A 276223-nucleotide genomic window follows, 5' to 3' on the forward strand; every position below is an offset into this window, starting at 1 on the left:
AAGTTGAGCCAGAGTCAGTTTCTGGATGGTTCCAGCTCAGCATGTGTGGTTCCCGGAGACAGAGAGGCACAGTTTGAGAGGACTTTGCCTGGGCTGGGAGGGCAGCTGACCCAGTGCCTGGGGCCTCCAGAGCTGCATCTGGGCCCCCGTTACTTGTGATTTTCCAGGGAGGATTTGGGGGGTCTGAAGGTCACGTGACTGCTAGAATCATTTACCACAAGCACCAACCTTTCTGCTGACAGGCAAGATTTGCAACCAGGTACGTGTCGGAAAGGACAGGGCTGAGCTTATCACCGTCCTCAGCTCAGAGTTTCATACCATCAGCTGACAAGGCCCCTGTCCTGTGCTACTTACTTATCATCTCCCTTTATCTCTTGGCCCAATTCCTGGGGAACTCCTCCCCAGCCTCACCACGGGCATCCGGTCTGATATGCTCAAGGGGCATCTTTGCATCTTTGTAAAGCAGGCATCTTTTCGTGTGCATGTGGTTTTAACTAACATACCTTGTCCCGGGCTAATAAATCTCATTCTCCTACTCGCTTTATCTTTCATTTAACACGATGTTTTAATAACCAGTCCATATCTATAATGTGTTTCTAATCCAGAGGATCCCATCCTGCCTTTCGCCCCTGGGAAATGGACAGTGGTGCCTCCATCTCTCGATACAACTTCATTCTTAAGATTATTAACGGAGTCCATCAAATAGTGTATATCTCCCTCTGCCTGTGTCTCTGCCCCTCTCTCTCTCTCTCTCTGTCTCTGTCTCTGTCTCATGAATAAATAAATAAAATCTTTAAAAAAAAGGTCTCAGTTTTGGTAAATGTGCCACGGTCACGTAAGATGTTAGCGTGAAAGGACACTGTGCTACCTGTACTGTCTTTACCATCCTTCTGCAAATGTGAAGTTCTTTAAATAAAAGTTTTAAAATACAGCTATATATAAAAAGTTTAAAACAATTACGGAAATGAGAAAATAAAGCAATCACAGATCATCAGACACGAACAGATTTTTAAGAAATTTTTGAAATGAAGATATAATTCTTATAATAAAGCGCCAATTAGGCACAAAGACAGAATGGGGGAACCGAGAGTAAATAAATGAGCCAAAGGCAACACAGAGACAAGTAGAGGGGAAACATTAAGGATGCTCTGAGTAAGAGACAGGAAGGTGAGAGCACGGTGCTCTAATAAATTCTATGTACATAACCTCAAAAACGGAGAATAGTGAGAATGAAGGAAAAAAGTATTTTTTTTTTTTTTTGGAAAAAGGCATTTATTTTTTTATTTTATTTTATTTTATTTTTTTTGAAAAAAGTATTTAAAGAGATAATGGCCATGAGATTTTCAGAACTGGTGGAAAACATGGTATCAGGGGTCTAGAAAGGAAAACAGGATATACTTAGCAAGATAAAAACCAATCCACACCCAACCCTGCAAAACTGAAAACTGAAAACAAAGATAAGGAGAAGATGGTAAAGATAGCCAGAAAGAACAGGTCACCTGCAAAGAACAATTAGAAGGACAGCCAACCTTTCAACAGCAACATGTCCGAAGACCGTGAATACAATCTTGCAAATATGGATATAAGATAACTGCCAACCTAGAATTATGAACTCTGTGAAACTATCTTTAGTTTGAGGGTGGTAAAAATTGAGAATTTATCATCAAGAAACCTACTGTATAGGGGAAAAATGATCTCAGAAGAGCAGTCTGCGATAGAAGATAGAGGAGGGACTGCAGAGTATATGTATGGAAATAATGTATATAAACCAAAACTTGTTTTTAAAAATAATAATAGTCATTGTTATGGATATTACAGAATTGCAATCCTCAGAGATTGCCTTGATTGGCCAACCCACCGACAACACGTGGGAATACTCATTTCCTCTTCTCTCTGACAACCTATTGCAGGACTTTATGATTTTTCCTCAACAGAGAGGTAGAAATGGCACCTCAGTGAGTTCTAATTGCCATTTCTCATTGATATGTGCATGATTCCTTTCTAGTTTTTTGACTTTGCCTGTGGCTGTGATGTCTTTTGCTGTAGTGAATTTCTTCCCTTGTAGGTGGCACTGCCTTCTCCTTTTCTTTCAAGGCTTACAGGTGTTGTGCCACACTTAGGAGTGCTTCCCCATGCCCAAAGTTATTTTTTTAAGACTTTTATTTATTCATCAGACACACACACACAGAGAGAGAGAGACAGAGAGAGAGGCAGCCACATAAGCAGAGGGAGAAGCAGGCTCCATGCAGGGAGCCCGATGCGGGACTCGATCCTGTGACCCCGGGATCACGCCCTGGGCCAAAGACAAACGCTCAACCACTGAGCCACCCAGGCATCCCCCAAAGTTACTTTTTAATTCTTTCATTGCTGCTTCAGTATTTTGTAGTTTCCTGTTTTAACATTTACATATTTGGTCCATCTCGGAATTATTTTGCTGTGGAGTAGAAGTTGTTGATACAATTCTGTTTTTTCAGATGACCACTCTGTTTGCCCAGAAGTTTTAGATTGAATAGTTTTCCTCCACTGATGTGAAATGTTACCATATCCTAAATTCCCTTGTATTTCAATCTATTCCTGTACTTTCTCTTCTGTTCCACTGATCTGTCTGCTGCTGGCCCAGTATCACACTAGTTTAATGATTTTAGCTCTATAAGATAAGGCACTTTTATCTCTAGTAAGCCTGGTCCTTTTCTTTTGTCCTGGATAATTTTAGTTGTTTGGTTACCAAAAAAAGATCCTGTTGCTATTTTTATTGGACTTGTTAAGTTCATACAACCTAGAATAAATGGACTTTCTAAAAATGGACTATGTCTTTCAATTTGTTCAGATCATCTTTTGTATCCCTTAGTAGAATTTAAAAATGCTTCTATAAATATAAGGCATAAATCATATTAAGTTTAATCCCAGTTGTTTCATTTTGTGGTTGCTATTGTTTGTTTTTGCTTGTTTTTGTTAGTATACGTAGATTATTTTTTTCCATTAGTTTTTTTAACTAGCTATTATTGTTTGTAAATGTGAAATCCAAAGTTTCTGAATATTAATTTTTTTAATATTTCATTTTATTTTTTCTAAGATTTAATTTATTCATTCAGAGAGACAGAGACCAAGACAGAGGGGTAGGGAGAGGGACAAGCAGACTCCATTCTTGTGTGTGGAACAAGTCAAGTCAATTTCTTAAAAAGTAGCTATCTTCCAGAAATAGAAGAATAGTTTAATATTAAGAAATCTATCAATATCATTTACCATATTAATAGATCTAAAGAGAAAAATCATATGATCACGGACATAAAATGCTGACAAATTCAACAATTTAATCTTGATAAACACGTTCATTCAGTAGGAATAGGTATATGCTTCACTAACACGATAACATTTATTTTGGTATCAAAGGCAAAATTGTGCTTAATGGGGCACACTTCTGGCTCTCCCCATCTCGAAGTCAGGAACTAGAGAGATATAGTCCTTCCTCCAGCTATTATTTAACATTTTTCTGGATGTAATAGCCAATGTGATTTGATAAGGTAGAACACAGAGCTATAGAAATCAGAGAGGAAGAGGAACCATACTATTATTTGCAGATGGCAAAATTTTATACCCGGGAAACCCAAAAGATCTGACTCAAAATCTATGAAACATCAAGTGCTGGTGAGGAGGTAAAGCAGAAGGAACTCTCATTCATTGCTGCTGGGAATGCAAAATGGAACAGCCACTTTGGAGGACAGTTTGGCGGTTCCTTACAAAACTAAGCAAAATCTTATCATAGCAATTGTGCTCCCTGATGCTTACCCAAATGAGTTGAAATGTACCCCATAATAACCTGCCCGTGGATGTATCTCGCAGCTTTATTTGTAATTGCCAACACTTGGAAACAACCAGGATATCCTTCACCACGTGGATGCATAAGCAAGCCGTGGCACATCCAGACAACGCAGCATTATTCAGAGCTAAAAGGAAATGAGCTCTCGAGCCATGAAAAGACACCGAGGAAGCTGGAATGCATATTGCTAAGTGAAAGAAGCCGATCTGAGAAGGCAACTGCATAGCATTCTGAAAACGGCAAAACTATAGAAATAGTAAAAAGACCAGTGGTTCCCTGGGGGTTCATGGGAGGGAGGGATGAACAGGTATATTCAGGATTTTTAGGGCAGGGAAACTTCTGTATGATATTACAAGATAGATACATGTCATTGTACAAACCACATCTGAGGGTGGTGGTGGTACAACCACCATCGTACAACCGCACTGTACAAACCACATCTATCCAAACCCACAGAACATGCAACACACAGAGTGGCTCCTAATGCAAACTATGGACCTTGGCTGATAACATGTCAATGTTGGTTCATCAGTTGACATTGATGGGGAGGGAGGCTGGGTGTGGTGGGGAGGGAAGGAAGAGAGGGTTTGTGGGGTCTCTATACTTTCCATTCGATTTTCCTATGAACCTCAAACAGTTCTAAAAAAAAATCTGTTAATTAAGAAGAAAATATTACAAAGAGCAAAATGATTCAGTAAGATCAAAAACTTTCTCATCTGAATGAACTCTTGTCTCTGAAAAAAATGCTAAATGCACAAATACGGAAAAGCTCCTATTCCTTCAACAGATCCAAGTTCATCTGTAGATGAAAACCTGGGCCCCCTTTCGCTGGAGACCCACAGAGCGAGGGCCCAGGGGACACCCCCAATCCCATACAAATATGGAGCTTTGCTTAGCTTTGGGTCAGACAAGCTGGGCTCTTTGCCTGAGGACCTGCCGGGCCAGGAGCCTCACCCACCCTTCAGGTGAGCCGCTCCCACCTCTGAGGGTCACCAGTCAATTCTGTTAATGATCTAAGATCTTTCTGTTTCTCAACTTCTTTCACAATGCTGGAGGTACAAGGCCAGCATCCCTCGTGAGACACAGAGAGCACGGGAAGCAAGGGACAGAGGTCAGGGTCACCAGGGCTTGGCGTAGAATGTAGACGGGGGACCTCCCTTCCGCAGATCAGGTTCCGTGATCCCCAGCCTACCACCTCTCTGTGTCTGGCTCCGTCCTTAAGTCTGATGCTATCTTTCTGGCTCCCTTTCCAGTTTGGATGGGTCCTTGACCCCAAGTTTCTAGCAGCAATTCCTGGCTGGCAGCGAGTGGGGGCACTCCACGGGCTCAAACAGGGGAGCCCAGCCTTCCTCCAAGCCTCAGGGTGCGACTCCCCATCCAGGGCCGGGGCCTCGCTGAGACCAGCCAAGATGAAACAGCGGGAGCAGCCGGGCGCACAGCGCGGGGTGGAGCTCAGGGGAGCTGCTCATCATCCTAGGTTTTGACCTCCGAAAGCTGCGCAGCTCAAACACAAAAGCTGCCTTTGAGCAGGAACCAGTCACAGAATCAATCTGCGGTGCCACCCAGTGGCCGGAGCAGGTGTCAGCACTGGTTCCCTTAGCGGGGTGCCCTGCAGCAGCCCCCACTGCAGCCTGGGGTCAGGAGCCCCGCAGGTGCCCCTGGCAGGAATGACTTACTTTGACGTGCCCCGAACAGCTCCCCGGTAGGCCGTGTCCCCACCGTCGAGGGGAGAGGGACAAGGCCCACCCAGCCCCGGGGACGGCCCAGCTCCAGCCCCCAGTCGCCCTTCGCATTCAGCGGTTTCCCTTCCCTCCCAAGCTGGAGACCCGCACACAGGAGCAGCGGAAGAGGCAGCAGACCCAAGACAGGCCATTGAATTCATAGTGTTTAGAAACTATTGAAAGGGGGCGCCTGCGGGGCCCAGTTGGTTAAGCGTCTGCCCTGGGCTCAGGTCATGATTCCAGGGGGTCCTGGGATCGAGTCCTGCTCCCTGCTCAGCAGAGAGCCTGCCTCTCCCCCTCTCTGTGCCGCTGCCCCTGCTTGTGCTCTCCTGCCCACCCCCTCCTGTCAAAGACATAAATAAAATCTTTAGAAGAAAAAAAAAACAGACCGTGAAGGCTAGTGCAATTCTTTAAAAAAAAAAAAAAAACCTGTATTGAAAGGAGTTCATTAAGGCGTGCCGGGGGGGGGGGGGGGGGGGGGGGGGGACTCGGCTCCTCAAGCACCCCACTCCTGATTCCAGCTCAGGTCATGGCCCCGGGGTCCTGGGAGGGAGCCCCGAGATGTGGAAGTCAGGCCCCTGCTCAGCAGAGTCTGCCCCTGCCCACGGCTCACGCTCGCTTGCTCGCTCTCTGCTCCCTCCCTCCCTCCCTCAAATAGATAAATAAAATCTTTTTTTAAAAAGAAACTTAAAAAAATGTCTTTTAAAAACATAGTTCGTCAAAAGAAAACTATGCTAAGAAGAACATTGATCGAGTAATTGTCAGCTTCGTCAAGATTGCTCTGGAAGATTCTCTGTCCAAACATTAATCCATTTTTGCTTGATTTGGATTAAATGTGTTAACTCAAATCTCCCTTGGGGGTGAAAATGTCTCACGAATGAGATGGTGTGTCCAAATGGCCGGGTCCAAACATCTCGGGCCCTGCAGGGAGCCTGCTTCTCCCTCTGCCCGTGTCTCTGCCTCTCTCTGTGCCTTTCATGAATAAATAAATAAAATCTTTTTTAAAAAATGTAAATTAAAGCAGGAAAGACTTCAGTTTAGACCCAAAAAACTGAAGGGCGACAAACGTTACCCTGACAACTAGAAAAACAAAGATCCCGGGGGCAGGTGCCTGAAAGCTCCGAGGAAGGGCTTGAGCCCGTGCCTCCTCCTACCCTGGTGCTGTTCCCATGGATCTACCACTAGACACTCCCAGTGGTTCCTAGCCCTTGTAGGGTCCCAGACCCCTCTGAAATTAGGAACCATTATGCACCCCAGGAAAAATAATACAGATATATGCATGCATGCAAAACTACCCATTTAGGGATCCCTGGGTGGCGCAGCGGTTTGGCGCCTGCCTTTGGCCCAGGGCACGATCCTGGAGACCCGGGATCGAATCCCACGTTCAGGCTCCCGGTGCATGGGGCCTGCTTCTCCCTCTGCCTGTGTCTCTGCCTCTCTCTCTCTCTGTGTGACTATCATAAATAAAAATTAAAAAAAAAAACAAAACTACCCATTTAATTGCCTGCGTCTTGAGACCCCACATTAGGAACCACTGTTCCACCAACCAGAATGTTTTTCCAACCTAGAACCTTTTTTTCTGAGATTCAAGCATTCAACTGTCTTCTGCAAACCTTCCTGGCAATCTCCCAAGTGCCAGGTAGCCAAAACCGAACTTAATATCTCCCTGGGAACCCCGGGTGGCGCAGCAGTTTAGCGCCTGCCTTTGGCCCAGGGCCCGATCCTGGAGACCCGGGATCGAATCCCACGTCGGGCTCCCGGTGCATGGAGCCTGCTTCTCCCTCTGCCTGTGTCTCTGCCTCTCTCTCTCTCTGTGACTATCATAAATAAATAAATAAATAAATAAATAAATAAATAAATAAATAAAACTGCTTCCTCCCCAGACTCCCTACCGAGGACCTGGAACCTTCTTAGTTCATCAGTTCCCTAAGTCTCCAAGACTTGCCATCAGCCTGGACCAGTGGTCCTCAATGCTGGCTAGGAAACTGGATATTCAAGTGGGGGGAAAAATGAACCTTGATCCTTACCTCCCATCATATACAAAAATAAATAATTTTTATTTATAAAAATAAATAAAATAATAATAAATAATAAAATAAATAAATAATTTAATAAATTATTAAATAATTTAATAAATTATTAAATTATTATTAAATAATTTAATAAATTAATAATAAATAATAAAATAAATAAATAATTTGAATGTATCATAGACATAAACAAAAAGCTAAAATTATACAGTTCTAGGAGAAAATCTTTGTGAGGTAGCAAGGTAAGCAAAGACTTCTCACGGCAAAAAACATAAACCACCATGCAAAATTTTTTATAAACTGGGCACAGCCATAATTAGAAACTCTGGCTTTTTGCATTTAAGAAAATGCAGAAATAGTCTGCAATGGATTTTCACGCATTGCTAGTGGCAGTATTAAAATAGTGTAATCAGGGATCCCTGGGTGGCGCAGCGGTTTGGCGCCTGCCTTTGGCCCAGGGCGCGATCCTGGAGACCCGGGATCGAATCCCACGTCGGGCTCCCGGTGCATGGAGCCTGCTTCTCCCTCTGCCTGTGTCTCTGCCTCTCTCTCTCTCTCTCTGTGACTATCATAAATAAATTAAAAAAAAAAAAAAAACAAAATAAAATAGTGTAATCAGGGTGCTTGGGTGGGTGGCTCCGGAGGTTAAGAGCTGACTCTTAAAAAAAAAAAAAAAAAAGCTGACTCTTAATTTGGGCTCAGCTCAGGTCTCAGGAGAGAGGGCTGACCTCAGGGTCATGAGGTGGAACCCCGGGTTGGGCTCCCCGCTGGGGATAGAGTCTGCTTAGGATTCTCTTTCCCTGTCTCTCTACCCCTCTGCCCCCCGCTGCCCCGCCTCACACATACACACACACACACATACACACACTCTTTCTCTAAAAGTAAATTAATAGTATAACCACTTTGAAAAGCAGTTTGACAGTGTAGAGAGCAAGATGGGGCCACTCATGTCAAGCAGAAGCCTGTGTCAATGGGCAGCCCCAGTGGTGCAGTGGTTTGGCGCCGCCTGCAGCCTGGGGTGTGATCCTGGAGACCCAGGATTGAGTCCCACGTCGGGCTCCCTGCATGAAGCCTGCGTCTCCCTCTCCCTCTACCTGTGTCTCTGCCTCTCTCTCTGTGTCTATGAATAAATAAATAAAATCTTTAAAAAAAAAAAAAAAGAAGCCTGTGTCAAGCAACAGATGCAGGCAGTTACAACACTGCAGCTATGAGCTATCACTGAGAGCAGCGTCAGCTGACACCCCAGAGCTTCTAATAAGCAGAACCAGAGGCTGCGGAAGCCCAGCACTCATCAAGTCCCTTTAAAAAGGGGAGGATTTTTGCAGCAAACTGTCAGGCTCTTCAGACACGACCCCTCTGTGTCTGACCACTTAAAAAAGACAGCTGCCACCGAGGCCTCCGAGGCCCGATTGATCTCGGGACAGAACTGAGATCCTTCACTGCTTGAACATTAGTGCGCAGTTAGCGCCGGGAGCTGACCCAGCCGGGCCGAGGCCTTATCTCAACCGCACGCTCGACTCACTTTGAGTTTGGTTCATTAACCTCCTACACCCTCCTGTTATCTTGTTGTGTGGCCTGTCCAGTGTTCTGCTCTGCGTGCTGCGTAAGAAGCCAAGTTAGTCACATGGTGAAATGTCATTGAGTTTGGAATCGTGAACCTCCTTTATAATTATGTTAACTTTGCTTTATGGTTGAATAACGCTGACGTCGCAGAAAGACCCACTCCTGTGTATGCCTCCACGAGTGCCCAAGACAAGACAGCTTCCTCAAAAGGTAAAAACGCCATACAACCAAGGCCTCCTACCCACTTCCAGGTATTTTACCCAAGAGAAATGGAAACACAGGTCCACAGAAAGACTTTTTTAAAAAATATTTATTTATTTATCTATTTAAGAATGAGAGAGAGAGAGAACACAAGCAGGGAGGAGGGGCTGAGGGAGAGGGAAAAGCAGATTCTACCCACTGAGCCCGATGCAGGCCTCGATCCCAGGACACTGAGCCAAAAGCAGAGGCTTAGCCAGTGGAGCCACTCAGGTACCCCAAAGACTTTTTAAAAGGGATTTATCTGTTTGAGAGAGAGAGAGCACGCATGAGCAGGAAGAGGGGCAGAGGGAGAGGCAGAGAAGCTGAGTCCCCAGGGGCCAAGCCCAATGCGGGCGGATCTCACAACCCTAAGATCATGACCCTGAGATCATGAGCTGATCTGAAATCGAGAGTCGGATGCCCAACTGTGCCACCAGGTGCCCCCACACAAAGACTTTTATAGGAATATTCAAGGCAGTTTTATTCACTAAATCTCAAAACCAGAAACAGCTCAGATGTCCCACAAGAACCCAAGTGTCCTTTGGGATCCTCGGAGGATACCTCCCACCGGCCAGCTGGGCCTCCCAACCTACCCACCAGTGTCCAAGAGGATAAACAGCTTATGGTGTATGGGTACAAACTTATACTACTCCTCAGTGGGAGGAGGCAACCACTGGTACACGCAGCCACGGGGAGGACTCTCAAAAGCAGTGTGCAAAGCGGAAAGACGCCGGGCACGAAAGACCACGACCTGTATGGTTTTATTTATGTGAAATTCCTGGTAAAACAAAGAACCGTGATAGAAATCAGATGAGTGGCTACCTGAGCCCAGGGAAGAAAGGGTAAAGGATCTCCTGCGAGGGGCTGGAGGGAACTTTCTGGGTTCTTGGAGCCGTGCTGTAGCTTGAGCTGGGACAGGGGCAGCCTGGGGTTTTCATCTGTCAACAGCTGTAGAACCGTATGCAGTATGTGAAGTTTCTGGTATTTACTGTATGTGCATCAAATCCCAATCAAGCAGGGGTTTTGTTCTGTTTTGTGTTTAATGCGAGGGCTGCTGTGGGCCTGAAGGAGACCCCAGGTGAGGGGCCTCCGCTAGAGGCCTTTCCCGCGGGCACCGGCTTTGGAAAAGGAGGGAGGCTCTCCTGCTCTCCTGGGCGCCAGGGCAGCCCTGACCCCGGGCTGAGGGGAGCCTCCTCCCCAACCCGGACAGCGCCGCAGCCACCGCGCCCCCCACCGGGCCCACCGCGGAGGCCACCAGGGCAGCCCGCGGTGGGGCGCGCTCCCCGGTGGCCGGCAGGTGGTGCTCGCGCTCCCGCACCGGCTCCTGCACGCGCACCGGCTCCTGCACGCGCACCGGCTCCTGCACACGCACCCACTCCTGCACGCGCTCCCGCACCCACTGCTGCACACGCACCCGCTCCTGCACATGCACCCACTCCTGCACGCGCTCCCGCACCCGTTCCTGCACATGCACCCACTGCTGCACGCGCACCCGCTCCTGCACGCGCTCCCGCACCCACTGCTGCACACGCACCCGCTCCTGCACATGCACCCACTCCTGCACGCGCTCCCGCACCCGTTCCTGCACATGCACCCACTGCTGCACGCGCACCCGCTCCTGCACGCGCTCCCGCACCCACTGCTGCACGCGCACCCGCTCCTGCACATGCACCCACTCCTGCACGCGCACCCGCTCCTGCACGCGCTCCCGCACCCACTGCTGCACGCGCACCCGCTCCTGCACATGCACCCGCTCCTGCACGCGCTCCCGCACCCACTGCTGCACGCGCACCCGCTCCTGCACGCGCTCCCGCACCCACTGCTGCACGCGCACCCGCTCCTGCACGCGCTCCCGCACCCGCTCTGCACATGCACCCGCCCCCGCCGCCGCCCCCACCGAGGACCCGGTGTCCCAGCAGGCTCCCGGGCCCAAGATGCCCTCGGCCGGGGCGGCGGAACGCGGGAGGTGAGCGGCGCCCGCCGCGGAGTGCGTGCAGGGGGCGGGGGCGGGGGCGGCTGCGCCCGGGTTGGGGGGGTCCCGGCCTCCGCTCGCTGCTGCGGCAGGGCCGGCGGAGAGACGCGCGGCGCCCCTTCCTGCGAGCCGGCCTCGGGCTCAGCCGCTCCCCGCCCGCAGGGACCCGAGGGCTCGCTGTGAAGGACGCAGCGGGCCGGCCTGGAGCGACCTCCGCGCAGCGCGGCGCCGGGCGGGGCTGCCGTGCCAAGGCCCGGGGGCCCCCGCCGCCGCAGCCCCCGCGGGGACCCAGGGCGCGCCCCGCCCCGCCCTGCCCTCCCCGCCCCGCGCCCTGCGCGGAGCCGAGGCCCGGCCCCCAGAGCGGCTGCGCGGAGGGCCCGCCGCACCCCTGCCCCCCCGGGTCCGCCGGCCGGGCGCACCCCAAGCGCGGGCCTCGCGGGGGCGACGCCGTCAGCGCCGCAGGTGCAGCCCGAGGCCGCCGCCGGTGAGTGGGTCCGGGCGGCTCGGGGGGCCTGGCGGGGGGCGGGGCGCGGGCTGCCGAGGCGGCGGGACCTCCGGAGGGGAGAGGCTGGGGGGCTGGGCGCCCGGATGCAGGCCCGGGCCTCCCGCGGGCCTCCTGGGCTCCTGGGCCTCGGCCCGGCCCGCTCCGCTCCGCTCCCGAACGACGGAATCAAATGCCGCGGCCCCGGCCCCGGCCCCGGCCCCAGCGCGGAGCAGGGCGTCCGGGGGGGCGCGGCCGGCGGTGGACTCCGCGCACAGTGCTCGCCGGGGCCGCTGCTGCGGGGAGGGGGGGCAGGGACGAGGCTGCCGGTGCGGGAGGGCGGGGCGCGGACGCCGACCGCGGGGCGGGGGGACTGCAGGCGGCCCCGGCCCGAAGGAGGGGAGGCGCCGCCGCCGCGGCAGGTGCGCTCAGGGGAGCCCCCGGGCCGGGGCCGGGGTTCGGGGCGGGACGTGGCCCGAGAGGAGAGCGCCCCGCGTCCTACGCGGAGATGCCTCCGGCCCCTGCCCCTGCCCCTGCCCCTGCCCCTGCCCCTGCGCGGCTCCGCTCCAGCAGCCCCCGCCCTGCGCCCTCGGCACCTGCTCCATCCCCGGAGGCGGAGGCGCAGAAGGGCCAACCCTGGGGCCGCCTCCCTCCCCGTCAGGACGGAGTTTAAGTTTGAAGGGACAGACATTCCTTGGAGGAAGCCCCCGCACGAGGCGCCCCGGCCGTGACCCCAGGCCCACCCCACCCCCATCTCTCCCATTTCCCCCATCCTCCCATCTCCGCCATCTCCCCATGCTCCCATCTCCCCATCACCCATCTACCCATCCCTCCATCTACTCTATCCCCCATCTACCCCATCCCCCACCCCCATCTACCCAATCTCCCCACCCCCATCTCCCCACCCCCATCTACCCCATCCACCATCTACCCATCACCCCATCCCCCATCTCCCCATCCCCCATCTCCCCATCCCACATCTCCCCATCCCACATCTACCCCATCCCCCACCCCCATCCCCCATCTACCCATCACCCCATCCCCGTCTCCCCCATCCCCATCTCCCATCTTCCCCATCCCCCATCTCCCCCATCACCCCATCCCACATCTACCCCATCCCCCACCCCCATCTCCCCATCCCCCATCCCCACCCTGGGGCGGGCTGCCCAGCCGTGGCCGTGGGGCTGGGCCTCCACGCAGGTGGCCCCTCCCCCTCGCACACCTGGACTGGAGGTCCAGCCCTGCGCCGGCCTGCCCTTGGGTCTTTCTTGAGAACCTCCTGTGAGGTCCAATGCCCTGTTAGGTTGTCACCTCCTCTGGGGAACCTCCGACTCTGTCGTTGACCCTGGACTCAGAGTAGCCCCAACAGGTGACCTAGAGGGGCTGAGATAGATAGGAACGGATCCCAGACAGAGTTGGGGTGGGGGTGCGGGTGCGGATCTCAACGCGACCAGGCTGAGAAGCTCTCAGAAGGCGCCAGGGGTGGGTGCGCACGAAGCCCAGGGTTCTGTAGAAGTGAGACTGCTGAGGACTTCTAGGGGCTCTCAGCGGCTGAAGCACAAAAAATAACGAGAGAAGCCGTTAGGTTTGTTTTTCACGTTTTCTTCACAACAGCTAACTTCATCTTACAGATCGAGTACTCTTTTGCCACGAGCAAGTGACAGCAAGGATTTGAAGCGGCCTACGGCGGCGCCAGAGAGGGTTTCAACCCTTATGCGAGAAGCATATCCAGCAAAGGAAGCAGCATGAGCAAAGACGCTGTGGTGAGAAGAGGGTGAGAAAAGAGTAATGTGTCTGCAGGCCAAGTTCTACAGGCACAGAGGTGAGGGTGGGGCAGGGGAGGACCGGCGGGCCTCAGGGTGGACGTGGTCCTCAGGGTGGGAGGGTGGGAGAGGGGCTGACCCCCCACCCCCACCCCAGAGAAATGAATGCTGGGCTCTGGCTGCAGCAGGAGGGCGGATGCAGTTAGGGGAGGGAAAGGACAGCTGGGTGCCATCTACTCTAGATCTTGTCTCCATATTTTCCTTATTATGCATTCACAGAAAATGATTCCTTTCTGTATGACACGTGGGGGTAAAATGGGAAGAGGCTGTTTGTAGCTAAAGGCAACCAACCCTGGGGTTCCAGCCACCTGCGGTCCCTGCACAGCCACCCCTGGGGCCGAGGAATCTCAGGTAGCATATACCCCAGTCACAACGGACCCAGCTTGGGACAGGAGAGGACCAAGCACAAGAGGTGGATTTAAGAAATGCTTAGAGGGTTGCCTGACTGGCTCCTTTGGCTCAGCATGCGACTCTTCATTGTGGGCTCATGGATTTAGTGAGTTCAAGCCCCACCTTGGGTGTAGAGATTACTTTTTTTTAAAAAAAAAGGGAAAGAAAGAAAAAAAATGATTAGAAAGCAAAGTTAGTATCATTTAGTGAAGGGGTGAAGAAGGAAGATGACTCCTAGATTTCTGGACCGAATAATCAGACAAACCGTCATTCGCCCACTGCTGCAGGGGATGTGGGGGGCAGGGCTGGTTCATGGGAAAGTGAGGAGTTCTGTTTGGCTGCCCTGTGTTTGAGGTGGGTGCAAAAGCCCCCACAGACAGTGGCTCAGGGCTCTGGAGTCAAACAGACTGGGTCCGACTCCTACATTCATCAACCTACTAGTTCTATCACCTTGGGCAAAAAGCTTGACCTCTTTAAACCTGTTAGTTCATCTATCAAGTAGGAATAGGAATAGAATTTTAGGGTTGTTATAAAATGAGACAATGTGCAGTGTCTGGAACACAATAAGTCTCTAAAAATGGCAACCCTATTATTGTTGTTATTATCTATTATCAGTAAATCTGCAGCTCAGAGAAAAAGCAATGTCAGAAAGTCATCAAATGGAAACTGAATCCATGAGAATAAATGAGATGACCCAGGAAGAGTGTAGATGCTGAGCAGGGTGAAAGTTGAAAACCAGGAGCACCGACATTTCAGAAGTAGGCAGCAGAAGAGGTACCTAAAAGTAAATGGTTAGAGAAGAAGGAAGGAAGCCACCAGAAGCTGGTGTCATGGAAGCCACAAGCAGGAGCCACACAGCTCACCCTGTCTTACTTCCTCCTTCCTAGCAGAACCTCATGTTGTTAGGGGTAAACACCCTCTGGATTCTGTGCATCTCATAGGAGGCAGCCCGCAGCCCCAGCCCCAAACCAGGAGGTCAGTGGCCACTGATAATCCCAGTGCCCTTGCCAGTGACTGCGGGTGTATGAAGGCGTATTTGATCCCTTTCTGGCCAACAGGACTTGATGGAAAGTCTATTGAGGGACTTCTGGAAAAGATTTCTTTGATTAAAAAAAGAAAAAAGATGCCCGTGAAAATCAAAGCCACAATGGGATACCACTTCACACTCACTAGGATGACTAGAATCAAAAAGCCAGATAACATCAAAGGTCGGCCAGGATGTGGAGAATTCAGAACCCTTATACACTGCTAGTGGGATCGTAAAAAGGAACAGCTACTTGGGAAACAATCTTGCAGTTCCTCAAACGATTAAATGTAGAGTTACAATATGACCCAGCAATTCTACTCCTAGGTCTACGCCCAGGAAAATGAAAAAATTATGTCCCACAGAAACTTAGACACAAATGTTTGTGGTAGCACTATGCGAAATAGCCAAAAGGAGGAAACATCTTGAATGTTCATCAGCAGATGAATGGATACACAAAATGTGGTACATCCATGCAATGGACTTGTATTTGGCCATAATAACTAAAAAAACTGATACAGTCTATAACATGAATGAACTTTGAAAACTTTTTTTTTAAGATTTTATTTATTTTATTCATGAGACACACAGAGAGAGGCAGAAACATAGGCAGGGGGAGAAGCAGGCTCCATGCAGGGAGCCTGATGCGGGACTCGATCCCTGGACTCCAAGGTCATGCCCGGAGCCGAAGGCAGGCGCTCAACCCACTGAGCCACCCAGGTGCCCCAGAAAACATTATTTTAAGCAATATAAGCTAACTACAAAAGGCCTCATGCTGGATGATTCTATTCATATGAAAGTCCGCAACAGAAAAATCTACACAGAGAAAGTAGACTAGTGGTTGCTTAGGGCTGCGATGGTGGCAGGAGGATGGGAGATGATGAAGTAAGGGGTATGTGTTTCGTTCTTGAGGGATCAAAATGATCTAGAATTGACAGGGGTGATGTTTGCATATATCTGCGAATATACTAAAAACTATTGAACACTTTTCTTTTTAAGATTTTATTTATTTGAGAGAGAGAGAGAGGAGAGAGACAAGCAGACTCTGTGCTGAGCAGATGCAGGGCGCGATCCCATGACCCTAAGATCATGACCTGAGTCAAAGGCTTAACTGACCGAGCCACCCAGGCAGCCCCGAATTGAATACTGTAAATGAATGAGTTCTTTGTTAATTATGTCTCATTAAAACTGTTTAAAAAGGAACAACCAAAAAGGTGAGTGACCTAGAAATAAACTCTTCCATCCCCAGAGGACTGCAAGGAATCCTGAAGCTGATGGAATCTGGGTGCCGGTGAGGGAATCTCCCCTGAGAATGTATAACCACGGGCCTGCCCTCGTAGAGATTTTCAGCCTGAATTCACATGGCGACGCACCACCTCCCCTAAAAACAAAAAAAACGAGCCCCAGACTTTTGATGCCCCCAGGCCCCTGACAGAAGCAAGTGTGAATCCCTGTCAGTGGAATTCAGAAAGTTGCCTTCATCACTGGCCCCAAATCATTCACACAGGTTATGTCCAAGGAATACATAAAATAATTTGGTAAATATAGAAGTAAACAAGGCACCATGAGTGAGAACCAGCAGAAGCAAGACAGCAGATTCAAACCTAAAAACACTTTAGATGTTGGAATGACCAGATCTCCAATACCAAATAAGTGTGCTTAATGTAATATAATGAAAGGGGCTTGAGAATATGACACAAGAGCAACAACTGTGGAAAAATCGAACAACTCATAGGAAAGAAAAACATAAAATTGAAATGTAAAATTCAATAGAAAGGTTTAAAAAAGAACAAAAAGATTTTGGGACGTCTGGGGGGGCTCAGTGGTTGGGCATCTACCTTTGGCTCAGGTTGTGATCCTGGAGACCCAGGATTGAGTCCCGCATCGGCCTCCCCACAGGGAGCCCGCTTCTCCCTCTGCCTGTGTCTCTGCTTCTCTCTCTCTCTCTCTCTCTCTCTGTCTCTCATGGATAAATGAATAAAACCTTTAAAAAAGAGAGAAGAGATAATATTTGGAAAAAATGATGGAAGATTATTTTCTATAGTTGGAAAAGGACCGTTGTCCACATAGTCAGGAAGCCAAAAAAGTTTCCAAATGGGCTAAAAAGAAATGCCACCCAGAATCCTAACATAATGAAACCACAGAACATAGCGTATTAAATATTATGGTAGTGGCCCCTGCTGGCAGCCCTGGGGTGCCCCAGCCCCAGAGGAGCTGCTATGGAAAGGCAACGCCAAGAGACTGAGAAGGAGCCAGAGAAGGAAGATGACAAGGAGCTGGATGAGGCCATCAGAGAGACTGTGGGGACCTACAGATGTTCTCAGAGAGGGGCCTGTCTACAGCTGGAGCCACTTTTAATCTGTCATCGTGGCCCAACGATTGTACAGATTTTCTAGGGTAGCCTTGTGGGTTGGGACCACTTCCTGCACGATCCCAGTTCTCCCTGTTGTCCTGGAGCCTGAGAAGTCTCAAGTGGAGTAGCAGCAGCTACAGCAGTGGCCGATACTTTGTAGTCCTGACCTAGGGTTCCCAGGAGGCAGGCCGGGGCCTCTACCTTCACTTCCTGGAAAGATCTAGATTGTTACTGCTCTATGACTTGTCTTGGTGGGACAAGTCTGAAAATTCAACAGCATTTGAACTTCTCATTATTTGGATTTTTTTTCAACTTCGGCACGTTGATCTATCTATACCTGGGGGGGATAATTCTCCCCAGTGTCCCACAGAGCCCCCCGACTTGCAGCTGTGCCCTCCAAGCTGTCCCGTTTCTTCTGTCCTCACTTTGATACCAGAGTGCAGCAATGCAGACGGTTACTCCACCGCTGGCCATCCCGCCTCCTTCCCTAAGTAACTCGGTGACGGGAAGATCTAACTATCCCAGGGTGGCACAGGAACTGATGCCATTGGGAAGGGTGTCCCTCTGGCCACTTTTGTTTTTAAGCATGGAGACGTTGGGAAGGGACACGCACACAATATGAAATATGTAATGTGGGCAGCCCGGGTGGCTCGGCGGTTTGGCGTGGCCTTCGGCCCAGGGCCTGATCCTGGGGTCCCGGGATCGAGTCCCACGTCGGGCTCCCCGCATGGAGCCTGCTTCTCCCTCTGCCTGTGTCTCTGCCTCTCTCTCTGTGTCTCTCATGAATAAATAAAAAAAAGTCTTTTTTAAAAATAAATTTTAAAAATAAAAATTTTAAAAAATAAAAATGTATAACCTTAAATATTTCTCATAGAAAATGGGCTCAAAAAATTAATGAGCTCAAAAATAAAGGCTCAAAATTAATGAACTAAGTGTCCATATGAAAAAATTTGAAATAAAACAGCAAAATAATTTTTCCAAGAAAGTAAACAGAAGGAAAAAAAATAAAGGTAAGAAAAATTAATTAAAAGGAGATGAAACAGAAAAAAGATGAACAAAGCCAGAAGTCAATTTTTCAATATAGATTCATAAAATTGACAAAATGCTGGTGGAAAGGATCAAGAAACAAAAAGAAAGCATAAGAAACCAACATTATAGGAATAGAAATGAGTTGAGAATGCAAACCACAAGTTGGAAAAGGATTTTGCCATGTAGGAATATAGAAAGAATTCCTACACAGAGTAAGAAAAAATGATCAGAAGAAGTTCCACAGAAGAAACAAAACTGTTCCACCAACATCTGCAAAGGTGTTCGGCTACATCAGTGATCAGAGAAACACATGTAAAAAACCCACAAGATTCACAAAATCAAAATGGTAGAGTGTCCCAAGCATAAACGAGTGCATGGAGCCGTGGGCACTGAGCCATCTGCTGGCTGCCAGGACCTTTGCAGAACAGCTGGACATTGTGTAATGAGGTTAGAGGGATGCACACCCAAGACCCAGGGATTCCATTTCTAGGAATGTACTTCAGGGACCTGTTGTGTAAGAATGTTTGTAGCAGCATTCGCAGGAAAAGAAGGATTTGTCGACACCTGGAGATGCCCTGGCAGATAAACAACAGTAAGAAGGACGCCTAGATTGCGGTGTAGTCATCCAGTGCCGACCACAGAGCACCGAAGAGGGCCTGCAGCTACGGGACCAGCAGGAAAGCCATTAACAGACTCTTGAGTAAAAGAAACAAGCCACGGGTAAGTTACATGAAGAATCATCCCATCGAGCTAAAATTCAAACACAGAGGGGCGCCTGGGTGGCACAGGCGGTTAAGCGTCCGACTCTTGGTTGAAGCTCAGGTCCTGATCTCGGGTCTTGAGATCAAGCCCCGAGTCGGGCTCCACACTCAGCGTGGAAGTCTGCTTGAGACTCCCTCTCCCTCTGCCCCTCCCCCTACTCTCTCTCCCTCTCTCAAATAAATCTTTTTTTTTTTTTTAAAGATTTTATTTATTTATTCATGAGAGAGACAGAGGCAGAGACACAGGCAGAGGGAGAAGCAGGCTCCATGCAGGGAGCCTGACATGGGACTCGATCCCAGGACCCCAGGATCACACCCTGGGCCGAAGGCAGGCTCCAAACCACTGAGCCACCCAGGGATTCCCTCAAATAAATCTTTCTAAAGTGTACATTTAATTTTTTTAAAGATTTTATTCTTAAATAAATAAATACAGATTTTATTCTTAAGTAATCTCTACACCCAGTGTAGGGCTCAAACTCACAACCCTGAGATCAAGAGTCACATGCTCTATCAACTGAGCCAGCCAGGAGCCCCTCGAAATCTCTTTTAAAAAAATCATAAATAAAATTGAAATACAGCCATAAACCCTGAATTATTTAGGGCATGTTGGTCAGTTGTTTTTTTTTTTAATTTTTATTTATTTATGATAGTCACAGAGAGAGAGAGAGAGAGAGGCAGAGACACAGGCAGAGGGAGAAGCAGGCTCCATGCACCGGGAGCCCGATGTGGGATTCGATCCCGGGTCTCCAGGATCGCGCCCTAGGCCGAAGGCAGGCGCCAAACCGCTGCGCCACCCAGGGATCCCTGTTGGTCAGTTTTTTTGTGTCAACTTGCCTAAGCGATGATCCCCAGCTGATCAAACACTAAGCTGAATGTTGCCGTGAAGGTATTTTGTAGAAAGTGCACAATCAGGTGACTTTAAATACAGGAGGTTATTCCAGATAATCTATGTAGGCCTGATGGGATCGGTTGAAGGGACTTTAGAATGAACCAAGGTGTTCCTGAATTAGAAACTGCCCTTTGTGGAGGCCGCCTCCCATCCTGCCCCAGCCCTTCCTAAATGCCCTTTAGGTTTCAGATTTGCCTAGCCAGCCCCCCAAATGCATAAGCCAATTCTTTTTTTTTTTTAATTTTTTATTTATTTATGATAGTCATACAGAGAGAAAGAGAGAGAGGCAGAGACACAGGCAGAGGGAGAAGCAGGCTCCATGCACCGGGAGCCCGACGTGGGATTCGATCCCGGGTCTCCAGGATTGCACCCTGGGCCAAAGGCAGGCGCCAAACCGCTGCGCCACCCAGGGATCCCCATAAGCCAATTCTTAACAAATCTTAGTGCATATCTCCTACTGGTTCTCTTCCTCTGGCTGAACCCTGACTCATACAGATTTTGTTCCTGCAAATGGTTCTAGAGGAACAGGATCTCATGGGTTTTCTGAATAGGGGTTCTGGGTTTTATGGAACTGGTTCCCTAGACGGATTAGATCTGAAGGCACTAATGACTATTTCAAGTGGGAAGGGGGGCACTGGGAGTGCATGGTGTGCTGTGGCATTAGAGGGCCCCCAGGCAAGGCTCTGGGTGACCATGTACATGGTACCTTTGCTGGGCTTCAAATCCCCAGCTCAAGGTCCTCATAAAATGACCTCTGTGTGCCCTCAAAGAGACCCTTATCTCCTCTTACTTGCAGGGCTGAGATTGCTGAAAACCAAACCCACACTCTCATCCTGTGAACTGCTAAATTACAATGCACTTTGAATTCCAGCCTGGAAGGAAAATTAAAGTGAGGGCATGTAACCAGGCTGAGGGGTGCAAGCGCCCCTGGCTCCAGGGCTCCCAACAGACCGGTTCAGCCACTCACTGCTGACAAAATCCAAAGAATCCAAAGACAGAGAGACAATTGGTGGTGAAACAGGAAAGGAATTTATTTCACGGAGGCCAGCAGCGGGAAGACACTGGACTGACGCTGTGGGTACGTGCAGGTGGGCAGGAAAAGTCAGGTCGATCATTGTTTCGGGGACAGTCACTAAGGGTCTTGCTGGCTCAGGGCAGTCCTTATTGCTTGAAGGGGGAAGGGGTAGGAAGGTTTGATTCCCATTAAGGGACGCTTTGCCCACAGGGCCTTTTGCCTGAGTTAAGAGATAAGCTGGAAAGAAGAATTAATTAGTTACGGAGTACAGACTAAGGTCAAAATGGAGGAGATTGAAGTTCTCTTTTAGGCATTGCTTGGGAAGGAACGGGTCCTTGTTTGACCTCATCTTACCTCGATTTTTTTTCTAAAGATTTTATTTATTTATTCATGAGGGACAGAGAGGGAAGCAGAGACCCAGGCAGTGGGAGAAGCAGGCTCCCTGCGGGGAACTTGATGGGATACTCGATCCCAGGACCCCAGGGTCAAGCCCTGAGCCCAAGGCAGACGCTCAACTGCTGAGCCACCCGGGTGTCCCAAACTCATCTTACATCTAAAAGTCAGGATATTCATTCACTGGCTCTGGAAAAAGAATCTGTACAATTCAGTCCGAAGTCTCAAGCAGAGACTGCAAAAGCTACCTTCAAACTCCTTGATGTGTTTAGTTTTTTGTTTGTTTTTGTTTAACAGATTATTTATTCATGAGAGACACAGGGAGAGAGAGAGGCAGAGGCACAGGCAGAGGGAGAAGTAGGCTCCATGCAGGGAGCCCGACATGGGACTCGATCCCGGGACCCAGGGGTCACCCCTGAGCCCAAGGCAGGCGCTCATCCGCTGAGGACCCCCCACTCCTGACCCGGCGTCCCTCGAGGTGTTTACTAAGTATCAGGAGGCTCCTTGTCCGCATCTGCTGGAATCCTATTCTGTTGCTTTACGCTCTCATCCCCTCGGCTACGATCTATTCCACTGGAGGACAATAGCTGTTAAGATCAGGTTTTAAGGGCCGCCGGGGGCAGGGGAGCTCAGTGGTTTAGCGCCTGCCTTCGGCCCAGGGCATGATCCTGGAGTCCCAGGATCGAGTCCCACGAGTCCCACGTCGGGCTCCCTGCATGGAGCCTGCTTCTCCCTCTGCCTGGGTCTCTGCCTCTCTCTCTATTTCTCTCATGAATAAATAAATAAAATCTTGATATCAGGCTTTAAAATAGCAAAGTCAGGAGCAAACAGTCACCGTCTGTGTTCTTGGGGGAGAGTCGGACTGTTCCTGTTCACCGGAGATGATAGGGAAGTCCTGATGTCTGGCACCTAGGTCCTGTTGGGCAGCGGGCTCTGATTCCTACAGATCTTAGGTCGGGGGCGTAAGAATCCCCACCAGGGGAAAGTATCTCGTGTGCTCAGGCTTCTATAACAAAATACCACAGACTGGGGGAGGGGGGGCTCATAAACAAGAGACATTGATTTCTCACAGTTCTGAAGGCTGAGAAGTCCAAAGTCAAGGTGCCGGCATGGTGAGGGCCCTCTTCCTCCCACTGTGTCCTCACGTGGTGGAAGGGGTGAGGGACTTCTATGGGGTCTCTTTTATAAAAGCACTAATCCCATTCAGAGGGCTCCACCCATGAGGACTCCCTCCCAGAGGCCTCCCCTTTCTGACTCCATCACATTGGTCATTAGTATTTCAGCCGATGAATGGGGTAGGGCACAAACCTTCCGACCATAGCACTCAGTTCTCAGGACCTTCCAAAGGGAAATTTCAGGGTGTGTGAAGGTTGGAGGGAGCGACTGGCGACAATGGGGTCAAACATAGTTTATTTTTGCAGGGAAGTGGGTGGAATGCGTTGAGGATCCAAAGTTCTCAGAAGGGCAAGAGACAGGCTACTGTGCTTGCCCGTGGGCAGGAACTGGTGAGCAGGATGGGGCTGTGAGACCCGTATTTGGAGGCCACCCTAAACCCTATGTGCAGATGTCATATTTAGACACTTAGCAAATATGGTTAGCAGTAACCAGGTCACTCAACAGAGGCCTCAGTTTCCCTATATGTAAAATGGAGATAGGAAGACCCACTGCCCCAGACTGTAGAAAGGATGAAATGAGATATGCACGGGACGCTCCTGCTGCCTCGTGGGCCCATTTTGTGTTCGTATAGACAACTGGACATATTATAATTTACCTATAACAACTAACCGGGATGCCTGGGTGGCTCAGTAGATGAGCATCTGGCTTTGGCTCAGGGTCCTGGGATCGAGTCCTGCATTGGGCTCCCTGCAGGGAGCCTGCTTCTTCCTCTGCCTGTGTTTCTGCTTCTCTCTCTGTGTTTCTCGTGAATAAGTAAATAAAATCTTAAAAAAGCAAAAACAAACGCAACTAAGCAATGCTATTCTCAGCAGATGCAGGTCTGTGGAACCAGAACAGCATCTGAGGCGACCGAGAAGCCATTGGAGGCGCCTGGCACAGGGTCTTGGCCACAGCTGGATCTGAAGATGGCCCTCAGGGTGCTGTGGGGCAGCCTGGGCCTGCTCCGCCTGGTGTGGTGTCTCCTTCCACAGACGGGCTACGTGCACCCGGATGAGTTCTTCCAGTCACCTGAGGTCATGGCAGGTAAGGCCCCTGTGTGCCGTTGGGATAAGTTGCAGCAAAGTCTGGGTGGTTGCCGTTTGGAGAGTCAGTGGGAAGCGGGGAACCACGCCTGTGTGGCTGAGCAGTAAATCCGTGAGCCTCTCCGGAATGAGAACTCGCCCGTGGGGATTTCACATCTCCTTCCTGACCCTGTGACATTGACCCTCTGGATGGGACGAATGAAATGCCAGCCTCTTTGGTGTTTTGCTGCTTGGACCAACAGTGCTGGCTGTTCAGAGTGGATGCTGTTTTGTACTTCTCAGCAAAGAGATTTTAGAGTCGGGCCTCCTGAGTGCTTGGGGACACATACACACGGCTGTGGCCTGAGGTACTGAAATTTGTCTTCTCTAGGTTTGTCTGAGAGCTGAGGGCATCCAGGCCTGGAATGCTCACTGGTTAGAATTTATCTGCCGAAGGGCGTAGGATACAGCCTGAGGGTGGTTGCCAGGGACTGTGAGGCTTTTCAGATGCTGTGGGCACTTGGCTTCCTCCTCATGGTTCAAGATGGCTGCGTTAGCTCCAGCCATCAAGTGTAAAACCAAGTCTTTCCAGCCACTGGAGAGGTGATGGGCGTGAGCCCTACACCCAGCACAGGGCTCAAACTTACAACCCCAAGATCAAGAGTCACATGCTCCTCCAACTGAGCCAGCCGGATGCCCCTTTAAGGGCATATTTTGAATGTCATATACTTTTTGCTCGTTTCCATCCAGTTGGTCAGAATGTATTACATGGACACACCAGCTGCAAAGGAAGCTGAGAAATAGTCTTTATGGCTGACCAAAGGCCCAACTAAATAAATGAAGGAAGGAAGGAAGTGATGGATACTGGGGAGACAGACACGCAGCTGTCTCTGCCATAGGGCTCACAGCTGGGTTTGTTTCTTCAGGTGAAAGTTTGTTTTTTTTTTTAAAGATTTATTTTTATTTATTTATGATAGACATAGAGAGAGAGAGAGAGGCAGAGACACAGGCAGAGGGAGAAGCAGGCTCCATGCAGGGAGCCCGACACGGAACTCGATCCCGGGACTCCAGGATCACGCCCTGGGCCAAAGGCAGGCACGAAACCGCTGAGCCACCCAGGGATCCCCCTGCCCTTTTTTTTTTTTTTTTTTTAGGTGAAAGGTTTTTAACCTGAGCCAGTAAAAAAAAAAAAAAAAGCAGCCAGATTGATCTGACCTTGATTTTGTTTCCCTTTCACCTTATTTTTTTAGATTTATTTATTTATTTATTCATTCAATCAATCAATCAGTTATTCATTCATTTCAGAGATAGAGGGTTGAGGGGGAGGGGCAGAGGGAGAGGGAGCCCCAATCTCAAGCAGACTCCCCACTGAAGGCAGAGCCAGAGCTGGGCTCCATCCCAGGACCCTGAGATCATGACCTGAGCCGAAGTCAAGAGTCGGGTGCTTAACTGACTGAGCCACCAGGCGTCCCTCCCTTTCACCTTCTGACATAGAGAAAATGGCCAAGAGGGCGTGGGGATACACAGGAGAAGTAAAGAGCCCCAGGCAGCGGGCAGGGCTCCAAGCCTGAGGTGTGGGGCCTGGAGCTGAGATGCAGAACTTAAGAGCCCGATGTCTGCCCCCTGCACACCCCTGCCCCCGCCTGCCCCTCAGAGCTCTGAGACACCGCAGCACGCAGGCACAGGCCGGCCCCAGGCTTTTCATTGCGTGACTACCGCCTGAATGCATCCTCCTAAACATCCCACGTGCCACAGACGACACCATAGCCGCTTCTGATCGTAACCGCCATCGCTCGTTCCCTTCCCTGGTCTCACATGCGTGTCCTGGACGACAGCCACCGTCACAGGGATGGGTTTTCGACCCTGACTGTGACTCTGCCTCTGCTCTTGCACCCCAAGGAGAGGACTGGAGCCTCCCCCTGCCACTCCCCACACCTGGCCCAGGGCACACTGTCCCCTGACTTCCCGGGCGCCGTCCCTCCTGGCCTTGGAAGGCCTGAGCTTCCCTACACTCGCCCATCGCTGCCTAACCAAGCACGTCCGTAATCCAGAAGGCAGGTCCGGGCGCTCGCTCAGGCCACATCTCAGGCTCGAACTCGAGGCCTGGGCGGCGCCGAGCACCCGTCGGGAGGCCACGGGGACTGTGCCGCAGAGCCCGGCCTTCCCTGCTGCTGGGGGCCTGGGGGCCACCCGCGTCCCGCCCGGGCCCCTCGCTCTCCGAGCCAGCAGCACGCTCAGGCCCTCGGGGTTGGGGTCCCGGGTGTCCTCCCTGCCACCAGCTGGGCTCGGGCGGTGGCATCGGGCCCTGGGTCCCTCCCGAGGCGCAGCTCACCGAGCAGGAGGGCCCATCGCCCTCGGGCCCAGGGACCGCCGGGCAGGCCGGGGGGACGCGGCCGCTGCGGCCCGGCTCACTGCGCTTCTCCGTCCACAGAGGACATCCTGGGTGTGGAGGCGGCGCGGCCCTGGGAGTTCCAGGCCGCCAGCTCCTGCCGCTCGCCGCTGCTCCCGCTGCTGACCTCGGGCTGCGCCTTCTGGCTGCTCCGGCTCTGGGGCCGCTGGGGGCTGGGGCCCGGCGCGGCCAGCGGCTACGCGCTGCTGGTGGGCCCGCGGCTCCTGCTCACCGGCCTCTCCTTCGGCCTGGACCTGGCCGTGTACCACCTGGCCCCGCGCTGGGGGGCGGAGCGCTGGCGCGCCCTGGTCCTGCTGGCCGGGTCCTACGTCACCCTGGTCTTCTACACAAGGACCTTCTCCAACGCCATCGAGGGACTGCTCTTTGCGGGGCTGCTGGTCCTGGTGTCCCCCCGCGTGGCTTGGAGCCCCGCACCCCGGAAGCCTGCCCCGGGCCCGCGGTGGTGCGGCTGGCTTCTCGGGGGTGTCGTGGCTGCTGGCTTCTTCAACCGGCCCACGTTTCTGGCCTTTGCTCTGGTCCCGCTCTTCCTCTGGAGCATTTGTACCGCCACCAGCCCTGGCTTCAAGTCGCCGATGAAGGAAGCCCTGGTGCTGCTCCCAGGGGCCACCCTCGTGGCAGCCGTGTTTGTGGCCGTGGACAGCTGGTACTTCTCCAGTCCATCCAGAGCCAGCGCCCTCGTTCTTACACCTGCCAACTTCCTGTACTACAACCTGGATCCTCAAAACCTGGCGAGGCATGGCACACACATGCGGCTCACTCACCTGGCAGTCAATGGTTTCCTGCTCTTCGGGATGCTGCACGCCTGGGCCCTGCAGGCGGCGTGGCAGCAGCTGCAAGCCGGCCTCCAGGCCTTTGCACAGGCGGGCTTCCTGAGGGCTCCGGGGGGCTGGAGCCTGCTGTCTAGCCCCAGGCCCTGCCTCCTGCTCCTCTACTTCACGCCTCTGGCCCTGCTGTCTGCCTTTAGCCACCAGGAGGCCCGGTTCCTGATCCCCCTCCTGGTCCCCCTGGTCCTACTTTGTAGTCCACAGACCCAACCTGTGCCCTGCAAGGGCACTCTGGTCCTCTTCAATGTCCTGGGTGCCCTTCTCTTTGGCTGCCTGCACCAGGGGGGCCTAGTGCCTGGCCTAGGGCACCTGGAGCAGGTGGTCCATGCACCTGCACTCCCAAGCAGGCCCACCCACTACACACTGCTCTTCACGCACACCTACATGCCCCCCCGGCACCTTCTCCACCTCCCAGGCCTGGGCTCGTCCGTGGAGGTGGTGGACATGGGTGGGACCGAGGACTGGGTCCTGTGCCGTGCCCTGAACAACCTCACCAGACAGCCAGCCTGCCAGGTGGCCGGTGGGCCGTGGCTCTGCCGCCTTTTTGTGGTGACCCCTGGCACCACCAGGCCTGCCACAGAGAAGTGCCACTTCCCTCTCAAGAGTGAGACACTCCTGTTTCCCCACCTGACCCTGGAAGACCCTCCAGCCCTGTCCTCTCTGCTGAGTGGGGCTTGGAGGGACCATCTCAGCCTTCACATCTTGGAACTGGGGGCGAAGCCTGACAATGTGACAGAAAAGCCACTGGCCAAGATTCAGCCGTAGGGGAAGGCGCCACTCCACCGCTGTGGGTAGCTGGGCTGGGACACAGCCCTGACTCTCTTCCTTTCCTTTCCCTTCCAGAATTCCCACTACTGCCTCTCCTGTGCATAGGCTTTGGCTGCTCTGCCTTCTGGGTAAGCTGTCACCCTTTCCCCCTAAAGACCAAAGATCTGAGCAGTCACAACCCTGATGAACCCGTGGCCCATGCCCGGTGGCCATGCCCGGTGGCCAGTCCGTGCCTGCCCCGCCCTTTCCAGCCTCCGTGATGTTCCGAGGTGTAACAGCAGCTGTCATGGAGGCAGATCGCTACTGGCGGTCCCGAATGACCTCCCTCAGTCCCCAGGAGGCCCTACCTCTTGCGCCCGACAACCCTCTGGCGTCCTGGGTGGCCGGGAGGGCGCGACCGGCGAGGTGCGGCAAGGAGGCTCCGAGGCCTGAGCCCGGGAGCGGAGGAAGGCCCTTCCCCTCCCGAGCCTCAGTGCCTAAGAGCAGCGGCGAGGGCCCGGCGGCTAGCGCTTGGTCCCCCGTGTCGCCGTGCGGCCGTTATCCGGCCCTCCTGCTCCTGGCCCGGGCGCGGGCCGGTTCTGCACCTCGCCGCTGACCTCGGCCTCCGGGCTCAGGGGCCACTGGGGCCGGGAGCCCGCCCGGGCCCGGGAGGAGGCAGGAGGCGCTGCGGCGTAGTGGGCGGCCGGGGCCCCGACACCCGCTCCCCCCTCGGGGCGCACGGCCGGTCGCCAGCCTCCCTCCACGGGCTGAGAGCGAACCCGCGCTGCCCCCGGTGGGCACCGGCTCCGGACGGGCTGTGGCCTGACGCTGCCCGCGCTCCTCAGCTTCAAGTGCCCCCGCTCCAGAGATTAAGGGGCCCCCAGGCACTGCAGTCCTGAGCTGGGGACCACAGTCCTGCTCCTGCTGCTCGGGTGGGCCCAGCTCCAAGGCCGGCCGTGCCGCTCCTGCCGCTGCAGCCACGCTCAGCTCGCTGCCTCCTCGCGACTCCAACCCCGAGCAACAGGACAATCAGCAATATGTTGGTAAACGGTTAGCACCCCGCTCTCTGGGGGCAGAAACCCCCATCTGTAGCACTGGCTGATTGCCGCGGCCTAAATGCTCCCGCCCTGGCTGATGTCAAGCGGCCAACATGACGTCACTGACCTCCAAGTTGGGAAGAAATGCCAAGAGCTGCTCCCAGGAGCCAGCAGGGGTTGGCCCAGGGCGCCGGGGAGCTCAGCTGGTTAAGCGCCTGCCTTTGGCTCCGGTCATGATCTCCAGGTCCTGGGATCGAGCCCCACATCAGGCTCTCCGCTCAGCGGGGAGTCTGCTGCTCCTTCTCCCTCTGCCCTTACCCGTGCTCGTGCACGCGCTCTAATTAATAAATAAAATCTTTTAAAAAATTCTATAGCACTCACGTCAATTCATTTCTCTCGTGCTTTGTTTCTATGAACGCTCTAATTTGTCTTCCTGTCCCTAGTGCTTAGCATCATCTCTGGCGTACAGTAAGCACTTACTGTTTTCTGCCGCCAAGTGCCATCTTGTAGACGACACCCCAGACTCTAGAGTTCCGAACTCATTGGGGCCTCTTGCCTCTTCCCTCCTCCGGTTGGATCCACACTCTCAGAATTCCCTGGAGGAACTGTTAGTGTTGCAGTCCATGTAGATTGTTGATGGTCTGACCTCTAATAAACGTGTCTATGGAGTATGTAGGTCTATGTAGGGTCAAGGGGTGAATCCGAATTGCCCTGCAAGACAGCAAGATGAGTTGCTCCCCTGCTTTGCTCTCTGGCAGAACTCAAAAGCTTGACAGGCGTGCTGGCAGATTGCCACTGGGGGTGGTGGGAAGACTTTGATGTTTCTTTAGTGACAGGGTGACTGGTGGGACGGCAAGCCCGTGAGGACAATCCCCGGAGGCGTCCCCAATGAAGCAGGAGGCATGCGCGTCACCTGTAGCTGGAGCACAAAGGACCCAGTCTTCTCTCTGCTCTGAGTCCCTCTGCAAAAATGGAGGGAGCTTAGTTCTTGCACACTTCTTCCACGAGACATGAACAACTGCCCCCTTTTCTTGCTTTCTCTCCTTTCTTACCAAAATGACCAGTTTAGGGACGCCCAGGGGGCTCAGTGGTTGAGCGTCTGCCTGCAGCCCAGGGCGTGACCTTGGAGACCCGGGATCAAGTCCCACGTCGGGCTCCCTGCATGGAGCCTGCTTCTCCCTCTGCCTGTGTCTCTGCCTCTTTCATGAATAAATAAAATATTAAAAAAAAAAAAAAAAAAAACAACCAGGTTGTCCAGGAGCTTCATTGCTCCCTATGCCGCTTCCCTTCTTGCCCCTGCCAGTCTGGAAAAAGACCTACAGGTAAGCGTGCTTCCCTGTGTGGAGGGTGGGGAGTCAAGCTGGGGACTGCTGACACTCTGCAGCTCTGAGCCCCCGAGACCAGCGGGTGGGATGGAGACCAGGGCGGCAGGAAGGCCGGGATGGGCCAGGGGCCTCTGGCTCCTCACTGGCTGCCCCCAAGGAGAATCCAGAGTTGCCTCTGGTCTGGGAGGAGTGTCTGGCCTTTGCCAGAGCAGGGAGGGGGCAGGATGCCAAACCCGGCCTTTGGTCATTAGAAACGGTGGGGCTTCCGGCCTTGCAGGCTGATGCGGCATCAGAGCATAAGAATGAACGTTAGGAAGGTTTTTTTGTTTTGTTTTGTTTTGAAGGCTTTATTTATTTATGCATGAGAGACACAGGCAGAGGGAGGAGCAGGCTCCATGCAGGGGGCCCGACGTGGGGCTTGATCCTGGGTCTCCAAGGTCACGCGCTGGGCTGCAGGGGACGCTGAACCGCTGAGCCACCCGGGCTGTCATTTTCTTTCATTTTTTAAGATTGTATTGATCTGCTCATGAGACACAGAGAGGGGCAGCGACGCAGGCCAGGGGGAAGCGGGCTGCACGCAGGGCCCCGACGCGGGGCTCGATCCCGGGTCCCGGATGCACGAGCCGAGCGAAGGCGGGCGTCCGGGTCCGCGGGCTCCACGGTGTCCTCGACGGTGCCCTCGACGATGCCCTCGACGGTGCACGCAGGCGGGGGGCGGAGGCCTCGCGGGCGGTCCTGGCGGGGTCGGAGCCTAGGCCTGGGCCTGGGCCGGGGCGCAGGCGCAGCGCTGTCCGCGGAGGGCGCACGTGCCGCGGCCGGGCAGGTGCGCGGCGTCCTTCGCGCGAGCCCCGGGGGCGGCTCAGGGCGGGGCGCCCGGGCCCCTGCGGCTCCGCGGCGGCGACCCCGGGCGCTCCCGCAGGCCGCGGCGCAGCTCCTGGGTGAAGGCGTCTCGGAAGCGGGCGGCGCGGCGGCCGAGGGAGCCCGCGGGCCCGGCCGCCAGGGCTCGGAGGCGCCGGGCCGCGTCCTGGCCGCGCAGCTGGGCCCGCAGGAGCGCGAAGGCCGTGAGCTGCGCCGCGCGCCGGATGGGCCTCGACTCCGACAGGCGCTCCACCAGCCGCGGGCTGTGCAGCAGGGCGGCCAGCAGCCGCCGCAGGACCATGGCGGGGCGGCCCGGACCCCGCAGCGCGCCGCTCTCGCTTCCGGCCGGCGACGCACGCCGCCGGACCGCGCCCCCCGCGTGACGGCGCTGCTGCTCCGGGATTGGGCCGCGCGGGCCGCCCGCCCGCCCTCCGCGCTCCCGCCGCTTCCGCTTCCGGCCTCCGCGCGCTTCCGCTTCCGCCACGGCCGCGGCGGCCTCGGCGTTCCGGGAGCGGCGGCGTCTGCGGGCGGCCCTCCGCACGATGTCCGGCGGCCTTCTGAAGGCGCTGCGCAGCGACTCCTACGTGGAGCTGAGCCAGTACCGGGACCAGCACTTCCGGGTGAGGGAGGCCGAGCGTCGGCTTCTCTGGTCTCGTTCTCCGGCCTCAGGAGACGCGAGGCGGGGCCGCGGCTGACGGGGCGTCGGGCTTGGGGGGGCGGCCCGACGGACGGCGGCCAGGCCTGGCTGCTGGGGCCCCGCGGACGGCCTGCGCCTGCGGCGTGTGGGCGGCGGCGAGGACGCCTGGGAGATGCTTGCGCTGGGAAAGGAGGCGCGCGCGGACGGTGGCTGTGAGGGGCGTTCGCGGCCGGCGGGGCGGGCGAAAGGACGTGGGGACGCCGCACTGAGGCCTACAATTTATGGGGCCGCCCGGGGGCCCCGCGGTTAGCGCCGCCTGCAGCCCGGGGCGTGACCCCGGGGTCACGGATCCAGTCCCACGTCGGGCCCCCCGCAGGGAGCCTGCTTCTCCCTCTGCCTGGGGCTCTGCCTCTCTGTCTCTCAGGAATAAGTAAATAAATCTTTAAAAATATATATACGTAGTTTATTAAGGTAGCTTTTTTTTTTTTTTAACTTATTTATGATAGTCACAGAGAGAGAGAGCGAGGCAGAGACACAGGCAGAGGGAGAAGCAGGCTCCATGCACCGGGAGCCCGATGTGGGATTCGATCCCGGGTCCCCAGGATCGCGCCCTGGGCCAAAGGCAGGCACCAAACCGCTGCGCCACCCAGGGATCCCTTAAGGTAGCTTTTTTGTGAAGATTTTGTTTATTTGGGAAACAGAGCACAAGAGGGGGAGGGCAGAGGGAGAGCGAGAAGCAGGCTCCCCGCTGAGCAGGGGCCCCAAGAGACCCCGGATTGTGACCTGAGGGCGCCCCGTCCCCCAAGGCCGCCGTTTTCCAAACGCGTACGTATGCCCAGCGGGGGTTTCACTTGGATCACTTTTTGCAGTTGTCACCACTTTAGGAAGTTACACATCACGACCATGTTGAGTTTCAGGCATCTTAGCAGAGTGAAACCGAAGGGTTTCAGCTTTCTGTTATTCACCTGCGCAGTCCAAGGCCCGTAGCGGTATTTAGATGGGAGTAAACCACCCCCCAGAGGGACGCCGAGTTCCCGGGAGACGCCCCCAGGCACCTGGGCCACAGTTGTCTTCAGCGATGGGCTGTCTGTCTGGATTACTCACATGTGTGGGAAAAGTGGAAGGAAAGAGAAGAGGCCTCCTGGTAACTCTAGTAAATCATTAGCAGCAGTGAGAGAAATAAGGTGAATCTACTTTATGCGTTGTCTCATTGCAAAGTCGTGAAAACTTGTTTTTAATGTAGAGTGACTCTTGCCCGTGGACCTGTTAAGGAACTACGGGATTGAGCATAAGGCTGGCTTGGGGGTGGAGGGGTGGGGTGAGACCGAGTTGGGCTTCCAGCTGCAACAACTGAGTAGCTGTATGACCTTGAACAAGCTGCTTAATTGTCCTAGGTGTAAAATAAGGTCAGTAAATTAGGACCCACCTCATTCACTTTTTTTTTTTTTTTTAAGATTTTATCTATTTATTCATGAGAGACACACAGGCAGAGGGAGAAGCAGGCTTTCCTGCAGGGAGCCCGATATGGGACGTGATCCCAGGACTCCAGGATCATGCCCTGGGCGGAAGACAGGAGCTAAACCGCTGAGCCCCCCAGGGATCTCCAAATGCAATTTCATACATGGAATGTGGCTCCTTGATTCTCCTTAGAGGAAGACCTATCTATTTCTTGTGTATGAGATCTTTTATACTCATACTTTTAAAGATATTGAGAAGCAGGCTCCCCACTGAGCAGGGAGCCTGACATGGGGCCGTATCCCAGAACCCTGAGATCACAACCTGAGTCAGAGGCAGACGCTTAACCATCTGAGCCACCCAGGCGCCCGTGTATACATACTTTAAAAAAATAACTTGGAGCATACCTTTCACGTTGTTCTGTACCTTTTTTACTACGCTATCTCAGAGATGTTCCTTAGCACGTGAATGTACACTTTTCTTGGTGCTGCATAGTTTTGTATTTATTGACATACTATAATTTATTTCATCATTTTCCTTTTGATGTGAGTTTAGATGGTTTTCTCTATCCCTCCATTCTGCCGCTGAATGAGATCCGTTAATCTGAGCCGTGTGCAACAAAGCTTTCAGAGACGAGTAATGCAAAGTCTTGTTCTAAGAATGAAGATTATATACAGAGCAGTAAATGAAGAAGCGAGGCCTCTTGGGAAAGTGCTCTAGGGGCCTGCGTGGATCTATTCAGCTACTTTCCAAACTGGAATATACTGTATGGTTGATGTTAGAGCCTTAACCTGAGAGCATGTCAGTGGGTAGGCCTTCTATTTAGTTAGCATCTGTCCTCCCAATGTGGAGGCTAGAAGTGAAGGTCTGAGGATTACCAACTGGTTTCTGTGCATGTGTGTAAAATACCATACCTAGCCCATGATGAGCCCCGGGGGATTGTCAGTTGTATTCCTGTCTGTAGCTTCATCTTGTCTTCCAAATTAGGAAGCCTGTCAATGTAAGCTCTAGTTTTTAGTGATCACTACATTTTCTCCTAAATTCTCAAAAATATATGAGCATCTAAACCATCTAAGCAGTTATTGTGAACATCCTCTATGAAAATATTATAAGGGATACTGTATCTCTGAAAATACATTTATTTTTCACTTTAAAAAAAGTCCTTTCTTAGTATATTGGTTCAAGGTTCAGAAGTTAAACTCGAGCACAAGAGGAGGTTCTGGTGCTGAGGATACCGAGTGTGCGGAGAAAAGGCATGCCCTTTTGCATGGCAGTATGGCACGGGAGGGGACCTACACGCAACATGACTCTTAAGCAGTGGCTTTCTCCTGAAAGCAGTCTGGACATGCATCTGGACATGCAGAAGTGCTTCATAGAATGTGACTACCTTTTTCTTTTTGGTAAAGGATTTGCGGTAGATTGGGATGATGAGAGAAGCTGATTCCCAAATCAGAATTAATTATACTTTTAGTCATCCTTGGGAATACTATTTAAGCAGGATTCTTCTTAGATTGTGTTGCTTAATTTTTTCTCTATTTGACATTCCAGGGTGACAATGAAGAACAGGAAAAATTACTGAAGAAGAGCTGTACATTGTATGTTGGAAATCTTTCCTTTTACACAACTGAGGAACAAATCTATGAACTCTTCAGCAAAAGTGGTGACATAAAGAAAATTATTATGGGCTTGGATAAGATGAAGAAAACAGCATGTGGGTTCTGCTTTGTGGAGTATCCTTCCTGTGTGTCTGGCTTAGCCATTGTATGAGGGTGGGGCCAGAAGTGGCTAGTCACCTGTTTAAAAAAATGAGTGAGGCCATCTAATCAGTGTCCCTATCCTCTCCCTCTCCTTCCTTCATCTGTCTCTTACCTTCTGCCCCATGTGTCTACACTCTTGTGTTGTGAAAGCTAATATTTATATTCTGTTCTGAACTCCATGCTTGGTTTATTATTGATTCTTTAAGAAACGGTGTTTTGAAAATGTATGTTCATGATATTTATAGAAGTACAAAAGGGTTTAGTGAAAACAAAATCTCTGTACCTTTCTAAACCTAGATAGTTACCAGTCTCGGTATCTTTCCAGAAGTGATCCTATGGATGCGTGGTGGCATAGTACATGCACGGTTTTTTCCCCATCTTGGAGATTGTTTTATGTTAGCATGTGTAGGTCTACCTATTTTTTTAAATGGCTGTATGGTATTTCATTACGTAGATGTATACAGCTTGATTTTTTTTTTTTTTTTTTTTACAGCTTGATTTTATATAAGGTCAAAACCAAACTATTCTCTCCCTGGAAATTCTGTAAATATTAGACCTGGATTTTTTGTTTGGGGCTTTTTTCTCCTGATATTTTTTTTGGCCATATTGTTTTATATTTTGAGAGATTTCCCAGACCTCATCTGACATGTTTAAAAATTGGGGGGGGGTGCCCAAATTACCTGGATATTTGGGGGGGAGAAGGTTGTATTTGTGCTGTAAATTTTCCTTTAATGTCTGGATTTCCTATCGTAGTTAGGGAAAAGAAAACTAACTTGAGGGCCCTGGGCAGATCTCTCAAGTTGCTGCCTTGCCTTTGGGATATGTGGTTTTCCCAGATGCCAGAATGAAAAGAGATTCTATTTTGACTTATTAACATTGAAGACACTGCTATATGGGGTTCCTCTAGACTTCTCAAAACTCTGTCATTTATTTTTATTTGCTTGGGTCTAAGTGCATTTTTGCTAGCAGGTTGTCTTCCCACATACAGACCTTTAATTTAACCCTATTTGCTGGGACGCCTGGTGGCTCAGCGGCTGTCTGCCTTCGGCTCAGGGTGTGACCCCGGGGTCCCAGGATCGAGTCTCACATCAGACTCCCTGCATGCAGCCTGCTTCTCCCTCTGCCTGTGTCTCTGCCTCTCTCTGTGTTTCTCATGAATAAATAAATAAGGTCTTTAAACAAAAACAAACAAATCCTATTTGCTGTCTCACACCTTCGTCATCAATTTTGAATTAAAAGCCTCATCTCATGCACTTGCTTTCTTCTTCTTTAAGCACCTTGAAGAATATTTCAAACTGACTTTGTGTTATAAAACGGTTGACACTCTGACATGGCGTTTCTTGAATCTCTAGTTTGCTGATGGCCTCTTTTATTCTTTGGGTATTTGTACCTATTCTGTCATTTTACTGGGGTCTGGAAAAGGAAACCAGAAATGTGTTTGCTCTGTCAGCTTGAACTGGAAGCCCTACTTTCGAACCTATTCCAGACTTTGGATTTTGATGTGTGATTTCTGGGCTCTGCAAGCTTCTTCCATTTTCCCTTCAGACACAGGGAACAAGAGTGCCCAGATTTTACCTTTGCCTCAGGTGGCAATAAGATAAACTTTCACAGGGTACAGAGAGAACGGTGAGAATACAAAAAGCAAAGGAAATCTGCCTTTTAGGTAATAGTCTCTGAGAACTGGAATGCTTGCTTTTGCATTTGTCTTGTGTGTCAGAGATCCACAATCATAATAGCAAATGGTTGCCAAAAGAAAGGCTGCCATTGCTAGTGTTTTTTTCTTTGCCTTTTTATCGTGTCATTCATCCAGCAAAAAATTATTAAATGCCTATTGCGTGCTACGTATTGTGTAGGTGTTGGGGCACTGGAATTTCAGCAAGTGCTTCCCTACCTGTGTAATTGAAGACATAGGGGAAAAAAATCTAGATCCGCATTTCCCTGAACCCAGCTAATGATCACAATTGCTTATGGAGTTTTTTTTTTCTTAATATCACCCCAAAGAAAGATGGAGCGGATCTAGTTAAATGGGTTTGAGAACAATTAACCTGAGTGACATGATACTCTTTCCTTTTAATGAACTGCAATGGCAATTCCATATGCACTGTAACTTTCTTTTTTTATTAAGGTTATTGAATATACAGTTCAAATTTGGATGCTTTTGTTTCCTTGGATAAGAAGTTTGCAGTTTGTGCTCTAAACATATTTATATTTTACAAGATTGCTGAGGAAAATCACAGTCAGCAGCCATGGATAAATCATAGTTGACTCCGTCAGTGCCTCCAGACCAACCTCAAACAGGCTTGTGCAAACCCGAGTTACTGTCCTTGAAATCCATCTGGTTGGGTTCTTTTTTGTACTCTTTCTTATTGCAGCTTCATTGAGATGTTGCTTCCTGTATTTCCAACAATGTTTGGAGAAATGCTATATAGTGTTCCTTAATACCTACACTTAAGATACTACTCGAGAGCAGATGCAGAAAATGCCATGAGGTACATAAATGGAACTCGTCTGGATGACCGGATCATTCGCACAGACTGGGACGCAGGCTTTAAGGAGGGCAGGCAGTATGGCCGTGGGCGATCTGGGGGCCAGGTATGCAGGAAGGTTCTCTTGGCTCAGTCTTTGCCTGGTGTTTCAGTCCTAGTGACTACGACTTTGTCAATGTGTGTTTGCTCTTTTAGAAAATAATTTTGTGCCTGTAACCCTGGCTTGAGGTGAATCTGAAAACTACCCATTAGGATTGGTAAATTATAGATTCTGTACATTTTCATAAGCAACCATTATTGGACTTCTGCTAGAGGCTTTGCACCTGCAAGTGTCTAAAACTAAAGGAAAATGCACTGAAATTGAAATAAGTTTTAAGTTTCTATTTTAAAATAGCCCAACTTAAGTACTTATTTTTTGGAATATGCTACTTTTGAATGCTGGTATGAGCATGATGTATGGTAAAAACAAACAAAAAACCCCACTAGTAGGGGCACCTGGCTGCCTCAGGTGGTAGATCATGTGACTCTTGACCTCAGGGGTCACGAGTTCAAACCCCATGTAGTTTTATTATTAAGTAAGCAAAAGCATTAGGTCGTCTTAGATAATTCTGTAAAGTAGTTGAGCTTTATGTCCATTGCTCAAAAAAATGTTATGTCCTGCTTGCATGTTTTCATTATGACATCTGAAAAGGCTAAACAGTTTGCCTGCTGGTGTGTTTGTGGGAGGCATGTCCATTACACCAGTCATCTCTATAATGTAACTTATGTTCTTTTCAATTAAGGTACGAGATGAGTATCGGCAGGACTATGACGCTGGGAGAGGCGGCTATGGAAAACTGGCCCAAAACCAGTGAGTGGTGAGAGCCCCATCATGAAAACTCACTTCTTTGGCCTGTTGAATTTGCCATGCATTACCCAAGGTCTGCGAGCCTGCCCATTTCTGCCATGCTTTGATCAAGGTCTCTATTGAGCTGGAAGCCTTTTCATGGTTTTCCTTTGAAAACTATTAAAGGACAGAATTCAAAAGAATGCCTTTATTCTGTAGTCTTAGAATCTTGGCTGTAGGTCAGATTACTAGAATGATTTTATGTTACCAGGTCAGAATTTGTGCATCATGGCAACAGATTCGATCTATTGGCCCAAAACCCTATGCTTCTTTTAGGAAGATAGGAAATTTTTAAAATTGATAGTTGGTTCATGGTCTTAATTGGGACCTTAAAATTTGTGTTTGCAGGAGATAAAATATAAGTGAGGTTTTGCTATGTTGTATAGCTTTGCTCTAAATTAGATGTTTGACAACTATTTGTTTTCTGTGTTGAGTTCTAATCTCTGATGGCAAACTTATGAGTCAAGGGAACTTCCTAAATTGTTGGTGCAAAAGTAATTAAGCCTTAGACTGTGCCAGGAGGTACCACCAGCTTATGTGTTTTATGTATTAGGACTTGGATTTACTCTATACATTTTTCAAAAGATGTGTTGTACCTAAAAATTCATTGTCGGAGTGATCTTAGGAATGGACTAGGTTTAAAAAGAGCTTGAAGATCAGAATACTTAACGAGAACAATCAGAATTGCTTCCCGCAGGAAAGGTGTCTTAGCCAATTCTCATCTGAACTCTGTCTTGTTTTTTCCCTATTTGTGCTGAGTTTTGGAGCCTGGATAGTGAGCTACTTGTCTTTACAGAGAAGGTGGTCTACCAAATTTATTATGCATTTGTAAGCAAAAGGTGATTTTTCTAATACTAAACTAATTTAGTCTAATGTAATTTTCTCTTACATAAGTGAGATTTTTTTTCATCTAGCAACAGATTATCTCCTAACTTCCACTAGAATCTCAGTGTGAACATCTTTCACGTTACAGTAAGTATAGGTTCCCTCATTAAGTTCAAGCTGATTATTTGGATTATTAAGAGCTATAACTAGTTTTAAGTGCTTAGGAAAGAACCATTTGCAGATGTTTAATGAGGACAATCATTGTGACATAAAAATTCTTTTACACTAGTTTGAATTAATTTATTTTATAATTTTGTAGTAAAATAGAACTCCAATTTCTGCAGGCCTTAAAACTACAGACAGTGGTTCCTGTTTGAATTGTCAGACCAAATTATTGTCTCTCCTCATTATCTCAACCTATAAGAGACATTAGAACTCTTACTCTTAATTATTTATTAGTAATAAGGTACAGATTTTGATATGAATGTGGTAGCTACTAGCAGTGCTCAGAAAATTGAGCCATCATTGCAGAAAATGCTGTTGGGTAGTGTTATTTAATATTTAAGAGTAGGCTGCTTAGCATCCATCTGAGAAACTACTCAACCAAACAGTACATGTTATTCAAGAGAACACACAAGTTTATAAAGGCATTTAGTTTATTTTTCAAAAAAATATTTTTGCTAGAAGGTTTGAGTAATTTTACATGATCACAATCTTTAAATAAATTCTTTTTCTGACCAAAAGGTACCATTTAAGTGAACAGCTTATCTAGGCCTGCCATTGTAACACTCGAATACAATTAGCATTTCTCTGATGGTGTATTCCCTAGGTCTTAAGGCAGAGCCTCGTATATAATAAAAGCAGGTGCTTTACAACTGCTGATTAGTTCGGTTTCTTAAACATAATTAAGCAGAGCAGGTAGTCAGTATGGTAGTCAGTATATTACCACGCCTGAAGGTTCTGATTCGCCCAGAGCTCTCCCAGTCAGCCCTTCTGACCCAGGGAAGCAGTGAACCAAGACTGCAGAGAAAAAGGGCAGCTCCTAGACTAGTGCTGCTGTGTCCCAGTTAGGGCTGTAGTTTTGTTCCAACTATGAATCCAAGATGACTGGTCTCACGCATATTCCGTAAGTAGAAAATACAATGCAAAACCAAAAAGTGACTTGGGGATTTGGGGCAGTAACTGCTGCTTTTTCCCTTCCTTAAGGGACCTCAACTAAAAGTTGAATTAAATCCACATTGCTATATATGTAACATAAGGACAAATCACTGGAAAGAAGTTTGTTGATGGACAGGACTGGGCACAGCTTGAAGGCACATCATAAGCAGCTTTTAGTTTGTACAAGGCCTGCACTTAACCCCAAAAGCCTAAGGCCTGCCCATCTTGTGGGCACCCAAACAATTCAGTGCCAAGCTAGTGACAAAACAATGCCCACCCTCTTCCACCAGCAGCCCAGACTACATTTCAAAAATGTCTTTGCTACAAGGAAGCAGATGTTGCAAACATTAGGATAAAGGCCCTTCTGATGTAGGACTTGGGCTAAATAGAAGTTTACACCTAATCACAAGAGTAGGGGGGAAAGCGACTGTGTGCTAAAACCAAGTTTCATGAACAGAAGAAACATTTGAACCAGATGTCTTCAAATATTTGACATGTAGGGAAAAGCATACTAGACAACGCACCTCAAGGTGCCCTATCAAACCAGAAGTGAAGGGAAGCTGGACAGTTTAGTTACCTCTGTGCACCCCTGCTTGACTCAGCACTGAGAGGGCGACCATTTCTATTTCTCAGACTGGCGGAAACGGCAAGTCAAGTTTTGGGCATGAAAATTCAGAACACAGTTCTGGTCTTTCCTCCATGCCTGGTTCTGTCAGTGAGGAAGGGAGATGGACCTCTAAAATTAAGACATTGTGAATCCACAGTCTAGTTATACTAGCCACTTGGTGTAACTACTTGCCTCCCCACAAAAGTTAGGCAAATGTCTTACATGTAGATCTGAAAAAAAAAAAAAATTCATTTGCGTAATCATGTCGGAAAACCTCAAGAATATCTCCCCACTTAAACTGTCATCTTTGCTCATAATGCTGACACAACCCTAACTGTAGCAGCATACAGTGCCTCTGATCTCAGGCCTTTTAGTGACTTGAAGCACAGTAGGAAATACTGACCTGGCTTTACAGTAAGTCCAGAAGACTCTGGAGAGTGCTGGGGCTTTCTACATGTAAACACTGGTATGGGTGCTTGGAATGTCTGGGGATGGGAACCCTGCGTGTAAACATGTTCTGACTCTACCCTCAACCACTGGCAACCTTACCTTATGGCCAAATTAAACTGCACGTTTAGCTTTTTATTTTCAATACCCCACACCTAACCAGGCATACGTCTAAGTATGTTGTCATTTACTGGGTATTCTGTGTAAGCGTCGTGAGATTCTTACATACACCTTTGTACTTTTTTCTACCTCGGTTCAGAAAAGATAATTGGGTAATTTAATATGCATCCTTCCTCATTTCCTTTCTTTTCAAATATCACAAAAGGCTAGAATAAAGATGCAAGGTCCATTACTTCAGTCCTAATGCAGCTAAAAGCATCAGGACAGGGTCACTTCTGCTTTACCCCAGAAGATGAGGTTGACAGAAGTGAAAAAAGGACTCCAGCACTGGAGTCTGAGGGCTGGGCAGGAGAGGCCAAATGAGGAGCCCCACATGCTGCCGAGATCACTAGAGGTAAGAGCAAAAAACCTCGAATAACATCTGCTGTGTGCTCCTATGCTGTCAAGTCTTGTTACTCTTCCTCTTCTCTCCTCCCCCACCCATCTGCAAAAGACCTGGTCAGTCTTCAGGTTTGAAAATTTATATTTTAAACACCCTTGGGGGGAAAATAGGTGTTTGGCAAATCTTAATTTCTTCCAAGGGGAGGCCACACGACGGTAGTGACAACCTGTAAATTATTCTTAGGAAGGCTGAATTCTCAGATGTTCGACCACTAGCTTGATGGATATTAATGTTTTTAATGGGCCAAAGCCAAAAAATCCAGAGAATTCAGTGTTCCAGCAAAAGCCTTTTGTAAGATGATCAAAGTTTCTCATGTGTTCATATAACTAGCCCCAAAGTTGTCTTTTTCTCACACCTTAACTCCTCTCAAAGTAGGCACTGCGCTTATAAGTGTGCCCTCTATAAATGGAACACAGTAGTCAAGTTTTGACCACTATCTTCTCACCCCTCAAAAGGAATGCAACTCATTCTGCAAGACTCACTTGGAGAGGGAAGTCAGTGAAAGGTGCAGCAGGTAAAACAGGACTGGCTTTGTCAAAACCACCACTCCTAGCTACCCTTTATGCCCCAGGGAACAACTATCATTCTCAGAGTTATATTGTATTGAAAACATTCTGCACTTTTAGGTTCTGGGATTAAATTTTAAACCTGTATTCAGTTCATGTCTAACTAAGTTTCAAAAGCCGCACCAAATCTACTAGGCTTTTTTTTTGTTTTTTTGTTTTTGTTTTTTAATACTCTGCACTGCATGCTCTGTCTATATGCATGCGTTTGGATAATAAATATTAAATATGGGGGGAAACACAGAATCCATAAAATTAAAAATGAAACCAAACTGAACATTAAAAAATAGTACACGGTAGCTAGAGAAATGAATAGGGCAAAAAAACAAATTTGAGGTAACAATAGTGGCCCAACACCACTGATCTGAAATATCTGTAAAAATTCAAATAAGTGTTTGGAGATTCAAGTAACAAACCATCTGCTTCAACTTGGTCAGACCTCCCAGAGTCCCTGCTGAGTTTCAGTCCATGAGCCGGCACTCACACAGCTCCTTGTAAATCCTCTTCCGCACTCGGGGCATGTCCTCTTGGGAAAACTGGAAAGGCTGCTCTAAGGCGAGGCACTTGCAGTACTGTAAAAGTCCCAGAAACGCTTAAGTGGCATGTGGAGCTATGAAGCAGCCCACTGTATTTTCCCAGATGCAAACCTAATAGAACAGGCTCTAAGGTAAAGTTTTAAAGTTCGGTTGTAAGACACGTTGCTTTAAAACATTTACCTCCAAATCATAGTCCCCTTTCCAGGTAAGTATACGGCTTGGGGTCTCCCCTCTTTCCCAACACAATACTGAGAAGCAGAAACTGATGAAGAGGCTCCAATTCTAAAGCTGTAACGGCAGCTAGACCTAAGGTCTTTAGGGGAGAACCTCTGTTTGCAAACCCCAGGCATTCCTGAGTCAGAGGAATGAGCCCATCTTTCATGATCTGCAAATCTCTAAGCTCGTGGGTTATATACAATTTCCTTCATAAATATAATGTCTAATAAAATTTTTCACATTAGCCCTTTTTTTGGACCATTAAGAGAACGCACAGCAAGAGCAGTTTTTGAATGTGGCCCTTATTTAAAATGTAATTAGTTTTTACTCTGTAGTTAAAGACCACCTGCCACTTTAAGAAAATATAGTTAGTTCTGCAGTACCAAAGGTCTTCAGTACACAGAGATTCAGGTCAGTCTCTGGTGTGCCTTACTAACAACCTTTGATAAGACGTGGATACCAGTTGTTCATTGTTGGCTTTAGAAGAAAGTACAAAAGCTACAGCTCCCCAGCAGCAAAGGAAGGGAAATAGACTTAATCTGTTTCTAGTGCCAGGTACATACACCACAGGGGGTCCCATCTGTCTAAGCCCACCAAACCTAATCCACACATTCTAAAGTCTGGGAAAACAGGTTTCTCTTTACCTGGAGCACAAAGACTCCACAGTCACTGTCATTTTTCTGTTGTGGAATACACTAAGGAGAAAAACAAAAGGACTGTTAAAATAAGACCCAAGTACTTGTCTTCATGTAATCTGTTTTTATGGAAATATGAGCAAGAGACCAGAAGTCTGTCTCTGTCCACGACAGCTGGTGTACTGGTATATACCTCTGGTACTTAAAGTGGGATTTTATGGAGGCATCTAGCCACATCAAAAGAGCAAGCAACCAACTGTAATTGATAGAACATTTTGCCTAAATGGCAGAAAATAGGCAATCAAAATCCTAATTTAAAACTTCCATTTGGATAACTAGTTTTGATGTCAGATTATAGACCAGAATCAAAATGGAATTGTGAATCAGAAAGCATATGCCTGGACTCTGATTACTTACTAACAATCCTGCTTAGCAGTCTGCTTTTCCTCTCCTACTACACAACTCTTACTCTTTGAAAGAAATCCTAAAGATAAGCAGTATTTTCCAAAAGAACTGGTTATGTATCCTGCCTAAAGTGGGAATATGAATGCTGACTAAATTTAGAATATCTGGGTATTCTAGTTGAGTAAATTTAGAAAATTTACAAGTTCAATTCTGGTTTGAACTAAAAGACAACTGTAGCATTTGGTGTAGTTCAAGGATGAACAGATCTGGTCCTTTTGGGTTTGGGTTAAAGTTTGTTTCAAGACTGCCTCCTTAAGATTTGTGTTCAGTGGTCCAAAAAGACCTGAGTTCAAGGACCTGATTCTAGCAATAGTTTTGGTAGCCTTGGGAGAAGGTCACACCTAGGCTTTGGTTTTCTCATCTATAGAATAAAGATGATGCTCATCCCTAAATGACCTGCCTACCTCACAGATTCTAAGGATGAGATGAGATCACACTTAGAAGCACACTTTGAAAACAATAAAGCAGTGACCATAAAATAGGACCCTGGTAATCTGTGACACCAGTGACAAAATGTGCCTGGGCACTCCCCCCCACATACAGCCTAAGTGTCTACAGGGCAAACATGGTGCTGCTTTCAGGCTGAAACACTCGCCCAGTACACTTGCTCCCTTAGTGGATCCAAATGGTCATTTCAGCATTTCTCTGGGTCTTTGTGGTTCATCTGGAAATAAGAGGCAAGAGGCAGGTGCCACCAAAAGAAAAAAAGTTACATATCTTTTTTCCCCACTGTAACAACCATATCATTAGCAGCTGCCCCAAGGATGAAATGAGTGAATTGGTTTTCCACAAGCACTAGGAAACTAAACAGATGATCGATAACTAAATGGAGGTTTATTCTAAGCCTGCCTGCGGCCTCCAGACACTCACCGGTATCTCCATAACCAGTCTTTGAAGCTTTGAAGCATACTTCTAAATGCTTCTATACACCCACCCCTGAAGTGATTCCATCCCCTTGACATGCCTGAGTTTTCATTTTTATCACATACTTACTTACCTTTGTAACAGCAGTCTGCCAACCCTGAAGAAATTCAGGTCTATTTTTTTCTCTGGCTTCAGTCAGCAAATACTTTCTTATATTCTGGTTAAAAAGAAACCACAACACAGATGCTGTGTTCCATCAGTTGGTGAAAAATGGAACCTGCCCACAGCAGATAGAAGCAAAGGAGGAGGCTGTGGTCCCACCATTGGGCAAAGTCTGCATTAAAGAGTTTAAAGCTGGAACTTTATTTCTGACCTTTTGCTTCATAGTGTTAAGGACTCAGACCTTCTATACTCAGGTATGCACTCAGGCTATGGACAATCCATGTTTTAATTAGAACTTTTTATAAGATGGTCAGGCTTTTCCAGCAGTAAGCCAACTTGCTGAATTTGAAATTTAAATAAATATTGGCAAGACAAAAAGAAAATCTTGATTACTGTCAATGCTCAATACAAAGGAGGAACCCAGATCAGAAATCGGTAACTGGAACTAAATAAAAAACATTCCAGCCTTAGATATACTCTGTATTTTGAGGGCTGTAGGTAAAGGTATCATGCAGTTTCTAGAGAGTTCTACCACGACCCATTCTGGATACTAAATGCAGTCAAGTCCCCTGCTGAAATTTACCAGGATGAAGCCTATCAGACTTTAAGATTTTCCTTTATGCCCTCTACTTCTTTGCCTATCTCTGCATCTCTTCCAAGGGTGAAGTCAGAGGTGATAGGACTTAAACTAACCCCCACTGAAGATGGAGTAGAAGTATGTTTATATATACAACTGTGTGTTTATACACACACCCACACATATTACACTGCATCATTCTGCAACTTGCCTTTTAAAATCCAATGTCTTTGAGATCTTCCATTTTAGGACATGGAAATCTACATCCTTTTTAACTGCTATGGTCAGTTTAATAGTATGAGTATACTATAGTATACTTAGCTATTCTGTTGGTAGAGCTAAATTTAGGTGGTTTTGATTTTTTCCTATCAGGAATACTGCAGCGAGCATCCTGGTGCATGCCCTATCACTTTGCACATACACTTAAAAGTATTTTTATGGAATATATGCCAAGAAATAGAACTGGCATGCAATTTTTTTTTTTTTTTTTTTGAGTAGGCTCCAACATGGGGCTTGAACTCGTGACCCTGAGATTAAGAGTGCATACTCCACCGACTGAGCCAGCCAGGCACACCTAGGACGTACATCTTTTATAAACTTGTAAACTGACCAGAATTAGAACTGACCAGAATTTTAACCACCCCCCCCAATTTACTAACTCCCCCAAGTTACTATGTCACTTCATAAGCTCCATCAGAAAATACAAAAGCTGGTTTCCTTATACCCACATAAACGTGAATACCATACAAAAATGGAGTCCTGATAGTTTCAAATTGCATTTCCCATATTTTTGGTAAGACTGAGCATCTCTCCACATGTTGGAAGGTCACTTGCATTTTCCCTAAAACTTAGTTTAACTTTTATCCATTTCTATTAAATCATTTTTATTCATTGGTAGGAGTTCTTTATATATTCTGGATAGTGATTATTATATGTCACAAACATGTTCTTCAAGTCTACCCTTATCTTTGAACTTTATGGCATACAGAAGTTTTAAATCATGATACGGTCCAATTCAGTCTGTTCCTTTAGGTCTTTTTTTGCCCTTATGGTTCTGTGTAATTAGTCCTTCCCTAATCTAAGAACTTAACATTTTCTGTACTTTATATTTAAGTCATTATTTTATGTGGCATTTGTTCTTATAAACAGTATGAAGGAGCTGTATTTTACTTTTCCAAATGACAGCTGTTTTTCACAATGGCACATATTGAATAGCCTATCTTTTCCCAACTTTATCTTGTATCAGGTTCCCTCATATACATGAGTTATTTCTACATTCTCTGTGCTGTTCCTCCACTCTACTTGTCTATGCTAATAAGTGTACAGTTTTAATTATTAAAACTGTGTGTTACAGTTTGATATCTAGTAGGCCCTAAGGATTCCTTCCTTCACTGTTCAACCCGTGAATACTGCAATAGGGATTCTAGGATGAGCTTATCAAGTTTCATTCAAAATCCTCTTGGGAGATTGATTAGGACAAATTGGTATGTATTAGTTTGAGAACTGATATCTTTCCAATACTGAGTCTATCTTTCCATCTGCTCAGCGTTCCATTTTTAATTAATTAATTAATTTACTTTCAGAGTTCCTTTAAATATAGAGCTTTCATCTTAACTCCACAATTTTTGCTAGGGTATACTCCTGAGCAATTTACATTTTACATCTTTGTTGCTTTTGAAAAGTGAATCCTTTGTTTTCAGTTAAATTTTCTAACTGGTCCTTGCTAGTGAAAGTTGGGAAACCTATTGATAGTTCTTGCTTTGCTTCCCACCATATTGAACTCCCGTTAGTTGAGCTCTCATATCTTGCCAGCTGATTCTCTTGATTAGAATTCATTCTGTGTAAGTTATTTTGAAGATACAAGCCAATTTTAGCTCTAAGAAAAACCAAAGACCATGATTTCTATCCACATTCAAACTGTAGCTTTATAGGAAGGCAAGAAAAATCTGACAAAATCTAAACAGGGCATGTATCTCAGAGGGGGGATCCAGATCACAGAGGGCTGCCTCCCTAACCTGGGGATTCCTCTTCTCTGCCAGCATCTCGGGACATTTTCACGACAGAAACTGATCCTCTAGGAGACTGGCTTCTGCTGTTCTGAGCTAAGATACTGCGTGATCACAAGAGAAGTGAAAAAATACAGGCAGGCTAGTAACTTACCTCTACACAAAACTTAAAATGAATGCCTTGGGAATCATAGAATGAAATAATTCGATTAGAGAGCGTCACAGTAATGAGAGACCAGTGGACTTCCAGGTGAATAGGAATCAACAGAAGACTCTTTTTAAACAAATCCACCTGATCAAAAAAAAAAAAAAAAAAAAAGAGAAAGAAATGCAGCCATCACCATAGACTGTCCAAAACAATGGCAGCAGCTTCCACTTACTGACCTTTGATCTGCCCGTGGTCATAAAAGCAGAAAGTGGTAAAGCCAAAATTTGAACCCAGGTCTGAGTCTAAAGCCCATGCTTGTAACTACTAAGCAATAATAAACAGGAAGAAAGCGGAAGATCTAGGAAGCACCATTTTGCACTTAACCTGACATACCTCTGCATACATCTTTGCAAGTACTTAATGTGACCTGGCCTCATTTTTTTTATTTTGGCCTCTTATTTTTATGCTTAATTATCTTGTGTACAAATTTGACCTTGACTCAATTCTTATTTAGGAAGGAATCATGGGATTAGAAAACATCACAGGTTATAAGCCTTGTATCTTTCTATAGACTCAGTATTATAGTTAAGATCATGGGTTCTGGAAGGGAGTCTGGTCAAGTTCAAATTGTGCTTCTTCCACTTACTAGCAAGAGGACTTTGGCAATTTTGTAGCTTGTTTGTACCTTGATTTCCTCAACTATAAACTATAGATAACCACAGTACCTACCTTATGAAGTTGAGAGTGATAATACATGTAAGATGTGTAAAATTGCTTTCACACATTATATGCAGCCAGTGAATCTTAAACTATAACCATTATTACTACATCAGGTCTCCCAGATGTTGAAATTGAGAATTAAAGATATTTATCTTTGGGATCCCTGGGTGGCGCAGCGGTTTGGCGCCTGCCTTTGGCCCAGGGCGCGATCCTGGAGACCCGGGATCGAATCCCACGTCAGGCTCCCGGTGCACGGAGCCTGCTTCTCCCTCTGCCTGTGTCTCTGCCTCTCTCTCTCTCACTGTGTGCCTATCATGAATAAATAAAAAAAAAAAAAAAAAAAAAAAAGATATTTATCTTTAATAATTCTTTACACATGCTTTACAATCTAGAAATAGTACTCTTCCACTCAAAACCCCAGTGTGGATTGGATGACAAAGTAGTAGGTGCTCAACAAACGTCTAAAAATACGAATGAATGAACTTTTTTCAGGTTTTTTTTTTTTTTTTTTAAGTCTTACAGTTTTATTTATCCATGAGAGACACGGAGAAAGACACAGGCAGAGGGAGAAGCAGGCTCCATGCAGGGAGCCCGATATGGGACTTGATCCCAGGTCTCCAGGATCACACCCTGGGCCAAAGGCAGGAGCTAAACCGCTGAGCCACCCAGGGATCCCTTTTCAGGTATTTTTTTGAGGTTTTCTTTTTTTAGTGATTCCTTGGGTTCAAATAATCACAAGGCTGTTTTGAACTACGTCAGATTCTTAGAAGGTATTTTTCAAGCCTTCCTTGCGTTCTGATATTCAGATAATGTCCTGCTCTAGATGTATCTTCCACTGGTCAACATGATCTTGGAGCAGAGCACTTTAGCACTTCTACTTTTCTAGTTTCTACATTCATAAACCGGAGAGGTAGGGTAGATAAAAGAAAATATAAGGACAGTTGGTCCTTTCCAATGCATTAATTCTGAGCATCTAAAACAAGGAACCACACCTAAAATGTGGTATTGAGAGGCGTCTGGGCGGCGCAGGTGGTTAAGCACCTGCCTTCGGCTCAAGTCATGATCCCGGGGTTCTGGGATCAAGCCCTGCATTAAGCTCCCTGCTCAGGAGGAAGTCTGCTTCTCCTCCCTCTGCCTACTGCCCCCCCACTCCACCCCAGGCTCATTAGAGTGCTCTCTCTCTCTCACTGGGTATCTGTCTCAAATAAATAAATAAAATCTTAATTTAAAAAAAGGTGGCGAGATCCCTGAGTGGCGCAGAAGTTTAGCGCCTGCCTTTGGCCCAGGGCGCGATCCTGGAGACCCGGGATCGAATCCCACATCGGGCTCCTGGTGCATGGAGCCTGCTTCTCCCTCTGCCTGTGTCTCTGCCTCTCTCTCTCTCTCTCTGTGACTATCATAAATAAATAAAAATATATTATAAAATAAAATAAAAAATAAAATTAAAAAAGGTGGTATTGAGACCAAATTTATATTCTTTTCAAAAAGAAACTTTCTTAAGAATTTTTAAATAAAAATTAAAACATACAAGGCAGCCCGGGTGGCTCAGTGGTTTGGGGCCGCCTTCGGTCTAGGGTGTGACCCTGAAGACCCGGGATCGAGTCCTGCGTCGGGCTCCCTGCATGGAGCCTGCTTCTCCCTCTGCCTGTGTCTCTGCCCCCCCCCGCCCCCCTCATAAATAAATAAAATCTTTAGGGCAGCCTGGGTGGCTCAGCGGTTTAGCACCACCTTCAGCCCAGGGCATGATACTGGAGACCCGGGAGACTGTTGGCCCCGAGACAGGATCGGGTCCCACGTCAGGCTCCCTGCCTGGAGCCTGCTTCTCCCTCTGCCTCTCTCTGTGTGTCTGTCTCTCATGAACGAATAAATAAAATCTTAAAAAAAAAAAGATCAATTTGTAGCAAACATTTAAAAAATTCTGTTTATAGCAGTTTCAGAAATGAAATCCTTAGGGTTATATTTTTTTAAATATGTGCAAGACCTATATACTAAGAATTATAAAATTTTGCTGAGAAAAATTAAAGCCTCTAAATTAAGGAAACATAAGCCATGTACATGGATTGGAAGACTTAGTATTGCTAAGAGGTCTGTTTTCCCCAAATGAACATACAGACAATCCCAATCATAATCCAGCAGATTTTCTTTAAAAAACATAAACAAGCTAATTCTAAAATTTATATGAAAATGCAAAGGACCTAGAATTCCCAAAACATTCTGGAAAAAGAATAAAGCTGGCCAACTTAACGCTGATTTCAAGACCTAGTATAAAGATTCAGTAATCAAGACAGTGTGGTATTAAGAACAGAGATCAATGGAAGAGAACATAAAGTGCAGAAATATATATAAAGGAAATTAGTTCTGTGACATTAACGGCAATTTTTTTCACCACTGTGTCTTTTTATAGTACCCCTTTTTACGTGTTTTGGTGGGTTTTTTTGAGAGTGTGTGTGTGCATGAACCTGAGCTCAGGGTGGGTGGAGGGGGAGGCGGGACAGAGGGAGAGAGAATCTTAAGCAGGCTCCAAACCCAGTGTAGAGCGTGCACATGGGACTTGATCTCACAACCCTTAGATCATGACCTGAGCCAAAGTCAAGACTGAGATGCTTAACCAACTGAGCTACCCAGGCCCCCTACACTGCTCCTATTATAAATGCAGTTATTCTTCTTTTTATGTAACCAAATTAATTCATTTTTCTTTTATAAACTTTTAAGTTGTATACACAATGGACTTAGCTATCCTGAGATTATTTTTTAAAAGTTCTTTCATGGATTTCCTTAGTACTTTAATTACTTATTTTTGTTACATTCAAAACCTTGATCATTCTGTAATTTATCCTGATGTAATCTGATTTAGTGAGTACTTAATTCTTCTATTTTTCATTTTTTTCTTTAATGATAAAGGCATTTATAGCCATTAACTTTCTTCTCAAACCAGGTTTCATTATGTTCCACAGTGCCTGGTAAGATGTGTTCCCCTTTCTATCCCTTTTTAGATAGTTTGTATATAATTCCTTTTTTTATTTTAGATTCAGGCGTGATATATCCAGTAATATGCATATCTGTAAAATTTTAAGATTGTTAAGGTTTTTTTGGCCTTTTATTTATTTTTTACTGAATTGTGATCAGAGTATAACATAGATAATAATTTTCTATGTGGCCAAATGCATAATCACTTTTTACAAATTCTAGTATATAGCTACTAAACCAAATGTATTATTTTTTATGACTTTATGTCAACCTGATCTGTCCAACTATGAGAGGCCTCCTGCTATCACTATTTTTTCAAGATCTCTTTGCTTCTGCAATTTTGTTACATCTTCTATATACTGGAATTTTATCACATAGTTTACTTTTTACCTTAATATCTATCTTATCTGCTCCTAACACTGCCATTCCTTACCACTCTTTTTTTTTTGGTTTACATTTGCCTAGTACTTCCTTAACTGTCACTTTATTTTAAACCTTTTTTGTTCACTTTGTTTGTTATATGGAGCATATAAAGGCATACCTCAGGGATACTGTGGGTTCAGTTCCAGACCACTGAAATTAAGGGAGTCAAATGAGTTTTTTTGTTCCCCAGTGCATTTAAAGCTTGTTTTCACAAACTGTAGTCTATTAAGTGTGCAGCATTAGATCTAAAAAAATATACATACCTTAGTTAAAAAATACTTTACTGCTAAAAATGCCCACCATCATCAGTGCTAACTTGCTTTCATGAGCTGTAATCTTTGCTGGTGGAGGGGTCTTGCCTCAATGTTGATGGCTCCTGACTGATCAAGATGGTAGTGTACTGACGGTTGGGTGGCTGTGGTAATTTCTTAAAATTGGAAAACATTGAAGTTTATGGCATCGATAGCATCTTCCTTTCACAAACAATTCCTCTGTAGCAGGTGATGCTATTTGATAGCATTTACCAACAGACTTTCAGAATTGGAGTCAATTCCCTCAAATCCTGCTGCTTTATCAACTAAGTTTATGTAATAGTCTAAATCCTCTGTTGTCATTTCAGCAGTTTTCACAGCATCCTCACCAAGAGTAGATTCCATCTTAAGAAACCACTTTCTTTGTCCATCCATAAGAAGCAACCCCTGGGGGTGCCTGCAAGGCTCAGTCAGTGAAGCGTCTGCCTTTGGCTCAGGTCATGATCTTAGGCCTTTGGGATTGAGCCCTACCTTGGGCTCCCTGTTGAGCAGGAAGTATGCTGCTCCCTCTGACCCTCCCCCTGCATGTGTGCTCTTCTCTCACTAATAAATAAATACATAAAATCTTTTAAAAATTAAAAAGAAAGCAACTCATCTGTTCCAGTATTATCATGGGATTGGAGCAATTCAGTCATGTCTTCATGCTCTACTTTTTAAAAAGATTGTATTTATTTGAGAGAGAGTAGGGGGTGTGTGTGTGTGCAGAAGCCTCTCAAGCAGACTCTGCACAGAGCCGGATATGGGGCTCCATCAACAGATCATGACCTGGGCTGAAACCAAGAGCTGGATGCTTAACCAACTGCACTGCACCACCCAGGTGCCCCCTTCAGGCTCGACTTCTAAATTCTAGTTCTCTTGCTATTTCCCCCACATCTCTAGTTAGTTCTTCCACTAAAGTCTTGTTTTTGTTCCTATTTTGACCTTCTCCCATGAATCACAAATATTCTTAATGGCATCTAGAATGGTGTTTCCAGAAGATTTCCAATTTACTTTGCCCAGATCCATCTGAAGAGTCTATCTATGGCTGCTACAGCCTTATGAGATGTATTTCTTAAATAATACAACTTGAAAGTTGAAATTTAAAAAATTAAAAATTAAAAAAAAAGAAAGTTGAAATTACTCCTTGATCCAATGGAGGTTATGCAGGCATGAAAACAACAATCTTGCTGGACATCTCCATCAGAGCTTTTAGGTAACCAGGTGTGTTATCACTGAGCAGTCTTATTTTAAAGGAATCTTTCTGAGCAGTAGGTCTCAAGAGTGAGCTTAAAATATTTATAGTAAACCATGTTGTAAACAGATGTGCTGTCACCCAGACTTTGTTGTTCCATTTACAGACACAGGAAGTAGATTTAGCATAATTCTTAAGGGGCCTAGGATTTTCAGAAGGTAAATGAGCACTGGCTTCAACTTCAAGTCACCAGCTGCATTAGCCTCTAACAAGAGAGCCAGCCTATCCTTTGAAGCCAAGTATTTCTGACTTCTCTCCTTTTACCATGAAGGTCCTAGAGGGCATCTTCTGCCAATAGATGGCTGTTTCATCTGCATTGAAAGTCTGCTGCTGAGCATAGCCACCTTCATGAATTATCTGAGCTGGGTCTTCTGGATAACCTGCTGCGCCTTCTGTCACAGCACCTGCCGCTTCCCCTTGCACTTTCATGTTACAGAGATGACTTCTTTCCTTAAACCTCATAAACCAACCTCTGCTTGCTTCTAACTTTTCTTCTGCAGCTTCCTCACCTGTCAGCCTTCATAAAATTGCAGACTTAGGGTCTTGCACTAGATTAGGCTTCGGCTTAAAGGAGTGGTGTTTCTGGTTTGATCTTCTATCCAGACCACTAAAGCTTTTGTTAAAGCAACAATAAGGCTATTTTCACCTTCTTGTCATTCATGGGTTCACTGGAGGAGCACTTTTCATTTCCTTCAAGAACTTTTCTTCTTTCTTCACGCTTGGCTATTTGGCACAAGCAGCCTAGCTTTCAGCCTATCTTGGGTTTTGACAAGCTTTCTTCACTAAGCTTAATCATTTGTAGCTTTTGATTTGAAGTGAGATATCTGACTCTTCCTTTCACTTGAACACTTAGAGGGTTAATTTCACTTGAACACACTGTGGTGTTACTGGCTTAATTTCAATATTGCTGTGTCTAGGGAATAGGGAGGCCCAAGGAGAGGGGAGACAGAGGAAAAGCCGCTGAGTATGACAGTCCGAACAGACATAATATTTATTAAGTTCACCATCCTACATGGGTACAGTTCATGGCACCCGAAGACAATTATAACAGGAACAAAGATCCCTGATCACAGATCACACTATAAGGAATAAAAAAGTTTGAAATACTGCAATTACCAAAATGTGACAGAAAGACGCATGTGAATGAATGCTGTTGGAAACACAGCGCCAACATACTTGATACGGGGTTGCCACAAACCAATTTGTAAAAAAATGTATCTGTGAACTGAAGTGCAATGAAAGAAGGTATGCCTGTATGTGGCTTGTACCACTGGACAGGCTGTGCTGGTGTTTATACAAGAAAAATTAAGGATAACTATTAAGGGATTGGTCAAATTAAAAATAGGTACCCATATAGTGGGATCCTACTTAACCAAAGAAGAGTGATGTAGATGAGGAAAGAAGATGATCATATCCTGTACTTGAAAGTCCTTTCACATTTCCTTCTCCATCCCCATAATCTGTCACCCAAGTTAATTTCCTAGATCATATTCATACTTATGTACATATCCCATCTGTCCTACCATTCTAATCTAAAGTACCATCAACGGTACAACGGCCTCCTATATATCCACATCAGCTCTGCTCCCATACTCACCCATCATCTTCACAGTGCTGCTACATCAAAGACTATAAACTGGATGATGAAACCCTTCAATGGATTACTATACATTTAGGGTAAAATTCAAAACCCAAACCTCTGGATCAGGTCTACTTCATGCCACGCTCTTCTTTGCTCTCTGGCTTCCAGCTACACTAGCTGCCTCACATGCTTCTACCATCATAATGATTATCACTGTGTGTTTACCATGCACTTAAGGGTTTATAAGAATTATTTCATTTAATCCTCTCAATAAGGTAAGTAGTCATGATACTACCATTTGACAGACGAGGAACTGAAGCTTAGAAGAATTCAGCAATCTGCCCAAGGTCCTACTACTAGTTAAGTGGCTGGACTAGTTAAGTGGATAGACTAGGATCTGAATCCAGCTCTGAGTCCTGAATTCATTCTGACTATTCCCCTAGATTTGCACTGTTCAACGACATTTCATTTATTTGGACATTACTGATGATGCTTTACACATATTACTTAAATAGCAATGTTCAATCAGGTGTTTCTATGTAGCAAAAAATTACTCAGCTACTCAAGACAAGACTTTTAATTTCTATAACCCACCCAGTATAAAAAAGTGAAATGCTACAGTATTTCTAGAATTATGACTGTGGAATTTGAACTCACTGGCAATTTTGTTAAAATATCAGAAATAGAATGTAAACAGGCTTTTAAAATAATATTTCTGGCATCAGTCAATGACTAGAGAGAGAAATTAAGGTCGGAAGGAGACTTCGGAATTATTGACTTAGCATTTTGTTTTATAAATAGCATTCTAAAGCCCAAATCATCTTGTCCAAGCTGTACAGCAAGCTAACAGCAATGCTGGAACCATAAACTTTCAGCTTAGTGTTTTCAGTTAGAGAATATTTCAATCAACTGGATAGACTGAGAATTGTACTAGTATCCTATGTTTCAAACAATAAGATGTAAAAAACAGGTAATATTAAAGAGGTTTTTTTTTTAAGAGTCTGTTTCCAATTAATACGCTATTGACTTTAAAGTTATCCTTCTATTTGCATTTGACTTATTTGCATTTAAAATTTAGAATAAAAAGAAATAAAGGAATACCTTTTTAGTCCATCTTTTTACTCCATTATATCCTTTGGTTACCAGCTGTCTGTGAAAAAAGCTGTTGAAGAAGTGAACCTAGAAGAGACATTAAATACAAGCACCCAGATTATATTAAGCTATCCCCAGATTTAACTTCAAAAAGAAAATGGAAATTTAAAATCCCTTGTATGTAAGGCAGACCAAAAGGTGAGGAAAAATTTCTTCTATAGAAAATGCATTACATGATTCACAAGATTCTGTTCCAAATTTTCTTAGAATAGCACTGTGGTCTATAGCCAGAACTGGAATGGGACAGTAAGGAAATAGATCACCTGAATTCAATCAAGTAGAGAAGCAACCTGACAAATCTCTCCAAATTAGGTGATAAAACTGAAAAAGGCTGAGAAAGAATGAGGTAACAGTACCTTGAACTCAAGGGGTATGGATTACAAAACTAACCTCCTCTGAAGGATGTGGATTTGCAGACTCTTTTTATGTAAAAACTGTAATAAGGCCTTAACATGATCACTTCTAGCACTGAAAGAATTACCCAGTCACATGGAACTTCATGTCCTGGCTTCGAATTTCTGGCTTATAAATTACGATCAGCTCATCTGAAATAGTAAACATCTTGGGTCTTAAACTGTTCACTCAGTAACTCTGATCTTCTTGAGATGAAAAAACATTCCTAGTGCTGAGATTATCAGGGTGTGGTTACCAGATCAGCAGTTTCAGCATCACTTGGAAACTTGCTAAAATGCAAATTTTCAGGCCCCACCCCAGACCTCCTAATGCAGAAACTAAGGGTGGAGCCCTGGAGCCTGGTATGATAAACCTTCCAGAAGATCTGAATGCATATTTGTTTTTAGAGCTCTGCAGCTTTGGGGTGCCTAGGTGGCTCAGTAAGTTGACCTCTGCCTTCAGCTCAAATCATGATCCAAGAGTCCTGGAATCCAGCCCCAAGTTAAGGCTCTCTACTCAGTGGAGTCTGCTTCTCCCTCTCCCCACTGCTCATGCTCTCTCTCTCAAATGATATCTCTAATTAAAAAAAAAACAAACTGCAGCTTAAGATATCAATAAAAAGAGCTTGTAGTAGCTATTTCTAGAGCAGTGATTCTCAAACTTTGTGTGCATCAGAAACCTAAGGGCTGGGCAGCCCCAGTGGCTCAGCAGTTTAGCATCACCTTCAGCCCAGGCCTGATCCTGGGGTCCCGGGATCCAGTCCCACATCGGGCTCCCACGTCAGGCTCCCTGCATGGAGCCTGCTTCTCCCTCTCCCTGTGTCTCTGCCTCTCTCTCTCTTTCTCTCTCTCATGAATAAATAAATAAAATCTTAAAAAAAAAAAAAAAAAAAGAATCCTGAGGGCTTGTTAAAACAGATTGCTAGCTTTTGATTCAGTATAGGTGGGCTAGAGTTCAAAATTTTGCATCTCTAGTAAATTTCTAGGTAACACTGATGCTGCTGGTCTGGGGACTACACTTTGAGGACCACTGCCTTAGTAAGTGTCCTTTTAATCCAGTTAAAGGTTCAGAATTAAATGTAGAAGTAATGAAGGTAAATTATACCCTTGAAATTAATACTTTTATGTTAAAAATCATGTGTGTTTAGGTTTAAACTTTCTGGTGATTAAGAGAATTTTACATAAGTGAGAAGTTATAAGACATTTTGTATATTCATAAAGTGTTGAAATCTCAGCTGCATTTTATTTACCTGTTTAAATGATTAGATTTATGAAAGTTTATAAAGTACTTGGAAAGGTTTTGTATGTTGAAATCAAAGGCTGCCCATCAGGCAATCTGGATACTCTGAAAAATTAACACATTAAATTAAAAAAATATTTTTAATAGTAAGTAAGCTCTTATGGGAATTGAGAGGCTAAGGGAGGGTTGGTTTGTATCTGAACACAGTATCAAAGATTAATCCACAAAAAAAGTGATATTTACTACATCTTTAAAGAGAATTAAGACTAAGTTAAATTTAAAAGCCTGACACAGGGCAGCCCCGGTGGCCCAGCGGTTTAGCGCCGCCTTCAGCCCAGGGTGTGATCCTGGAGACCCGGGATCGAGTCCCACGTCGGGCTCCCTGCATGGAGCCTGCTTCTCCCTCTGCCTGTGTCTCTGCCCCTCTCTCTCCCTCTGTGTCTCTCATGAATAAATAGATGGAATCTTTAAAAAAAAAATAAAATAAAAAAATAAAAATAAATAAAAGCCTGACACAAGTAATACATCCCTTTTGTGCATCTCCCCACTATTAAAAAAGAGAAAACAAGCTCAAAATGGAATCTTAGTGGACTTACGCTTAGCCCATGTCACCAAACCCAAAATACCTAACCTAATTACAACTTCAGCCTCTCCCAGAAACATAGTCTTAATAGAATTACCTGATCAGACTAAAGAGATAATCTGCCCATCAGACCCCCCGTCTTCCCCTAAAGGAAGGTAACTTTGCTGCAATCTACTCTTTGCTAGTAACTTCTTGTCCTGCTCCCTTCTTCCGTACAAGTCTTGCACTTCATACAGCTCTTCAAAGCTCCATTTTACTTGTTAGTGAGATGCTGTCCAATTCATGAATCATTTTAATAAAGCCAGTAAGGTTTTTAAATATACTCAATTGACTTTTGTTTCATAAGACCATTTATTTAAAAAAATGGGGCGCCTGGCTAGCTCAGTCAGTGGAGCATACAACTCTTGATCTTGGGGTTGTGAGTTTGAGCCCCATGCTAGGTACAGAAATTACTTAATGCTGGCATCTGACATTCTTATGCAGAAATATTTTGTAGAACTTCTGCCCAGCCCTAGCACCTGAACAAGACAAAATCGAACCCTTTTAAAAATCTAAGGAATACCAAATAATTACATAAAGTTAAAAAAAAAAAAAAAACATTTCAATACACAAGGAAGGATTCCCTCTCCTGAAGAAGAGTAACTTTTCACTTACTTTGTCTGGGACTGCATCCATTATCAGCTCACCATACATATTAATGACCTATAAAAAGTCAACATAAAACCAGCTTACTACAATTCTGAACATCCCACACAGAGTGAACAACACTGACAACATTAACATTTGGATACTGGGGTTGGTGAATGAGTCACTTTACTAAAGGGTAAAGAATCCTACATTCCAAAAGATAACTGTGAGGCCAACCCAAAGGTTAATTATATTTTATTGTCCAACATCCTCCACAACTTTTCCACACCGAGAACCTACAATATACTAACCTGGTCATTCAACCAATTCTGACCATCCAGAGTTGCCAGATCATCCATATCCAGCATGTGCTTGTTGTAGAAGATGCGGAAGTTGCATTTTTGATGTCTGGCCCGATAGTTTGTTATTTCTCTATTGATAAATGGTTTTCTGAAAAAGATTTTGAAAGAAAAGAAACATGAGTTCCACTTCATTTATTGCTAAGTATCTTATTTTTTTAATTAAGAGTAAAGTCATATATGCCAACAATTTTATTTTTAAGAGCTTAACTTAAACGTCATTGACAAACCTATTAGAAAAGTCTTCGTTAAAGACATCTTTTAGTCTTCCAAGGACATCTTTTTCACTGAGTGGGACCAAACTGCCATACTTCTTCATAACCTCATCTAGGAATCCTTAAACAAAGGAAGAAAATTTACAATGGAAAAACCATTTTCAGAAAAAGTCATTCTCCCAATACTTAACCTATATATTATGCTACAAAGAAATCTTTTATTTTTTTATTTGTTTAAAATATTTTCATTTATTTATTCATGAGAGACACAGAGAGAGAGAGAGAGAGAGAGAGGCAGAGACACAGGCAGAAGGAGAAGCAGGCTCCATGCAGGGAGCCCGACGCAGGACTCGATCCCGGGTCTCCAGGATCACACCCTGGGCTGCAGGCGGCGCCAAACAGCTGCGCCACCGGGGCTGTCCCAAAGAAATCTTTTAAAAGTTATGTCTTATAGAGGATAAAATAAATCAGGCCCTTACCATTCCAATCTAAAGAGAAGTTCCCTAAGGTATCATTTTACATTGGCTTTTTTTTTAAGACTTTATTTATTCAGGGAACCCTGGGTGGCGCAGCAGTTTAGCGCCTGCCTTTGGCCCAGGGTGCAATCCTGGAGACTCGGGATCAAATCCCACGTCAGGCTCCCGGTGCATGGAGCCTGCTTCTCCCTCTGCCTATGTCTCTGCACCACCCCCCCCCCCGCCTCTCTCTCTGTGACTATCATAAATAAATAAAAAATTAAAAAATTAAAAAAAAAAGAACTTCCTTTAAAAAAAAAAAGACTTTATTTATTCATGAGAGACACAGAGAGAGAGAGAGAGAGAGAGGCAGAGACACAGGCAGAGGGAGAAGCAGGCTCCATGCAGGGAGCCCAACGTGGGACTCGATCCAGGGACTCCAGGATCACGCCCTGGGCCGCCGAAGGCAGGCACCAAACTGCTGAGCCACCCAGGGGTCCCTTCACATTGGCTTTTTAAGCTACTGATGCACTGTTAGAGAAGGAATGGCAAGCTCAAATGAAAGACTGACATCTTTCAATAGCTTAACCTTGAATGAAAACAAATCTTACCTCCTGAAGAGTGCAATCTAAAGAGTTTAATCACTTGGTTAAATGTGTATCACATTTGGTAAGTGAAGGAGTTATCTTTTTAAAAATCATAATTGTTGAGATTGCTGTCACTGTATTATTTGTTAAATGTGTGTAAATTTCACATTTCATAGCAAGGGATAAATTCTAAGGTATTTTTAGTATCATATTATTTGGTGGATTATAGTTCTGATACTTAATAACCCCATCAGGTGAACTGAGTAACATCTGGTTAGGCACATTTTAAGAGGGGAAACAAAGGGTGTGACCTCTTGGCCAGAACATAGGATAGTCTTCAGGTGGCTTCCAAGAGGATCCACTGAAGAAACATACCTAAAAAAGTCCTAGGAAATAAAACCAATACAAAAGAAACGGAGGAAAGGCTGAGAGGCTCACAAAAGTGCTGACTTAGGGTACCGATGATGCTGAATGGGGAGAGCAACAACTTAGTTAACCATCAGTCTGACAAGTCTCCAGAATTCAGATGGGAAGAATGAAGAGTTAGCCACTTATTTTACCCGGCTCCCTTTCTAACTTCGAGAATGGCCTCTGGTACACATGGATACAAAATGGACAGAAAAGAGAACAAAGTGATTGTCCCGGGAACGGAGTGGTGTATTCTGCTGTTATTTTGAGGGGGGGGGCAGAAAAAGGGTGTGAAAAACCTATCTTCCTTCTGTTAGTCTCCCAATTTGAAAGAGGGCTCCCAATTTGAAAGACTTAAGAGCAAAGGTCAAGGGCAGCCCCAGTGGCACAGGGGTTTAGCGCCGCCTGCAGCCTATGGTGTGATCCTGGAGACCCGGGAAGGACTTCCACGTCAGGCTCCCTGCATGGAGCCTGCTTCTCCCTCTGCCTGTGTCTCTGCCTCTCTCTCTCTGCATCTCTATGAATAAATAAAATCTATAGGAAAAAAAAAAAAGAGCAAAGGTCAGGAATATAGTAGACAGAAAGGGACCCTTGTTGTAGCTTGATAAGAGTAGGAATAAAAGATTTAGGGCTTCTAAACTAGAAACAGAGCATGTATTTGCCTATGAGTGTTTATAAGATACTGTAGTTACCTAAGAACAGCCATGTGTCTACTGGGGAGAACTGAACAAAGATATGGAATCCCAACATCTGAGATACTGCGTTTGAGGAAATTTCATAGAAAATACTGCCACTAATAACAAAAGATTAAACTGTAGGCCCAGCAACCTTAACTGAGATTCCTCAAGTAAGAAAGCAGTCTCTATCAAAGGGATACGGACCCCAATTCTAAACCAGTAAAATGGAAAAGAGGTGTTAACAACAGTATTTTTATCTATGGATATTAGTGTTTGGGGATATTATTGTTTTCTTCCTCTTATCTGCATTTTTGTTTTCACCTTCAGATGACAAACATGGACTTCTAATGCAGTAGAAAGGCCCTACCTGGATCTTCAAGAACCCTTCACAGAGATACACATCTTCACTGGGACCAGAAGTAAAATGGCAGTCAAATAGTACGATCATAAACCAAGCATTAATACATCTCATTTCCCCCTTTTATCTACCCTGTGTTAGATAGCATCCCTGTTTTCCAAATGGAGATAGGAAGCTTAGGGAGGTTAAGGAACTTTCCCAAGGACCCTTAACTAGAATATGGCAGAGTGAAGATTCTGATTGTGGTTATGTGGGTTTTTTTTTTTTTTTTTTTTTAAGATTTTATTTATTTATTCATGATAGAGAGAGAGAGGCGCAGAGACACAGGCAGAGAGGGAGAAGCAGGCTCCACGCCGGGAGCCCGACACGGGACTCGATCCTGGGACTCCAGGACCGCGCCCTGGGCCAAAGGCAGGCGCCAAACCACTGAGCCACTCAGGGATCCCCTGGTTATGTGGTTTTAACCACGGAAAGTGAACCATTAACTATTATGCTGTACTATATCCAAAGCAGGAAAGACGTATTAGCTTTTCTCTATAAAAGCAGCTTGTTCTTTATCTTTCCCTTTAACACCTATTGGCCAAGAAGTACCCAGAAAACTTCTTAAAATGAGAATTAAATCCATTATTCTTTACCCACTTGCATTCACCAAATAAGCCAAAAAGGAAAAATGCATCTGGAATACATAATTTCTCTTACTCTCAAAGTGCTAAAACTTCAATGTGACCAAGAACCAAAGGACAAAATGTTAGGGGGGGGGGGGGGGGACTAGAATTCAAATTAGAGTCCATCCTGCAAGTACAAAAGGTAATGATATTGCTCTTTTCTTCACTGGCTGATTGAAGCTTGGCCTTGGCCGCCATCATGAATGATACAGTAACTACTGGGACCAGAAAGTTCATAACCAATGGACTACTTCAGCTGAAACAAAATGGTCACTGATGTTCTTCATCCCAGAAAGGCAAGAGTACCTTAGACAGAAATTTGGTAAACACTAGCCAAAATGTACAAGACCACAACAGAGGTCATTTTGCATTTGAATTCACAACCCATTTTGCTGGTGGCAAGACAACTTTTGGTAAGATTTATGATGCCTTAGATTATGCAAAGAAAAGTGAACCCAAACAGACTTACAAGAAATGACCTATAGGAGAAGGAAAAAAACCACTCAAGCAGACAGCAAAAGGAACACAAGAACAGAATGAAGAAAGTCAGGGGGACTGCAAAAGCAAATGCTGGTGCTGGCAAAACGGAGTAAAGATTCTGCAGTGACTTTATCTGTGCTGACTGTGCAGATTTTTCATGAGAGGATTAATAAACTAAGAACTTAAAAACAAAACAAAAAACCCCCACAAAAGGTAATAATATGAAAAACAAAACCTAAAGTGTCATTTCAGAAGTTAAATTGTTCATGTTTGGGAACCCTGGATGGCTCAGTCGTAGACAGTCTGCCTTCGGCCCAGGGCATGATTCTAGAATCCCGGGATCGAGTCCCGCATCAGGTTCCCTGCATGGAGCCTGCTTCTCCCTCTGCCTGTGTCTCTGCCTCTCTCTCTCTCTCTGTGTCTCTCGTGAATAAATAAAATCTTTAAAAAATAAAAATAAAAAAAATTGTTCATGTTAAACCAACTGTATCGGACAGTTTTTTGTTGAGGCAAATGCCAGATCACATCCCACCATGCATGTGGAATGGGATTCACTGTGTTGTGCATACAAGAAATGTCCTATCAAAAACAAGGAAGGTGGGGGGTGCCTGGCTGGCTCAGTTGGTAGAGCTTGCAACTCTTCATCTTGAGGTTATAGGTTCAAGCCCCACATTGGGTGTAGCAAGAGATTACTTAAAAACAAAATCTTAAAGTAAAATAAAAAAGGCATGAAATATCTAAGACTAAACTTAAGGAACATGCAAACCTAAATGAAAAGCACAAAATTCTAGTAAAGGACATTGGTCAAAAATGCAGTAATTCTTTGTTTTCAGACCAGAAAACTCAGTATTGTAATGACTGCAATTTTCCCTAAATTAGCCTATAAATGTAATGCAATACCAATCAAAAGCCATTATTTTTGTTTATTTAATTGAAAAAACAAATCTTGGGGGGACCTGGGTGGCTCAATAGGCTAAAAGCACCTGCCTTCGGCTCAGGTCATGATCCCAGAGTCCTGGGATCAAGTCTCACATGGAGCTCCCTGCTTGGGGGGGGGGGGGGGGGGGGTGTCTGCTTACCCTTCTCTTTCTGCCCCTCCTCCCTGCTTATGCTCCCTTCCTCTCTCTTGCTCTCAAAATAAGTAAATCTTTTTTAAAAATGTGAAAGGAGGGATCCCTGGGTGGCGCAGCGGTTTGGTGCCTGCCTTTGGCCCAGGGCGCGATCCTGGAGACCCGGGATCGAATCCCATGTCAGGCTCCCGGTGCATGGAGCCTGCTTCTCCCTCTGCCTGTGTCTCTGCCTCTCTCTCTCTCTGTGTGACTATCATAAATAAATAAAAATTAAAAAAAAAATGTGAAAGGATTAAAAAAAAATGAAAAAACAAATCTTGGGACCAAAATGTGAGAAATTCCTAGAAATTTTTGAAAAGGATTAATGAGAAGAGATGAATAAGGGAGGACAAGAGAGGAGAGCCTAGTCCCATCAAATTATAAACCTAACTACTGTAATTAAGGCAGACTAGTGGTAGCACAGAAATAGAAAAACCAAGTCAGAAAGAGACCCAACAACAGGTAACTATTCATAACCACAAGGAAAAGATGAATTATTCAACTATTAACTAAATCTCTTATTTACAATTGGAATTCATTTTGATGTGAAGAATGTGGTAGGGATCCATCTTTACCTTTTTCCATATGGCAAAATGTAAAAATTACACATTAATAGTCTAGAAGAAAACAGGATTGAACATTTTTATAAACTTAAAATAGGAGCAAGCTTTCATTTTAAAATTAAATTTTAAATTTTATGACTTGTTATATGTCCAAGATTTTAAAGTTTATGGAGTCAAACTGGTATACTGCTTCTGAGTTTCCTATCTATACTTTAACATATATTATCAATGTAAGATTATAAAATGGTCTTATATTTCTTTTTAATAGCTTTATTGAGTTGTGATTTACATCCACAAAATCACTCCTAAAGTGCACAGTTGTGTCCCCCCCCCTTTTTTTTTTTGTATATTCAGAGCTGTGCAACGGTTACTACCACCTAATTAAAGAACATCTGCATTACTCCACAAAGAAAATGTGTACCCGTTAGTCACTCCTCATTGCTCCCTCTCTCCAGCCCCTGGCAACTATTAACCTACTTTCTCTATCTCTATTTGCCTGGACATTCCATATCAATAGAATCATATAATATGTAGCCTTTTGTGCCTGATTTTTTTCACTTAGCATTTTTTCCCCAAGGTTCATCCACACTGAAACATATAGCAGTACTTCATTTCTTTTTATGTCAGAATATTCCATGTAAAAATGCCGAATTTTACTTATCAGTTGATGGACATTAAGGTTGTTTCTACTTTTTGGCCTTGATGAACAATGATACTATGAATATCTGTGCACAAGTGTGGCTGTATTTGTTTCTAACTAAATTTTTAATACATCAGGAATATATTGACAGAGGAATCTATTTCTTTTCCTTCCAAAACCAATTCTATGCAAGATTTCATACAATTATAGAAACAATAAGTAAACTGTAGTAAGTATAACTGGCTCATGAGAAATGTATCCATCTACTGCAGTGAGCCTAACTTGCAGTTGTATTAGAGAAGAGCCAGCATTCAGCATACCGTGGACTTACTATTAGCCAACGCTATAGAAGTCCGTTAAAGGAGCATCTACTATACTGCTGGTCCCATATTGATTTCCATTCTAATTGCTCTCTTAATCCTGATTACTCAGGTCCTTTTATTTGTTGAATTAGTCCTTTTCATTGTGCTGCGTTTCCTCAGATGTTTGGTGACAGACTGTGGACTTATCTCTACTTGGATAATTTGCTGATGTGGGGATGGCTGTGATGGACAGTAGCTTATTGCTCTGCCTTTAACTCTTTCTAGCAGGCATGGAAATGCTAATAAGCAAACCCCCAAAATGGTGCTTCTGGTTCTTCTTTTTCTCCTTTAACCTAATAAAATAATGAATTACTTTACAGATCATCATGTGTGCATTCTGTAAAAATTCCTATTTCCTCATGTCATCCTATAGTTTCACGGATGCCACAGCCAATGTATCAATTGGAAGTGCTACATCTCTATAGGTTAACTGTTAATTGGTGTCTGTGCATAAATGCTCACTTTTCCAGGTTCATGTATAACATCATAGTTCTGCTAACTTTATAGTAGGGAAATTTGTCTTTCCCTATTCTAGTACAGTATAAACACCAGAAAGTTTTGTTTTTAAAAGATTTACTAGGACTCTTTTGTGGAGAAAAAATTTTTATACACATTTAAGGGTTAGGAAAACAAAATGTTCAGAAATGTTTAAACTACCAAGAATTAATTATCCTAACTCTCCAGAAAAAGCCCTTTATAACAATTTGATAGGGCCGCCTGGGTGGCTCAGTCAGTTGGGCACCTGACTCTGGGTTTCCACTTAGGTTGTGGGATCAAGCCCCATGTTAGGCTCCAAGCTCAATGGGGGAGAGTCTGGTTCCCCTCTCCCTCTGCCCTTCTGCAGCTCTAAAATAAACAAATCTTTTTAAACATTTAAAAAAGGGGATCCCTGGGTGGCGCAGCGGTTTGGCGCCTGCCTTTGGCCCAGGGTGCGATCCTGGAGACCCGGGATCGAATCCCACATCAGGTTCCCGGTGCATGGAGCCTGCTTCTCCCTCTGCCTATGTCTCTGCCTCTCTCTCTCTCTGTGACTATGATAAATAAATAACAAAAATTTTTAAAAAATAAACATTAAAAAAAAACTTGATATCTTTCCAGCTATGACACATACAAATGCACATGCACACATATACTTATCCTACATGTATGCATCTCTTAACAAAATGGCATCATTCTGTTTTGCAACTTGCTTTTTTTCCCTTTATATAGACAGCTTTCAGTTTCAAAATATAGCCTGAAGTTTTTTCTTTAACAGCTTTGTAGTGTTCTATAGCCTGGATGTGCTCTAACTTATACTTCCAGAGAAACTTTTCTTTTTTGGTTGTCTCCAGTTTTTTACTACCAGGAGAATACTCTAAGCCATACTGTCTTCCAAAAATGTTTACATCAGCTTACTCATGGGGCAGATTTTGACAAGAAAATGTTTTTAAAGTATGATGTAAAAGCTAGAAGCCATAAAGACAGATAAATTTCACAATGAAGAACTGATTTCCTTTAAGCAAAATTCCTCCATACAAAGTCCAGGTACTTTTACCTTTGGGAAAGGAAAAACTTAAAATTCTTATGATATTCATTATAATTAAATTTTAACATTTCAGAATGATGCCAAGATCCAGGAAGGTAGGAATCAGTGCTCACTGCTTAGGACTAGCATTACAATGCCTGGCATATTAAAAATTCCCATAATCAAATAAAATATAAATAACCCAAAAGAAAAACAGGCAAAGGAATTTTATATACAAACAAAAAACGAAAACAAAAACAAAAAATGGCCAATAACACAGAAAAGGATGTTCAAATTTTAAACTTAAAAATGCAAATCAACAAAAACAAAACGCAAATCAAAACAACTCTTGGGGCACACCTGGGTGGCTCAGTCAGTTAAGCATCTGACTCTTGATTTTGGCTCAGGTCATGATCTCAGTGTTGTGAGATGGAGCCCCACATCAGGCCGGAGTCCATGCTCATAGAGGAGTTTGCTTGAGGTACTCGCTCTCACTGTCTTTCTGCCTCTCCCCCGCCCCCCACCTAGCAAATACAGCTCTCGCAAATAAATAAAATCTTTAAAAAACAAACTCTCATGATCTAGAAGATTAATAAAGTTTAACAAGTGTAAACTGGTTCCAACTTTTTGGAGGGCAAGGTCACAATTTTCTTTAAGTGTGTTCTTTCACCATCAATTCCCCTACTACAAATTTACATTAAAAAGTATGCGGAAATAATTTCATTGCACCATCATTTATAGAAGGAAACAAATGGAAGCAACACAAATGTCTATCAACCGGTACTTAAATTATGGAACATCTACATCATACAGCAATATAGAAGGCTTCAGAGAAAGTCTAACTGCTTTAAGGGATATCCATGTGTGGAAGGAAAAAACAGGACTCTTCTAGAAAAGATAATGGACAGCAATTGTGGGCTGGAGGTTGGGGGAGAATAAAGGAAGAATGCATACCAGAAAGGCAGATTGATAGCTGTTCATCATCCACTGGAGAGGCTTTCTGACTGTTCTTCCCACTTCCTGCTTGATTTTCTAGTTTGAGTCCACTGCATGTCAGAGGAGCCTCCAGTGGACTTTTACAGTAAGGGTGGTCCAGCAACTTAGAACTAAGAATGTTCTGCTTGAGAGATCCATCCTCATCCATCTGGCATGAGCTCTCATTCTGAACAGTCTTTTCAGACACAGGCCCATCTACACTACTCACAGATTGATCTGCCCCACACACTGACAGTTTTACTCTGTCATCACTGACAGTACTTGTCCGATTTTCCTGACCCAGAGTCATGACTTCTCTTTCGGTTTCCGAGATAAACACGTTACTAGAATGATGTTCTGGTAAGGGGATGTCATGAATCAGCTCTGTACACTCCCACTTAGGAGAGGAACAGGGGGAGTGGTCCCAGGTATATGTGGCACTGCCATTCTGTTGGTCAGGGAAGGTTTCATCTAAACTAAGCTCCTTGCCCAAGAAAGGGCTTCCTTTAGTGTGGCCATCAGGCAAATGAGAGTTCTTTCCCTTCACCACAGCATTGCTGTCCATATCTGGAAAGTACGGTTGATGCTGACAAGAAGGGTCTTTAGGTTCTGGGGAAGGGAATGGGCTGCAATTGCCACCCTCACCGTTTTCCCTAAGGGTCTCTTGATGGTCCCCAGTGACCTGCACCCAGCTTCGCTGGGCTTTTTTTAGCTTGCAAACTTTGCTTTTTGTTCTGAAGTGCTGGGATCTGAGAATCCTGTACCGAAATCTAATCATGGATAATTTCTCATACATCATAAAAGGAGATACTTTTATTCTTCTATGTTGGTTAAGTTGAAACTTTTTTGGAATTAGGGGTCCCCCATTCCTGTGGTGCTCCAGACCTTGGTAGCAGCCATAACAAAAGCGCTTTCTCTTATGGTTGCTCAAGGTGACCACAATTGTGCCACTCTCACCTGGACTTTGGCTCTCCCCATTGAACTTCATAGGAAAGTCAGAAGCTTGTGGCTCCGTCCTAGGTCGGTGACCATTGGCCTGACCTAAAACATTATTTGCTGGTAAGTCAGCAACAGCCTTCAAGATACTTTTCTCTCCACAGTATTCATGGTCAGAGTTCTTTGCTGATGGCAGCAGCCTCTCTGCTTGGAGTCTCAGGAGGGTCCTTGAGGACGAAATGAAGTGTTTAGAGTTTTTCCTTTTCACTTTAGTGGACAAAGTACTAACATTTTGAGCAGCCACACTGGACTTTGTCTTAGCAAAAAAAGGTGCATCCTGGATCCACGTGTTCTGGATTTGAAGGGCCTTCTTTCTGCACTGAAAATGCCTCAACTGTCTGCTGCAAGTAATTGGCCTTCCCAATTTGGCTTTCAGAATGCACAAATGTTGGTGAAAGCAGAACTTCTTAAAACCTCCAAACCCTGTATTCCATTTCTCAGAAAAGGCTAAATGGATTCCTTTCCTCCATAGAATTTTCTTCTGCTTTCTCATTTTTCTGATGCATAATGAGATCTTGATGCAGCTGTGAAGAAGAGAAAGAAAAGTTACACTTCTACCCTAATAATACGGTCATAAGGATATAATCATAGCAACAGAAGATGCAGAATTCAAAGAAAAAAAAGGGCATATGAAGTTCAATTTGGACTACCAGACATAATGAAATCCTTACCTGATCAAGGTTTTCCCCATAGTAAAAACTGGAAACATGAATACTCTCACAAGACCCCATTTGGTATAGCTGCCTCTGACAGAAATAAATTTCAAGAATCATTTCCATCAACTTTTGATGGAGTAAATAAAGCAAGGTAGGGAAAGCAGAAGAGAATCTTTAATTATTGGCAGTACTTCTCATTAGCTAAATGACTTTAACTAAGTCACCCAAATTCTGTGTTCTCATTTATAAACTGAAGGATGGGGAAGGGAGGGGGAACCACAAAGCATTTAAGACTGATTCCATATCAAAACACTTTGTTCCATACATCAAATTTTAGAAAGGGCAGGTACTTTTTGCTGTGAATAGACATCCAGAAGCAGATATTCCATAAATGCATGCAGTATCAGTATTTCAAGAGAAGATCAGCCTCCTCTTTGTCAGTTAGTCAAAAACTTTGAGTGACTGTGCAGGGATGAGTGTCTATTAGGTGCTTTCACATGGTTAGGGTTCTGGCTCTCAAGTGAATAGAAGTAAAAAAGCACACCTGTGTGTGCGTGCATACACAAACCCTGGGAACACAGTTATTAGGAATGGTAGCTGAAAATGACAATCAAAACCAAACAGAATTTCCCCTACAATTTAATAAGATCTAGTATTACTGGGCAGCCCTGGTGGCCCCAGCGGTTTAGCGCCACCTTCAGCCCAGGGCCTGATCCTGGAGACCCGAGATCGAGTCCCACGTTGGGCTCCCTGCATGGAGTCTGCTCCTTCCTCTGCCGGTGTCTCTGCCTCTCTCCCTCTGTGTTTCTCATAAATAAATAAATAAAATCTTAAAAAAAAAAAAAAAACAAAAAAAAACATCTAGTATTACTGAAGTCTCTTCAGCATAGAAAGAAAAAATGCCAGCTGCTAAAGGTAGGACAGAAGAAAAACTAGACTATGAATCAAAGAAACAGTACTCTACTTTCAGCTTGCTAATAAGTTATTAAGAAAAGTTGTACTACCTTTCTGTGCATCAGTTTTCTCGGGGGTGGGGGGGGGGAGAACTGAGCAACATTTATCCCAGTTCCCTCTCCAAATCTCATTAAGATGACAGAAATGGAATTTTAAGAAAGGCAAAAACTCTCAAAGAATTAAAAAGGAAAAAAAAAAAGAATTAAAAAGGAGACAAGAACAATACAATATTGAAAGAAAACCTATAACTGAATGATCACAGACTTAGCAGGCCAAGAGAGTGAAAACTCTAAAGCAGCAGGAGGAGAGGCCCAGAAGCAAGTCACAGGACCTCAGAAAAGCTCAGGAACTGAAAGCAACAATACCCATGAAGGGCAAGATTAGAAGGAGCTCAAGAAGGGAAGGAGGGTTTAAAGTTTGGATAAGAAGCAGTTAGGGCATCCCTGGGTGTCTCAGCAGTTTAGCCTTCGGCCCAGGGCATGATCCTGGAGTCCCGGGATCAAGTCCCATGTCAGGCTCCCTGTGTGAAGCCTGATTCTCCCTCTGCCTGTCTCTGAATAAATTCTGAGTCTCTGAATAAATAAATAAAATCTTAAAAAAAAAAAAAAAAGAAGAAGAAGAAGAAGTTAGACCCCACCATGCACACTCTCTTTATCCTGACAGTTTTACTTTCTGGGGAGGACAAACCAGGATAGTCAGGCACATCATGTACTACGGGGGGCAGGGTTACAACAGGATATAGGACTTTATACAGTGAATTCCTTCCCCAGCCCCTTTCCCCATTTAGCTCCCAGAACAGAGGTTATAAGCCCCAAGGAGATTAACCCTGAGGCACAGATACTGATATTTGGGGATGCTTCAACTAAACAGGCCTCAACAATTACAGTGTACCCCAAAGTTTAAGAAGCAGTGAGACTGCCAAATCCCTCCCCCAACTCCATACAGCAGGAATTTGCCCCTCCACTCCCCAAGTCTGTAAGTTTATTCTTCAAAAAGGGTAAAACTGAAGCTCTGCAGCCACAGGGATCCCAGGCATAATATCAACATAGAATAATACACTGAATATAAGAACCCCAACACTTTCCCACTCATATCTCAGAACCCTGGTAGTTTGCCTTGTGCATTCAAGTAGAAGATTAGAAGATTCTTTTCTGGAGAATGTGATTAGTCCACCAAACAATACATAAATACAGATATCCCCCCTGACTGGCCCACAATGGGCCACAGTACACCACAAAGTTGTGCACCACAGGTCCCATCACATGCTCAGAATTTCCAAGCAACCTCTTAGTGGTTATTCTTTAAAATAATAGGATAACAAAGATTCACCAGACTTCTAAGGCTTGAAAAGTAGACCAGAACAAACAGATTGTAGAAGTTTTAGCATTTTTTAGAGAAGTCATTTTGAAAAAACGAAGGGGAAAGGGGAAGGGGAGTTATTGGTTAATGGCTACCGAGTTTCAGTTTAAGAAGATGAGAAAGGTTCTGAAGATGGATTATGGCCATGGTTGCACAACAACGTAAATGTATTAATGCAACTGTACACAAAAATGATTAAAATGGTAAAAGTTATGCTACGGATATTTTACCACACACACACACACACACACACACACACACACACAAAAAAAAAAAACAGAGGAAAAAAAAAAGAAACTAACACTATCTACAAAGAAAAATAAACATCAGGATCCCTGGATGGCTCAGTGGTTTAGCTCCTGCCTTCTGCCCAGGGCATGATCCTGGTATCCCAGGATCGAGTCCTACATTGGGCTCCCTGCATGGAGCCTGCTTCTCCCTCTGCCTGGGTCTCTGCCACTCTCTCTCTCTCTGTCTCTTGTGAATAAATAAATAAGATCTTGAAACAAAAACAAAACATCCACTGGGGGAGAGACAAAGAATAAGCTGATATATTTTTTAAGGCACAATCAAAAACAACAAAGTGACCTTGGAAATTTAAAACAGAATTGAGGGGGATCCCTGGGTGGCTCAGCAGTTTAGTGCCTGCCTTCAGCCCAGGGCATGATCTTGGAGCCCCGGGAATGCGTCCCACATCGGGCTCCCTGCATGGAGCCTGCTTCTCTCTCTGCCTCTCTCTCTGTGTCTCTCATGAATAAATAAATAAAATAGAACGGAAAAACTCAATAGAAAGTAAACGGCTGGGACACCTGGATGGCTCAGTCAGCTAAGTGTCCTTTTCAGCTCAGGTCTTTGGATCAAGTCCCGAATCAGGTTTGTCTCTCCCTCTCCCTCTGCTCCTTTCTTTCTCTCTCTCTCTCTCTCTCTCTCTCACACACACACACACAAAAATAAATAAATACATCGTTAGATAAATAATTTTTTCTTTTTTCTTTTTTTTTGGAAAAGGCAGAGGGGTATGCCCAGGTGACCATCAGTTGAGCAACCGACTTGATTTCATCTTAGGTCACAATCTCACAGTGGTGAGATCGAGCCCCACATCAAGCTCTATGCTCAGTGGGGAGTCTGCTTGATTCTTTCTTTCCATCTCCCTCTGCCCCTGCCCACACCCCTGCTGCATGTGCTCTCTCTAAATCAATCAATCTTAAAAACAAAACCAAAAAAAAAGCCTGATGGAAAAATGGGAAAAAGGCATAAGGAGACAATTCACAAAGATTTTTAAGTAGCCCTTAAACATAAGATGTTAACTTTACTCAAAAAAAAAAAAAAAGGATCCCTGGGTGGCACAGCGGTTTGGCGCCTGCCTTTGGGCCAGGGCGCGATCCTGGAGACCTGGGATCGAATCCCATGTCGGGCTCCTGGTGCATGGAGCCTGCTTCTCCCTCTGCCTGTATCTCTGCCTCTCTCTCTCTGTGTGTGACTATCATAAATAAATAAAAATTTAAAAAAAAATAAATAAAAAAATAAAATTTTTAAAAAGGGCAGGAGTGGGGGTGGGGAGATGTACAAAATGGGTAGAGGAGGTCAAAAGGTACAAACTTCCAGTTATAAAGTAAGTCATGGAGATGTACAGCTGGGTAATACTTTGTAATGGTGTACTGTATATTTTAAAGTTGCTAAGAAAGTAAATCTTAAAAATCCTCATCACAAGAAAAAAAACTTTACTACCATGTATGGTGGTGGATATTAACTAGACTTATTACAGTGATGATTTTGCAATGTATATAAATAGCAAATCATGTTTTACAAGTGAAACGGACATAATGCTAGATGTTAGTTATACCTCAATAAAAACACATGCAAAAATTATGCCCATACATTCTGTTGGTGGGAGGAAAGAAACTTCCATACTTTGCTGGTAGGAATACAAACTAATAAAATCCTTTTGGAAGGGAATTTGGTATTACCTAACAAAACCAGATAAGTATTTGCCTTTTATTTTATTTTATTTTTAAAGATTTTTGTTTTATTTATTCATGAGAGACACAGAGAGAGAGAGAGGCAGAGACACAGGCAGAGGGAGAAGCAGATTCCATGCAGGGAGCCCGACGTGGGACTCTATCCAGGGTCTCCAGGATCACGCCCTGGGCTGAAGCTGGCACTAAACGGCTGAGCCACCGGGCTGCCCAAGTATTTGCCTTTTTTTTTTTTTTTAATTTTTATTTATTTATGATAGTCACAGAGAGAGAGAGAGAGAGAGAGAGAGGCAGAGACACAGGCAGAGGGAGAAGCAGGCTCCATGCACCGGGAGCCCGATGTGGGATTCGATCCCGGGTCTCCAGGATCGCGCCCTGGGCCAAAGGCAGGCGCTAAACCGCTGCGCCACCCAGGGATCCCAGTATTTGCCTTTTAATCCAGCAACCCCACTTTTAGTAATTTATCAAGCTACACCTCCAATAATAGTGAAAAGACATAATACAAGGTTATTCACTGCAACACTGTAATTGCAAAATACTGAAAACCCACAAGAACAGAAGTTCAATAAAGTATGGTTCTTCCATACAATGAGTGAAGCTATAAAAGAGTAAAGATAGGGGCATCTGGCTGGCTCAGTTGGTAGACATGCAACTCTTGATCTTGGGGTTGTGAGTTCAAGCCTCACGCGGGGTGTAAAGATTACTTTAAAAAAAGAATAAAGATGAACTCTATGAACTAACATGGAATGATTTCCAGGTTAGGTGAAAAAAGTAAAGTTCAAATAAGTACTGATAGTATGCCACCATGATAGTGGCACACAGATACCAACTGCAAGCTCAGAGAGTTCACAAAACCACCCTCAGGTTTGGTAATTTGCCAGGACTCACAGAACTCATCACTATTATATTCACAGTTATGGTTTATTAAAGTTAAAGAACATGGATTAAAATCAGCCAAGTGGAGAACCACACAGGGCAGAGTCCAAGGGAAGTAACAAATGTGGAGCTTCCACTTGTCCTCTCACCATGGAGTCAGGACAGCTTTACCCTCATGACAATAGTGTGTGACAATACTGCCAATCAGGAAGGCTCACCTGAACCTTGGTATCCAGAGTTTTTATTGGAGTTTTTAGGCATAACTGATGGCCCACATGACTGAGCTCAGTCTTTTAGCTACTCTAGAAATCCATTGATACCAAAGTCATTTCCCTAAATCATACCATTGGTCTCTCCAGCATGGACAACCCCCAAACTCAATCATGCTGTCCATTAGACTATTGGTGATCCAGGGCTCCCCGGCAAAATCTGTTAGACTGCTGGTGATCCAAGGCCCTCAAGCAAATATGGACATTCTAATCAGACATGACATTCCAAGGGCTTAGAGACTACCTCCCAGAAGCCAAGGATAAAGGCTTTCTTTTGGGGCAAGGTTAAATTCTTTATCAAGCAACCACCTTTCATAAAGAAAAAATAAGAAAACATTTATCTGCCCTTTTGTGCACCCCCCAAAGACAAAACAAAATAGAAATACAAACATGAAGAGGATAAACCAGAAACTAATAAGACTAGTAACAGAAGGCATGGTTGATGTGAATGAGATGAAAAGAATGAGGAAAAGGAAAATGGTAGAGGTATGAGAGAGGAATGGTACTTCTCTACGCCTTTTTGTAAAGTTCTGACTTTAACAACCACATTAATGCTTCATATACTTAAAAAATATACAAATAAGATCAACCAGAAGGCAAAAGGGAATCTAAATTGAAATACAAACAAATTAACCTAACTATATGACAAATACATAACTACATTGAAAAAATAGGAAAAAATTAGCCAAATTTTAGAAATATTTTGACTGTACAGGACCAGAATCAAAAGAACTGTATACAAACACTGTCCTTTAGTCAGCAATTTATCTTCACAGAGCAATGAGTTAATTTTGAAACTACTTTGTTGGGATCCCTGGGTGCCTGCCTTCAGCTCAGGCTGTGGTCCTGGAGTCCCGAGATCAAGTCCCGCATTGGGCCCCCTGTATGGGGCCTGCTTCTTCCTCTGCTGGTCTCTGCCTCTCTCTCTCCCCCCCCCTCCCTGTGTCTCTCATAAATGAATAAATAAAATCTTCAGAAGGGAAGGAAGGGAAAGAAGGGAAAGAAAGAAAAGAAGGAAAGAAAGACTACTTTGTAAATATTCTATTTTTTAAAATTTATTTTTAATTAAGTAGGCTCCATACCCTATGGGGCTTGAATTCACAACCCTGAGATCAAGGGTCGCACAGTTTACCACCTGAGCCAACCAGGTGCCCCAACTTTGTAACTATCCTAAAGTTGAGTAAATAGGTAAATACGTTATAGATAATTAGAGTTTGATTTCTCTCCATTGGGCAGCCTAGGTGGCTCAACGGTTTATGGCCCGCCTTCAGCCCAGGGCATGATCCTGGAGACCTGGGATTGAGTCTCGTGGTGGGCTCCCTGAATGGAGACTGCTTCTCCCTCTGCCTGTTGTCTCTCTCTGCCTCTCTCTGTGTCTCTCATGAATAAATACATAAAAAATCTTTAAAAAAAAAAAAAAAGATTTCTCACCATTGATGAAAGGTGTTACAAATAATGAACAGAGTGAGACAGGTTTGAATCTATAATGACAGAATGAAATCAGAAGTATCGTACAGAAAAATAAAGTATCGTACGGACTCAAGGTTTTATATACACATATACACATGTGTATTTATTTCCTAGCTCTGTCCACTTAGCCTAGAAGCAATAACATCCCAGTAGGAATGGGCACCCCTAGCACTCAGATCTTGATTTCTAAATATTATTCTCCACTTTAAAGAATGGCTAGTTCCAGAGCTGGGACAGAGAAAATAGATGAGCCTGGAGTATCATTATAATGCCAGAAAGTAAAAAAAGTGTTAAAGAAATAATGACGTATCAAAAGGACATAGGAGCCAACTTGAAGAGACTCATAATGGCCAAAAACTGAGCAACTGTATCTATAAGAACAGTAAAAGACTATAACTCAAGAATAAAAGAAATAGGGATCCCTGGGTGGCGCAGCGGTTTAGCGCCTGCCTTTGGCCCAGGGCGCAATCCTGGAGACCCGGGATCGAATCCCACGTCGGGCTCCCGGTGCATGGAGCCTGCTTCTTCCTCTGCCTGTGTCTCTGCCTCTCTCTCTCTCTCTCTCTCTCTCTGTGTGTGTGACTATCATAAATAAATAAAAATTTTTAAAAAAATTAAAAAAAAAAGAATAAAAGAAATACCCTAAGTTTGTAATAATATAACTGACTAAATAAATGAGAAGGGACAGCTCTTCCTTACACAGAATTTCAACTTAATAAAGGAAGAATGGAATCAGAAAAGTTACAATGTTAAAATTTGCAGCTCAGAAACAACTGACTCAGGCAAAAAATCAGATGCAAAAATACAGTGACAAGATACACACAAAGTCTCAAAATATCTTCCACAAGATACTTAAAATAACAAAGGAAAAATTGCATCTTTCAATGGAAAGGCCTGGCAAACATCACCTTAACCCAGTGATTGAAGTTAACATCACTACTAATAATAAGACAGGACATCCATATGCCTCCTGATGTGCACAATGTCACTGGTAGGACATATAAACTGTAAGATATAATAAATGTATAACCTGAATTTAATTATAAGGAAACAGATAAACCTACGTTTTAGGGGTGGATACTCTTTAGGATAATTGGCCAATACTCTTCAAATGTGTCAAATAAGGTCACGAAAGACAAAAAGACTGAGGACCTATACCATATCAAAGACCTAAGACTAAGAAGACTGGGCAACTAAGGCCTGAATTGGATTCTAGGCCAGAAAAAGGAGCTTTGTAGGACAACTGACAATCTGAGTAAAGCTTTTAATTAAGTTATAATTAACAATATTATTATCCAATGTTAATTTCCCAGTTTTAATCCACTGAAATTACATAGTAACACCGGGAAAAAGCTGGGTGAAGTGTATATAAATTTTTTTTAATTTTTTGAAAATTTAAAGTTATTTCAAAGTGAAAGTTAAATTTTTTTCTTAAACATTTAAAATTGTGAGGAAATCTCCCAGAAAGCACAAAATGAGAGATAAAATAACAGAGAAAGGAAAAATTAAAGGATCAGGCCAGGAGATCAAAATACAAATGAAAGTTCCAGAAAGATAAACTAAGAAAGCACAGAAGGAGGGAGGTGTCAACTACCTAATTCAAAATAATTCTCATAATTAAAGGACATGATTTCATACATGGAAATAACCTATTAATAAATGAAACAGACCTATACCAAGGCATATCAACTATGAAATTTCAGAACACTGGAGGCAAAAATAACCTCCTACAAGCTTTTGTGGGGGATGGGGAGTGATGAGTTGGAAGTAATGACATATATATGTGTACACTGTGTACACATACACTATATATAAAATAGAAATATATAGATTCTGGTCCAAGATGGTGACCAAGTAAGATCCTGAACTCACCTTCTCCAGAGACAAACGAAATCTGCACTGATTTATAGAGCAACATCTCCTCAATAAGAACTAAAGGCTGACTGAGGAGCTTTTGCACAACAAAAGGAGAACGTAAGACAAATGGAGACCAGGTAACAAGGAGAACCCCCTACTCCAACAGGGTGGGAAGAGATAGTATGAGAGACCAGGAGCAGATTCAGCTGCCCAGGGGCAGGGGGAAAAAAAAAGAAAAAAAAAGAAAAAAAAAAAAAAAACAACACCACCACAGTTTAAAAGAGAAACCAATAAATAAAAGATCAAGCCCTAGAACCGTGGCAAACATTGGGGAAGCTGCTGGAACTCTCGGAGGCTAGCAAGTCCCATGGTTTACACTTCCCCCCTCCACCTTGATTGCACAGACAGGAGCAGGGTCTGGGTGCACAGCCAGCCTGCTGTCTCAGCGAGCCTAGGCCCTTAGCCCACACCAACCCCAGATGCCCTGAGGCACAAACTCTGTTTAAAAGAGCAACTATAAAAAAAGAGCAACTATAATATAAAAGGAACTAGCCCAGAACACTGTGAAAGGTGGGGGAGCTGCTGGGACTCTGAGATGAGGGGACTAGCTCCTGCCAGTTTACAATCCCCCCGCCCCCGTGACAGCATGGATGGGGTCAGGGTCTGGGTGTCCAAAAATATTCTACCTGGCAAGATTACAATTCAGAATTGAAAGAGAAAGTTTCCCAAACAAAAGTTAAAGGAGGGGCAGCCCCGGTGGCACAGCAGTTTAGCGCCGCCTGCGGCCCGGGATCTAGTCCCACTTGGGCTCCCTGCATGGAGCCTGCTTCTCCCTCTGCCTGTGTCTCTGCCTCTCTTTCTGTCTCTGTCTCTATGAATAAATAAATAAAATCTTAAAAAAAAAAAAAGTTAAAGGAGTTCGCCACCTGGCCTCACAAGAAACGTTAAAGAGACTTAAGTGGAAAGGAAAAGCAATCATTAAATATAAGAATGAATTAAAAGATGTAAAATATAAAAACATGTACATCAAATGTGGAAGGGGAATACACTTAATCTTAGCCAAAAGGCCAAGAAGTGATGTGGAGGGGGAATAAATCAAGTTCTTTTAGAATGTGTCTCAACTTAAATGACCATACTAATATATGTTGACTGCTATATACTCAGGATATACTTATATATAATCTCATGGTAATTACATACTCAAAATCTTTAAGAGACATACAAAAACATAAAGAGAAAGAAAGCCAAATATAACACCACAGAAGTCATCAATCAAAAAGAGCAAGAAACAGAACTACAAAAATAATCAGAAAACAATTTTTAAAATGGCAATAAACACATACTTACCAATAATAATTTTAAATGTAAATGGTCTAAAATGCTCTGAACAAGACACAAAATGGCAGAATCAAAAAAAAAAAGACCCATCTATATGCTGCCTACAGCAGACTCATTTCTGACCGAAAGACACATACAGGAGCACCTGGGTGACTCAGTTGGTTAGGTGTCCAACTCTTGATTTCAGCTCCGGTCATGATCTTGGGGTTGAGGGATCAAGACCCAGGGAGGGCTCAGCACTCAGTGAGGAATCTGGTTGAGATTCTTTCCCCCTCACTCTGCTCCTCCCCCCATTCTGTCTCTCAAATAAATAAATAAAATCTTCTATTTAAAAAAAATACAGGGCACTTGAGTGGTTCCCTGGGAACGAGTCCCGAGTCCCACGTCAGGCTACCTGCTTGGTGGGGAGTCTGCTTCTCCCTCTGCCCCTCCCCCCACTCTTGCTTTCTAAAATAAATAAAATCTTAAAAAAAAAAAAAAAAGACATATACAGGGGTGCCTGGGTGGCTCAGTGAGTTAAGCAACTGACTCTTGATTTCAGTACAAGTCATAATCTCAGGGTTGACAGATCAAGCCCCACATCGGGCTCTGTGCTCAGAGCAGAGTCTGCTTGAGATTCTCTCTCTCTTCCTCTCTTTCACCTTCTGCTGCTCCTATTCATGCTTTCTCTCAAATAAAAATTTTATTTTATTTTTTTTTATTTTTTATTTATTTATGATAGTCACACAGAGAGAGAGAGGCAGAGACACAGGCAGAGGGAGAAGCAGGCTCCATGCACCAGGAGCCCGACGTGGGATTCGATCCCGGGTCTCCAGGATCGCGCCCTGGGCCAAAGGCAGTTGCCAAACCACTGCGCCACCCAGGGATCCCTAAAAATTTCTTAAAAAATAAAAATAAGACATATACAGAGTGAGGGATCCCTGGGTGGCGCAGAGGTTTGGCGCCTGCCTTTGGCCCAGGGTGCGATCCTGGAGACCCGGGATCGAATCCCACATCGGGCTCCCGGTGCATGGAGCCTGCTTCTCCCTGTGTCTCTGCCTCTCTCTCTCTAACTATCATAAATAAATTAAAAAAAAAAATTTAAAAAAAAAGACATATACAGAGTGAAAGTGAAGGGATGGAAAAAGATATTCAATGCAAATAAAGTGGGAAGAGAAAAAAAAAAACAGGGTAGCAACACTTATATCAGACAAAATAGATGTTAAAACAGACTGTAGAGGCGCCTGGGTGGCTTAGTCAGTTAAGCATTTGCCTTTGGCTCAGGTTATGATCCCAGGGTCCTGGGATGGAGCCCTGCATTGGGCTCCCTGCTCAGTGGGGAGCCTGCTTCTGCTCTCTCTGCTGCTCCCCCTGCCTGTGCTCTCTCTCAAATAAATATCTTATAAAAAAAAAAAAAAAAAAACCTAAAAACAAAGACTGTAACAAGAGACAAAGAAGGGCATCACATAATGATAACCATCAGTTGAAACAAGAGAATAAAACAATTGTAATTATATGTATCCAATACTGAATGCCCCTAAATACAAAAAGCAAATATTAACAGACATAAAAGGAGAAATGGACAGAAATGTAACAGGAGACTTTAATACTCCCTCTTAAAGTTTTTTTTAATTTTTTTTTTTATTTATTTATGATAGTCACAGAGAGAGAGAGAGAGAGAGAGGCAGAGACACAGGCAGAGGGAGAAGCAGGCTCCATGCACCGGGAGCCCGATGTGGGATTTGATCCCGGGTCTCCAGGATCGCGCCCTGGGCCAAAGGCAGGCGCCAAACCGCTGCGCCACCCAGGGATCCCTAATACTCCCTCTTAACATTAATGGATAGATCATCATTACCCTGATACCAAAACCAGACAAAGACACCTCAAAAAGAAAACTACAGGCCAATAGCCCTGATGATCATAGATGCAAAAATCCTCAACAAAATATTAGCACACTGACTTCAAGAATATGATAAAAGGGGGGTGCCTGGGTGGTTCAGTTGATTAAGTGAATATCCTGAGCTGAAATTAGGTCCTGGTCTCATGGGTTGTGAGATGGAGCCCTGTTCATGGACAGGCTCCATCAGGTTCCTGGACCATGCTCCATGTTCAGCAGGAATCTGCTGGATATTCTCTCCCTCTGTGCCCTTTCCCCCACTGTGTGCATGTGCACTCTCTCTCAAATAAATAAATAAATAATATTAAAAAATAAGAATATGGTAAAAATGTCATTAAGCATGATCAACCAGAACAGGTTCTGGGGAGGCAAGGACGGTTCCCATATTTGTAAATCAATCAATATGCTATACCTCTTTAGCAAAATGAAGGATAAAAATATGATCATCTCAATAAAGAAAGAGTATCTGACAAAATTTAACATCTGTTCATGATAAAAAAAAAAACTCTCTACAAAGTGGGTTTAGAGAGACCATACCAGAACACAGTAATAGCCATACATGAAAAACTCAAAGCTAACATCATATTCAATGGTGAAAAACCAAGAGCTTTTCTTCTGACCAGGAACAAGACAAGAATGTCCACTCTCACCACTTTCACTCAACATAGTACTGTTAATTCCCAGTCACAGCAATTACACAAGAGGTAAAAGACATCCTCATTTGTAATGAAGAATTTAAACTGTCACTATTTGCAAGTGACATGATACTACACACAGAAAGTCCTAAGGACTCCACCAAAAAGTTTTCAGAATAAATTAATTCAGTAAAGTAGCAAAATACAAAATTAACACACAGAAGTCAGCTGTATTTCTATTTACTAATAACAAAGTATCAGAAAGATAAATTAAAACATTTACAATTCCACCAAAAAGAATACCTTAGAAATAAACTTAACCAAGGAGGTAAAAGACCTTACTGTGAAAACTGTAAGACACTGATGAAAGAAACCAAAGATGACACAAACAGAAAGATATGCCATGCTCATGAATTGAAAGAATATTGTTAAAAACAAAAACAAAAACAAAAAAAAGAAAGAATATTGTTAAAATGTCCATACTACCCAAAGTAAACTACAGATTCAATGCAATCCCTATCAAAATACTAAAAGCATTTTTCACAGACCTAGAACAAATAGTTAAATTTGCGTGGAACTACAAAAAACCTTAAATAGTCAAAGCAATCCTGAAAAAGAAGAACAAAGATGAAGACATCATAATTCCAGATTTCAGGATATACTACAAAGCTACAGTAATCAAAACAGTATGACACCAGCACAAAAATAGATCAATGGGACAGAATCAAAAGCCCAGAAATAAATCTAAGCTTATACGGTCAATTAACCAACAACAAAGGAGATGAGAATATACAAGGGGGTGGGGTCTCTTCAATAAATAGTGTTGGGAAAACTTGACAGCCACATGTAAAATGAAACTGGACTACTTTTTATACCATACACAAAAATACATTCAAAATGGATTAAAGACCTAAATGTGATATCTGAAACCAGAAAACTCCTAGAAGAAAACATAGACAGTAGTTTCTTTGACATCAGCCATAGCAACATTTTTCTAGATGTCTCCTAAGGTAAGGGAAACAAAAGCAAAAATAAACTACTAGAAGTACACCAAAATAAAAATCCTTTGCACAACAAAGGAAGCCATAAACAAAACATAAGAGCAATCTACTGAATTGGATAAGTATTTACAAATGAAATATCTAAAAAAGCCCAAGATCACTAATCAGCAGGGAGATAGAAATCAAAACCACAAGACCTATCACCTTACACTTGTCAGACTAGCTAGGAAAAAACAAACAAATTACAAGTGTTGGTAAGAATGTGGAGAAAAAGGAACCATAATGCGCACTGTTGGTGGGAATGTAAATTCGTATAGCCACGGTAGAAAATGTATTAAAATTCCTCAAAAAATTAAAAACAGAACCACCATAAGATCCAGTAATTCCATTACTGGATATTTAACCAAAAAAAGTAAAAACACTATATGGAAAGACACAGACATCCCTTTTTACTGTAGCATTATTTACAATAACCAAGATAGGAAGCAACCCAAGTGTCCCACTGGTAGATGGGCAAAGAAGATAGAGTCAGTATACATGTGTACAGGCACACAAGAATAGTAATCAGTCATAAAAAGAATGAAGTTTTGCCATTTGTGGCCAGCCCCGGGTGGCTCAGTGGTTTAGCGCCGCCTTCAGCCCAGGGCCTGATCCTGGAAACCCAGGATCCTGGAAACCCCCACGTCGGGCTCCCTGCGTGGAGCCTGCTTCTCCCTCTGCCTGTGTCTCTGCCAATCTATCTCTCTCTATGACTCTCATGAATAAATAAATAAAATATTTAAAAAAAAAAAGTTTTGCCATTTGTGATGATGTGGATGGACCTAGTAGGTATTATGCTACATGAAATAAGTCAAAGAAAGATAAATACCACATGATTTCACTTATATGTGGAACCTAAAAAAAAAAACAAAGAACAGAAACAGACCCATAAAAACAGCAAACTGACGGATGCCAGAGGAGAGGAGTCAGGTAATAAGTAGGAGATAGAGGCTTCCAGTTACACAAAGAATCACTCAGGGGAATAAAAATCACAGCATAGGGAGTAGTTCATGGTATTATAATATTATGGGGATAAATGTTAGCTACACTGGTAAGCATAGCATAATATATAAACTTGTTTTATCAGTGTTGTATACTACCTGAAACTAACATTATGTGTCAACTATACTTCAATTAAATTTAAAAATATAAAAATATATATTTATATACATATATAATTTACGCATAAATTAACTTACTCATTAATGTTTATATAACTATTATTATACTATAATTCATATATATTTATGTATTGCATAAACTTATGTAAATTTTTTATTTGTATATAAAATCAAGAATAATGGGATCCCTGGGTGGCGCAGCGGTTTGGCGCCTGCCTTTGGCTCAGGGCGCGATCCTGGAGACCCGGGATCGAATCCCACATCGGGCTCCTGGTGCATGGAGCCTGCTTCTCCCTCTGCCTGTGTCTCTGCCTCTCTCTCTCTGTGACTATCATAAATAAATAAAAATTAAAAAAAATAAAATAAAATAAAAAATAAAATAAAATAAAATCAAGAATAAGAATGGCAATGAACTTAATAGATTATAAACTAGAAGATAGGGACACCTGGGTGGCTCAGTGGTTCAGTGTCTGCCTTTGGCTCAGGGCATGATCCCGGGGTCCTAGGATCAAGTCTTGCATCGGGCACCTTGTGGGGGAGCCTGCTTCTCCCTCTGCCTATGTCTCTGCCTCTCTGTGTCTCTCATGAATAAATAAAATCTTTTTTAAAATGAATAAACTAGAAGATAAGGTATTAATGCTTTCAAAGGTCTGAGGGAAAATTAGTTTCAACACAAAACTTGCAACTCAGACAAATCATTGATCAAAACAGGGTAAAAGGGGATCCCTGGGTGGCTCAGCGGTTTAGCACCTGCCTTCGGCCTAGGGAGAGATCCTGAGGTCCCAGGATCAAGTCCCACATCGGGCTCCCTGCATGGAGCCTTTCTCCCTCTGCTTGCATCTCTCTCTCTGTGTATCTCTTATGAATAAATAAAATCTTAAAAAAAAAAAAACGGATAAAAAAAATAAGGTTTTAAGAGGTAAATTATCAAAATACAGAACTACCATCCACCTTTTTCTCAGGGAACCACAGAAGAAAGTACTCTGACAAAATGAGTAAATCAAGAAAGACCTGAAACTCAGGAAATGAGATCCAAAACAATATGCAAGCAAGAAAAATACTAAAGAAAATAGTCAAAGATCACGGAGTGACAACTGTGTCTCAGTCCTAGAGAGCCACCAATCCAGAAGAGGTCAAAAGGATTTGGGAGAGAGGTCTCCAAATATGTGAAATTCATAGAATTTCTAAATTATCTGAATGAGGAGCACCTGAGTGACTCAGTGGTTGAGCCTCTGTCTTTGACTCAGGTTGTGATCCCCTGGGTCCTGGGATTGAGCTCTGCATCAGGCTCCCTCTGACTGTGTCTCTGCCTCTGTGTGTCTTTCATGAATAAATCCTTAAAAATTTTTTTAATTTAAAAATTTTTAATTTTTAATTTAAAAAAAATTTAAAGACAAAAATAAAGTAAGGTAATTAGAGACATGCTAGTTATACTAAAAGAACAGCCCAAAGACTTGAAAGAGGCTGCCTCTGGGAAACAGAAAATGGTGGAAAGGGGCAGGATTCGGGGAACTAAGTCAGGAAAGAAGGCCACAGGTCCTCTTTCAGAATGTATTTTTCTACTTAGTCCCTTTATATAGTACTCTATACCTCATTCTCAACTAGGCATGGTTCTCCCAGTCCAGAGACTGTTTTACCCTCTCCACACAACTAATCTTCAGTTATCCTGTTTTTCTGTATAGGGAGAAGAAAATGTCAGATCTGAAAGTATTTTTTTTCTTTTTTTTGGAAGTACTTTTCTTAAAAAGACTTTCAGGGGTGTCAATGTGGCATAGTCTGTTAAGCATCTAACTCTTGGTTTCAGCTCAGGCTGTGACCTCCAGATAGTAAGATTGAGCCCTTCAACAGGCTCCATCGTGTGCACACTCTCACTCTCTAAAATAAATAAATCTTTGGGGGGGCGGGGGACGATGACTTTCAATCCCGTATTTTTTTGTGTCACCTTCACCTCCACTTCCACAGTGTAAGACACAACTAATCCTGAAACTTTTAAAAGGTTCTGAAAACAAACATGACTACTTATTGGCTTTCTCCACTTGTTGCTGTAGGATTCAGCTTTCTCAAGTCGGCTAACCAGTAACCTCCAGTCTTTTCTGCTTTCTAGCTTCCAGAATGTTGTTATTCTCACTGTTCCCATTCTTTGTCATTTGGGTTTAAAAAAAAAAAACACACTACATTTTTTTAAGTAAGCTCTATACTCAACAAGAAACTTGAACTCACCACCCCAAGAGCAAGTCCCATGTTGCACCAACTGACCCAGCCAGTCACCTCTCACTTTTCCACAACTTTAATGGAGTTTTCAGGCTGGTGAGGAATTAAATGTGTACATTCAACCCAACTTATCATAATATACTGTTGAATGAAAAAAAAAAGTTGCCAAACAATATATGAGCCCATTTTTGTTAAAAGAAAAATAATGTATGTATAATTTAGATATTTACAGAGGGAAAAAATGTCTAAAGAATTTACACCAGGGATACCTGGTGGCTCAGTTAAGCATCTGAATCTTGGTCTCAGCTCAGGTCATAATCTCAGAGTCATGAGATGAAGCCTCATAAGTCTCCTTGAGAGTCTATCCCTCCCATTTGCTATCACCCAAATAAATAAATTAAAAAAATAAAAAGGAATTTACACCAAACTATTAATACTTCAGGCCCACAATTCCTTTTTTTTTTTTTTTTTTTTTTTAAGATTTATTTATTCATGAGAGATACAGAGAGAGGCAGAGACATAGGCAGGGGGAGAAGCAGGCTCCTTGCAGGGAACGCGATGCAGGACTCGATCCCAGGATCACGCTCCAAGCCAAAGGCAGACAACCAACCACTGAGCCATCCAGGCATCCCAGGCCCACGATTCCTAAACAGTGTGCCAAGGTAACCTGAGGTTCTGCAGTAACTTCACGGGGATGTTATAGGCATTTCTAAATCAAAGGGAAAAAACGATATTCTTTATCTATCATACCTGTCAAGAACCCTACAAATTACCAGTTTAATATAGTTCAGTTTCAAATTAGATCCTGGTATATTCATCTTTGTGACATCATATCTTTGCAAAGCTGAGGTTTTGTTGGTTGCTGTAATGACTAAAAAAAAAAAAGTACTATGCAAAAATCTATTTAGAACAGGAAATGTGGGTGGGTAGTGTCTAATGATTCCAAGGTTTGAAGTTCTGTAGTGCCCAACGAGTACATTAATTGTGGTTAAGAATGAACTAAAAACCCAAATTGCCTTTTAATTTATGTGTATTTTTTTTAAAGATTTTATTTATTTATTCATAGACACAGAGAGAGAGAGAGAGAGAGAGGCAGAGACACAGGCAGAGGGAGAAGCAGTCTCCTCACAGGGAGCCCGATGTGGGACGGATCCCAGTACCCGGGATCACGTCCTGAGCCAAAGGCAGATGTTCAACCACATAGCCACCCAGAGTCCCCAAATTTATGTGTATTTTTTAAACAACTATTGTTTTGCTAAACATACTAAGTTATTTAGATCTAATTACCTAATGCATTACTTTACTACGCCTAAGGACACCATGAAAAAGACATTAAGGGGACCATGCACAAAAAAAGTTTGGCAACCTCTGGTTTAGGGTACTCTATTTTACTTCTTTATCAATGGAAAAAGAAATTTAAAATAAACTTCTCAATATGAAAGTCAAATACATTCTGTGTACTACCAACATAAAAGGAGATTTGGAATTTATTCTTCATAATACTTAAAGGTAATATAATCACTGGAAAAATCTTATCAGTAAGATATTTATTCTATAAACATAAGCACACAGCACCTGGGTGGCTCAGCTGGTTAAGTACCTGACTTCTGCTCAGGTCATGAGCTCAGGGTCCTGGGATGGAGTCATAGTTGACTCTGAGCTCAGCAAGGAGTCTGTTTCTCTTCTGCCCCTGCCCTGCTCGCTCTCTTTCAAATTAATAAATAAAATCTTTAAAACACACACATAGCTGCATAATTATTAGTCCATAATAAATTTTTTTTTTTAAGATTTTATTTATTTATTAGAGACAGAGAGAGAGGGGAGGGGGGCAGAGGGAGAAGCAGGCTCCATGCAGGGAGCCCGATGCGGGACTCGATCCCGGGTCTCCACTATCACGCCCTGGGCTGAAGGCAGCGCTAAACTGCTAAGCCACCAGGGCTGCCCCAGTCCATAATAAATCTTGATTGAAGAAAGGGGAAGAGAGCATATAATTAAGATTTTAAAAATCCTACCAAATTTGAGAAACCATCTGGATTGTACCTTAAAAAGTTAACCGCTCTTACTTTTTTTTTTTTTCTAACTTACTTCTGATGTGGTTACATCACCAATAATGCTGAAATTGTAAAAATGTACACACACCTTTTAAATTTCAATTCAATAAATGAATTTTTATAAACATGATAACATCTGAGCATCCAAAAAAATATTATAGTCTAATGGAAAAGTCATTTGAACAGGTATTCACAAACGTGATGAAGAGAAGGTAACATTCAGAGTTTTTTTTTTTTTTTTTAAGATTTATTTATTTATTTATTCATGATAGACATAGAGAGAGAGAGGCAGAGACACAGGAGGAGGGAGAAGCAGGCTCCATGCTGGGAGCCCGACACAGGACTTGATCTGGGGACTCCAGGATCATGCCCTGGGCCAAAGGCAGGCACTAAACCGCTGAGCCATCCAGGGATCCCAACATTCAGAGTATTACGGGAGTATATGGCAAAAGGGTCAAGAAAGACCTTTCTAAAGAATGAGCCAAAGGATGAGAGTTCTTAGTTGAAGAGAACAGATCAACAAAAGCCCAGGAGACGGAATGCAATAGTCAAAGGAACTGAAAGAAACTTAGTATCACTTAAAGGAGAACCTAGAGAGGAACAGAAAAGCTAAATTAATGATACTGCTACTTAATAGAAAGGTAGTGTCAAACTACTAAAAGACAAAAAGGGATACAAGACCAGATTTATATACTTAAAAGGTTCATTCTACTTGCCCTGTTCAGAATGGCTAGCAGAAAACCAAAGCAAAGGAAATCTGTTAGGAGGCTGTTACAGGTAAACGTGGGCAAGGTGCAATAGCCACTTAGATTAAGGGAAAATGGAGAGAAACAGCGAGTCAATCTTCAGACTATTTAGAAGACTGTACATGGAAAGTAAGTTTTGCTATGAGCTACTAGGCAGATGGCAGTAAAATTTATATGGAACAAATGGAGAAAGATTAGAGGAAGGTTATACTGGCTGTGCCTTTAGTCTTAGACATGTTAGACTTGAGGGGACTGTAGGAAATCCAAGTGGACACATATGGGTCAGGAAGTCTAAGAGGATACCATAGGAATTCCAGCTTAAGCCATCAGTTTATAGTAACTAAAGCTAAGAAACTGATAAACTCCCTTAGGGAGAATCTGTAAGAGGTAGGAGCAAATGCACCGTAAGGCAGTATTCTGAGGAACTCTAGGATATAAGAGTGAGGTAAAGGAAGAATACTGCTTAGCAAAGGGAAGTGAGAAGAAATGAACAGAGAAAGAGGCAGAAAACTAGGTTAGTGTGGTGTCAGGAAAACTCGAAGTTTCTAGAAGGAGGGAAATGGTCAAAGGCTACTGAGAAGTCAATCAAAATAAGGATTGGGTTCCTGGCTGGATCAGTCAGTGGAGCATGTGACTCTTGATCTCAGAGTTCTGAGTTCGAGCCCAGTGATGAGCAAGGAGATCACTTAAAAAAAAAGGCAAAAAAAAAAAAAAAAAAAAGGCAAGATAAAGATTTAAAAGTCTTCATATGAAAAAAAAAATAAAATAAAATAAAAGTCTTCATATGATTCTCATTGACATTTGTAAGAGAAATTTTAATACAATGGAGAGGACAAAACCAAGATGGAGTGAGGGAGACAATATATAAAACTGCTCAAAAAAAAAAAAAAAAAAAAAAAACTGCTCAAGAAGCCTAAGTAAATATGAGATCAGAGTGTTTTTAAAGGGAGACAGTTGTACATATTTAAATGCCGATAGCGTACTTTACTTATGGAAAAAAGATGGCAGACTGAACACATTTTACTCTTCCTCCCTCCTAAATCCCATTAAGATGAAAATAAAGCATCATTTTAACATCATTTTTTAAGATATAATTTATATATAATGAGATGTACAGAACAAAGGGTTTGGGTTTTTTTAAGCTTATGTATATAAAACGAAAGAGAAGACAACAAAACCTTTTGGAAGTTGGAATGGGAATTGACTTAAAGACTGAAGAAAGTTAATCTTAAGCTTACAATGAGGAAAGTAATCCATTTTATACAACAGTGCCTCAAAACAGGTCAAAAATTGGCAGCAGCAGGTTCTATAAAAGGGATGTGAACACAGTGCTAAAAACAAGATTGGTCAAATCATTTAGATACCCTCCTACTCCCCACAAAAACCAGCCAACTACCCCTACTCCACCGTTGCAGAAGCATGGAACACTATCTTCTAACTAGAACAGTACTGTCCAATAAAACTTCTGCAATGATAGAAATATTTTATATCTAACCTGTTCGATATGGTAGCCTCTGGACAGATACACATACACATACACATTGACCATTTGAAATGTGTCTAATGCAAATGAGGAACTTATACTTTAATTTCAATTATTAAATTTAAGTTGGTACATGTGGCTACTAGCTACCATATTGGACACTGCAGCTCTAGAGGGTACAGCAATGGACTATAAAACAATCCTGGATTTGGAAAACACCTGGTCCAGTTGAGAATGAAAATATCATATTGAAAATAGTTGAGTTAAATGAACGTAAGGGAGTTTACACACTAAGGGCTAAGACTTCTCTCTCAGACTGCTGGAAGCCAGGTTATAAATAAGCTCCCAGCAGGAGATCTGAAGATTCTTTTTTGAGGAATCAACTCACTTAAGAGAAAAGCCAAAGATACCACTACCAAAGGTTCTCCAATAAGAGTCCATCTAGTATGCCCTAAAATCAACAAACCCCAAGATACATCAGAGCACATATAATTAAAATTAAAAGCAATCTCGGCAGGGGGGCCCTCTACATTTCTACCCCAGTATTCTTGGCACTGCTGTTCTGTGTTCATGTTCACTAAATACCAACATTTGTTCAAATATAAAACACAACAGGAAAAATAAATAAATAAATAAATAAATAAATAAATAAATAAATAAATAAATAAAATAATAAAATAATAAAATAATAAAATAAAATAAAATAAAATAAAATAAAATAAAATAAAATAAAATAAAATACACAACAGGGGCAGCCCCGGTGGCTCAGCGGTTTAGCGTCGCCTTCAGCCCAGGGCCTGATCCCGGAGACCCGGGATCGAGTCCCACGTCAGGCTCCCTGCAATGGAGCCTGCTTCTCTCTCTCTCTCAATCTCTCTCTCTCTCTCTAAAATAAAATCTTTAAAAAAGAAAAAACACAACACACAAGGAAAACAAAAACGAGCTTTCAACATTTACGAGATACTAACTCCAAGACAGCCCTAAGTCTGAACAATCCTGAAGGGGTCCAATATTTGGGTAAAACTGCAGTGCAAACACTGTACAGATTAACGCAAGCAGCACTCTGAAAAAGTTCTTTTTAGCAGTTAGTAAGACAGTAATAGCTGTTCTATAGCAAATAAACAGGGGTGGGGTCACTCACCCCAGAAAAATGAGAAAATGAACAGCTTATAGTAGAAAACAAGATTAAAAACAAAATAAAAACAAATAATGCCCACTGGCATCAGGGAATATGAATGAACTATAAAAAAGCTCAAGATTGAGAACTAGAGGGCAGCCCCGGTGGCACAGCGGTTTAGCGCCGCCTGCAGCCCGGGGTGTGATCCTGGAGACCCGGGATCGAGTCCCACGTCGGGCTCCCTGCATGGGGCCTGCTTCTCCCTCTGCCTGTGTCTCTGACTCTCTCTCTCTCTCTCCGAATAAATAAGTAAATAAATCTTAAAAAAAAAAAAAAAAAAGATTGAGAACTAGAGACTTACACATTTATGGTACCTACTGGTGATATTTTCATCACAGCCACCAGATAAAAAGTAGATTAAGTATCCAGTTTTGGTCTCAAGTCCTCAGACATATAGAAGACTGCCTCAAGGTCCAGCAAATGACTTTCACTGGGTCTTCAAATTGTTACCCTCATCCTGCATCTTTTTCTATGTTACATCTGTAATATCAGTTTAGATTGAATTTGGAACCCTGGGTCCACATTTATCCTTTTTAAGTACCTCCTCTTGAAAAGATCGCTCTATCAGAATCTGAAACACAACAGTTTGTAAAACCTCAGAATTAAGGTATTTCAGAAACAAAAATAAATAAAAAGTTTAGAGACTTGGGGTACCTGGGTGGCTCAGCAGTGGAGCGTCTGTCTTTGGCTCAGGTCGTGATCCCTGAGTCCTGGGATCAAGTCCGGCAATTAGGCTCCCTGCATGGAGCCTGCTTCTCCCTCTGCCTGTGTCTCTGCCTGTGTCTCTCATGAATAAATAAATAAAATCTTAAAAAAAAAAAAAAGTTTAGAGACTCAGTGACCTGGCCTTTCATTTCAGACACATACCATAGGTCTCTAGACTCAGATTTATGGACTACGTATTTGTTAACATGGTTTGTCTCATTTATTTATCTAAGTAATTTCTGCACTCAATGTGGGGCTCAAACTCACGACCCCAATTATCACGAGTCACATGCTCTACCAATTAAGCCAGTCAGGCACCCTGTTAACACTTTTTTTTTTTTAATTATTTATTTATTTATGATAGTCACACAGAGAGAGAGAGGCAGAGACATAGGCAGAGGGAGAAGCAGGCTCCATGCACTGGGAGCCCGATGTGGGAGTCGATCCCGGGTCTCCAGGATCGCGCCCTGGGCCAAAGGCAGACGCTCCACCGCTGAGCCACCCAGGGACCCCCACACGTTTTTTTTTTTAATCAGCAAGTTTAGAATACCCTTTGTCATCTGGTTGTAGATAGTTAACATGCTATAAACAGGGTCACTTTTAGAAAATAATTCAGCATCCTCCTCGGGAGGATTTGTGATGTAGGGTCCATTTCTGGCTCTAGTAATAACACAAAATAGGAATACTAAAGCAGTAAGGAGGTTACTGAAGAATAATTTGAGAATAAGTGTATCTCCGTAAAAGAGAATGTCCAACACTTCCTGAATGGCCTAATACCTTAGTCATTCTGAAAATATTACAAAAAAACAAAACAAAACAAAACCCAGTCATGAGGCTTTTCCACTATAAGAAAAATACACATGAAACACTGTTACCACCTAATCAGTTGATCCTTTCCAAGCATCTATCAAATACTTTTTTTTTTTAAGATTTTATTTATTTATTCATGAGAGACCCAGAGAGAGAGGCAGAGACACAGGCAGAGGAAGAAGCAGGCTCCATGCAGGAAGCCTGATGCGGGACTCCATCCTAGGCCCCCAGGATATGACCTGAGCCAAATGCAGACTCTCAACTGCTGAGCCACCCAGGCGTCACTCTATCAAATTCTTTAAATCAGTGGCACATTATAACTAAACCAAGAAAAGAAAAAGAGACTAAAAATTCAAGGACTAGCTTAAACTGAAAGCCTCCAGTTACATTAAGTGTTTACAGGCAGTTAGAGACCTTCACAGAGCCCAGCTCTCAAACTGCATTCCACTGGAAGCTGACTAGTGATACAAAGTGATCATGCATACCAAGATGGAAGAAAGCGTTTAAAAAAAAAGGAAAGAAAGGGAGAAAGAAAAAAGCAGCCTGTGTAGAGTGCACTGGGTTTCTGATAAGCCAAAACAATAGCAAATTTTTCTTAAATTGGAATTTTTCCATGGCTCATGAAAGCATGGCATAAAAGCTGATTTACAAAGTGATATAACTTTTATATAATTATGCCAAAAAACATCCAGAGCAACATTTGGTAGGAAATTTTACTGTAAAATCTAATACTTTCATCAAAAAGCTTTAAGAAATTTTAATGCATAGGAAGCCACAAAAACAAAATTATATTGAGCTATGTATGACTTACCGAATTTACCTTCTGGGCTCAAGGCGGTACAAAACCTGAAAGTATTTATTACCTACTGATTCAAGTAAAGTTACTCGTTAAGGGCATTACGCTTCACCTTGGAGCCTGTTCATAAATATGTGAAACCTGCTGTACATCTGGGTCTCCAAAACATGAGTATCACCTGAGAAGCTATTTAAAAAAAAAAAAAATACACACAAACACCCAGGTCCTACTTTAGATCTACCGAAGCAGTGCCCAGGCACCTAGAGTTCTGTATTAATTCCACCCCCTCAAATGATTCCGATGCCCAGCCAGGTTTTGGAACCACTAGATTAGAAGGCCCTCGAGTTCCCTTTAGTATCCATGAGTTAAAACTCCCAATTGATAATTCTGTATCAAAGGAACTGGAGAGGGCAGCCTGGGTGGCGCAGCGGTTTAGCGCCGCCTTCAGCCCAGGTCGTGATCCTGGAGACCCAGGATCGAGTCCCATGGCGGCTCCCTGCATGGAGCCTGCTACTCCCTCTGCCTATGTCTTTGCCTCTCTCTCTCAATCCTCTCTGTGTGTTCTCATGAATAAATAAATAAATAAAATCTAAAAAAACAAAAAAACAAAGGAACTGGAGATTGTACTTGGCTAGGATGCGAAACAGCCATCATCATCATGTTCCACTGAGGAAAGGAAAGCATCCTTGGTTTGGCTGACCAAGCATTTGTGAGAACAGGTACTACTCACTCAGATTACTTGACTGCATAACCCCCCCCCCCCATCTCCCCCAACACCCCACTAACTAGGGTCTATTAAACTTCAGAGCGCGGTACGGTTTACTCTCTCCAATGTAGAGAAAGGCAACTCCACAGGTTAACTCAGAACTGTGATGTCCAGCCACCCGGAGTCAAGCTCTTGTATTGACTCTCTGCGCACTTTCAACGAACATGAAGTGTTCATTGAACACCGTTAGAAGCAGAGGGCAGGGGTTCTATAAATATATGCAGGGGATCCCTGGGTGTGGCTCAGCGGTTTGGCGCCTGCCTTAGGCCCAGGGCCTGATTCTGGGGTCCTGGGATCGAGTCCCACATCGGGCTCCCTGCATGGAGCCTGCCTCTCTCTCTCTGTGTGTCTATCACGAATAAATAAAATCTTTAAATATATATGTGTATATATATGTGTGTGTGTGTGCGCGCGCGCGCGCAAAGAAGCAAAGAAGCCCTTCTAAAGTGGGCCAAGGGGCAAATGAGGCCCCTCCAGCTTTATTTATTTATTTTTCTTTCTAGATGTGGCCCACTGGGCAAAATGATCTCGGGGAAGAAGCAAAACTGATTCAGGTTATTGCTCAGATACCAATAATGTTTTATCAATCAGCACGAGACAGGGGGGGCGGCTAGCAGACTCTGACCTCTCCCTAACGCCGCGCAACCCAAAGCGGGCCCTGCAGTTAGGCTCCAACCACACTCCTCCTTGCCGAGCTTGGTTATTCTCAGTTAAAGACGTAATTAGGGACCTACCATCAGGTGTCCAGGATGTTCTTAAATCCAAAACCTTTAGTGGCGGACGTTCTGCTTTCTTCACTCCCCTTCGTTCTCCCAACTGAAAGGGGCACGAAAAAGCCCCGCTTTACGAGCGGCTAAAAAGGTGGACGGCTCTCGCTCGCGAGGAAAGCCGCTGCGGGCGGGCGGCTAGGATCTCAGCTCCGCTCCGGAGCCTCCGGCGCGGAACCGCATCGCCCCTCCCGTCCGAGGCCTCCCCCGGCGCGGCGGTCCGGCGGAACCGGCTGGCGCGGCCTCGGCGAGACGCAGGCAGAGACCTGCTAGGAGACGAGCCCCCGTTACGGGCGCCGCAGCCGTGCGCCGCGACAGGCCCCAGGAGCGGGGCCCAAGAGGCCGAGGGCAGGAAGGAAGCGCCACGTTCCGAGCGGACCAGCCCCGGCTTCCAGAGCGGCGGGCGCACCTCCGCAGCCTCCGGAAGGGCGGCCAGCTCAGGCCGCAGAGGGAGCGGGAGGACGGCGGGGCCCCGGGCCGAGCGCCCCGCCCGCCCCCGGGAGAGCGCCGCGGGCTCGGGCGTGGGGGGGGGGGCAGAGCTCGAGGCCTCCAGGCCCGGCTGCTGAGCTGGCGCGCAGGGCGCGGGAACCGCCAGCCCGCCGGGTCCCGACCCGACACCCGGACCCCTGCTCACCTGGGTCCCCGGCTGCCGGCACCTGCCGCACCGCGGGTCCAGACACTGCGGCAGCTCAGCCCGCGGCCCCGCCTCCACCCGTTCTGGAGAGCCCCGTCAGCGAGGAGGCGCCCGGCCTGCTCCCAGCGGCCACGGCCAGCGAGCCTCCGCGGGGCCGCGACGCCGGCGCCCACTGATCGCGTCACCGCGCCCCGAGCCCTTCCGCCTCGGCCCAGCCCGAGCGGAAGAGCGAGCCTGCGCCGGCGCCGAGGCGTGGCTCCGCCCCCTCCGCCCGCTTCCGCCCCCGCCCCCGCCCCCGCCCCCGCCCGGAGCGTGGAGGCGGTGGGAGCAGAGCCCTCGGCCTCGCGGAGGCTGACAGGACGCGTAGGAGGCCGGGCCGCCGCCCTCTCAGTCTTAAACCCGGAAGGCCGGCGCCGCCCCGAGGCGCTTCCCCCGAGGGCGCAGCCCGCTCTCCCCGGCGGCCCGAGAACTCGCCTCGTGAGACGGGAAGGGGCCTCAGCCTGGCGTGCGGAAGCGGCCGCCCCTCGCGCGGCGTCTCTGAGCGCGGCCGTGAGGCGCCCCTTGTGTCGCGAGGCCTCGGTCCGTGGGCGGGCGGAGCGCGGCGCTGTGGGACCGCGGCTGGACGGAAGCAGCGCCTCCCGGAAGAGGACGCATCCGGTGGGGACGGCCGGGCCGTGAGTGCGGCGGCGCGTGCACCTCGCGCCCCGGGGGGCGGCCCCGGCCCTGGTCTCGTCACGTAGACTTTTTAAAAAGTATATTTTATCGATTCATGAGAGACACACAGAGAGGCGGAGCAGCAGCCTCCACGCAGGGAGCCCGACGCGGGGCTCGATCCCGGGACCCGGGGTCACGCCCTGGGCCGCAGGCGGCGCTAACCGCTGAGCCCCCCGGGCCGCTCGCGTCGACTGTACTTTCGGCTTCATCCTCTCGCCCCTTCCTCCGGGACTCCAGCCACACGTGTGACACCCCTTGACCTTGTTCTTCGTGTGTTTTGATATTTTGTACCGTCTTTGTCTCTTATTCACTGGATGCTTCATTCAGTTCGATGGTTTTCTCTTGGCCTGTCTCTGAACGTCCTGATTGCTCGCTTCCGGGGTCCTCCGCCATCTGTCAGATGTATACACGGAGTTCTTAATTTTTAACTCTGTATGTTCAGGTTTTTTATTTTTAAATAAATTTTATTTTTTTTAGTGAATTTCATTTTTTTGTTAAAGATTTTATTTATTCATGAGAGACACAGGGACCCCGAGAGAGGCAGAGGGCACAGGCCGAGGGAGAAGCAGGCTCCACGCAGGGAGCCCGACGAGCCCGCCGCGGGACTCGATCCCAGGACCCGGGGTCACGCCCTGTGCCGAAGGCAGGGATCCCCTTAAATAAATCTTAGATTCCAGTTACCTGTTGAAAGTCTCCATCTGTTCATTTTGTTAATCAATCTTGTTTTCTTTTGTTTCATCACACCTTCACACACACACACACACACCCCATCCTTGTTTGCTAGGACATGTGGTCATCTGTTGGTCTGGGTCAGTGGTTCATTAATCTCTCTTGATTATCTGCCACATTTTCCTGCCACTTCACCTGTTCGGTAAGGTTTTCTTAGGAGCGGGACACCGTGAGTGAAAGAATTGCAACATTATCCTCCGCCAGTGGGGATTCCCCCTCTTCTGTTAGGTTGTCGCAGGGGCTGATCACTACAGGTCAAGCAGGGATTGACCTCAGTCTTGGCAAGCTTGCCTTCTTTATTTCTTTTTAATTTATGATAGTTCATCACAGATGAGAGGCAGAGGGAGAAGCAGGCTCCATGCACCGGGAGCCCGACGTGGGATTCGATCCCGGGTCTCCAGGATCGCGCTCTGGGCCAAAGGCAGGCGCTAAACCGCTGCGCCACTCAGGGATCCCGCAAGCTTGCGCTTCTTAGACTCGTTCTTCTTGTTCTTCCCTCGGGGACAGCCCAAGCTTTTGGTTTAAAAATCTGCCTCCTGAGCCCTGAGAGACTACAGTGCTTCCAGTTCATTCCTCTGGGGCTTTGGGCCTCTCTTAAGCTTAACTAATTCTGCTTCAAAATAGGAGTCCTGTCGGGGCACCTGGGTGGCTCAGTCAGTCAAGCAACCGACTCTTGATTTCGGCTCAAGTCAGGATCTCAGGGTTAGGGAATGAAGCTCCCTGCTGGACTGGAGCCTGCTTAAGACCCCCCCACCCCCACTCATGCGTGCATGCTCGCTCACGCACTCTCTCTCAATAAATCTTGTGAAAAAGATAAATGTCTTTATGGTTTCTGAAGGTTTGTTTTATTTGAGAGAGGGAGAAGCCGACTCGCTGCTGAGCGGAGAGCCTGATGAGGGGCTCTATCCCAGGACCCTGAGTTCATGACCTGAGCTGAAGGCAGAGCTTAGCTGATGGAGCCACCCAGGCACCCCAAGAGATGAGAAATGTCTTGAGGCAGAGATTAGCCATGCGATTGAGGGCCATGTCCCTCTAATGGGGTATAATTTCCTAAGCACTGTGACTTTTTTAAAATTGTGGCCCAGGAGCACCTGGGTAGCCCAGTCGGTGGGCATCCGATTCTTGGTTTCAGCTTTAGTCATGATCTCCGGCTGGTGGGATCAGGCTCTGTGTTGGGCTCCATCCTCAGCATGGAGTCAGCTTGGGATTCTCTCCCTCTCCTCCCCCGCTACCTCTCTCCAGACTTGTGCTCCTCTAAATAAATAAATAAATAAGTAAGTAAGTAAGTAAGTAAATAAATAAATAAATAAATAAATAAATAAATAAAGTTTTGGCTCAGTTCCATAGCTTCCAAGCAGGTCTCAAACTCAGAAAATACCCCACATGGAAAACCAGCCATGCACTGGAGATCATCTGCTTTCCAGTCAGGCCCAGTAGCCGATTAAAAGTTCCTCAGGGGGGATCCTTGGGTGGCACAGTGGTTTAGCGCCTGCCTTTGGCCTGGGGCACGATCCTGGAGACCCAGGATCGAATCCCACGTCGGGCTCCCGGTGCATGGAGCCTGCTTCTCCCTCTGCCTATGTCTCTGCCTCTCTCTCCCTCTCTGTGTGACTATCATAAATTAAAAAAAAAAAAAAAGTTCCTCTGGGTTTTCTTTGCCTGCATAGACTCCCTCCAACTAGGTTGAGACAGATTCCCAGCCTGCCTGGACCTAAAATTAGCAAATGTTTCCAGAAAAATAAAACAACCAACTAGTGATTTTTTTAAATTTTTTATTTATTTATGATAGTCACACAGAGAGAGAGAGGCAGACACAGGCAGAGGGAGAAGCAGGCTCCATGCACCGGGAGCCCGACGTGGGATTTGATCCCGGGTCTCCAGGATCATGCCCCGGGCCAAAGGCAGGTGCTAAACCACTGAGCCACCCAGGGATCCCCCAACTAGTGATTATTAATCCACTTTAGAAGGGCTTTCCCCTCTCTGGAATTTCGTTTACCTAAAATTCAATAAACAAGTCCTCACTTCACAGCTCTCTAATATATTTTAACCTATGATATTTTTAACTCCTGCATTTTTTAGGTTGTTGGAGCAGGAACGTTGTCTTCCTACTACATCCTATTCAGAAGTAAAAGTCCCTTGTAAAACTCCATTATATCATGTCTATAATGCCCAAGGGTATAAATGATACCTTCTGTTTATAACCATAGTTCTCAGATTTCTTTAAGACTTAGACATTTATTTAAATTCATTCCTCACTATAAAAGCTTTTCTCCATAATTTTACTATCCATGGTTTCGTTGACTTAAATTTGTCCTCTAGATTTTTTTAGAGGGTCTAAAAATTTTTTTAATTTAAATTCAATTTAGTTAACATATACTGTATTATTAGTTTCAGGGGTAGAATTTAGTGATTCATCAGTTGTGTATAATGCCCAATACATCAAGTGCCCTCCTTAATGCCCATCACCCAATTATCCCTTCCACCCACCCACTTCCCCTCCAGCAAACCTGTTTGTTTCCTATAGTTAGGAGTCTCTTATGGTTTGCCTCCCTGTTTTCATCTTATTTCATTTTTTCCTTCCCTTCCCCTATATTCATCTGTTTTGTTTCTTAAATTCCACATATGAGGGGATCCCTGGGTGGCTCAGCGGTTTAGCTCCTGCCTTTGGCCCAGGGCGCGATCCTAGAGACCTGGGATCGAATCCCACGTCGGGCTCCCGGTGCATGGAGCCTGCTTCTCCCTCCTTCTGTGTCTCTGCCTCTCTCTCTCTCGCTCTCTCTCTCTCTCTCGCTCTCTGACTGTCATAAATAAATAAAAAAATTTTTAAAGTTAAAGTTTAAAAAAATAAATCTTAAAAAAAATTCCACATATGAGTGAAATCATATGGTATTTGTCTTTCTCTGACAGGATTCTTTTAAATAAATAATCATGAGGGGATCCCTGGCTGGCTCAGTGGTTTAGCGCCTGCCTTCAGCCCAGGGCATGATCCTGGAGTCCCGGGATTCAGTCCCACATCCGGCTCCCTGCATGGAGCCTGCTTCTCCCTCTGCCTGTGTCTCTGCCTCTCTATGTGTGTCTGTCATGAATAAATAATTTTTCTTAAATATAAAAAATAAATAACCATTATTGGTGTACCTGGGTGGCTCTGTTGATTAGGCATCTGACTTCGGCTCAGATCATGATCTCAGGGTCCTGGGTTGGAGCCCTGGGTTGGGCTCCTTGCTTAGCAGCAAGTCGGCTTCAACCTCTCTCTGTGCCCTCCCCACTACTTGTGCTCTCTCTCTCTCTCTGATAAATAAATCATTTAAACAAAAAATAAGAAAACATTTTATTGTTTTATGTCTTACATGTCTGTCTATTATCCGCTTGTAATAAATATTTGAATATGGTGTAATGGTGGGGTTCATCTTCATCCTTTCACATGTGGGTACTCCATTGTTTCAGTGCCATATGTTGAAAAGACTATTCTTTCTCTTACTGAATTGTCTTGGCACCTTTGTCAAAAATCAATTGAGCACAAATGTGAAGATTGATTTATGGCCTATATTTTATCCTATTGATCCTATGTCTATTTTTACGCCATTACCACACTTCATTGATTACTGTTCCTTTTTGTATATTGTTCTTGCATCCTGAAACTTTGCTGAACTCTTTTATTCTAATATTTTTCTATTTATGTGAATTCCTTAGGATTTTCTTTCCTTTTTCAGATTTTATTTATTCATGAGAGACACAGAGAGAGAGGCAGAGACACAGGCAGAGGGAAAAGCAGGCTACCTGCGTGGAGCCTGATGCAGAACTCGATCCCAAGACCTTGGGATCATGACCTGAGCCGAAGGCAGACACTCAACCACTGAGCCACCCAGGTGCCCCTCCTTAGGACTTTCTTCTTATAAGATCATATTATTTGAGAATGGATATAATTTTACTTTCTTCGATAGATGCATTCTGGGATAACTTGGGGGCTCAGTGATTGAGCATCTGCCTTTGGCTCAGGTCATGATCCTGGAATCCTGGGATGAAGTCCCGCATTGGGCTCCTTACAGGGAGCCTGCTTCTTACTCTTCCTATGTCTCTGCCTCTCTCTCAGTGTCTCTCATGAATAAATAAATAAAATCTTTTTAAAAAAATAGATGCATTCTATTTCTTTTTCTTGCATAATAACCCTGGCTAGAACATCTAGTACAAAGTTGAATGGAAGTGGCAAGAATGGACATCTTTGCCTTGGAAAACTTTCAGTGTTTCACCATTAAGTATTGATGTAAGTTGTGGGTTATGTAAATGGTTTTATCAGGTTGAGGAAGTTCCTTTTTCTGTTCCTAGTTTTTTTAGTGTTTTTGTCATGAAGGAATGTTGAATTTTGTCAAACACTTTTTCTGCATCTACTGCAATGATCATCTGGTTTTGTTACTTTGTTCTATTAATATTTACAGACTTGATTTTTATGTTAGACCAACCTGATGTCTTTCTAGGAATTTACCTATTTCACCTAGGTTATCCAATTTGTTGGCATACAATTGTTCATGATATTCCCTTATAATTCTTTTTATTTCTGTAAGGACAGTAGTAGTGTCCCTTCTTTAATTTCTGATTCTATTAATTTGATCTTTTTATTTGTTACTCTACAATAAGATTTGTTTAAATGATTTATTTATCAGAGAGAGAGAGAGCACAAGTAGTGGGGAGGGCACAGAGAGAGGTTGAAGCCGACTTCCTGCTGAGCAGGGAGCCCAACCCAGGGCTCCAACCCAGGACCCTGAGATCATGGGGGGCTCAGCGGTTGCGCATCTGCCTTTGGCTCAGAGCGTGATCCTGGAGTCCTGGGATCGAGTCCTGCATCGGGCTCCCTGCATGGAAACTGCTTCTCCCTCTGCCAGTGTCTCTGCCTCTCTCTCTGTGTGTCTCTCATGAGTAGATAAAATCTTTAAAACCCAAAAAACAAAAGTCGAGAACCTACTTAATCACAAAATATCCTCGTTATGGAAGACCATGGTACTCTGTAATCTGAGCAAGGTCAGTCTTCAAAACTGCCTTTTCCTCTATCTTCCCCTACCCACTAATCCATCCTAATCCAATGCTAACTAGGGTATATTGCAACAGACCCTCAACACATTTAGAGCTACATTATTGAAAATCCTTTTAACTAGAAATAGATTTTTAATATTTATTTATTCATGAGAGACACACAGAGAGGCAGAGACACAGGCAGAGGGAGAAGCAGACTTCCTGCGGGGAGCCTGATGTGGGACTCGATCCCAGGACCCCAGGATCATGACCTGAGCCAAAGGTAGAAGTTCAACCATTGAGTCACTCAGGTGTCTCTGAACTAGAAATATTAAAGCTTTCACTAAATCATCTTGAAAGGCAGAGGGTAGGAGTAAATTACAACATCCTTTCATTTCTACTGGACTCTTCTTTTTCTCTTCCTTTCAGCAATAGCCCGAAATCTCAATTAGAATAGGCTGAAATTGGGCAGCCCGGCTAGCTCAGCAGTTTAGCGCCTGCTTTCGGCCCAGGGTGTGATCCCAGAAACCTAGGATCGAGTCCCACATCAGGCTCCCTGCATAGGAGCCTGCTTCTTCTCCCTCTGCCTCTCTCTCTCTCTGTCTCTCATAAATAAAAATCTGAAAAAAAAAAAAAGGCTGAAATTTACAACCTTACAAAGTTGAAAAAACTGTTGACATCAAGCCAAGACCCTACCTACCTACTTTGTCAAGTTTGAGAAGACAAAATTTGTCAATGCCCTATCATCTCTTTCAAGAATATTGCTCAATGTTCATCTTCTAATTTACACGCAGTACTGTCAAGGTCCTCCTTATCTTGATGACCTTCATACTCCAAAATTCCTTTCATCCATTCTCTGAGAGATTAATGAAGGCTCAACTAGGATTTAGGTTAATGGATTAATGAAAAGTGGAGAGGGGGAACCCCTGGGTGCCTCAGCAGTTGAACCTCTCCTTTGGCCCAAGGCGTGATCCTGGAGTCCTGGGATCCAGTCTCGCATCGGGCTCCCTGCATGGAACCTGCTTCTCCCTCTGCCTGTGTCTCTGCCTCTCTCTGTGTCTCTCATGAATAAATAAATAAAATCTTTAAAAAAAAAAGTGGAGAGGGGAGGTGTCTAAATCCTTTAGGAGATATTTGCAACAAAGAGAAGCTCATAATCCAAATATCTTTTTAAATATTTATTTTAGAGAGAGAGTGTGTGAAATGGGAAGGAGGGGCAGGGGTAGATGGAGAGGAAGAGTCTTAAGCAGACACTGTACTGAGCAGGGAGCCCAAGGTGGGGCTCAATTTTAGGATCCAGAGATCACGACCTGGCCAGAAACCAAGAGTGGGAGGCTTACAGACTGTACTGGGACATAATTTCAACACTCATACACCAGAGGAAAATACCTGAAGTTATTTTTTTATCATTAATCATTACTTCATCTCTTTTTAGCAAAAGACCTCAGAGCCTCCAATAACAAGTGAGAAGAGGCTTCCAGAGTTTAATCAAGTTTCTTGACTGGTGGGATGTTTAGCAGCCAACAAGGTGTGGCTCCATGGAAATCAGTTTCCCCAAAGAACTGGGGCTGGCAAATGGGTGGGTACATTCCTTTTTTTTTTTTTTTTTAATTTTTATTTATGATAGTCACACACACACACACAGAGAAAGAGACAGGCAGAGACACAGGCAGAGGGAGAAGCAGGCTCCATGCACCGGGAGCCCGACGTGGGACTCGATCCCGGGTCTCCAGGATCGCGCCCTGGGCCAAAGGCAGGCACCAAACCGCTGCACCACCCAGCATCCCCGGGTGGGTACATTCCTTTGGCTGAATGGCACATAGAAACCAAAACTACTGTCCAAAGGGGTCAGAGTAGTATACAAGCCATGACTTGGCTTCTAGGAAGTGTCATCTTATACCAAAATTCAGGGGAATATACAGTTCTAACTTTGAATCAATGTTTGATTAATTTGGGTTAAAATGAATCAAATTGTTTCACACTTTTTTCTTTTCAATGTGCACAGTTGAAACTATCTCATCTATAAAGCAATTCCCAATCCCAATTTAAAATCTTTCAATAAAATCTTCACATTCCCTTTATAAAGTTTTTTTTGGGGGGGTATTGCTTATTTCTAGGTACTTTATATCTTTGATCTATTATAAACGGTAGATTTTTAAGATAACTTCAAGAGCTTCTTTCATATAGTATATTCAATGATAAAAATAGAATCCTACTAAAAGCTTACCAAATCTTTATCATATTTTAGACCTTAACCGAAAATAAATGTCATAGCATTTATTATTTTTTTTTTTTAGGAAATTTTATTCATTTGATAGAAAGGGAGGGAAGGCGCACGCAGAAGCAGGCAGAGCAGCAGGCAGAGGGAGAAGCAGCTGAGCAGGGAGTGGAACGTAGAACTTGATCCCAGGACCCTGGATCATGACCTGAGCTGAAGGCAGATGCTTAACTGACTGTGCCGCCCAGAAGCCCATGATCATAGCTATGACCCTCCCTCAGCCCTACCCCCCAAGCTCTGTAATAAATAAAATCTTAAAAAAAAAAAAAAAAAGCTAGGAATGAAAGTTCTCTATTCTGCAGGAAGACATCTGAGAAGGGTAGAACCTTAGGAATTCTGAAAACCCCCCAGGAAGCACAGTAAGCACCAGCCGAGGGAGTCGTCTTTCTTGATGTTCTTGAGAACTGCCTGGACATTCCGTGTCAGTGGTCATGTTGGTAAGAGTAGTTTCAGTGATGTGCTGAGGGCAGATGCAATATGATAATGAAGAGAAAAACAGTCGCAAAGATAAAAAACTACAACATTCCAGCAGTGGAGCAGAAGATAGTGTTGGAACGATAGATAAAGGAGTTGAGGGTCATCAGAGTTTAGAGAAAAAAGAAAAAAGATCTAGGACCAAAATGAATAATTGGTGAATGACACCAAAAGCCCAGCTAAGAATTGAGAAAAATCAATGTGTACCTGAGTATGTGTTGGGTGCAGTGCCAGACAGTGCGACACTGGCGGTGTTAGAGACAGCGTTAATCTGCAAGTATGTACCCGACGTGTAAAAAGTCTAAGTGAAAGACGAAATCAAAAGCAAAAAAGAACCCAGAAAAAACACACAATCCAGAGATAATATGGCGTGAATGTTTTGTGCCCATCCCACCCCCCACCCCCCAATTAGTATGTCGAAATCCTAACTCCCACTGTATTGGTATTTTCAAGACGGAGGCTTTGGGAGGTAATTAGGGTTAAACATTGTGAGGGTGGGGCCTCAGACGTGATTAGTGTCCTTCTAGAAAGAGACACCTGGGACGCCTGGGGGGCTCAGCGGTTGAACGGCTGCCTTCAGTTCAGGTTGTGATCCTGGGATCCTGGGATCGAGTCCTGCATCGGGCTCCCTGCGTGGAGCCTGCTTCTCCCTCTTCCTGTGTCTCTGCCTCTCTCTCTCTCTGTGTCTCTCATGAATAAATAAAATCTTCACAAAAAAATAAAAGAGACACCAGAAATTGCTCTCTCCTCATGTGCACAAAGGGTTCTGTGAAAACAGCAAGATGATGGCTGCTTATACGCCAAGGCCGCAGAATGAAATCCACTTTGACTAACAACTCAATTTTAAACTTCGGAGCCTCCAGAACTGTGAAAAATAAATTTTTGTTGTTTAAATCGTTCAGACTACTGTATTTTGTTATAGCCCGGACCAAGAAAAAACTCACAATTAATACTTCAGGAAAGATATTAACTTTATTTATTTTTCTTAAAGGTTTTATTTATTCATGAGAGACACAGAGAGAGGCAGAGACACAGGCAGAGGGAGAAGCAGGCTCCATGCCGGGAGCCCGACGTGGGACTTGATCCCAGGACCCAGGGGTCACGCCCTGGGCCAAAGGCAGGCGCTCAACCACTGAGCCACCCAGGAGTCCCAAAGATATTAAATCTGTGAAACAAGGGCAGAAGAGTATAAAAATGAAGATCAGAAAACAAGAATAAGCTTTTGGAGATTAAAAATCTGGTAGTTGAAGGATGCCTAGTGGTGCTTATGGTTGTGTCTGACTCTTGGTTTCAGCTCAGGTCATGATCCTTGGTTTCAACTCAGGTCCTGACACTGAGCCCCTCATCAGGCTCTGCATTTAGCATGGAGTCGGCCTGAGATTCTCTCCTTGCCCTCTGCCCCTCCCACTCCTGCTCTCTCAAATAAATACATAAATATATATATTTTTTAAAGATCTTATTTATTTTTTCATGAGAGACACAGAGAGGGGGAGAGAGGCAGAGACACAGGCAGAGGGAGAAGCAGGCTCCATGCAGGGAGCCTGATGTGGGACTCGATCTCGGGTCTCCAGGATCAGGCCCTGGGCTGAAGGCGGCGCTAAACCGCTGAGCCACCCGGGCTGCCCCAATAAATAAATCTTTAAAAAAATCTGATAGTGGGCATATGTTCGAAAAACGGTCAGAGATCAAATCAAGGCAATTCTCCCAGAAAGTTAAAAACAAAAGGCAAAGAGGGGCATCTGGTCAGCTCAGATGGTTTGGTGTCAGACTCTTGATTTCGGCTTGGGTCACGGTCTTGGGGTTGTGGTTCTGTGCTGGGTGTGGAGCCTGCTTAAGATACTGCCCTCCTTCCCTTTCTCTCTCTCTAAAAACAAAACAAAACAACAAAAAGGCAAAGAGATGAAAAAGCAGAAGAGAAAGGTAAGAAAAATAATGATTAATGCTGGAATTCTAGAAAGAAATAATGGGGGGGAAAGTGGCAATTTTTAAGAAAATGCAAGAATTTCCCAGAACCAAAGAAAAAGGAGTCTGTTACCAAGATGGCTTGCCATATATGCCCAAAGTTAATGAAAACATACACACCCTCACCAAGGCACTTACTGATAAAATTCCAGAAGCTGAAAAATGGCTACATATAAACATCAGAAATGGCAGTTCTAAGAAAATGAAGTAGTGACTTTAAAATCCTCAAGATGATTTCCAACCTAATATCCTGTATTAGTAATTAAATGTGAGCGTTTTCAGACACGCAAGTTCTTAAAAACCTTACCTCTGTGTACTCTCTCAGGAAGTTAGTGGAAGAGGTACTTCTTGGAGATGAGGAAGTCAAGCAAGAAGATATAGTGTCCAAGAAACGAAGGCTCTAACTCAGAAGAAGAATGAGGTTGACTTTCGGATGCCAGAGGGGCCTGCAGAGCCACAGTCGACAACTGCAGCCCCAGTCAAGTTCCAGGAAAGAAAAAGGAACTGTCATTGTCTGAGACATTTAATTGTACAGAACACAGTCTCCAGAGGGCTTCTGCAATTTTGTGGCGAGTCGGGGATAACTCAGTTAGTGGGGACATAGGAAACTGCCAGAGGAATCAATATGACAAGAAAACTCACAATCGGAGAAACAGAGTTGTACAAGAAATACGTAATGTAGTAGGCTACTTAGTGAACATTTGCACAGTCCTAAGAGCTGACTACTGGGGCGCTTGGGTGGCTCAGACAAGCCTCTGCCTCGTTTCAGCTCTGGTCACGATCTCAGGGTGGTGGGATCAAATCCAGCGCCCCCGCCGAGGGTTTTGGTCTCAGCACGAGTCTACTTGACTCTCTTTCTCTCCCCCTCTAACCGCCCCCTCCCACCTCTCTCTCTAAAATAAATAAGTCTTAAAAAGAAATAAAAACTGCTACTTGAATGAAAGATTGCTACCGCTTATTCTTTTTAAAGTAGACTCCACGCCCAGTGCAGAGCCCAGGGCAGAGCTGAGATCGAGACCCAAGCGGAGATCAAGAGTCAGGCACTCAACAGAGCCACCCAGGTGCTTCCAAAAATCGTTGCTTCACTTAATGGGAGACCAGACAGAATGAAATGGGGAAATGGGATGCTAGGACAGCATGCAAATTCCCAATGGCCGTAACAAGAAATTACTGAAGTGAAAGATCGAAATGTCAAGAAATACTTAAGTATAGAATTTAGAAATTTGAAGATTAATGCTGCTAAGAACAGCCCAGAGTTAAAAGGAGCATCCTCTGTGGAGTTGGACTTGGCAGTGGGAAGTTTAAAACTGGGGACTGACACTGTTAAACTACTTGAAGATTATTTGAATTTTTAGTCTATGTACATTGCCTTGTTAAAAACTAAAATAACTAGGCCTAAAAAGACATTTCCCTTCATTGTTCTCCTTTTTAGAAAGATAAAACTTAAGTGACTGAGCATAGAAAATAACTCCCTAAAAAAAAAAAAAAAAAAAAAAAAAAAAAAGCCACAGGGACCTCTGGGTGGCTCAGCAGTTGAGCGTCTGCCTTCAGCCCCAAAGTGTGATCCTGGAGTTCTGGGATCGAGTCCTGCATTGGGCTCTGTGTGGAGCCTGCTTCTCCCTCTGCCTCTTTGTCTCTCATGAATAAATAAAAAATCATTTTTTAAAAAAAGAGCCACAAATACCAAAGTATTAAAGTAGTAGTAAAGCATGAAGCTCCTAAAAATATCCCAGAAGACTCTAAATATTTGAAGACAACCCCCCCCCAAAACCTCCTACTAATAGTGCTTTTCAAGTCATTAAAGCCTTTCAGTGGTTTAGCGCCACCTTTGGCCCAGGGTGCGATCCTGGGGTCCTGGGATCAAGTCCCCATCGGGCTTCCTGCAGGGAGCCTGATTCTCCCTCTGCCTGTGTCTCTGCCTCTCTTTGCAGGTCTCTCATGAATAAATAAAATCTTAAAAAAAAAAAAAAAAAGTTCTGAACTTTTCTTGGGCAAATGTTTTAGAGGTTTGCTGTAATTAAAAATATACAAATGTCAGAATAGCACAAACAACTTTATAGTTTAATATACTTCAAGTAGTCATTACATATATTCCACTCCTTGCTAAAAAATATGTAATTTTAGGTTTTGCTTTAAAATTTTATCTATTCATGAGAGACACACACACACACAGAGGCAGAGACCCAGGCAGAGGGAGAAGAGGGCTCCATGCAGGGAGCCCAACGTGGGACTCGATTCTGGGACCTCGGGGTCACACCCTGGGCTGCAGGCAGCACTAAACCGCTGAGCCACCAGGGCTGCCTTAAAACTAATTTTAGTTTTTGATAGTAAACTCTTATTGCAGCTGTTCTCCACGTTAGGGTATCCAACATTCCATATGAAATGCATATAATGGGGCGCCTGGGTGGTGCAGTTGGTTAAATGTAGGACTCTTGGTTTTGGCTCAGGTCATGCTCTCAGGGTTGTGAGATGGAGCTCCACATCGGGCTCCGTGCTGGGCATGGAGCCTGCTGTGGATTCCTGCTTTCCCTCTGGGCCGTCCCCTGCTTGTGTGCTCACTCTAAAATAAATAAATCTTTTTTTTTAAAAATTTTATTTATTTATTCATGAGAGACACAGAGAGAGGCAGAGACACAGGCAGAAGGAGAAGCAGGCTCCATGCAGGGAGCCCAACTCGGGACTCGATTCTGGGACCCCATTCTGGGACCCCAGTATCACACCCTGGGCTGAAGGCAGGTGCTAAACCGCTGAGCCACCCAGGGATCCCCTAAAATAAATAAATCTTAAAAAAAAAAAAAAAGGGATCCCTGGGTGGCGCAGCGGTTTGGCGCCTGCCTTTGGCCCAGGGCGCAATCCTGGAGACCCGGGATCGAATCCCACGTCGGGCTCCCAGTGCATGGAGCCTGCTTCTCCCTCTGCCTGTGTCTCTGCCTCTCTCTCTCTCTGTGATTGTCATAAATAAAAAAAAAAAAAAAGAAATGCAAATAATGACATGATGCATTAAAGTGCTTACACTTTTAAAGATCTCTTGGTGTATTTAACACAGAAATGCTGGTAAGATTCTTATCTCAGTGAGGTAAGCATTAGAATTTCAGGCCAAGTTATTGGAGGTATGCAAACAGATCAGAAGTGTTTCCCTGGGTCTGACAGTCAAAACATTTGTAAGAAATGTACCCTAAACCTGACTTAGAAGAGGGAAGGCTCATGCTTACTAGTCATACATTTCTGGAAACTTCTAATTCGGAGCTCTGAAATACATTCAAAATGGTGCCATATTTAACAAATGTTCATCCTTAAAAATACTAGAATGCTTTTTAAGATCCTATAATATTTATTCTTTTTAAAAAATATTCTGATCTAAAGAAAGAACTGAAGTTTAGGAAAAGGAAAAATGAACATTAAAAAAAGTTTATTTCTAGCCCTGAAAGAACAAAATTATTGAACAAAGTCATCAAATACAGCAGTTAATGTCAATGTAACAATTAAATAATTGAATGGGATTAAATTAAAAGTCAATATAAAATTTGAAGACAAAACAGAAAAGACAAACTACTTTCACTTAATTCCACTTCTATCTATCAAAATAAGGGGGACAAAAAAGTAACACATTCCTACCAAAGATGTCCAATTCCAAATATAATTCTTTGCTTTTCTTAATACAGAATGAAAATTTGACAGAATTATACATTTCTTTCTCCCTTTCATTTGGCAACATTCTAGAATGTGAGTGAAAAGGACTTCAGCTCTCTCAAGGCCCGGCCAGTGCTTGATTCCCCCTTGTAATTCCCACAATACCTACCACAGTGTCTTTGCCAAAGTGGTCAATAAATGTGCTGAGTGATTAGAAAAATGTATGTGTATTTTTTCCCCCTTTTTTATACACACACATATACACACACTGTGGAAAAACGATTTTAATTGTTTTCCTCATCTACTGTGGAAGCAATGGAAATAAGGAAGACAATCTTAATTTTATGTAACTACGAAATTCTACTATACAAAACCCAAAAGGAGTATGAATCTGGATTTTTAGCTATAATTCTACAATGATTTTTTTGACATTTCACTAGATATGGATCTCATTATATTTAAAATTTTTAGATTAAAACACTGATGCAAATTCTTTAAGCACCCATTTTTTTCTAACTATACCTACAGCCCAATTAGATTTAAAATTGTTCTGGCTAGAATACAGTATATATAAACAGACATGTATTTATGTGAACCCTATAAAGAAATACTCATAGGTAGTTTTAAATTGCTTATTAAAGGCACAGGTTCATTTAGGACTGGTGGTATCTAGATACACTTTAAGCAGCGTAATATTTATGTGTGGAAGGGAAGAGAATTTTACTATGTGCCAGGCACTCAACACATGAAGACAGAGTTGTGTTAGCTTTTGTTTCTTACACTATCACAACTACTCACTTATTTACTATTCTCAGGTAGGACAAAATACTCAATAATTTCATGGTTTCCCAGTTTTAACTGTCCATAAAAGCAGCAAAAGGAACAAGAGGAAAAGGAAACTTTAAGACCACCAGAGAGTCTGAAATATAATAAATAAGTACTACAGTAATATTATTCTAATAACACAAGAGGACTAAGGTAACTTTTAGATTTAAATGGAAATTTTCATTCTAAAGTGATGACAAAAAGGGTGAATACAAAAGGTAGTTATTAAAAAACATGAATCTTGATTCAGATATAATTTTTCTTTCAACAAGATCTGAACATTTTAATTTAAAATTAACTAATAAATCACAATTCCATATTGCTTTTAGGATTTTGTTTAAAAATGACACATTTCAGAATTAACCAAAGTATACTTCTATTACAAGTTAGTTTATCCAAGTAAGTAAAGAATAAACCACAGTGTAGCTCCCTTAACCTAGGAGTCAGGTTTTAATGACAAAGTCCGTTGCCAGCAATGGACGTGCAGGTAACTCTCAAAGAAGTTTTAAATACAAATCCCAAACTGCTTCTATAAACTGAAAAGACCTTTGTTGAGTCACAGGCATAAAAGTGGGGCATTGGCACTGTATTCAATGAATATGGTCTTTATGACATATGTATGGAAGGGCCTTCTAGAGTGGTCATGATGATCACAGTCTTAACATCTAGTTGTTTTCTATTTCATTGGTAGCATCTTCTTTATCATAATCCATCCAAACTATTTACACAGAATGTTCAAATCTGAAACTCAAGATGCACTGTAGATTTTCATCAGAAATAAACCAGCTTGTTTCTGTAATTTAGTAATACCTGTAGGTGGTTAATATAATCCAGAGAAAAATGAAATCAAGAATAGAACTGGAAACAGAGATCATTAAGTGCTCTAGATACAAGTTTCACTAATTATTTTTCTCAGTTTTGTGAAAACCTTCTTGCATTATCAATTAAAAACATGAAAATGATAGGAAAACTCTATTAGTTCCTCTAAACTAGTCCAATATATCAAAATTATTTTTATTCATTATCTGTACTACTGTAGGATGGCCAGTAGGTATGAAGTTAAATAGGAGTGGTGGTGGGAAACAAAATCCCTAAACCAAATCAATTTTTTTTCTTTTATGTGGCTTGTGGCATGTCAGAAGGGATGACACTACTTCCACAAGCAAAATAATAAAAAATAAGGAGAGACAAGAGAACAGAAGGGGGGTTCGGAGAAGAGAGGGCACTCTCATAATTAATGCTACAGGTCACAGACCTTCTTCAAATTTTTAAAATAAGAAAAAAGTATTCCTATCAATAAGCACATTTCATTTTTCTTCTCCAGTATTTTTTTTTACACGATTCTATTTTTGAAAAACAAACAAAACTAATGTAACTCAACATCTCAAATCATGAATTTACCAAGTACTTTGTCACTTAAGTTTTCAGAGAGTAAAATATTGGTAATGGGTTGGAAACAATGTTTATAACAAATCTCTACAGTTTACTGGTCAGAAGCTGCATCTCTATGTAACCATCATTTCTCTTTCAAGAAAATAATCTAATTATTTAAGAGCTCACCAAAGTTCTAGTCTCTCACTTTGTTTCTGCTAGCTCCAAGTATTTTTCTCCTTTAAATGAAAAAAAAAATTAACTTCTAAATTCTGAAAATTCAATGGTTATTATATTATTTACCGAAGGGGGACGGGTAGAGTAAGGTGAGGGAAGGTTAATTAAAAAACAAACTAAGTAAAATTACAACATATACAGAAACTTATTTCCAAAATGAAGGTAAAAGAAGGAGGGGCAAAGTAGCAGTACCAACCAGTCACAAAGCCCAAGTTGGAACAAGAAAGAACTAATCACTTTGGTTCCTGAAGCCCAATCTGAAGAGGATAGAGTCAGAAAAGAAACAAAATTGTAAGGATGTATAACCAAGGGATTCTTTTTCTGTCTCAATGATTTAGTTATAAATATAGATTATTAGTCTCTCTATACATGTAATAAATGCCAAACAACTCACTACTGTGAAATTTCTAAAATTGACTCTTTCACATTTGTTAAAAAAGGTAAAAATCACATATTTTTCTTCCCTTCCTTCAGTTCAAATTATGAACTGAAATACTACATGTAATAATAGCTGGTCCTAACTTCTATACAAAGCTGAGTTTGAGCTCCTCTGCCAATATAAGGAGCTACAAAATTTTTATTACATTTGCCTTGATTAGGCTCAAGAAGAATCTTTCACTTAGCAACTCAAAAGGAGCAAGGCAAGGAAAAAGAAGGCTATGAAGAAGAGAGAAAAGACGACCAGCAGATGAAACAAATAATCTGAAAAACTCGAATCTGCCATTCAAGTATTGAAAATACTCTCCAAAAGGGACCATGAATGGGATTTATTACGATGAAGTCAGCAAAATAAAATGCAAATCTCAAGCATGATAAATGGCCCTGATGGGCTACCTGCTGAAAGAAGTAAGGCTATTGATTCAGTCCACAATTCCTTTTGGACCCTATAAAGAAGGGAGTCAATAGAGAGTTGTCATTCTGTTTTGCAATTTTCTCTTGGTTGTCTTCAGGAAGTAGTAGCTTGCTTTTCCCTCCATGTTATGCAGACCATTTCTTTAAACCCCAAAAGAGTAATAATTTTCATATATTAAAAGATTTCTTTTAGAAAATGGAAGAAAGAATATGAGGCCATGGCAATGATGCTAACGGTTACTCTTCATTGCTTCTTTAGCTGCCATGATCAGTGGTGTCAAGCTGGACAAAGGTTTGGCCAGTTTCAGGAAGGGATGCTGCCAGAGAGAGGGGAAAATATGTATCAATGTCACCAGTTCAGAAGCTAAATACTTCCTTTCAGTTAAGTCCCAAAGACTATTTTATGGATTATAATTTAACAAATACATATTTCAGTATGTGTGTAAATTCAACATAATCAATATATCACTTTTACAGTTGAAAGCAGTCCTTTTAGTTCATCTAAGAATATTATAAAATCTCACCTAAATTGCAGACATACCCACGCCAGCAAATGAACTTGTCTGAGAACTGACAATACGCATAAGCCTCATATACTTGATTTTAGTATTATAGCTACTTTACTCCCAGCAGATAAAATCCTAAACTCTAGCAACTGCGATGCTGCTAGTGATAAATGAAGAGTGAAATGTTATGAACCCAATGTAAACTTTTTGTTGGTTACTCAAAGAATCAACTTTATCCAAAAATAGTACTATTTCTAAATTCACCTGTAATAATTCTTTGGCCGAACCCCTTTTCTCCACATCCATCTCCAAACAACGGTTTAAGAAATCCCGAAATATTGGGGAAAGCTTCTCTGGATTCTGAAGTTCTGGAGTTCCATTAGTTGCTATCAGGTACAAGGCCTAAAAACAGAAGAGTATCTTTGTCATACTTAAGGTAGCACAACAAAATGAGACAGCACTTTATAAACTTTATGGATGTTTCACTTCTTTTTTTTTTTAAACATTTTTTTTTAAAAAGTAATCTCTACATTTAACATGGCGCTAGAACTCACATCCCTAAGATCAAGATTTGCATACTCCACTGCCTGAGCCAGCCAGGTGCCCCTGGATCTTTTACTTCTTTAAAGACAATCACCAGAAAAAATAAATTGAGGTTTAGTATTATTTCTGCCCATTTGTATCAGGTATTTTCCCTTTACTTTTAGATGTTAAATTCCCCTAATTTCTTTTTCAGATATTAGCCTCACCTTTCAGGGAGGGCTTATAAATATAATACATATATAAGGGTATAAAGAAAAATAAGCACAATCCCACTCTCGACCTATAGAATCCATTTACCTTTCTCAAGTTTTCCCAAGTCACATCAGATTTCAAAACAATGGGATTTGTTGGAAACTTTTATTTCGGGCAGCCCACGTGTCTCAGCGGTTTAGCGCCTTCAGCCCAGGGCCTGATCCTGGAGACCTAGGATCGAGTCCCACGTCAGGCTCCCTGCATGGGGCCTGCTTCTCCCTCTGCCTGTGTCTCTGCCTCTCTCTCTCTGTCTCTCATGAATAAATAAATAAATAAAATCTTAAAAAAAAAAAAAAAAGAAACTTTTATTTCCCCCCAAGTTTTTGTTTACATTCTAGTTAGTTAACATATACTGTAATATTGGTTTCAGGAGTAGGATTTCGTGATTCAGAACCCCCTCCCCCTGGCCTTTTTGTAAACTAACTATATCTATACAGCTATAGGTGAAACAGGCAGCATGAGGATTTTCAGGCCAGTGAAAACACTGTCATAATGGACATATGTTATTCATTATACATTTGACTAAACCCATAGAATCGTACAATACCAGGAGGGAACCCTAATGTAAACCACAGACTCAGTGATAATGATGTACCAATCCAGGTTTTTTTTTTTTTTTTTTTTTAAAGATTTTATTTATTCACGAGAGACATGGAGAGAGAGAGAGAGGCAGAGACACAGGCAGAGGGAGAAGCAGGCTCCATTTAGAGAGCCTGACGTGGAACTCAATCTCAGGTCTCCAGGATATGCCCTGGGCTGAAGGCAGCGCTAAACCGCTGAGCCACCCGGGCTGCCCCAGGTTCTTGAGCTGTAAGAAATGTACCCTTTGGTGAGGGAGGTTGATAATGGGGGAGGCTTCTTAACATTAATATGGTACACTTGCTACAAGGATGAGCCACTACTGATACACTTAATTTTTTTTTCGTTTCAAGCTTTTATTTAAATTCTATTTAATTAACATATCATGTACTTCATGATATGGCTTCAGGGACAGAATTTAGTGATTCATCACCTACATATACTATCCGGTGCTCATCCTTAATATCCATCACTCATTTAATCCATCCCCACACCCAAATGACTCCCCTCCAGCAACCCTCAGTTTCTTCTCTATCATTCAGGGTCTCTGATACTCTTTTCTTTTCTTTTTTCTTTCTTTTCTTTTCTTTTCTTTCTTTCTTTCCTCTCTCGCTCTCTTTCTCTTTCTTTCCTTTCTTTCTCTTTCTCTCTTTCTTCTTTCTCTTTCTTTCTTTCTTTCTTTCTTTTTCTTTCTTTCTTTTCTTTCTTTCTTTCTCTTTCTTTCTTTCTTTCTCTCTCTCTCTCTCTCTCTCTCTCTCTCTCTCTTCTTTCTTTCTTTTTTTTTAAAAGATTTTATTTATTTATTCATGAGAGACACAGAGAGAGAGAGGCAGAGACACAGGCAGAGGGAGAAGCAGGCTTCATGCAGGGAGCCCAACGTGGGGCTCGATCCAGGGACCCCAGGACCATGCCTTGGGCTGAAGGCAGGCACTAAACCACTGAGCCATCCAGGGATTCCCTCCTTTTTTTTAAAAAAAAAGACTTTATTTATTTATTCATGAAAGACACTGAGAGAGAGGCAGAGACATATGCAGAAGGAGAAGCAGGCTCCCTCTGGGGAGCCTATAGGGGACTCAATCCCGGAACCCCAGGATCACGCCCTGAGCCAAAGGCAGACGCTCAACCGCTGAGTCACACAGGCGTCCCTTCACATTCTCTATCAGTTATTATTATCCATCTTTTTTATTACAGTCATTCTTGAAGGTATGAAGCAGTAGCTCGTTGGGGTTTTGATTTGCATTTCTTTAATAACTAATGATCCTGAGTCATATAGTAGACACAGGGGACACCTGGGTGGCTCAGCGGTTGAGCATCTGCCTTCAGCTCAGGGCGTGATCCTAGAATCCCTGATCGAGTTCCACATCAAGCTCCCTGCAGGGAGCCTGCTTCTCCCTCTGCCTATGTCTCTGCCTTTCTCTCTGTATCTCTCATGAATAAATAAATCTTAAAAAATAAATAAATAAAATAAAAGTAGACATAGAAGGGAAAAAGCAAGCAAGCAAGCAAGCAAAAGACAGACAGGGGACACCTGGGTGGCTCAGTTAGTTAGGCATCTGCCTTCGGCTCAAGTCATGATCCCAGGGTTTTGGGATAGAGCCTTGCATTGGGGCTTCTCCCTCTAGCTCTCCCCTCCCCTACTCGTGCTCTCTCTCTCTTAAAAATATCTTAAGAAAAAAAAGAAAAAGAAAAGAACAAACTCCTAATCTCTCTACCTCCATTGCTGAAATATCTAATTTTGTAGTCTACTAACCCCATCTGTATGTAACTCAGGGCCCTGACTCTTTTGTTTGAATGTGAGCTTTAACATTGCCTTCTACACAGCTTTCTTTCTTTTTTTTTTTTTTTAAAGATTTTATTTATTTATTCATGAGAGAAAGAGAGAGGCAGAGACACAGGCAGAGGGAGAGGGAGAAGCAGGCTCCATGCAGGAAGCCCTACGTGGGACTCGATCTTCGGTATCCAGGATCGCGCCCTGGGCGGAAGGCAGCGCTAAACCGCTGAGCCACCCGGGCTGCCCTCTACACAGCTTTCTCATAGATGTGATCTTCTTTTCCTCTTCTGTATACCTGACAGTATAGAGGCCAAGGTTCAAAGCTGACAATCTGAAGAATACACTTAGAGATTCTTTGTAGAAAAGTGAGCAAATTCTTGCTTAAGTGTAAAATTTAAAACCATACAGCTTACTAAGATTCTACAAACTTTTTACCTAACACATTCAACTCAATAACCCAGAAGCAAATAATTTTTAGATGTAGAGACCAGGTTATATCAACTTTGTATCCTAAATTTTTGCCCAGTGTCTGGCACAATCAGATTCTAAATAAATGTTCTGGGGCAGCCCTGGTGGCCCAGCAGTTTACCGCCGCCTCCAGCCAGGGGTGTGATCCTGGAGGTCCGGGACTGAGTCCCACGTCAGGCTCCCTGCATGGAGCCTGCTTCTCCCTCTGCCTGTTTCTCTGCCTCTCTCTCTCTGTGTCTGTCATGAATAAATACATAAAATCTTTTAAAAAATAGATAAATCAATAAATGTTCTAAAGAAATGAATTTTTCCAAAAATAAGGCTGGTGGTGTTTAATTGGTCTTACCCTCAAGGGATTTTCATTGAGGTATGGCGGCTCTCCTTCTATCATCTCAATAGCCATGATACCCAGAGACCATATGTCCACTTTAGGGCCATAAGCTTTCCGTGTAACCACCTCTGGTGCCATCCAGTATGGCGTTCCAACCATGGTACTTCTCTTGCTCTGCTCAGGGGTGATCTGGGCACAGAACCCAAAGTCAGCTATAAAACAAAACAAAACAAAACAAAACATATCTAGGGTCAATGATGTTCATGGACAGTTTCATTTAAGAATTAATTACATTTGACTACTCAGCCTCTTCTTTTTTAAGATTGTATTAAAAAAGTAAAATAGGGGCACCTGGCTATTGAAGATTCCACAGAGCATGTGACTCTTGATCTCGGGGTTGTGAGTTCAAGCCTCACAACAGGCTTAGAGCTTACATTAAAAAAAAAAAAGTAAACCAGAATGGGTTCACAAATATTTTGATGATGTTACCTACTCTGACTTATTTACTTTTATTTCCCACAAGCAAAGGACAAATTATGAGAAGGTCTTTTATTCTAAACAATTATCCTAAAAATTTTAATAAAGTTGAAAAGATCTAGAAGAGAAAGTTACCAAAAGGTGAACACCAAAACTAATTTTTGTAAGATAGGTAAAAAGGCCAGGAAGTGGGAACTATTTTTGAAGAAAATAAACAAAAGCTAGAATTACTAAGTATCTGACTTCTTAGAAAAAGAACAGCTTTAACTGCAACTGTAACTAACAAGGTCCTCCGCAACATTACTCTACTCCAACCACCTCATTTTATAACAGGAGCAGAAAGCCTATGTTAGCACTCATTGTTAACCTACCTAGTGGAAATGCTGGGATGAAAATCTTGAATTTTTTCCTCCCTTCTACAGACCCATTCTATTTCAAATGTAACCACTGTTAACATTTAGGTTTTTAAGCTTTGAACTTTTCATTGTAAATTTATATAGGTACAAATATTACCTGTGAACTGCATGGTTTATTTAACCTAGTTAGGATACTTTGTAAACTGGTTTTTTTTTTTTTTTTTCCTTAAAGTAAACTCTACTCCCAACCTGGGGCTTGAACTCACCACTGAGATCAAGAGTCACATGCTCAACCAACTGAGCCAGCCAGGTGCTCTAGTAAATTGTCTCTTAAAATTAATTTTTAGAGATTTTTCCACCTTTGTACATTGATCTACCTCATTACTATAACTACACAATATTACAAAATAACAAAATTATAGTTTACCATTCCCATACTGCTAGACATTTAAAGTATTTTTTGTTGTTTACAATATTGAAGAGAACAACTTTGTATTTATTATTGTGCATGTGTTCATTAATTCTACCCCAGAGAATACTAAAAGAACAACTGTTTAGTCAAATCATAATATTTATGGCTAAAATGAGTACTTGTAACAAACCAGGTACTGTTTCAAGTACCTTGTAGGAAGTAAGATAACTAACCCTCACGATGACTCCAACAGGTACATTTATTAGTATTGCTCTCATTTTACAAATTGGGAAACCAAGGCACACACATTGTTAGATAACTTACCCGAGACCATTCATCTAGTATGTATCCTTGCAAGAGCAAGGATAAAATATTATCCAAAGAAGTCTAATTCAGCTTACAGGTGTATCCACCAAAAAGTACGAGAACGTCCATTTCTATTTTGCCTGATTAACATCAGTGATCCTGTGTTTTTGACCATCTAGTAGAGAGCCCCTTCCTGTGGTTGAATAATCCCTGAAGCAAAAATCTTAAAAAAGAGATACTGAAAAAGGAGCCGAACACTTTAGCCAAACAGAAGGAAAAAATTTTGGTCTCTTGTTCCAAGACATGCCTTGAATTTTGCATCGTTGAAGGACTCTCAACAGAAGTTCTTGACTCCCCTAGGGGCCTGGTTTAAACTGACAGATTAGAGCCAGCAGAGGAAAAGAAGTCTAGGACTTTGCCCTCCATGACTCTATCATGTCTGATACAGAAGATAATTAGGAAAAGAGGTTTTGTTCCTTGTCATCTCTTGGTCAGGGCTGTGGAGCCCTCCCCCAATGAGGCCATGCTCTACCAAACCCAAAGAAAGCTGAACAGATCTACCCTAACAGCACAGACAAATTCAAGTTTATCTTTGGAAGACAGCACCAACATTATGACAGTCCCAGGCACTGTTCCTCAGTGCTTTTTACATTTTTAACTCTCAGAAGAGTTCTCTAAGACAGTAACTATTACTTTCCTTATCATCTACTTGAGAAAATAAACACAAAGAGATTAAGTAACTCACCACAAATTATTCAGCAAGTAGCACAGCTGATCTATTCAAACGTAAACTGTCCAATTGACAGTCTATAATCTTTACCATTTTTCTCCCTCTCCCTCCAAATATTGTCATAAACATATTAATAGGTTTCTTTTTACTTAAACAAAAGGCAGAATTATAATAACAAATAAATCTCATTTGTTACTCACTAAGTTTAACTGATCCTTCCATCCCCAAAAGCACGTTGTCACTTTTGATGTCTCTGTGGATCACTTGATTAGCATGTAAAAACTCCAATGCCTGTAAACACTAAACAAGAAAAACACCTATCAATGAAACAGTCCCTGAGAAGTCTAAGGGAAGTTCACATATAGTACTTTTGGCCTGGTAATGCTTCGAAAGTCTAAATTAGCCACTGAAAAGTGGTAAGATCCTGGGAGGTTAGTTCCATCCAGCTGTTCACGGATGTGATGTTAAGATGTTTTCTTCATTTCTTTTACAGTGGATTTTACATAAAGCTTACATCCACAATCTAGACACCACAGATAAAAGAGTAACTTTCCTCTTAGGCCATGTTTCAGAAAGCACAGAGTCAGAAGTGAGGAAAAACAATCCCCCTTCCTTAAACATAAGAACAAGATTAGAGTCTTAAGATCTGCTTGCCCCTATGTTTTTTTAATATAAACTGAGTATAAATTGTAAACTTAGAAAAAAATCTGTATTTTTATTTATTTATTTTTTAAAGATCTTATTTATTTATTCATGAGAGACACAGAGAGAGGCAGAGACATAGGCAGAGGGAGAAGCAGGCTCCTCACAGGGAGCCTGATCTGGGACTCGATCCCCCAACTGGGATCACACCCTGAGCCAAAGGCAGATGCTCAACCACTGAGCCACCCAGGTGTCCCTGTATTTTTTTTACTTCTTAATCCCCAGTAGAAGAGAACAACAAAATTAAGGCTGTACATTATGAATAACAACTAAAAATTTCATTTAAAATATTCTACTATTGGGTGCCTGGGTGGTTCAGCAGTTGAGCGTCTGTCTTTGGCTCAGGGCGTGATCCTGGACTTCCAGGATCGAGTCCCACACTGGGCTCCTTGCGTGAAGGGAGCCTGCTTCTCCCTCTGCCTGTCTCTGCCTCTCTCTCTCTCTCTCATGAATAAATAAATAAAATCTTAAAAAAAAAATTCTACTATTCATTCAAGGAAAACAGATACACTGTGTATTACTGTACTACATTTACCAAGCATTTAGGCAGATTGTTGAGAAGAACAAATCCTTCCCAAAACACTTGTACAACAGAAACAAATTTATCACAATTTGAGAAACTTCTAAAATAATTTTTAAAAGTTATGAAAATTATGAGAAACAAAATAAGTTATAAACAAATTCTTAAGTTTTTTTTTTTTTTTTTTTTTTTTTTTTATGATAGTCACAGAGAGAGAGAGAGAGAGAGAGAGAGAGAGGCAGAGACACAGGCAGAGGGAGAAGCAGGCTCCATGCACTGGGAGCCTGATGTGGGATTCGATCCCGGGTCTCCAGGATCGCGCCCTGGGCCAAAGGCAGGCGCCAAACCGCTGCGCCACCCAGGGATCCCCAAATTCTTAAGTTTTTGTCAGCTCTTAAGTGATCACTCTTTGTTAGAGATATTATTAAAATACCATATTCATAACTATTAAGGAGTTATTTCCTCCCCTCCTAAAATAGCCAAAGGAGAGCAAATTAACCTAGAATTTCATTTTTCAGTTTCAGCTTAAACTTAGGCAATTTGGCAGAATTCTATTGGCTTAAGCAACAGTATGTCTAAAAATTCATTAATGAATATCAAGAAACAACCAGTTTTGATGAGATTAATAAAGCCAGAAGCAGACTTTAATACTTAAGGTGAACAAGTGTCTGGTTTTACCTGAGACACTCCTTGTGTCCACTGTTGAGTGACACTCCTGTTAACTCTTAAAAGTACCCTGTTGGGATGATAAATTTCAATGATCACCTCACTGAAATTTACCTCTGAGTTGGGCTCTTCAAAAATTCATGCTTTATTCAGAAATTATCTTACACATGAAGGAAACGGTTTAAATTCTCATATAGGATAAAACGGTATGGAGACAACTTGAAGAGAATATGTATAGACAAAGTATCTCATGTTGTAAAAATCACCTGTGTACCCATCCGCCCTCCCCTTTTATTTTATTTTATTTCCCGCCCCCCCTTTTAATCTCCTGGTAACTACACATTGCTATAACTTATTGGAAAGGGACTCAACTGACCTCTCTGCATACAGCAGCAATCTGTGCTTCATCCATGCAGGTTTCTGTTACAACATCAGTAAGTGATCCCCCGGCAAGGTACTCCATTACTACAAACAATTCGTCTCCCATCAGGTAACTAAAAACACATTAAAAACACAAAAAATACACTCACATTTTTACTCTCACCTACCCTCTGTGCTGAAGAATTCAAATGTCAGACACTCTAATCAGACACTAGGAAGCTGGCAGCTGTGATGGCCAGGAAGAAAACTGGCAAGCTGTAGTCCAACTGTGCAGAAAAGTAACTGAGGGTCATTAGGATTTTCCTGAGTGACTTCAAAGTTGGCCCACAATGGTAACTTGATTGTTTCAATTAAAATAATACTGTCAGGTAGGAATCATTTGTCCTGTCTTACAGATCAAGTGATTGAGGCTGGGGGTGACTTATCCAGGTTCACCTAGCTAGTAAGTGACAGAATCAGAATGAGAAGTCAAGTGTAACTGATCCCAAAGCTTTGGCTTATTTTACCCATCATGTGATACTAACTTGACATAGTATTTTCAGAAGTAGGGAAATTAAACACATTAAATGTAGAAATAAGAAAGTCACCTATAATCTCTATCTCCAATATAATCACTATTTTAATTTTTCTATTCTTCATTTGCATATATGTAATTGCTTAAAAATCCCCACATAATAGTACAATATATAATTTTCCATTCTGTTCTTTATTTTTATTAAACATCAATTTCTAAATTAAATGAGGTTTTGACATATACACTATTTGCCCATGAAAGACAGCATTTGAAATAAAAACTGATCTAAAAGTTTAAAAACCATGTGGCCAGGCACTGCTGCCAGTCAACACATGAATCACAGCTTGTTTCCTTAATGTTTCTGTTACTAATCATTTATAATTAATATAAGCATCAGCAGCAATGTCCTTCATTTAACTGCTTTCCCTCACTTGGCAGGTGATATATATGCAGAAAAAGGCCTGCTAAACTACAATGTGTTATTTTTTTGGGGGGTGGGGTGTAAAGATTTATTTGAGAGAGCACACGCTAGGGCAGGGGGGTGGGGGGAGAGTGAGTGGGCGAGGCAAGGAGGGAGGAGCAGAAGGAGAGGGAGGAGGAGAGAATACCAAGCAGACACCTGCACTGAGAATGGAGCCCAAGGCTGGGCTTCGCTTGGGCTTGATTCCATGACCCTGAGATCATGACCTCAACCGAAACCAAGAAAGAGTAGGGCCTTTAAACTGACTGGACCACTCAGCTGCCCCTGCAATGTGCTATTTTTATTTTTACCTCTCCTCCTTCAAGCTTACTTTTCAACACTGACATCCTACTCTAGCCTAACTCAAGTGCTTGAGCTAGCCCACAAAACCATGAGACTTAAAATTTCCACATTTTTGCCCACTGTTTAAGAAATATTCACATTTACCTGTCCAAGAAGTTAACTATGTTGGGATTCTTTAATTCTTTCATCACCAGAATCTCATTAATGATTAATTCCTTCTTTGGCTGTTTCTGTAAATTAATCTGTTTGATAGCAACCTATGATGGAAACAGAAAAAAAAAAAAATCAGAACAAGTTTCCTAATTCTCTTAGAAAATTACAAACACCAATCAGGTAATAATTTAATTTATTGTGTATCTATTGTATTATATAATGAGATTGTAACTTACTCACAGGTAGTATTCTTATTTCTACACTGCCTATGCACAATGCTTTGTAATAATACATGAAGCCTAATTACTTTTAGATTTCGCCTGAAGCTGATCAACCGACCCAAGGTCATCCCAATGCCAGGAAATAATCCTCTTTGCATTCCAAGCTGAGAAAATAATTTTTTAAATATATGCTTATTTATGAAACTCAATGCATAATTCCTTCTTTTTTTCTCATTAAGAAAGGTATTATAAAATACATAAGAGTATTTCAACAAATTCAACTGAAAAAGAAAAAAAAAAGATTCCTATTGATTATTCACAGGTTTATCTAGTTTCCTCCTATACTAAAAGCTAATGGTAACACCCAGAAGTATGAAAAAGTAGCTACCTCCTGTCCCAATGCCACATCAGTAGCAGTGAAAACTGTACCAGAAGCCCTAGGGGAAAAAAGACATAACCAGATTTAAGGTTTCTAAATCACTATCATTTATATATCTGAAAACTTTATACCTAGAACAACTGGAAAAGAATTAAAGAACATGTAAGACTTAAAGAAAAAGGCAATCCTTGTGGCCAAAGTTTATGTTAGAAATTTGTCATAAATATCATACCTACAGAACTGTAGAAAAAAGATAAAGGGAAGAAAAATGTTATACTCCTGGATCCATTTCCCTGCTTAAGAAACAAAGAGCAACAAATAAATTTGAAGTCCTTGTATGTGCTTTCCCAAGGTATCCATCCCTCTTCTCAAAAGTAACCTGTATTTGGTGTTTATTTTGTAGATGATACATATCCTTTCCATGAATTTGTCTACACTTTAACTATTAAGGACATAGGTGTATATCACTATAAAATATATTCAACATAACTTTTAAACTTCTTATAAACAGTTTCATTTTATGTATTTTTCTGCGATTTGCTTTCTAATTATTTATTTTATTTTATTTTTTGCTATTTGTTTTTTAAATTCAACATTAGATTTGGAATAGGTCTTATGCTTGTTTACTCATAATTATTATTTGTATTATTCAATATATTATAATTTATCCATTATCATGCTCAAGAATATTGATTTTCAATTTTTGTTATTAAACCAGTGATGCAACTAAATTTAGTTTTCTTTTTTTTTAAAGAGAGGTAGAAGTGGGAGGAGGGGCAGAGAGAGAGGGAGATCTTTTTTTAAGGTTTTATTTATTTATTTGAGAGAGAGTGAAAGAGAGCACAATCAGGGTGAGGGGCAGGGGAAGAAGCAGACTTCCTGCTGAGCAGGGAGCCCAACGTGGAGCTCAAGCTGGATCCTAGGACTCCGGGATCATGACCTGAGCTGAAGGCAGATACTCAACCGAGCCATTCAGCTGCCCAGAGAAAGACAATCTTGCTTTTTTTTTTTTTTTTTTTAAGATTTATGTATTTATTCATTCAGAGAGAGCAAAGAGAGAGGCAGAGACACAGGCAGAGGGAGAAGCACGCTCCCTGCAGGAAGCCTGACATGGGACTCGATCCTGGGTCTCCAGGATCACATCCCGGGCTGCAGGCGGCGCTAAACCGCTGCGCCACTGGGGCTGCCCGAAAGACAATCTTTTAAGTAGGCTGCATATCCAGCAAGGAGCCTGATGAGGGGCTGATCTCACAACCCTGAGATCATGACCTGAGCGGAAATCAAGAGTCAGATGCTTAAGTGACTGAGTTATCCAGGAGACCCATTAAATTTAGTTTTTAGAAAGAAATTCTTAAGGAGGTGTTCAAAAAAGACTCAAGCTCTCCTTCTAAATGCAGAGAATACTTTCCAGAGATTAATAACATTAAAAATTCAATATGTTCATTTGCTCCCAGGCAACAGAAAGAAAGTGTAGTTTAAAAATACAAATTACTGGATAAAATTAGAAGATCAGTAGACTCAAAAATCAATACTCAATGATGTGATTAAATACATGCTTTTATTACCTATCATCTTGTAGTAAATGTTCTTATTGTCTTTTAAATATATTTGATGGGCAATTTTCCCATCTAATCTCTTAACCACCAATGGGAAATAACATTTAAGAAAGAACAAGAACTGCTCATCAGTAGTTTTTTTTTTTTTTATAGTATGTAGAAAGGCATCATGTATTTATATAGATCCAAGAATACCACTCATAGAATGCCATAACTGCTCAATGTCAACAGGCAGAAGAGACATCATACTATACTGTACACCCAGGGATTATTATATACTGTGTAGTATAGTCACAAATACTTACCCTTGCCCAATTTTTTCGTATCTTGTGTATTTTTTCTTAGGGTCACCTATGCTCACAATAGTTCCTATTTTAAACAAAAAACAACAAAAAGTTGGAAGCACAGCCAAGCATTTTAAAGCTGTAAACTAATTCTATCATTATTCCTTTTATTTTATTTTTATTTTTTTAAAAAGATTTTATTTATTCATGACAGACACAGAGAAAGAGAGAGAGAGGAGAGAAGGAGAGAGAGAGAGAGAGACAGACACAAAGGCAGAGGGAGAAGCAGGCTCCATGCAGGGAGCCCCACGCGGCATTGATCCTGGGTCTCCAGGATCACACCCTGGGCCGAAGGCGGCGCTAAACCACTGGGCCACCAGGGCTGCCCTTATTTTATTGTTTTATTTTTATTATTTTTAAAAGATTTTATATATTTATTCATGAGAGACAAAAAGAGAGAGAGAGAGATTGAGAGAGAGAGGCAAAGACACAGGCAGAGGGAGAAGCAGGCTCCATGCAGGGAGTCCGACATGGGACTCGATCCCGGAACTCCAGGATCATGCCCTGGAGCTGAAGGCGGTGCTAAACCACTGAGCCACTTGGGCTAAGCTCATTCTTCCCTTTTTTTTTTTTTTTTTAAGATTTTTATTTATTTATTCATAGAGACACACACACACACAGAGAGAGAGAGAGAGAGAGGCAGAGACACAGGCAGAGGGAGAAGCAGGCTCCACGCTGGGAGCCCGACGTGGGTCTCGATCCCAGGCCTCCAGGATCACACCCCAGGCTGCAGGCAGCGCTAAACTACTGCGCCACAGGGGCTGCCCTAATTATTCCTTTTTAATAAACTCTACTGATCTTAGAACATTGGTTTTCAAAACCAATGTTAAGTTTCAAAAATCATGTATGTTTCAAACAGAACACTAATGAAACTTAATAAGAAAATATCAGAAGCAAGAAGACATATTATTTCCATGAGGTTAGACCTCCTAACTAATGTCTTAATTATCCTCTCACCTTTTCAAAATAAACACACTTTAAAAATGACCAACTGTAAGTGTGCCTGAGAATAAAGGATGTGGGATGTTTAGTCTTAATTGGGACATTTCTGGGGAAGGATAGATTGGTCATTCTACTTTTCATACTACACTGATTTCAGTATTAAATTAATGGTAAGTTAGGAAACTACTTACTATCAGAAATAATAAATAAATGATATCCAAATGAATAACCCTAAATGGCCTGACTCTTCCCATATACCTTCTATCTTCCAATATATTTTGGAAATCACTTATTTCTATAAAGATTACTTTAGTATGAACTAATCAAACATCTGTTTTAGGAAAGTTCACAGTCATAACTAAGAAGCTGTTTTATAATTAGGATTTGGAATATAAAACTGTAACTTAATATGTTTTTATTACCAGTAAGCCAAAACATGAGAAAACCTCACTAAGTTGTTACTTACTCAAGGTAAAAGGAGATATGATTATATCAAGGAAACTCATACAAATATTCCAATTTTATATAGGTACCCAATTTCTGGCCTACAGCCACTCTAACTGTAATATTTTTCCTTGATCCCTCTATGTCAGTGTTCTTTACAGTTGCTGTAGATTTATAATCAGATATTATTGCTACCCTCTCTCTGGTACCATGTGTTCGTTATTTCCAATGGTTGATTCAGGCCAATGAGAGTTGATGGATGAGAAGAGGGAAAAAAAAAAACACATCATATATCTATACAGGAAGGCCATATTGTTTAGTTATTTGGGGACTTTTTGTATTCTCATATTGAGAAGCTATAAGTATAGTTAAATATATACCAACTTCCTTTGATAAGGTTTCTAACCATGACCCTTAGATTTGGCCGTTTGGAAAAAAGTATTGCTCCAGATGGTACTGACCACTGCAAAAACATTACTCAAGAGTTAAAAATGATGAACAAGCAAATCAGAATATAATCACATAAACAAAGTAAGGAAGACAAGTCAAATATAATAACATATTAAAATAGAACTCTTTTTTAATATACTTAAAAACACGTATTTCTTTAATAGCTTGTTTCAAAATGATAAAATCTCACTGGTTCTAATCTAATCACAACATTAACCAGATTTTAATTGAACCAATTGTTCCTAAAAGGAAACCAGTTATTATTTATGTCTTAAGTCAAAACATAAGGTATAAATTAAAATCCATCTGAGCTAAATGTTTCAAGAGCTATTAACAATTAAGAATAATGTAAATGTAGGCAACATACTTAATTTTTCCATAATCTCTTCATCTGTCATTTTGGTCTTCTTTTTCTGTTTGTCAGAAGACTTGGCACCGCTATCAACATTAGAATCACCAACTGGTGCAGGAATAGGGTCAATTACAGACCGTGTATAAATCTGCAGAGACATAGTTAATTATTGAGATCTGAGGAAAAATATTTTTAGACATTCTTACTGGCATACTATTCAGTTCTTTGATTTTTAACCAAAACTACTTTTCTCCAATGTTCTAAAGAATGAGCATATTTTCAGACTTCTCTTATAAAAGCCTTGTAACTAAGAAGAATAAGTAAGAAAAGTGTGAAACACTTTTCTTTAACACATGATATATAGATTTTAAAAGTCTGTCTAGCAAAATAGCAGATCTGTGAATGAAATTTAAGTTTAACCAATGATATGCTAGCAATGAAGCAAAAAGTACAAAAAGTAAAAATCATGTTCTTACTACAAAAGAGAAATGAACAAAATTATGGAAACCATAATGTTCATATACAAAAAAAATTGCATATTTTTCAGACCACAATGCTATGAAACTTGAAATCAATCATAAGAACAATTTTGGAAGACCACAAATACATGGAGGTTAAAGAACATCCTACTAAAGAATGAACAGATTAACCAAGAAATGAAAAAAGAAAATAAAAAACACATGGAAACAATGGAAAATGGAAACAGGGCCATCAAAAACCTTTTGGATGCATCAAAAGTGGCCATAAGAAGAAAATGCATAGCAACACAGGCCTACCTCAGGAAGCAAAAAAAAGTCTTAAAAAAAAATCTAAACTTACACCTAAAGGAGTTGAAAAAGGAACATCAAGTAAAGTCTACAACCAGCAGAAGGGAAATAATGAAATTAGAACAAAAATAAATCACATTGATGTGGAAAAAAGCTCAGCAGAACAAACCCATGAAACTAGAAGCTGAATCTCAGACAAAATTAATAAAATTGATAAGCCTCTAGACAGATATATCAGAAAGAAAAGAAAAATATCCAAATAAATAAAATCATGAAAGAGAGAGGATAGACCACAGCCAACATGACAGAAATAAAAGAATTCTAAGAGAAAATTATGAAAAATTCTATGCCAACAAATTGTTCAATCTGGAAAAAATGGATAAAGTCCTAGAACCCTATAAACTATCAAAACTGAGATAGAAAAAAATATTGAAACAAGAAAAATTCAAAATTTGAACAAATACAAAAGCAGCAAAGAAACTGAATCAGTAATAAAAAAAATCTCCCAACAAACAAAAGTTCAGGACCAGATGGCTTCCCAGGGGAATTTTATCAGCTATTTAAAGAAGAGTTAAAACCTATTCTTCTCAAACTATTCCAAAGAATAGAAATGGAAGGAGAACTTACAAACTCATTCTGCAAGAATTAACTATTAATTCCCATAGAAACTTATACGCAAAGATGATTTCTACCATTTCATTGTAAACAGCCACTTCTAGGAGGTAAAAGAGGAAAACAGCCCTTCTCTCTCATTAGATCACGACCTAGCGGCAGGCCTCAGAGCCCTTCCTGCTTACTGTGCCAGCATTCTACCACACAGAACCTTCTCCCCCTTTCCTTGTATTGGCACAGGGTAAGAGACAAGACTCTTCCTGTCTCTATCTAAGGTTATTATATTTTTTAAATTCTCCCCTAGCCAGTTGGGAATTTCACTCTCAGAAGCCTCTTGAATGACACCAGGGCTTTAAGAGAAATGTAATCTGGGAGATTATATACACAATTTGGGTGAGAAGTAAGATTTAAGTTTTATTTTATATTATTTTTTTAAAAAGATTTATTTATTTATTTATGATAGACACACACACACAGAGAGAGAGAGAGAGAGAGAGAGAGAGAGAGGCAGAGACTCAGGCAGAGGGAGAAGCAGGCTCCATGCAGGGAGCCCAATGTGGGACTCAATCCCGGGACTGCAGGATCGCGCCCTGGGCCAGAGGCAGGTGCCAAACTGCCGAGCCACCCAGGAATCCCAGATTTAAGTTTTAGATATAGTAGTTATCTGCATTGAGATAAACAGAGAAAGCCAAATAGATGAATTCTCTGGAAGAGAAGGTGTAATATAGAAAGAAAAAACAATGAGGTAACCATTTTAACTTTTAAGGAAGTCATTTAACTTTAATTTTCAAAAAAACTAGTTTTTTGATGAATGATTTTTAGGTAAAGATCTTCTCGTCAAATTTCCCCACACTGAAGGATTTTGAAAATTAACTACTGGAAGTTAAATACAGATTGCTGTTTTTAAAAAACTCACGTGCCCAGATACCCACAGCCCAATTACTAAGATACCCACAGCCCAATTACTAATCAGTCACGCACTGATTTTGTATGATCCGGTCGTGGGGCAATAACAGGAGGAGCAGCCTCTTCATCATCATCATCTTCCTCTGCTACTACTGCTGCTGTTTCTGAACCCTTGGCACTCAGCTACATTCATCACATGAACAAAGTAAGGAAGACAAGTCAAATATAATGATACATTAAAATAGGATTCTCTCTTTAACATACTTGAAAAAATGTATTTCTTTAGTAGCTCATTTTAAAACAATAAAATCTCTTTGGTTCTAATCTAATCTTTTAAAAATAAAGGTAATTCTATAACTTATAGAAAAGTTTATAAAATAAATGTTTACAGTAAATATCAATTTTTTAAAAGATTTTATTTATTCATGAGAGACACACAAAGAGAGAGAGGGGCAGAGACACAGGCAGAGGGAGAAGCAGGCTCCATGCAGGGAGCCCAATATGGGACTCGACCCGGGGTCTCCAGGATCACACCCTGGGCTACAGGCGGCGCTAAACTGCTGTGCCACTGGGGCTGTACAAATATCAAATTTTCTTAAGAGAAAATTTATAACTTTTTTTTTAAAGATTTTATTTATTTATTAGAGACACACAGTGAGAGAGAGAGAGAGGCAGAGACACAGGGAGAGGGAGAAGCAGCCTCCATGCAGGGAGCCTGGGTCTCCAGGATCATGCCCTGGGCTGTAGAAGGCGCTAAACCGCTGAGCTAGCAGGGCTGCCCAATTTATAACTTTTTTAAAAATTTTTTTAAAAATTTTTATTTATTTATTTATTTTAATTTATTTATGATAGTCACACAGAGAGAGAGAGAGAGAGAGAGGCAGAGACATAGGCAGAGGGAGAAGCAGGCTCCATGCACCGGGAGCCTAACGTGGGATCGATCCCGGGTCTCCAGGATCGCGCCCTGGGCCAAACGCAGGCGCCAAACCGCTGCGCCACCCAGGGATCCCCAATTTATAACTTTTATATGAGAATTTTATGCTCCTTAAACAAGCCCTAAAAGGAAGCAATTATTTTATTTGTTAAGACTAAAAACTCAGGATGCCTGGGTGGCTCAGCAGTTGAGTGTCTGCCTTTCTCTCTCTGCCTGTGTCTCTGCCTCTCTCTGTGTCTCTCATGAATGAATGAATGAATGAATGAATGAATAACTAACTAACTAACTAACTAACTAAATAAATAAATAAATAAAATCTTTAAAAAAATTAAATTAAAATAAAAGAAGATGTTAACTTTTACACAGAGCTTATTATATACCAGATGTGTGCTAGGTGGGTACTTTACATATTACCACATTTTGTCTTCATATAACTCAAGGAGATTGTTTCTTCCTAATTGAGGAAATTCTGTTTACTTAACATGGCTTCTCTTATCCGCTTAATCAGGTGGCTAGCTTATAAGCATGACTTATAAGATGACTATAATTAATTTTAGAAAGCAAAATAAAAACTGAGATCTGAGGATGCCTAGGTGGCTCAGCGGTTGAGCATCTGCCTTCAGCTCAGGGCGTGACCCCGGGGTTCCGGGATGAGTCCCACATCAGGCTCCACGCATGGAGCCTGCTTCTCCCTCTGCCTATGTTTCTGCCTCTCTATGTGTCTCTCATGAATAAATAGATAAAATCTTTAAAAAAAGCAAAAGTGAGATTCGTTTTGGGTAACTTAAGTTAGAACAAGAGCTATAAGAAGTAATATATTAACTTACTGCGGGTGTTCCAGAAGGGAAGCCATCTTTCTCTGAATATGAAACAGAAAATAATGCTAAGTCAACAACTCAAAAAATAAAAACAACTTCTATATATTAAGGGGAAGAAAATACAATGCAGAGCAAGTAAATGTTCTTTGCTTTCATTTTAGGATGAAGCAAATCTTGAGAAAAATGATAATATCAGTATTCAAATAAGAATTTATTCAAGATTGTGCTACCAAATCTCAAATCTTAATGGAACTCTAGATTTACCAAAAATCATTGACTTGTATACTTCAAATGAATGAATTTTATAGCATGTGAACTATATTTCAAGGCAACTATTCAGACAATGGTAATTGTGCAAAGGAAAATTCTTAACATAAATTTTGATCAGTAAAAAAGCATATTCCTAAAGGCAAAACATAGTTCATAAAGACTAAATATCAAAATATTCATTCTGGAGTTTAGAAGAGCAAGTTTTGTTTTTTTTTTTTACTTTTCAAAAGGCCCAGAGACTTTTACATTTTTATACATATATAATATATGTTAAATAATATTAATATAACTATAACTTATGGCTATATTAATATTATTTAACATGTATATTAAAACAACATAAAACATTACTTATATAATATAAATATATAGGTATTTACACAAATAATATATAGTTTTATTAAAGGTACATATTTAATATAACTAACATATATATTAAGTATGCAATATTTAAATAGGGTGAAAAGAATATACCATTTTCTGGGTCAAACATTGACTTAAAAAAATACTAATTTACACAGACTTACTAACAAACACAAAGGCTTTAGGGATGAGTCTGATCTTTTGCTAAGGATGTAAAGGTCAAGATCTAAGTTAAAAAGTCAAGATCATTTGGCCAAGTGGTCTTTATTTCTTCCTTGAGCAAAGACCTTATTTCTGTGAAAATGCAATCAAATTACGTACAATTTTTTTTTATTTTTATTTATTTATGATAGTCACACAGAGAGAGAGAGAGAGAGGCAGAGACACAGGCAGAGGGAGAAGCAGGCTCCATGCACCGGGAGCCCGACGTGGGATTTGATCCTGGGCCTCCAGGATCGCGCCCTGGGCCAAAGGCAGGCGCTAAACCGCTGCGCCACCCAGGGATCCCAGATTATGTACAATTAATTAAAACTACACGTATGATTTTAGGGGTCAAAGAAACATATTAAAAGATACCCTGGGGGGATGCCTGGGTGGCTCAGCAGTTGAGTGTCTGCCTTTGGCTCAGGCCGTAGTCCCAGGATCCCAGGATCAAGTCCCACATCGGGCTCCCTGCACGCAGCCTGCTTCTCCCTCTGCCTGTGTCTCTGCCTCTTTCTCTTTCTGTGTCTCTCATGAATAAATACATAAAATCTTTAAAGGATCTGTGTGAGGGAGCCTGAGCATCAAAAGAGATTCAAGAGTACAGCAGTCAACTATCATGTACGGACTTTATTCTGATCCTGATTTGAACACATAAATTATTTTTAAAAAACTACTATACTTCAATTCTTATCTAATGATACCCTAATTCAAAGGTATAAAATCTTTTAGTTCTAATGCTTATTTTATGTTTATATATTTGATAAGTTTCAAGTTTTGAGTGGACTTAAGCATTTTTTTACTTTTAAAGTCTGTGTATTTAATATAGCAAACAATCCTCCTGTCCTACTAAAAATAAATGTATTTCTAATTTGAACATGCCTAAAAATCATGATGTGCCTTTCTCTTCCATTGTTGGGAGTCATTCCAAAGCAGTGACACACACACACACACACAAACCAAACAGAAGGCGAAAACACCCACTTTTGGCAAAACTAAGAGATTAATATACTCCCCAGACTCTGAATTCTACCCCAATCAGTTTACAAAAGGCAGATCTACAAAGGGGCAAGAATAAAGACAAAGACCATAGCTTAGCTTTTTATTTTTCCAGAGACATTCTTTTTATGACAATACTGCAATTCCATTTGAATCAGCCTTTTACCATTGTATGACGTCTTACCAGTAGGAGTAAAGCTCAGGTATTTCTGCTTCACTGTGTTGGAGTCATAGAACTTTAAGACATCCAGCACAGCCTGAGGATTCTTCTTTTGCTCTAGTTTGGTGATATTGGAGGTCTGTAATAATCGAGCCCACTGTTCTGGCATGCCCTAACAAAAAGACAGTCAGAAATTAGTTGTTTTGAGTCGCTCCAATAAAATCAACTTCCAGAGGTAAATGACAAAATACATAAAAATACAAGCCAATCAATTATAGGCTTGACTACATTGTAAAAGGTCTTCTTTTTCTAATGGTCTATTTTGCTAAATCTGTTTTGCATTATTTTAACTAATGGGCTCATCTCCCTAAGACAAAGATATAGCAAACCACAACCCCTTTGTAAGAGAAAAGCACTAAGAATTCACAGTTAACATGTAGACAGAAAAGTTAACTTGAAACAATATTGCAAGGGAAGTTTTGAGTGCTAATACATAAAGGAGTCCCAACTGGGTAAACTTACAGTAAATTCTCCCGTAACCGCATCAAAGCCAACATGGATGGTATGCTCAAAATCAGATGGAGGAGAAATTTCTGGCCGTTCCTTTTCTTTCTTCTTACTTCCTAAAGGGCATGAAAAAAAAGAATCATTCTATTTAAACAAGATTAATAATAAAGTTACTCATAATCATGTTTCTCCAAAATTAATTAGGAAAAAATTATTCTAGAAGAGATTTCCCCGTAAAAGACACTGGCTTATAGGAAACCGATAAAAGTAAAGTAACCTATTCTGTCTTCAAGCAGGGGTGGGGACAACCACAACTGTGTCCTGATTAAAGAGGTACCTGGACTGACCCTGCACCAGGACTGAATAAAAGAGCACAGGACAGAAGAGATAGCCCTTTAGAACACTGGTTCTCATAAACAGAGGCCTATACTTTCCATACTGAGCAATCTGGAAAACAAAGTCTATCAGATTCTATTTCCATTTGGCTATATTCATCCCAAAAGAACAACTTACATTACTATGACCATGTAGATAATATAGACTGTATAGACAAAGTTTACAATGAGCATGCCATCTTTCTTGAACAACTCTAGTCCTTCCTCTTTTTATTAAAAATAACTGCTACATCTTAAGCCTTGTTTTTCCATGGTTCTACCAATTATTTTTGCTACATTTCTGACACACATCAATAATATTCTCTGTAATTCAAAAACATTTGTTCCTCTCTGCCCCACTAGATGCTTCAAGTCCCCTGGCCATACCCTCCCACACCTCCGCCTTGCTCTCAGATCCTCCTTGCTCTCAGATCCTCCTGTTCTAATCTGCAGTAGTTTATGCCTAGGCTTCACAGTTGTTCTAGGACATTCCTTCTACCCTTGCTAGAATCTATTTTCTGGATATTTTGTTTTCTTCTTTCTGGTTTACCCCTTGATACTTCTTGACCATATATATACATATTTAGGTTGAAAATGTTTCCCCACCTCAGAACTTCTAACTTCCAGTGCTGCTATTCAGGTCAATGCCATTTTGAACTACTGCTGAAAATCAAAATCAATTGTCCATCTATGCCTGTGTCTATTTCTAGATGCATAACCTTGTTGCAATAATTTATCTTTATGCCAAATACGAGCCTGCCTTGACAGTTGTAGTTTAAAAATAAGCATTGAAACCACATAATATAAGCCTTATAATTTTTTCCTTTTTCAAAGCTGTTTGACTACCCTAGGTCCTTTGCTGAGATTTTGATTGGAATTATATTGAATCTATAGATCAATTTAGGGAGAACTGATTTTTTAACAATAGTGAGCTTTCAGGACACCTGGGTGGCTCAGTGGTTTAGCACCTGCCTTTGGCCTAGGACGTGATCCTAGAGTCCCAAGATTGAGTCTCATATTGGGCTTCCTGTGTGGAGCCTGCTTCTCCCTCTGCCTGTCTTTGCCCCCTCCCCACTCCTCTCTGTCTCTCATGAATAAATAAATAATAAAAATCTTTTAAAAAATACTGAGCTTTCTAATCCATGAACACAGTGAATGTCTCCATTTATTCAGGTCTTTTAAAACTTCTATCAGCAATATTTTATAGTTACCACTCTACAGATCTGTCACTGCTTTTGTCAAATTTCTGCCTCGGTATTTCAAAATTTCTGTTGCAATTGGTTTTGCATTTGCTTCTTTATTTATTATACAACTTTAGGTATTGGTGGCTTTAATGTCAAAACAGGTAGGGAGTGTTCTAGTTTTTAGAATGCAAAGTACTAGCAATTATTGAACTTTGGAAAGGTTTTCCGGTTAAATATGATATGTTTTACCAGTTAAAAATATTCTATGTAAAAGCACTTGGTCTGGGGGGGGGTCACTTTTTTTTTTTTTTAAATAAACTCTACCTAAAAGGAGGCTCAAACTCATGACCCCAAAGAGTAATATGCTCTACTGACTGAGCCAGCCAGGTCCCCTGCAAATGGTACCACTTTTTAAATTTGGTTTTCAACTTTTTCTTTTTTAAGATTTTATTTATTTATTTGACAGAGGGAGAGCACAAGCAGGAGTAGCAACAGACTGAAGGAGTGGGAGAAGCAGGCTCTCTGCTAGGCAGAGAGCCTGATATGGGGCTTGATCCCAGGACCCTGAGATCATGATCTGAGACAAAGGCAGACACTTAACTCACTAGGCCACTCATGTGCCCTGGTTCTCAACTGCCCATTGATGGTATAGAGAAACACAACTGATTCCTGATACCGATATACTGAAATCTTACTTTATCTTTTTTAGCTCCAGCAGCTTCTTTGTAGCTATCACAAGATTTCATATAAAAATTCAATCATATTTTTTTGTGAATAAAGGTTTACTTCTATCTCATTCTGAATTCCCTTCATATCTTTTTCTTGCCTTACTTCACTGGCTACAACCTCTAGCACACTACTGAATAAAAGCAGTGAGAAGAAAAATCTTTGCATTTTTTTGGATCTTAAAGGGAAAAGCCTTTTTTTTTTTTTTTTTTTTTACTATTAAATTTGATGCTAGTGGTAAGTTTTTCAAAGATGTTCTTTATCAGGTTAAAGGCTTTTCTTTGTATTTCACGTTTGCTGAATGTTTTTATCAGAAAGGAATACAGATTTTGTTAAATGCTTTTTCTACAACTAATGAGGTGAACATACATTTTATCTTTCTTATATTGTTAATATAATAAATTATACTGATTAACTTCCAAATGTTACACCAACCTTGCATTCCTGAAATGAAAACCACTTGGTCACTGTGTACTATTCCCCCTTTCATATACAGTGAGATTCTAATTGCTAAAATCTTTTTTTTTTTTAATTTCTATTTATTTATGATAGTCACACACAGAGAGAGAGAGAGAGAGAGGCAGAGACGCAGGCAGAGGGAGAAGCAGGCTCCATGCACCGGGAGCCCGACGTGGGACTCGATCCCGGGTCTCCAGGATCGCGCCCTGGGCCAAAGGCAGGCGCCAAACCGCTGCGCCACCCAGGGATCCCTAATTGCTAAAATCTTGCTAAGATTTTACATCTATATTGATGAGAAATATTGGTATCTAGCTTTCTTTTTTGTAATGTCTTTGGTTGTGGTATCAGGGTAACACTGATCTCATAAAGTAAATTGGGAAGTATTCCTTTCCATTCAATTTTCTGGAAGATTATGTAGAACCGTTGATAGTTCTTCCTTAAATGTTTGGTACAACTCACCAATGGAGCTGTATGGGTCTGTTTCTTTGTGGAAGGTTGTTAACTACAAACTAAATTTTCCTAGAGATGTAGTGTTTTTAGGTTATTTCTTCTTGAATGAATTTTGAAAACTTGTCTTTCAAGAAATTTTCCTACTTTATCTAATGTGTTGAATTTGTTACCTTATCATTTTTAATATCTGTAAAAATGCCACTTTTCTTTTCTTTTTTCTTTCTTTGATATAAAGAGAGCATAAGCAGGCAGAGTGGCAGGCAGAGGGAGAGGGAGAAGCAGGATCCCCGCTGAGCAGAGCAACTGATGTGGGGCTTGATCTCAGGACTTCAGGATCATGACCTGAGCTGGAGGCAGATGCTTAATCAACTGAGGCACCCAGGCGCCTTTCATTCTTTTTTTAAAGATTTTAGTTATTTATTTATTCATGAGAGAGAGAGAGAGAGAGAGAGAGAGAAGCAGAGACACAAGCAGAGGGAGAAGCAGGCTCCATGCAGGGAGCCCGACGCGGGACTCGATCCCAGGACTCCAGGATCACACCCTGGGCCAAAGGCAGGCGCTAAACCGCTGAGCCACCCATGGATTCCCCCCTCTTTCATTCTTAATACTGATAATTTGTGGCTTCTCCCCGCCCCCCCCCCATTTCACTTTGCCTAGGTTTATCCATTTTACTGATATTCTCAATAAATCAGCTTGTGGTTTCACTGATTTTTCTTTTTATTGTATTGATCTTCACTTTGAATTTTGTTCTTTTCTTCCATACATTCAATCTCATTTGCTCTTCCTTTCTAGATTATTAAGATGGCTTTGCTTAAGTCGTTGACTTAAAATCTTTTTCTCTTCTCATACTATAAATTTTCTTCTAAGTACTGCCTTAGCAGCATCATACAGATATTGATGCTGTGAATTTTCATTTTCATTCCATTTAATATACTTCCTAATATCTTTTTGATTTCTTCATTTATTTGGAAGTGTGTTTTTTCCCCTGAATATTTCCAGAGATTTTTCTGTTAATTTTTAATTTAATTACATTGTGGTCATACAATATACTTTGTGTGATTTGAATTCTTCTAAATTTATTAGACTTTTAAAAATCTCCCTAGAATGTGATCTCAGTTAAGTGTTCCATGTTCACTTAAAAAAGTATATTCTCAAGGTGGAATGTGCTATAATGTCAACTGGTCAGAGTTGATTGATAGTTTCAGCAATTTTCTGTCTACTGGCTCTACCAATTACTGAGAGAAGTATACTGGAATCTCCAACTATAATGGGATTTATCTATTTCTCCTTAAAACTGTATCTGTTTTTATTTCATGTATTTTAAAGCTCTAGTATTAAGTGTACAAATGTTTACTTCTATTATTTCCTCTTCATGAACTGACCTTATTACCATTATAAAATAACCTATTCCTTACCTTTATCCCTTAAATATTTAGAGTAATATTTTTTGCTCCAAAATCTATTTTATCTGATTTTAGCCAGTCCAGGTTTCTTTTCACTGTTAGTATGCTTAACAAAAATCCTGTTATTTGACCTATTTCTTGGTTTTATGTTTTTAAAGTGGATTTTTATAAATAGCATATGATTAGTAATCTAATAACCTCTGCTTTTTAATTGGGGTGCCTAGATCAGTTACATTTAATGTGATTATTGACATAGCTGGACTTACTTTTTCTTTTTCCTTCCTTCCTCCTCCCTCCCTCCCTCTCTCTCTCTTTCCTCTCTTTCAGTAGGCTCCACCCTCAGTGTAGAGCCCAATTCAGGGCTTGAACTCACAACCCTGAGATCAAGACCTGAGCTGAGATCAAGAGTCGGACACTCAACCAATTGAGCCACCCAGGAGCCCCTGATGTAGCTGGGTTTAAACTAGCCATTCCATTGTTTTCTAATGGTCTCTATTCTTTGTTTACATTTTCCTCTTTTTTTCCTTTGGATTAAAAATATTTTTTATAATTCCCCTTTTATCTCCTTTGTCGTTTAAGCAATAATTCTTTATATACCATAAAGTTCATCTGAGTTTTAATATACAGAGAGAGTTGTGTAACCATTACCACAACCTAACTGTGGACATTTTCATCATCCCTAAAAGCAACCTTGTACTCATTAGCAATCGCTCCTCATTGTTTCCTCTCCCCTCCCAAGCTCTGCGTAACCACTAATCTTCCTTCACCACACATTTGTCTATTCTGGCCATTTCATATAAATAGGGCCACACAACACGCAGTCTTTTGTAAATGGCTTAAAAAAAGATTTTATTTATTTATTCATGAGAGACACACAGAGAGGGGCAGAGACACAGGCAGAGGGAGAAGCAGGCTCCATGCAGGGAGCCCAATGTGGGACTGGATCCCGGGACTCCAGGGTCACACCCTGGGCCAAAGGCAGGCACTAAACTGCTGAGCCACCCAGGTATCCCTTTACTTATTTTTGAGGTTCATCTATGTGATAGAACATATCACAGGACTTCACTTCTTAAATAGGGACTTCATTTCTTAAAAACTGGATGTTTTTTAGAGATTTAGATTGGGAAAAACATTTTACCATTTTTAGTGATTTTCATTTCTTTCTTTTTTTTTTTTAATTTTTATTTATTTATGATAGTTACACACACACAGAGAGAGAGAGAGAGAGGCGCAGAGACACAGGCAGAGGGAGAAGCAGGCTCCACGCACCGGGAGCCCGACGCGGGACCCGATCCCGGGTCTCCAGGATCGCGCCCTGGGCCAAAGGCAGGCGCCAAACCGCTGCGCCACCCAGGGATCCCTGATTTTCATTTCTTTATGCAGATCTACATTTTCCTCTGACAACATTTTCCTTCTGCCTGAAATATTTGGTTTAATATTTCTTATAGGGCAGGTCTGCTGCTGAAAAATTCTTTCAGCCTTTATACATTTAAAAATCTTTGTTTCCCCTTCATTTTTGAGATATGTTCACAAGATACAGAATTCTAAGTTGATAAGAGTCTTCCTTTCAATACTTTAAAAAATTTTTTAAAAGATTTTATTTGTTTATTTGGGAGAGTGAGAGCACAAGCAGGGGGAGGAGCAGAGGGAGGGGGAGGAGCAGACTCCCTGCTGAGCAGGGAGCCCTCCAGCCCAGGGGCTTGAGAGGGGCTCTATCCCAGGACTCTGGGATCATGACCTGAGTGGAAAACAGATGCTTAACTGACCAAGCCATCCAGGTGCCCCTCTTTTAGTACTTTAAAGATATTCCTTCTTCTATGATGCACTGTTACTTCCATGAAGTCCACTGTCATATTTTGTTCCTTTTAGGTAATGTGTCTTTTCTTTCTGGCAGCTTATTTTTGGGCTTACAAAAATAAGCTTTTTTGTTTTTTAATCGATTTTTTAGAGCAGTTTTAGGTTCAAGAAAATTGAGCCAAAGGTCTGAAAGCTTTTAAAATTTTCTCTTTATCGGGATCCCTGGGTGGCGCAGCAGTTTGGCACCTGCCTTTGACCCAGGGCGCAATCCTGGAGACCCGGGATCGAATCTCACATCGGGCTCCCGGTGCATGGAGCTTGCTTCTCCCTCTGCCTATGTCTCTGCCTCTCTCTGTGTGACTATCATAAATAAATAAAAATTTAAAAAAATTTTTTTCTCTTTATCACCTGTTTTAAACAATTTGATTATGTGCTGTGGTTGTAGTTTTCATCACGTTTCTTGTGCTTGGAATTCACTGAACTTCTTGAATCTATGGCTTTACAGCTTTCATTAAATTTGTAAAGTTTTCAGCTTTTTAAAAAAAAAGTTTTTTTTTTAAACATTTCCCCTTCCCATTTTTTGGAAACTTCAATTACAGTTTTATTACGTCTGCATGCAATTTGTCCCATAGCCATTCATTTTTGTTTCTGTTTTTTTTCTTCTAAGTTTCATTTTACATGGTTTCTATGGTCTTCAAATTCACTTATCTTTTCTTCTAAAATGCCTAATTTACTGTTAATCTTGTCCATTGTATTTTCGAAATCTAGAATTTTGATTTGTTCTTTTTTCTATCTTCCAGCATTACTTCTAAATATGCTGAATCGTTCCTTTGGGTTCTTCATATGGAATACAATCATTTCACCATTTTAATGTCCTTGCCTACTAATTCTATCAACTGTATCACTTCTGGATTGATTCCAATTGACTGATTTTACTCATTATGGGTCTTTGCATGCCTGGAAAATACTGAATGGATGCCAGACACTGAAAACTGTTCCTTGGTAATTGCTAGATATTTTTGTATTCCTATAAACATTGGTGAGCTTTGTTCTGAGACACAGATAGGTGATTCTTAGCTGTTTACTCATAGAGGGGAGAAACAAATTTAGAAACAGTTGGCGCGTTAGGTATTAAAGTTTTGTTAGGCAATATTGGAGCAACATTTAATCTAGAGCTAATTCTGCCCCAATTCGGAGGAAAGGTCTCTATTCTATGATTCTTATTCTGAATGGTGGGAATAGGAAATATCCTGTGCCCTGTGTGAGCATTGCAGATAGTTTCCTCTCATCATTCCCAGTGGTTCCTTTTCCAGTCTGGGTAGTTATTCTCACATACATGTGCTACTGAACACTCAAGGGAGACCTCTACAGATTTTTCTCTCTGTGTGTATACAAACTAGCTGCCTTGACGTCACCCAAATTCCAGCTCTCTTTCTTAGCTCTAGGAGACGACCTAATTGTCCCTCCCTGTGCTGCAACCTGGCAACTCATTCCAAGCAGTAAGCTAGGTCAATTGTAGGACTCCCCTCAATTGTTTTCCATCTCTTGGGATGGATTTCCTTTATTTCTGATATACAACATCATGAAAACCATTGCTTTATTTTTCCCCAGTGTTTTAGTTCTTTCAATTGGAAGGGCAAAATCTAGTCCCTGTTACTCCATCTTTTTTCTTTCTAGTCCCTGTTACTCCATCTTTTTTCTTTTTTTTTTTTTTAAGATTCTATTTATTTATTCATGAGAGGAGAGAGAGAGAGAGAGAGAGAGGCAGGCAGAGACACAGGCAGAGGGAGAAGCAGGCTCCATGCAGGGAGTCTGACGTGTGACTTGATTCCGGGTCTCCAGGATCAGGCCCTGGGCTGAAGGCGGTGCTAAACTGCTGAGCCACCTGGGGTGCCCTCCTGTTACTCCATCTTGACTGGAAATATAATAGGTTTTGCTGTCATATCTGTGGTATTATGAAATTTCAGGATGATATGATTTGATGTGGTCTTTACTCTTTCATTGTGATGAAGATTCAGTGAATCCCTTCCATTTGGAAATCATATTCTTCAGATATGGGAAATTTGTTCTATCATTTCTTAGATTATTTTATTCGTTCATTAAGTTTTATCAGCATATCATATATTTCCTCTCATATTTTCCATCTTTGTAGTTTTGTTTAATAATCTGGGAGAATTTTCTTGATTGTCTTCCAATCTTCCACCTATTGATATCTTTTGTTTTGGTAATATTAAATGTTGACTTCCTAAGAATTATTTCTCATTGCTTCTGATCGTTCTGACAATACTTTCCTTGTTTCATGGATGCCAGTGATCTTCTCTTTGAAGATTACACAGTTTGTGTGTATAGATTGGTTTTCTTCACCCTACATTGTCTGTTCTAATTCCTTTTTTATCCTCTGTTGTTTTGTACTCTCTTCTATTACAGCAAGGGTTTTCTCAAATGTCTGGTAATTCTTTGCTATATATTCATACAGAGGAATATTTGTTTTTTAAAGATTTTATTTATTTATTTATTCATGACAGAGAGAGAGAGAGGCAGAGATGCAGGCAGAGGGAGAAGCAGGATCCATGCAAGGAGCCCGACGTGGGACTTGATCCCAGGTCTCCAGGATCACGCCCCGGGCCAAAGGCAGCACTAAGTCGCTGAGCCACCTGGGCATCCCCATACAGAGGAATATTAAAAAGTTAATTGAGAGATATATCAGCCTTTTCATTAAAGATGGGTGGGCGGTGGGGTACCTAAAGTATTTTTTTTCAGAGCATTCTGTTTATCCAGAGAAAAATCTTCCAATCTCTAGTCTGAGGGCTTTGAGTCAAGCTACAAGTATTCTGAAAGCAGGTTAGAGGAAACAAATTTAATGTTAACTTGCATTGAATCTGCCCTTCTTTTCTTTTTTCAGTTTCAGAATTCAGTGATTCATTAACCATCCACCACATATAATACTCAGTGCTCATTATATCAAGTGTCCTCCTTAATGTCCATCAACCAGTTATCCCATCCCCCACCTACCTCCCTTCAAATAACCCTCAGTTTGTTTCCTACAGTTAAGGAATCTGCCTTATTCTGGTGACTCCTCTGACAAGAATGAGGGGCTTCTTGGTTTAATTTCTCCTTGAATACAAATAAACATCAGTTTGTTCTTTTTTTCTACCTGAGGATGGGACTTAAAAACATTTTCATTGGCTACATGGGGTAAAGAAGGGGTCCTAAGGGGCTTCTGATTCCTCCTACACAGATTTTCAACTAATTCCTCCCCCTTTTCAGCCTGTGTATTATATATCTCCCCCACTCCACCACACACACACGTGATGTTGTATGTCTCTAAACCCTAAGCCTCTGAGATTTTTACAAGGAAAATTGTTCACTTCTCACAGACATTCCCATTTGCATATGCAAGTGGATAGGTCCTCATCTGTTCAGTCAGTTGCCACTTTTCCACCCTTCTATCTTTCAAGTATGTACTGAAATCTCTTGTATACTATGTCCCTTCTATTTTCTTTGCTCTTATGATATTAAAAGAAAATTTGTTATTTTACTTGGGTCTGAGGAGGGATAGGGATAGCAAATAGAGGCATGTGGTCAGTTTGCTATGCTGTCAATCTGCTTAAATTCTCCTAATATAAAAGCTAAAAGTCATGTTCTTTGATAGGTCTGCATATCTACAGTTGGAATGTTACTGTACACCGCACCACTCTCTGTTTACGAGATGCTACTGACCTAGCACTAGTGGGAAGCATACTATTTTTTTTGACTAGTGAGGATAAATTTGTGACTAATGTCCATCTCCTTTCTAGGTTTCTTCGATACATATTTATTTACAAGAGATCTGACTATGGTAAGTGGGCAGGGTGCATTAGGTGTGGCAAGGAGCAGAGGGAAATGCAACTGTTAAACCTAGTATAAATTTTGCCATCTCTACTGAAATGCACAATTCCATCTATCAAAAATAACTGCTCATTTTCAACTACACTGTGAGTGTTCTGATATCATGCTCTCTACTTCTCTTTTAGAAGATTCTTTAGAAGTCCCTAGACTCATAACTCAGTATCCTGCATAGAGGAAATATTTATTAACCAACTATAAACTAATAGTTTACTTTTTATATGGCTCTGAACTGATGACAGAAAAACAACTTCATGCATTATAAAAGTACTCATTTCCTCTTCTTTAAAAAAAAAAAAAAAAAAAAAAACCTGCTCAGTATTCCACTTCTGATATACATATGGTTGGCAAAGATACTATTTTATTAAATGACCTTGATTATAGATGACTGGTCCAAGGTAGGCATGAAATTCAAGCCAGGTCAGCCATTGTTCCAATTCCCAGGCAATTAGATTGGTTTAGGAGTGAATACCTAAACTAAGCCAGAATTAACGTCTTGAGAATCAGTCTTTCACTAGTGAATGGAGTTATAAGATATAAACCCCAAGAAGTGAAGTGTTGAGGGTTGTTTCCTAACATACAGAGAAAAAAAAGTCTGAAATTAAAAAAAAAAATAATAATAAAGGTAACACAGAAACAGACAAGATATACAGCAAGAGAATTCCTGGTTCCATCTGTGTCTAAGGCCCAGCCACATTTTCAACCTAGGAATGCTGAGTTTAGAAACGTATATTGGGGGATGCCTGGGTAGCTCAGCAGTTGAGCATCTATCTGCCTTTGGCTCAGGGTGTGATCCCAGTCTGAGGATTGAATCCCACATCAGGCTCCTGATGAGGAGCCTGTTTCTCCCTCTGCCTGTATGTCTCTGCCTCTCTCTGTGCCTCTCATGAATAAATAAATAAAATCTTAAAAAAAAAAAAAGATGTATTGAAGAAAGTTTCACATATATTAAGAGTACAGAATAAAAAGTAAAAGAAGTAAAAATGATTAAGCAGAACTTGATACACATTGATATACAACAGTTCACTATAAAGGAAATGACCCAGTATCTGAAAATCTATGTAATCCCATTTGTTTTTATGTAACACACACAGATACATACAAATATTCCTTGTATGTTAGTTGTCTTAGGAAAGGAAAGGGATATTAAAAAAAATACCTAAAACAAAAAGATGGTGAAACATGTCTCAAATCAAACAATGTGCGAGAAGGGAGAAAAAAAGATTCTTGGAACCACTTTCCAACTTCATCAGACAACAAAACAAGCAGGCAGGCAGCAACTTTCAGCTAAGAGGTGAGGCCCTTAAGTCATGTGCTTAAAAAGAATCGTTAGGTATGACACTGCCACATTCTTTAAGGCCACCATCTTTTTGGCTACATTTCAGCTAGAATCTAAGGCTAAAAAACCCCCATCTCTTTAAAAGGAAGACTCTTCTATTTCTACTCTAACAGAATCAGTGATTACTGATTACTCCCTTGTTATTTTGACCCAAAACAGCTTCAAATTAATGAAACTTTTTGTTTCATCACAAAGAAGGGTATTCTCTAAAAAGTAGGAAAAATAGGTATGGGCCACTCTTATTAATCTCAGAATTTGATATTTAGATCAGAAGGGATATTTTCAGTTCTGTCATCTTCATCACTAACCAGAAGTGAAGGTGCATAACATACTTGGTTAACAAGTACTATACCATTCAATGCTGACTAAATAGAGCTTTTAAAAAATAAGCCAAGACAGTGGCTCACTGCCATTTTTACTGACAAACCTACTGGACTTGTTAAGCCATTTCTCACCTGGACTACTGCAAAATCCTAACTAGTTTCCATTTTTAGTCTTAGGCCTCCAACAATACCTACTTTCTATATAGCTGCTAGTTTCTCTTATTTAAGACAGAAATGTGTCCAGGTCTTTCCCCAATTTAAAGTTCTGAAATGGTTCCCTAGGAAACAGGATAAAATCTGAGCCCTGTAGCATGGAATACAAGGCCCATTATGACCTACTCCCTTCCCTGCCTACCTATTTAGCTTCTTCTCCTGTCTGTGGTTTCCTCCACACCCTACACTATTATTCTTTCCCCTTCCCTGCTTTCAAGTCACACTGGACTGTACTCAGCTCCATAAATGTGCTATGATCCCTCCTGGAGCTGGGCCACCGAAACTCTTTTCTAGGCACAGAACACATATTTTTAACTATTAAAATCCTCCTAACTATTTTCATTTATTTATTCTTTAGTCTCCAGCTCTACTGTCACTTCTTTAGGAAGCCTTCCCAGATAGGACAGATGTCTTACACTATCCATATTACCACTTTACATAGTTCGTAATTTTATTGGTTAGTGTCCTGAGAGCAGGGACACCATCTGCTTTGTTTATCCCTATCTTTGATCACTCACAGGGTACAGATGATACATATATATCAAAATGTGAAAAGATTTGCTCAATCAACTTGTCATAAAAAGTATAATTTCTAATTTTCTTTTATTTTTTATTATTTTTTATTATTTTTTTAATTTCTAATTTTCTTAACTCTTCCAGTAACATTGATAAACCAATAATGAATAACTGAAGATGGTCTTTTTTTTTTTTTTTAATGAAAACATTCGCTGTCTGTTAGTAAGGACAGGAATAGGGATGTATATTTCAGTACAATAAAATGAGTATCTCTAGATCAGGTTTTATATTAGAGATGGCAAAAATCTTAGGGTAATTTTTATTTCTTAAAATAAAAATACAATTTTTTCCCTTCTAGACTCATTTTTGAAGATGATAGACTAACCACATACTGTATAGCCCTTTCCTTTTAGGACAAATCTATTTATCATAGAACAGAATCAGTGAGAAATGTCTAAAGATGAAAAGCAATTCAGTTAAGACTAAGGAGAGGAACAGCTGCTCAGGATGGAGGCAGGAGAATGCCAGTTCAGAAATGTTGAGGGTGGTTAAGCAGGTAGATCTCTGTGTTCATTTAAGCATGAATGTGCATACCCACACACAGGGGACCCCTCTCCTACTTCTCAAAGCTTCAGGTTACAGTTACCTCAGAGATGTCAGCTTGCAGGAAGGAACAGTAAGTGTGGGAGGCTGGGTTGGGAAGGGAGGGAAGAGCCCCAGGGAATGAGAGGAATTAAGGAGCACCCATTCCTCCAAACATTCCAGCTCTCTTTCTCTTTCTCTCCCTCCATCTAGGCTATACAAAGTGACTCTGCAGGTGTTCTCTCAACTACAAGGCTGTATATAATTCTAACCAAAATATCAACAGGTTTTTTTTTTTTTTTTTAAGATTTTTATTTATTTAGGCAGAGAGAGAGAGGTGGGGGGGAGAGGGAGAGACACAGGCAGAGGGAGAAGCAGGCTCCATGCAGGGAGCCCGACATGGGACTTGATCCTGGGTCTCCAGGATCACGCCCTGGGCTGCAGGCAGCGCTAAACCACTGAGCCACCGGGGCTGCCTCATCAACAGGTTTTTTAAAAAAAAAGTACATGAAAAAAAAAAAAAAGTACATGATAAATTCTCAAATGTATAGAGAAGAGCAAAGGGCCAAAGATCATAAAGAAAAACTTCACAGATTTTCTCTCTTAGGTATTAAGAATTACAGGCTATAGTAATTAAGGCAGTACAGTATTAGCTCAGGGACAAGTCAGCCAATGCAATAAAGTAGAGAACACATAAGTAGATCCTGGCTTATGAGGAAACCTGATAGATAATAGCTAGTATTGCAGGTCAGTGGGGAAATGATCAAAGTTTCAATGAAAGGTATGGGACACTGGTTTTTTGAAAAAAGTGAATATGGATCTCTCTTTACAGAAACATAAAAACCAAATCTAGATAGTTCAAAGATTTAAACTAAACTTTTAGTAAAACATATGAAAGTATCTTTGACCTCTAGTTTGGCAAAGATTTCTTTTCTTCTTTTTTTTTCCCCCTTAAGATTTATTTATTTATTAGAGAGAGGGGAAGAGAAATCTTTTTTTTTTTAATTTTTAAAATTTATTTATGATAGTCACAGAGAGAGAGAGAGAGAGAGAGAGAGGCAGAGACACAGGCAGAGGGAGAAGCAGGCTCCATGCACCGGGAGCCCGATGTGGGATTCGATCCCGGGTCTCCAGGATCGCGCCCTGGGCTAAAGGCAGGCGCCAAACTGCTGCGCCACCCAGGGATCCCGGGGAAGAGAAATCTTATGCAGACTCTGCACTGAGCGCAGAGTTGAGCCCAGGGCTGGATCTCAAAAGCTCGAGATCACCACCTGAGCAGAAACTAAGGGTCCAATGTTTAATCGACTGCACCACCTAGCTGCTGCCACTATAACAGAATTTTTTTTAAGACAGAAGAAAAAAGGAACTAAGTAAGAAAGGCAAAGTTGTTGTGTCTTTTAAAGAGCCTGTAGGGGTGCCTGGGTGGCTCAGTTGGTTAAGCCTTGGACTCCGGGTTTTGGCTGAGATCATGATCTCAGGATCATGGGGTTGAGCCCCACACGTGGCTCAGTGCTCCCTGCTCAGTGTGGAGTCTGCTTGGGGTTCTCTCCCTCTCAAATAAATAAATATTTTTTTATATAAATAAATATTTAAAAAATAAAGAGCCTGGAAAGTTTTAAGATCAGCTCTGAAAAATTATTAGATCTTGAATGTGATAAACACAAGAAAACAAAAGATTTCGGAAATTACAAAAACAAAATTTAATGGATGTTAAATACAGATCTCAAGGGCTGATAAACTTAAATGCCATCAGAGTTATCCTAAGTACCCTCACCCTCTCTTTGTGAGGGGGGACCTTGAGTTAGTAATAGCTGATGAGTGAGTTAAGAAGCTAAAACTGGAAGAGTCTCAAAATGATCAGAGATGGGTATGCTCTTTTGAATTTATGTAAATGTATATTCAATTTGCTCACAAACCCTACTACCATTACCCATTTCATTTTGTTTGCTTTTTGCCTCTACAAAGCTGTCCCTAAGTACATTTTATCCCAGCTTGAGCATTACCCTACTCTACTTTTTTTTTTTTTTAAGATTTTATTGTTTTAAGTAATCTCTATACCCCATATGGGGCTCCAACTTACAACCTCAAGATCAAGAGTCAACATCCTCTTCCCTTACCCCACTTTGCATTTTGCTCTCCATTGGCAAGTCATTTCAATCCTGTCAGCAATTTCTTCTGGTACTAACCTTCATAAATTTGTTTTCTATCCCCCATAATTATAAATACTGTGTCTACACTTTTAGGTTTTCCTACTTTACATACACCAATTTACTACTATGGAAGATGAGCATTCAGTGCTCTCCAATACACACACTTCCCTGCCCTCTTCCCATATATACTTAAAAAACATACTTCCATGAGGGTTTTCAGTTACAATCACACATGAAATCTTAAAAGCAAAACTATAGTAAGAGATACACAATAAAAGGAACAGGTTTTTATCTGTCTCATGATTACATACTATTAAATTCTCAAAGACTTGATTCTTTATTAATATTAAACATATTACCTCATTCAAATTATCACTGATTATGTATTCTTAAGTTAAATGTGTATTTATTATATACAAAGCACTATTCTCCCATTTGGGTTTACTTCTCAATGTTAACCTACTACGTAAGTGGAAATATATCTTTATCTTCACATAGATCTATTACTATCTATCAGAGACATATTGCCATGCCTAATGTAATTAAATACATTAATTTAATTCTTATTCTGAAATCCATTACCAGTCCATAATCTAATTCTAAAAAACTGTGAAAACCGTAAGTTCTTTCTTTAGGTTTGACACCAAAACAAATTCAGTGACTTCAACTTAGATGACCATTTAGAGTCTTTATCCCACTTTGTGTGATTAGGCTGGTGGTTCTTACCTGGAGGTGATTCTCCCCACAGAGGATATCTGGTAATGTATAGAGACATTTTTAGTTGTCATAGCTGGGTGGATGGTGCTACTGACACCTAGTGGGTAAAAGCTAAAAAATGGCTTATAGGATGTTCTATAATGCACAAGACAGATCCCTGCACCAAAGCGTTATTTGGCCCCCAAATGTCATTCTTACTGAGGTTGAGAAACTCTGGACTAGATTAATGTTTGTAGAAGACACATTAATATACTGATTAATCAGTGCTGCCACAGAGGCTTCTAAGGGCACAACAGAATACATGACAAAAAGTACTAAGTATTACTACTACTGAAAAATCAGAAACTCTATTAGGCCTTTCTCAAATATCCAAATCTCATTGATGCTGAGAAGCAATAAACTATGGCCCAAGTCTTAGAAAATGAAGATGGTTACAGAAATTCATTGGTTATAACAAGTATATGAGCAATAAATTTAGTTTTATCCTTTTTTATAACAGGTTAAGAGACAATAGCCTTTCTAATAGTGCCTATGTACCACCATCAATAGTTTTCTAGGATCTATACTGTTTTCACCATAAAAATCTCAAATTACTACATACTTCAATTAAAAAGACATAAAAATTGGTAACATAAAATAATAACTGAGACTCTTGAAATGACAGTACCTACTTACCTTTCTCTGTGCCGGAGAATATAGAGATGATTTTATTCCTGGGCTTTTTTTCCTCTGGAACGGAGGGCAAAGGTTTCAAACTGTGATTGGCTGACAAAGGATCTTTGCCTCCAGTGCTAAAAATGGTACTGCTCATTCGCACAGGAGGTGCTGGAGGCTTGTCTTCCAGTTCTCCGTTATCGGACATGATTTAGAATTATGATACTGCCTGAAATAGATAGGCAAAATCATACAGTTAATAACAAGGTAAAAAAATAGTAGAGATAAGCACAAACAGTAATAATTATCCTCTTTCCAGCTCTGAATTAGAAAATATTATCTATTTAGAGTGCTTTGTAAAATTTGTAAAACTCCATGAGTTAAGAGATGAAAGTGGTTATTAATTTAGGTAATCTCCCCTATTAAAGTTGGTAAATAGTTAGCTGAGGGAATGTTTGAAAAGTGAATTCCAGTTAAGTTTTGAGGAAACATGCAAATACTAATATATCATAAGATATTTACCTAATCAATTGATTCTAAGAGGATATATTCCAATGAAAAGACAGACAACATGGAGTCTTTTAAAAAAGAGAATTCTGGGATCCCTGGGTGGCGCAGCGGTTTGACGCCTGCCTTTGGCCCAGGGCGCGATCCTGGAGTCCTGGGATCGAGTCCCACGTCGGGCTCCCGGCATGGAGCCTTGCTTCTCCCTCTGCCTGTGACACACTCTGCCTCTCTCTCTCTCTGTGTGTGTCTATCATGAATAAATAAATAAATCTTTAAAAAAAAAAGAGAGAGAGAATTCTGGGGGATCCCTGGGTGGCTCAGCGGTTTAGCGCCTGCCTTTGGCCCAGCGCGCGATCCTGGAGACCCGGGATCGAGTCCTGCCTCAGGCTCCCGGCATGGATCCTGCTTCTCCCTCTGCCTATGTCTCTGCCTCTCTCTCTCTATGTCTGTCACAAATAAATAAAATCTTTAAAAAAAAAAAAAAAAAAAGAATTCTGCAGAGGAAGATAATTGTTCTGACGAATCAATCAAAAGGTCTCTGACAGTCACTTCTCTTCTTTCTTCTTTCTTTCTTTCTTTCTTTCTTTCTTTCTTTCTTTCTTTCTTTCTTTCTTTCTTTCTTTCTTTCCTTCCTTCCTTCCTTTCCTTCCTTCCTTTCTTTTCTTTCTCCCTTCCTTCCTTCCTTCCTTTTCTTTCTTTTCTTCCTTCCTTCTTTCTTTCCTTTCTTTCTTCTCTCTTTCTTTTTTTTTTAAAGATTTTATTTATTTATTTGACAAAGACAGAGAACAAGCAGGGGAAGCAGCAGGCAGAGGGAGAGGGAGAAGCAGGCTTCCCTCAGAGCAAGGTACCCAAAGCGGAGCTTGATCCTAGGATCCCAGGATCAGGGCCTGAGCTGAAGACAGACGCCCAACCAACTGAGCCACCGAGGTGCCCCTCCGATAGGTCCATTTCTATAGCAGAGATAGAATGTTTGCTATTAAAGACATTAACCAACACCACTCCCCACAAAGCATCTGACTCCATGTTCACTAGCCCTGTGATTACAACTTAGCCTTCATATAAACTTGCCTAACAGATGAGAATGTGCCACCGTTGCAATATTTGGTTTCTCTGAAAATCTGACATTCTAACTACATTTGCTAGTCCCTTGAAAGCTTTGCAGTCTCACAGAACTTGATCCATCCGGGAACACTGACAAAAGTAAATCCAGGGTTTGGCTGAAAACCAGGGTATGGCCAAATCCCAAGACTCTGTCATCCTGTGATGCCCTGACTAGGCAGGTTAAGAAACCCCTTAATCCACATGACTAATTCAGTGGAAACTTCAACTCTGTTTACATATATATTAATGTTATATAAAATATATATATATATATAGTTTTTATTTTATTTTATTTATTTATGATAGGCACACAGTGAGAGAGAGAGAGGCAGAGACACAGGCAGAGGGAGAAGCAGGCTCCATGTACTGGGAGCCCGACGTGGGATTCGATCCTGGGTCTCCAGGATCGAGCCCTGGGCCAAAGGCAGGCGCTAAGCCGCTGCGCCACCCAGGGATCCCATATATATATATATATATAGTTCTGATGCAAAAATATACATTGGAAAACAACACATTTCCTCAGTAAATAAAATTTTGATTAGTAATTAGATGCTGATTACAGTCATTTAATGTAGGTGAACGAAACTTCATATATGTAAAATGAAAAGAATGCCAATTGTATTTAGATAAAATTAAAAAGAAATTTTTTTAATTTAGTTTGAATGTTAGCACCTGAAGAAAAGTAGGTATAATTTGAGAAGAATGGAGGAATGAAGAGATTATTGTACTTAATTCCACTTCAAATCTTACAGCTTCGGTTTTTCCTGATAAAAATATGCGTCACTAGAACCACTGTGTATTTTATCTGCCACAATGAGAATTATTTTAGCCTTCAAATGAGCAAGCAGGAGAGAAGGTTAAGGAGGAAAATAAACTTTTCTGGGGATAACTAGCTGGAGGGGGGCTGGGACAAGAGAGTAAAAGAAAAAAAAAAGATCTCTTATCTGTGTGTGAGAAAGACTGCCTGAAGTGAAATTACTATTGGTGGTCAAAGGAAGAAATGAGGGCAGCCCGGGTGGCTCAGCGGTTTAGCGCCTGCCTTCGGCCCAGGGTGTGATCCTGGAGACCCGGGATCGAGTCCCATTGTCGGGCTCCCTGCATGGAGCTTGCTTCTCCCTCTGTGTCTCTGCCTCTCTCTCTGTCTCTCATTTTTTTTTTTTTTAAAGATTTTTTTTTTTTTTATTAATGATAGTCACAGAGAGAGAGAGAGAGAGAGAGAGAGGCAGAGACATAGGCAGAGGGAGAAGCAGGCTCCATGCACCGGGAGCCTGACGTGGGATTCGATCCCGGGTCTCCAGGATCGCGCCCTGGGCCAAAGGCAGGCGCCAAACCGCTGCGCCACCCAGGGATCCCTCTCTCTGTCTCTCATGAATAAATAAATAAAATGAAGAAAGAAGAAGAAAGAAGAAAGAAGAAAGAAGAAGAAGAAGAAGAAGAAATAATAATGAGGTTGGAATCTAGGAATGTGATGCAGATGATATAGTCTGATGATTCTTCCAAACCAAATGGTCACAACATGTGGGGTTTGTTTTGCTTTGGATTGAGAAGCAACTGGTTCTTCTGAAGTGTGGGCTGTCTGGTGTACATCACCAGAGAAGACTTATCTACTGCTACAAATGGAAGAAGGATAAGGTTAATAACAGTATTTGGAGGATTACTTGAGAACTTGATAAATCAAGGCAGATGTTTACTTCTTATGTGACCATAACATCAAGGCAAAACAGATTAACCTTACAGCAACTCACTTTCATCTTAATCACCAGGTACAACAGACACAGCATGTTCAGATTTTGGTTACACTATGAATGCTCCACATTTATGCATATTAAATTTAAAGATCAGGGTAATATGGGATATCTGGGTGGCACAGTTAAGCAGCTGGCTTGGGTGGTAATCTCAGGGTCGTGAGATCAAGCCCTGCATCTGGCTCTGCGTTCAGCACGGAGTCTGCTTCAGATTCTGTCTCTTTCTCCCTCCACTCCTCCCATTTGTGCTCATGCACTTACACATGTGCGTGCTCTCTCTCTCTCAAATAAATACATCTTTTAAAAAAATCAGGGTAATATAACAAAATTTCAAAATACATTTGCATGCATTCAAAGAAAGAAATACACCAAAATATTAGCAGTGATTATCTGTGGCTAAAAGTAATTTTAGCTTGATAAGCATCAGACCTGTGGTTAAAATAAAAATCGATATAAAACAGGGCACAATAAGGGCACCTGGGTGGCACAGTCAGTTGAGTATCTGATTTTTGATTTTGGCTCAGGTCATGGGGTCCTTGAAGTCCAGCTGCATGTCTGGCTCCACACTCAGCATGGAGTCTGCTTGGGATTCTCTCTCCCTCCCTCTCCCACTCCTTCCCACTCGTGCTCACACTCTCAGAGCACAATAATTACTTAATGTAAACTGACTACAAATTCTATCCTTAAGGCTGGTTCATAGATGGAACATGACTAGAAACTGCCAGTACACCTTCAGCTGCATGCAGTCCAATGTTGTGATTAAGAGCATGGGTTGTGAAATCAGATTCCCTTGGTTGGAATCCTGGTTCCACCATTTACTTCAATGTGTGACCCTGGGTGAATTACTTAATTGCCCCAAGGGCTCCTTGAATAGCTGGTTCCATCCAGGCCTGGGACAAGAAAAATACAAAATGAGCCTAGAGTATCTTACATTGTCAGAAGATAGGAAGTACTTAAAAAGAATGAGGAACACAGGGAAAAGTTTTCAAAAGCCAATGCTAGAATGATTAGAGCAACAAAATTAATAAAGTAGCATTATATTTAGCCCAATGTATAAAATATATACATTTCATATCAAGACAAGTAAATGAAGGGGCGCCTGCCTGGGTGGCTTAGTCAGTTAAGCATCCGACTCTTGATTTCAGCTCAGGTGATGATCTCAGGGTCATCAGATCAAGCCTCACACTGGGCTCTGCATTGGGCTCTGCATGGGGTTCTGCATGGGGCATGGAGATTCTCTCTTGCACTTTCGCTCTGCATTCCTCAATCAATCAATCAATCAATCAATAAAATGATGGGATGCCAAATCATTTTTACAAAAGAATTCCAAATAATAAATGTAGATAAATCTTCTAGGAGTTGGAATTTAACTTCCCTCCTCACTTGAATATAGGCTAGACCTGGAGACTCATTTCCGAAGAGTAAAGTATGGAAAGGGAAAAATAACTTCATGGCAGGAAAATCTGGCAAATACTGCCTTAACCAATGATCAAGGTTATCATCTCCAGTAGTTATGTTGACACTGACATCACTTACCACCTGCTCTAATGAATAAGAAATATACTTCACCTCTATGGTATTCTTTCCCAAAATCCATAACCACAGTCTAATCATGGTAAAAACATCAGACAAATCCAAATTGAAGGACATTCTACAAAAATTCCTGACTAGGGATCCCTGGGTGGCGCAGCGGTTTGGCGCCTGCCTTTGGCCCAGGGCGCGATCCTGGAGACCGAGGATCGAATCCCACGTCGGGCTCCCGGTGCATGGAGCCTGCTTCTCCCTCTGCCTGTGTCTCTGCCTCTCTCTCTCTGTGTGACTATCATAAAAAAAAAAAAAAAAAAAAAAAATTCCTGACTAATATGCCTTAAAACTATCAAGGACATGAAAAACAAAGACTGAGAAATTGTCATAGAGCAGAGAGGTCTAAGAAAACATGACAGCGTTATACTCTCGAACAAGAAAAGAACATTAATGGAAAAACTGGTAAAATCAAATACAATCTAGAATTTAGTTAACAGTAATGTACTAAGGTTGGCTTCTTGGATTTGACAGACATTTTAGAGTTTATGTTAATATTAGGTATATGGGAAATCTATGATCTCTGCAACTTCTCTGTAAATACAAAATTATTCCATGATAAAGCCTATTTAAAATGCAATTATGGGGGTGCCCTGGGTGGCTCAGCAGTTGAGTGAATCTGCCTTTGGCTCAGGGCATCATCCAGGAGTTCTGGGACTGAGTCCCACACATCAAGCTCCCTGCATGGAGCCTGCTTCTTTCTCTGCCTCTCTCTGTGTCTCCCCTGAATAAATAAATAAAATCTTAAGAAAAAAAAATTATGTAATAAAATAAGATGAAATCAGAGAGGGATACAAACCATAACAGACTCATAACAGATTCTTATAGTTAAAAACTGAAGAGGGGAGGTAGTGGGGGATGGGGTAACTGGTGATGGGCATTAAGGAGGGCACATGATGTAATGAGTACCAAGTGTTACATATAACTGATGAATCGCTAAACTCTACGTCTGAAACTAAAAAATATAAATAAATAAATAAATAAATAAATAGGAATTGTATAATAAATTCCTCAAAAAACTAATTATAGAATTATCAGGGTGCCTGGGTCTGCCTGTGGCTCAGGTCGTGATCCCAGAGTCCTGGGATTGAGTCCTGCATGAGGCTCCCTGCAGGAAGCCTGCTTCTCCCTCTGCCTATGTCTCTGCCTCTCTCTCTGTGTCTCTCATGAATAAATACTTTAAAAAAAATTATAGAATTAAAAAATTATAGAATTATCTATTATATGACCTAACAAACAATTCCACTCCCAGAATACACCTAAGAGAACTGAAAACATATGTCCAAGGGTGCTTGTGTGGTTCAGATGGTTAGGGGTCTGTGTTTGGCTCAGGTCATGACCCTGGGACCCTCGGACTGAACCCTGCATTGGGCTCTGCTCAGTGGAGAGCATGCTTCTCCCTCTCCCTCTATTACTCCCCCTACTTATGTTCTCTCACTATCAAATAAATAAAATCTTTTTTTAAAAAGATTTTATTTATTTATTCATGGGGGGGGGGGGCAGAGACATAGGCAGAGGAAGAAGCAGGCTCCATGCAGGGAGCCCGACGTGGGACTCGATCCTAGGTCTCCAGGATCATGCCCTGAGCTAAAGGCGGTGCTAAACCACTGAGCCACCCAGGCTGCCCAAAAATAAAATCTTAAAAAAAAAAAAAAAAAAGAAAACATATGTCCACAAATAAACTGCATATAAATGTTCACAGCAGTATTCATAATAGCCAAAATACAAAAGAACCAAAATATCAACAAAGATATGCAAAATGTGGCATATCCACACAATGGGATATTTGGCCACAAAAAGGAGTAAAGCACTAATAAAGGCTACAATGTGGACGGACCTTGAAAACATAAATGGAAAAAGAAAGACAAAAAGGCCACATACTATAGGATTCCATTTATATGAAATGTCTCAAACATGTAAATCCACAAGGACAGAAGGTAGATTTAGTGGTTGCTAAGAGGGGAGGGGAACGGGATGTAACTAATAATGGGTATGGAGTTTCTTTTTAGGGAATTAAAATGATTGGCATTAGACATTGGTAATGGTTGCACAATCTTTTTAATATCTTAAGACCACTGATACACTTTAAAGTAGTAAGTTTCAGCTATGTAAATTATATCTCAATTTTTAAGAAGGAATAAAGGGGCGCTTGGGTGGTTCAGTCGGTTGAGCAACTGCCATAGGCTCAGGTCATGATCCTGGGGTCCTGGGATTGAGCCCTGCTCTGCATCAGGCTCCCTACTCAGTGGGGAGTCTGCTCCTCTCTCTCCCTCTGCCTCCCTCGCCCGCTCATGCTCACTGTATCTCAAATGAATAAATACAATCTTAAATTTTTTAAAGGTATTAATATTTACTTCATAAAGACTAAGTGAGCTAATAAAGACTGAATACTGCCACTACTATCATGATCCTTAATGTTTATAAAACACTATGCTGTAAGTTTGAGAAGATATAGGAGGATCTAGTTCTTCTCCAAGAGTTCATAAGTTACTGGGAAAGATCAACACAATTAAGGTCATGCATGCCCTTTATCAACAACTCAACACATGCATATTAAAAGTCATTTACCTTTTTTTTTTAAAAAGATTATTTATTTATTCAGAGAGAGAGAGAGGACGAGAGAGGCAGAAACACAGGCAAAGAGAGACGCAGGCTCCACGCAGGGAGCCTGACGCCAGACTCGGTCCCAGGTCTCCAGGATCACACCCCGGGCTGCAGGCGGCGCTAAACTGCTGCGCCACTGGGGCTGCCCACTTACATTCTTCAAAAGGTAGCAGTTCTTAAAACATTATGACTTCACCCTTTACACTCCTAAAAATTAGGATCCCAAATAATTTTTGTTTATATGTCTATATTTTCTATATGAGAAATTAAAGCAAGTTATTCAAATACTTATTTCATCAAAAAAATACTGAATACAGTTACTATAAATATATATATATATTTAAATGTTTTTAAGACTTTATTTATTCATGAGTGACAGAGAGAGAGACACACACAGAGAGAGGCAGAGACACAGGCAGGGGGAGAAGCAGACTCCATGCAGGGAGCCCCACGTAGGACTCGATCCTGGGACTCCAGGATCACACCCTGGGCCAAAGGTAGCGCTAAACGACTGAGCCACCTGGATGTCCCTATATATATACGTACATATATAATTTTTTAATATTTTATTTATTTATTCATGAGAGATACACAGAGAGAAGTGAAGACATAAGCAGAGGGAGAAGCAGGCGCCTCGCAGGGAGCCCGATGTGGGACTCGATCACCAGACCCAGGATTGCACCTTAGCTGAAGGCAAACACTCAACTGCTGAGCCATCCAGGCATCCCAAATATAAATATTTTTATGGAAGATAGTATTTTCCAAACAAAGTATTTAGTGACAGAGTGGCATTATTTTACAGTTCTGATAAATTTTTTAAATGTCTGGGTTAGTAGACATGTAGCTGAAAAAAGGTGTATTTTAACAGCTAAATGTGGATATTCTTTCTTTGATATTACACTAAACTCAACCTTCCTAAAGATTAGTTGTGTAATCTGAAACCCAGCAATAAAGTTTCTACTCTATTAAACTCACTGCATCTCTTATACTTTGAATGGATCTTTTTATCCATGCATGAATTTTATCATGTTATGAATTGATTATTTGGAAAATGTTGGTTCACTGAATCATGAAGATAATCCAAATGTTGATACATTTTATTACACAATAAAAATCAAATTCATTAATATCTGATCTCATCAGAAAACTATTGGGAAATTGTCAAATTCAAGAAAAGTAGATAGAAGTTTTCTAAAATTACTTTATTTTTTAAGTAGGCTCCACACTCAAGCATGTAGCCCAATGCAGGGCTTAAACTCATGACCCTGAGATCAAGACCTGAGCTGAGATCAAAAGTGGGACACTTAATCGACTGAGTCACCTACGCACCTCTAAGTTTTCTAAAATTCTAACTTTCACTTGAAAGCTTATATTTTATCAATTAATAGCGGGTGTCTGAGTGGCTCAGTTGGTGAAGTGGCCAACTCTTGATTTCAGTTCAGGTCATGATCTCAGAGTCCTGGGATTAAGCCCTGCATCAGCCTCCTTGCTCAGCAGGAAGTCTGCTTGAGGATTCTCTCTCTCTATTCTCCCCTCTGTCCCTCCCCTTGCTCTCTCTAGAGAAATAAATCTTTGAAAAAAAAGTTTTAAAAAAATCAATTACAACAAATCCTATTACTCCATTTTCAAGGAAGGTCTACTAAATACCTAGTCTGAACAACCAGAGTTTGTGGGCCAGTTGTTCTTTCAAATAAAAATGGTATTCCATGGAGCTCAAGTGTAAAACAAGTCAGTTAGAGAAAGACAAATACGGTATGATCTCATTCATATGTGGAATTTTAGAAACAAAACAGATGAACATAGGGGAAGGAAGGGAAGACAGAGAGGCAAACTATAAGAGACTCTTAACTATAGAGAACTCAGGGTTGCTGGAGAAATGGGAATGGGATGGGCTAAAATGGGTGACGGGTATTTAAGGAGAGTGCTTGTTATGATAAGCACGGGATGTTATATGTAAGTGATGAGTCACTAAATTCTATTCCTGAAACAATATTACACTCTATGTTAATTAAAATTTAAATAAAAACTTGAGACAAAAGTTCTTACATGGTGTTCCATATAAAAGGGGCTAGTTTATTAGCTCAATCACCTAAGTGGTTTTCTGCAACAATTCATATTTTGTAAGTGCTTTATGAATACTTCCCATTTTGCTACAAAAAAATGCCTTAAAAGTGAACTCAGGGTTCTGGGATGCAGCCCCGTGTTGGGCTCCCTGCTCAGTGGGGAGTCTGCTTCTCTCTTTCCCTCTGCCCCTCCCCCTGCTCATTCTAATTCTCTCTCTCTCTCTCTCTCTCTCATAAATAAAATCTTTTATTTTTTATTTTTTTTTAATTTTTTAAAAATTTATTTATGATAGTCACAGAGAGAGAGAGAGGCAGAGACATAGGCAGAGGGAGAAGCAGACTCCATGCACCGGGAGCCCGATGTGGGATTCGATCCCGGGTCTCCAGGATCGCTCCCTGGGCCAAAGGCAGGCGCTAAACCGCTGCGCCACCCAGGGATCCCCTAAATAAAATCTTTTAAAAAAACCCAAAACCTGTAAGTGGGGGTGCCTGGGTGGCTCTGTCAGTTAAGTGGGACTCCTGGTATCAGCTCAGGTCATGATCACAGGGTTCTGAGATGGACCTCACATGGGCTCTGCAGTAGACATGGAGCCTGCTTAAGAGTGTCTCTTTCCTACATGGCAATTCTGCTCCTCCGCCCCCAAACAAAGAAACCCCATACAGCAGCACAGCCACTAACTTAATTTCTGTTAAAACACAGTTTTACCTACCACTACTTTTGTACCAACAATGCAAATTTCAGCAGTATGAAGAGCAAAGAATATCTTAGTATTATCATAAAAATAGATTTGATCTCGTAGACCCCAAAAGTACCACAGAGCGCACTTTGGGAACTGCTCCCTTAGAGCATATCCCAGCTCCATACTTCACCCTCATACCCCTGAGTTTAATGTATTATTTGGATGGCAGAAGACCATATTTATTCATCCTATACTCTCCACATTTTAAATATAGGAAATGGTAATAAATGGCTAGATTTCAAGTTAGGGCATATAAACCTAATCAAACCTTTAACTTGGTTAAACAAGGTTGAAAATCTATATACATGAAATGGTATTTACTATATTGTTTTTTTTACAACAAAAATCAGAAAGATCAGTAGGCTATCCTGGGTTAGCCAGAGAGACTAATTGCCATTTGTATGTAAAACAACACAAAATCTAAGCAAAGAACACTACGTGGCAACTTTCAGAACACAGCCTTTCCTTATACTTTGGTTATCCAAAAATTTTCTTTCCTGTTCTATTTTAATATACTGCACAGCAGCTTTTTAATTTGCTCAACAAATTCAGTCCAGTAGAACTAAAGGGGAACACATTTATTTGTTTCAGAACATCCTTCTTGGTGATTGTACACTATAGATAAAGCTAAATTAGCAGTCTCAAGGAAATCCCAATTAACATGATGTACCCTGTAGGCAACACATGTCTATATAAACCCAATTTAACATTAAACATATGGGCCAAAGACATCCTTAATGAAATTACTCAAGATAACAAATATGATAGTGATGATTTTAAGTAATAGGCCTCATAAATTATAGATCTTAGTAATTATAAGCATGATCCTTGATACTCTGACACCAGCTTAGCTGAAGACAACTTCACTTCATCTCAGGATTTCTCTAACTAGCATCTCTATCTTCAGCTGCTGCTCAGAGGAAGAAGACAAAAGTTCTAACTAGCTTCCTAAAGAATTTCATTCCATTCAGGTTTTGCTAGAGCTACCTATGACCAACAGACTGCGGATTACACTCTGATATTTAAGGATATTTAGGGATCCCTGGGTGGTGCAGCGGTTTGGCGCCTGCCTTTGGCCCAGGGCGCGATCCTGGAGACCCGGGATCGAATCCCACATCAGGCTCCCAGTGCATGGAGCCTGCTTCTCCCTCTGCCTGTGTCTCTGCCTCTCTCTCTCTCTCTCTCTGTGACTATCATAAATAAAAAAAAAAAAAAAAAAAAAAAAAAAAAAAAAAAAATTTAAGGATATTTATTACTGAATCAATCTGACATATGAATGCACCACATAAATCATATGCCTCATGTTGCCCAAATACACCAAGGAGTTTCCTGGCCGAAATCATCTTTGTGTATGTATTTCTCCATTTTTAAATATTTTTCATCCTTTTCTCTAACCAAATCTTCAATGCTCAGCAATAATTATTTCCTATGTAAGGTCATTCCTGTCTCTCTTCAATATGATCCTTCACTTCCTCTGAAGAAGAATTACCCTTCCAAAAAAAAAAAAAAAAAAATCTGACAACAAATTACACAGGAAAATAAATTCAGGAGGCAGTAACGTTGGATTAGAATTTATCTACTCTATTTTCCTTATTTTATATGAGAAGGACCTGACACTCCAAAGAATAAGCAGTTTGCCTAAAGTCACACAATTCTAATTACTAACAAAACTAAGATCAGAATTCAAGGTCACTTACAACTCTTAATCTCATGCTGTTTTTTTCCTAATCATGTTAATATACTGGCCCACTCTTGGGGGCATCTGGCTGGCTCAGTCAGTAGAGCATGTGACTCTTGATCTCAAAGTTGCAAGTTAAAGCCCTATGTTGGGTATACAGATTACTTAAATATCAAATCTTAAAACAAAACAAAACAAAATCCTCCCCCCTTTTATATATATACACACACATATACATAAGGGACTACTCTGGCAATGAATTTTAACTGTGGATCATTTAATACTTTAGGTGTCTTGCCTACTCAAGATTTCAAGCAAGTGAAAGGTAGGGATTATACCACCACCACCACTATTATTATTATATATTGTACTATCTCCTTTAATATTTAAACAGAGCCTAGCATCTATTAAGACACTAAGATTTCCTGAATTATGGTACTACACTGTTGCCAGATGAAATATTATTCTTCCTAATTTATTAGTTCTCTGTCAAACATTTCATTAGACAATATATAAACTACACAATATTAACAAAAGTATCTTTGGAAAGATTTATGCTTTTCCTCTAACGTGGATTCATGGCCTTAGTCTTTGATCCTTTGATCCTTTTCCATAAGACAGTTTTTTTTTGTGTGTGTATTGCTTCTACAGATGGTGTCAAATACCTAAAAAGTGCTAAATGAGGATATAAGATTCTTTACATCTTATATTTTAGTCAGAAACAAAGATTATAAAAACAATTGATGATAAAAATCTGATTTAACAGTGTTTTGCTCCATCATTATCCAAAAATGTTTTATTAAATAATGATAAGTAGTGCCTCTCTCTAAATCTGTTGAAACACTTTTGCTACTTTTCAGTGAAAAACAAGTAGGCGAAACAAAAAGCAAGCCCAAAACACGCTGTACTCTTCTAACAGGCCCATTGTTTAATTGTGACACGACTCAAAGACAAACAATTCCTCAATTGTCTACTGAAGGAGACTAGGGGAAGCTAAATATACAACAGAAATGAAAAAAAGAGTGGTGTCTGGAACCAGTCAAACTAGTAAAAATTACTAAATTTTTAATAATCTAACTTGGATCAACTATGGTACTTCAACTACACATCAGTATTACTGAAAAACATGAGGATTTGAAAAAGCAGTTTGCTTTACGTTTTACTTACATTTCATATAAATAACAAATGAACCTTAATTTTTCAGTACCTTATGAATGTAATACAACACTCTTTAAGACTTCTAGCAATCTTTCAAAAAGTTACAAGAGCTCCCAAACCACTGGCCTCTCTTCCCCTCCATTCCAAAAAGCCTCAAATGCCTTTGAGAGTGAAAGTGTCAATTAAAAATATCCCAAATGGGGTGCCGGAGTGGCTAGGCTGGTTGAATGCCCCACTCTTGGTTTTGGTTCAGGTTATGATCTTGTGGTTGTGGGATCAAGCCCCGTGTAGGGCTCCATGCTCAGTGCAGTCAGCTTCAGATTCTCTCTCCATTTTCTTCTCATTCATTCACTTTCTCTCTCAAATAAATAAAATCTTAAAACAAACAACTTAAATCACCTCAAATGGACAATACACACTATGAAAGGCAAGTTCACAAATTAGAAGTAAAGGATTGTTTATATTTGGTGGCAAAGGCCGTAACATCAGGCCTATTTAATAGTGGCAAAGCCAATAAGGAAAGAAGAAAGAAGGAAAGAAATGTAGAAAACACAACCAGGGCACTGGAAAAGAATAAAGAAGGAAAGTGGAAAAAAACTGCTTCAAACTCAAATAAATAAAGGAGCGGATAACATATCAAATCTATAAAAATGCAAGGATAGGCCAGTTAAGATGAAAAGGACATTTCCATGGAGCCCAGGGCAAAATGAAACCAAGAACAAGATAGTAAGCAATTTACTAATCCAGTTATTCTTTTTTTTTTTTAAAGATTTTTATTTATTTATTCAACACACACACACACACACACACACACACACACACACAGAGGCAGAGGCAGAGGCAGAGGCAGAGGGAGAAGCAGGTTCCATGCAGGGAGCCTAATGTGGGACTCAATCCCTGATCTCCAGGATCAGGCCCTGGGCTGAAGGCGGTGCTAAACCGCTGAGCCACCCCGGCTGCCCTAATCCAGTTATTCTTTAGAGATTTTTGACTAACCCCTGGAGACCTTAAACTTCCACTATGATGACTGTTAGAGGCGGCAGGTGATAACAAAGTCTGCCTAAATTGAAAAATCTAACAGAAGTCCTTCCACATAAGACCAAGACCTAAAAAGTATAATCTGTGTAAGAGTAAATCAGGGATAAATTCCTCTGGGCCAAAGAGATCAAGAAAACCTTAAATATTTGGAGTCCAGTGATACTGTGGGGGGTGAGGGTGAGGATCTCTGACAAATCCTAACAACAAGATGCGTGTTTTTTGGTCTGAATTCATCCCAACTCAGAGGTCTCCAAAATTTCCAAATATGTTTAACTGAATATAATCACACTGGGGAATGGCAAAATCAAATGAAAAGAACTGTAAAACAGATCTCCAAATAATACTCAAAGATAAAATTCTGAGGAAAAGGAATATCTCATAATGAAAATTCAGAAAACAAAACAAGGCACCAGGATTAAGGCCTAGCCAAAACAGCCTAGTGAAATAGATGTGGAATGATTTAATATAGAATATTTATAAGAAGCTTGAAAAAAGGCAGAAATCCCTGGGTGGCTCAGCGGTTTAGCACCTGCCTTCGGTCCAGGGCATGACCCTGGGGTCCTGGGATCAAGTCCCACATCAGGCGCCCTGCGTGGGGCCTGCTTCTCCCTCTGCCTGCATCTCTGCCTATCTCTGTGTTTCTCATGAATAAATAAATTTTAAAAATTTAAAAACATAATACCTAAAATTGGAACTTGACATTTGAAGTAAAAAGGAGTATAGATGAAGCAGAAGAATTAGAACTGGGAGATGTATGTACCTTTAAAAAGTCACTTTAGAAAGCAGCATAGAGGGGGCACCTGGGTGGCTCAGTGGTTGAGTGTCTGCCTTCCGCCCAGGGAGTGATCCTGGGTACTGGATTGAGTCCCACATCAGGCTCCTCACAGGGAGCCTAGCCTGCTTCTCCCTCTGCCTCTGTCTCTGCCCCTCTTTCTCTGTCTCTCATGAATAAATCTTAAAAACAAAACAAAACAAAACACAAAAACCCCAGCAGCACAGAGAGGGGTGCCTGGGTGTCTCAGTTGGTTAAGCATCTGCCTTTGGCTCAGGTCATGATCTTGGAATCCTGGGATTGACCCAAGTCAGGCCCCTGCTGGGCGAGGAGTCTGCTTCTCCCTCTCCTTCTGCCTCCTCCCCCCGACTCATGCTCTGTCTCTGTCTTAAATAAATAAATAAATAAATAAACAAACAAACAAACAAACAAATAAATAAAAGGGCAGCACAGAGACAAAGAGAAAATATGAAAGAAAAGGAAGATGAATATGTTGGATGGACTAGGATAGAACTATTTGTGGAGTTTCAGAAGGAGAGGACAGAATGAATTAGGGACTGGTTTACCAGATAAATCAATAGCTGAGAAATTTCTACAACTGATAAAGGACACAAATCCATAAGAAGAAATCTAATAAATCAAAAGCAGGACAAAAAAGTAATCAAAGTAAAGATACATCATAGTGAAATTAAGGTCAAAAGCAAAGAGTTCTTAAAATCAGCCAAAACAGGAAAAAGGGCAACTGGACATTAAGCTGACTCCTTGATACCAACAATGACTGCCAGAAGACATTGGAACATTCTCAATGTTCTGAGAGAAGGTGCCAACATACTACAGATTGAACAAAACTCTCTTTCAATAACAAGGACAAAATAAAAAATACAAGAAAATTGTCAAAAGATTAGAATTACTCTATACTCTTAACCAAAGTCAATCAACTTGGAAATCAATAACAAAAAGATAACTAGAAAAATACTCCTTAAGTTTGGAAATTTTAAAACACCTCTAAAAAACTTACGGTTAAGAAAAGAGATAGTAATGGGATGCCTGGGAGGCTCAGCAGTTGAGCATCTGCGTTTGGCTCAGGGCATGATCCGAGAGTCCTGGGATTGAGTCCCACATCGGGCTCTCTGTGTGGAACCTGCTTCTGTCTCTGCCCCTCTCTCTCTGTGAGCCTCTCTCTCTCACAGAGCCTCTCTGTGTCTCTCATGAATAAATAAACAAAATCTTAAAAAAAGAAAGAAAGAAAAGAGATAGTAATGACAATTAGAAGATACTTAGAATTGAATAAGAATGAAAAAGCTATGTATCAAAACTTACAGAATTGGATAAACAAATACCACTGTAGAGCATATTCATCTTTAAAAAGAAATTAAATTTGATATGTGCTCTAAAAAGAATGAACTTTGAAAACATTAAGCAGAATGAACCAGACATAAAAGGGCAAATACTATATATTTGCACTTCCATGAGGCATCCAAAAAAGTGGTCAAATTCATAGAGATAGAAAGAATAGAGATAACCCAGGCCTGGCGGATAAGTGAAGTGGGGACTTGTTTAATGGGTACAGAGTTTCTGTTTGGGAAAATAAAACAAGTTTTGAAAATGGCAAATTTTATGTTATATATATTTTAACACACACACACACACACACACACACATTGTAGGATGTGATTAAAACACTTCTTTTTTTTTTTTTTTTTTTTGATTAAAACACTTCTAGTTCTAAAGTTTTACTTTAAAAAAAGAACGAGGGATCCCTGGGTGGCGCAGCGGTTTGGCGCCTGCCTTTTGGCCCAGGGCGCGATCCTGGAGACCCGGGATCGAATCCCACGTCGGGCTCCCGGTGCATGGAGCCTGCTTCTCCCTCTACCTATGTCTCTGCCTCTCTCTCTCTCTGACTATCATAAATAAAATATAAAAAAATAAATAAAAAAAAATAAGGGAGCAAATGTGAATTCTCCCCCACAAATTAAAAAAAAAAAAAAAAAAAAAAAAAGAACTAAAAATGAGTTAAACATTTAGCCTAAGAAGCAAAACAAGGGGATCCCTCGGTGGCTCAGTGGTTTGCTGCCTGCCTTTGGGCCAGGGCACAATCCTGGAGTCGCGGGATCGAGTCCCACGTGGGGCTCCTGGCATGGAGCCTGCTTCTCCCTCTGCTTGTGTCTCTGCCTCTCTCTCTCTATCATAAATCAATCAATCAATCAATCAATCAATCAATCTTAAAAAAAAAAAAAAGTAAAACAAAAGCAAAGTAAACCCAAAGAAATAGGAAGAAAATAATTCAGATAAAAACTTGAAATTGCTAAACAGAAGACTATTGTACATACAGTGGAGATCAATAAAGCTGAAAGTTGGATTTCAGACAAAACTAGTACCTCTGACAAATTTAATCAAGAAAACAGAGAAAGGGGATCCCTGGGTGGCGCAGCGGTTTAGCGCCTGCCTTTGGCCCAGGGCGCGATCCTGGAGACCCGGGATCGAATCCCACATCGGGCTCCCGGTGCATGGAGCCTGCTTCTCCCTCTGCCTATGTCTCTGCCTCTCTCTCTCTCTGTGTGTGACTATCACAAATAAAAAAATAAAAAATAAAATAAAATAAAATAAAAAATCAAAAAAAAAAAAAAAAAAAAGAAAAAAGAAAACAGAGAAAGCACAAATAAATACCCAGACGATGAAAAGGGGTTCTAAGGGCACCTGGGTGGTCAGTTAGGTGTCAGCTCTTGATTTTGGCTCAGGTCATGATCTCACAGTAGTGAGATCAGGTTCCTGGGGAGTCTGTTTGGGATTCTCTCTCTCCCTCTGCCTCTGCCCCTGCTTGTGAGCGCTCTCTAAAATAAGTAAATATTTTTAAAGAAGGCTCTACCAGGAGCACCTGGGTGGCTCAGCGGTTGAGCATCTGCCTTTGGCTCAGGGCGTGATCCTGAGGTCCTGGGATCGAGTCTCCCTCTGCCTGTGTCTCTGCCTCTCTCTGTGTCTCTCATGAATACATAAAATCTTAGGGAAAAAAAAAAAAGAAGAGGGCTCTCTACTGGTATTTAGTGAGCAGATGACATAGATACCATCATTCTGTCATGTGCCAGCTAGTCTTCACAACTCTTTCTATAATTATTTTTATTTATTTTTTAAGTAGGCTCCATACCCAGTGTGGAGCCTAGTGGAGGGCTTGAACTTACAACCGTGAAATCAAGACCTAAGATAAAAAAATCAGATGTTTAATCAACTAAGCCACCCAGGCACCCCATGTCCTCACAACTCTTGAATGTCCCACCATGTACTGATTTATAGTTAAAATATATATATACATAAAATCTGAATATAGAACATAGTTCTAATTTGCATACAATAAAAGATATTTTTTACAGTTTCACATTGAATTTTCCAGCTATGCAACTACAATGAAACCAAGAGCTTGGACTTTGTCTTGCTCAGTTCACTTTTACTGAGAAGTTTATTTACCATTTTGAGTATCATATCACTTAAAGCAACATGCTCATGCTGGTGGAGTTATCAATGGCAGTACGTTTGCATGAGACTGTATTAAAGCCAAGCCTATGAATACAGGCACTTCATACTGATTGTTAGAGGATTTATTATCAAAGATTTACATAGAAATACATATTTTATTAAAGTTTTCCCTTTATTTTTTGTTATATGAATTTCCCCCTCAAAACTAAAAAACAAAAAAAAATAAACATATATAAATAACAGGCTATTATGTATAACAGCAAAAGACTAGAAACATCTCAAATGGCAATAGGAGGCTGATTGAATTAGCTGTGATGTATCACCCACTCAAGTACTATGAAAGTGTAAAAAGAAATGAGGAAGTCAATCTACACTATGGAGTGATCTCAAGATATATTACTAATGAAAATGCAAGATAGGAGAAAAATATACGTATGGTATGCTACCAAGGGGAAAGGAAAGGCATGTCAACACACAGACATGCACACATACACACACACAAGTTTATTAGTATTTTTTAATAGAAGGATAAACCATAATTTTTTCAATGGTTACTGAGGGGAAGGGAGGGAACAAAATGGATGGAACTGAATTAAAAGACTTCTCTGGATATATCTTGCTTCATATATTTGATTTTAGAACTTTGGAAGTTATATTTAATCAACAGCAAAAGTAGAATGACTACTACTAGTTGAAATAAATATCACAGATGCCCAATCTAATAATACATGGGCCACTAAAAATATGCTTACACTGGGGTGTCTAGATGGCTTAGCTGGTTGAACACCAACTCTTGGTTTCTGCTCAGATCATTATCTCCAAGTTGGGAGCCTGAGCTCCATGTCCAGACTCAGCAGGAGTCTGCTTCTCCTTTTCCTCCCCTCCCGACTCACTCTCTCTTTGATATAAATCTTAAAAAAAAAAAACAAAAACCTTGCATTTTTCATTTCATAGACAATACATGAACCTTACTTAGTTTAACTATTAAATGAAATGAAGACCACTAAAGAGAACTAAATGTAAATTGGCAATGGTTGAAAATTCCCATTTTCTTTTGCTGTTACATCTTTAGGGACAACAAAATCTACAACGGGAACTTCCTACATTATTGTATGTATCACACATTTATCAAATCTTCATTAATCAGATTATGACACTGCTTCATAATAGCTAAAAAGCTATTATGATGTATCGTATTTCCTCTACTGAACTGTCTTTGTGAGAAGATACTAATTTTTATCTCTATTCCCCAATAGCATCTAGCAAAGTGTTATTTATATATATAAACACACACATATATACACATCAACAGGGTAGAATTTCAAAATGTTTTTCACCTAAACAACGTTTACTGGATTAGGTAAATACACTACTGAACTAATCAAGTTGTATACTGAAAGCCAATTCATTTGTCTTTCTAGTCCCTCAATTCAATGAGCTAGAAAAGGTAGTGATACTTGAACTACTATTTCCACAGCAAGTGGGGATAGGAGAATGCAGGATGTGAAACATGCTTTGAAAAATTTTATCTGGTGGGCAGCCCGGGTGGCTCAGCGGTTTAGCGCCGCCTTCAGCCCAGGGCCTGATCCTGGGGTCCTGGGATCGAGTTCCACGTTGGGCTCCCAGCATGGAGTCTGCTTCTTCCTCTGCCTGTGTCTCTGCCTCTCTCTCTCCTTGTGTCTCTCATGAATAAATAGATAAAATCTTTAAAAAAAATTTATCTGGATTTGTCATTTTTTCCTTTTTCTCCAATGTTTTTGCTATACTAGAAAAAACAAGTATCATTTACTGCAAATAATAAGATTGTTTACAAAATGCAAACAAAACTATGATAATTTTTTTTTAAATTTATTTAATTCTGGTTAACAGTATAATATTGGTTTCAGGAGTAGGATTCAGCAGTTCATCACTTACATACAACACCCAATGTTCATCAAATTAGGTGCCCTCCTTAATCCCCAACATTCATCTAGCCCATCCCCCTCCCCATCAATCCTCAGTTCCTTCTCTATCCTTAAGTCTTAAGTTTGTTGCCTGCCCTTTTTTCCCCTCTTCAATATGTTCACCTGTTTTGTTTCTTAAATTCCACATGTAAGTGAAATCATACAGTATTTGTCTTTCTCTAACTTATTTCAATTAGCATAATACAGTCCAGCTCCATCCACACATCACTGCAAATTGCAAATTTCACTTAAAAAAATATTTTATTTATTCATGAAAGACACAGAGAAGCAGAGACACAGGCAGAGGGAGGAGCAGGCCCATGCATGAGCCCAATGTGGGACTCGATCCCGGGACCGCGAGATCACCCCACCCCCCAGCCAATGGCCGATGCTCAACCACTGAGCCACACAGGCGACCCGCAAAATTTCATTTTTTGATGGCTGAGCAATAATTTGCAGTGTGTGTGTGTGCCCCCCCCACGTGCCCAACGCAGTGGGCTCTTTCCATACTTTGGCTATTGTGGACATTGTTGCTATAAACATTGGGGTCCATGTGCCCCTTCAGATCACTATGTTTCTATTCTTTGGGTAAATACATAGTAGTGTAATTGCTGGATTGTAGGGTAGTTCTATTTTTAACTTTTTGAGGAACCCCCACACTGTTTTCCAGAGTGGCTGCACCGAGTTTGCATTCCTACCAACAGTTCAAGAAGGTTCCCCTTTCTCTGTATCCTCACCAACACCTGTTGTTTTTGTGTTGTTAATTTTAGCCATTCTGACAGGTGTGAGGTGGTAGCTAAAAAACTATGATAAATTATTAAGATAAACGCAAATTTAGCAAATTTTACAAGATAAAGAGAAATATACAAAGCTCAGCTGCATTTTTTTTTAAAGATTTTATTTATTTATTCATGAGAGAGACAGAGAGAGAGAGAGGCAGAGACACAGGCAGAGGGAGAAGCAGGCTCCATGCAGGGAGCCCAATGCGGGACTCGATCCCAGATCCTTGGATCATGCCCTGGGCCAAAGGCAGACGCTCAACCGCTAAGCCACCCAAGTGTCCCAACTGCATTTTTGTATACTAAACAAAATGAAATGGGATGGGGAAAAGATACCATTTACATAATGTAATTTTTTAAAAATGAAGTTCCTAGAAGTTCCCAAACCTCAATTCATGATACCCTTGCTATTCTCAGTAATTGTTCACAATGCCAAAAGAAATTTCTAAGTTTCATTTATTTAGTAGTTAGGCTGAAACAACTTTATTAGTATTTATATCCTAAAAACTTAGTATTTAAAAAAGCAATACAAATAAACTGAACATTTTTTTCATTTTTAAAAAATATTTTATTTAAATTCAATTTGCCTGAAAATTTTTTTTAAATTTCTTTCTCAATCACCTACGAACTGGAAACATGCACCTGATGGGCACTGTACAATAGAAGACCTCAGACACTGCCCACCCTTATTTCCTGTTTCACACTGATTTCTATACTTTTAATTACAGCAAGTGCTCCATCAAAGACAGACATTATCAAATGTATCACAACTTAATGTTGAAACTGTGGAATTCCCTAGAGCTAGAAGTCCACGTGGTGTTCAACAGATGTCAACTATGGATTCCCTCTAAAATGTAAAATCCCACTGTGTCTCTGAGCTTAGTGAAGTATTGCAGGGTGTGTTGGTACAGTATGGGATCCATGGAACTAGAATTTTTACAGGAAGAATATACATTCAAAGATATTAAGGAGGGGACACCTGGGTGGCTCAATGGTTGAGTGTCTGCCTTTAGGTTGTTGTGCTCCTAGAGTCCTGGGATGGAGTCCTGTATCGTCTTCCTGCAGGGAGCCTGCTTCTCCCTCTGCCTGTGTCTCCACCTCTCTCTGTGTCTCTCATGGAAAAAAATAAAAATAAAAAGATATCAAGGAGAACTAATAAATGGAGAGATACTTATGTTCAGGAATTTAAGACTTTTATATAGGAGGATATCTTTATGTAGAAGAAGAATATATAAAGAATTCCTATAAATAAATAAAAGACAAACAATCTAATCAATAATAAGCAAATGACACGAATGGGCACTTCACATAAGATGATAAAGTGAGTAAGTACATGAGAACATGCTCAATCTCATAAAAAATCATGGAACTATAAGGTAAGGCCATTAGCAGATGCCATTTTACACCTTCTTGATTGGCAAAAATTAAGAAAGGCCTCATAAAGGCCTTACACCTTCTTGATTGGTAAATTTTGATTACCAAAACCAAATGTTACCAAGGATGCAGAGCAAAGAGAACTTTCATAACTGCTAACAGGAGTGCAAAGTAGCAAAATTATTTTAGAAAAGAATTTGGTAATAGCTTGTAAAGTAGATGTTCTATCCTTAACATTCTGCAACTCAGCAATTTTACTCCTCGATATAAATCCAAAAAACTCTTGCACATGTGCAAATTATGAGAATATATAGTATCACTGTCATACCAGTAAAAAATCAGAAACAACCCTTTGTCGGGCCAGGCTATGCACTGGTAACAAACATATCCCAAAATCTCAATGTTTTAAAACCATGAAGGTTTATTTCTAGTGGACACTAAATCTGAGAAAGTTAGTTCTTCTCTTTAAGATGATTTATGGACCTAGGCTGCTGTGATCCTAATGTTCCCCTATCCTAACAAGTTGCCACCAAAATGGAAGACAGAGACTGAGGGGGCATGTCTCAGTCTACAAGTGACATAAGTTCACTTCCCACCTCATGGTTCAACAGAACCTGCCATAATATACAAGGCAATCCATAAATATGTGCTGGATGAATGCATGAGTATGGAGGAGTAAGAGATCACTTCTATCACTTTAAAATGATTTGTGAGGGATCCCTGGGTGGCTCAGAGCCTGCCTTAGGCTCAGGGCGTGGTCCTGGAGTCCTGCGATCTTCGGGCTCCCTGCATGGAGCCTGCTTCTCCCTCTGCCTGTGTCTCTCTCGCTCTCTCTCTCTCTGCCTCTCATGAACAAATAAAATATTTTATTTTTTTTATTTTTTTTAATAATTTTTATTTATTTATGATAGTCACAGAGAGAGAGAGAGAGAGAGAGAGAGAGAGGCAGAGACATAGGCAGAGGGAGAAGCAGGCTCCATGCACCGAGAGCCCGATATGGGATTCGATCCCGGGTCTCCAGGATCGCGCCCTGGGCCAAAGGCAGGCGCCAAACCGCTGCGCCACCCAGGGATCCCCATAAAATATTTTTTAATTAAAAAAAAATAAAATGAAATGATTTGTGAAACAGCATGACATTGACTTGAAAAATGATGTAAAGGATAGTTTCCACAGATTAAAAAATGGAGGAAGGATATTCCAGGTACTACTATAGATCCCAAATAGCCAGCAAGCTTCACTTCACAGAGCTACTCTGAGTGATCCTGAGTGGCTAGCTGCCACATCTTCCTATACACTGGGATGAGAATTCTGAGGCTGCATTTCACTTATGGCAGAGTGTGAAATAAAATAATCCAGCAAAGACAGAGGAGATGCATAAAATCCCTCCTTGCTTTAAGAAAAATGTTTTTTGAAAAATGAGGTAAATTAAAAAATATATATTCCTAAACTATATCAAATGGTGTCTAGAGGTTTAAAAAAACCTTTAAGGGCATCTGGCTTGCTCAGTTGGTAGAGCATGCAACTCTTACTAATCTCAGGGTCCGAGGTTCAAGCCCCACATCAGACTTGGAGCCTATCTAAAAACAACAAAAAGCTGAACACTAAAAAGTTTTCCTTTAACCCCACTTCTCTCTCTCTTAATCCCAGCTAGACTAAATGGCTAATGACAATTATGCCTTATTAGTATTTGTACTGCTAGAACATACATAATAGAGTTTGGCAAACAATGTGCTCAATAAATGCATACTAAAATGAATCACGATTAGGTATGCAAGTAAGGTTATAAAAACAGACATTACTGAGGAATATGGATTTTTATTTTAAAATTTTTTAGTTATCTCTGCCCAACACAGGGCTCAAGCTCATGATCCCCAGATTAAGAGTCACACGCTCCAACAACTGAGCTAGCTTTGGGATATGGTTTTTTAAGATACCTTGAAAGAAGAAATGGATCTTTATCAAATTTTACTAATTACATTAGTGATATGAAAAAAATTTTCAAAATACATCAAATTAAGATATTTGGGGAATATGGAATACCATCATGTAGAGAGGTTGACCCTCAATGCGAAGTTGTTTCTAAAATCACCTTCAAATTACTTGTTTTCTTTAAAACTTGTTTCCTTACATTCTGTAAACTGTGCCAGCCAATATGGGTAGACATACTGGCCATAGATGGCTATTTAAATTTAATAAAAATGCAATAACATTCATTTACTTAGTCACATTAGCCATCTATCAAGTGCTCAGTAGTCACATGTGGCTTAAAGGTTTAAATTGTGGCTTAAAGGTTTTAAAAACTAAACTTACATTAAAGTTTTAATATTTGTTCTTAAATGTGTAAAAATGAAAAGCAAACAATTCACTTCTGTACCAACTTGGTTAAAAGGCTGGTAATTCAATAGGAACTAGTCTGGATTTAGTAGGAGAAGTAATTTCTCTGAAAATGGGCCTACTATCATGTATCCTGTCCATTTATATGATCCCAGTTGTGGGTTAACACCCAAGAACTTTGTTTTCATTCTCTAGAATTACTGTCCAACTTTTAAAGTAGTAATGCCAATAATCAATGATGTGGTATTACAAAGTCTTTCTCTTTCATGAGCATTCTTTAGTCTTTGATATTCAGGGGAGGATTAATCCCTACACCTCAACAAGGGCAAGATTTAGTTTTCAATTTGTTTTCCCAAATTAAGTCTGCTAGAACCCTGTTCCTGAGAGGAACATTCATATGACAATATTTGAGCAAAGAGAACAAAAGCATGATGACTTCTAAGATACAACATTCTATCAATGTGATTATATTGTGATCACCTTCCTAATGGTCACTTAAAGGGCCCCAAAGTGATGTCTAGTGATTGCCTACTTGACAAAATTCTTAAAGTTACATACATAGTACATCAAAACAAACAAACAAAAAGGTTCCATACAGCAAATGAAAACAAACAACAAAACTAAAAGACAACATACTGAATGGAAGAAGATATTTGCAAATAATATAGATGATAAAGAGTTAGTATCCAAAATATATAAAGAACTTATACAGCTCAACACCCAAAAAACAATCCAATTTAAAAATGAGCAGAAGGGATCCCTGGGTGGCGCAGCGGTTTGGCGCCTGCCTTTGGCCCAGGGCGTGATCCTGGAGACCCGGGATCGAATCCCACATCGGGCTCCCGGCATGGAGTCTGCTTCTCCCTCTGCCTGTGTCTCTGCCTCTCTCTCTCTGTGTGACTATCATAAATAAATAAAAATAAAAAAAATAAAAATAAAAATAAAAAAAATAAAAATAAAAATAAAAATGAGCAGAAGACGTGAACAGAGATTTCTCTAAATACCTACAAATGGCCAACGGACACATGAAAAGATGCTCAACATCACTGGTAGATGCAAATCAAAACCATGAGATCCCATCATCTCACACCTGTCAGAAGGAGAAAATAAAAAACACAAGAAACAAATGTTGGCAAGGATGCAGAGACAAAGGAGCCCTCATGCACTGTTGATGGGAGGGAATGCAAACTGGCGCAGCCACTGTGGAAAAGACTATGGAAATTCCTCAAAAAATTAGAAAAAAAATTACCATATGATCCAGCAATTCTATTGGGTACTTACCCAAAGAAATTAAAAAGCACTAATTCAAAAAGATATATGCACCCCTAGGTTTACTGCAGCATTATTTACAATAGCCAAATTATGGAAGCAATCCAAGTGTCCATCAATAGATGAATGGATAAAGATGTGGTATATAAATACAATGGAATATTACCATAAAAAAGAATGAAAGTCACAAAAAAAGAATGAAATATTGCCATTTGCAACAACTCGGATGAATCTAGAGGATAGAAAGCTATGGGAAATGAATCAGACAAATATCATGACTGCACTCCTACGGGGAATTTAAGAAAAAGACAAAGAACAACACGAGATTTTTTTTAAAAAACCCAACAGACTCTTAAATACAGAGAAAAAAACTGATGGTTACCAGAGAGGAGGTTGGTGGGGGGAATGGGTGAAATGAAATAGGTGAGGAAGACTGAGTACCCTTACTGTGATGAGCACTGAGTAGTGCACAGAACTGTTGAATCAGTATATTATACACCTGAACTAATACAACAGTATATTAATTATACTGGAATTTTAAAAATAATACAATTCAAACAAAAAAATAAAACACAAAAAAGTTTTAGAAGAACTTACATAAATTTCATATAAACACTAAAGACAAAGTTCCTCAAAATGCTAGTATATATCATTTAGTTATTTATTTTTAAAGATTTTATTTATTCATGAAAGAAACACAGAGAGAGAGAGAGAGAGGCAGAGACAGGCAGAGGGAGAAGCAGGCTCCATGCAGGGAGCCTGACGTGGGACTCGATCCCGGTTCTCCAGGATCACATCCTGGGCGGAAGGTGGCGCTATACCACTGAGCCATCCGGGCTGCCCTAATATATATCATTTAGCATTCTTATATTTCAAAGCCAGTTTTTTCTGTAAGCAAATAAACAAAAGCAGCAGCAAGCACCATCACAGAAAGCTTTCCCTCCCTACTATCTCCTCTACCTAGTCATAGTTTATCAAATCATTAACACTGGTTCTCTTTATGGGTAGTAGAGCTGATTGCCTTTTCCATCTTTCTATAATATACACAAGTACAAAAATATTCGTCTATGATTTTTATAAAATGAACATGTGCTGTTTTTGTAATGAGGAAGAACGTTGTCATCTTCAATTAAAAAAAAAACAAAGGGATCCCTGGGTGGCGCAGCGGTTTGGCGCCTGCCTTTGGCCCAGGGCGCGATCCTGGAGACCTGGGATCGAATCCCACCTCGGGCTCCCGGTGCATGGAGCCTGCTTCTCCCTCTGCCTATGTCTCTGCCTCTCTCTCTCTCTCTCTCTGTGACTATCATAAATAAATAAAAAATTAAAAAATAAAAATAAAAAATAAAAAATAAAAAGAACCTTGGGCAAAAAAAAAGGTGAAGGTGAAAGGGATTAAGAGGTACAAACTTTAAACACCTGGGTGGCTCAGTGGTTGAGTGCCTGCCTCTGGCCCAGGGTGTGATCCTGGGGACCTGGGATTGGGTCCCACGTCGGGCTCCCTGAGTGGAGCTTGCTTCCCTCTCAGCCTATGTCTCTGCCTCTCTCTCTCTCTCTCTCTCTCTCTCTGTCTCTCATGAATAAATAAATAAAATCTTAAAAAAAAAAAAAAAAAGAGGTACAAACTTAGGATGCTTGGGTGGCTCAGCATGAGCGTCTGCCTTTGGCTCAGGGCATGATCCCAGGTCCCGGGATCAAGTCCCGCATCAGGGTTCTCTCATGGTGCCTGATTCTCCCTCTGTCTATGCCTCGGTCTCTCTGTGTCTCTCATGAAAAGTCACAGGAATGAAAAGTATGCCACAAGGACTATAGTCAATAATACCGTAATAACATTGTATGGTGACAGATGGTACCACACTTAATGTGGTGGGCATTTCATAATGTATAGAAGTATCAAATCACTATGTTGTACACCTGAAAGTAATATAACATTATATGTCGACCACAGTTGAATTAAAAAAAAAAAAAAGCCCTACTGATCTTATAAAAAAGCTCCTTCTTATACTACTTCTTCAACTATCATAATCTCACAGGAGCTCTACACCTATGAGCTCTGACAGGATTACTTACCATTTTCATGCTGGTTACTAATTTAGTGTCTCTCAATTACACGTTCAATCTTTTTGTCTACTCTGAAAATGGATCTGGGACCTTAAAGTGTTTTTCCTTGGCCAACTGGCACGATATTAAGCTTTATCAGTAGAGGGCGCAGGAGAGACAACATAGGAGAAAAGTTTCGCTTCCTGGTTCTGGTACGCTTGGCTCCCCAGATTCCTACAGCACCAGACATCTTTATGGCCAGGTGATCGCCGGGGAGCATACCCAGTAGCTTCTCCTCACTCTCTTTTTGGGAGCTTTTGTAGTGGAGTTAACACCTCCCCGTCAACAGATGCTCTGGTACCCTAGAGAGCAGAAATGTCCAGCAAGTTCCATCCACAGAGAACCTCTACCATTCAGGGATCCACAGCCATGCTGTCTCCAACAAGGTCTAGATCTCAACTCTGGGGGAAGGAGGGCTCCTTCCAAGGTGCTGAGATATGAGCCCTAGGGATAGCAGTTGCTCCTTATCTATTCCCATATTCTTTAGAGTTCTATTTACTTCTTACTAGCTCAGCCCTCATTATCCCACTCTTGTTATAGTCAATAATTCTTTCCATGTTCAAGTTACTGTGTGGTTTCTCTCCTGATTGGACCCAGAATGATACAGTGCCATCCTCAGGTTTTATACTTACACACTTCTTTGAACGTCCATCACTGGCATCTAACTTTTCTTCTCTCTTTCTACAAGATTTTAAATTCCTGCCTGGCAAAGAACACTTTCCTTAATTTGCTGTATCAATCTGAAAATAATCCATTTAACACAGAAAGACTAACAAATGTTTAAACTCACTTCAAATGATTCATAAATATATATCCTCATTAGTTTTGGTCCACTATAAACAAATAAGACACTTTCTAATGACCCACAATTGTTTCAGAATTTCACCACCAAAAACAAATCATCAGGAGAGCATAAGAATGTATTCCTTGGTGTCCCTAGTCTATATGGTTTCAGAGACCGGAATAGCCTGAATACTTAGAACCCCTGGACCTTATAAGACAGGAAATAATGAACTACTCATGCTCACAAACTGTTCATGGCTACAGGGTCAGAAAGAGGCTGAGGACATATAATGTTTATTTTTCTATTAACTACAAACAACGAGGTAAGAAATTATGCTCAGAACAAGGACATTACAGCCAAGTGATAAATTATTTATTTATAAACAAATCAGGTAATTTGGAATTTCAGGGTTACATGGTTGAAGTATACCAGGCTTTATGGAAAATCTGCCTTCTGGGCTTCTGAAAACCCAGAGTAACCCCCTTTTCACAAGCACAGTGTCATCAACATTGACAGTATCTCCTAGGAAGAAAACTGGGAATGGGTCAGAAGGTTGCCTTCACTGGCTGCAAACCTCATGTGCCTTATCTTCTGCGGAAACTGAACCCTCAAGCTTATCCCAATAAAACATAACTTGCTTGAGTAAAATCTGTATGAAATGCTTGATGATTTCATCAAGCATTTCATCAAGTCCTCTGTGGGATTACCTCAACAGCAAGTTAGAATTGGGAATCAGAGTTGGAAGTACAGAAAATACAAGAAACAAGTAATTGCCTTGCGTTCCAACACAAGAAAAGCTGCACTATTTTTCAAATGCCTTTTAGTAATTTAAAGCAGTACCACTCAGAGTGTTAAATGGACTGGCTTTTTTTTTTTTTTTTTTTAATTAGTACTCAGTGAACAGAAATTGAGAAAAAAGACTTCAGCAACTTTCAGAGCATTTGACACAGTAATCTGCTGTTGACCCTAACAACAACAAAAGGGGCTTGTATTTTGTATGTCTGGTTTCTCTTTCATTTCCATTTTATAGTATTTTACAAAAGTTACTAGTCCATCACCAAAAGATACTGAGAGAGGCACTGTTCTAAACTGCTCAACTCTGAACATAAAATACTTTCCCAAAGGATCTGAATACATATTTCTAAAAAAATGTACAAATGGCCAATTAGCCCGTTAGAAGATACTTGACATCCTTGGCCTTTAGGAAAATGCAAGTTACAACCACAATGAGTTACCATTTCACACTCAGGAGGATGGCTACAATCAAAAAGACAGAAAGTAACAGGTGTTAGTGAGGACAGAGAGAAATTAGAATCCTCCTCACACACTGCTGGCAGGACTGCAACATGGTACAGCCTTTGGATAACAGCCTGGTAGCTCCTCAAAAGGTTAAACGTGGAGTTACCCTATGACTCAGCAATTCCATTCCTATGCATACACTTAAAAGAAATAAAATATGTCCACACAAAAACCTATACACAAACGTTCAGAGGCACTCTTCATCTAACAGTTAAAAAGTGAAAGCAATCCTATTTCCATTAACTGATAAATGGACAAATTATGGTATACCCATACAATGGAATATTATTTAGCCATAAAAAGAAACGAGGTATTCATACATGCTACAATATACATCAACCTTTTTTTTTTTTCAGTCTTTCTAATAGCCACCTTGGGCCTTCATACATGACCTTCTGGGAAGATTTTCTGTTCACTAATCGTTTTACTTCCCCCAGACACCAGACTTTCAACATTAAATGCAGGAAAGCCCTCAGCAAACTAGCATTGAGTTGGTCACCCTACTTACTCTCTGTCCACCGCCTCCACCTGTCAAACGTCCATTTCAAGTATTGGCCTGAAGGTCACTTTCTCAGAAAACCTTCTCTGACATCTCCTCATTCCCATCCCCTGCATATTACTTTATTTCCTTTGTCATAACATTCATCACACTGGATTTGCTTTTTTGATGTCTATCTTCCCTAATACGTTCTAAACTCCACAAGCATGGACCCAGTGAGTATTTTGTTGACCACTACTTCATTAACACCGAGCATTGTATCCAGTTCATCTGTCTATGTGAGTAATTGCTGAATGAATAAATCAACCGATGGTTTATCCGTGATGGCATCAGAGTCAAGTGGAGGTTTTTTGTTTTTTTTTTTTTTCTTTTCTAGGCTGGAGGGGATCCAGCAAAATTTGAAGAAAGTCACTATTTTGTCTTAAGATCACTATTCTAGAGAGCTATGACAACTAAATGCTCTATTTACAACTGATAAAAACTGATCCAGGAACCTCACCTTAACCACCTTATATTCAATATAACACCAACTGGACACTAAATAGTCTAAATTCTCACTACTCAATCCCTATCACAATCCGCAATTTACAACACATCACATTCCCAACCAGGAGATGGGATTTTAGACAATGGGAACAAGTAGGAACAAGTAAGTGTGATCTAATCCATGAGACAGCAAGGAGATAAGAGGGTATATGGCAGAAAGTAGAGAAAAATCAGACAGTGGAGTGGGGCAAAAAAGTCACAGGTGCTAGGCAAGAGGAAGCACCTGGAAGTTTGAGAGGTTTATTTTTTATTATCATTTCTTGTTCTCAAAAATAATGCCTGATCATTACAAAAAATGAAAAAACCCAGACCAGAAAACCTAAACAACAAAAAAATTATAACTCCAATTCCAGAAAGACCTGGGTTTTTTGTTTGTTTGTTTGTTTTTTTGTATTTCATATTAGAAGTAGGAAAATGACACAGTTGAAGGGAAAAAAACCCTTACTCTATCCTAAGTCATTCAAATATTTATTTTGTGCCTACACTGTGTCAGATGCTAGAGATCAAAGATAACCATGATTCAGACGCAGTGTTCCCTCTGAGCTGGCCCTCAGTGGGAAAATAACAGATGACTACTCTGAAATAAGGTAAGAACTGATAGGGATGAGTGGAATGCAATGGAAAAGAAGACCCACAGCTCCCATTTCTAGGAGTAATTAGGCCAAGAAATTAGACTTGGCCTTTGAAGGATGAGAAGGAATTTGCCAGGCAAGGAAAGAGAGGAAGGTCTCTATATACAGAGGAAGCAGTGTGTGTAAAGAAATGTTGTAATCTAAATGTGATCTTTTTTTTTTCTTCTTCCTCTTGGCTTTCACCCAATCACCATACTGGAAAAGTGAAACAATGACCAAGCATGAAAGGGGCAAGACTCAGAAAATACTTCAAAATGCCTGTAACACAGGGAATGGGGAAATAAAGAATAAAGTTTACAAAGAAAAATAAAAGCTTTCATCACAAACCCCAAATGGTGATTCAAAATGAAAAAAAGCAGCTTCAAGAGAAATGCAAATTGAAACAAGATACCACTGTGATAATAAAACAAGACCTTTTACTGAAAAATGACTAACAGCAGATAGATTACTTGATTCCTTCAGTGGTTATCTAAGTTAAACAAAACTAGAGCTGGCTTATTTTACTCCCCCTCCTCCAAAAGTTATCAAATCAGAAGCCACTTGTATAGACTATCCCAAATTTCCATAAAAACAATTTATATTAGATCTTTGAAGGATTTCCACTAGCTATAAAGATTTCCATTCATTCTTAACTGAAAACATTCATGACCCAGCCATGCTCTGCTTCATGAAACAAAATTCAACATCCGCCTAAGATATGAAGACACCTTGTTCCTCTCTGCTAGCCATCCTTTATTAAGAGACCCAAAGTCGGCCTCAGAGAAACAAAGGAGTCAGCCACCCTTGTTAAGCCGTTTCTTGCTATGGAGAGACGGGTTTTGTGGCAGCCAGAGCTCCTTATTTTCCCCTCTGATCTTTCTACAGACATTGAGTCTACCATGCAAGTTCCAGAAAAAAGCAAGTGTCTATGTGCCTGGGTGTATGCAAAGTTCAGATGGAGCTGTACAAGCACAGAGAAACACGGACTGGCACACAGCTTCCTCAGAGGAGTCGTCATATAAGCAAAGTGTTGTTATCAGTATAAACTTGAATCAGGAAGAGTGCTAACAGCACATGTTAGAAACCAGGGTAGGATAAGATCCCACCAGAACTACCATATTAGATGAATGTCTATTAATCACTGGAACTCGGGCTAAGAGCTATGTATCCTTCAGCAATACACCTAAAAAGAGGTTTCAACCAGAATCCCAGCCAACTGTAGCAAGGATAATCCACAAACACAAATGTGCATCAGAAAATATATAACAGTTATAATTCAAAGATGAAGATGCAGAAAAAACATTCAACAATTTTTGCTGATCCCAACAAAAAATAACGTAGTTCAAGAAGAGATAATTACCCGTCACACGAAGCAGAGCCTGACCTAGATGATGAATCACCTCAAGACACAAGCTGGACTTCCAAACAGTCTGACAAACTCTATGAAACTGGCATATATGGAGAGGAAAGACCAAGATAAAATGAGAGTCATTTAAGGGAGTGGCATAAATTTTTAAATTTATGAGTGGTAAGGACAAACATCTGAGAAGCTCACACAAAGGACAGAAACAACAAGCCAACCTAATTATTACAAGTATCTTTAAGAAAGAAAACAGAACTAAAACAACCAAAAATATTTCTGGAAATGAAAAAAGAAATACAAGGGTTGTAAGGAGCTACCGTATCAGACATTAATGAACATGTATAAAAGACATCATCTGTCAAAATATTTCAATAAAAAGAAAAAAAAAGGGTGCCTGGGTGGCACAGTTAAGCATCTGCCTCTGGCTCAGGTCCTGATCTCAGGGTCCAGAGATCCAGTTCCACCTCAGGCTCCTTGCTCAGTGGGGAGCCTGCATCTCCTTCTCCCTCTCCCTCTGCCCCCTTCTCCTTGCTCATGCTTTCTCTCTCAAATAAATACATCTTTAAAAAAATTAGCTGAAAATACTAGTTGACAAACATGATGAATAACCTTAAATGTAAGACTGAGAAAAATGGCAATGAGCACCAACTCCATCTAAATAAAGTTTAATGAGTAAAAAATATACTAACAATATGAAGTTCCAAAGTTCACCATGGAGAGGAAAAGCAGATAAAGTGAGGGTGGATTATGAGGAGAAGCTAGTCTTCTAATATAGGGGGAGTCAAAGTATACTTTTCTCTTTCAGACCGACAAACCAGAAAAATTTATTTTTTAAAATTTAGATTTACGTTTGAATTCATTTAAACTATAAATTAGTAGACTTAAAAACAAGATGCATAAATTCTAACTAAATGAGATAAAAGCAACAAATATGTTACAAAGTAAAACCTAGAAAACACCAACAGATAACTGGATAAACAAAATGTGATATACAGGGGCAGCTCCGGTGGCGCAGCGGTTTGGTGCTGCCTGCAGCCTGGGGTGTGATCCTGGAGACCAGGGATTGAGTCCCACATCGGACTCCCTGCATGGAGCCTGCTTCTCCCTCTGCCTGTGTCTCTGCCCCTCTCTCTCTGTGTCTATGAATAAATAAATAAAATCTTTAAAAAAACATGTGATATACAGCTGTTTCTTGACAACACAGATTAGAAACTGCATTGTATGCCAGTTTTTTTTTTTAAAGATTTTATTTATGTATTCATGAGAATACACAGAGAGGAGAGAGAGAGAGAGAGGCAGAGACACAGGCAGAGGGAGAAGCAGGCTCCATCCAGGGAGCCCCACGTGGGACTCCATCCCGGGTCTCCAGGATCACACCCTGAGCCGTAGGCAGAGCTAAACCGCTGAGCCACCAGGGCTGCCCGTATGCAGTTTTTTGATACAGCACAGTATTTTCCTTATGATTTTCTTGGTAACATTTTATCATAAGAATACAATCTATAACATATATAACATGTAATTATGAGTTAACTATTGTTTATATTATTGATAAGGCTTCTGGTCAACAGTAAGCTATTAATTAAATTCTGGGGCGAAAGAGTCAAAAGTAAACACAGATTTTTGTGTGTGCAGGGGTTGACACCCCTAAACCCTGCATTGTTCAAGAGTCAAGTGTATATATACAATGGAGTATTATTTATTCAGCCTTAAAAATAATGAAGTACTAATACATGCTATATAGCAAGGATGGAAACATTATATACTATGTGAAAGAAGCTAAACACAAAAAGACAAATATTTTATGATTTCCCTTACATGAATCATCTAAATAAAATAGGCAAACTCATAAGAGACACAAAGAGGTTACTAGGGGTTGGGAGTAAGGAGGAAGGGAGAGTTAGTTTTTAATGAGTATAGAGGTTCAGTTGGGGACAATGAAAAAATGGTGGGGATGGGTATACAGCAATGTACATGTACTTAATGCTAAAGAATTGTATACTTAAAACTGCTTAAGATGGTAATTTTATCTATTTTACAATTAAAGCAGCAGCAATTAATCATTCAAAAACAGAAAACATTATATAAAATGATAGAAACACACCCTACAGAATTTATTATGACAATAAATAAATGTTTAAAGCATTCACTTGGGGATCCCTGGGTGGCGCAGCGGTTTAGCGCCTGCCTTTGGCCCAGGGCGCGATCCTGGAGACCCGGGATCGAATCCCACGTCGGGCTCCCGGTGCATGGAGCCTGCTTCTCCCTCTGTGTCTCTGCCTCTCTCTCTCTCTCTCTCACTGTGTGCCTATCATAAATAAATAAAAAATAAAAAAAAATAAAGCATTCACTTGAAATAGAACAAAAATAAACTATAGGGACACTTGGGTGGCTCAGTTAGTTAAGCATCTGACTCTTGGTTTTGGCTCGGGTCATGATCTCGGGGTCGTGGTATCAAGCCCAGCATTGGGCTCCAGGCTCACTGAGTCTGCTAGGGACTCTCTGCTTCTTCCTCTGCCCTTCCCCCTGCTTGTGTGTGTGTGCGCGCACGCGCACACACACACACACACACACACACTCTCATTCTCTCAAATAAATAAAGTCTTAAAAAAACCCATGTAACTAAAAAAAGACAAAATGGCATGGACAAAGTTGGATAATTCATTGAAAAAAGAAATTCAGTACAGACAGGAATTTAAGTAAAATACAAGACTCAGTAAAGTATGATGATTACTGGAGTCCCTGGATGGCTCAGTTCGTTAAGCGTCCACCTTCAGCTCAGGTCACGATCCCAAGGTCTGGGGTCAAGCCCTGCATCCAACTCCCTGCTCAGCAAGGAGCCTGTCTGTCTCCCTCTACACCTTCCCCCCACTCATGCTCCCTCTCTAATAAATAAATAAAATCTTTTAAAAAGTATGATTTTTATTAAGTATAATCAATAATGAAGATCTTTAGTAGCAGTAGAGAACTTATACATGCATCAAATAATACTGCATCAGAATATATGATAAAAATCATTAGAGTTGAGAGAATGAGAGACAAGCCACAGACTGGGAAAAATACCTGCAAAAGAAATATCCCAAAATATACAAAGAACTCTTAAAACTCAGCAGTATAAACATTAAGAACCCAACTGAAAAATGTGCATAACTTTTAAAATGATACCTCTCCAAAGATGATACACAGATGGAAAAGATGCTCAACATCAATCATTAGAGCACTACAAATCAAAACAATGAGATACCACTACATACTTATCAGAATAGCTAAAATCCAGAACACTAACATCAAATGCTCACGATAACGTTGAGCAACAGGAACTCTCACCCACAGGTGATGGGAAAGCAAAATGGTATAGTCACTTTGAAAGACATTTTAGAGGTTTCTTATAAAAAAAACTAAATATACTCTTACCATAATCCAGCAATTGTGCTCCTTGGTGAGTAACTTATATCCATACAAAAACAAAACACAAATGTTTATAGTAATTTTATTTATACTTGACAAAAGTGAAAGCTACCAAGATGTCCTTCAGCAAGTGAATGAATAAACAAACTGCAGTACATCTAGTCAATGGAATATATTATTCATTGCCATCAAAAGATACGTAAGAAAATGCATATTGCAAGTTGAAAAGATTACATGCTTTATAATTCCAATTATAGAACATTCTGGAAAAGACAATACTATGGAGACAGTAAAAGCACTAGTGGCTGCCATGAATTAGGGAGAAGGGAGGGATGAATATGTGGAACACAGGGGATATTTAGGGCTGAGAAACTTCTGTATGATACTGTAATGATGGATACATGTCAATATCCACCATTGTCCACACCCATTGAATGTGCAATATCAAGAGTGAACCCTAAACTATGGACTTTGGTTGATAATGATGTGTTAGTGTTGGCTTATCAATTAAAACAAATTACCACATATGAAGAGATGCTGATGGTGGGGGAAGGGATACAGAGGTATGGGGGAGCTTGGGTAATTAGAGACTGTACTTTTTACTCAATTTTGCTGTGAACCTAAAATTGCTGTATGAAGTCTATTAATTAAAAAGTTAAAAATCACCAGACATAAAAGAAACTGACACTCAACCAGCATATACTTACTGCATACCCATAAGCAAAGAGAGAAACAAGAAAATGAAAGGAATCAAATAACTTCAGATGAAAGTGCTATGAAGACAGACACAAGCAGACACACACAGAAAGGCAAGAAGTCAGATACCGGAGGTAGGTGGAGGCTATTTTAGATGACTGATCAGGGAAGACCCCTTCAAAACAATGATGTATGATGACAATATTCAGGCAGAAGAAACAAAAATGTAAAGGTCCCAATGTGAGAACAAGCTCTTAGAAACAATGCTACCTTCTTAATATTTGACAAATTAAGATTTAAAAATTAATGAAGACTGGGATCCCTGGGTGGCACAGCGGTTTGGCGCCTGCCTGCCTTTGGCCCAGGGCGCGGTCCTGGATATCCGGGATCGAATCCCACGTCAGGCTCCCGGTGCATGGAGCCTGCTTCTCCCTCTGCCTGTGTCTCTGCCTCTCTCTTTCTCACTGTGTGCCTATCATAAATAAATAAAAGTTAAAAAAAATTTTTTTTTTAATTAATGAAGACTGGGTCCCTGGGTGGCTCAGTCAGTAAAGCCTCTTGACTCTTGATTTCAGCTCAGGGTTATTAGATCTAGTCCTGAGTGGGGCTCCATGCTGAGTGTGGAGTATACTTGAGACTCTCGCTCTCTTCTCCCTCTACCCCATCCCCTGCTCACAAGTGTGCTCTCTCTCTAAAATAGATAAAATCTTAAAAAAAAAAAAAAACAGTAAATTTGAAAGATAGTTTAAAAGACTATAGTCATTGACAACAATGGAAAAAAATAGAGCAAAGAGAATTGTCCTAAATACCTCGAGTCAAAGAGGAAATCAAACTAGAACTACCAACTATTTGGAAAGTAATTAATATAAGAACATGATTCATGTAAATTATAGAATGCAGCCAAAACTGTAATCAGAGGCAAATTAAGAGTATTAATATTTTGAGATGCCTGGGAGGCTCAAAGGTTGAGTGTCTGCCTTTGGCTTGGGGCATGATCCTGGAGTCCTGGGATTGAGTCCCACGTTGGGCTCCCTGCATGGAGCCTGCTTCTCCCTCTGCCTATGTCTCTGCCTCTCTCTCTGCGTCTCTCATGAATAAATAAATAAAATCTTTAAAAAAAATAATGAGTATTAATGTTTTCGTTACTAAAAAAAAAGAAAAAAAAGGAACTAAGAATTTGAGTTAGAAAAAAATTAACAGGGGAGCCCGGGTGGCTCAGTAGGTTAAATGTTTGACTCTTGATTTTGGCTAAGGTCATGATTTCAGGCTTGTGAGATTAAGCCCTACATCAGGCTCCACACTGTGTATGGAAACTGCTTAAAATTCTCTCCCTCTCCCACCTCACCCCCAGTGCTCCCCCCAAAAAATAAATAAATAAATCAAGCAAGCAAGCCAGCCAGCCAGCCTAATCCCCCTCCCAAAAGAAAAGATGAAGAAAAGCAAAATAAAGCACAAAGTAGAAATCAGGGAATCAGAAAACCAACAAAATAAATCTAAAAGTGGGTTTGAAAACAACTATGCAGATGAACATTTGGCAAATCAAATCAAGAAAAATAACAAAATCACTAATAAAAGGTGGAAATAAACACCACAGATTTTAATGATATAATATTTTAAATAAGATTTTTATTTATTTATTTATTTATTTATTTATTTGAGAGAGAGCATATGCAAGAGAGAGCATGAGAGAGCACAAGCAGGGGGCAGTGGCAGAGAGGGAGAAGCAGGCTCCCCGCTGAGCAGGGAGACCAATGCTAGACTTGATCCCAGGACGCTGGGATCATGACCTAAACCCATGGCAGACGCTTAACCAACTGAGCCACATGGGTGCCCTTAATAATAAAATATTACATACATTCATGTAACAAATTTGAAAATATTTTTAAAAATTTCTGGAAAGGGTCGCCTGGATGGCTCAGCAGGTAAGCATCTGCCTTCGGCTCAGGTCCTGACCCCAAGATCCGAGATCAAGTTCCACACCAGGCTCCTTGCAGGGAACCTGCTTCTCCCTCTGCTTGTGTCTCTGCCTCCTTCTTTCTCTCTCTGTGTCTCTCATGAATAAATAAATAAAATCTTTAAGTGTAAATTATCAAAACTGATACATAAAATAGTAAGGATTCCTCAAGTTTCTACAGAAGTAACCACAGAAGTTACCATATGGCCTGTACACTCCTATTAAACTAAATTTCTGAGATTTTTTTTTCCTACTCTTTAAATAAATTCTGTATACTTGAGTGATGTGAGTGGGGTTTTGGTTCCTGCTAATATGTGCCTTAAGGTAACTTTGGCTATTAGAAAATTTATTAATATATACCCTTAGTAGTAGTTAAAAGAAGAAAAACCTTATCACTTAAAGGAGTGTTATAAAAACATTTCATAAAATTCTGAAGCCATTCTTATTTTTTGTAAAGTCAGAAGAGAATTTCTCTCTAAAAAATGTCTAAAACCAACAGCTGCCATCATCCTTACTTGTAAAAATATCAGAGATATTCTAAGATAATTATCACCTCTCTTACTGAACCATGTCTTAGAAATTCTGGCCAATGTAATAAAGTCCTAAAATAGAAATAAATATTGTGACTATTGGAAAGGAAGGAAAGGTTCCTATATTTGCAGACAAGACAATGAACCCGGAAAACAAAAGTAAATAAAATTTTATTGAAGACCGGTAAAATAATAAAAATATTGAACACAAATATCTAGTTACGTCTGTGTAATTATCAGAAATAAATCAAATTAACTAAAACAAAATTATCATTTAAACAAGAAATGCAACTTAAATTATATTTTTTACTTGCCTAACAATAAGGAAATTTTATTAATCTCATTAAAAGTGACGGCTGTTTCATTGAGGATAGTAATAAAATGGGATACACACTGCTGGTGATGATACACAGCAAACTTTTCTGAAGGATAATTTAAGACTGTTAAATGCTTCTATCTTTTCATTCAGCAATTCCACATCTATGAAAATATTCTAAGATAACAATCAGGGATGAATAGAAAACTATTCATTATAGCATTATTTTTATATGAAATATTGGAAATAGTTGCACATTCAGCAATAGGAAAAGAGCAAATATGACACAGCTGTACAATGGAATGTTAGGCAAATATTAAAAAATTATTTTAAGAGAATTTTTAGGAACAAGGGAAACTTTCAAGATTTACCAAGATAACAAATTATATAGAACATGATTCCAATTTTATAAAAGTAAACTATGTACACACACATACATATAAAGAAGAAAAAGTACTGGCAGGAAGCATACCAAAATATCAACAGTTATCCATACATAATGGATTATGGGTTAAAAAAAAAAAAAAAGGCAACTTTATTCTTTTCAAGTACTTAATCAGGAAGGTGAAAAAAGTTCAGGAAGAAGTTACAATAGAGATACTTTATCAAACATCTAGCTCTACTTCCACTATTTTTTGTGCCAATGTAACTTGTCTTCCTTTAATAATTTGCTCTTTAGAGCACCTGAAATTTTGTTTAAATGCTTTACCCACACCTCTTCTCGCTCAGTGTTTATTATATAACAATTTTATTTCATTTATAAGCTTATAAATCACTAAATAATCTCAAAATTAGGAACAGTAATTAAAAGTTTAGAAGTTGAAAATATACCTTAAAATACACCTTATTCTCCCTCTCCCAACCCTGTGTGGAGCCCAAAGCGGCTCTTGAACTCAAGACCCTGATATCGAGACCTGAACCAAGATCAAGAGCTGGATGCTTAACCAAATAAGTCACCCAGGTGTCCCAAAATATACCTTTTCTTATGAAATCAATACAAGGCCAAAATAAAACCTTCTAGCTTTCCAGAACCTATTAAACATTCACATGGAAAAATATCATTAATATAATAGCTTGACCAGAAAGATGTGAGGAAGAACTCACTAATGTGAGTTAAAAGTGCTCTGCATGCATGTGTATGTATGTGTATCACTTTTAACCAACATTAGTGAGTTTCCTTGCACCTCCCTCTTTGATTAGTTTGAACTGGAAAAAATTGAGAAACAACTCTCATTTCCAGATTCATAACTCTTATTTTCAGCACACTGCAAATAAGGATCATGGATTAACATGGTAAGAAAATATAAAAGAAGAATATCTATATTATAGTGGAGATCAAAAAAGACTCCCAAAGAGAGCTACACTCAAAGGCAGAAATTTGAAGGATGAGGATAAAATCAGTAGATGACAAGAGATAGGAGTTAAGGCGGGGGCTCCTTTTTCCTTTTCAGATGTGATGCTGACAATAAAGCCATTATAATATTACTCCCTGAATCTCTAAAATCGACTTTTTTCACAGCAACCGAAGCCTCCAAAAATTTTTTCTATACCCATATTTTTTTTTTTAAGATTTTATTTATGAGAGACACAGAGAGAGAGGCAGAGACATAGGAAGAGGGAGGAGAGAAGCAGGCTCCATGCAGGGAGCTCGATATGGGACTCGATCACCCGATGACTCCCAGGATCACACACCTTGAGCCAAAGGCAGATGTTCAACCGCTGAGCCACCCAGGGATCCCTCTATACCCATATTTCATTTTGGTAGCCAAGCTACATTGTTAAAACTCATATCTGCACCCACCATGCACACACACAAATCTCAGAAGGATTAAGGTTAAAATACAATAATTATTATTTTTTAAGTTTTATTTAAGTAACCTCTACACCCAACATGGGGCTTGAACTCACAATCCTGAGATCAAGAGTCACATGCTCCTCCTACTGAGACAGCGAGGTGCCCCAATACAGTAATTATTAAGACTGTTTTTTGATAAAGGTGAAATGGAAAGATCTTCTTAAAGAGAAGGCTCTCATGTATGAAGAGCTTCTACAATTTGATAAGGAAGTACAGATTGATAGAGACAGCTGGACAGCAATTTGGTATATATCGAAACAAAATGCACATTTCAGAATCCTTTTTATAGAAATACTTGTATACGTATACATGTGCACAAAGATATAAGGAAGTTCAGTAAGGCTTCAGTTTTACTTGCTCAAAATTGAGAATACAGACTGTCTCTGACTTATGGTTTGACTTAGTTTTTTGACTTTACGAAGGTGTGAAAGTGAAGTTTCTGCATTCAGTGGGAACCGTAGTTTGAATTTTGCTCTTTTCTAGAGCTAGCAATATGCAGTACCAGACTGTCTTGTGACACAAAGCAGTGGCAGTAAGCCCAACAGCTCCCAGTCACGTGATCAAGACGGTAAACAACTGATACACTTAAATCCACTCTACTTTTCACTCTCAGTACATTATTCAATAAAGTACATGAGATATTCAACACTTTAATATAATATAGGCATTGTTAGAGGGTTCTGCTGAACTGGAGGCTAACCTAAGTATTCTGAGCACTTTTAAGGTAGGCTAGGTAAGTGGTAATGCTTCGACTTAATGCCATTTCAACTTAATAATGGATTTGTCAGGACAAAACTCCCTTATAAGTTGGTGAAGATCTGTACATTAGTCTCGTCTTCCCATGGTTTCTCTTTCTGTAGTTTCAGTTACCAGCAGTCAACTGCCATCCTGGATTCCACTTCTGAGGTATCATCAGAAGGTCAATAGTAAGCTACTGATATATCACACTGCCTCCATCATTCACCTCACTTCATCTCATCATGTAGGCATTTTATCATCTCACATAATCACAAGAAATGTGAGTACAGTCTAATGAGATATTTTGAGATCAACCACATTCATATAACTTTAATTATAGCATATTGTTATAATTGTTCTATTTTATTATCACTTATTGTGGTTAATCTCTTACTGTGCCTAATTTATAAACTAAACCTTATCACAGGTATGTACATGTAGGAAAAAATACAGTATATATGGGCTTCAGTCTATCTGAGGCATCAAGCATTCACTGGAGGTCTTGGAACATATTCCCTGTGAACAAGGGGGGATTACTCTAACATAAATAACCATGAATAATTAAAGTACAATAGGCTATATCATAATGGTTAAAAAGATGAAGTGCAACTATATGTATTGAAATAGAAAAGAATATGTAATAATCAGATCTTTTATTTTTAAAAATTGGTTAAAACCACACACACAGTGCTTATTTTGAATTGCATTAAGACAACAAAATTGTTTACAGAGGGAACCTCTAAGGAATGGTTCTAGAAAGTGAGGAAAGAGCAATTTTCACTTTTTTGTTCTAAATAATTGAGTTGCTTGAACCTTTTATAAGCATGTGCTACCTTGGGATTTAAAAATAAGGAAAAAAATTTTAGTCTGTTACCTCTTAGAGCTGAGGCAAAAGTGATTTTCATCCTGTTTCTTAATAATCTTCGCTACTTTCCAATTTTTCTATGAGAGATATGCATACTTTTTTTTTTTTAAGATTTTATTTATTTATTCATGAGACACAGAGAGAGAGGCAGGGACACAGACAGAGGGAGAAGCAGGCTCCCTGCAGGAGCCCGCTGCGGGACTTGATCCCAGGATCCTGGGATCACAACCTGACCCAAAGGCAGACGCTCAATCACTGAGCCGCCCAGGTGTCCCTGCATATTTTTTAAAATTTGAAAAACTTGTGTTTTATATCAGGGGCAAAACTTTTTTCCCCCTGAAAAATAATTTTTAATTTAACAGTTATGGTCTCAGAAAATTGGTCCTGAGATTCCAACCTCTCCAGAAAGCATTGTTTTTTTCTTATATACATTTTTATTGAAGCTCAATTTGCCAACATATAACATCCAGTGCTCATTCCAGAAAGCATTCTTAAATCTAAGTTTGGGGGCACAATATTTGCTACAGAAGCAATGAAGGGGCACCTGGGTGGTTTAGTGGTTGAGTGTCTACCTTCAGCTCTCTTGGTGATCACGGGGTCCTGGGATCAAGTCCCACATCCGGCTCCTCACAGGAAGCCTGCTTCTCCCTCTGCCTGTGTCTCTGCCCCTCTATGTGTCTCTCATGAATAAATAAAGCAAGCTTGGGGGGTGAAAAAAAAGGAGCAATTAAGTATAAAACCTACTTTAGAATGGAATAGTAACTAAGCACTGCATTTGCAAAAAAAATTTACCTGCATTATCTCATTTGCTTTTAAATAGCCCCATGAAATTTGTATTATTATTATTATTATTATTATTATTATTATTATTATCATCATCATCAATCCCCCTTTAACAGAAGAAAACCAAGTCTTGAAAAGAGTACATGTCTTACCCAGGGTAAAGTAGAGAGTAATGATTCAAACCCAGGTCCCCAGCACCTAACCATTTGAGACACATGGAATGGTAAGTACTATTGTACCTCGGAGATAATAATAGGCTAGAACTCTGAAATCCTACATGAATGTTCAGAAGGACTATCCTTAAGTAGGTTAGTGATCCTAAAATGAAGAACTAGTGAAAATTCTGATCACAGAAGGAAACAATCAGTATTTTCTTCAGGGCAAGGGGGGCTATTTTTCCTTCTCTTTCGGTTTCTACCCAGGTACAAGGATACAAGTGACAACTCAGATTCGTAAGTAACTTACCCACCTTCTGACTAGTCTGGAATTAGCCCTCTAACTAACTGGAAGGGCCTTTGAAAACAAACTGATCAGAATCCTGAAGCCTTAAAGCACTGAACAGGGCTTAGTTTCAAGCTTAAATGAAAAGGAGAAATTTCAATAAGTCAAAGAAACATTATACTCGAATAGCAGAATAATCGATATTGACAGAAGAAACATAGGGAGGATTTTAAAGTGCCTACTTACTTTATTTGAACAAGTTCTCTTTATTAAAAAGTATAATCGAAAGTTTATCCTTAGCTACCTGAGCCAGTTCTACTCTTTTTTTTTTTTTAAGTATATATAATTAAGAAGAAATACACACCACTGTTAACCATGCCTATTTGGAAAACTGCCTATCATAAAGATCAGAGAACCACAGGAACCCCCCTATTCATTTGTTTAGCAGATACACCCCCAGTACAAACTTATTGTTCCTTTATGATTTGGGGTTTGCAAGGTTACTATTAAGTGTCACAAAGTCCAAAAGAATAACTCTTTTTGAATAATGGTAAACCACGAATCAAATCCCTATGTGAAGAGGAATATCCAGTAACTCTTCCTTGGTAAAAGTACCCCCTTGTTGAAGAACCGGCAGAGAAACTGACATCAACAGACCGAATTTCACACTCCCAACATTTCCATACCTTAGCCCCTGTGGCACACAACACCTCTCAAGTTAAGGAGAAATGACACCGTCAAATGCTAACAGTATTACATACAGCTCAGTACTCAGTCACTTAGGGAAAGTTGGGAGGATCCAGTGAAAACAAAATTCCCTGAATGTAGATCAACCTCTTTACCAAACCCTGCAGTGGGCTTAGGGTCTACATATATCACAGCTCAAAAACATTTTAACATTCATTTTTCATACGGGAAGTCAGTATTCTTGGCTAAGCGATAGCTAGAAAGGCCTAAAAGCCAAGGATGAAAGAGCTGCCTTAAATCAAGACCCCATATTAACAGAACACGAACAAAGCTTTCAAATTCATAGGTCTACGCCTATATAGATTTTCCGCATATACATAAAAGTCATTTAGAAGTTACGGGACGCCTGGGTGGCTCAGCGGTTGAGCGTCACCAGCCTTTGGCTCGGGGCGTGATCCCGGGGTCCTGGGATCGAGTCCCATATGGGGCTCTTTGCGTGGAGGCTGCTTCTCCTTCTGCCTCTCTCTCTGTCATGAATAAATAAAAATCTTTAATTAAAAAAAAAAAAGAAAGAAAGAAAGAAAAAGTTAAGTGTGTGTTTTAGAAATGCCACAGAGCTTCTGGCAAAGTCGACAAGTTCTAACCTGCTTTAAGAATCACTACTCAGGGCAGCCCGGGGTGGCTCGGCGGTTTAGCGCCGCCTTCAGCCCAGGGCGTGACCCCGGGGTCCTGGGATCGGGTCTCACGTCGGGCTCCCTGCGTGAAGCCTGCTTCTCCCTCAGCGTTGGTCTCTGCCCCTCTCTGTGGGTCTCTCATGAATAAATAAGTAAAATCTTAAAAAAAAAAAAAAAAGACTACTCACTGTCTTCACCCCAATCTAATTTCATTGAACGCAATTCTCCCGGGTGACCCCACGAAAACAAAACCCCCGAGCAGATCCTCGCACACCTCCACATCCTGCCTCCTTCTAAGGGCGGAAGAGCCCGACAGAGCAGGGGAAGAAACGTGACGCGCACAACCTCGGTCCAAAACACCGCTCGCCGTGGTCTAATTTTAGGCCTAACCGTTCCGATGCGTTTTCGCCAAAGAGGCTAAAAAGAAAACGAGTGCAGGTAACGCGCGGAGGGGAACCCGAGCAGCCACACCGACGGGAGCGGGCAGGACCCGCCGAGGCGGAAAGCGACGGCGCGGCGGGCGGCGGGGAGCGGCGGGCTGAGGCCAAGGCGCGAGGAGGGCGCAGCCCCGCGCCGCCCGCCGCGGGGGCGACTGCAGCTGAGGGACGCGGTCAAAAGGTCGCGCCCGCCGACGGCCCCGCGGCCACGTCGCGGGCGTGCGGTGGTGTTTTGGAGGCAGCCACGCGCGGGGAAGGGCCAACCTTGACCCAGATCACCGGGAGCCGCTGAGGATCCGGGGGCTCGGGAGGCCGGCGAGGCCCGCACGCGCTCCGACACCGAGGCGTCCGCACCGACGCGCACTCGCCGAGGCCTGAGGGGGACGCGGAGGTGCGCGGCGGCGGGAGGGCGCCCGCGAGCGGGCAGGGCCGGCGCCAGAGGAGCCGGGCCGCGCCTGCCCAGCGAGCTTCCCCCGCCGGCTGCCGCCGAGCGAAACCGCCCTCGGGAGCGGACAATGAGCCGCCGCCCCAGGCCCGCGGCTCCGGGCGCGCAGGTGGCGGCCGCCGGCAGGCCGCGGAGGACGGGGAGCGCGCCCCGGCCGCCCTGCACTTACCCGGGCGCCGAGAGGTCCCCGCCCCAGCGAGGCGCCGCGTCCCAACTCCCGGCGGGCTCCGGAGCCGCCCCGGGCAAGCGCCGGCGCGGGGCGGGCGGGGAGGCCAGGCGGCGCAGGAGCGCGGCCGCGGCGAGCGTAGGCCGGGCGGCAGCCGAGCCCCCGGGCGCCGGGCGGGGAGGCAGAGAGCCTTCGGCAATGGCGACGGGCCGGGCCGGAGGGGAAGCGGAACAGCCGCCGCCGCCGCGCGTGGCCAGGCCTGGGGGAGGGCGCCGGCGGGGCGGGGGCGGGGCCAGGACACCGCCCCTCGCCGGCCGGGCCCTGAGCTCCAGGGGCGGAGACCCGCCCCCCGCGGCCGGGGGCTCGCGCGGGGGCTGCCGGGAGTTGTAGTTCGGACGCGCAGCCCGCTCGCCTCGCTTTCCCTCGCGCTCTTTTTTTTCTTCTTGGCGGCGGAGGGCGTGGCGGGGGGGGGGGGGCGGTGTTCTTTGAATTGAAAAAGAGAATCATGCCCCTCATTTAATTTAGCGTTGTCTCCATTCTAGTCTGCGCCAAAGACGCTGACCCACACACTGCTATGTGAATCTGTTTCAGGACTCTTATTTCTGGAAATTCATCCCTTATCCATTTTGCATTTTATTTACAAGCTCTTACTATGTTTTGCTGCTAAAATCCCACCTCCTTGAAAATTAAGGCCTTCATTTTTTTTTTTTAAGAATTTATTTATTCATGACAGACACAAAGAGAGGCAGAGACACAAGCAGAGGGAGAAGCAGGCTCCATGCAGGGAGCACGACGTGGGACTCGATCCCGGGACTCCAGGACCACGCCCTGGGCCGAAAGCAGCGCCAAACCAGCTGAGCCACCCGGGCTGCCCGGCCTTCATGTTTTATCGAAGGAGGAGTTCATTAATGTATTCACTAATTCTACAAACACTTGAGCATCTAAAACGTATGATATTAAGGCATCAAGGATACAGGGTGAACATGAGTCACTTTGCCTTTGTAGAGCTTAGAAATATGCAAGCACAATAATTAAACTAATGATATCTGGTATGAGAAGATAACTAGGGAGATTATTTTGGATTGGGCGGCCAGAGAAATAATCTTTAGGGAGGCAACATTTAAGCTGAGAACAGGAGAGAGACAGGAGACACTCCTAGGAGATAGCATTACAGACAGAAGGAAGAAGAAAAGGGCTTGCTTGCTATGATCAGTTAAGACGAACTGTGAAGCTTGAGCTCGGTGCAAGAGTAGTGTACTGTGAAAAAACACTAGAGTAGACAAGATTCAGGTCAAGGAGGATCTTGAATGCCATGCTAACGAGTTTGGACTATTACAGCGTTTCAAGCAGGAAAGTGAAGTTATCTGACTTATACTTTAAGATCAATAGATTGCTTGGTGGAAAATGTAGTATACAGATGCAAGAATAGAAGGGAAATGAACTAGAAAGGCAGTAGTCATGACTGATACTAAGGAGATAGTGGACATGGAGAAAGGTAGCTAGATTGTGCTTATCTATAGATGTAGAATAAAAACCCAATTGATGCAGAGAGAAAGGAATCAAAGACTAATATGGCACATTATTAATTAGATAACCTGAAAAGCAGTCCCATTACTAAACACACTGAAATACTGGATAAAATAGAACATCCTTTCAAAAGTCATAACTATAAGCTCTCAAGAAAGAAAGAGAGAAAGAAGAGAACGAAGAGGAAGGAAGGAAGGAAGGAAGGAAGGAAGGAAGGAAGGAAGGAAGGAAGGAAGGAAGGAAGGAAGGAAGGAAGGAAGGAAGGAAGGAAAAGGAAAGGAAAAAAGAAAAGAAAAGAAAAGAAAGACCGACCTCTGATAGTCTTCCAAATTTCACTCAACCCAAAGAGGCAGCATGAAACCTGAGTGGTAAGCAGGATACTGAAGCTATGGTTGTGCTGAGGGTATGTACCTATCTTAGAAATTTCTGTGATTTTACTGGCTGCACGGAAGACAAGGCCTTGGGCCTATTCAAGGCTGGGAAACCCATAGGGCTATACCCTCCTAGATGGGGGATAAAGAAAAAATCCCCTGTACTAGCCCAAACATTAGTCTGTTTTAGTCTAGACTTGGCATGGAGAGGGAAACAATGTCCCTTTAGAATTCATAACCACAAGCTTTCACCCACATGGGTTTTAAAGTTCAAATTTATAGTACCTACACTGTCCAGGAAACCTCAAGTCAAGAACGTGGTCTTAGGCTGGTAGTACTTGGTGGCCTGGAGGAAACAAATACAAATCCTCCCTGCACAGGTTCACTCAACCCAGGACTAAAAGGATTTCCAAAAGTAAACAGGATTTCAAAATCTAAATATAAGCACTCAAAATGTAATTATAGTATACCTGAGGAAATAAGTCACCATGAATGAATCAATACAAATCACAACCAAATTAATGAAGTTTGTGAACTTTAGATAATGGAATTATCAGCTATAGAATATAAAATAGGTTGATTAAATGATTAAACAAAATACAGGAGTAAGAAACAAGATACTTCTTTTGAAAAATGACCACGCAGCTTTCAGAAGTAACCAAGTAGAACTTTTACAAAGAATTTAATCATTGCAAGCAAAGCCAATGTTTGAGTTATACACACATTGAAGAGAGAATTAGTAAACTGGATGACATATGTAAAGAAATTACTGAGAGCAGCCCAGAGACCAAAGAAACATGAAAGAAAGATCAAGAGACATGGGGATAGATTGTGAAGGTCTACCCATATACCTAGCAAAAACACAGAAAAGAGAGAAAACAAGAGAGACAGTATATGATAAGATGATGGCATGAATTTTCCAGAATTGAATAAAGACAAGAACCTTCAGATTCAGGAAGCAAAGTGAAGCTCAACCAGGATATGTAAAAGTAATCTTTTCAAACACAATAATGTGAAACTGCAAAATACCATAGATAAAGCAACTAGAAAGAAAAGATATACCCTACAAAGAAACAACAGATTTCCAAAGATTTCTTAACTGCAACAGTGGGTGCCAGCTGACAATGGAAAACTATTTTCAAAGTACCAAGATTAAAAAAAAGAGACCTACTAAAGGAACTCATTAAAAAGATATACTTCAGGAGGAGACTGAGTCCAGAATTAAGGTCTGAGATGTAAGAAATCAGATAAATAGCTAAACCTACCCATACTATCACTGGTTAGGACAATCCTGAAGAGCATACCTAATCCATATTATCTCAGTCTCTCACAGCCTACCAAACCCTGTATTTAACTACCTGCCAGTAGCATATTTTGTAAGTCTGGAGGATAATGGAGATAGGTGTTGGTCAATTCACCCAAATTTATCTCCATATTTTAAGCACCAATTATCAAAATACAAATGAGTACCTGAAACAGAGTATCTCATATAGACAGTCCTTAAATTCATTATATTCTGAAATCATTAGAGCCACAATAGATCCTTCCAGTTCCCAAGCTATATATGTACCATATTCCATAAGATCTACCTAAATAATCTAAATTCCTGGTATAATGGCTTAGATACACACACACACACACACACACACACACACACACAGCTCCAACATCACCCTTAATTGAGGTAACCTATATCTCTGTTATGTTTATAAAAAAAAAAAACATAACCTAATACTTTAAGAAAAATACACCATAAAAATTCAATAAATACTGGAACAAAATGACCAAGAAGACAGTATCCATTTTCTTGGCTTTAAACAAAAAAAGCAAAAAAAAGAAAAAAAAATTAAATTAAATTATAAATAAATAAATAAACAAAAAAAGCCATACACAGAATTACAAAACTGATTTTAAAAACACAGTGCTTGGGGTGCCTGGGTGGCTCATTCATAAAGTGTCTGCCTTCAGCTCAGTTCATGATCCTGGGGTTCTGGACTTAAGCCCTGGGTTGGGCTCCCTGCTCAAACGGGGGAGCCTGCTTCTTCTCCCTCTACCCCTCCCCCTCACTCATGCACACATGCTCTCTCTCAAATACATAAATAAAATCTTTTTTAAAAATTAAAAATACAGTGCTTAGGGGTGCCTGGCTGGCTCAGTTGGTAGAGCAGGCAACTCTTGATGTTGGGGTCATGAGTTCAATCTCACATTGGGCACAGAGCTTACTTAAAAAAAAAATAAAGTGCTTACTCATTTTTTAAGTATCCAAAGAAGATAATAATAGAGTTCAAAACCAGAAATGTTCTATCAAATGTGATGCCAAAAAACAAGTGATGTCATCTGCAACCACTTATTAGTACTCTTCATTCACTTTTCACATTTTTATTACACTTCTGAATACCTGTATAAATGAGTAAATGGCTGAATCATGTTCCAAGCCACCATCTCAAGTATTAACTTGAAAACTTGTTTAAATACTGATGAAACTTGGTTCCAATATGCAAAAGAAAAAAATATATATACATATATATATACTCTGCCCTCTCCCCACAATATACTCTTAGGAGGTACCATGTTCCCGTCTATTCATACTTTAATATGCTGCCTATTGATGTTACTGAATTTTATTACTTTTTTAAAGATTTATTTATTTATTCATGAGAGACATGCAGACAGGCAGAGACAGAGGCAGAGAGAGAAGCAGGCTCCCTGCAGGAACCAGACGTTGAACTCGATCCCAGAACTCCAGGTTCAAGCCCTGAGCCCAAGGCAGCCGCTCAACCTCCACCCAGACGTCCCATGATGTTATTGAATTGTAACTGACATATAATTTCATTTCAGTGCCACTAATATTAATCCCATTGTGAAAGAAATGCTTGTAAAAAAAAAAAAAACACCATAGAATTCTTCCTTATAAGAAAATATTAAACAAGTATAAAATTAGACTGGGCTTGAAATTTTAGTCATCTCTAATATTTGTTTTACGGCATTTGATTGCCTTTTTCAATTTTTAACTTCTTTTTTTTTTAATTTTTTTTTAATTTATGATAGTCACACACAGAGAGAGAGAGAGAGAGAGGCAGAGACATAGGCAGAGGGAGAAGCAGGCTCCATGCACCAGGAGCCCGACGTGGGACTCGATCCCGGGTCTCCAGGATCGCGCCCTGGACCAAAGGCAGACGCTAAACCGCTGCGCCACCCAGGGATCCCTCAATTTTTAACTTCTTAAATACACCTTCAAAATGAACTGTTATGACTAGTCAGGTCATACATGTCAAATTATAAATGATTTATTCTCATAAAAATACCAGAACGTTTTAGAAAATTAAGCAGTACTACCATATATAAATGTGTATCATTCTATTATTCTATGAAACAAACATTGTCAATATGCCCTGGTTAATGGCTTCTATTTTAGAACATGCTTGTCCTGAATGCATTGCTCTATTTTTTATTTATTTTTTTTTTTAATTTTTATTTATTTATGATAGTCACAGAGAGAGAGAGAGAGAGAAAGAGAGAGAGAGGAGAGAGAGGCAGAGACACAGGCAGAGGGAGAAGCAGGCTCCATGCACCGGGAGCCTGACGTGGGATCCGATCCCGGGTCTCCAGGATCGCGCCCTGGGCCAAAGGCAGGCGCCAAACCGCTGCGCCTCCCAGGGATCCCTGAATGCATTGCTCTAAATAAGCAGGACATACTTGCCTTTTTATTTTTTTCAAGATTTTATTTTTATTTTTTTTAAGATTTTATTTATTTATTCATAGACACAGAGAGAGAGAGGCAGAGACACAGGCAGAGGGAGAAGCAGGCTCCATGCAGGGAGCCCGACGTGGGACTCGATCCGGGGTCTCCAGGATCACACTCCAGGCTGCAGGCGGCGCCAAACCGCTGCACCACCGGGACTGCCCTCAAGATTTTATTTTTAGGTAATTTCTACACCCAGTGTGGGGTTCAAACTCACAATCCCGGGGATCCCTGGGTGGCGCAGCGGTTTGGCGCCTGCATTTGGCCCAGGGCGCGATCCCGGAGACCCGGGATCGAATCCCACATCGGGCTCCCGGTGCATGGAGCCCGCTTCTCCCTCCGCCTGTGTCTCTGCCTCTCTCTCTCTCTCTGTGACTATCATAAATAAAAAAAAAAAAAAAAAAAAAAAAAAAAAACACTTAAAAAAAAAAACTTAAAAACAAACAAACAAAAAAAAACTCACAATCCCAAGATCAAGAGTCACATACTCCATTGACTCAGCCAGCCAAGTGTCTCTTGCCTTTTTATTTTTTAATTAGCTAAGGGCACTTTTCCCCCTAGTTTCCGCCCCCCCCCCAAAAAAAATAGTAGAACAAGAGCTTTTGTTTAAAAAAAAAATCACTGAAAATACAAAAAAGAGGGGTGTCTGCCTGTCTCAATTGGTAAAGCATAGGACTCCTGATCTCAGGGTCATGAGTTTAAGCCCCACATTTGGCATGGAACAAAAGATACAAAAAAGATATTTTTTGTAAATGTACAACTTAAAACATCTTCTAAAATGACAATCTCAATGGTCTTCCTGGCAAATTCAGTATTAAATCAAAACTCTTCGTACTTGGTTTCATCTAGCCCTTTGCCAATTCATATATTCAAAAGAGTATAATAAAATACAAAAGGAGAGGGACATCTGAGTAGCTTAGCGGTTGGTTAAGTGTCTGCCTTTGATTCAGACCGTGATCCCAGGGGCCAGGATCGAGTCCTTCATCGGGCTCCCTGCATGGAACCTGCTTCTCCCTCTGCCTGTGTCTCTGCCTCTCTCTCTCTCTGTCTCTCATGAATAAATAAAATCTTAAAAAAAAAAAAAAAAAAAAAGGAATAACCAAACTTGATATTAATAATTTCTTAACTTTTCTTTTTTTTTTTAAAGATTTTTATTTATTTATTCATAGAGACACAGCTAGAGAGAGAGGCAGAGACACAGGCAGAGGGAGCAGCAGGCACCATGCAGGGAGCCTGATGTGGGACTCGATCCCGGGTCTCCAGGATCACGCCCTGGGCTGCAGGCGGCGCTAAACCGCTGCGCCACGGGGCTGCTCCAGTAATTTCTTAGCTTTTCTACTTTACTTTCTTTACACTCTGGATGATAAACTTTAATATTCTCATACAATTAATGTTTAAATAAACTGATTCATCCAAAATATTTTATTTATTTATAATGATTTTCTCAATTTTTAGTTGAAATTAAAATGTTTTTATTCATAAAATGAGAGTAATTTGTCTCTAATACATACTCATTTTCGTAACCGAAATTAAGATAAAATCACTTCTCACAAAATAAATATTTATTTAACAAAATTAAGTTTCTTCTATTGGCACTTGCTTGAAGATTATTAAAGGTCTCTACCATAGAGGACTAACTTTTGGAATTGGTTTAAAATCGGTCCAAAATTTCCTCTAGGAGACAGAATTTTAGCCATAGATAAAGACAAAAATAATGACATAAATCTAAAAGAACACTTCTAATCACAAGTAAACAGGTCTTATTTAGATTTATGGAAAGTAAAAAAAAAAAAAAAGAAAAAAAGGATTTATGGAAAGCATTTAACTCCATAAAACTATAAAACTTATAGGGAAAAATGGCCATATTTGAAAATAGCCAAAAGGATCAAAGTAGAACACAGGATGGTAATAAGCAGAGTCACAGAACATACTAAAGAGGTATGTATAGTCAGTCCCACTGGAACCTGTAGAGTCACATTCTTAAATACCTAGAGAAAAAAAGAGAGAGGGAGATGTTAGAGACATTTAAAATGCATGCCCTGAGGTGAGACCACTATTTCTTTGATTTTTAATTTTTTTCTTTTACTATCTTTCACCCAATGCTACACCAGACCCAAGGCTACACCACATGTAACATTATTGTTTGAGTGATTCTTTTAGATTTTTTTTATTCTTTTAGATTCAATATTTCATTTAATGTAACAATCAGACTTAATTCCCACAATAATCCTTAAATTCTCATTAGTTTAGACTTTTTTTTTTTTTTTTTTACTTTCTACCAGATGCTGGCTATCTCCCATTGTCACCTCTGTAATCAATATGAACATTTACTTCCTTTTACTATATTTCATATTAGAATACAGAGTTCTCTCTCAGTTAAAGCTCTAAAGGAAGAACATTAAAACAACAACAAAGCTAAGGTATCCATTCACTCCTGTTTTGCTGTTTCTCTCTCCAAAATAGCTTTTAAAAGTCTGTTATTCACAAATTACAGAACTGAATGTGTCTTTTACTGTTAAAACATCAAAGTTGTTGTCGGCCTGCCCAGCAATACAAGTTCTCCTATGTTCAACTTAGTCTCTATTTTCCCTTGGTTTTGAAAATAAAGGGGTCAATTAGAAACTCTAGAAAATTTTATGGTTTAAAATAGGTTTTTAAAAACATTAAAATTTAGGTAACTTAGGAATGCTTTTATTTTTGGTTCCTTTTTATAAATATCTGGAGTATAATTTCACATCCAAAACAAATTTTATCAACATAATCTGAAATTATGTTGATTGTTAATCTGAAATTCATCTTTTAAAAAAATAGTGTCTTAAACCAACAAGCCTTAGTGTAGATCACTACTTTAGTAATGGTCACGTAATTTTCTGGTATATATATATAAACAAGAAATGTTAACACACACACATACTTCAAAGGGCTTAATTATGACCTCTTATTTCAAGTTACATAGTCTAAAAGACAAATGAATTCAGAATGTTTTAATAAGGTAATTACTTATTTTGTCATAATGCACACTACCAGTATATTAATAAATCGTAAATACTAAAAAAAAAAAAAAAAAAAAAAAAATAAATCGTAAATACTAATTATACTCTTCACTCAAATAAGAAAATCACATGTTAATCTCCAGATGTATTTTAGAGTTTGAAAAAAGATTTGGGTTCCATTTGGTAATGGAAATCTACTCAAAAACAACTTTACATTGCAAAAGATATTAGCACAGTCATACGTCATACCAATTGTCATTTCTCAGAGTTCCCCACTGCAAAATAGCAGTGGTTTGTAGGGAGCCTTTAGCTTAAGTAGTTGTTTTCTAAGCTAGCTGGTAGACAGACTTCAAAACAACGCCAAGAAAAATATTATATCCCCAATAGCACGTATGAGCAAATCTGCTTTATGTTTATCTGACAGGCTGTCTGTTGGTTTCATTAACATTTTAAATGTATTTTACTTTTGTTGCAGACTCAATTTGATTCCTTATAAAAGTAAATTGTAAAAATGATGACACTGATTATGCTATTCAATCAAAGAAAGGAGGCCTTAGAATTAGGGACAAAGAGAAACAGACATTAAAACTATCAGTTAAAATGCAGCTCAAAAAAGAGGAAGGAAAGGACAGATAAAGGAGAGAAAGAAAAGAGATGGCTGTGTAAGATTTGCCACTCTGAAGAGAGCAAAGACAACCATGTTAACTAAAGAAGGTAAACAGAAAACTGTACACTCCTTAGACAAAGCCACTGTTAATGAAGTAAGAATACTTACCTAATTTATTAACTGAAAACAGGGCTGGAGATCAAAAGTATAAAAATGGCCAGCCACAACCTGGATTTAGATATATAAATAGCAATACAACTATGTAGAAACTTTATCACAGTTGTATTACTACTACTTGGGAGTCTTTATTTTCCTTTTCTCACTTGTTCTGTTCAATATAATGAAGTCAACTAATTTATTTTAAAATTAATAAATAGTTCTAAATAAAGTTGTATTAATGAAGTAGAACCAAGAATGAAATTGGACCACTTTCTTACACTACACATAAAAATGAACCCAAAATGGATTAAAGACCTAAATGTGAGACATGAAACCATCAAACTCCTGGAAGAAAAAATAGGCAGTAATTTATATGACATCAACCATCGAAACATTTTTCTAGATAATGTAAAACCTGGACAAACCAGTGTTTTTCATTGCCACCCCTTTAAAAAGCGTAATATAGTATTAGCTATACTAAGACTCTAGACCAATGAGGCATGAATTAACCCTAAAGCTCCAGTCCCCAAATTAAATGACTCTATGATTCTCTAGAAATGAGGAACCACTGTTGCCATTAGTAGCAAAGGAACAACATTAAAAACAAATAGAACACAACTTTCAAAGGTAGAATATAAAATGCTAATCCCTTAAATGTGGAAGAAACATTGAGTTTTAAATAATGCAGTATGATCGAAAAACAACATAAAATATTAACTTACAGATTTATATTTCATATTGTTCCACTGGCAGATATCCTTATTCTTCAAAGTACAAGGAGCTGCTACTTGTGACTGAGCCCAGCATTTCAAAATTGGCAATTCTGAGAAAAAGTGGTAGATCATCATATCAGAAAACCTGTATCTGGACTAGATGCTGGGTGAGTCTTTCATGTTGAGATATAAGTAATCACTTTGCTACACAATGTACGTGACCTGAATCCATCCATCACGTGCTGTTTTATTTCAGCAGCCTGTTATAAGTGGATGCCTAAGAAATTACAAACTACCAAGATTGTGCAGAAGTTAAGCATGACATCTTAACAAATCCCATTTAGTAGGAGCTACTTTTTAAAAATGTTAACTTAAACTTTTTTTAAAGTTTAACATATATTCAGAAAAATGAACATATCCTAAGCACACAAATAAAAAATTTCCAGACTAAACAGACCCATATAAAGAACATTCAGACCAAAACAAATAAACAATATCAGAACCCCAGAGGCTCTCTCAAGAGAGGACACTTTTTTTTTTAAAGATTTTATTTATTTATTCATGAGACACAGAGAGAGGCAAAGACATAGGCAGAGGGAGAAGCAGGCTCCACGCAGGGAGCCTGATGTAGGACTCGATCCCAGGACCCCAGGGATCACACCCTGAGCGGAAGGCAGATGCTCAATCTGCTGAGACACCCAGGCGTCCCAAGAAGGCACTTTTTCAAACTTTAAAGTAATTAAAAGAAAGAAAACTAGGTTGGATGAACGAATCTAACAAAATTGAACATTTTACATTTTTTCATCATGAAATGTATGATGGCAGCAAAGTATGATTAAAAACTTCCTATCTCCCAGTCTTTAATGCTACTGATTTGTGAATATTCTAATCAACCCAAATTTGGAGATACAAAGAACCGAAATCTGAAAGGGGCTTCTTAAAGTCTTGATTCCAGGAGGAGTGAAAATGGGGAAGCATAGTTGTTTTTTTTTTTTTAATTTACTCAAATGCACACATAAAAACAGAACAATTACACCTGAAACCAAAAACTCATGGCCAACATTTATAACCAAATTAGGTATTAAAGTATCCCCTCAGGGCAGCCCCAGAGGCACAGCGGTTTAGCACCACCTTCAGCCCAGGGTGTGATCCTGGAGACCCAGGATCCAGTCCCACATCGGGCTCCCTGTGTGGAGCCTGCTTCTCCCTCTGCCTGTGTCTCTGCTTCTCTCTCTCTCTCTTTCTCTCTGTCATGAATAAATAAATAAAATATTTTAAAAAAAGATAAGGGATCCCTGGGTGGCACAGTGGTTTAGCGCCTGCCTTTGGCCCAGGGCGCGATCCTGGAGACCCGGGATCGAATCCCACATCAGGCTCCCGGTGCATAGAGCCTGCTTCTCCCTCTGCCTATGTCTCTGCCTCTCTCTCTCTCTCTCTCTCTCCCTCTCTGTGTGACTATCATAAATTAATTAATTAATTAAAATAAAATAAAATAAAATAAAATAAAATAAATAAAATATCCCCTCAAACACAAAAATCTATGCAAGTGGAGACAAAAGCATCATCAGCTGCAAGTCCTGCAATTCAGCATGAAGAGAAAAAGCAGCACAGGGGCAGAGGATCAATGGTCAAACAAAAAGAAACACACCATTGTATGTGTGGTCATAAAAGAACACAGCACCACCTAGTTTTGTCAAAAAGATCAAAGCTGAATCCGATCACACCTCTGGAGCCAGCAGCCAATTTCCAGGAAATATAGATGAACAGCACAAGTACAATCACCAAAACTCCAACTATGAGAAACTAGATAGGTCAAATGACCCAGGTTTCTAGACAGGTGAATTTAAAAAAACAAAGGGTAAGAGGAGGAAACCTATAAATTAACAAACAATGGAAATACACTTCTTTAAATGGGGAAGACGAAGCTTTACTAAGAATGCCCACTTGGGTGAAAAAAGTATAAAGAAACATAAATAAGTGATTAAAAGTCAGGATGTGGGTTAGTCTTAAAGAAAAGGAAGAGGTTATGATTTAGACAGGACACACAGAACTGCAACTAGGGTGAATGGCAAAGTTCTATTTCTTTACCTGGGTGGGAGTTACAAGGGTATTTACCTTATAATAATTTACTAAACTATATGTGAAGTTTTTTCTTTATCTATGGTTTATTTTACAATCAAAAAGTTAAAAAAGAAAGAAAAAAGAAACTTGCATTTGTCATCCCTGTCCTGGACTTCAGACTTGCCACCATACCTATATTTTTATTTTCAACTCTCAGAAAAGACTTGCAACCCTCACCTTGGTCACAATACATCAATAAATCAGGGTTATTGACCACAATAAAGGTTTCCCCATCTTTACTATGTGGCCGATGATAGCGGTAGTGCACAGGCAAAAAAGCTTGGAAACAGTCAATGCACTGTGAATCTTGTCTGGCGTAAATTAGAACTTCAGATTCCTTGGACAAATAATTGGGAGCTTCTATATTAAAATCTTCCGAAACCATCACAGCCTGTCAAAAAGAAAAGAGATATTAATCCAGAAGAAGAAATGAATGGGGAAGATTAATAAATAAAAGAAGACTGCTATACAAATGAACAGAAATGTCAAATTGACTATCCTCACAAATAATTTGTTTCATTCTATCCTCAACTTTAAATAGAAAACACAAGATGTGATCTGTGTTTATTAAAAGTTTGTTTACTGGGATCCCTGGGTGGCGCAGCAGTTTGGCGCCTGCCTTTGGCCCAGGGCGCAATCCTGGAGACCCGGGATCGAATCCCACGTCGGGCTCCCTGCATGGAGCCTGCTTCTCCCTCTGCCTGTGTCTCTGCCTCTCTCTCTCTCTCTCTGTGACTATCATAAATAAATAAAAATTTTAAAAACAAATAAAAAATTTAAAAATTTAAAAAATAAATAAAAGTTTGTTTACTAAAAGTAAACTGAGAAAATCGTACTCTAGAGTATGAAATTTCTCCATAATAAAAATTATGTATTTGTAATATTCTTATCAATTTTTGTTTAGGTAACAAAACAGGTACTATGAAAAGAAATTCTGTGAATATAGAGCATTATTTAATAAATATGAAAACTATGACAAAAACAGTTAACCTAGTATTAGTTTGCAATGATTGGTATCATTCTGGTAATTTCCTGTTCTTCAGAGAAGCAGGCAAGATGGCAGTGAGTAAGACAGAGCACTGTGGTCAGGAAGTCAAAGCAAAGGTCAGCACTCTTCCTCTATTAGGTATAAAAAGTTTATAGAAAAATAGTAAATGGTTCTTTGCAAAATTAATATGGTCAAAGACCATTTTAAAATAGGTATTCTATGGGGTGCCTGGGTGGCTCAGTTGGTTGGTTAAGCATCTGCCTTCGTTTTTTTTTGTTTGTTTTGTTTTGTTTTTTAAAGATTTTATTTATTTATTCATGATAGACATAGGGGGAGAGAGAGGCAGAGACACAGGCAGAGGGAAAAGCAGGCTCCATGCAGGGAGCCTGATGTGGGACTTGATCCCGGAACTCCAGGATCGCACCCTGGGCCAAAGGCAGGCGCTGAACCGCTGAGCCACCCAGGGATCCCCAAGCATCTGCCTTTGGCTTAGGTCATGATCCCAGGGTCCTGGGATTCAACCTCACATGGGGTTCCCTGCTCAGTGGGGAGCCTGCTTCCCCATCTCCCCTCTCCTCTGCCACTCTCTCTCAATAAAAATAAATAAAATAAATACAATAAATAAAATAAAATAAAAAAGGTATTCTACAGGCACCTGGGTAGCTCAGTTGGTTAAGTAACCAGCTGCTTTTGGCTCAAAGTCATGATCCCAAAGTCCTGGGATTGAGCCCTGTGTTGGGCTCCTTGCTCAACAGGGAGTCTGCTTCTCCTTCTCCCTCTGTCCCTCCCTGCTGCTTGCTTTTGCTCATGCATGCTCTCTCTCAAATGAATAAAAAAATCTTTTTTAAAAAATGGGTATTCTACACTAAAAGTAAAAAATGCATATACAGCAGAAATTAGTCCTAAATTATAATGTGTGTATATATTATATTTATATATCATTCACACATATTTATGTATAAACACACAGACACATGCACACTTATATGTATTTACACACACATATATAGGCACTATATCATCTATGAGTGTGTGTACGTGTGTGTGTACAGAGGTATAAATATACAATCTGTCTCTAGATTCTCTATGTGAAACCCGACATATCTCCAAGAAAAAATAAGAATTAACTTCTTCCCATAAGGCCAAACATTTCAATTCTCCTGTGATACCAAGTGATGTATTTTTTCACATGTTTTTCCTTCTCTATTAATCAAAGGAATAAAAATATTCATTGGCAAGGGCCATAAAAAATTCATTGGCAAAGGCCAAGGAGTTATATAACCTTATGAGTCATAATAAACTAAAGGTGATCAAATTAAACCACTGTCCCAATGAGGGCATTGTTTAAGGATCCAGTCACTGCTAGAATACTGTCAATGACTAAGAGGGAGGTTATTACTTTGAGTCATATCATTTTATCTACTGTTAAAAGGTTATTCCTTTTTCCTTTTTTTAAGATTTATTTATCTGAGAGAAAGAACAAGAATGGTGGGGGAGGGGCAGAGGGAAAGGAATAAAGTCCCAAACATTCCTGGTGCTGAATATAATCCCACATCCTGGAGCTTATAACCTAAGTGGACACCAAGAGTCAAAGGCTCAACCAAATGCACCACCCAGACATTCCCCTATTCCTTTTTTATAAGTAGAAATCTAATGTTCTGGCCTACAATATTCATAACTGTCCTTATTTACAGTATCTACAATAAATCTGTTCCTTCTTTCACTAAGGGACACTCAAACATCTCCACTAAATTTTCTTGCCCTTAGAGAAATAGTCCTGGTTCTCTTGGGGTTTTTGTGTTTGTGTGTGTGTGTGTGTGTGTGTGTGTGTGTATATATATAGTATATTTTTTATATTTGAATTATTGGGAGTTCGATTTTGTATATATTATATTTTTATATTATTGGAGTTCGATTTGCCAACGTATAGTGTAACACCCAGTGCTCATCCCTGTCTCTTGGGTTTCTTATGACATAGTTTCCAAATCATTTATCATATTAGTTACATTTGGAAACACTCAAGGAACACAGTAGTAATAATCTTCTTTTTTTTTTTAATTTTTTTTTTAAAGATTTTATTTATTTATTTATGAGAGAGACAGAGAGAGAGGCAGAGACACAGGCAGAGGGAGAAGCAGGCTCCATGCAGGGAGCCCGACGTGGGACTCGATCCCGGGTCTCCAGGATCACACCCCAGGCTGCAGGCGGCGCTAAACCGCTGCGCCACTTCTTTAGCCAAAAATTGCATTAGCTTTTTAGCAGTCTTTTTTTTAAAGCTTTTTAGCAGTCTTATTTCTATGAGATATTTATCTATATATAGAAGATAAATATATATACTTTTTTAAAAATATTTTATTTATTTATTCATGAGAGACACAGAGAGAGAGAGAGAGAGGGAGACAGAGAGAGACATAGGGAGAAGCAGGCTCTATGCAGGGAGCCCAACGTGGGACTCGATCCCATGTCTCCAGGATCACTCCCCGGGCTGAAGGCGGCGCTAGACTGCTGAGCCACTGGGGCTGCCCCAATATATATACTTTTTTAAAAATTAAGACTTAGGGCAGCCCCGGTGGCTTAGCAGTTTAGTGCCACCTTCAGCCCAGGGCGTGGTCCTGGGGACCCGAGATCGAGTTCCACATCGGGCTCCCTGGATGGGGCCTGCTTCACCCTCTGCCTGTGTCTTTTTTTTTTTTTTTTTTTTAAGATTTTATTTATTTATTCATGATAGTCACAGAGAGAGAGAGAGAGAGGCAGAGACACAGGCAGAGGGAGAAGCAGGCTCCGTGCACCGGGAGCCCGATGTGGGACTCGATCCCGGGTCTCCAGGATCGCGCCCTGGGCCAAAGGCAGGCGCCAAACCGCTGCGCCACCCAGGGATCCCTCTGCCTGTGTCTTTGCCTCTCTATCTGTGTCTTTCATAAATAAATAAATAAAATCTTAAAAAAAAAAGTTACACGTAAATCAAAGAAAACAAACAGCCCAAATTTTTCTAAATCTTGCGAACATCTAATTTTTTACCTTATGTATATATGACTTGATAATAATAAAGATATCTTTCTTTGAGTACTTCTTATATTGATAAGTATTTCATTAAATGGTTTATATACATTATATACATTATCTCTTTTCACAAGGACCCCATTTGGTAGGAACTATTAGCCCTATTATATAAATGAGCAAACAAAGTATCAGAGTAAACAAACAATCTAGTAAGTAGAGGAGCCAAAATTCAAAGCCAGGTCAAATGGACTCCCTTATTCAACTAGGTTAAACAAAACAAAATAGCCTAGTTTGGCTACAGGCATACCTTAGAGATATTATGGGTTTGGTTCTAGACCACCAAAATAAAGTGAGGCAGATGAATCTTTTGGCTTCCCAATACAAATAAAAGTTACATTTATACTATATTGTAGTCTATTAACTGTGCATTATGTCAAAAAAACAATGTACATACCTTAACTTAAAGATAGTTAAATATCTTTAAGAAATTCTAACTAGGATCTAAACTTTCAGTAAGTTATAATCACTGATCACAAATCACCATAACCGGGGCAGCCCTGATGGCGCAGCGATTTGGTGCTACCTGCAGCCTGGAGTGTGATCCTGGAGACCTGGGATCAAGTCCCACATCGGGCTTCCTGCATGGAGCCTGCTTCTCCCTCTCCCTCTGCCTGTGTCTCTGCCTCTCTCTCTGTGTCTATGAATAAATAAATAAAATCTTAAAAAAAAAATCACCATAACCAATATAATAATGGAAAAGTTTGAAGCATTCCAACTGTTACCAAAATGTGACAGTGGGACATAAAGTGAGCAAATGCTGTTGGAAAACTGACATTGATAGGTTTGCTCAATCACAGTTGGCCACAAATCTTCAATTTGTAAAAAACAAAAAACAAAACCTCCCCCCACCATATCTGCAAAGTGTAATAAAGTGAAGCACAATTAAGGGAGATATGCCTGTAGCTAAAATTAAGCATAATAAGTAGAAATGGCATAATGTATATTCCTGATTGTGGTATTTAGAATTTATGATGGCACTATGATCTTCAATTTCTCTAAATATTGAGGTTTTTTATTTTTTACTTATTGTTTATTTTTTCCATAGAAATAAACATATGGTAACTTCCCAGAAATGGAGAATTTTTTAATGTGAATTGAAACTGGGATATAGGGGATCCCTGGGTGGCTCAGCGGTTTGGCGCCTGGTTTCAGCCCAGGGCATAGTCCAGGAGACCTGGGATTGAGTTCCACTTTGGGCTCCCAGCATGGAACCTGCTTCTCTCTCTGCCTGTGTCTCTGCCTCTCTCTCTCCCTCTCTGTCTTACATGAATAAATAAAACCTTTAAAAAAAAAAAAAGGAAACTGGGATATAATGAAAATTAGGCAGACAGAAAGAGTAATTTGGCCTTCAGAGAGGGCTATGCTGGTCAATGAATTATTTGGTGATGGTTCAAATACACTGGGCATCTAAACCTCAAAAATCAGCCCTATATGGGTTTCTTTGCAAGTACTAAAAATATTCTAGAATTAAATAGTTGTGATTGTTGTACAATTTTATGAATATACTGAAAACAACTACATTAGGGGCACCTGGGTGGCTCAGTTGGTTAAGTGCCTGACTCTTGATTTTGGCTCAGATCATGATCTCAGAGTCGTGAGCCCGAGTTGGGCTCTGTACTGGGTATGGAGCAGGGTGCTTAAGATTCTCTCTCTCGGGCAGCCCCGGTGTCTCAGTGGTTTAGCACCACCTTCGGCCCAGGGTGTGATCCTGAAGACCCTGGATTGAGTCCCAGGTCGGGCTCCCTGCATAGAGCCTGCTTCTCCCTCTGCCTGTGTCTCTACCTCTCTCTCTCTTTCTCTCTCTCTTTCTCTCTCTCGTTCTGTGTCTCTCATGAATAAATTCTTAAAAAAAAAAAATTAAAAAAAAAAAAGATTCTCTCTCCCTCTGTCCCTCCCCTCCCCCATCTCTAAAAAAAAAACACCTACTAAATTGTACATTTCATAAGGGTGAATTTCATGTATGTGACTCGTATCTCATTTTTTAGAATGAGAATCATTTTTTTTACGTGAACTTCAACAAAGACTCAAATCCATTTTAAACAAAGATCAATTAAGAACCCGCACAAGCTAATCCACAAACAATTTGAGTTTTGACTATGAGTTTCTTAAAACCTAGCTACAACAGGAAAAGGGAAAAATTGTACAAGTACGTACATCATTGATATGTGATCAAAAACTCAGAGAGCTGGTGTGTATGTCATTTAGATTTAAAACAACAGAAAAAGGGACACCAGGATGTCTCAAATATCTTACTCTTGATTTAGCTCAGGTCTTGATCTCAGGGTGTTGATATAAAGCCTTGTGGTGGGCTCTGCACTAGGTGTGGAGCCGCTTAAGATTCTCCTCTCTCCCTCTGCCTTCCACACCCAGTCATCTGCACACGTGTTCTAACTAAACTAAAATAAATAAATAAATAAATAAAGTAACAGAAAAATATTTTTGGACATCATACTCTGACAATTGAAGGTAAACTGGACAATGTCTGGATGCCAGTAGATTTCCTAAATATATGCCAAAACCACCAGTGCAAGGTTCATGTGTATTGTAGCAAATGGCAGGATTTTCTTCTTCTTTATAGGTGAATAACGTCCCATTGTATATATTCACGTACATATTTTCTTATCCACTTATCTGTTGATGGACACTTAGGTTGCTTCCATAGTTTGTCTATTGTGAATAATGCTGCGAGGAACATAGGGGTAGAGATTTCTCTTCAAGATCATTCAATCACAGGTGTAGTAGGCCATTTGAAGTTGTCCCACAACTATTACTTCATTCACTTTTTATGTTACTATTTTTTTGTTTTAGGTAGTTTCTATTGCTGTGTCTTCAAGCCTATTAATCTTTTCTTCTACAATGTTTGAGATGCCATTAATTTTATCCAGAATATTTTCTCTCTCATATACTATAGTCTTAAACTTCACAAGTTTAATGGTATCCTTTATCTTCCACATCTATACTTAATTTTTTGAACATATGGAATACAGTTATAATAACTGTTTTCATGGCTTGTCTGAACATCTGGGTCAGTTCTGGATTGGTTTTGATTGGTTCATTTATCTCCTCTTTACAGGCCAGATTTTCCCCCATCTTTGCATCTAATTTTTTGTTACAATCAAGAAATTGTGATCTTGATCTTGTTGGGGGCTGGATATTTCTACATTCCTATAAGTATTCTTGATCTTTGCTTGTATGCAGTAAATTTATACTTGCAAACAGCCTGATTTTTTGAAGATCGTGCTTTTACGATTTATCAAACAGGACTGCCATGATCTTCAGTCTAGGGCCAGTACCATTCACTACTGAGTAAAAGTTCTTCTGTTTACCTAATGCCCAAAGAATTATGAGGCTTTTCTTAGCATGACTGCTGGGAACAGACACTACCACCGGCCCCATGTGACTGTCAGACACTGTAACCTCTAATTCTTTCTATTTTTTTTTAAAGATTTTATTTTATTATTTGACACAGAAAGAGAGAGACAGAGAGAGAGACAGAGACAGAGACAGAGGCAGAGGGAGAAGCAGGCTCCATGCAGGGAGCCTGACATGGGACTCAATCCCGGGTCTCCAGGATCGCACCCTGGGCTAAACCACTGAGTCACCTGGGCTGCCCAACCTCTAATTTTTTCATATGTTTTTTTCCCCAGCAACAAGTACTTTCCTCACATACATGCACTAATCAATACTCGACTATGTACTTGAGGGGAACCTTTTATGGATCTCTGGAGTTGTCTCTGTACAATTTTCTTCTCTTTACTACACTGCCTTGTGAATTCTAGTGGCCTTGGTCCCCCAGAATTTCACCTTCATCTTCTCAACTCAGGAAGGTCACCAGGCTCTGCTTGGGTTCCTGTTCCCTGTACTACAGCCTGACACTCTCCAAAGCAATAAGCTGAGACAGTCATAGAGCTCACCTTATTTATTTCCCATTTATTCCAGATATCACTGCCCTCACTGCCTGATATTCAATTATTTTTTTCCATTATTTCATATATTTTGTCTATTTCTTGGTTGTTACAAATGGGATAGTAAATCTGGTCCCTGTCTTCCAACGTGGTCAGGGTATAAGTCCTAATACTACCTATTTTAATTGAGTAAAACAGGATTTCAAAAACATAGCATTTCCATTTTGACTTATAGAACACCAATTTCATATGCTTCAATCTAATATTATGCTGTTTTCAAAGAACGTGAGAGATTTTGAATACAAATATCAAATAGCCCTACCTAAAAATGCAAGGAGATTCATTTGAAGTACCTTACTCATGGTACCTCTGTTTAAGGCTTGTCTTTATTTACAAATTGCTCACAAACCATCACAAACTCCTTACAAAACATTTTATTGCTACCATCACTCCTTTAATTTGAATCCAGTGTTCTATTTGCTGTAGTCAAAAATTTTATCTCATGGAATATTCAAGATCTCAATCTAAATTATAAGTACCAATCATTCCTTACATATAAATTTCCTTCTATCCAGTCATACCCATCATTTAATACCACTTGTTGAGACAAAGTTTCTCTGCACAAAGAATTGGACCACGGTCTCAACTCAGCTAGACAGAAATAGCACCGCAAATATCAAGAAATCAAATTCCGATTATCTGTGTATCACAAATGAGACATCAATTTGAAATGAAAAAAGTTAATTCACTTAAGAGGCTTATAATTACAATTAGAAAATTAGGAAATAGATAAAAGCTTGTCAATCAATCCAGAGTGGCATTCTTTGCCTACCCAGTTTTCTTGTTACAATTAATCTGTACATACCTCAATCTCATCCTACCAAAAGAGTAGGCATGTGATCTCTTTTTGGGTACTCCTATGCCAAAAAATTCCTTTTATTAAATATATATTTGAATTTACAAAACAAAAAATATTTTATTTATTCCTGAGAGACACAGAGAGAGAGGCAGAGACATAGGCAAAGGGAAAAGCAGGCTCCCTGTAGGGAGCCCGATGCAGGACTCCATCCTGGAACTCCAGGATCACACCCTGAGCTGAAGGCAGACGTTCAACTCCTGAGGCATCTAGGCGTCCCAAAATTCCATTTTCTTAAAACATGGTAGGCAATTTTATTAAAGTTTAAATATGATTCCAATCCATGTCATACAAGGCAAGAACCACATTTAAATTTAAAACCTATTATTTGAAATTTTAAAAGCCTCATTCAGAATTTATGACTCAGTGAAGGAAAGAAACATATGAGGAAAAAACCAAAGAGGTCTTTCGACATGTGTACATGTACTGGGACTGCCATATGTGAACATATTTATGTAAACTGCTATATATGTGCAAAAAAATTGAACACAGGAAGAAACTAATAAGTAATTAATTAATTAAAACAGGTGAAGAAATTGACCTAAACCACAATTAGAAATAAACTGATATCATAAATGACTCCAAATATATTTTGCCTCTTTTATATTTATATATAGGTTATAATCTTACGAACAAAGATGATGTTTCCCAAAATTTAATAGGAATCATCTGAGTTGTTAAAAACAGACTTTTAGGTCCAATCTAGACCTGCTGAAGTAAGCTCTCCCAGGAAGACATAATCTGCACACAAAGTGGCCCAAAGTGATTCTTGCCAAAAGGCAAAGAACCCTATAACTAAGGGATAAAATTGATTTCTGGGAAGAGCAACAACTTTGCAATTAGACAAAACTAGATTTATCTCTTGGCTCTTCCATTTACCTATGTGATCCTGGATAAGTTATCTGGCCTCTCTGTGCCTCAGTTTCCTTATCTATAAAATGGAGAAGTAATACTTCTAGGGTTGTTATGAAGATTGATCTATGCAAAGGGTATGGGACCTAATCTTTCTCTAAGGCTTAATCTTATCTTGCTTCATTAAAAAAAAAAGATATTTGGCATACAGATATCCGATAAATATCAGCCTCCTTTCTTCCCACAGCCAAATTATATAGATATTAGTGTATATGTCACTCTAACAATACTGTTAAATGCTGCTGAAACAGTATTTATTAATCATAAATCTTCTCAAAGACATATAATTTTCTTAGTCACAAAACTAGGAACCATTCTAACAAAAAGCATTTAACTAGCTCAGTTTAGTCGGCTTATTACTAACAAGTCTGACACATATCAATCACTTTTTAAAGAATACAGCCATCCTACCTAAAAAAAAGTTACTTTATACACTTTAACAAAATTAATAAACAGTAAAATGCTGTCCTATTATTTTTCCTTAATCCAAATTATAGCATTCTTTTTTTTTTAATTTTTATTTATTTATGATAGTCACACAGAGAGAGAGAGAGAGAGGCAGAGACACAGGCAGAGGGAGAAGCAGGCTCCATGCACTGGGAGCCCGACATGGGATTCGATCCCCGGTCTCCAGGATCACGCCCTGGGCCAAAGGCAGGCGCCAAACCGCTGTGCCACCCAGGGATCCTCAAATTATAGCATTCTTAAAATAATTTCTCTCTCAAAAAAAAAAAAAAATCCTCTAATAGTTGTACCTCTGTTATGTTGCTCTCTTGTAATGAAGCCAATTCATACGGATCCACAAGAAGTCCTGTCGGGATGTACTGTTTAATTAAGAGTCGGCAGGTCTGTAAGTCCTCAATGCTCTCTCCAAATTTCACTTTTATTAAAAGGTCTCTGTAAGACAAGTATGTTTAAAATATATATTTTCAATTATTTTTTTCATTCAATTATTAAAAGACACAGCATAACATTACATCCAAATTAGTGCAAACATGATATTTCAAATTCAAAATCTATTTTGCTTAATGTTCACTTAAAAAAAATAAAAATAAATTAAAAAATAAAAATAAAAAAAACAAAACAAAATCTATTTTGCAAAATGTTATAAAGCCAAATGAAATATTTATATCAGAACCACTCATTAGATCTTTTGTAAATTCTTGTCAAGAGTCACAGTATAGTATTAGTGTGAAAACAGATAACCATCAACAGAAAGAGAGTCCAAAGACAAACACATACACATACATATGGCAATAAAGATACCCACATGATTTGATGGAGAAAGGAGCATCTTTTCAACCAAATGGTACTGAAATAACTAGATATCTATTTGGAAGAAAAATGAACCTCTTTTTTTAAAAGATTTTATTTATTTATTCATGAGACATGGCCGGGGGGGGCAGAGACACAGGCAGAGGGAGAAGCAGGCTTCATGCACGTAGCCCGACATGGGGCTAGATCCTGGGTCTCCAGGATCAAGCCCTGGGCTGAAGGCAGCACTAAACTGCTGAGCCACCCAGGCTGCCCGGAAGAAAATGAACCTTGACCTCAACTTCATACCACAGACAAGTATTAATTTGAAATAGATTATAAACTTAAATGTATAATTGTCCCAGCTTTCTGTCTGAAGGCACACCATATGCAGGGAAGGAAATCCAGAGCACCACATGGTGGTTTTGCTTAATTATAACACAGAGACAGAAGTTAAGGGAGTCTTGAAGTAGCTGGAAGTCAAGGTGCTAAATTCCAGAGAAGAGGGAACTATTTAGAAAGAGTTCTATAAATCTGTTTTGCATTCCCCTTGAGTTTTTGTTGAATACTAAGAAAAGCATAAGTAAAGTATAACTCCAAAAGATTGGGCAAAGAATGACCAGGGCACAAAAAAATGAGAAATTCTAAAGTTTCACACACTGTCGAGAGAAATTTGCATTCCAACCAACCAAAGTATAGAGACCATAGCTTTTGGTAGACATACCAATAGGACAAGGCCTTAGCAGTTAAATTAGCCTTGCAGTAAAGGCCACTTTAACTTTAGATCTATACAAAAAAAAAAAAAAAAGTTAAAAGGATCAAACCGATAAACAAGTAACTGCTAACAGAAAAAATAAGCCAAAAGATTAAAAAATCCTCATATCTAATCTACACATTCACAATGTTCAGTACCCCATCAAAAGTCACTAAACATGTGAAGTGTCTGGGTGGCTCAGTCGGTTGGGCATCCATCTTGGTTTTGGCTTGAGTCATGATCTTGGGGTCATGAGTCTGAGCTCCGCGTTGAGCTCCACATTCAGCATGGAGTATGCTTGGGATCTTCTCTCCTTCCCTCTCTGTTCCCCACTCAAGCTTGCTCTCTCCCTCTCTCTCTAAAATAAATAAATAATAAAATCATTTTTTAAAAAGTCACTAGGGGCACCTGTGTGGATCAATCCATTAAGCATCTGCCTTTGGCTCAGCTCATGATCCCAGGGTCCTGGGTTCCCTACTCAGCATGGAGTCTGCTCTTTTCTCTCCTTATGTCCCTCCTCCCCACTTGTGGTCTCTCTGCCTCTCCCTCAAATAAATAAATACATCTTTAAAAAAAATTTTTTTAATTTTAAAGGTCACTAAAGATGCAAAAAATCAGTGAAATGCCACAAATAACCAAGGAAGAAATCATTCAATAGAAACAGACCTAGAAATGACAGAATTGACAAAATTAGCAAAGGACATTAAATTGAATTATGCCCAACATGTTCAAAGGTTTAAAGATCTACATGAACACTGTGAGGGAAAGAGAAGACATTTTATATGCACAAAGAACTGAATGCAACTTTGAAATGAAAAACACAATTTCAAAATAAAAAAAAAAACTATCCAGATATGATTAAAAGCATTTACATACTGCAAAAAAGAAAAAAAAGATCAGTAACTGTGACAAAAGCAACAGAAACTATCCAAATTGAAGAACAGAGAAAAAATTGGGGGAAGAAAATAAAGAAACAGTTTCAGTGACCTTTAAACAATATCAGGTGGTCTAATATATGTATCAAATTAGAGTCCTAGAAAAAGAGAAGAGAATGTAGTAGAAAAAAATATTTAAGACCTAATGGCTGAAAATTTTCTGAATTTCATGAACACAATAAGCCCATAAATCCAAGAAACTCAACAAATCCCAAACAAGATAAACACAAAGAAAACCACAGCAAGATATATCATCCAGCCACTGGGAAAAATATCTTAAAAGCCATCAAAGGACAAAGAAACATTATGGAGAATAACAAAGAACAAGCCAGAGGACAATGGGACAACGTATTTAAAGTATTAAACAAGAAAAGGCCATCAATATAGAATTATATCCAAAGTGAAAATCCTTCAAAAATAATGGCAAAATATAGACTTAAACAAATATGAACAAAGAGAATTTGTCACTTCAAGAAATGGTAAAGGAAATTCTTTGGGCAAAAAGAAAATGATATCAGATAGAAACAAGAATCTACAAGAAAGACAGAAGAGCACAAGATAAGTATATGAGTAAATATAAGAACTTTTTATTTATTTTTAAATTGCTTTAAAATTTGATTAATAGAGAAATTGGAACCCTGTGCATTGTTGGTGGAAATGTAAACTGGTACAGCCAGTAAGGAAAACAGGATGATGATTCCACAGGAAATTAACATGGATGAATCTTAACCACCTTACATGAAATGAGCCAGTGACAAATAATGTATGACTCTGCTTATATAAAGTATCGAGAGTAGTCAAATTCATAGAAAGTGAAATGGTAGTTGCCAGGGGCTGGGGAAAGAGGAGAATGGGGGGCTTTAATAGGTAGAGCTTCAATTTTGCAAGATGAAAAGAGTTCTGTGGATAGATGGTGGTGATGGTAACACAATAATGCAAATGTCCTCAATGCCAGTCAAGTATACAATTAAAAATGGTTAAGATGGGGGATGCCTGACTGGCTCAGTTGGTAGAGCATGTACCTCTTGATCTCAGAATCATGAGTTCAAGCCCCATTTTGGGAGAAGAGCCTATTTAAAATAATTTTTTTTAAGTGGCAAATTTTGGGGTACCTAGGTGGCTAGTTGGCTAAGAGTCTGCCTTTGGCTTAGGTCATGGAGTCCAGGTCCTGGGATTGAGTCCCTGGTTGAGCTACACACTCAGCTAGGAATCTGCTTCTCTCTCTCCCTCTGCCCTTACCCCCACTTGTTTGTGCTCTTGCTCTCTCAAATAAACATCTTTTAAATAAATAAATAAAATAAAAAATGGTAAATTTTACATTATGTATTACCATAATTAAATAATAACAAAAAGCTATGACTATTTGAAGCAAAGATAACAGTAGTAGGGTTTATAAGTAAAATATAAAGTTGATATATGTATGGCAACAAAAGCACAAAAGAGAAGGGAGGTATGCCTGGGTGGCTCAGCGGTTGAGTGTCTGCCTTCAGCTCAGGGAGTGATCCCGGGGTGCTGGGATCAAGTCCCATGTTGGGCTTCCTGCATGGAGCCTGCTTCTCCCTCTGCCTGTGTCTCTGCCTCTCTCTTAGAGTCTCTCATGAATAGATAAAATCTTTAAAAAATAAAAAAGAAAGAAAAGAGCAAGAGGGGAAAGAAATTCCGATATTCTGATAGAAGATTCACACATCATTCACAGTATGGAATAATATTGGAAGGTAGACTATAAGTTAAAACTGCCCACTGTAAATCCTTGAAGTGACCAATTAAAAAGAGAGGTAGGGTTAATAAGCCAAAAACGGAGATAAAGTAGAATGCTTTAAATTATTCAATTTACCTAAATAAGTCGAGAAAAGTTTAGCCAGGACAAGTGGAAAAGCAAATAGCGGGGTGCCTGGGTGGCTCATGTGGTTGAGCCGACTCCTGATTTCATCTCAGGTCATGATCTCAGGGTTATGGGATCATGCCCTGAGTCGGGATCCATGCTGAGTAAGGAATCTGCCTGAGACTCTCCTTCTCCTTGTACCCCTCCTGCCACTCTGCCTCTCTAAAAAAGAATAAAAAAAAAAAGAAAATCATATGGAAAAAAAGTAGCAAGATGGGTGTATTTAAACCAAACCAACCAAATCAATATTTATAGTAAAAGTAAATACTCTAATCACTCTAATTAGAATGTAGAGATTAACAGACTGGATAAAATAGCAACAATTATATGCTGTCTATAAGACACACATTAATAATAAAAATATGGAATGGCTACATTAACATAAAAAATGCAGACTTCAGAACAAGGAAAATTATCAGGGATAAAGGACATTATACCAAGATAAAAGGATCAATTCATCAAGAAGCTACAATAATCCTAAATGTGCTGTATGCACCTGTATGCTGTATGCTTCAAAATATTCGTGTATTTTCCTTCACAGCAAAAACCTGGGAGAACTTCAAGGATAAATAGACAAATCTGCAATCACAGCCAGAGATTTTAATACCCCTCTCTCAATAATGGATACAATAAGTATAAAAGCAGTAAAGATAATAGAAGGCATGAACAATCTTCAATCATATTTATCTGACATTCATAGAATGGTCTACCAAACAAAAGCACACTATATAAGAAAAACTATATTCTGGGCAATAAAAGAAGTCTCTAGAAGTTTCAAAGGACTGAAATCATGTTGAGTATAATCTCTAACCACATGGAATTAAGTTAGAAATCAAAAGAAGACGACACTGCCTTCACCAAAGCCACAGCCTCAGGTTCAGTCGTCTTTGACTACTATGCCTGGCATATGCTGCCTGGAAGCTCTGGCTTCATAGGTGCTTGTGTAATCTCAGGTTTCTTAACCCCAGAAAGAAAAAAAATTGGTACCTCACACCCTGAAAATTCATTTAGAAGACTGAAATTAGGGACTTCTTTTAAATTTGGACATGGCTAACTGAGGAGCAACAAGATCCAACAGGCCAAATGCTGTAAATAAGACATGCCAGTTCAAACTAGTACTTCGGGGAGAGTCTGCTGCTGCTGGCAAATCAGTCCTAGTTGTTTCCTGAATTTCAAGACAGTACCACTGTGGCTACTTCTATAACCCAAAATGTCTATCATGGTAATACAACAGTGAAGTCTGAAGTATGCAATGCAGCTGATTGAGAATGATACTATAGCCTAGCACCAATGTACTACAGGGAAGCACAGGCAGCCATAGTTGAATATGAGAGCTCAAGTGAGAAGTCCTTTACAAGAGCAAAAAACAGAGAGAATTTCAGAAGGGGCACCTGGGTGACTCAGTGGTTGAGTGTTTGCCTTTGGCTCCGGTCATGATCCCAGGGTCCTGGGATCAAGTCCCACGTAGAGCTCCCTGCATGGAGCCTGCTTCTCCCTCTGCCTGTGTCTCTGCCTCTCTGTCTCTCTCTGTGTCTCTCATGAATAAATAAATAAAAAATCTTTAAAAACAAAACAAAACAAAGAACTTCAGAGGCAAGCGAGTCCTAACACTGTCACAGCTTTACCAGAAAACAAAGCTGACCTAGAATAAAGGAGCTGTAGATTTCCAGGAAACATAGTCCTATGCAGATGACGAGTTTATTTATTTATTTTTTAATTTTTATTTATTTATGATAGTCACAGAGAGAGAGAGAGAGAGAGAGAGAGAGAGAGGCAGGCAGAGACACAGGCAGAGAGGGAGAAGCAGGCTCCATGCACCGGGAGCCTGACGTGGGACTCGATCCCGGTCTCCAGGATCGCGCCCTGGGCCAAAGGCAGGCGCTAAACCGCTGCGCCACCCAGGGATCCCCTAGATGACGAGTTTATTATTCATAAAGACCTCAGCTAAAACATCAATGAATGTAAATGAAATATTTACAGTCATAGCTAAAAAGCTGCCAAATAATGAACCACAGAATCCAGGAGCAAATTCTGCCAGAGAAGAGTAGCAGAACTTACTGAACCCAGACAGCCAACCAGGGGTCAGTGCAATTAAACCACCAGTTTGAGCTAGCTGGAATACTCTCCTGCTTCCTAAATGTTAGTAACAGTGAAATTGGTGCACTTAAACCAGTCCAGTATGACTTCTAAAAAGAGGCAGTCAAGTTTCTAATACAGAATTATTTTTATTTTTATTTTTTAAAAGATTTTATTTATTCATGAGATACAGAGATAGAGAGAGGCAAAGACATAGGCAGAGGGAGAAGCAGGCTCCATGCAGGGAACCCGATGTGGGACTTGATCTCGGGACTCCAGGATCACGCCCTGAGCCAAAGGCAGACACTTAACTGCCAAGCCACCCAGGTGTCCCCAGAATTATTTTAAGTGTTTTGAAATTAATTTTTAATAACATGGATGTGTCCCTCTGCCTATTACAGCAATAGGAGGAGAAAATGAGAGTTGTGTGTCCACTTACTTTATTCAAGGGCTCGGGAAAATCATTTCTTATCACCAAATGACTATCTGGACCCTCAGTTAACCAGACAGTTCTATGAAAAAGTCTGTGAAAAACACTTTAAACTTACTGATTTGGACTTTGCGAAAATATGTTTTAAAAAGGAAGTTCTAGGGCAGCCCCAGTGGCGCAGCGGTTTAGCACTGCCTGCAGCCCAGAGCCTGATCCTGGAGACTGGGGATCGAGTCCCACGTCGGGCTCCCTGCATGGAGCCTGCTTCTCCCTCTGCCTGTGTCTCTGCCTCTCTCTCTCTCTCTCTCTCTATCACAAATAAATAAAAATTAAAAAAATAAATAAATAAAAATAAATAAATAAATAAATAAATAAATAAAACGCAAAATTTTAAAAATCGATATATCAGAATTTGTAAATCAAATATCAGAATCATTTCAAATTAATTACCTTAAAAACTCAAAGTTTAAAAAAAAAAAAAAAACTCAAAGTTTGGGAAGTTTTCTTACAGAACAGTTGCTATGACTTTTTATCAGTCCTTTAAATATCTTCAATACTGGCAAATATTCATTATTGAGAATACATTTATTTATTTTTTTAGTGGGCAGCAAAGCAAGGTTTATTGAGTGCTAATAAAGTTTAATGAAAGATAGAGTACAATGCTCCCAGAGAGGGAGGGGACTAGAGAGGGTTGCCTGAGAATAATATCTATTTTGGAAACAGCTTGGTCATTTGGAACTAAGTCTTATAAATCAGAAACAGTGATTTAGGGTGATATAATATCTTAATATGTGAGGTCACGGCTTTGGAGTATGATAGTCATAAATTTGAGTCAGAGCTCTACCCTGATTTCTACTAATTTAAATTCGCTGAACCCTACTTCTCTCATCTGAAAAGCGAAAAAGGCAATCACTTCTTGGCTTTCTGGCTAAGATCAAGTGAAAATCAAGAAAGTTATCATTATAGCCACTGTGAAGATTAAGTGAATCTTCTATATAGTGATGATTCACTATATAGACTTCAAGTGAATCTGGCCATATATAGGAAATAGATAGATAGATAAATAGATAGATAGATAGATAGATATTACACACGGTAAATAACAAACATTTGCTTTCTCTTCTCTACGGTCATTTTAATCATTATTTCAAACTGTGAGCCACATATGATAAATCTGTCACTTATAACACTTGTAAGAAAGAGATTTTCAGTTTATCCATTTCCCAGTTATTGATTTTTGCCCTAAATTATATGAAACAGTATTCTGACATAAGTAAAAGTCAGTGGGCAACTTACCTGTGGAAGCCATCTTTCAAAACTTCTTGCCTCAAAATAATTTCAGAACAAGTGGCCTTTTTGCCTATAAGAACCAGAAGACTTTTTACATTCAAATAAGCACTTAAATGAAAGAATATTTACATAATTAGAAAATAATTGTTTGAATAGGCCTTACTTGCCTGGAAAATCTAACCAACCTATAAACAAAACAAAGGCTTTTAAAACTTAAGCAATCTGAGCTACCTAAAAAGCTATTTCTAATACAGCATAGGCATTAAGAACATTGACTTTGGAGTTAAACTGCCTTTCAAATCCCATTCTGTCACTTAAAGCTATGTGACTTTGGACCATATAGTTTATCTCTCTGCTACTTGTCATGAGAATTTAATACATGTAGAAGCATTGGGAACAGGGTTTATCACACAGTTAAGAGCTCTATATAAGTGTTTGTCATTCATACTATTTTATTCAGATGATCCCAGGACACCAAAAGGAACAGAATGCTAAAGACAGGAATTTTCAGATTTAATCCTAGCTCACTGAAACTGTGTTTCACATACATATTGCCAACTTCTGTATCCTACCATCCACACCTGTAAAACTGAGAAGATGGAACATTTATACCTTGTGAAGATGTTGGGAATGTTTAAAACAGAGAAACAAAAACTTGAGGCTTTTCAAAGATTCAAAGGATTCCTTTTAAACTTAGAATAACCTAAAATCTCACTGTACTAACATCATGCAGAATTCAGATATTAAAACTATCACCCAATGTCAGCATCATAAAATTAAAAATTCAGAGGCGCTGGGTGGGGCGGGGGGGAGGGGTACTCAGTCAATTAAACATCTGACTCTTCATAGGGTTCAGGTCACCATCTCAGGGTTGTGAGATGAACCCCAAACAGGCTCTGCACTGGGTGTAGAGCCTGTTTAACGTTCTCTTTCTCAAAATAAGTAAATACACGATTCAGCTACTAATGACCATCAATTCTGCTAGGTGTCTTGCTATGGAACTTTACTCCATTTTCAAAAGCCAGAAGGAAGTACATGGAAAAAACATTAAAACAAACAAAGAAAATCATACACTACTGTGTGATGCTAAGTCTATTAGATTTATTCCTGAAAAGTCCCTTGAAATAAAATGATATGAAAATGAAAACACTGCAATATCCAAGGGAAGGTAAAAAGTATGGAAAAATAATGTTTATTAAATGATAACCATGTGACAAATCCTCTACTTGGGGCTTTTATGTGTTTTAACTTTCATAAACTAGCAAAATAGGTAGGCAATATTACTGCCATTTGCACACAGGAGGAAACTCTAATAAATAGTTCTAACTGGCTGTGGGCCATAACACTTACTCATCAGAAGCAAGATTTACCAGAGTTTTAAAGCCTAAGATATTTTCACTTTCCTAGCTATTTAAAAAAACCCTTATTTGCTTCAGAGAAACATATATAATCATTTCCAAAAAATAACTTTGGGTAGCGCTTGTACAAATCCAGATGTTTCATTATGTTAAATTTTAATAGGGGTGGAGAGTAAGGATTTATATCTAGCTATAGATTAAATTAGGAAAAAAAGGTCAGATTAATAGGCTTAAATTCTATTGGGACATATACTAGAGAATAGTAAATCACATTCATCTTGGGGTGGTAGAAAGACTAAGTTAGAAATAGTAGAGCAAATGGATTACTTATGATTTTTAAAGCCAAAATACCATTATCAAAATTAATTTGTTGCATCTGAATTGACCTTCGAGATTTTTCCACTTAAGGACGCCCGGGTGGCTCAGTGGTTGAGCATCTGCCTTTGGCTCAGGTCGGGATCCTGGGACGGGGTCCCACATCCAGCTCCCCCGCAGGAGCCTGTTCCCCCTATGCCTATGTCTCTGCCTCTCTCTCTCTCAAGAATAAATAAAAATTTTTTAAAAAGATTTTTCCCCTTAAATAGTACTTTATGGTGGCTTGAACTGGCTCTGGAAATGGACCTCTTTCTATTCATAAAATGTCAGTCCTGGGGCAGACCCGGGTGGCTCAGCGGTTTAGAGCCACCTTCAACCCAGGGTGTGATCCTGGGGTCCTGGGATCCAGTCCCACGTCGGGCTCCCTGCATGGGGCCTGCTTCTCCCTCCGCCTGTGTCGTCTCTGCCCCTCTCTCTCTCTCTCTTTCTCTCTGTCTCTCATGCATGAATGAATAAAATCTTAAAAAAAAAAAAAAAAATGCCGGGATCCCTGGGTGGCTCAGTGGTTTAGCACCTGCCTTTGACCCAGGGTGTGGTCCTGGAGTCCAGGGATCAAATCCCACATGGGGCTCCCTGCATGGAGCCTGTTTCTGTCTCTGCCTCTCTCTCTGTGTCTCTCATGAATAAATAAATAAAATCTTAAAAAAAGAAAATGCTAGTGCTGGAAGTCTTTCCGTAGCACCAAGTCCAGTTGTCTAAAAATTCACTTTGGCTTCATAATACTTCAAATAAATTTGGAAACCTAAAATGTGAAGACAAAAGCAGGGACTGGCTAGTCTAATATCCTCATTCTACAGATGGAGAAAATTACCTAATTTGTATGGACTTTCCTGATTGTAACGACTACTGCACGTCCCCACTACTCTGCAAGCTCCACGAGGGCTGGTCCACAGCAGCCAGCACACACTGCGACCCACCAACTCGCTTGCCCGGCCTGTGGCCATAGAACAGCTGCAGCCCAGTCCAACGAAGCACCAAAGAAGTTTGTAAAACAAAACTAGTTGTCCTCCCTGCCCATGCCTTCTCCGTGGCCTTGCGGGGGCCCCTGGGGACCAGGCTCCACGCATCCGGACACGTGACGGCCGCAGGTCTTCAGGACCGCTCAGGTGGAGGGCGGCCAGTACCACCTCTGAACCCCGAAGCCCGGCTCTCCGGGGGCGGCAAGCACCGGGCCGGCTTGTGACCACCGCGGGCTCACCCCGCAGGCGCCCGGGCCGCGCGGAGGCCGGGAGAAGTACAGCGGGACGATGCGCCTCCGGCGCCCCCCTCCCCGCACCCCCCGGGGCCTCCAGCGCCCCCGCGTGCTCCCCGCGTACTGCCCCCAGCGGGCCCTCCAGCCCCGCCCCCGGACCCTCCGGCCACGCCCCCTCGACCCTCCGGCCACGCCCCCGCGAACCCTCCAGCCCCGCACAAGTCCCCCCAACCCCGCGGACCCTCCAGCCCCGCCCCCGGACCCTCCAGCCACGCCCCCCGCGGACCCTCCGGCCACACCCCCGCGGACCCTCCAGCCCCGCACGCGTCCCCCCCACCCCGCGGACCCTCCAGCCCCGCCCCCGGACCCTCCGGCCACGCCCCCGCGGACCCTCCAGCCACGCCCACGCGGACCCTCCAGCCCCGCACGCGTCCCCCCCCCCCGCGGACCGTCCAGCCCCGCCCCCGGACGCTCCGGCCACGCCCCCTCGACCCTCCGGCCACGCCCCCGCGGACCCTCCGGCCACGCCCCCGCGGACCCTCCAGCCCCGCACGCGTCCCCCCAACCCCGCGGACCCTCCAGCCCCGCCCCCGGACTCTCCAGCCACGCCCCCCGCGGACCCTCCGGCCACACCCCCGCGGACCGTCCAGCCCCGCCCCCGGACCCTCCGGCCACGCCCCCTCGACCCTCCAGTCACGCCCATGCGGACCCTCCAGCCCCCCCCCCACGCGGACCCTCCAGCCCCGCCCCCCCCACGCGGACCCTCCAGCCCCGCGCGCGTCCCCCCCCGCGGACCCTCCATCAACCCCCCCCCGTCCCCTTCCTTACCGGCTCCGGCGGGGGCGGCCGGTGTGCCGGAGAGCCCCGCCGCCTCGCAGAGGAGCAGCCAGGCCACCGCCTGGACGCCCACGGCCCTGGCAGCCAGGACGCCGCAGAACGCGCTCCCCCACGGAGCACGCGGGGACGAAATGCGGCCGGAGGAGCCTGCGCGCGCCGCCCGCCGCTCCTAGAGCGCGCCGCCGCGTAGCGAGCGACCGGGACGGAAGACGGCGCCGCGCGCCTACGGCCCTGGCGTCCGCGGCTTCCCGCAGCCCCGGAACTTGCGGGGGACCCGGGCTGCGGGGAGCCGGAAGCCCCGCCGCGTTGGCTCGCCGCCCCGCCCCTCGGCTTCCGGCAGGGGGCGGGGCGAGGGCCGGCGCACGCGCTGTGGCGGACGCCTGCGCTGTTGCTGTGGGAACGACCGGCGGGGCGGGGACCCTGACGGTGACCCTGGGCCGCGGTGCGGGCCGCGACCTCCGACGCCGTCCCGCGAGCCGGCCCGGCAGTTTCCCGCCGCCGCCTCCAGGTACTTGGGGTTCGGCCCTTCGGCGCGGGAATTCGCTTTACAGTCACGTCGCCGGGACTACGGCTGCGGCCTCTCCCTGCAGCGCCAGCCTCCGCCGGCCCCAAAGTCGAAGTCCGTGCTGCTCCGTGCGCTGCGCTCGGGTGGGAGCAGCCCCTTCGCGGCGGCCTAAGAGCCTCCCGTGCAGAAGATGCACGTTCCGTATCTTCTCTGAAGGGCAAGGTCAGTCTTGCACCAGCGGGGTCGTGAGTTGGCAGAAGGATCGTCCTTCTGTTGGCAGAAATCCGTACACTTTTCGGTGCTGTGGGTGTTTAGCAGAATCATGGGGTCACCGACGCCCGGGGAGTTGGGGGAAAGGGGTCCTCCGTCTTAATGAGTTAAACTGAATGTGTAAGTAGACCTAGGTGCAGATTGGAGCTAGGACAGGTGTCTGCAAGAGGAAAGATGTCGGATTAAAAAAAAAAATTTTATAATAATAAATTAATTAAATTTTTAAAAAGAGGAAAGATGGCGGATAAAAAAATTTTAATAAATAATAAATTAATTGATTTGATTTGATTTAAAAAAAGAGGAAAGATGTCGGATAAAAAATTAGATATTAATAAATAAATAATAAAGAGGAAAGATGTTGGAAGGTGCAATGGAAAACTGAAAATAGCAGTATAAACGTGGCGTTAAGAAATACGGAGATAAATTTTGGGAGAAATACTTAAAAGAACTGAAACTGGTTGCCTCTTAAAAGAGGGAGGGCGGGATCCCTGGGTGGCGCAGCGGTTTAGCGCCTGCCTTTGGCCCAGGGCGTGATCCTAGAGACCCAGGATCGAATCCCACGTCGGGCTCCTGGTGCATGGAGCCTGCTTCTGTCTCTGCCTCTCTCTCTCTCTCCCTCCGTGTGACTATCGTAAATAAATAAAGATTCAAAAAAAACATTTGAGGTCACCACAATAGCAACAGGAGGTGACTATGAAATTAAAAAAAAAAAAAAAAAGAGAGGGAGGGCAGGGGACAAGTTTTTTTTTTTGTTACAATTCTCAGAATTAGTTTACATTTTATATGATATAAACATTAATACAAATAAAAGTTAAATTTTAAAAAGAAAGACTCTGTAGCCAAAAAGACTACATTGTTATCAGTTGCATACATCGAGCCATTTGCTCGAGTCTGTGGAATTTATATTGTGCTCAGTGGGATCTCCTAGAAAGCTTACTAACAGACCAGATTTTAATGATGTGGGAGTAGTAGTTGTGAAGAAGAAGGAAGAGAAGGAAGAAGAGGAGGAGGATCATTTGCATCAGATCAGAGCACAGTAATTTGAAAAAGTAGTTCTTTATAATTAATTTATTTTTTAAAGATTTTATTTATTTATTGAGAGACAGAGAGAGAGACAGAGACACAGGCAGAGGGAAAAGCAGGCTCCCTGCGGGGGAGCTGGCTGGGGGATTCGATTCCAGGACCCGAAGATCATGACCTGAGCCAAAGGCAGATGCTCAACCACTGAGCCACCCAGATGCCCCTATAATTAATTTCTTAATAGTAAAAATTCTGACATCTAACAATAAGGAGCGAATGGTATATCCATAGGACAAAACACTTGACAGTCATAGAAATGTCCACATTAGTAAAGCATCTGAGGACAAAATCATGTAAGTCATTAAATTTACAAGGCAATAGATAGATGTATAATATAAAAAGTAGTATACTAAAAAAAAACTATATGTGTAGAAAAAAACAATCAAGGATCATTTTATATTTGTTTCCTCCTCCTCCTCCTCCCTGACCCTGTCCCCAGTTTTCTCCAATGTACCATGTTCCTTTGATAATTCTCTAGCAGAATCAAGTTTGTGAAGATATCATCACCCTGTGCTGCTTTACCTCTAGGTTCCTTGACATTTGCAGGTTTTCCTGAGGATATCATAGTCCCATCTAAAGCAGTCCCTATAATTAAGTGTATTTTGGCATTGGGGACCAGGAAGAGGGAATAGAAAGTATTAACTACAAAATAAATAACTGTGTTTCTTGTAACTGAAGAAACATTATGAGACAAATTAAGTTGAAATAAAAACCATGTCAACCTTATTGCCTTGTATATGTAGAGGTTCAATCTGTAATGGGTTTGCATTTTTTTTATCAGACCTATAAACACCTAAAGGTTATACATGGGCTGTGTCTTATATTAGTACATTAAATTATTTTAAAAGATTGTATTTATTTATTTACTTACTTACTTGAGAGAGCCAGAGCAGTCTTGTGTGAGTGAGGGGAGGGCCGGATGGAGAGGGTTAGAAGCAGACTCCGGCTGAGTACAGGCTTGAACCTAAGCTCCATGACCTGAGCTGAAACCAAGAGCTGGCTGCTCAACTGTCTGAGCCACCCAGGCGCCCCAGGACATTAAATTAAACAAGTATGTATGGTATTTTGCTGGGATATTCTGGTGAACAGTGGATATGTTCCCTGCCCACATGTGGCATATAGAATAGAAGGAAAGATAAATCATTTAATAAGTAATCATAAAAAACTTGATGAGTAGGGACACCTGCATGGCTTGGCGGTTGAATGTCTTCCTTCGACTCAGGACGTTGATCCCGGGGTCTTGGGATCGAGTCCCACATCGGGCTCCCTGCATGGAGCCTGCTTCTCCCTCTGCCTGTGTCTCTGCCTCTCTCTCTCTCTCTCTCTCGCATGAATAAATAAATAAAATCTTTTTAAAAATTGATGAATAAAATGATTAGGAAAGTACAGAGAAGACCTGGTCTGATAAACTTCTAAAGACATAATGTTTAAGGTTAAATAATCTTAGTATCTTGCCATAGAGGATGCTTGTACATACTCATTTAATTGGTAAATAAAAAAGATCCTAAAAGTTGATTCTTAGGCTGACTCAGGGGCACATGTACAATCTTTGGTTAAGAGGGCAGTACATGGAGAGGTCCAGACTGAACTACATTTCCAGGCTCATGTGTGGACAAAGCTGCATGCCTCACTGAACGAGGGATCCAACAGACTAAGGATAACCCAGGGCTAAACTGAACTTTCAGGTAGCTCTCAAATATTGAAATTTGATACGCTGAGCATGCATCTCTAGAACTGGATGGACTAGAGCCAAATCTGCTGGGGAGGACGGGTACTGGGGATCGTGATTTATCCAACACTTAAATTTTTTTCCCCTTTAGCAGGAAGTCATTATGTGACTAACACATTTTCATCAGATTTCCTCTGATTTACCCTGAAGTGTATGTGAGAATGATGTGCACTGCCAAGAAATGTGGAATTAGGTTCCAGCCTCCAGCTATTATCTTAATCTATGAGAATGAAATGAAGGAGAAAAGTCGCCAACGCATCATGCCAGTCCGAAACTTTTCAAAGTTTTCAGGTACCTCATGTTTTATCTTGCCTCCTATCTTAAATATTCTCTAAATCACTTAGTACGAATGATTTGTCTCATAATGGAGTAACTTGGCCTTCAGAGTTGTACAGGCCTTGGTTCAAATCATGACCATCAGGGTAAATATGTGAGTTCCAGCTAAATTACTTATTGTCAGTGAGCTTCACTGTAAATGGGAATTGATAATACCACCCTTTCGGAATTGTGATGAGTTAAATGAGATAGCATTATTTAATAATATTGACTCCCTTTTCTCTCTCCAAATGTGTTTTTTATTTGTAGTCTTGATATTTTCTTAGTACCAGTACAAATATCTAAAACTGTAGTACTGGGAACCCTGGGTGGCGCAGCGGTTTAGCGCCTGCCTTTGGCCCAGGGCGCGATCCTGGAGACCCGGGATCGAATCCCACGTCGGGCTCCCGGTGCATGGAGCCTGCTTCTCCTTCTCCCTCTGCCTATGTCTCTGCCTCTCTCTCTCTCTCTGTATGACTATCATAAATAAATAAAAAAAAAATATTTAAAAAAATAAAAAAATAAAAAAATAAAACTGTAGTACTATCTTTTCATCTCAGATATTTTCTTGAGTTACAAGTGTTTAACATCTCCTCAAAGTGATACTAAGTCAAGGAAATAAAAAATGCATCCCTCCTACCCCCACACACTCAAAGCTCGATATAAAGGAATAATTACAGTTCTGCAAAATAATTCATTCTGAAAAAGTCACTTAGCTGCTTGGCTCTAACAGCAGATAATGCTTTCAGTAGTTTGTGGTGTATGTGTTGCGTGTAGTATATGGTTTTGTTTTCCCTCCTAGATTGCAGCAGAGCTGCTGAACAATTGAAGAATAATCCACGACACAAGAATTACCTGGAACAAGTGCCCCTGAGGCAGCTAGAGAAGTTATTCAGTTTTTTACGAGGTTACTTATGGGGGCAAAGTTTGGCAGAAACAATGGAACAATTTAAACGGGAAACAACAATTGATCCTGAGGAAGACCTGAACAAACTAGATGATAAGGAACTTGCTAAAAGAAAGAGCATCATGGATGAACTTTTTGAGAAAAATCAGAAGAAGAAGGATGATCCGAATTTCGTTTATGACATCGAAGTTGAGTTCCCACAGGATGAACAACTGCAGTCATGTGGCTGGGACACAGAGTCAGCTGACGAGTTCTGATATCAAGAACTCAAAGAATTTATTGAGCTAGCAGAAAATCCATGTTTATACAAAAAAAATGTATCAACATGGTTCTAGAAAAATATGTAAAGAACACTAAATGTATATGTTGGGTCAAGTTTGGATTGACCATGTTACTTTACAAAACCAGGACATGTAGAGTATCTACTATGTAGATGCATGAGGAATATATGAAACCTAGACTATAGGAACCTTTAAGGAGCTTACAATCTAATTGGAAGATAACTCAAAAACTTGTGAAAAACTAATTTAACAGAATTAGGCAGCAAAAAGAGCCAAATGCTTGATAAAAGTTAAAGAGGGTCAGAACCTAGATTACCATAGGGTAGAACAGTCAAGGAAGACTTTGTCCTAAAGTAGAGAGAGAGGGGACTTTGGCTGGCCCTTGTAATGGTAGTGTTTGGTTAGAAGTTTCTATAGAATTCCAGATGAGAGAAACTGGGAGGAAAAAAAGGGGCGGGGAAATGGGGTGGAGAGGGAGGATAGTGGTAAACAGATAGGGATTAGAACATTTTATTTGAGGAACAGTAAGCAAATTATACTTTGGTGAGATCGGAGGGCATATATGGTTACCAGGCGGTTATCCTCTAGGCTTTATGTCTGTATGTGTATTTAAGACTGTTTTCCGTGTTCTTAACTTTGGAGGAGAAGAGTAGCCCTACAGAATGCCCTGCAGCTGCAAGGGGATGTCATTTGATAGACAGCAGGGGAATTCTGCTGCTCCAGGATCAGGAAGCCTGTACTAAAAGGCATGCTAAAACCCTGAAAGCTCTTCCCATAAATAAAGAGGTTTGTTTGTAAAAAGGGAAATCTAGCCATGATGAATGAATAATAGGCATTTGCCAGCTTAGGCCTATTCGTGAGTTTCGATCCAGAAAGAGAAGATCTTTGTTGAGCCAGGTTATATGCATACAGATACATCTTTCTTCTTATTACAGTATTATGTAATTGGCAGATATTCTTTGTTTTCTGGGAGGAGATTAATACTCATTACAGAAACCTGTAAAAACTGGTCACAATTTTACCTATCCATCCCTTCTCTCTTTACCATTAAAAGCCCCGTTAAAGGGATCATTCATTTTATTTTATTTTATTTTATTTATTGATTCATGAAAGTCAGAGAGAGAGGGAGAGGCAGAGACACAGGCAGAGGGAGAAGCAGGCTCCCTGCAGGGAGCCCGAAGTAGGACTCAATCCCGGGTCTCCGGATCAGGCCCTGGGCCGAAGACAGGCGCTAAACCACTGAGCCCCCCGGGCTGCCCTAAAGGGATCATTCTTAACAGTGGTATCAACAGGGGCTTAAGTTGGTCATGTGCCATATGTATATTTGCCAAAGGTAGCAAAAACATTTTTAGAATCAGAGATTCTTCTGTATGTACATAGTATTCCATTGTATAGATGTAGATGATATATTTTAAAAGTTGACCTTAGGTTGTATTTCCTTTCACTATTACAAAAAATGCTGCATAAATAACCATTCTCTATTTTGTGCATTTGTAAAACGGTAAGTAATGCCTAGAGGGGAATTGCTGGGTATGTCTAGTCTAAATTTTGATATTGATAAGTTGTTCTTCAAAAAGGTTCATTCATTCATTCATTCATTCATTCAGTGTATGTACTTAATGAATACCTATTACATGCTGAGCCTGTGCTGTTCTGGAGTCTGGGTATGCAGCAGTACACACAACAAAGTACTTGTCTTTACAATGTTACAGTCTAGTGGGAGAGGAGAGACAATAAACATAAATGCATAGAATAATGTCACATGATAAGTGCTTGGAATTCAAAGCATGGTAAAAAGAGAATGATGGAGGGGTTGGGAGCCACTTTTTTTGATAGTAATCAGAGAATGCCTCACTGTTAGAGGTGACACTTGAGTAAAAACCTGAAGGAGGTGAGGAAAAGTTGATGTGCATTTCATGAATAGTAGAGAAAGGTAGGTGCATAGGCCCCCAGGGCTGAAGTGTGTTGGCTTACTTGAGGAAGAACAAGGACACAAATGTGGCTAATATAGACTGAGCAAGAGAAAAATGGTAAGGAGATGACACTGGAGTGTATTTTACCAATCAATTTTACCAACCTTCTATGAAGGTTGTACCACTTAAACTATCAGCAATACAGGAAGGTACTTGTTTTCCCCACATGCTCATCAACAGATAGTACTATCAAACTTGTTGATCTTTGCCAATTTTATAATTTAAAAAAGGTATCGCATAGTTTTATTTTGCATTTCTTTTATTATGAGTGAGATTCAGCATTTTCATACACTAAAGACAATTTTTTAAATATATCTACATCATTTGCTCATTTTTCTGTTTGTTACTGGTCTTCTCACTGATTTGTAAAAAGTTCTTTATTAAGGAAAATAGTTCTTGATCTGTGATAGAGTTGTAGATATTTCCACCTTTGTCATTTGTGTTTTGACTTTTCCAGGCAGATTTTTTTTAAGTCAAATTGATCAATATTTTCCTCTGTGCTTCTGCATTTTTGTCATGTTTAGAGAGGCATTCCTCCAAGATTTTATTTTTTTAATCCCGTGATTTTTTCCACACAGGAATTTATTTTGGTATAAGATACAGGATATGAATCCCAACTTTACTTTTTCCCAGATGCCCATCTACCTGTCCTAACACTTGTATATACTGAATTACCTGTCTTCTCTCCAGTGATTTGAAGTGCAGGCTTTATCATATACAAGTTCCCATATGTATCAAAATAGTTCTTTTATGTTAATGTCATCTGTACCACACTTTCCCAATTTATGTTTTTTTTTTTTAATTTTTTTATTTATTTATGATAGTCACACAGAGAGAGAGAGAGAGAGAGGCAGAGACACAGGCAGAGGGAGAAGCAGGCTCCATGCACCGGGAGCCCGACGTGGGATTCGATCCTGGGTCTCCAGGATCGCGCCCTGGGCCAAAGGCAGGCGCTAAACCGCTGTGCCACCCAGGGTTCCCCAATTTATGTTTTTTAATGTTTATTGAGCACATCTTGTGTTCACTAAATTAAATTTGTATCTACAATAAGTAAGATACAAAATGAGCCATAACTTGTGCGTTTGGGATATTAACATAGTTTAGCCAAAACAAGAAAATGAGCCTATATGAGCTAGAGGTACCAACTAACTAAAGCAGGAGGGAAAGATCATGTGAGCTGAGCAGGTGTGGATATTTTTTTTTATTATATATCTTATCCAAAGCTAATGTTGCTGAGCTTTTTTAAAATGTTTCCAGTATAAAATGAATACATAGTCAATACCCATTATTTTAAAAATTTAGACAGATACCAGAGTGTAAAAGCAAAATGGGAAAATTCTCTCCTCAACTTCACTGAATTCCAACTCTGCAGAGAATTTGGCTTCCCTCCAGGGCTCTGGATCCTATCTTCTCCTGTGACCTTGCTTCACCAATATTCTCTCTTTCTCTCTCTCTGCCTCTGTCTTTCTCATTTTCAGCTTCATTCCCTTCTGGCTCATTCTCTACAGTCTAAACATGCAGAAGACCTTGCCGTATTGGGACTACTTGGTGGCTTAGTTACAAATCTGCCTTCAGCTCAGGTCATGCTCTTAGGGTCCTGGGATGGAGCCCCATGTCAGGCTCCCCACTCAGCAGGGAGTCTGCTCCATCGCCCTCTGCCTGAAGCTCCCCCTGCTTGTGTTCTCTCTCCCACCCCCATCAAATAAATAAATTTTAAAATCTTAAAAAAAAAAAATGACCTGCCATATTAAAGCAAGAAAACATGGCCTTGTTTTCTTTACCTAATACCATATCTAAACAAATTGTAGCTCATCTAGTTGTTAGATTAAATCTAACCCTTCTCCAACTGCTGGCCCCTTTAGCAGATCTGGCTGCAGTCTGATTCAAGAGTAGACTGAGGGGCGGGGGGAGCGGGGGGTGGGGTCCTCATCGGTTTAGCGCCACCTTCAGCCCAGGACCTGATCCTAGAAACCCGGGATCGAGTCCCACGTCGGGTTCCCTGCACGGAGCCTGCTTCTCCCTCTGCCTGTGTCTCTGCCTCTCTCTCTCTCTCTCTCTCTCATGAATAAATAAAATCTTAAAAAAAAAAAAAAAAAAGGAGTAGACTAGACATGCTCTGCCTGTGAAACTCCTACTTTGAGAGCTGCCCTGAAAGTTCAGTTTGGTCCTGGGTTATTATCAGTGTGTTGGACCCCCTAAGAATCTCCAGTTCGTTGAGAGCAATGGGTTTGTTTGTGACTGATATAACAAAATACCATTAACTGGGTAACAACAGAAATTTAGTTCTCATAGTTCTCATGACTGGAAGTCTGAGATGGGGATGCCAGCCTGGCCAATTTCTAGTAAGAACCTCTTCCATGTTGCAAGCTACCCGCTTGCAGAGCATAGTAAGCCAGCTCTTTTGTGACTCATTTTAAGGGCACTAATCCCATTCATGAGAGCTCCACCCTTCTGACGCCATCTAATTCTAATTACCTCCCAAAGGACCTACCTTATTAATATCATCACTTAGGGCTTCAACATGAATTTTGGGAGGACATAAACATTCAGTGCTTAACACTAGGTCTAGGCAAAGAGGTCTTAGAATTGACACCAAAAGCTTGATTTATAAAATAAAAAATATATATATATATATATATTCATCAAATTTTAAAATTTTGTACTCTAAAGACAAAGTTGAGAACATAAAATATTCATGGATCATATGTCTGAAAAAGCACCTGTGTCCAGCATATGAAGAGAACTCTTACAATTCAGGGTACCTGGCTGGCTCAGTGAGTAGAACATTCAACTCTTGATCTCGGGGTTGTGATTTCAAGCCCCACATTGGGTATAGAGATTACTTAAAAATAAAATCTTACCAAAAGAAGAAGAAGAAGGAGGAGGAGGAGGAGGGAGAAGGAGGAGGAAGGAGGAGGAGGAAGGAGGAGGAGGAGGAAGGAGGAGGAGGAGGAAGGAGGAGGAGGAGGAAGGAAGAGGAGGAAGGAGGAGGAGGAAGGAGGAGGGAGGAGGAGGAGGAGGAGGACTCTAACAACTCAATAATAAAAGAGAGAACCCAATTTAAAAATGGGCCAAAAGACTGGGATGCCCAGGTGGCCCAGTTGCTTAAGTGTCTGACTTCTGATTTCTACTTAGGTCATGATTCTGGGGTCATGAGATTGAGCCCCAAGTCAGGTTCTGCGCCTGGCTCAGAGTCTGCTTGGGATTCTCTCTCTCCCTCTGCCCTCCACCCTCATGCATGTACTCTTTCTAAAGAAATAAAATGTTTTTAAAAATGAACAGGGGCACCTGGGTGGCTCAGCGGTTAAGCATCTGCCTTTGGCTCAGGGCGTGATCCCAGGGTCCCGGGATCCAGTTCCGCATCGAGCTCCCGGCAGGGAGCCTGCTTCCCCCTCTGCCTGTGTCTCTGCCTCTGTGTCTCTCATAAATAAATAAACATTTATAAAATCTTTTTAAAAATCCCTTTAAAAAATAAAAAAGGAACAAAAGACTTACATAGACATTTCACCAAAGAAGGTATGAAAAATGATTAATAAGCACTTCAAAAGATGTTCAATATCATCGACCATTAAAGAAATGCAATTAACGGGCAACTGGCTAGCTCAGTCAGTAAAGCATAGGACTCTTGATATCAGGGCTATGAGTTCAAGTTCATGGAGCCTACTCAAAAAAAAAAAAGGCAAAACTATAATGAGATGCTACTTCACACCCACTAGAATGTCTATAATAAAGATAGATGATTACAAGTGTTAGTGAGGATATAGAGAAATTGGAACACTGTTGGTGGGAATATAAAGTGGTACAGCCATTTCAGAAAACAGTTTGGCAGTTTCATAAATGTTCCGCATAAACTGGGACGCCAGGGTGGCTCAGTCAGTCAAGCGTCTGCCTTCAGCTCAGGTCATGACGCTGGCGTCCTGGGATCAGGTCTGTGTCTGGAATCCCTGCTTGGCAGGGAGTCTGCTTTTCCCTCTCCCTCTGCCCAGTCCCCTGCCTGTCTGTGCTCTCTCTCTCAAATGGATGAGCGAAAAAAAAAAAAAAGTTACATATAAACTTCCTATACTACCCAGCAGTTCCACCCTTGGAATCTATGCAACAGAAATAAAGACATCGGTCCATAGCAGCCTAAAAAGGTAAAGATTCTAATTGCCCATCAGTTGGCAAGTGGAGAAACAAAAGTGTAATGTGTACATGATAGAATGCTGTCCAGTAATAAAACATTACGCTAAATGAAAGAAGCCAGACACAAAAGACTACATATCATATGAGTCATTTATATGAAAAAGCCAAAAAGGCAACTATATGCATAGAGACGGAAAGCAGACTAGTGGTTACCTAGAACTGGGACTGAGGAATGGAATTGACTGCACATGGGTCAGTGGAGGATGGGGGTGTTGGAAACACTCTAAAACTGGATTTTGTGATGTTTGCACAATTGTGTAAATCCACTAAAAATTCTTGATTTGTGCACTTAAAAACAGGTGAATTTTATGGTGTTTATATATTTAAGTATGTACATTTTGCCTCAATAAAGCTATTACAAAATAGGGAGGCACCTGGGTGGCTCGGTTAAGCACCCGACTCTTGGTTTCAGCTCAAGTCCTGATCTCAGGGTCGTAAGATGGAGCCCCCACCTTGGGCTCCATGGTCAGCATGGAGTCTACAGAAGATTCTTTCCCTCTCCTTCCCCTTCTACTCCTCCCCAACCTTGTGCATTCTCTCTAAAATAAATACAGAAATAAAATCTTTTTTTATTTTTATTTATTTTTTATTTTTATTTTTATTTTTATTTATGATAGTCACACAGAGAGAGAGAGAGAGGCAGAGACACAGGCAGAGGGAAAAGCAGGCTCCATGCACCGGGAGCCCACGTGGGATTCGATCCCGGGTCTCCAGGATCGCGCCCTGGGCCAAAGGCTAAACCGCTGCGCCACCCAGGGTTCCCTAAAATCTTTTTTTTTAAAAAGAAAGCAACAGAATTAATGTCAACGGAGCATTTGTTCTAAAAATGAACAAGAGGGTTAAAGATGTGTGTAAAACCTCTATAAACACACATAAGAGATGGGAATTGAAAAAGATTAGAGAGGAATGGAATAAATGCATTCATTTAATAGACACTTCTTGAGTATACTTACTCTGTGGAAGTTTTCCAGGGGGTCTGAAAAGGACACCTGGGTTTAAAAGAAATGGAAGAGTCAGAAGACTGATAGGGACTGGTTAGGATGGCAAGAGCAGGCTGCAGTTTATGATTTCAGTCTTCTCCTTAATGAACCTGGCAGAGCCGTCTGATTATAGTGAGGAGGAGCTAGAGGAGAGAGTGAGGGAGTGGGGTAAAAATGAGAGGTGAGCAGAAGAACTTTTGTTCAGATTTGGAAGGGTAGTATTGGATGTTCAACATAGAGAAAGTAGAATGTGGGGGTTGAATGAAAATCTACAATCTAGGAGTTACAAACTAAAAAGGATGTTCCACATCATTAACCTCTTCTCCCCTAAAAACAAAATTACTTCTGGTGGTTGAGTTTATAAGAGTGTTGATGACGGAATTAACATCAAACCTCAAGCTCAAAAATTTTAGCTTCTCTCAATGGTTCACCATATCACACTATAGCAGATACTGTGGATTACCTTACCCAATATCCTTCTCCCCTTCATGGCCTGCAGAGGCCCAATATTATTTGTTCAGATATAATTCCTCCCACATAAGTCACAGATCCAGAGGTAAATTTTGATTGGTCTCAATAAATCCCAGGGGTCCCATTTCTTTGTCTATGATTGGTTTAGAGATGGGCATGTTACTCAGTAATAGCCAATAACATGTACAGAGGATCCACAAGGACTCATGGAAAAGACGTTCTGTATTTGTTGGAGAAAAGTCCCCTCTAGTCCTCTGGACACGATTATATCTGGATGTGACACCTGGAAATACTATAGCCAGCCTGAGGATAACACTAATCATTTAATGAGAGCAGAACAAAGAGAATCACGGAAAGATGGAGCCAGAGCCCTGGCATATGACACCTAGAGTAATGGACTCTTGTGGAATTGTGGAGTCTGGAGGAGCAAGGAACAGCTCAGATGTTAAAAAGTCCTGGGAACACCGATGAGGGGCAGAAGGCAAAAGAAAATCAGCTAGATCCTAAAATCATTGAGTAGGTACAAAATGTTTACTATGCTTTGGGACAACAGCATCAATAATTTTTTTTATAAATTTTATTTATTTATTCGAGAGAGACACACAGAGAGAGGGGCAGACACACAGGCAGAGGGAGAAACAGGCTCCACGCAGGGAGCCAACATGGGACTGGATCCCAGGTCTCCAGGATCATGCCCTGGGCTGAAGGCGGCGCTAAACCGCTGAGCCACCGGGGCTGCCCCAGCATCAATAATTTAAAGAAGAAAATGCAAAAGGACAGAATTAATAGTGGATGTGTGGGTGGCTCAGTTGGTTAAGCGTCTGCCTTCAGGTCAGGTCATGATCCCAGAGTCCTGGGATGGAGCCCCGTGTTGGGCTCTCTGCTCAGTGGGAAGTCTGTTTCTCCCTCCACCTTTCTGGCCCTACTCCTGCTCTCCCTCTCTCCTCTCTCTCAAAAATAAATAAATAAATAAATAAATAAATAAATAAATAAATAAATAAATAAATATTTTTTAAAAATTTCTCTCTGGGGACACCTAGGTGGCTCAGTGGTTGAGCATCTTCTTCAGCTCAGGGCATGATCCCGAGATCACGGGATGGAGTTCTGCATCAGGGTCCCAGTAGGGAGCCTGCTTCTCCCTCTGCCTGTGTCTCTGCCTCTCTGTGTGTGTCTCTCATGAATAAATAAATTTTCAAAGAGAAAAAAAATTGTTTAAAGAATTTTTTTTTCTAAACTATACTTTGACACCTGATAGCCCATATGATAAAAGAATTAACATCTTTTTGGTCTTTGGGGACATATTTTGATGTAATGAGCTGACATATTTTAAACTTTAAACTCTTGACATTTCCACCTAGGAGAGGAGCTGGGAACAGGAAACAGGCAAAAGATGAAGAGGCCAAGTTGAGAAGTCAGACAAATAAAGGACAGCTGCCATATGAGGGGTCACCCCCTTTGGGTTCCAGCTGGCCCTAGCAAGCAAGTGCTGTCACTTTCTTCCTGACTTCCTGGTCTCTGGGCAGGCTTACCCTAGTACAGCCAACTTAACCTGTGGGACTCCAGAATAAGAGTGCTGGGGGCAGCAATCTGGTGGGAAAGGTTAGGAAAAGGATAGTAGCCAGGAGAATTGTCTTGAACATATGTAGCAAGTGTATTGTACATCTTATAGTCCTTCCCTGGCAACTCCTTGGCTCTGCCATTATGACCCTCAGCCCTAGTTCCATCTTAAGGGAACTAAGATACTCAACTATTACTGCTAAAGTAAAAAACAAAAAGCCCCCACGACCATTAGAGGGCAGTGTGAGAGTGAGAGTGTGTGTGTGTGTGTGTGTGTGTGTGTGTGTGTGTGTGTTTAATCTATCAAAAGGCAGCTTTGTCTTGGCCCTGGAAGGATGTTAGTAATATTTTCTTAAAATTTAAGCAATGTCCCTACACTCACATCCAAAGTGAATCCCGGGGTGAACCTTGCTCAGTCTTTACATTGTTTTTAAATAATTGTTTTTAAATGCTAGGTTTTCTGTTGTATACTTAGATTCATTCATTTTAAGCACCTAATATGTCCTTAATGCAGAGGAGAACATGGCTGATAGGAATCCACATTCCAGGAGCTCACATTTCAGTGGGGAGAAATAGGTAAATAAGAAAAACATCATATGACCATAAATGCTGTGCAGACACATTAAAGTAGGGCTGTATGGGGTTATCCTTCCCTTAATCATCCTTCCCTCCTACAGAACATAGAAAGGAAAGCAAGGAAAGAAGACTCTGTGAGCCTGATAAAGCCACGAATGCAAATTCCAAGATCATGTAACTAAAACACCTGTAGGACGAAGTGACATTTTATAACATTTTATGCCCAATAAACTTTGCTTTTAAAGTCCAACTTCAGGGGCGCCTCGGTGGCTCAGTGGTTGAGCATCTGCCTTTGGCTCAGGCCATGATCCCAGGGTTCTGAGATCAGGTCCTACAACTGGCTTCTCACAGGGAGCCTGCTTCTCCCTCTGCCTGGGTCTCTGCCTCTCTCTCATGAATAAATAATTAAAATATTTAAATAAATAAATAAATAAATAAATAAATAAATAAATAAATAAACAAACAAATAAAATCCAACTTCATCTTTTCCTAGCTGTTTCTAATCTTTGTCCTTCCTACCCCCAACTTCTTGTCCTTCGAAGGGCTAACGAGGTGCCAGGTGCCGGGGTCGTTTTTCTGCTCTGCCTCCCAGTCACCTGAGCTCTTCAGCCACAGCTGAGCCAAAGGCTCCCTTTGGGGGAGGCTGCTGAGGCCTGCGTGCCCTGGAGAGCCTGCGTGCTCAGTTGTCTCGCAGACCACTGACAGACCAGAAAGACCCCTAGGAGAGCAGAAGGCCTTCATCTTGGCCCTTCCTCTCCATTTCCTCATATGTAAAATGGGGTGTTAGAGCTGTTTGCACTGGGACAGCGAAGGTGAAATAAGGCAGTGTGTGCGCAGTGCCGTATCTGGCAACGAGTATTCAATAAATGGAAGTTTAAAAAATTGTCTCTTGCCCTCCTGCACCGTTGGTGGGAATGTACACTGGTGCAGCCATGGTGGAAAACAGTGTAGAGGATCCTCAACAACTTACAAATAGAAATACCATATGGTCCAGTAATTCCACTACTGCGTATTTACCCAAAGAAAATGAAGACATACTTTGAAGGGATACATGCACCCCTCTGTTCACTGCAGCATGGTTCACGATAGCCAAGATTTGGAAGCAGCCCAGTGTCCAGTGATAGGTGGAAGGACAAAGAAGGTGTGGAATATTAGCTTTAATGTACAATGGAATACTAGCCATAAAAAAGAAGGATCTTGCCATTTGCAACAACATGGATAGACCTAGAGTGTATTATGCTAAGTGAAATAAGTAAGGGAGACAAAAACAAATATATGATTTCACTTACACATGGAACCTAAAAAACAAAAGGAATAAACCAAAATATAAACTAAAAGCAGAAATAGACCCATAAGGGATGCCTGGGAGGCTCAGTGGTTGAGTATCTGCCCTCGGCCCAGGGTGTGATTCTGGGGATCCAGGATCGAGTCCCCCATCGGGCTCCCTGCATGGAGCCTGCTTCTCCCTCTGCCTATGTCTCTGCCTCTGTGTGTGTGTGTGTCTCATGAGTAAATAAAATCTTAAAAAAAAAAAAAAAAAAGACATAGACCCATAAATAATATAGAAGAGAGGCTGATGGTTACTAGAGGTGAGGGGTATGGGGGGATTTATTAAAATGAGTGATGAGTGGGAGATACAGGCTTCTGGTTAATGGAATGAGTAAGTTACAGGAAAAGGCACAGCGTAGGGAATATAGTCAATGATTCTGTATTAGAGTATTAGAGCTGTACGGTGACAGGCGGCAGCTACACTTGTGAGTGGAGCAGAACACATGGACGTGTCACATCACCATGTTGTACACCTGAAACTAATTCAACATCGTGTGTCAACTATACTTCAATTAAAAAAAAATTTTTTTAACTCGGAAAAAAAAAAGGCTCTTGCCTCTAGTGCTCTCCTGAGCTCCAGACATAAGTCAGTGGGGTACATCTACTTCCAGATGCATAGAAGGAACACTAAAATTCAAGGCAACTGAGGTTGGGCAGTAATAGCTCACTGAAGAACAGAATCAAGATTTTATAATATTTTGAATGACTGCACTAAAATCAACAGGATGAAATATTATGGGTGTCCAAGTAACCAGAGCTTATATTAAGAAATATGAACTGCAGGAGCACAGGCTGGGAAAAATTCACTTAACGGCAATCAGCGTGAGACAGAGGGGGTTTAATTGACAGTAGATTCAGTATGAAGAGGCTGCAGAGCGGCTGCCAGGGAAGCTAATGGAAGCCCATGCCACACTAATTGAGGTTTAATGTCCAGACCAAGGGAGAAGGAATGGCCCATTGTGTGCTGCCCTGGCCAGACCCTGGCTGGAGCCGCTTCTCTTTCAGGAACCTCATTTTAAGAGGGACATTGACAAACTAGACCATGTAACAGGAGAGTCTATGGGGAGACAGGATGAGTTTTTGCCTGGAAAAGAGAAGATTGCTCTTAATGCATAGTATTTAAAGACTAATTTTGTATAGAAGAATGTCACAGTACTTCCAGAAAGCAACTCTAGGCACAGTGGATGGACATTTTAGGAGCAGATCTCACCTCAATAAAAAGAACTTTCTGAGGATCAAAGTTTCCAGCAAAAGGAAGGATGACTTTGGTTAAGTAAGTATCTGACTGTCCCCAAAAGCAATCTAGGAAGGCGTTTGGTTGGGAGGTTAACTAGATGAGTGTTTTTCTTTCCTTCTTCTTCTTTTTTTTTTTTTTAAGATTTTATTTATTTACTCATGAGAGACACAGAGAGGCATAGACGTAGGCAAAAGGAGAGGCAGGCTCCATGCAGGGAGCCCGATGTGGAACTCAATCCCTGGACCCCAGGGTCACGACCTGGGCCGAAGGCAGACACTCAACTGCTGAGCCACCCAGGTGCCCAGATCAGTGTTTTTCAAACTGCTTTCTATGGAGTGGCATCCTAGGGAGCCAGGGTGGGCGAGGGGAATGGTAACTGTCCAGAGTGATGGGAAAGAAGGACACTAAGGAGGTGGAAATGAGGCCCCGACTTTAACCACAGCAGCTCAGTTCTAATGTATTCAGTTTTCCCCATTTCTGAGTTCTCTTTGAGATATTTGTCAAGGGCTCTGCTATTAAATCAAATATTGAAAATCACTGGAGATGATAGTTTTCTCACCAATTCAGGGCTCTTAGGCCCACGACTGGTCAGAGAGCCTCAGGAACAGAGTCTTCATAAGTCTTAGTTTTGTCTGAAATTCAGTCACTTCTGGAGCTTTCTAAATGGTCCCTCCCTTCCTTTAAAACAAAACAAAACAAAACAAAACAAAACAAAAAACAATGCAGTCTTAGTTTATTGGTTAGCGGCCCTTGAGTCCTTAAGGGCCTGACTGTGCTGGATGTGAAAACACTAACCTTTAAGCTTTTGCCCACATGCCCCCTTCTGCTTGCTTCCTCCTGTCCAGCCTCCCCCATCAACCTATACCTCAGGCAGACAAGGCTTGCCCCCCTCTCCCCCCCATCCAAAGGGGAGAGCAATCCTGGGGCCGAACCGCAATCAGAGCTCTAGTTCTGGACATCTGTGCTTGTCCTGTCCCAGAGGCCTCCAGGGGCCATGGCCCGACCAGCACAGCCCCTGGATAGGGGCTCGCCAGGCAGGAGGGTTCCTTTCTGCTCCCTGGGGTTTCCCAGCGGCTGCAGACTGGAGCTCTCTCCTCCCTGCTCAGAACCCCCTCCTTACTATTATTTATACCAGGACTTCCCAAAGCAGGCTTTGACAAAGTTGAGCAGCTTTGGGACACCTGGGTGGCTCAGTGGTTGAGCATCTGCCTTTGGCTCAGGGCATAATCCTGGAGTCCTGGGATCAAGTCCCACATTGGGCTCCCTGCATGGAGCCTGCTTCTCCCTCTGCCTGTGTCTCTGCCTCTCTCTCTGTGTGTCTCTTGTGAATAAATAAATAAAATCTTAAAAAAAAAAAAAAAAGTTGAGCAGCTTTTTAGAAGTATAGACCCAATAACTCCACAAATGTGCTGAATCAGAATCTTGCAGGGTGGTGATGTGGGAAACAAAGGCAGAAAGGAAATTATTGAATTTCCTTACTGCCCACAGCCCATTGACAAGTCCTTGAAACAGGCAGAGTGGCCTTCCCCTAGGGACTCTTCTGTCTCGATGTTAATACTTTGCTAAGGACAAAAGGCAATTTTAGCCTGATCCCCAGGAGCCTGTAAGTCTACCATAAACCCAAAATTTCCTTTAGAAATTTCCTTTATCTCTAAACCCTCCAACATACATCTTGGCATGTCCCCCAAGCACATAACCCGATATACATCTGAAGGGTCTCATGACTCAGGTTTGATTAGATGGCAATAAATGACCTTTTCCACACAATAGCTACCCCCTCAAGGTCCCAGAAATCTTGCTTCCAAATTCCTTAGAGACTTATGCTATCCCCTAACCCCTCCGAACTTGAGAGTATATAATGGGCCTCCCCTCATGACCCTGGTAAGCTCTTCCTGCCCACAGCTCCTGTCCCCACGCTTTAATAAAATCACCTTTTTGCACTAAAGATGTCTCAAGAATTCTTTCTTGACCATCGGCTTCGAACCTTAATGTCTTTTCCTACATTAGCTGGAATCTAGGAACCTATGTTTTTTGTTTTGTTTAGTCTTTTAGATGTTATTTATTTATTCATGAGAGACACAGAGAGAGGGAGAGGCAGAGACACAGGCAGAGGGAGAAGCAGGCTCCCTGCGGGGACCTCAATGTGGGACCTGATCCCAGGACCCCGGGGTCACGATCAAAGGCAGATGCTCCACCACTGAGCCACACAAGTACCCCGGAACCTGTGTTTGCAATAAGCTGCTCCCAAGGGATCCCATTTGGGAACCAGTGGAATCTATCACCCTCCTTAGCACGGAGCGCATCTGACCCTGCGTGACGATTGCTACCCTGTTCTGCATCGTGTCTTCCCTTAACATGAAGGACCCTGTGTCACTTGGATTTATTCCCCCACGTCCCCCACCAGGTCCCGAATGCAGCCGCTGGAGGCCGCGGGGAGCGCAGGTAACATCTGTTCACTGGCTTTAGACTCACGGGACCCTGGATCGAAGTCTCTTTTTGGCCACAAGGCTCCTCAAACTGCCAGGTGCATCAGACTTACCTGGAGAGTTTGCTAAAACACCGATTGCCGGGCCCATCCTATTGTTTCTGATTCACTGGGTCGGGGTAGGCCTGAGAATTCGCGTTTCTAACCAAACCCCCAGACGGCTCCTGGAAAGACTTCTTGAGACTTGCTTTCCTTCTTTTTCGTCGTGGATGTTCCTGTGTCTAATCTCTGATTCCCTGTGGCTCAGATTAACTCCAGTATATTCCAAAGTGTCTCTCTGCCTGTTGGCCTCTCCTGGTGCAGGAACACAACCTCTCTGGGGTTCACGTGCCCTGTGGCCTTCTCTCCGGAGCCCTCCCACAATCCCTGGTTCAGCAGCCAGGGGCTCCCCTTCACAAGGGGCTGTGCGCTTAGGTCTTCTTGATGAAGAGATTCAGAGAAGGGGAGGATTAGCCGGAGCACCTGGGAAAGCTCAGAGTTCAGGTCATCCTCAAAGGGAGATTCGTCCGTTTAGAGTGGGTTGGAGGAGGGACGCCTGGGGCTCAGCGGTTGGGCGTCTGCCTTGGGCCCAGGTCATGACCCCGGAGCCCCAGGATCGAGTCCCACATCGGGCTCCCTGCAGGGAGCCTGCTTCTCCCTCCACCTGTGTCTCTCATGAATAAACAAATCAAATCTTAAAAAATAAAAATAAAAATAGAGTGGATTGGAGGGGAGGCTGAAGGGGAGGCTGGGTGGCTCAGTTGGTTAAGCGTCTGCTTTCGGCTACAGGCCATGATCCCGGGGCCCTGGGGTGGACCCCCAGTCGGGCTCCCTGCTCAGGGGGAGTCTGCTTCTCCCTCTCCCTCTGCCCCCTGCCCCTACCCCCACCCACTCGAGTGTCCATGCTCTCTCCTCTCTCAAGAAAACCCCCATAAAACCAAACTAGAGTGGATTGGAAAGATGATTCCCGACAAGTGAAGCAATAGCTAATGACCCCTGAAAACAGACACCTTTGTTGGGATGACCCTGACAGACAGGCCGACCCTGGACAGAGCGGTGAGGTATCCCTATGGGAGGGTACAGGCCCGCGGCTCGAGCCGTTAGAGCTTAGGAAGTGCAGTCACCTGCACCGAGGCCAGGTGAGGTTGATTTTGTTGAATCACGTTGCTGAGCCGTTGAGGAGCCTCAGGGGCAGGGGTGCTGTGAGGCCAGGCGTCAGTGAGCCTGTTTACTCCTGAGGCCCAGGAGAGAGAACTGCACTTCTCCTTTCCGTGGAAAAGCCCCCACCCCTGCAGGGTGTGGCAAGAGCGGACCTGAGGAAGAAGGTTTGCTCAATAGGAAATGAGCTCCTGTGTTGAAATGCGGAAGCCCTGCTGGGCTTCAGCTGGACGGTGTTGAATTACAAAAAGAAAAGAATGTGTAAAAAGTGAACCTGAGAGTGGAAAAATGCAAGTGACCCAAGCATCCATCAGGAAGACATTGGTTGGGGATCCCTGGGTGGCTCAGCGGTTGCGCTTAGGCCCAGGGTGTGACCCTGGAGTCCAGGGATCGAGTCCCACGTTGGCTCCCGGCATGGAGCCTGCCTCTCCCTCTCTCTGTGTCTCTCATGAATAAATCTTTACCAAAAAAAAAGGAAGACATTGTCTATTTATGTCTCTGTTCAGGGTGCCAAACAACAACAATGTTGGTTAAGTAAATTGTAGAGTTGTCCATGCTGTGGCATATTGTGACGTGCATAGGATAAAGGATGTAGAGCTGGATGCAGTGACCTGGAAAAATCTCCTACTTACACAGTTGAGTGAGAACAACAAGCCAGCAAAGGGAGTTTACTATGATCCCATGATTTGAAAAATATATACTATAATCCCATGGTGCCCTGTGAAGGATGATCACAGGGGAACGTTAACGGTTGCCTGTGAAGAGGGGAGGGAGGTTCACATGGGAGGTGAGGAGCTTGGGAGTTGAGGTGGGATTTTTAATTTTTAAAATTGAGTTTCTGAATGGTTTGAATTTTTTTACATGTAAGTTGAATAGATACTAGCTAATGCTTACTAAGGGACAGGCACTGTTTTAGACCTATGAATTTATTTAATCTTTCCCATAAATCTATGGAGGGAGGTATTATTAATTTCCCCCTTGTTACAGATGAAGCGTTTCAATGGCTACCAAGGCCACACTGGTAATAAATGGAAGAAGTGGGATGAGAACCGAGGTCAGCTGGCTGCAGGATTTGTGCGCTAAACCTGCTCACCAGTACATTTCTCATCGGACCACTAGCTATACCTGCAGGGGGCCTGGTGGCTCAGTCAGCTAAGCGGCACCTTCAGTTCAGGTCAGGATCCCAGGGCTCCCTGCTCCACGGGGAGTCAGCTTCTCCCTCTGCCCCTCTCCCCTGCTCATGCACATGCACGGTTTTTCTCTCAAATAAATAAATAAAATCCTTAAAACAAAAACAAAAACCCTATGTGTAATAGGATACTAACTAAAAAACAAACTATACATATAGAAAAAAAATGGAATTTAGGTTCTCCAAAGCTGTCCTTTTAAAATACTGATCCAAAGATTCATTCTGAATTCCGGCTTAGATAGGATAATCCAGGCATAAAATAAGAGATTTCAGAGCATGGGAAAGCCTTGCTTCTCTTCCCTACCACAAACTATTGGTTAACATTTATTGAATAAGGGCCAAATACTTTTACTACTCAAATAGAGATAAGGTTTAATATGCAAATATTTCTCAGCAAGATGTAACCATTTCAAATTTAATTGTATAAATCTCAGATTTAATACTACTTAGGTGTGTATAGCAATTATATATAAAGAGCAGGTAGTGATAAGGTAAGGGTTTGAAAGACAGGAAGACGAATCTGAGAGCACTGTAGGTTGATATAGGGAGGCTAGAGGCAGCAGATTATCTGTACTATTTTTTTGTTGTTTTTTTTTAAGATTTTCTTTATTTGAGAGAGAGAGAGTATGAGAGAGGGAGAGCACAAGTCAGGGCAGGGGTAGAGGGAGAAGCAGACTCCCCGACGAGCAGGGAGCCTGATGCAGGCCTCCATCCCAGAACCCTGGGGTCATGACCTGAGCCAAAGGCAGACGCTTAACCAACTGAGCCACCCAGGCACCCATATACTATTTTTAATGCCACTACTTTACAGTGATAAGAGCCTTGCTTTTTATAAGTACTTGCCCATGTACTTTACACATTTGATCTTTACAGCTTCCTATGCACTAGAGACAAAAGATCTACCCATTTTACAGATAAAGAAATCAAGGCTCCAGGAGGTTGTGGCTTGGCAAATTATCAAATTGGTGCTGGAGTCCCAAACTCCTAATTGTCCTTCAAGGACTCTTGAATCACACCCAGATGCCTCAGCCACATCGTATCCAGGGCTAGGCCCGAGTCAGCATTAGTGAAAGACAGTCTAGTCCATAAAAGCTCTAGATGTTTAGGTCGTGATAGGGTCCCAACCAGGACCTGCCGGGGGGTTTCCAGGTGCGGTGACGGAACAGGAGCCCTGGTCAACCAAGAGGTGAGGGTGCCAAGGTCTTTGCTCTCACCCCTTCCAGCACAGCACCCCCATTTCTGAGATTTTCCTCCTACTCCTTTCCCTTCTGCCTTTGCTTCCTGTCCTTCCTCAACCCCAAATTCACATACACAGTCGTGAAAAGCAGGAAAATACATATTTTTAAGAAAGGAATTTGTTCTACCAATGGGGTTGGATTTGTAATCCTATTTCCTTGATCCCAGTTAAAAGCCCTAATAATTCTTTGAACTTCTTTCCACTTAGTCACCTAATTAGGATGGGTAAAGTTCCATAACTCAATTGCTTCACTTTTTGATTAAATTCAATTAACCGATTTACTGCTTTGTTCAATCTTGAATTTTTCTCATAGTCTCTCTACCTGCTAGTGCTACCAGAGCTTTATATATTTAAATGAGCTCCAGATGGATTCTATCTCCCAGGGTTCTGTTGGACTCTTGGCCACACCTCCTACAAAGGCCATGCTAATGACCCAAAGACAGGGCTCTGTTCCACCAAGGCCTGCGAGCTGGAGGAGAAGGAAACACCCAAACCCAAGGAATGTACTCAGCTCCAGTGGGGTAGGGCCCGGCTCCCCAGCTTCCCTGCAGTGTGTGGACTTCGAGCAGTAGGAGGGAAAAAGCACCGAGGAGCAAGAAAATTAACAATCAAAAAGCTAATGTGCATTACAAGGGAGGCTGCTCGGGTTTTCACGGTTTCCACGTTTTATTTGGGCCTTTGCCACAACCGGCATGGTTCCAGAACGACCACCAGGGGGCAGGAGTGTGCCAACGCCGGCTGCTTCAGTCTGGGGGATTAGATTTCAGAGAGGTTCCTCACAGAGGAGTTTCTGTTCAGATTTTGCAGATTAAGGGACCAAGGCCGAGTGAGGCCTACAGTAGGCAACCTAGCCTCGGGGTGGCAGCGGCGGGATTTGAACACTGGTCTCAGTGATCCACCCAAGAGGCTCTTTTAGAACTCACCTGACCTTGTAGCTATGATTTCTGCATTTCCCCCTTTACAAAGCAGACTTTAAAAAAATTTTTTTTAAATATTTTATTTATTTATTCATGAGAGACACACAGAGAGAGGCAGAGACCCAGGCAGAGGGAGAAGCAGGCTCCCTGCAGGGAGCCCGACGTGGGACTCGATCCCAGGACCCCGGGGTCACGCCCTGGGCCCAAGGCAGATGCTCAACTGATCAGCCACCCAGGCATACCGAGTCAATGTTTTTTTTAAAGAAAAATCTTTAATTTTAAGTAATCTCTACACCCAATGTGGTGCTAGAACTCACAACCCTGAGATCAAGAGTTGCATCCAGCCCAGCATATACCCCAAGTACATCAATTTTATTTTATTTTTTTAGATTTTATTTATTTGGCACAGAGAGAGAGAGAGAGAGAGAGAGAACACAAGCAGAAGGAGCAGCAGGCCGAGTGAGGGAGAGAAGCAGACTCCCCACTGAGCAGCAGCCCAATGCAAGGCTTGATCCCACCAACTGAGCCACCCAGGCGCTCCTCAAGTGCATCTATTTTATTTATTTTATTTTATTTTATTCATGAGAGACACAGAGAGAGGCAGAGACACAGGCAGAGGGAGAAGCAGGCTCCATGCAGGGAGCCTGACGTGGGACTTGATCCCGGGTCTCCAGGATCACACCCTGGGCTGAAGGCAGGTGCCAAACCACTGAGCTACGCAGGGATCCCCTCAATAGTGTTTCTTTGATGACCAGTCTTAATTTTAATCAATCTAAAGTATCAATTTTCTGGACACCTGGCTGGCTCAGCAGTTGAGCGTCTGACTTTTTTGGCTCAGGTTGTGATCCCGGAGTCCTGAGATGGAGTCCCGCATCAGGCTCCCGGCATGGAGCCGGCTTCTCCCTCTGCCTGTGTCTCTGCCTCTCTCTCTGTGTCTCTCATGAATAAATAAAGTCTTAAAAAAAATAAAGTATCAATTTTCTTCTTTTGTGTATTACCATGTATGTCTGCATAAAAAATCTCTGCCTACCCCCAAATCATAATGACATGCTCTCCTTTCTTTTAGAAATTTTATTGTTTTAGTTTTAATGTTCAGGTCTATGATCTATTTCAAGTGAAATGCAGATGATATGAGTTAGAGGATCGATTTTTTTTTCTGTGAGAATATCCAATTGCTCTAGCCCCATTTATTGAAAAGACCATCCTTTCCCCATTGAATTTCAGTAGTGTCCTTGTTATACATCAAGTGACAGTATGTGTTAAGTTTATTTCTGAATTCTCTGTCCTCTTCTATGGATGTATTTGCTTGTGTTTACCCCCATAAAATGCAGTCTTAATTAACTGTAGCTTTATACTAAGTCTTAAAATCTGGTAGTGTAGTTCCTCCAGCTTTGTTCTTCTTGAATATATATATATATATATATATATATATATATATATATTAATATATATTCATATACATATATTCATATATATATTCAATATATATAATAAAGATTTTATTTATTTATTCATGACAGACACACAGAGAGAGGCAGAGACACAGGCAGAGGGAGAAGCAGGCTCTCCAAAGGGAGCCCCATGCAGGACTCGATCCCAGATCCCGGGATCACGCCCTGAGCTGAAGGCAAATGAGCCACTCAGGCGTCCCTCTTTTTGAATATATCTAGAGTCTTCTAGTTCCTTTGGATTTCTGTATGAATTTTGGAATCTTTCCATCAATTTCTACCAAAAAATTCTTGCTAGGATTTTGATTGGGATTGCATTGAATCTATAGATCAATTTGGTAAGATGCAATATCATAGCAGTATGAGCTTTCCAATCCATGAACATGGTATATTTCTCCATTGATATGGGTCTTTAATTTCTCTTAGCAGTTTTGTAGGTTTTAGTATAGGGCTCTTGTGCATCCTTCATTATATTCATTTCTATATTTGGTGTTTTTATATTATTATAAGTTCCATCTTTAAGATTTTCACTCTCTATTGTAAAGCATATAAGAATACAGTTAATTTTTGCATATTGAGCTTCTATCTAGCAATTTTAATCTATTTATGAATTCTAATAGTTCATTTGCAGATTCTTTTTTATTTTCTACATATATTATCATATCATCTGTGAATAATGACACTTTTAGTTCTTTATTTCTCATTTTATTCCTCTGTTCTTATGCTGTATAGTAATTGCTAGAACCTCTGGTACAATATTAAATATTGGTGGTGACAACACCACCAATTAGTCATGTTTCTTTTTTTAAATCTTTTTTTTAAAGATTTTATTTATTTATTCATGAGAGAAGCAGAGACACAGGCAGAGGGTGAAGTAGGCTCCATGCAGGGAGCCCGACTTGGCACTTGATCCGGGAACTTCAGGCTCTGGTCCTGAGCTGAAGGCAGATGCTCAGCAGCTGAGCCACGCAGGCATCCCTAATTTTTCTTTTTTGATATCAGGGCATCGTAAAACAGATTGGAAAGAATTCTCTTTTACTCTTTGAAAGTATTTGAGCAATATTTATATTGTATCTTTCTTAAATATTTTGAGTAACTCACCAATGAAGCCATCTAGACTGGGAATTTTCTTTGTGAGAAGATTTTATTTTTAATTTTATCCTTAAAGATTTTATTTATTTATATGAGATAGAGAACGAGTAGTGGGGAGGGGCAGAGGGAAAGAGAGAGAGAGAGAGAAGATTCCACACTGAGCAGGAAGCCCGATGCTGGGATAGATCCCAGGACCCAGGGATCATGACCTGAGCCAAAGGCAGACGCTTAACTGACTGAGCCACCCAAGCACCCCCTGTGGGAAGATTTTAATTACAGAATTAATTTATATGACTATTCAGATTTTTTTCTTTCTGCTGTACCAGTTTCATTTATTTGTATTTTTTAAGGACTTTGCTAATTTCAGCTAAATTATTAAATCTATTGTACAAAGATAGTTATCATCTTACTATCTTTTGAATGTTGTAGGATCTGTAGCAATATTTTTTGTTGTTTTAGATTTTATTTATTTATTTGTGAGAGACACAGAGAGAGAAGCAGAGACACAGGCAGAGGGAGACGCAGGCTCCATGCAGGGAGCCCGACGTGGGACTCCATCCCGGGACCCCGGAGTCACACCCTGGGCGGAAGGCAGATGCTCAACCGCTGAGCCACCCGTGCTGCCCCTGTAGCAATATTCTTATTTATATTCCTGATATTGATAATTTGTGGGTTTTCTCCTAATGAGTCTTGCTAAAAAACTTCTTACATGAAATTTTTGTTTTAGAATAATTTTAGATTTATAGAAAAGTTGTGGAGACAGCACAGAAAGTTCTTATACCCTTCCCAATTTGTCAAAACTAAGAAACTGACAGTGGCATATTACTATTAGCTAAACTCTAAACACTCATATTTCACCAGATTCTGTCATTAATGACCTTTGTCTTTTTTGGAAATCAAACCAGGGAAATATGTTGTGTTTAATTATTAGTTTCTTAGTCTTTCTTTGTTTTTCATGACCAGGAGGTCTTGAGGAGTATTTATAGAATGTCCCTCAAGTTGGGTTTGTCTTCTGTTTTTCTCATGATTAGACTAAAGTTATGGGCTTTTGGAAAGAACACCATGGAGACGAAGTGCCCATCTCATCACATCATATCAGCGGGTGCATAATATCCACATGACACGCCTGGTGATGTTAGTCTTGATCACTTGGTTAAAGCAATACCCGCTATATCTCTCCACTGTAAAGCTGCTACTTTTCTCTCTCCATATTAAAAAAAAAAAAAAAAAAAACAACCAAGTGGGGATGGGAGGAGGCTGAGTTTTGCCTGTTAGAGTGGGAGATATCCACATACATTATTTAGAATCCTTCTGTAGGGAATATTTGTCTCTTCTTCTTCATTTATTTATTTACTCAATCATTTCCTTATGTTAGCGTAGATGGATCCAGAGCAAAGCAGGTAAAAGTCAAGGGATTTCCAAGTAGTATAGACAGGCAGCTGACTGGCACCAAGGCTCAAGCCAGTATTACTTGTTTCCTAGTTTCTTTGAGATTCTGAGGCTCAGAGCCGGGACTAAAGTATCTTTTGGATGACTGGACCTGTGAGGGACTGAGATAAGCTGATGTCGGTGTCACCCAGCTTCAGGATCAAGAATGGAAACAGGCCACTGTGAAGATTTGTATTATGTGGCAAATGCATGGTTGACACAGGAACAGAAACTCTTTCATCTTTCAGGAGTACAGTGAGAAAAATGAAGACACAGAAAAGAGCATATGTTATACTTGTGACACACTCTTTTTGTAACCCCCCAAATATGGGAAGGAGCACCTCAGCCCTGTACTCACCAGAGTTGTTCAGGACTCAGGTCTCCGGGATATTGAGGAGAATCAAGAACAGTGGAAGGGGGCACCTGGTGGCTCAGTGCTTCAGCATCTCCCTTCAGCTCAGGGCGTGATCCCTGGGTCCTGGGATCGAGTCCCACATCCGGCTCCCTGCAGGGAGCCTGCTTCTCCCTCTGCCTGTGTCTCTGCCTCTGTCTTTGTGTCTCTCATAAGTAAATAAGTAAATAAAATCTTTGAGAAAAAAAAAAAAAAGAGCAGTGGAAGGCTGAGGAGAGGGAAGTGAAGACAAGTAATTATAAACGGCAACCAATAAGAAGAAAAATAACTGTATGTATCCCCAGAGCCACGTACTGCCTGGCACATAGCAGAGCTCACTAAATACCTACTGAATAAATGAATGTCTCAGGATCCGTGCGCATTTCCTCATTGTACAGCAGTGAGGGGCATGGAACAAAGAGTTAGGTGTTTCTGGGCATTTGAACTTGGTACGAGCCCCAAGCAAATGAATGACTATTATGAAAATTTAAACGAAACTAAAATGTCTATGTTGTTGAAATCATAGGGAAGACACTGAGCTAATTCCCTGATTAGGACATCAGATTTGAGGATGTGACAGTGGGTGATGAAGCTCGCTTGCTTGCTTGCTTGCTTGCTTTCCCTCTTTCTTTCTTTCTTTTTTTTTTTTTTTAAGCTCCAGTTGACTGATACCAAGAAACTTGTGGGCAGTCCTCCAGCAGAGCACCCCTTGTCATGCTTGGTAACTTCTAACCTTCCTCTTGCCCTGTTCTCTTCAGTTGCTGTCAGTTGGTTTGTGGCAGAGGGGAATTCCAACCCATTTTAGGGGCATTAAGAGAGAGGTTTCTGGTCACTATCCATTAGGTAAATCCTGGGATTATGAAAAGAATGGTAGAGCTCAGACACACCAGTCTAAGGGTTACTGGGCCAAAATTGGCTAAAAGCTTCACAGACAACAAACAAAAAATCCATATAAGTGTTCTCAAAAACCCAGAAACTCACAGTTATACACAAGATAAAGCGTGTAGCAGAAGCTAAAGCTGCTTCATGATCATCTTTGGGTTATCAGCAAACCAGCACCTTTATACCACTTCACTTCTTACCTAAGCTGACCCTTCAAATCTTCCTTATTTTGTTTTTTAAATTAATATTTTAGGGGCGCCTGGGTGGCTCAGCGGTGGAGTGTCTGCCTTTCGGCCCAGGACGTGATCCAGGTCCTGGGATCGAGTCCCGCTGCTTCTCCCTCTGCGTGTGTCTCTGCCTCTCTCTGTGTCTCTCATGAATAAATAAACTCTTTCTTAAAAATAAAATTAAATTAGTATTTTATTTATAAATAGTTATAATAGTTGCTTGCTTCATTCACAAGGTCAGAACCATGGAAGGTTGGACTTGCAGAGCACTACCCTGCAGAGCAGAGTACCTCCTGCTTTTGCTTTTTTTTGTTGTTGTTGTTGTTGTTATTTGTGATAGGCACACAGTGAGAGAGAGAGAGAGAGAGAGAGAGAGGCAGAGACACAGGCAGAGGGAGAAGCAGGCTCCATGCACCGGGAGCCTGACGTGGGATTCGATCCTGGGTCTCCAGGATCGTGCCCTGGGCCAAAGGCAGGCGCTAAACCGCTGCGCCACCCAGGGATCCCACCTCCTGCTTTTGTAGGTGAGGAAGGCGAAGTCCAGGAGAGCAATGTATGGATTCAAGGGGACACATGAGTTAGAAGCCACACTGGGACTACAGCCTCAGCTATATCTCCCTGTCTAAAACTCTTGCCCTGCTGCTGCTCCTCTGCTGATTCAACAGCCAGACCCGAGACTGTCCTGCTTTCCTACTATCAGTGCTCAGGAACTGAGGTGGAAAACTTTATCATTAAAAGGTTAAGTTAAAAAAAAAAAAAAAAAAGGTTAAGTTAAAAAAAAAAAGTCATTTGTGTAGAAAAGAATAGCTTGGGCTTGGGAAGAAGACTATGTCCCATGAAAGGTAGAAATTGTTAGTCATTGAGGACTCAAGGGAGCAGGATCATCCAAACAGCAACCCTCCCTCATTTGATACAAGCCCCCAGAAGAGACCATACTCAGTCATCTCACAGGAGGTGATGAGCAAGCATCATCATTCACCACCAGAAACTAAGCAGGATCTAGAATTTAATATTGAAACCCAGTAATATGAGTACCTAGTAGTTTCAGCTAGCAACTCAAACTTAAGTTGTCCTCTAAAAATGAGCAAACCTTACGGAGATGAAAGTTCAGGCATCAGTTAAGTCTTAACAAACGAGCCATGACAGTCACCATCTTGGTTACCAAGCAACAGAAATACATCTCCCTAAATGACTCAGTGATTAAAACTACGAACAAAATACAAAAATAAACAGTAAGAAGTCCAACATTTTGCAAGGGTACAGAGACTTACATTTATGGGACAAATAAATCAATGGAGAGCTAAGCCCCCCAAAAGAAGCAAAATTTGATCTTGAGCTCACAAAAATACACCCAAGGAGAGCACCTAAAAATGTAAGAAAAGGGAGGTGAGTGGGTTCAGACTGGTGGGGAAAGATTAAATAAATCAGGAAGGGAAAAGATGATAAATTCTGAAAAAACCCAACAGAATTCAATGCCAGCCAGCAGAGGCTGAGCTCAAATAAAGTATCAGCAATATTCTTCCTTTGGGGACTGAGAAACTGTACCTGTCTACAGGGTCTTAAATGCCAAAAAAGGGGAGAGTACTCAAGTTAATAGTCATCCGAAGAAAATAAAATTGAGTCGTTAAGAGATTTCACCATTTGTCTGAATTAACTTAGAAAGTACTAAGTGGTACCTCTTAGGGGAGGGCGGTGGGGTGTAGGAACCCCCACAATTCAGAGAAAGCTGAACAGTTGCAGGAAATCCTCTCCCCTTGAGAACCTGAATAAAAGTACCAGCAGCCAAAAGTAGACAAAGTATATTTTATTTTATTTTTTATAATGTGAGCATTTTTTAAAAAAAGATTTTATTTATTTATTTGACACAGAGAGAGAGAGCACAAGCGAGGGGAGCGGCAGGTGGAAGGAGAGGGAGAAGCAGGGAGCCCAGTGCGGGGCTCCATCCCAGGACCCTGGGATCATGACCTGAGTGAAGGCAGGTGCTTATCTGGCTAAGCCACCACCCAGGTGCCCCCAGACAAAGTATATTTTAAAGAATCTGTGCCTTCATTCCTTTCATGTACATGATTCTATTCCAGGAGTGACTTCACAAATAACCAGTCTCTCCGTTGTGAACACACTATGCAAACAGTCCTTTTTATTATTTTTATTATTATTATTTTTTTATGATAGTCACAGAGAGAGAGAGAGAGAGAGGGAGAGACACAGGCAGAGGGAGAAGCAGGCTCCATGCACCGGGAGCCCGACATGGGATTCGATCCCGGGTCTCCAGGATCACGCCCTGGGCCAAAGGCAGGCGATAAACCACTGCGCCACCCAGGGATCCCAGTCCTTTTGTTTTTTAAAGCAACTATCTTTATGAAATCCAAGATCTTTATTTTCTTCCCCTTCTAAGTTTTTTTTAGTTATCAGTTTGTCCTATTAATATCTCCACTGCACTATTTCCTATTACTGTGCCTTTTGTATTTCTACTGTTCTGTTAAACTTTTATCCTTTAATATTTATAAAATGGTGATATACCTTCTTTTCTTTCTTTTTTTTTTTTTTAAGATTTTATTTATTTATTCATGAGAGACACAAAGAGAGAGAGAGAGGCAGAGACCCAGGCAGAGGGAGAAGCAGGCTCCATGGGACTCGATCCCGGGATATCCTGGGACTCCAGGATCACGACCTGGGCCAAAGCAGATGCTCACCCGCTGAGTCACCCACGCGTCCCAAGTGCATTCTTTTTTCCATTTTTGGACCCTCTTTTGTCTCCCCTTCACATATAATTTCTTCATCAGTCTAACCTCATACAATATCCAATTGGCATTATAATCCATATGAAATTGGAACTTAGGTAAAGGTCTCTGTGTCCACCTTATCTCGGGCAACTGCTTTGCCTAGATCCGTTAGACACATTGATCTTGCTCAACAATTTGTCACACGAGCTGCAGTGTGTTTTCATTTCTACCCAATCCACACAACCTTAAACCTTTTTTTTTTTTAACATCATAATCATTTAAGCTTTCAATCCCTGGACTATATCTATATAGTATTTCTTTCTTTTTTTTAAGATTTTATTTATTTATTCATGAGAGACACAGAGAGAGAGAGAGAGGCAGAGACACAGGCAGAGGGAGAAGCAGGTTCCGTGAAGGGAGCCTGATGTGGGACTCGATCCCGGGTCTCCAGGGTTACACCCTGGGCCGAAGGCAGCCTTAAACCGTTGAGCCACCTGGGCTGCCCTATATAGCATCTCTCTCTCTCTCTCTCTCTCTCTCTCTCTCTTTTTTTCCCTATATAGTATTTCTCTTTTTTCTCTCTCTCTCTCTCTCTTTATTTCTTTCTTTCTTCAGTAGTCTCCACGCTCAGCGCGGAGCCCAGTGTGGGACTTGAACCCTGAGATCGAGACCTGAGTTGAGGGCAGACCTGGTGGCTCAGCAGGTTAGCACCTGCCTTTGGTCTAGTGCGTGATCCTGGAGACCCGGAATCGAGTCCCACATCAGGCTCCCTGCACGGAGCCTGCTTCTCCCTCTGCCTGTGTCTCTGCCTCTCTCTATCTCTCATGAATAAATAAATAAAATCTTGGAAAAAAAAAAAAAAAAAAAGGCCTGAGCTGAGAGCAGAGTCAGATGCTTAACCTACTGGGCCACTCAAGTACCCCTAGGTTTTCCTTTCTTTTTAAAAGATTTTTTATTTATTTATTCATAGAGACACAGCTAGAGAGAGAGGCAGAGACCCAGGCAGAGGGAGCAGCAGGCACCATGCAAGGGCAGGGAGCCTGATGTGGGACTCGATCCCGGGTCTCCAGGATCACGCCCTGGGCTGCAGGCGGTGCTAAACCGCTGCACCACCAGGACTGCCCTAGGTTTTCCTTTCTTAATGAACTACTTGCATTGTATTTGTTTCAATTAATGCGTTAGTAGAATTTGTAGCCATTTTTGCAATTAATGACAGTTTTTTGTTTCAATAGCAAAAAAGGGAAAGAAAACTTAACTTGGTCTTTGTCACAGTGCTGCTCACTCCCAAGGAGAGCGGGCTGAGAGAGCCGGGCGCCTCCCTCTGCAGACCTTCTGCACTTCAGGTTGTCCCTTGATAGGAACATCAGGCCTTTTCTCTGGGATATGATACATATTGCACAACAGCCGATAATCTTTCGGAACCGTCAGCCCAGAAGATAATTTAAATACCGTTGGAGTTTCTGGTAAAGAAGAGTAGAGTAAGGTAGAAAAACATTCTCTTTAGAAACCAAGTTGCATGTAACAAAAAAAGAAAGCAAAATGATGCTGGCAGTCAGGATGTCTGTGTCTCTGCCTCCATCATCACATCCCAGGCAGCCAATACTTGGCCTGTTAGGAAAACTGCAGGACATGCAGTTGGGGGATTACAAACTTAGTCATATTTCAAGGGGAAAGTATGACAATTTTGAAAAGTTAGAAAGTCAGAGGGAGTTTCCTTTTCTAATCGACTGTTATGATCATGGTGGAATTTTTGTTGTTTTTATCTCTTTCGGAGGAAGGATGTTCTGTGATGTGAAGCACAGGCGGTAGAGGAAGATAATGTTTAAAAAATCTAGTTCAGGAAAGTCAGGGTTGGCTTGAACATTTAAGAGAAGCTTCTCACATCATCTCTCAAAGTCTTAGGGGAGGTGGTATTAGCAGACCCCAGTTTGAGAAAAGCCTTTCCCTCAGATCTCCAAAAAACATGATCTAAGAGGAGGGCTTGGAAGGTACATGGCCAAAGCAGATTTTAATGGGAATAAAACTGGACTGGCTTTGTGAAGAATTGAACCAAAAAGCTGACCAGTGAAAAAGCCAGGTGAGGATAGGCTATTTTGCTAAGTGATAAGTTATCTGATGATACAAATAAAAAAATAAATGTATGTGTATGGCCACCTGCTGGCACCACCTCTTTTTACCTCCAGGGCCAGGCTGTTATTTCAGCTAAATCTCATCAAGTATCTCATAGTTGGCTAAGATGCTCACGGCAGCAAAACAAAACAGAATCCGATCCTTTCCAACATTGCAAAACACTGGGGATGAAGTCTGACAAACATGAGGGCACTAAGGCACGGGGTAGGTGTAGGTCTTTGGCAGCATCTCCCCACACACATTTCTTTATTCTTCTTTTTAAGATCTTCTTTGTTGGCTACTCTGTTGGTTTTCAAAAAGGTCCTTTTCATAGAGAGAGATTATTTTCTGGGTCCTGGTTGATGTGAGATGCAGCTGACATCTGGGATGTGCCTTTTCCTTTACGTCTCCAGGAAAAGGTGAGCGGTGTTTCCTCCTGGGGACTGGTAGCCCCGACCTAGCCAGAGGAGCTTCCTATTTCTTCCTCTTTTCCCCATTTTTAAAAATTTCTAACTTGCATTTTGCAGCATTGGTAAGACAACAGGAAGCTTGGGGCTTCCTCTCCAGGGCATTCAGCTGAAGGGATGTGCTTACCGCATCGATAACAGTAGCCCAGTAGCCGGAAAAGAAAGAAACACACCCACCCTCCAGAAAGCATGACCCTCCTGCTCACTCTCTGTGCCCTCCCCAAGTTTGGCCCTACTTCTCCCTTGGAGGCCCAGAGGCCCCTTTGGGGTTGCACTTTTCAGGCCAGTCCAGTGTTCAAGCCAATTTTACCTCCACTTAAATTTGGCTTGGCCAAGTACCTTCCCCAAGCCCTCCTCTTAGATCATGTTTTTTTGGAGATCTCTGGGAAAGGCATTAGCAGATCCGAACTGTGATCTGGATTTGGACCTGTGATCAGTTTGGATCTGCTAATGCCCCTTCCCCTAAGGCTTTGAGATGATATGAGAAGCTTCTTTCAGTCTCAGCGACATGGGGCGGGGGGGGGGGGGTGCCTCAAGTAAGTAGTGGTTAATCATTGTGACACAGACTCAGCTGGCATCAATGCTGCAGTGCAGGGTCTTGTACGTACAATGGTTGGCGTTGCCCTTTATCAGCTACACACTCTTGAAATAAGCAAAGAGAGAGACTGTCATGTCCCGGGATAAGAGTTTTATTTTTTATTTTATTTTTTAAAGATTTTATTTATTCATGAGAGACAGAGAAAAGGAGGCAGAGGCAGGGAGAAGCCGGCTCCCCATGGAGCAGGGAGCCCGAAGCAGGGCTCGACCCCCGGACCCTGGGATCACGACCTGAGCCCAAGGCAGCTGCTTAACCGACTGAGCCACCCAGGGGCCCTCATAAGAGTTTTAAATATGACAGGGGTTTGGGATCTAGTTTTCCATATTTCCCACATTAAGAGATCTGAGGGCGGCCGGGGTGAGGCCGAGTCCTGAGAAATGTCCACCGACCGAGGGCGGTGGGAGGCTGCTGAGGACATCATCGCACTGACAGGGAGATGGGACGATTGGCAAAGTGGGAAAGCCCCACGCAGCTCTTGGGACCAGGCGCTAAGGAGAGTTTGAGGAGCCCTGAGAAGTACAGGGCGAGCCTCCAGCAGGAGGTGAAGGACTGCGTGTGGCAGTTCCCCTCTGCATGTTCTTTATTTTTTTAAAGATTTTACTTATTTGGGGGGGGAGGAGGGGCAGAGAGAGAGGGAGAAGCAAGGCGCCCCCTGAGCAGGGAGCCCTATTCGGGGCTCCATCCCAGGGCCCCGGGATCATGATCTGGGCCAGAGGCAGATGCGAGACCCACTGGGCCACCCAGGACCCCTGCCCCCCGTTGGTCTTTTCTGGGGTTTGGTGGCCCTTGTCACCACGCTTGGTAGCGCTGGGATCAAGAGCTGCGTGAGCTCCCAGAGACCTCCAGGAGGGAGGACGCGCTCCCCTGGGCCCCCTGCAAGCCCCTAGCCGCTGGCCTGGTCCTGCGGGGCCGCCTGTGGGGGTGCTGTCCACGGACGGTGTGTGGACTTGACAGTCAACCTGCCAGAGCTCTTCTCTCCCCCTAATGACTTGGGCCAATCTGAAGGCTCTCAGCCTGAGCTTTTCCCAAATTAAGTGAAATTCTCCATATAAAAGCTTAGTCCAAAACTAAGTGCTTAGTAATTGATGATAAGGATGGAGTAAAAAATAACCTAGTTAGTGAGTAGTATTTTCCTTTTTCTTTTCTTTACAACACTTTTTGGGGACGCCTGGGTGGCTCAGCGGTTGAGCGTCTGCCTTCAGCCCAGGGTGTGATCCTGGAGTCCCAGGATCGAGTCCCACGTCGGGCTTCCTGCATGGAGCCTGCTCCTCCCTCTGCCTGTGTCTCTGCCTCTCTCTGTGTCTCTCATGAATAAATAAATAAACCTTTAAAAACAAAAACAAAACAGCCACCGTTTTCCCTAGCCCTATTGCCTGTTTTCGTTGGTGCCATGCCATCACAATACCCATACTTTTAACATATCCTATTTATGTATTTATTTAGTGCAAGCAGGAGGATTTGGGGAAGGGGCAGAGGGAGAAGGAGAGAGAGAACCTCAAGCAGACTCCACACTCAGCGCAGACCAGAGAGCTCAAGATCATGACCTGAGCCGAAATCAAGAGTCAGACCTTAACAGACTGAGCCACCCAGGTGCCCCACGATACCCACACTTTTTAAAAGAGGGTCACCACGCCTGAGAACATCTCCCTCTCCAATTTGGGTCACATCTGAATATATCTGTAATATGATGAGGGGTGCCATCTTCCTCATGCCCATTCACAATGGACCGCAGAGACAACCATGTCCCGGGCACTTGCCTCTGTACCTCTGGCTGGATCCTTAGCCTTCTGTGGTTTTCCGACACAAGTACCGAGACTTCTCTGGTTCAGAATTACTAAACAAGTAGCCAACTGCCTTGCTCAGGGTCCCAACAGGAAACAGATGGTGAATGTGGGAATCATATTAACCCAAGGATGGCTCGAGGAGGATTTAGAAGGAGACTGTGTATAAAGGGATGGGCAGGGAAATGCAAACCACAGGCCTGATGCAATGACCTGGGGCTGGTAATGACGGAGCTGTTACCCATCTTTAGGCTCCTGGAACCTCGAGGCAGAGGTTTGTGTAGAAAGGGGCACCTTAAGGGGAGTGTGAACTTTGGTTGTAAGTGCTGCCAGTTTGAGACAAATCTAGAGGGAGCAGTGGGAGAAAAATACACCCTGACCTCACCACCCTTCTTCCCTCTGGTCTGCCAAGGGCCCTTCTTAGCCAGTTACAATTGGAAACCAGAGAGTAAGGGGGGCCCATTGAGGTCAGCCTCCTGGAGCAGGACAGAGAAGCGTGGAGAGTGGGTCTGCGGGGGTAAATGGAAGATACTTGGCACTTGGAACAAAAGTGGGCCCTGTATGGATCTGTGAAGACAAAAGATGACCGGTAATATGAAACAAGGATTATAGTTTATCCTTTTTTTTTTTTTTTAAGATTTTATTTATTTATTCATGAGAGGCACAGAGAGAGACAGAGGCAGAGACACAGGCAGAGGGAGAAGCAGGCTCCATGTAAGGAGCCTGACGTGGGACTTGATCCTGGGTCTCCAGGATCAGGCCCTGGGCTGAAGGCGGCATTAAACCGCTGAGCCACCTGGGCTGCCCTATCGTTTTTTGTTTTTTGTTTTTTTTTCAACAGGGGCCTTAAAAAAAATCAGTTGACCCTAGTAACCTATTTTGGACCTCCAGGAAAATCTTAACTCTTGTTTTAGGACTGGATTTTCAAAATCTGGATTATTATCACTCAGGTTAACAGTTCAATCGCTGACATTATTTTTGATTCTGAATATCCTGGCATGTGGCAACTGGAGGTGGACTCCACTTCCCACCCACTGAGGAAGAACTACTTGCTGCCCAATCTGGCTGTCTGGGAGGCCTTAGGCAGACACCATCTGGTCCTGCCAGGGAACCTGAAACAGGCTGTGTGGGTCCTTGTGCCTGTGGCCTGCTCAGAGTGGATGGTAGAGTACACTCTTCTCCTGTAGGCGGAGGGAGGGGTGGGCAAAGGAGGACAAAGGTACAGAATTTGCTGGTGAACCGTAGCTCAGGACTGGATGCAGAAATCCACCTGCTGCTCTCATTCTTCTCACCATACTGAAAGAAACCTAGGCAATCACCTTTGGACTCTCGTGACAGACGATCAATTTAGGAAAGGCCACAGCCTTCCACAGTCACTACCACGGGCAAGAGTCGGGCTCTGTCCCAACATCTTTGCAATTTGCCACTCTGCAAGGGTAGGCCCTAAGCACAGGTGGAGTGGGTGGTGAGCTACACGCTGTGACCTGAGTGGTTCTGAAAGGCCTGCCGACCCCAGACTAGGTGTGAGGGTGTGTCTCAAGTTCCCATCACTAGAGTCACTCCTCTAGGCTAAGAATGTGCTTCAAGGAGTCCTCTGCTCATGCACATGCTGCCTGAAAGGGTGTGCTGCACATTTGTCTTTCTTTTTGCCTTCTCAACATTGAACTTCCCTTCCTGTTTTAAGAACTCCACCCCTTGTAAGTATTTATAGGAAGCAGAACCCATTTTCTACTGCCAGGGCAGGGGCACATGACCTAGGGTCAACCGACCGGGTCCACTTGCCCCAGACTGTGTCAGGAGCTAGTGATACAAGACGGCGGAATTTGGGAGGCCATTTATTTTGGCAGTGGGTGGCAGCAGCGGCAGTGGCCCTGTCCAGAGCTGTCCACGGCACAGGGCAAACCGTGGTGTCCAGCAGGAAGGGGGTGGCTGCAGTCACGTCCTCATGATTATCGTCTATGGGATGATTTGGGCTGCGGTCCCAACTGCTGGGTAGCATCCTGGCTCCTGCCCGTTTCCCAGCTCTCTTCCTCAGCCTTCCTGGAGAGTCTGGAGCTTCTCACTAGCCTCTTACTAAAGCCTCACGCTGCCTAAGAGTCATCCTCAGTTGCAAGAACCTAAGACTGTTACCTCTACGAGGGGGGGGGGGGGGGGAGAGGCACAAATGAACTCAAGGAAAGCCATAAATGTACAAACCACACATAGATTTGTTCGTCGAATTAGCTGGTTGTTACCTCGGGAAACAGCAGGACCCCAGAAAAGTGTGTTTGTATTGATGGGGACAGAGGTTCAGGGGAGTCTGGTCTTATGGGCACGGGCTGACGGGGTCTCCCAGAGCGACACTGGACAGAGGCTCCAAGGGAACCCGAGGGACGTGCAAGGCCTGGGGCCAGGGCAGCGCTGGCCGGGGAGAGCCGCGCCGGCAGGAGGGGTGGAGGGTGGGCCTCGCCGAGTGGCCCTTCTGCCCTTGCAGGGCAGCCCAGGGAAGTTTCTGCTTTGTCAAATTAAGACCACTGTTCATATCTCTCTGATTTGCCTAAACATTTCTGCTGACATCTAGTCTCCATGGTAATGTGGGCTTCCCGTCCCCACCCTCCCCTCCCCCCACGCTCCCCCTGCAATCGGCCCCTCTCTGGGTTGAGAAACAAGGATAGAAAGTGCAAGGCCAGCAGAGATTGAGCTAAGGAAAGGGCAAGGCCTGTGTCTTCGTCGCCTTTCCCCGAGGAGCCCAGCAATTGCTCTCTACTCACCGTGGAAGGAGAAGGAAGGCAGGGATGTCCTGGGGGTGGCTGCTCAGCCTCGGGGGAGTTGTGGTTTTGGGGAAGAGTGGGGGTACACAGGTTAGCAGAAGCCACTCCTTCCTCCATCGCTCTTTCCTTTCCCTCAGAACAACGACTGTGCCTGGTGCTCGGTTCCTTGCATGAATAATCTCGGTCGGGTTATCTTAACTTTTCCATGCAGGGGGGTGAGGGGGTGAGACTGCAGGTGTGAGTGCAGGGCACTCCGAGAGGGCGGTGCCCGAGGCCACTCAGGCTGCACTTGGCAACACGGGCAGTGACAGGAGGCCACCGGAGGCCAGGAGGACTCTCATCTCGGTGCTCCTGCCCTGCTCTGCATTTGCCATCCTTGGTGACCCCTCAGGGCACTGTCTCTCGCCTCCACAGGACATGTCTTGGAGTGGTTCTTGCCCTAGGATGGCTCCAAACTGCCCCCCTTGAAGGAAGGAAGGAAGGAAGGAAGGAAGGAAGGAAGGAAGGGAGGGAGGGAGGGAGGGAGGGAGGGAGGGAGGGAGGGAGGGAGGGAGGGAAGGGAAGGGAGGAAAGAAGGAAGGGAAGGAAGGAAGGGAGGGAGGGAGGCAGCCCGAGTGGCTCAGTGGTTGAGCATCTGCCTTTGGCTCTGGGTGTGACCCGGGGTCCTGAGATCGAGTCCCACATCGGGCCCCCCCTGCAC

At 41.7% G+C, this 276223-nt stretch overlaps 7 protein-coding genes and 1 long non-coding RNA gene across 51 annotated transcripts; 4 read left to right on the forward strand and 4 right to left on the reverse strand.

Moving 5' to 3' along the window:
- Positions 1 to 11179: 11179 nt before the first annotated feature.
- On the forward strand, positions 11180 to 29065 carry PIGZ (phosphatidylinositol glycan anchor biosynthesis class Z). Of its 18 annotated transcripts, none has more exons than XM_072811956.1 (5): positions 11320 to 11337; positions 13456 to 13646; positions 20890 to 21171; positions 23490 to 23700; positions 26110 to 29065. In XM_072811956.1, exons 4-5 carry the CDS (start codon positions 23490 to 23492, stop codon positions 27675 to 27677), a joined length of 1779 nt encoding a protein of 592 aa, XP_072668057.1. In that variant the 5' UTR covers positions 11320 to 11337; positions 13456 to 13646; positions 20890 to 21171; the 3' UTR covers positions 27678 to 29065. The 18 variants fall into 18 exon arrangements, 17 of the variants coding, with proteins under 17 accessions (XP_072668053.1, XP_072668057.1, XP_072668052.1 ...); XR_012024365.1 differs by lacking the exons at positions 11320 to 11337; positions 20890 to 21171 and adding an exon at positions 11713 to 11827 and having other exon boundaries at positions 13456 to 13587; positions 23487 to 23700; positions 26110 to 27808; positions 28505 to 29065; XM_072811959.1 differs by lacking the exon at positions 11320 to 11337 and adding an exon at positions 11742 to 11827 and having other exon boundaries at positions 20890 to 21181.
- Positions 29066 to 29082: 17 nt separating this feature from the next.
- NCBP2AS2 (NCBP2 antisense 2 (head to head)) lies at positions 29083 to 31363 on the reverse strand. Its single transcript, XM_072811974.1, has one exon. It carries the CDS (start codon positions 31178 to 31180, stop codon positions 30881 to 30883), a length of 300 nt encoding a protein of 99 aa, XP_072668075.1. The 5' UTR covers positions 31181 to 31363; the 3' UTR covers positions 29083 to 30880.
- On the forward strand, positions 31329 to 63783 carry NCBP2 (nuclear cap binding protein subunit 2). Of its 9 annotated transcripts, XR_012024367.1 has the most exons (7): positions 31340 to 31499; positions 34520 to 34701; positions 37182 to 37320; positions 37997 to 38064; positions 39015 to 39072; positions 62128 to 62238; positions 63004 to 63783. XR_012024367.1 is itself a non-coding variant. In XM_072811969.1 (6 exons), the coding sequence occupies exons 1-5, from the start codon at positions 31422 to 31424 to the stop codon at positions 39040 to 39042; spliced, it is 495 nt and encodes a 164-aa protein (XP_072668070.1). In that variant the 5' UTR covers positions 31340 to 31421; the 3' UTR covers positions 39043 to 39072; positions 62128 to 63783. The 9 variants fall into 9 exon arrangements, 6 of the variants coding, with proteins under 6 accessions (XP_072668071.1, XP_072668070.1, XP_072668073.1 ...); XR_012024369.1 differs by lacking the exon at positions 39015 to 39072 and having other exon boundaries at positions 37997 to 38071; XR_012024368.1 differs by lacking the exon at positions 39015 to 39072.
- Positions 38903 to 97652, reverse strand: SENP5 (SUMO specific peptidase 5). 13 transcript variants are annotated; one of them, XM_072811941.1, is made up of 12 exons: positions 97026 to 97198; positions 96359 to 96440; positions 68436 to 69976; positions 59689 to 59794; positions 59411 to 59549; positions 59127 to 59174; positions 56207 to 56284; positions 47878 to 48015; positions 45112 to 45195; positions 43659 to 43709; positions 42747 to 42834; positions 38903 to 40920 (listed from the first exon to the last, which is right to left on the reverse strand). In XM_072811941.1, exons 3-12 carry the CDS (start codon positions 69943 to 69945, stop codon positions 40853 to 40855), a joined length of 2310 nt encoding a protein of 769 aa, XP_072668042.1. In that variant the 5' UTR covers positions 69946 to 69976; positions 96359 to 96440; positions 97026 to 97198; the 3' UTR covers positions 38903 to 40852. The 13 variants fall into 13 exon arrangements, 12 of the variants coding, with proteins under 12 accessions (XP_072668042.1, XP_072668043.1, XP_072668050.1 ...); XM_072811942.1 differs by lacking the exons at positions 96359 to 96440; positions 97026 to 97198 and adding an exon at positions 97500 to 97652; XM_072811949.1 differs by lacking the exon at positions 96359 to 96440 and having other exon boundaries at positions 69414 to 69976; positions 97026 to 97200.
- LOC140624945 (uncharacterized) lies at positions 97331 to 110773 on the forward strand. The gene is made up of 3 exons (XR_012024370.1): positions 97331 to 97682; positions 104908 to 105051; positions 108512 to 110773. It is a non-coding gene; the product is annotated as an uncharacterized lncRNA (long non-coding RNA).
- Positions 110774 to 111578: 805 nt separating this feature from the next.
- PAK2 (p21 (RAC1) activated kinase 2) lies at positions 111579 to 201032 on the reverse strand. Of its 3 annotated transcripts, XR_012024371.1 has the most exons (16): positions 200877 to 201032; positions 153550 to 153757; positions 136772 to 136872; positions 136274 to 136421; positions 134266 to 134297; positions 132580 to 132687; positions 130235 to 130367; positions 127993 to 128056; positions 126141 to 126189; positions 125523 to 125635; positions 124097 to 124214; positions 122033 to 122132; positions 119567 to 119763; positions 115872 to 116009; positions 114202 to 115418; positions 111579 to 113451 (listed from the first exon to the last, which is right to left on the reverse strand). XR_012024371.1 is itself a non-coding variant. In XM_072811975.1 (15 exons), the coding sequence occupies exons 2-15, from the start codon at positions 153734 to 153736 to the stop codon at positions 115332 to 115334; spliced, it is 1575 nt and encodes a 524-aa protein (XP_072668076.1). In that variant the 5' UTR covers positions 153737 to 153757; positions 200877 to 201032; the 3' UTR covers positions 111579 to 115331. The 3 variants fall into 3 exon arrangements, 2 of the variants coding, with proteins under 2 accessions (XP_072668076.1, XP_072668077.1); XM_072811975.1 differs by having other exon boundaries at positions 111579 to 115418; XM_072811976.1 differs by lacking the exons at positions 153550 to 153757; positions 200877 to 201032 and adding an exon at positions 152884 to 152947 and having other exon boundaries at positions 111579 to 115418.
- Positions 201033 to 207920: 6888 nt separating this feature from the next.
- PIGX (phosphatidylinositol glycan anchor biosynthesis class X) lies at positions 207921 to 235136 on the reverse strand. Its single transcript, XM_072811664.1, has 6 exons — positions 234053 to 235136; positions 231515 to 231578; positions 223643 to 223784; positions 213284 to 213497; positions 210995 to 211095; positions 207921 to 208501 (listed from the first exon to the last, which is right to left on the reverse strand). Exons 1-6 carry the CDS (start codon positions 235134 to 235136, stop codon positions 208358 to 208360), a joined length of 1749 nt encoding a protein of 582 aa, XP_072667765.1. The 3' UTR covers positions 207921 to 208357.
- A 502-nt stretch (positions 235137 to 235638) lies between these two features.
- CEP19 (centrosomal protein 19) lies at positions 235639 to 242113 on the forward strand. Of its 5 annotated transcripts, none has more exons than XM_072811983.1 (3): positions 235639 to 235997; positions 238949 to 239145; positions 239972 to 242113. In XM_072811983.1, the coding sequence occupies exons 2-3, from the start codon at positions 239016 to 239018 to the stop codon at positions 240331 to 240333; spliced, it is 492 nt and encodes a 163-aa protein (XP_072668084.1). In that variant the 5' UTR covers positions 235639 to 235997; positions 238949 to 239015; the 3' UTR covers positions 240334 to 242113. The 5 variants fall into 5 exon arrangements, with proteins under 5 accessions (XP_072668084.1, XP_072668087.1, XP_072668083.1 ...); XM_072811986.1 differs by having other exon boundaries at positions 235646 to 235997; positions 239005 to 239145; XM_072811982.1 differs by having other exon boundaries at positions 235659 to 235997; positions 238946 to 239145.
- The last annotated feature ends 34110 nt before the right edge of the window (positions 242114 to 276223 follow it).

This window comes from Canis lupus, chromosome 35 (assembly GCF_048164855.1).
Source record: "Canis lupus baileyi chromosome 35, mCanLup2.hap1, whole genome shotgun sequence".
Classification (NCBI taxonomy): Eukaryota; Metazoa; Chordata; class Mammalia; order Carnivora; family Canidae; genus Canis; species Canis lupus.

Coding starts and splice junctions, on each gene's coding strand:
- PAK2 (XM_072811975.1), bottom strand. CDS start 153,736: ATGTCCGATAACGGAGAACTGGAAGACAAGCCTCCAGCACCTCCTGTG. Junction 125,636..126,140: donor ATGTGGCATTGGGACAGGAG/GTAGCTACTTTT, acceptor TTTCCATCATAG/GTTGCTATCAAACAGATTAA. Junction 119,764..122,032: donor GGAAGGATCAGTTAAACTTA/GTGAGTAACAAA, acceptor TTTGTTTTATAG/CTGACTTTGGGTTCTGTGCC.
- PIGZ (XM_072811952.1), top strand. Junction 23,701..26,109: donor GTCACCTGAGGTCATGGCAG/GTAAGGCCCCTG, acceptor CTCCGTCCACAG/AGGACATCCTGGGTGTGGAG.
- PIGX (XM_072811664.1), bottom strand. CDS start 235,136: ATGGGCGTGACTGGAGGGTCGAGGGGGCGTGGCCGGAGGGTCCGGGGG. Junction 231,579..234,052: donor GGAAAGTCCATACAAATTAG/GTAATTTTCTCC, acceptor TGGTTCTTATAG/GCAAAAAGGCCACTTGTTCT. Junction 223,785..231,514: donor TTGAAAGATGGCTTCCACAG/GTAAGTTGCCCA, acceptor CTTGTCTTACAG/AGACCTTTTAATAAAAGTGA.
- NCBP2 (XM_072811968.1), top strand. CDS start 31,422: ATGTCCGGCGGCCTTCTGAAGGCGCTGCGCAGCGACTCCTACGTGGAG. Junction 31,500..34,519: donor ACCGGGACCAGCACTTCCGG/GTGAGGGAGGCC, acceptor TTGACATTCCAG/GGTGACAATGAAGAACAGGA. Junction 34,702..37,181: donor TGTGGGTTCTGCTTTGTGGA/GTATCCTTCCTG, acceptor CCTACACTTAAG/ATACTACTCGAGAGCAGATG.
- CEP19 (XM_072811983.1), top strand. CDS start 239,016: ATGATGTGCACTGCCAAGAAATGTGGAATTAGGTTCCAGCCTCCAGCT. Junction 239,146..239,971: donor AAACTTTTCAAAGTTTTCAG/GTACCTCATGTT, acceptor TTTCCCTCCTAG/ATTGCAGCAGAGCTGCTGAA.
- NCBP2AS2 (XM_072811974.1), bottom strand. CDS start 31,180: ATGGTCCTGCGGCGGCTGCTGGCCGCCCTGCTGCACAGCCCGCGGCTG.
- SENP5 (XM_072811942.1), bottom strand. CDS start 69,945: ATGAGAAAGCAGAAGAAAATTCTATGGAGGAAAGGAATCCATTTAGCC. Junction 59,175..59,410: donor AGAATTGGTTGAATGACCAG/GTTAGTATATTG, acceptor GACTTTTTATAG/GTCATTAATATGTATGGTGA. Junction 48,016..56,206: donor TAAAAAGATGGACTAAAAAG/GTATTCCTTTAT, acceptor TTTTTTGATCAG/GTGGATTTGTTTAAAAAGAG.